Here is a 207,779-nt window from a genome sequence, read left to right as displayed (position 1 = left end):
TTAGGGTTCCGTAGCCATTAGGAAAAAAAAGCAATATTTTTTGTAAGGATTTCGTGTTTTATACGGAATCTTCCAAGTTTAGGTATATTTTATACCTTAGGCTGCTATTTACTCATAAACTACTAATAATTCTCAAGCAAACTTAGCCGTTAAAGTTTTTCTTAAAAGTTTGATATACTTACTATTATCCTGATTTTTTTTTTAAATTTCCACCCATCGGCTTAGATTTTAGAAGGGGGGGGGGCGCTCGATTTTAATGAAAATTTGCACTTTTAAGTTGAATATGTCACAAAAAAAACACTGAATCGAAAAATCGTTTTAGCAACCCCCTAATGGTTTTAAAAGATCTATCCAATGATACCCCACACTATAGGGTTGAATAAGAAAAAAATCACCCCCACTTTACGTCTGTGGGAGGTACCATAAAAAACATTTTTTTTGAATTTTTAATTGTACCATTTTGTCGGCATAGTTTACTTATATAACCGTGCAAAATTACAGCTTTCAAGCATTGATAGTCCCTGAGCAAAGCCGCGGACGGACAGACAGACAGACAGACATGGCGAAACTATAAGGGTTCCGTTTTTGCCATTTTGGCTTCGAAACCCTAAAAACGAACCTACCTACGAACCTTTTAACTGTTTTGAGTATGATTCGCCAACTGTATTTCTGTGGACATCTGTCATTGGCTTCTGTTTAGTACCTAAGTCCTATTATTGTACTGTATTGCTGTTGATGCCCCAAATAAATAAATAAAATATAAAATAAAATAAACGAAAGATAAAATTAAAAACGCAGCCTTAATAAGCTTGAAATTATTGCTTCTGGCCATCGAGACGCCTAATATAATATTATTTTTATGAATCCTACAAAATTTTCGTTCTTCTGTTATAAGAAAGTAAACTCGTCTCTGGCCCTATATTCTACGAAGTTCAAAATTCGAACTTCGTATCTTGCTGTCCCGCTGCGCTGACGTTTATACTATTTAATACGAGAGTGAGAGGGACGGTAGAATACGAACTTCGATTTTCAAATTTCGTAGTAGCCCCACTGGTTATTAAAGCAAATGCAAAAGTGACATGACAAAAAAAATGCATGAATGTCAAACATTCACCTCTTAGACAATTATGGTATAATATCGATTTGTATTATAAAAGTTTAAAAACTATCAAAGTAAATAATTAACTGCCGTGGGTTGGATGGCAAATGAGCAAGTGGGTCTCCTGATAGTATGAGATCACCACCGCCCATAAACATCTGCAACACCAGGTGTATTTCAGATGCGAATTAATCGAAGAAGGAAATTATCGTGTTTTTTTGGGTTGAGTCGCTTTAAGGGTCAAAGACTAGGTCCTTACTTTTATTTACTTCCATATGTCGTGAGTGTTAATCTGCATTCACTTGCAATTAACAATTATTGTCTGAATTAGTTAACATGTCATTGTGTGTGACGAATAATTTAATTTTATCAATAAAACTTATTTAAAAGGGTAGGAATAATTGCAAATCCTGTATCAACAATGTAGGCTTAGTCGAATTTCATAGTAGTAGGTACTTTATTTTTGTAAATTACGATATTCGCCTCTAAAAAGCTCTTGTATGTACCTACCTAACGCTAGCAATCTAAAAACTCTTATAACCTCACCATCGTAATATTTTTAAAACATTTTTCTCATCTAAAATCAGGAAGTCTATTCAGAAGTAAATAAATTGCTGCGTCCTTTCAGATTTAAATGTCATCGGGATTCAAAATTATTCTCAAAAGGGACCAACGTAAATATTTGCTCGTCGACTGATTAACATATCTCTTATCCTCCATCATTATTGATTATGCCATCGTCATTACGTTAATTGATTTATTGCCGATGTGAAATTTTTCATTACTGATTAATTTGAAAATTGTCTGAGCTTGTTCGTGAAGAAAAATATCGTGAGGAAACCAGTATGTCTGTGAGAAATTATATATAATATGTTTCGTACACTTCAGCCAGATTTATGTTTCAGTAATCAGATATCATAAAATAATCGTTGGACAAGTTTCTATACAAATACCTACTTTAAGATATCTATCTACCAGCTTTCGAAATATACTGTTTGGTATTTAAATATCATTCATTATTTTCCCCCAAAAGGGTGCTAAAGGGTACTATTAAACTTTCTTTTGTTTTCGCTCTGGTCGTTTTCCTTAACAAAGCCATAAAACCGTAATACTCAAAGCGAAAGCATTTTACTCGTTTTACGGGTAAGCAAGGCTTCATTTACTTTCGAAATTTAATCCTTCGTTTCCATTTTTATTAAAAGTTAAAGGTTAATTATTGAAAAAAATATATAATGAAAAATGTATTCAACTCATTGAACCATGGAAATATATTTTTTTTACCTGTTGATGAGTTTTCTTCTGCAGAGACAACCCTGGCCTGACCACCAGAATTGTATATACCAGATTTTTTTAGTGTGTATATTGAATACGAGTATTTCGTTCATCTTAATTGGATACCAAAAACTGGTCGTTTTTGAAACTAAAACTATTCAAACAAACATAAGTAGGAACATTTTAAGAGAAATAAAATCTTCCAATCCTACTAATATTACAAATGAATTGTGCGTGTGTGTGTGTGTGTGTGTGCGTGCGTGCGTGCGTGCGTGCGTGCGTGCGTGCGTGTGTGTGTGTGGGTGCGTGCGTGAGTGCGTGCGTGCGTGCGTGCGTGTGTGTGTGTGTATGTGTGTGTGTTATAGCTGGACAATATAATAATCTTAATCTCTGGATCTAATACTGATCCAATTTAGATGAAATTTTGTATTCAAATAGTTTGAGTCCCGGGGAAGGACATAGGATAGTTTTTATCCCGGAAAATAGCATAGTTCCGGCGGGATAGCGATAAACGAAGAACTGATGATGTTTATGATGATGATGATGATAAAGAACTTATTTTCATGCTCACTTGCAAGCTTGCTTAGATGGTTACTTGCATGTTTGCTTGCTTGCTTGCATTGCTTGCATGCTTGCATGCTTGCTTGCTTGCATGCTTGCTTACATGCTCACTAGCTTTTACTAGTTGGATATAATTTGGTTATACGCATAGGCTAATTTTTATTGTGATATTTCCACCGGTATTGGAACGTACAAATTTAAATCCCAAAATTACAAACGCTAAAAACTTAAAACATAAACTTTGAAAAATTCCTATTAATGAAGCGTATTCCAAATTGGATTACTGTGTTGCCATTTCAGTATCATGTCTATCTTAAACCGCAGCGACCACGAACATACGTGATAACTGGCTTTTGGACAATTGCCGGCGTATTTAATTTCCATAATTCTCAGTAACCACCGACTGCAAAGAGGGTACTTTATAATTACGTATAATAGTTTTACGTAACGCAAAAACATCTCGCTCGCTGCTGTAATTGAAATTCCGAGATTTAACTAAACGAGGGAAATTCCCAAAAATTACGTTTGAGATTTTATTCGGATCCCATGGGAACATTGAAATAAAATGTAACCTATGTAGAAGACTTTTATTTTTATTTTATTTATTTACTCGACCGATGCTTGGTCGCCTGTGTGTTAAACAGTTACCGCTAACTTTTTAAATTGGAACGAATTTTTCTCAAACATGACATGAAATATTGACGTTTTGTTACAAATAATAGGCTGAGAAGTATCACGCTGCAGGCGCTGTGACTCGGCAGCCTACGCGCGGTCACTAGCGGCCTGCAAAGAGATTTCATACAACTTTGCAGGCCGCTGGCCGGCAATGCGACCGTCTTTTGTTTCATTTAACGCGCGCTCTGCGACACGGCGCACGCCCACACCCAGCACCATCACCTGCAGCCTTCGCCAGCAGCCAGCTCGACACGCGCGCACACAAAAGAGCGACCAGACTAGCGTCCTGCCAGCTTGATATCTTGTTTTTTTTTTATTTCATGTCATGTTTGAGAAAAGCACTATACAAGCCTCGGCCGGAACGTGGGGTTGCCGGCCTCGCATCCCTATCTGTCTATATCTGCTTGGCCGGCAAACCCCTACTTCCCGGCCTCTACAGTAATGTACTATTGTTACCTGCGATCTTGGAGGAATGCAATATCGAGTTTCTATTCCGATTGGCCTTTAAATAATTTAGCTAAAGCAGTTCTTTGCGAGTGAATGTGAAAAGGTGAGCCTTTGAATAAATAAGTTCGTTTGATGCCCGTGAGTTGTTTGGAAAGCGGTTAATAGAAGAATTTTGAATGTATTTACTTTTTAACCCCCGTCGCAAAAAGAGGGGTTTTATAAGTTTGACCGCTATGTGTGTCTGTGTGTGCGTCTATCTGCCTATCACATAGCGGTCAAACTTATAAAACCCTTTTTTTTAATCCCTCTTAGACATGTTTTTTCAAAATCGGTTCAGCCGTTTTTGAGATATTGAACATTGAAGTGACAAAGTCGGGGGTTTTCCAACTTTTTGTTGGTTAGGTTAGGTTATTAATTGAACTTTAATTAAAAGAAGTATCAATTGGTTTTTTTTTAGATTTGTTGCCAACCCCAACAATATATATAAATAAAAGTAACATTTTTTTTTACTTAATGGTAGCAACACTGACTGTCGCTCTCTCGCTCAGTTTCGTAAGGTCTGTAAACATGACACGTATTTTCTTAATAAAATTATTTTTACCGTAACAATAGGGCTTTCCATAGGTAATTATTAGAGTCAGTGTCCTACAATTTAAAGTTCTATACGTGCTGGTCCTTGGATTTGCGTATATTTTTTTTCAGCCACATTCACATTTTTATCTGTCGTGTTGTGTCGTGACGCATCAGAACGGTATCGGTTTCATACATTTTATATGATTGCGTTCACATTTATCTGATGCAGTGTGTTGTGCACGACATATATGAATGTGAATGTGGCTGGTTTGACCTATGGCCTCTCAAGAATAGAGTCGTATATAATTGTTTTTATTTTAATATTTTTTATTTACTTAATAAAAAATTACGTCGCATCAAATCGTCGCATACGTCGAAGTCAAAAATATCATTACACTTTAGTATCTTGTCACTGTAAGCCCTCTGTCAATTTTATCACCACCATCCCAGCCTGTATACATCCCATTACTGGCTCCTATCAGAATGAGAGGGCTTGGGTCATAGTTCCCACACAGGCCCAATGCGGATTGGGAGCTTAACACACTACATTGAATTGCTTCGCAGTTTTGTGCAGGGTTCCTCATGATCTTTTACCGTTAAGCTCGTGGTAAATTTTAAGTAATTTCGCACATGAATTCTGAAAAACTCAGAGGTGTGTGGTCGATTTCATACAAAATATCAAATATGAAGTGACAGCGATAAGGTAGTAAAGTATAAAGATATCATTGACCTCAACTGTACTTTGTAGTATAAGTACATAATGAAAGCACCAATAAGTTAAAAATTCTTGAACAACAAATAAATATTTTACGAAAATACAAGCCAGTTAGGTACTTTCTAAAATAGAAGGGACTTAAGCTGACGCCAAGTAAATCAAACCGATGTCCGGGCGACAAATACTGTAAAGTATCTTTAAGTACGGCTCGCAAAGGTCTGGGCCAACGACCTATATTTGTAAATAAAAATCTCGATCAACTGTTTGATTTTGACGTTCTTCCTCAAACGAGAAAGATATTTGTGTTATCTAGCGCAAAGCAAAAACAAAAATTAAAACAAAAGCGAGCGTTGTATTTTTTTCTATTTGTATCCTTCTCACCATATTATGTTTATTTCAGCCTGTGTGTTACACTATTTCGGTCCATAATCTAAAATCTCTGTCCATATTATCGCGTGTGAAGATCCAACTTGAATATGCGTCTGCGTCAGAATAATCTAGTCTCGAATGAAACTGCTGCAAAGAGAACTAAAGAGGCTTAAATTGAATGTGCCTGCAATTTATTTATTAATTTAAATTTGGACTGCTCTGTGCCGCGACCGACCTAATTTGTGCTAGCGGATTTGGCCGCAAGCTTTCTGGCTTTACGTACCACGTTTGTTATCTGTTTTGTGCTTTTTACAAGCTTTTGTTTGATTTTTTTACTGTTTTGAGGCGAGTTCAACATTTAATTTATTACCTATACTCGATACGGTTATCTAAAAAATGCATTCTGTGGTTCAAATAGGTACAAAAGGTTTCAGGGAAAAAACAATAATTCCATTGCAGATTGAATTTATGATATATGAAAATAGAAGTAACTTGATTTATCACTTTTTGAAACGATTTTCTGTATGTATGAAACTACTGAAGTGTAACGCTACCTACATTTCCTTATCCATCTTATCTTAAATTCATTTCAAATCTTTCTAACTATACCATAAATTGAAGGTAGTTTAAAAAATGATTTTCCGTCCGCTTACACTCATTGTTAAACTTTAGATAAAGAAAATAAACAGTGAAATACCATACTGTATCAATATCAAGCGACATCAATATCATACGACAACGGAATTTTACACGGACAAAGTCGCGGGCAACAGCCTAAGGTTAAGGCCAGACGATCGTAATTTGTTCAGCTGTGAGTCGCGTATTTTCGTTTTGAGTCGCCGTGTGGCACAAACTGAAGTTTTGTTTAAAATAGAATGCAGCAGAAATTACGCAACCGAAAATACGCGACTCGCGACTTAAAAAAAATTATAACAAAAAATTTAACCGACTACTAAAAATTTTGAAAATAATTTTCTACCAGTCTGAAGTCGGTGCCTCAGCACCAGCCAGCAGGAGTGAACTATAGTCGTCTACCTCACCTACATACTATAACTATATAATATATTGGGCTTAAATCACTCCTGCTGGCTCGTGCTGAAGCACCAACTTCAGACTGGTAGAAAATTGACGGCTCGATGGTCAAGTGGTTAGAGAACCTGACTACGAAGCTTGAGGTCCTGGGTTCGATTCCCGGCCGGTGCAGATATTTATATGAATAATACGAATGTTTGTTCTCGGGTCTTGGATGTTTTTAGTGTAAATACCTAATCCAAGATACAATAGTTTTATGTCAACTGCTGTTGTCTAAAAACCATAAAATAATAATAGTAATGATGATAAAAAATACAACCGAATTAATTGATAACCTCCTTTTTTTGAAGCCGGTTAAAAACTATGCTCGTCTGGCTTCACCCTAAATCACCTCATAAATTACAACCTTTTAATGGAATGATTTATTCTCAGTATTAAGCCTTCACTATTGGGGTGATGTGCCCACATCGACTCATTACAAAGCCCGTGAACCCTTATAATTCGAGACCGTTAATTTACGGCCCACTCATTTTAAGGCTGGGGACTGGACGACAGCAGGTAGCGGGGCGGGCTGCGCCACTGCGAGCGTTTTTAGCCGACTGTCGAAAAGAGTGTTATGTTTTTCAGACGTATGTAAGTATATTTTTTGTACATATGAAGTAATAATCTTTATACTAGAATAGTTATTAGGTAATATAATAGGTAATAATAGATGGGTAGTCTTCATACAAAAAGTTAATGAATCAGAGATAGAAGATGCTAGCCGGATAAAAAAATCCTTGCAAAATTTCAACTTCGTGTCTCTATCATGTCTCTAGAAAAGCGGTTAAGATTTTGTGGTTTTACATGCGTAGATACAACCCATACGTGTACACATGTCAGCTATTATTGCAGCAAGTTTTTGATTCTGCGTAATTGAAGACAACACAATTATCACAAATTCCCATAAGAGATTTATTAAATTCAAGAATTTATTTCAAATGCCAGATTCACTTAGGTTCATGCAAGTAAAATTGCAGGCGGATTAAACTAAATGATTCAAAGATAATAGAAGATGATAAAACTACATTTATAAAGCGATCATGTAGGTATACATTACATATTACCCCTCCATTTTATGATTTAGTTCTCATTTACAAAAAAAATAGAACTTTTGATTCTGTATTTCAAAATTAATTATATTCTAAATTTTAAATTGCGAACATCTGCAGCTGCTTACGTTACTTAGCAAAATTTGGTATCTCCATTTTATGCTTTAGTTTTCATTTACAAAGAAAAATAGAACTTGATTCTGTATTTCAAAATTAATTCTATTTCAAATTTTAAATTGCGAATATCTGCAGCTGCTTACGTTACTTCGCAAGATTTGAAATACTTATAGACACGCGGCAGCGTATAAAGCCAAGTTTACAGAATCTACAAAGTGGAAATATTTTTTATATGCTATTAGATTAAATTAGTTTTAGTTTACTTTGTAGTGATAGAGCTATGCTTTAATTAGTCAAATTGATATCTATAGATCACATCGAGTTTTAGTATAACTGTAAAAGAAAAAATATTTACTTAAATTTGTCACCTTTTTGAAATAAAAACTGCCTAAATAAGTCTTAATCAACTTGCAGTGTAAGGCTGTGGATGTTGCAGGTACTAGGTGCGGAAAATGTTCATTAATGTTTTGATCGATTCTTAAAGCGGATTCGCGTTACATCCGATTCGAATCCGAACCAAATCCATGAAAATACGGTATAACTACTCATAACACCGGACCGCATTTTCACGGAATTAAAACTATGTGGTAGGTACGCACCAGATCCGATTTCCGTCATCCGATTCTACCATACAAATTTTATCGTTTATCGATTATTCCGGACCGTATTTTCACAGATTCGGATTGTTACAGTGCGAAACCGCCTTAATTTGTATAATCTATTAAAGCTGTGCTTGTTTTTCTTTTAAATCACATTATAACTTCTTTTAAATCACATTATAACTTAGGTAATAATTGATTTCAGATTTTGTAAGCCAACTATATTAAAATTCCGGGCGTTTACAAAATTCTCATGGGAATTTCCAAATTTTACATCGTGATCTTCATTGACGCTAACTGCACTACAAACAATTGTGCAAAATATCATCATGACTTTAAAACCATCGTTTAAAATTTCAATATTTTATCCCTATCTCGTAGGAATATCGGGATAAAAAGTAGCCTATATCCGTCCAGCCGTTTTAGCGTATATACACCACACACGCACACACACACACAGAGTGATACTTTCGCATTCATAATATTAGTAGGAAGTAGGATAACTTTACGGCCTTTACGGTTTTTCTCTTTTGATTTTATACATCAGCCTTAATTTTAAAAAACAGTCTAGCTCTTTCATAAAATGTCCTTACAAAACTAAATGAGCCACACTTCAACCTGTCAGTTCTAAACACAGGGTGTTCCATTATTCAGGCCCCTGAGCTCGCTGCTCGAGAATGCAAATTGTCGCTAGGGTTCATTTTTCTTCGGTGTTCAGCGTTTCGTGCCCACCTGTCTTGTAACAATAAATGTTTGATAGATAAAATATATTACAAGTCCAAGGATAATATATCTTGTGCAAAAGAGATTGTGTTCGTGTAGCTTTTGTAAATGTTTTGTTCTTGAATTTGTATGTAACTATTTTTATGCTAATTTTGAAAATACTATCGATTGCTGGAGTTGTGTACCCAAAGACATCTTTCGAGTTGTAATCGACGAAAATCAAATAAATTAAAAAAAAAAAATAAGAAGAAGAATAAAAAGTTCGACCGAGTAAATAGTAGTTAATCATACTAGATGACTGATTAATAGAGATAAGTTCTGTTGTTATACGAAAATTAGTCTGAATCACACTTAGCTTGCTTTTTCACGGTTCTTGAGATCGATTAAACATGAATTTATATCATAGTCTTCATTGAGGTTGTGTTAAGAACAACTGTCCAAAATATCAAGACTAAACCCAGCGGTTGAAATTTTAAAATTTTATCCCTATCCCGTGGGAATATCGGGATAAAAAGTAACCTACGAGTATGTGTTATTCCAGATGTCCAGCTATCTACATACCAGATTTCATCCAAATCCGTCCAGCCGTTTTAGCGTGAAGGAGTAATAAACACACACACACACACAAACTTACGCATTTATAATATTAGAAGGATAACATTCTATTGTCAAGTCTTGTAATGGATAGAAAAGTTTCGTTAGCCACTCTATATAATTTTTTACAAGAAAATAACAAAGAGTTTAGTAGACATCACAAGGGACTGTACAGTTGGCAGCTTCCTCGGATAAAAAATTAGCTTAGCTATTCAGAGAGGTAATTCTGCCAGCATCTTCGGAGTCTTGCCTAAATGGACCTCCTTTAAATCATTTGTTTTAGTTTTAGTGTTAGTAGTAGTAGTAAAACTCTTTATTGTACAAAAGGAAAATACAGATAGGTTACAAATAGAAAAGTACAAAGTAAAAACAACAACAGTACAAAGTATAAGAGATATAACTCGCCTTGCATGCGCCACTTTGCCCAGGAGCAGAAGATCCTGTTAGATTGGACATGTATCTTTTTTCAATGTTGAATGTACATTAACATAGTTTTCTTAAGTATTTTCGTGTTTACTAAGTCTTGGACCATTTGTTGTCTTTATTTTGAATTAATAAGTAAATAAATAAACGTGGACTTATCCCTGAAGGAGTCTCTACTAGACAAAATTTGGATGATAGGAGGAGCAATCAATAGTTTAGATTTTTTAATGTACTTTAAGTTTAAGATAGTTACATAGAATAGTCATAAATTAATTGTTACTTACAGTTTTCTGTATTCCACTTTTCTAATAAATATTTATTTTTTACTTGAATAATATCAATTTGTCAATCATAACCCTACCGCAAAGGTACCGCAAAACAATATTTCAATTTACCTACGTTCTTCGGAATGAAATACTCGTAGCGAGTGAAAGACATTGTGTTGTTCCAACTCGAGTTTCAATATATCTATATTTTTGCTGTTTATTGCTTCTTTGTGTTTCATTTGGGAATGTAAATTGGTTAGTCATTTTACCCGATTGTTCGAATGAGGGTTATGTTTTACAAGCGAATGTTTGTATACAGTGTGTTATCAGCAGCCAGATTTTTTTAAGGGAGGTTTAAGTAATGTATTTCTGTGAAAATTCAGAAAAATTCAGACCGTGTTAACTTTCTAGCAAAATTAAAATTTCCAGCAATGTTTCCAGCAATTCCCAGCAAATAATCAAAGTATCTGTCGGCTGGCATTTACACTTACTTGTCAATTTTACTTTGCTGTACATTGCTGGCAATTATAATTTTGTTAGAAAGTTAACAAAGTCTTAATTTTAGTTTATTAATTAAATTTATTCATGTCATGTTTAAGTTACAGAAATACGTTAATTTAAACTCCCTTAAAAAAGCCTGGCTGCCGGTAACACACTGTAAAATGTATATCTATTTCTTTGGTACACTCAGTAGCCTAAAAAGATGGATGGTTATCCACATAAAGTGTAACATGGCAAACCTCCGCGGTGCGCAACTGGCCGCTTACAGAAGAACAAAATTCTAAATTCTAAATTATTGATACTCTTTTGTTTTTTCCCCGTCATTGGCTCTACTATTTGGCAAGGCGTAAGCCGAAATATGATTTCTTAAATAGAAATAAAATAATAATTTTACTCAGTGATAGCTAAATATCTCACTGATCTAATTGTGAAATAAGGGCTGCCTCTAACGCAGGTATTGTGAATATTATTTTTTAACATTTTGTTTGTTTTATATTTTGTAAAATCTAATCCAAGTCTCGTTAGATTTCTTTCTCTGGCCCGACACTAAAACGAGACTTGGATGGGTGCTGCAAGCAAGCAGTAACGCAGGGTGTTTTATCCCAGCCCTTCCTTTTTCCTGCTGATCTTCTACATCTGCACTTCCCTCCGCTCCGCTGCCTTGGAGCAGATCGCCGGCGCGACTGGACGCCCCGAGGCTACCCTGCCCTGTTTCCCTACCTGTCCTACAAGTCTCAGGCCAGTGTTTTTTAAATTTATTTACAAGAGCAGTGCTGACTGAAATAATTGTATATATTTTTCTTTTGTATTATATTTTCATTTTGTAACCACACGTTTTTTATTTCTCCGACCGGCTAGCCGGTTACTAAAGATTGCCCATTATTTAAACCGTATCATAACATGCCAATAATAGCAACGTGTCAGATGAAAATATATTCTTTGTATTGAAAACTATGTGACTATGCCACTAGCACGTTTCCTGGCCAAACGTCGCCGTCTCGCGTATACATATTAACAAAAACATTGTGAACTTTAGTATGAATTAAATTAAATACACGTATAATAATTTAATATCTATTTCAGGCTCTAGCCCCATATACATCATGTTAGTTATAGTCTCTCACATTTTTAAAAATTAAATAAAAATAACAAACACCTTAAAGAATCATGTAAGTACTTCATTACTTTACTCTTGCTATTGGTAGATTTATCCATACAGAAAAAAAACATAGACACAGAATTTAAAACATCAAATTCTAAAAAAAATCTAGTTAAGATTGGATGGAGTAGGCATTCAGTTCACGTATAATATAACATCGAATGGAAGAATCCCCTAAAATAAAACAGAACGTCAGCTCGGTTACGCTAACCCCCTAATGTGTTCCGGGATCAGGAAAATTGTGCCCAAAACAATCCGGTGCGCGTTGCGGTTAAACTGACATGGAGTTTGCGAATGGAAATAGATATCCAGTAGGAATATCGGTTTTGCTTCGTTTTCATGGAAATATTTGACTTCTGACTCATATTAGTCTCACAGTAAGGCTCCGTTTGCACCAGAGGTGTGCGAGGATGTGTTGCAAGAACTGTAAACTGATTCAAATGAAATAAACACTAAATGTTAATCTAAGGAAACCTCAACACATCAGTGAAAACCGCATCCTTCTAGATATAGCCGTTTCTGAGATTAGCATAGTTTTGTGATCATAGTTTTGGCTTCTACTGCGTTAAATACCCCTATTAACAGTTTTTCTCAAATATTTTCGATGTACAGACACCACTTGTTGAAGGTTTATTATATACTAGCTTTTGCCCGCGGCTTCGCTCGCGTGGAATTCGGTTATCGCGCGCTGTTCCCTCGGGAACTGTGCATTTTCCCGGGATAAAAAGTAGCCTATGTCACTCTCTGGCCCAAAAACTATCTCTATGCCAAAAATCACGTCGATCCGCTGCTCCATTTCGACGTGAAAGACGGACAAACATACAAACACACACTATCGCATTTATAATGTTATATTATACGAGTAGTATGGATGTGTATAGATAGTTAAGAAAACGTTAAAAGCCAAAACACGAAGTTTGGTGATAATTTTGTTAAATAACCCTCCTTCTTCGCAGTCGGGTAAAAAGCGAGTGTTGATCGGCGTTACTGTCCTTGTCTTACATATCCGTAACTATTGGATTCGTTAGCATTTTAGAGCTTTCCATTAGAACAGTCACTCTGACACGTAACTTTGAGGAACATCGATCTAGTTTACAATGTTTAATGAGGGCTCAGCGGAATGTTTGCGACCTCTAATCCGGGAAATTAACTTTTACTGTGTTTTAGTTAGGGTCTTCGTTAGATATGTTACTCAGAACAAATAGGATAGAAGATAAACACTGTTTGGTATCCAGAAGAACTTTGGGCAATAAGATGAACAAAGGGATTAATCATCATCATCATCCCAGCCTATATACGTCCCACTGCTGGGCACGGCTTCCTCTCAGAACAAGAGGGCTTGGGCCATCCAGTTGAATAAAAAAATAAATAATAATAATAATGCTTCGGATTATCACGTCGTACATTATTGGGCATACATTCCGAGTTGTATATTATTGCTTCCCTTTGAATTTAACACGAACTTTGCGGTGAAGGAAAACATCGTGAGGAAACCTGGACAAAGTTGCGAAGTAGTTCAATGGCGGGTGTGAAGTTCCCAATCCGCACTGGGCCCGCGTGGGAACTAAGGCCCTGAAGTATAAGTATTCATGAGTGATGGTGTTGACTTATCATCAGGTGATCTTCCCCATCACCCTCCAAAACCCACCCAGAAACACTACGCAAAACAGTCCATTACCTACGTCTTTGCTTAGAGATTATGATACTAAAGACAACAACAATGATGATAATAGACATCAAATAGAAAAATAAACATAGTTAATGCTATGTTTTCCATCTCCAAGTTTGATAAAACACTCTATTTCCTAGAACAATCCAGTTTCTAGCAAAAATGTCGTTGAGACGGCCAAAGATCCACCGAGACGGTAATTTTTAATTTACCGCTCCAGCTCAAAGTAGCCGTTATTGGCTCCCCCACAATTTCCTGGGGGGGATGTTATTATGGTGAATAAAGCGGTTATTGCGAAAACAGGGTTTCGCGCTTCACTTGCCGCGAGTCGCTCCAGTATCGTAAAATTTAAATTTCAAGTTTGCAGGGTTCTTTAAAGGTCGATTAGATTTTGCAATCTAGAAAAGACCTTAGGGCCTTGCTCGGTTCATCATCATCATACCAACCTATATACGTCCCACTGCTGGGCACAGGCCTCCTCTCAGAACAAGAGGGCTTGGGCCATAGTTCCCACGCGGGTCCAGTGCGGATTGAGAACTTCGCACGCACCTTTGAATCGCTTCGCAGGTTCGTGGACGACCGGATGGTCAAGTGGTTAGAGAACCTGACTACGAAGCCTGAGGTCCCGGGTTCGATCATCGGCCGGGGGAAGTAATACGAATATTTGTTCTCGGGTCTTGGATGTTTAATATATATTTAAAGTATGTATTTATCAATGTAAAGTATGTTTATCCATTGCCTGGCATTCATAGTACAAGCTTTGCTTAGTTTGGGACAAGGTAAATTTGTGTCAAGTGTCCCATGATATTTATTTTTATAAAGGCCCTGTCATCCCGGTTAGTTGACGCTTCTGGGTACCCAAGAGCTGGCGCGTATTCATCCCAGCGGATCGCACTTGCGGTCCAAAGGGGTAATGCGGCCAGCATCATGGGAATCCTGCCACAGGCGGATCATTTAGACAGGGTAGTGCAGCATTACAACGCTGCATGAGTGTTTCGTGTTGCAAACTTTTCGGTCGTTTTCCTTGGCGTTTTACTGACCGATTTTGTGCTGGCTGTTAACTCTTTTTACGTATTTGATTTTTGGTTTGAAATTTTAAATTTTAATTCTGTGATTCGATAGTTCTGTTGGCATTCTTGTTTTGGGCCCATTCTTTGATCACACGTTGTTGAGCGTGGAACTTATGACTTGTTGCTGCATTTTTTTTATTATGAAAAGTTACCAGTGCCCAGTTTCTTCCGTGCTGTAATACTACTTTATTTTGGCCTCTTCATTTGGAAGTGGAGCTGACTTGCGCTGCAAGCTAATATTGCTATTTTTTCGTGTTGTTTTTCCTGCACGCCCGTGCTAAATGCCCATCTCCAACATTGCCGGTTTTTCAACGGGTAAGTTTTTTTATTCCGTTGTTGCCTAGGGCCGAGTAAGTTAGTTTTTTTTCTTTGTTGTGGGCTAATTGGAAATTTCTTTTCAGTCCGAGTTTTACCCCAACTTTTACTCCGGATTATGTCGCACCCGTTGTAAGCATCGACAATCCGGTGGTTGTTCCGGTGGCGGTTGTTGGTGGATACCGTCCACTGCCCAGTGGGTTCCGAGCTGGCATCCAGGTTCCAGGCAGGCAGAGGATATCGATGTGGTTCGATTTACTTTATGAAATGTTAAATTTAGCCGTTTAATCCTGATTTATACCGTTTTAATACTCGAAATTTATACTCAAAGTACTCAATATTTCCCATAGGTTACCATAATTTTCCTTAAGTTATAGGCTAGCTACTAAAAGTTTTCATGATCATGAAAATTTACGTACTAGTTTTAACATTTTAAAAATGACTTGTTAGGATTATCTTGTTTTTTTTTTGCAGTACTGTTCGAGTGCCTTTTATATTGATACATATGTGTTTATATTTCTTTCAAAATTCCAAACGAGGTTTACCACAAGCGCTCTTATGACGTTTTCGATTCCAATTTCGGCCCGAATAAATTACTTTCAACCTTCAAAATTTCTAATGTTTTATTATTTCTCTGTTGTAAAAATCCCTGTGTACTTCCTCGTAACGTGTGAATCTGTGTTTTACGATATTTTCTGTATATCTCATAAATGTACATGAGTTTTCTATTCAAATGTAATGTTTGCAAACAACTGTCGTATCTACGAGTACCTCTGCTATGTGATCTTTGCCACTTTTAGTAAATATGGCTAGCGTGTTATTCCGCTAACTCAGCAGTTAGAAAACTGCGTCGCTGTCATGGAACTTGTTTCCACATATCCGTTTCCTGTTTTGTAAAGTAGAATTATGTAAATGACATTTTATTTACTTTGCTACTTTTTACTGTAACTGAATTTTCTTGTAAAAGTCAAAGTCACTTATGAATGTCAAAATAAATCTACCACCGGTTCGGATAAACCTCTTTTGAGAAGAATCCGGCAAGAAGCTCAAACTCCTGTAAGAAGGATAGGTACCTAGTTAATGCCTGCACTTACAAATTTTACACTTTGGAGGGCATAAGTTACGTAATGTAATGGCAAAAGAAAATTTCCAAAAAAAGGATAAATAGTGAACAAAGCACTTGGTCAACTAAAGTAAAACTGTCAAAATTATCCCTTGAAGTTGCGGTGCGAACTTTTGCTGCTTTATGGACTTTGGCGAGTGTCATATCGAATTCGCTTCATTGAGGTATGTTATTCATACTGTCGTGCATTGGACCGATTTCAGAGTAGGCAGTTAGTAGTTTTTGCTGCAGCAGCGAGCCACCAGCACTAGCGCTGCCTACCCTGGGCTCTACTCAGTGCACGCCATAGTATTCATTAATTATTCTCTAGACATGCTGCACAGAAGAACAAATAAACCACGGCCTTGGTGACACTACATTCAAAGGTTTTGTTTCAATAGTTCCATTCAGAAATCCATCAAACTGTAACTCCACTGCGCTCCATTTACAACGTCAGCCACCATTCAATTCAGGTATCTCTTTGTTTAACTCAAAGGCCAGATACACGGTTTTGCAGCTAGCCATTGCAAAACTGCAGTTTACGCGAACCATCCTTTACACAAAGGCCGTACTGTGAACGTGAGTTTATCCACTGCTGCTCGTAATTTCCCATTAATTTGTACCCGCAATAGACCCCCGGCTAGTCGTATATGAAAACGTCATTCGTTGATTCGTGGGGTGCTATTTTGACACCATTCATACGATGAGTATTCGATAGTCTGTGGTGGGATGTTAATGAGTTTATCAAGTGGCTGATAATAAGGCCTAATCCCGATGTCGACTATGTACATGCTGCTTAACGCAGCAACGGTCTTTTTTACTTTAATTTAGTTTAGTTTATTGTATTCTTTTATATGCGCGTGATGTGTTATGTGTGATGCTGCTTAATTTCTAGGTACTCTACATTCGTAATTTGCACTGGTTGTTGGCCTTTGCCGTTTTTACAAGAAATTAAACTAACAAAATAACGGCCCGCATTAAATTATTCTAAACTGTGTGCAAGCTCGCTAAGACATTTAATTGACATAATAATAATTAAGTATATAGGTGTTTCGTAATTTCCGTACGTAAAAATCATGAAATAATTAAATCAAGTATTTAAGTAACCATAGATATACCTCGATGCATAAGAAAAAAACTTTGGAGCATTCGCATCAGCTTACTGTCATCCATCAGATATAATCTCTTTCAAGTAAAATCTTATACTTACACTATATCAGTAGTTACATATGAAAACAATACACAACGCAATTAAATATTAAGTGCATCGAACTCAGTCTTTTAATGCCCAAACGTATTTTGCGAAAATACGTCTGCGACATTGCGTTTTTATTTCAATTTTTATGTGGACATTAACAACGTCCCTAGTGGCGAGTAGCCGCAACTTTACGTTCTCGTGTGATAAATTGAAAAAAAAAACCGGTAAAGAGCGTGTCGGACACGCCCAAGATAGGGTTCCGTAGCCCTTACGAAAAAAAAACAAGTAATATTATGTGCGTTATAACACAATTAAAACACTTACTACAGTCTTAAAATCTATTACCAGAAAAAGAGCGTATCTTCACGGCACTTACGTCCTTTTGTTGAGAAGCGCAGTTTTTCGGCAATAACTCAAAAACGGTATATCCGATCATGTTGAAACCAATTACATATTTTTTGGACAAACGGTTTACAAGATAGAGGGGGGACACAATTTTTGCTACTTTGGGAGCGATTATTTCCGGAAATCTTAAGTTAATCAAAAAAGTTTTTGAGAAACCTTACTATCTTTTCAAAAGAGCTGTCGAACTATGTGCCACACGTTGATGCGAGTTAAATTTTTTTTTTTTTTCAATTTCTTCTGTTACGTACGTGTATGGAGTGCATGCACCCCCATTAAATATTTATTTTTGTAATTTAACTACAAAACCAAATAGTGACTTTGACAAGACACCTGTACTCCAAATTTCATTGATATACATCTTGTAGTTTTCGAGTAAAATGCCTGTGACATACGGACGGACGGACAGACAGACAGACAGACGGACTTGACGAAACTATAAGGGTTGCGTTTTTGCCATTTTGGCTCCGGAACCCTAAAAAACGAAATTTGTCTTGTAAGACAAAATTTAATGCTGTGGGTCGACATTTAAACATTGCAAATACACCTTGGGGTCTCGCTTTGCGCTCAAGCTAAATATTTGAGAGGGATTTCTAAGTTTGTATTTCCTTTACGTACAATAAAGATCATATAAACCAGTGGCATGCCACTGCAACAACCCTATTCTCACCGGGTTAATTGCTCCCATATAAATCGGGGGGGGGGCTGTATAAATAATCTCACCAAGTGCGGGTAGTTCGAGATACGAGTGCCGGTACTATTTTTGCTAGGCAGACTTGACACCCCACACTTCAGTCTATTCGTGACCACGGCCACTGTAATGTGGTCGAAACGTCGAGGTAAATATTACTCATGTGTTTAGCGTGATAAGTCCCGTTTGTGGTATTTTAATTATTGCTTTTCACTTCGATCGCGAGGAGAGATGAAGTAACAACAGTGGAAACATTGTTCACTTGCTAGATACATTTTTAGTTTTATTAATTTATTTGATTGATTTTTAGTTTTACACAAATTAAAAATGATTAAAAAAATATATAGAAAATTTTTGTTTGTGTCTGTTAACACCCTGATTACCTTGCTCTTAGACCAAGATTTTACTTTATGCACTAAAGCATAAAAAGTAATTTTATGTCGCCTAAATCCATCTTAAATACGAACTTTACGAGCATGAGAAATTAAAAAGACATTTCGTTCACGCACCAATCGTCTCTACCATAACCTCAACTTAACGAATAATCCAAATCCCCCCTTAACCTTTGTATTTTAACACGCTCGCCTTAATCTGTTCTTTCTTATTAATATTCAAAGCAACACGCAACGCTAAGAAAGCCGCACGTCACTGTTCAAATTTACTTAACGTGAACGGTAACGTAATTCACGTGCCCCATTGTTATGATCTGAAGTCGTTTGTGAGGTTACAGGGGATATATGTAAACAGAAGTTTAAGATTAAGGAAACTAGGCGTTTTAATAAATTAATAAAGTTGTTTATTTCAGGTAACCTATAACAATTTACACATAAGTAATTTAAATTACAAATAAATAAATAAACTAGATGTTGCCCGCGACTCTATCTGCGAAGAATTAGCTTATCGCTATCCCGCAGGCACTATTTCCAGGATAAAAAGTAGCCTATTTATGTCCTTCTTCGAGAATCCACCTATCTCTATACCGAATTTCGTCTAAATCTGTTCAGTGAGTGCAGCGTGAAAAGGTAACAGACAGACAGACAGAGTTACTTTCAAATTTATAACATTAACTATGGATATATAAACTACAAACATTCACTATTCCATTGCCACATATATGTAATACCCCCAATGCAGGCGTATAAGGGGCCACACATGATGGGTTTGCATGCATCATAAATCGCCCCTATTATGCTATTGTTCTCAAGCTTGGTTACTTCTTCTTATTAAGAGCTACCCTCGTATCGGTCGAGTAACCGCCGCTTCTTCTTAGTCGGACACTCTTCTCAGAGTGGTCGTGGTTGCGCAGACGAGGTACACGGAGAGATGTTCGGTGGGTCGCAGACCTTTTCGAGGACAGCCCTCTTAGCAATGTGCTTCCGTTTCTGCCGCCGCTTACTGTCTTATTAATCTATCACTGGTTGATCTACATAGCGATTTCTGCCAACCTAGTATATGACGAAGCATTACATAGGTACTCTGGCAGATAAAACATCTGATAATGCGAAACAAACATATTGGAGCAGTGAAAGTCGTTGAATTGATAGGTCAACCAAACGGCAATACAAGATTTTGATAAAGTGACAAATTAGGTACAAAAAATGGCGTCTACTTTAGTAGTTGACTATACTGTTGCATGAACCTTTTCTGTGTCAAAACACAAGCAAAGAACCACGTCTCTTATTTATTCTCAGTATTTGTGTTAGGATGTTTTTGAACGAGAATTTAATGTCCCTTTCATCTAACGGCTCTTGAAACAAATGGCGCGGTAAAGGCGTTATGAATAGTAGTAAACCCAAGAATTCTCTTCCATGAGCTTCCATGTCATTATCATAATACAAGGTGTCTGAAAATTGTTCTTGAATATTTCAGCAAATGGTTGAGTTTGGCTAAACACCTCTATGAAGGTTCCGTATATCGAACGTACCTATCAAAATGTTTTACTTTATACCTAATTTACTATAATTTTGTTATGCATTTGACGCAGTAGGTACAGTCACCAGCATTAATATCTGCCACAGCGGAGCGTGCAAAAATATCTGACACGTCCTTCCGGCCCTAGAAATAGAGTCGTATCAGATATTTATGCACGTTTATTGTGTCAGATATTGGTGCTGGTGACGTACACTTTGAATAGGTATCGAGTAATTTATAAAAATCTAACCTTTAGCTTGCGCACGCACAAACAATTAACTCTATCAGTTGAATTGAATTTCCTGAACTTTGCGAAAATTCCCGTGGGTCTTTCCAAAAACTTAGTCATAGATTTCACTAGCATTGCAAAAAACTACGTTGTAGGTATTTCGGTATTTAATCCGAGTGGTTGAAATTTTATACAAAAGTAGCCTATGAGTTATTCCAGACTCTAGCTATCTATGTACTTTTCATCCAAATCCATTCAGTAGTTTTTGCGTGAAGGAATAATTAACACACACACATACACATCTCACAAGCTTTTTCATTTCAATCTATCGAAATCAATCTCTTGATCAATTTAATTTTTAACAGACAGAGCTGGGAAAATTCTTATGTGGCTTTGAAGCCATATAGACGCCTCGCGGTTTGAACTCGCTCGACGTACTGCTATTCTTTTCATTATTTACTAATTATTTCACTATCTAGGTTTCGGTTTTTATACGAAAATAACATCGAGCTTAAGTCAGAATAAATTAATGATTAAATTGTAACTACCATTAGAGTTGCTACTATTTTAGGATTTCCGCATTCCCACATCAATGTCTCGTTCGACTGTCAAATAAACATTAGCCTAATTGTCGACGTTTCGCCTAATGCCGATCTAAATTTAACATTTTACTGATTACCGCTTCGTCTAAAGCTACGGGTGGAAACTCCTACTAGATTTCCACATAATTTTATTAAGTAAAAGTAGAAATTCAACGAGTTTGCAACTAGTGCTCTTTTAGACGTAAATAGTTGACCTATTTTTTAAATATGGCTACAATGTTATATAGAAAGTAGCTTTGTCTCGCGCCTTTGCTCCAATGAAAGAAGAAAAAAAGGGCTCTAAAAATTTCAATTAATCCCTTTTTAGTGCACCTCTGCCATGGTGACCTAATGGTTTAAAGTATGACCTGTCAAGCAGAGGATCGTGGCTTCAAATCCGCGTTCGCATCTGTGAGTTTTTCGAAATGTGTTATTATGTACATTTGTTTATCACAAGCTTTACGGTAAAAATAAAACAACATAAATAAACCTACACAATCCTGTGAAAAAATTTGACGGTTTATGTGAAGTTCCTAATCCATGCTTAGACCTGCAAGGAGACCTATGCTCTGGAGTAAGAAGTAATTATAGTAAATATATATTATATATTTTAAACGACCAGATGGCCTAGTGGTTAGAGAACCTGACTACGAAGCTTGAGGTCCCGGGTTCGATTCCCGTGTCGGGGCAGATATTTGTATGAAAAATACGAATGTTTGTTCTCGGGTCTTGGGTGTTTAATATGTATTTAAGTATGTATCTCATCATCATCATCATCATCATCTCAGCATGATGATGTATGTATCTATATAATTATATTTATCCATTGCTTAGTACCCATAACACAAGCTTTGCTAAGCTTACTTTGGGACTAGGTCAATTGGTGTGAATTGTCCCGTGATATTTATTTATTTATTTATATGTTGAGATTATTATACTCAACGGCACAAAATTTGGCCCTCTCTACATACAAAACTACCTATTACTGCTTACCTACGTTTGAGGGCCAGATATTTTGCCGCTCAGTATTTTATATTTTCATAAATCCGTGAGTTTGGAACAATTACACACAGTAACTCTATAAATTTCAAAACAATGTCTGATTCAGACGATATATACTTATATAGTAACATGAAACTTCATTTTACAATTATGAAAACAGAAACCACACAAATAAGTGACGCAGCTATGTTATTTTTTCTAGAAATACCTTCATGTTTGTTATTTTAAACGTCACGAACAGAGTTTGACGGTTGCGATCAAAGCGGCGTCCGGGGAAATATAGTGCGTGCCGGCAGTATACACTCCGTGCGGCACAGTCCTCTGTAATTATTAAAGAGCGATAATAAAATTCCGATTAATTAAAAGAACGAAATTAATTGAACCGATTTAAATTAAATTTGGTATGAAAATAGTTTAAACATGAAACTACCGTGAGACTCACTCATATTAAATATAATGACCCGGATAACTCACGTCTTAAATCGAGTTTAGCTCGACATGTTTCGGGCTAATCCGTAGCCCTTCGTCTTCGGAGCAACGCGACTCAGCGGCTGCTGCAACACGCGCACTGCAGGGTCCAGGATCCGGGTCATTATATTTAATATGAAAATAGTTTAAGTTAATATCTCACAGTTAGTGTAAATTCAAACTTATTGATTACTACTTTTAATTACTTATCAATTTCACTATGACAAAACTTGCTCTTGCTCGCTAATCCTGCCGTGAAACAGCTCAGTGCTTGCACTGTTGTGTTTCGGCGTGGAGAGTAAGACAGCCGGTGAAATTACTGGCACGTGAGGTATCAAAAAGTAGCTCAATTGCCAGTTCGTAAATAAGAGGTAAAGTTTTGTACGAATATAGGTAAACATTTCATACTGACTGTACCGAAGCCACTATCTAGCAAGGCAAGAAGATAATTGAAAAGGGAGAATAAATCAGTCTGCAGTTATTCTCGTTGAGAAATCTTAAGAAGTTCAAACAAATAAACAGTCTTATGCTGCGGCTACATTATCGGGCGAAGATTCGTGTCGCGTTGTCGCTATAGAAAGTTCGTCGTACAACGAACACGAACTACATGGCCACATACGTAACGTATACGTAATAAAAGCTTCGATGTGCTTCGACCCTTTTGATGTGCGGTAAAAAACCGACGGCAGCCCAAACACTATTCGAGTTCGCCCGAATGATTCGCGTTACAGCGACCTGCGTGGCTATACCATGTCGCGACAGGTCGAACGTTCGCCGAATCCCAATAATGTACCCGCAGCATTAAAGGAACTCATGATCTAATGTTAGAGTTGTGTTTCATTATACGTTTTCATAGTTCATTGACATAAAAATACCTACTTAATTTTTTTTCCAGGCAAAGCATTGGGAGGCCTTTTACTAAATGGCCCATAATATAGCCTCCTCCATGTCGCTAGTCCTAATTTCGCCAGTCTCACTTTTGGAAAATTGTATCCATAGAAAGAAAGAAGACAAATTCACTCTCACAAAAGACACACAAATACAGCAAAAATTACAAAAATGAAAATAGTACTTTCACATTTTTGTAGGTGTGTCCCCGCAAAAGCAAAACAGCCACTGACAGCATTATGCTGAAACGTTAAACATCTGCAGCGCCGATCTGCAACAACCGTCTAGTCTCAGGTTAAAGACATTGATTTTCTCAAAAGAACAATGTTCACTTATAGAGAAAACAATACATAAGCTGTGCAGCGCAGCGTACGTTAAACCTTAAAGTTAAACATATTTGTTAGTAAAACATAATACTAATTGTTAATAATTATATATTAACTAGAGCTTACCCGCGGCTTCTCACGCGTTAACTATTCGATCTGGGAGTTACAATTGTAATTCCGGGATTTTACAAAATTCCCGTCGGAAGTCGCAAAATGTATATCGTAATCTTCATTGAGGGGTTGCCGAAAACGCCGATGGGCGTCTAATTTAACTTTTCCTGGATGCCACTGACGCCGATGGGAGTCTGTTCTGCAGAAGCGTCGGCATCGCAGCAAAGTACGTAATCTGGCGCGCGGCAATGAATGGGTTAAAGAGCTTTACAGACTGCAATGCATGATAATGAATAGATTTATCTTTCCCTGAATGGCAACACTGGCATAGATCGCTCGTTTTTGGCTCGAAATTCGAACTTGTGATTTTATTTTGCTCAATATACAAAATGTACACACACAATATCATATTTTCTCAAGTTTTTCGCGATTCCCAAGGTCAAAGAATCGAATTGCTTTAAATTTCCAGAGAAATAATGCGTTTTTTGGGAGAAACACTGGCGGTTCACTTTTATATTATAGATTAAAGACAATTTCATTACCTATATTTGCACTTAATTTTGTTTCCAAAGCGGGTAGCTATAGCCCCCCACTCGAACACTCACGATAACAGCGCACAAAAGATACAAAATTTAAGCACTTATAGTATTAGTAGTTACTATTAGTGTTAAACAAAAACAAAACAAAAAAAGAGCGTTGTGAATCTGCACAAATATTTTCATCACTGTTGTAATATTTTTTTTTTCAATGTGGGTAGAAAAATGAAGCCTAGTCTAGAATCTTATCTAGAATTAGTTCATCAGATACGAGTTCTTACCTCTAACTAAAATAATAATTAAAATTGCATTTTAAAGGTTTTGCAACAATCACCTCAGAAGAATTTCTACGATGTTCCATTATTGTTCACACGTTGCGTAATATGTATAACATCCCACTCGTGATTTTCCGTGATCCTATTCTGCAGTCACGTCGATTGAGCTGTCTTCCTCATAGTTGACAGGATGATTCCTTATTATTTCTGTATATTTCCGTGATATACAACTTGACGTGGTTGAATGATTGGTATTCAATATTTCATGTGCATGACGCGTAAAGCCGAGTCTAAGTTGAGGTTAGACATACATTATTAGATTACGCTTGCGGTTTTATCTTTTGATTAAATTAGGTGTCACTTTGTGGAGGTCTATGTCAATGAACCACAATATTTTTTTCATACCTCTCCTTCAGAAAAGTAACTTTTTCTCCCTGACGAGATCCCTCTCGCTCGCTCTTTGCTCCCGCAAAGTGCAACTTCTCTCGCAGGGCTTTTCTAAGTGTTTTGCCATTTTTTGAAGTTGATAATTGTAAAGCCACGCCATTTTCTATGCTGGTTGTTCTTTAATAATATTTAGAATTTATTATTTCTAGTTTCTTAATGCTCGGTGTGAAAAGTTGTATGAGCGACTCGGGAGCAAAATGATTTTCATCTTGGGCGTTAACACTTGAATCCCTCATTACGCTCAGGATTCTACAAAGTAGAATCCTTCGCTACTTTCTGGATTCAATGTACGCCCTCGCCGTAAGTACACTATTTTGCTCCCTTGTGACACAAATTAACTATAGGGTTCTTGTCCTACAAGAAACCTTTGTAGTTTTACCATCTAGGTAAAGTGGGGATGATTTTTTTTAAGGAACTAATTAGGGTAAACAGGGTGCAATGACGATGAAATTCGGTTTAGTAAAAATTATTCAGTACTTGTACCGTATCTACTGACCCATGCGTTAGCTGTAATAACCTCTCGAGCAGAGGATAATAAGTTCAAATCCGAACTCACACCTTTGAGTTCTTCGAAATTCATGTGTGAAATTACATTTTGAATATTATAGTTGGACAAATTTGCGAAGCAATTCAATGGCGTGTGTTAAGTTCCCCATCTGCATTAGGGCCGCGTGGGAGCTACAGCCCAAGCCCTGATTTTAAAAGAGGCCTGTACCCAGCAGTGGGACTTGTAAGCTGGAATGATAGATGACGATTTAGTACCTGTCCACCATGCCGCTATGTAATCACGAAACAGTGCCTAAACAAAGATCACCCCGTAACACCAAAAGCCACCAATCACAATAAGTGTTCATTCACTTTCATGATTACAGTGAGTGCCAACAAAACATCTAAAGGCGCTAATGTATGGTGCCATTGTTTCTAAGAGCTTTGTTAACCGCCGCCCGCCCAAATGATAGGCGTGCCGGAAAGAGGCCATTTTTTCGCGCACTGACTTGTACAAAGAAGCTGGAGTTTTTGCGTGTTATTACAAAGGGTGTTAAGTTTTGGTTGGGAATATTTTTACTTTTCTTTTTTCTTTTACTTGAACGGGTGTACACACAGCTTTGTTATAATAATTTCCTTAATAAAGCATTATGACAACGGAAAGAAAGAAAGAGAGATCTACTTTTGTTCCATCAGTACCACCACCTTACCGTAATAAGACTAAAATACTAATATTTAATGAAACTAAGTTTCGTGGTAACACGACAGCACACCAAAAAGGGCCTCCACTGAGCATGTCATTGTATTGAAGAAGCAATTGATTTTTTTTAAATCAAACCACCATTAAAACGTACTAGTAATAAATATTAATATGTTGAGAACTTTAAACGATGGATGTCTATGTGTGTAAATAAATAAATAAATAAATTGCTACTTAAACATGGAACTCAAAACAATAGATCGGTTTTGTTTTTCTTTCTCATATGAATCTTTAAGAAAATGAAGAGAGCCGACGAGTTCCGAGTGACATTAATATTCTAGCTGTAGGTACTGTATCTCTATATATAAATAAATATTAACTTAAAACAACATAATTATGTTCGTGTGTATCACTTTACAACGGTTGCACTGCATCTCTTTGGTTTATTCATTTATTAATCCTATCTGTAATTCTAAAGAGGTTTGTGAGTACACCTCTATACCTAAACGAGCGTGTGACTGAGACAAAACATGCTTTCAGTGTAGATTGTCTCATTTTCGTCATTAGTAGGTATATTCGTGCAAAGCCTGGGCGGACGGCTAGTATACAATATTCTTCTTCTTCTTCAAGTGCCACTCCATTACTGAAGGTTGGCAGTCAGCTTCTTGTATCTTTTCTTGTCAAGCGCCAATCTGAACAGTTGCTCGACGTTCTTAATCCCTGTCCACTCCCTGATAATACGGAGCCAAGACATCTTACGTCTACCTGGTTTTCGCTTCCCGGGCACAATAGAAATGTTTGTTTGTTTGTTTGTTTATACTCTTTATTGTACAAAAAGGAAAAACAAAAAGGTTACATAAATAAAAGTAAAGTGTTAAGTACAAAGGCGGACTTATCCCTGCAGGGAGAAATTATCTTATTATAATGGCTTCATAGCTTTATTCCGCGACTTCGCTTACGCGGAAGAAGATTCACTATCCGAGGTTCAAAAACCGGCCAAGAGCGTGTCGGACACGCCCAAAATAGGGTTCCGTAGCCATTACGAAAAAAATAAGCAATATTTTTCTAAGGATTTCGTGTTTTATACAGAATCTTCCAAGTTTAGGTATATTTTATACCTTAGGCTGCTATTTACTCTTAAACTACTAATAATTCTCAAGCAAACTTAGCCGTTATAGTTTTCCTTGAAAGTTTGATATATTTACTACCAATGAAATTCTGAATTTTTTCAAAATTTTCCACCCACCGGTTTAAAAAGACCTATTCAACGATACCCCACACTACAAGGTTAGATGAGAAAAAAAATCACCCCCACTTTACGTCTATGGGAGGTATACTAAAAAAAAATTTTTTGAAATTTTTATTGTACCATTTTGTCAGCATAGTTTACATACATATTCGTGCAAAATTACAGCTTTCTAGCATTGATAGTCCCTGAGCAAAGTCGCGGACGGACGGACAGACAGACAAACAGACATGGCGAAACTATAAGGGTTCCGTTTTTGCCATTTTGGCTCCGGAACCCTAAAAATGCCTTCTTGTCTTCCCGAAATTTTAAGTTTCTAGCTCCAGTGGTTTAGGCTATACATTGTATGCCAATTAGTCGGTAAGTCATGTTACACCTTTATTTGGTCATACCTACATCGCGATTTGTATTTTTTTTATTATGAGAGACTGCCTTGACTGGTTTGTTGTTGACCTTTTAACAAATAATGCTAGTGCTAAAAGTAAAAGCCCTTTTCTTGAAAGCCCCGATGTTATAGTCGTCCGGAAACACTTTGTATCGCATGTGTTTTTCGATTTATGTTTAACTTTAGTTTAATTGACCCATGATTTTTAATTATACGTTATTGCTTCCTACTGTTTTTCCATTCTTTTTTGTCCTGAATCCCAAAAAGCAATTTAATGAACTGAAAACGGATCAAACAGTTGTTTTAATAATTTCTTCTCGTAATTGTTTTCTGAAAATTGATATTTACCTCCTTAATTGGATCTCAGAATTGTTCTTCACTTTTACCGATTTAATAAGAATGAGGCTAACAGATCAAATTAACTATTGTTTGGGGAACTTTGTTGAATAATTCGTGTCTTACAAATTTAATTTAATTGTGAATTATAAAGCTATAGATTTCAAACATTTCTCGGGCTTCTTTCTAAAATAATTCTTGTTGGTTCAGAATTTAATTTAGAATATTAGACACACCTACTCTCTTTTAACAGTGGGTTCGCACGTGTATAAGTCCGTTTATACCCACAGACAATGAGCGTGCTAGACACGTGCCGTGGCAGACAAAATAATATGAATTATATTAAGTGTCTGTCAGCGTCTGCACAGCCGTGTAACGAAATATAAAAATTTGTAAATAGACACTGTATAGAAGAATATTATTTTTTCTGCCACGGCACGTGTCTGGCACGCTCAATGTCTGTAGATATAAACGGACCTTAAACCTTTAAGTCTAGTAGTTGAATTGAAATTCGCAAAAAATACAGGAGAGTTCCCAAAAATTGTGCCGAAGTCTTTGTGGGCTTTTAATTAAAGTGACTATGCCAAATTTAATGACTAAACCTAGTGGCTGAGATTTCGAGATTTAATCCCGTGGAAATATCGAGATAAAAGGTAGCCTATATAATATGCTAGAGGTTTAGCTATTTAGCTACATAACAAATTTCAGGGTGCGCCAAAGTTCATATAAAATTGCAAATTATTGAAACAACGAAAATGTATCTCATACAATTTTACATCCTAATGATCATTATAAATTTTTATTTTAGTCACTAATCATTGAAACTCTTAATTTATTACTTATAATTTCTTTCAACATAAATACCTCTATTACCTACTGCAATTTATGTTTAAATCACTATTCAACATATCGATTTCAGGCAATAACATTTGGTATTATATATATTTTAAAATATACTTACCTTTGTTTATTCATAAGTTATCCATACATAAATGCAAGTAAATTCAAAATAAGAAGCTAAAACAAAACAAAAAAAAAAACAGAAAATCCAGCTAGGTTAGAACTGCGACCCTCACGGAACCGAAATCCTGCCAGAAAAGTGGGTTAGGCTAGGTGAGAACTGCGATGATTATATGAAATGTTTATAAATAAATAAAAAAACTCCCAAATAACATTATGGGTAAGTATAGATAAAATCTCAGCAATGACATTATGAGAAAAAAAATCGAAATATTTTATCATTATGAACAATGTAGGTAGTAGTAAAAATAATGATTTTAAAAATATATAACAAATAATTTTTCGGAGAAATAATGATTATAAATAATCGCATATAAAAAATTGTATATGAGCCAATATTTATTAATATTTAGCGCGAAGTAGTAACAAACATTTGACACACACACATAGTCACAAACTACCATATTTATAAAATGAGTATAATTTTTTGTGCAAGTTTACAACATTTATAGAGGGTCCCATGCAAAAAGATTGGGGATTGCGAATGGGAATAGGCCAGCCGGGTTAAGCTCTAGGCTATGTTCTTGGCGCTAGCTCTATAACCTAGGGTTAGTGAGGTAACGTGATATACTAGGTTTAGACCTAAGGACTTCGGCGTCTAAATATTTAAGTTTATTGTAAGGTAAAGTAATACTTGGTTGTTTGATTCTACTTGAAATAATTTAACATTTTTTCTAAATATTTATTAGAAAAAAAACGCAATTTAGAAAGAAATAATTGACCATGCTTTGTATTTGATCAAATTAGCGCAGAGTGCCACTAAGTCAATAGCAAAAGTACTAAGTACATGCGTGTGCTTGGTATACTTTTACGCTAAATGGATCACTACACTTGCAACTGTTTATTCTGGTATTCTATTCGCGCTTTTACGAATGTCAAATTCAGAAAATTCTCTACCACCAAGTCTAAAGTATATTCTACGGGTAGGTATTATTTTTTGTACCACATAAACTAAAATTACGATGTAGTAGCTTTCGAGAATCCCCACGAGAATTGAGTCGTATATCCCGGAATTTCAATTCAACTACCGAACAAAGCATGTAAAAGTTGTTAATAAATAAATATAAGTCAAAAAGAGACGCTTCAAAATTATTGTCATTAAAAATTCACAAAACAGTACGCAAGTCGTCGAAAAACACGAAAATCTCTTTCTGTCACGTTATAGCATTTCGCCCGTAAAATGAAAGTCCAGAGGAAACAACATTTTTTGCCGTGTCAAATAAAATTAAGTCACGCTTCATAATTTTCCCATTCCAGAGTGGACTCGCAAATCTGGAAACCTATAATCAGATTAAGTTGGTCGTGTTTACTGTGCGTTGCTCAGTGTAATGTTCCGCCATGCCGGTAAGAAATACCTACACCCTGTTAAGGCACTCAAAGCCCAACACATACAGACAGACGGTTTGTGCGCTAGCCCGCGATGGGCGTATTTACATGGCGGTATATAGACGCCATCACACCGACGCACTGATATTTAGAAAGAAAGAAAGAAAACATTTATTTATAACACCAGTGACACATTACACAGGAAAGAAAACAAATAATGTTTACAGATTATCTAAGATTTTTACAAGCTTTTGTCTTGTTTGTTGTTTTTGGTCAAATCTTGCAAGTTTATTTTCACCCATTTCCAGTGGTCGGATTGACTGTATATTTGGTATAAACATGTAAGTTGGACGACAGTGCAAGTACAGTCAACAAAAAGTATAGTTAGAGAAAGAAGCCTGTAAGCTGTAAGAAGCTGTTAATCCAGGTAAGGTAAATATCCTAGTATTTGACATGCTACGCCTACGCCCTATAATACGAAGTGCAAAATTCTAACTTCGTATTTTGCCGTCCCGCTGACGAAGAGGCGGCACAGGCGGCACGATACGAACTTCAATTTTCGAATTAGCGCCTGTACTGTCATCTTTGTTGGTAATGACCCCTGAGCGAACTTTAGGTGGGCGTTTTCACAAAAAAGTGTACCTTTTCTTTCAAACTGTATTTAATTTCTTAAACTATAATATCTTTGTTACTGATTCACTCTAAAACGGCTGAATGGATTTGGATGTATTTTCGTATAAATAAATATACATAGACGACCGAAATAACACATAGGCTACTTTATATCCCCAACTTTCAACCATTGGAATGAGAGACCAGAAATTTGGCGCGAGTGTTATTTATTATGTTTTTTTTTGGAAATTCTTATATGAATTTAAAATTCAACTGGGTGCTTAATCTAATGGTTTCGCGTGTGAAGCCGCGAGCAAAGTCTAGTGTTCCTATAAAGTTAAAAGAACATGCTGTGTAAAGACATTTTAAGACATAATAATACTTTTCTAACGATTCCATCTCCGCATTGCAGTGCTCAGTACTCGCTCGCTCATCTATATTTCAGTGCAATACAAACAGACAAACAAACAGTTTTATAGCTGTCTGGAGCCGACGCTGCTAAAATATGCAGAGCTGAAGCTCCAGAATACAATAAAAACTAATTAAATTTTAATAAAAGAAACGTTTGTTTCTAGATATAGCGGGTTATTCGTTTAAAGAGGAACTACACTGGTGCGGTTTTGACGAATCTTTTGCGTTTTAAATAGAAACAACAGTTATTGAAGGACGTATATTTTCATCACATCGTTATCATCATCATCTGCCCGAACAAGTCCACTCTAAACGACAACTCGCCATTTTGTTCCCCCGGTTTCCCGCAACTCTCACGATGCCGTCAGTCCATCTAGTCTTTTAGCCTGCCAACGCTTCGTCTTCTGGTTCGTGGTGGCCTCTCGAGGAGTTTTATCTCCCAGCGGTTATCTGTTCTTCGAGCAAAATATGTCTTGCGTATCCCATGGCCACTTTCACTTGCATATGTAGAATTTTAGACGTATATAATACTACTAGCTTTTATCGGTGGTGTGACTTGTATAAAGAGTATAAACCATTGAATTCGGCAGTTGAAAAAAAATACTGAAATTTTACAAAATTTCCATCTATACAAAAATTACACCGAGGTCTTCATTTAAACAGGATGAAGAAAAAAAAACTCAAGACTTAGCGGCTAAGATTTTGAGATTTTAAGTCTGGAAATGCCCATTTGGTATCGAAAATTCATGGAGAATATGGGAAAAAAGCAACCTCTTAAAATCCAGCTAGCGAAACATTCACTTGGATTTATCTTCACTTTGACTACCCATTGATTCTATAACTACGAGTAAGTATCTGCATTTTATATGCAGAACAAACACGCATCATTTTGATTTTTTATTAATTGCCCGTAGAACTCTAAATATGAATAGCGAAAACCTGACCTCAAAAATATTTTCCATTTGCGGCATGTTGGCACACCGCCAACGCCTCATCGGTGTTTCTGCCAATATTAATAAAAAAAAATTACAGTGAGTTTGCAGAACTGGAATTTGGTGGCGCCACCTGCTTTTTTTAAGCAAATAATGTACTCGTATAGAGAAGGACATAAAAAACATACAAAGATTGTAAATTAAACAAAAGATCGCAAAAAAACAACCACTTTGACGAAATAACTAAAGCCTTACACTGAACAATATTTTATTGTACATTAAATATAATTTACCTCCAAATCTATCCTTCCGTTTCAGCTGAAAATGTCAAATTTAAATCATATACACTGTAAATAGGCCGCAATGGGCTCTTTTACACGTCATTTTTTTAACTAACGGCGCTTTGAAAAATACCATAATTGCCAAGAAAAATGCGCCGCAAGAAACTTTGCAGAAAGTCATTTTTTTTTAATAATTGCAAATAAAATACTTTTAAAGTACAGTATAAAATTAGAGAAAAAAATATCAGGAGAAAAATAATAATATACAAATATAGGGTCACTTGGTTACAAAATCAAAACTAAACATCTTAACTATATCTACGTTCGTTGGAAAAATAGAATGCGTCCGCGTGCGTGACATAAATTAAAAAAAGGAAAATATAAAACATAAAAACACTACCTATAACTTGTAAAGCGCATTTCAAAATACTCCAGCATCGAGCAACCTTGCCCGCGCTCCAATTTGGCTAGACCAAGTAGGTGCAGGCTAGTGCTGTCGCTTAATATAATACTATCGATACTACTGACTGTCGATAAGCGGACAAATATTTAGTGAAAAATTAAAATGAAAATAGTTTATTGAATAAAAAGCTTATAAATAAGAGTCTACGGCTCTGGATAGTATTCGTTTAGTTTTCGTTTGTAAGTACTTGTTTTTGAAAGCGATAGGTAGATGTGTGGATTATGCATTGATTAACGTGTTTAAGACCTTGGCCTGGAGTCGAATGCATTTTATTTAATACGTATCAATCAGACAGCATGAAGCTAATAAGTAGGTATTATCTATATGTATACTCTATACGTTTATGACGTCTAGAGTATTCTCGTTCAAAGTGATAAATCAGGTTAATGGCTTCTTAGTTTATCTCAGTTTGCTAAAAAATATTACATTATACATTTCAGGCAATTTAATATCCTTAACACGTAAAAAATATCATCAATGTGATGATTTTATAAATATATAAACTCATCACATTGATGATATTTTTGCCATTGCGATAAATATATAAACACATCACGAATCTTTCAAAATCAAGACTGACGTTGCTATATGCGTATGCTTTCCAGCACGCATGCAAAATTATTGAAACTTGAACACTAACGCTTAACATTTTTTTTATTAACGCCCTTAATCACGAAATTATTGTGAATGATTGAGCTGACAAGTACTACTACTAACTACTAATCATCTAAAGATTCTATCGATACTCCGCCATCACTACTACAACCCCGAAATATCTTACTATCGATTTTAGGAGCGTGTCATCTGGAGTAGGAAAAATGGCGAAGACGACAACTGACAGCGACACGGTTTCTTAATTAAGTGGCCTTTAGATTTAAGACTATGCGTTCACTACCCCATGCCCGCGGCTTACTCGTTGCTGATCTCCGAATCCCGTAGAAATTTCACGCAATCTGTTTATTTATTAATTGATAATAATTTTTGACTATAAAGGGCCTCTATGCAATATTTTAGGCCCTACATGTCCAGGAGTTTCGGCTGGATGTTGATGACTCAGTCAGGATTTTTACCATATTATTCCGGTAAGTAAGGGAAATTAAATTTGCAATTGCAATTGATGTCACTGCTGAGGGAACATGTGTGGCTTTTGGTGGGTATCCCCCTCATGGGCCTCCGTGTACCTTCTGTTGTATGTCTAACAGTGCTGGAAGCAAAAGGCACCTTTACCAAACCATACCTAATAAAAGAATACCTATGCGTTACTTAGTCCACGACACGGTACACGAGTCTAGAAAATTACCGAGAAATGATATTTAGGCGAATATAGTAAAGTAAATTGATAAGCCTTTTTGTGAAAACGTATCTGCTTTTCGGGAAAAAACTTTTTAGCGCGGAACGAGTAGCACCGACATAATTTTAATAGTATCGGGCCTATCTCTAACAATAATCAGAACTTTTAACGAAAATTCTGCTTTTATAGCATCTTTACGTCACATGGTTTATAAAAATATAACAACGTTTTTAATTTACTTAATACCTATAAAGTTTAAATGACATTTAAAAACCGAGGGAGGTACCATTTCATTCATGAGTATTTTCATTTGTTCACCGATAACTTTGACAGTTAAAGTCTAATTTGATAAAACTTTTTCTTATTTTTCGAAAGAGTATCTTCTTAAAGTTATTTCGTATTTTTAATCAAAATCAGTTCTGTTGTTAATTTTATTTCCACTTGAATTCGGTTCATATCCTGTTTAAGTTGCCCGCGATTGTATCTGTGAAAAATTCATGCATCTTCTTCCTACGGGAACTATGCAATTTTCAGGAATAAAAATTGACCTACATCCTACAGCGTTTCAAACTATCTCTCTCCATACTAAATTTCGTTGAAGTCGGTTCAGCGGCTTATGCGTGAAGAAGTAACAGACTAACAGAGAGACAGACAGAGGTACGTTTATAATATCAGTCTGGATAGAATATTTCTTCAGGATGACTTTTCAAGACGCAAATCAGAGGCCACCAAATCAAGCACGGCCATACCATTTATTTCTCGAAGCGACTTACGACATTTTTATTTTTAGTATTCCCATTTTCCAGCAAAAATTCGCCACGCAAATTGTCTTTCCAACAGAACCGAGTTAAAAGGCGACTTTGTTACGCTGCCTTTTGACTTTCTGTGTGTGATGCTACTTTGTTTTTACGTCATACAGCTTATTCGAATGGCAGCATAAATCGAGGACATCGAATGCATACTAAAGTGAAGTTTGATACAAAACCAGTGGATCACAGAACACAGTTCACACCATTTGGCAAGCCGTATAAACTGGTACAAAGTAAAGCAATACGGGAACGTATTACACAGCTTCACACAGGGCGATTTTTGTGCGATTTTGTAGATAGTTAGATAGATAGTTGCGTAGTTGACATGCGTCAGCTGTCGAAGTGTCAAGGGTCGAAGAACGGTGATTACACCACCGGCCTCTTCATCGGATGACATCTGGCAGTCAGCTGGTAAACTGTGGATAGTGTGGATGAGACTGGCACAGGACCGGGCAAAGCTGATTTGATTGACTGATGTGACAACTGTCAATAAACGTGAACTTTATAATATAGTTAAAACAATTAGAATAAAAAAATAAAACGCTTGTTTAAAAGCTATACTCCTGAAAGTCATTATTTGAGTTATAGTGACTCATAGCGCCATCTAGCATACAGAACAACACATATTGTTAGAAGTAGTTTCCAATTATTGTTTTTATCGTTAAAAATAATAAGTCGACCGCGTTTATCCTCGTGGGCCCTCGCGTACTTTATAAAGGACCAATTAACACTAAAAATAACGGCCGAATGTACTTTGAAAAGAACAAATTATTACTTATAAAAAATCTTAACAATTTTGAAATACTTAATATCCAAAATAACAAAGCTGGTGAACCACGTCTAAGACTTAAGTAAAAAAGTCTGTTAAATAAAAACGTTAGGTCCCACCCAGGAGACCCTGGTTTTATTAACTTTTGATGAATAGACTGGGAGCGCCAAAGTTCGCATACCCTTCGCTAGTCCTACCGTTATTTATGCCCAAATCATCGTTAGTCATATTTCTTTTTCCACTGAATGAAACCATATTTTTTTTGTTGAATTTTTTAAATGGTCATCCTATAGAAAACTATAGGTTGGGTTAGGTTTGTTTTAAACAATTCTGAAAAATTATTGGATTCAGAGAAAAAAGTGTTATGACAAACGATCATTCTGACAAACATTATATTCGAACTTTCAGTAAGTATGCGAGCCGATATCTATGGACCCGAATAGACAAGAGAACTATTTAAGTATATTATTTATTATGCGGATGCTTAGCGACTGTTTGGAAATAAAGTTGCTCACCCGCGTTTGTGTTCTAAAGCATACAATCTGGCAGTAGACATACACGTTAGTATAAATTTCAGCTATCTAACTTGTATTACAGTTCTTCATATACAGCCCTGTGACAGACAAACAGATAACATACATTTTAGCGACATTAATAGGGTTCCATTTGGCACCCGCCGGATACGAAACCATTACAAGAAATTGGATCCAGCGTTACGTTTTTGACCATTAAGCCGCAGTCGCAGAGCAATGCGACTTTTACAAAAATCGCAGCACCTAAAGTCGCCACGTGTAGGACCAGGGAATCCATTACACACACGATCGACCTCCTTTTGTGCCCTTCTTTATGGTCCCTATCAATTGTCCCTTTCACCGGCTAGGGGCGTGAAGGTTTTTTATAGGACACTTTTATGGCACTTTTTGTGGTGTTGTAAAGACGATCGCGTTACAATTGTTCGGTGAAATGTTGAACTTACTGTTATGATGTTTGATTTGATTAGGTAATGACTACAAGTGCATCTTTGGATCAAGCTAAAGAGAAATTCAATGTAATGTCGTATCATGTTCTCAAAGCATTGTCAGGGAGGCCTACAGAACAGCGATCACTCCACCGACAAGAGTTTACACTTTTAAATATATTATGATGATGAATTGATTATGATAGGTAACAATGACAATATAGAGTAGAAAATTAATGAAAGAAGACCAGTTTTTTTTAATAGTCTAATGTGAAAATTTGGAATCTTATTTTAACACTATCAATCTCAAGTTTCCTAGTTTTTGCTAGCGTAGAAAAGACGTACGTCTACCAAAGTTGATTTTTAGCCATTTAATCTTGTAAAAACTTTAGCGCAGTATATATCGTTTCGCCTGAATACTTATTTCTTGCTGCTTCAGAAAATATCTTAATTTGACACTAATTTTATGTAACTACCTTAAATTCGTTCAAGTATTGAAATTGATTTAAACAAACGTCTGAAGTTAAGCTTTCGCTTTGAAATGCTCAAGTCTTATCTATATCGGATTGAGGATTAAAATATTGGTGGACTTATAAGTTTTGAATTTGATATTTTGAATTTCCTTGGACAATCCCGGCTTTGAAACAATGGATTAACGATTCAAAATTTAAATGGGATTTAAATTTAAACGCCTTTCGAAACAATATTCGTGAAGGAAATTACCACAGAAGTAAGATATGTATAGGTATTTAGAGGAATAGAAAATGTACGCGACAATTTTTCCAGCTTAGAATGTTAACAAGTTAAAAAGAAAAAAACTGAGATTTCTTCTTCAGACTAGTTGTTTAGGCTGCGTATGTCAGTCAGCCACATTTTAAGTGGTGTCGATATGAATTTGATTTAATAATACTTTTAAACGAGCAATACTTGTTCGAAACGAGCAATATCGTTAATTCGGGGATCTCGGAAGCGGCTCCAACAATTTCGATGAAATTTCAATCTAGCTTGGTCTTATCTCTGGGAAAACGCTTGGTACTGCGTTTCAGCCCGAGCTGAGCTCGGTCGCCCAGGTACTTTAAGTAACTTGATTATGCAGTTCCAAGAAGAAGAAGGTACTGCCAAGATTCACAAGGCGCAGTGTTTCTTGTGAATAATTTCTAACACAGTAACGGCTAGTTGACATTTCTCACAGCTAAATAGGTTACCTAAAGTAATAAATCAAGTTACTTAACCTCTCAACTTGCTTTCAAATAAGGTCAGTTGATTACATCGAACAGTACGCTGTAACTATTTACATATATTTCTAATTATTTTCGCAAGCTCATTTCTCCATGTGCGTAAATTTGTTAACTTTAACATTGTAAGGCGGCACGGAAGGTTGTTTTTTCAGCAATAGCTGAGGGTGAAATAGGAGTTTTGTGAGCTAAAATTACCAAATTTACCGACGATATAGCTGGTGATTAGGGCAAAGCAGATATAACAAGACAGGTAACCGTATAATAAATTTAAGGGCTCTAATCTGTTTTCGTATCGGTATATATATATTATTACAAAACTTCGGTCTAATTAATTTAACATTCTTGATGTTATTCCTCGTATCCTGAGGTTATACATTGCCCCAGGTGTTACACGAGCTAGTTCACTCTAATTAATGGGATAAATAAGGAAGTCATCAGTTCATTGTATTGGGCTTGAGGGATTAAGATTTGAACACAAGACATGCTGTTTAAGTTACGTAACATCTGCAAGAAAAAAATATGCAAGTTGCAATTCGTTACGGCGTTCGATTGACTCCAAATGACGCGCCAGTTATCTTAAAACTGTGAGCTCTTTGTTCTGCAATAAAATCGCCAAATGTATAATTGGGGAATATTCTTTAAATTATTGTTGCAAATTTCGAACTTCGTTTATTGCCCGCTTACGCTTATATTATTTAATACAAGAGTGAGAGGGACGGTGCGAAACGAACTTCGATTTTCTAATTTCATAGTAGCCCACCTGTTACTGAACCAGTCCGATGCACCTTTGGCCTCATCTGCACTTTTCATCAATTGAGATAGGGGTCAATCACGGCTTGGTTTTATTAAAAAAAAAATTTACAAAATAGATAATTAAAGTTTTTGTAAAAAAAAATGATAATGTTTTAGCATGTGGTGTAGGATAACGAAATTATAGAATATCAATAATTATTTAGAGTAAAAGGTGTAGATGTCCAAAAATATCCCATTTTAGTAGAATATACTTTTTTTTCTGCAAATCAGTGATTTTTTAATCTAATGCACTACTTGTACTCATTGGTGGAGAAAAAAAAACGTTCAGATAAAACTTAATAAATCGTCCTTATTAGGATTCCGTAGACAGTGATAAAGTAACCATTATCAATTCAGATGGCGAAGGGTGCCCATAAAATGGAATTTGGTACAATAACTATAAATAACCAACACGCCTTTATTAAGCCACTCTGAACACGCGTATTTATGAAAATTTCCTTATTTAAGGGCATTTAAGTGTTCGCACTTAAGTGCGGATATTAATCAGCGACTGTGTTTATTATGGCTTATTATTATTGAATTATGTCCTTTTAGTTTAGTGACCCAACACTTTTTTAAAGCGACAATATACATTATTATTGTTAGCATATATGTCCTACTGCTAAACAAAGGTCTCCCTTTGATACTTCCATTGCTTTCTGTCTACTGCATACAAGGGCCAGTCCTTCAAGAAGTAGTCCATTCATCCCGCCACCGCTGTCTACAATATACATGGTTTCTGTTCATTAATATTAGCACCTAAATGTGTAGGTAGTTTTTTTCCGGAAAATGGGGTACTTAAGTAGTTCCCGCGGGTTAGCAATAGATGAATTCTGCCCAATAGCTACTATAACATGAATACAAAACAAAAGCACGGTTAAAATTGTACAAGATTCAAGTCAAGATCAAACCCATCAATTATAAAAAAATACTCCACTGACTAAGATATTTAAAGATTCAAACCGATGTTTAATTTATCATGATCCTAACCACATGTTTGTATTGAGCTCATAACATTTGCTCCTAAAAATGAATGTAAACAAACAATTTTACTAAATAAATCACGCCTGAGGTGATTTTGTTCACCGCTTCGATAATTTTACGCTCGTTTTATGGGTTAAAAAATCTACTTGCGTTTTTAGAAAAACGCATATTTTACGTTTTAGTAGGGCATGGTCGTTTGCGTCCGACGATTGATGTTAGAAATTTACTGGTAAAATTGAAAAGTGGCCAGTATTTTCGTAAAATGCGTGGTTTTGGAATTGGTTTTCAAATTAGTGTTGAGGACCGAGATTTGGACCAATCACTAAAAGTAGGGTTGTATTCAATAGAAGTTTCTTTAGCAGAGATAGGACGAATGTGGAGATAAAAGGCTTCGCTTTCACGGAGTCGGAGGTAACAGAAGTGGAAGCAGAGGTAAGGATAAAAGTGGAAAAATGTAAATTCACGATTAATAGTAATTAAATATTTATTTGATTAAGAATAAAGTAAATAGCGCGCAAAAACTAGCTTAAACTCATTCACAAACATTTATGAAGAATTGGTCAAAATCGGCTTACGTTTATCAGGCGATAGAAACCTAATGGTTTCGCTTTCCTGAGAAACCGAGACTGTATGTACCTACGTTCGAGAAAACTGAATCAAGTGCCAACCTTTTCATATTCAATTTCGCTATGATTTCTTTGGCAAATATATGGGACGTCAACGTGACCTTAGTACCACAAAGGTTCCACCGTGCTACGTGATTAAGTTTCTTCTTCTGCATCAATTTCTCTCGAATTGCTCCTGAATTTAGTGGTCATTATTATCACGCTTACGAACAGCACGTGCAACACTAAATTATATTTTACTTTAATATTTAAAAGCCGCCATACCTATGAAGTTAGTTTTACTCCCAGTGGTCTTATTCTAGGATCGTACGCCGAAAATAAGCGAAAGTCATTTATTCCCTTACGGGTAGTGAAGAACCTTCCCGTCTACTTCTGATTAATCTACTTAGTTTTCTTGAAAGACAAGTGTATGGAGTGGTTTACCCTACTGTTTACCTTGTTTATTAGGCACGTGATGCTTAAATAAATAAATAAATATCACGGGACAATTCACACCAATTGACCTTGTCCCAAAGTAAGATATAGATAGATACATACTTAAATACATAGTAAACACCCAAGACCCGAGAACAAACATTCGTATTTTTCATACAAATATCTGCCCCGACACGGGAATCGAACCCGGGACCTCAAGCTTCGTAGTCAGGATCTCTAACCACTAGGCCATCTGGTCGTCAAAATAAATGCTGATGGGGACCATCGCGAGTGCTGCCTTCTGGCCAAAAGACTTCGTGTTCCGGCGGTTCCGGGGCACCATGCCGCAGATGAATGCGACGTCGGGGACGATGACTCAACGGGGTCACTCCGTTTTGTCACCAAATTAGTTTTAAATATTATTGATCATAAAAATGTATGTTAGTCTGTAATGTATTTATTGTATGGGCCAAGTTTCCCGAAATGAGTTTCATTAGGGGCAGCCTAGTGGTTGAAGGCTACAAAGGTTGAAGTCTTTTTATTATAACAAGAGAGAGGCAAACGAGCATACGGATCATACGATGGAAATGATTAACACCGACATGAGTACCAGCAGGAGAACAGAACTCGAGGAGAGTCATTGGTCTGTTGCCGGCTTTTAAAGAAAGTTAAGGCCTTTTTCTTGAAAGCACCGAAGTCCCGGACTTGATCGATTTGTGAATGAAAATTATTAATGTTTTTTTCTAATGTCTGGGTTGCTGGGTTGTTTAAAATATATTTATCGATTGAACTATATTTATCTATTTAGGGTCTAGGTCAGTTGGTGAACCTAAGTTGTCTCGTGATATTCAGTACCTATACCTATAATTAAGTATCGTAAAACTTAATTTGTGCGCGAGCCACAAATTGCGCGTGCGCGCGTGTATTTGTAAATCGTCCCACAAAGATTTAATTTTTGGATGATAATGTCAAAAATCATACAATTCATCATTAACTTTCGCCTAAGCCTCAGCTTATTCTAACTGAATCTACCTATTCATAACTGCGACACTAAATATTATAGCACTAATAACACATTAACTATTTTATATAGGCCAATATACGTCTCACAAATTCAATAAGCTACGCAAGCAATAAAGTTGTGGCCTCATATTTCAGTATTTAAGTGCATATACGTTGAGTTTACGATATAATACGGCATTTAGGAGTTATTAAACGTTCAGTCTGAATGCAAATACGTTTATGTATACCAAATGAGGCGTAAACGCTTTTGCTGCTTTTACGGGTGGAAAAATGGCTCTGTATTGACGGGTTTATGCGCCCATACGGGTGCTTGATTAGGTTAATGATTTCGAAGTACTTAAGTTGCGTAGATTCGATGGCACAAGTGCAAGAAAAAAAAATGAATGTCTAACACGCTATGAATTGGTGATTACTTTTATGATTTCGGCGAATCAATTAGGAATTAATCTACACTGCGTATTTACCTAGTTATTTTGTCAAAACTACCTCTACATTTCGACTGGAAGAGATCCCTTTAAGGGATACTTAAGTTCACTTTTGTACATCTGTTTGTCTTGTTAACTGTTATGTTCATATGTTTTAATGTCTAATAAGGAGTACAATACTATTGTATTGTATATTATATTATGAATATAGCTGCAGAGAAGTAATTCTTAATATACATGGAGAAAAACGTTACATTTTGATATCAGTGACAGATCGTCAGATCCCGTTTCAAAAAAGTCACAGTGAAAAGTCATCATGACGTTGTCACGCCTGTTACTCATGTCACTGTATGTTGTGACACGTCTTGGTCCTGTAATGAACGCTTTTTTGTCACACTGTTATTTCAACATGACTATGTCACGTCTGTTACTCATATCAACCATAATATGATATTGTCGCGTATTACCGTGTTTTTGTCACACCGTTATCACACAAGTAATTGATCCAAAATAACCTTCACACTTTTACAGGCTTAGGACTGTCACCGCACTCCACAGCGTCGTGATTTGAGTAACAGAGACTGCGCTAGGCGCTAGGAACAGTAGGAACGTAACGTTGTTCTTTTGTGAAAAGTCACAGTGACACCTTTTTAAGGCGAGTCACGGTGACTTTTTTACCGTGACGTTATTTATCCCCCATGCCTAATTCGTAATTCAGAATTTAAACTGAAAACAAGAAGTTTAAACGTAAAACGCTGATTAATTTCTATGAAATCACATAACAGAAGCTTAGGTAAAATATAAAAAAAAATACATAGCATTGAATTATAAGAAAAAAGTTATGAATAAAATTAAACCTGAAACTAGCTTTGATCGCAGTTCGTTAATCAAAATTTAATGAATAAATAAACCAATTTTGAACCGATTACAAGCCCTCTTGTACCAGTTTCATGCTTCATTAAGGTTCTGGGCCAATTTTACTTAATAACCCTAAATTTAAACAAGGTTTGTGAGACTGTTTCTCTGCGGCAATGTTAGCAAGTTGGCTCGTTTTTGTAAGGGTATCAGCGTTACTGGGCCTATTGCATGATACTGGGTTTGATAAATTATTATACTAAGGGGCTTTTTCACCATCCATTGATTAGTGTTAACTGGCAGTTAGGTGTGATGCCGTCTCTATTTGTTTTGTTCCAATAGACGGAGACGACATCACATTTAACCGTCGGTTAACGCTAATCAATGGATGGTGAAACAGCCCCTTAAACTTGTATTTAGTTCCTTAACCATTCCCTGCTTAGTCTTTAAAATAAGCTATCCGATCTAGTTCTTTCGATCAATTGAACTAGTTCACTCCTTTAGTTCTTTTTGTTCAGTGATCACTCGTGAGATTTGAGATCTGGGAATGTATAAGTAGGGATCGTTTCAGTATACGCAAGAAAGGGAATGAAATGAACTGTAGTAGAGGGGGAACTTCTCTTATTGCGATTACGTTCGTAGTTCTTAATTACAGATCTTAATGAACTAAAAGAACTATTACTATTGAAAACGCACAAAATGAACTAGTTCGATCCTTTCGGTCAGTGCAGGAAATACTTTCCTTATAATTCGTAGGCGCTGAATTTCTCAAACCTACTTACCTGTATTTTAGTCTCAGTTATCTCAAATAATATCATTTTCTTGGATGCCTGCCCAATATTTCGACAACAAATGATTGGCAGATTTTCGATTCAAAGAATTAATTTCGCCGAGTAACGATAAGCAGATTGATTGAGTCATAGATGAGTTTTATGCAGAGTAATGTTTCTTAGCTCAATTTTACTTAGGCGTCTGATTCAATTGGCATACGAATAGTTTAGGTAATAATTCGTCTAGAATACTGATCAAAACGAATTTGCAATGTTTACTAGAACAAATTTTCACTTTTAATGAAATCGGTTTGCTTATTAAGTAGATACCCCGTACCTTTACATTTTTTCTCTTCATAATGTTGAAACTCTCGCACTTTATGTAAGTGGACCTAAAACTGTATTAATTTGTTCGATATTTTTTATAACTAATAATATTACGACTATCAATATTAGGAAAATTTAGGAACATATTATGTGTATAACGAGGAGATCTAGAGGCATTGACATCTATGTATATACTGCATGTTTCTTACATCAAAACGGCGCACAAAATTTGTTCACAGCGCGGATTTGTGAACCTTTCACTATAGTTTGTTGACGTCCGTGACAGGAGTTGTGTCAAAGTAATATTGATGATTGATGCGCCGCGCGTTTTGTTCCAAACAACCAGTCTAGTGCCGTAAGGTACATAGATGTCAATGTCTAAAGGCAAATTTATACTAACATAACCTGTTGGGTGACTGGGAGCCAATTTGATAAAATATAGTTTTTTATTGGTAGTGTCTGTGAAAAATGTTTTTGATTTATAACACGTCAAAGTCTCAGCAAATTGTTTTCAAAAATAAAAGGTAAGTCCTAGGGTTTCCTTCATTAACATAACCATCCAAGTATTGTATAGGTACAAAGTTTGTAATTAGAAATTAGGTAATAAGAGTAATAATGTAATCGTGTTGGAGACATTCTCACTTTATTCTTGTAAGATATAAGTTGTGCTGTTGTTTACAATATGTAATTATATCTAACTAATAAATAAATAAATCCCATTTGCTCCAAAAGATGCTTTCTTTAATGTTTGATATTTTTCTTCTTAAACAACTAATTCATAATACACTCCGGCTACGGATTTAGGGTTCCGTGCCTCCAAAAAAGAACCTTGGTCTCGTGATAAGAAAAAACTGGTTGAACTAAACGCAAAATACATAATATTGCGGATTGCGGAACAACTACTGCGGATTGCTAAGAACTGGAAATTGTGTCGTATGTCAAATAAATAAATGTTCTACAAAATTCAAAAATCGAAGTTCGTATCGTGCCGTCTCGCTGACGCTTATATTATTTAATATGAGAGTGAGAGGGACGGTGCGATACGAACTTCGATTTTCGTAGTAGCCCCGCTGGGCTATTCGAGGCCAGAGTGAATAAACTTGTGTAGAAATGTATTCCTTACTTCTTTCTATTGTAAAGATTTCCTAGAAGAGAACTCTGATTAAATCTCTCTATGGATATCTGTTTTCCTACTGATTACTATATTATGTTATGATGTTTAATAAAGAATCATTGTATTGTATATATTCAATTAAGTGATAATTTATTTAAATTGTGGATAGTAAATAAAACAACTTTATATGAAAGAAACGATTTATTACCATAGTATTTCACTAACAGTGCATTCGCTTTGACGGCAAGGAACTTATCAAACTAGACGATAGCGTGATACAACAGCTCACAATCAGTGAATAGATAGGCTCAATACATCTCTATAATAAGATTTGTGACTATCACATACATTTAATAATTTAATTGAAGGCTGTGGTCTTAGGCAATATTCAAAAGACAACACTAAAGTATTGTCGATCAAGAAATGCTTTTACCGCTCGAAGGTTTAACTTCAACTTTTATCCGACTTGAAACTTTATTGACTGCTGTAGTTCCTATGTACTAGTGTCAAACCCAGCATTTGACGCACTTATAACAACAAATCTTGATAAAGGCAGCAGAGGCTCCCTGCGACAGAGTTCTACCGCACTCGGTAGAAGAACGACACTGACACCTTTACAAATGAACTTGTCAAGGTATAGTCAATTTGACAATCAGCATTATTGTTTTTTCTAAAGTAAGGATGCAACAAGTGGCAAAGCACATACTTGACCGACTATACGTGTAAACAAATGACCCTTAAGATTGCTAACTCAGCAACGTAATGCGTATTTAGTGAGAACAATAATCTTAATAGGCAACCGTTAGCACTTATTTTAAATACATAATTTCATTAGGCTGCTTTACTAAGAGAGACTTGCGAGGATGTGTTACGAGGATTGTGATTGTCATGAACCAATAAAAACGATTAATTTATCTAAACTCGCTCTGCTGAGCTGTTTCACTATACTCAAGTTCAAAATTAGGCGAACTAGATTGACAACTAAAAATGTTACCAGACATGGCAAGAAAAAATAGGCATAGGAATATTTCAATACAAATATGTCGATATAACCTTGTGTAGACGCGGAATGGAAATGGTTGTCACTTTAGGACTTTATTTTTATAGCTTTAGGCCAGAAAACGACAAAAAGGATAACAACAATAAATAATAACGTAACGAAAATTTCACAATAACGGAAATAGTTTCAAGCAAGCCGATGGCAGAAGTCGAAGGACATATTGAAATGTCAATAAAACAAAATGGCGGATGGCGTCCTTCCCGATGTTCAATTTTTTTTTTCGAAATCTTAAAAAAAGATTTCTTTTGTAATGATTATTTCGTATTGAGTTTTTTTCTAACATCGATATTGTTTTTTTTTTTAATATCGATACTACAGCACTGGTGTAACTGTGGCAACATTTATGTGAAGTGAACTGTCAAGTTGGTTCGCCTAATTCAGGACTCGAGTATAGAGCTGCCCTAAGCGAGAATAGGTAAATGAAGCGTTTCTATTGGTTCATGACAAACACACTCCTCTCATCGTTTTCTCGCATATCTTTGGTGGAAATGCAACCAAGTATCTTTTTTTAAGCTGTTGGAAACAGCAAATTTCTCGTCAATAGTGTTTCAAGTCAGTTCGATTTGAAGAGGCATTTAAGTATTTAAACATTTTCGTCTTGTTAAAATGCCTTAAGTGAGTTTAATCTCTCGATGAACCTGTTAAGTTATAATTAAGAGAAATACTACAGCCTAATTTTGTTCTCAATACGCTATTTAAGACAGTCAAAATTTGAGTGCTAAATTTACATATACACATTTATAGTAACTTCGAAGTAACATATAGATCGTTCATTATGTACAGTTTTATTATTAGTCTAATTAATTTATTATATTGGAATAAACTAATAGCTGTCGGTAAATAGAAAAATTAAGTTTATTTTTCCTACATAGTAACACATTAGTCGAATTACTTCAAAAACAATAATATTATTATACGTTTGTAAAATAATAAATAAATACATTTATATATTATGTTACGCTACGAAACAAGACTTGACGTCTTATTTTAATAGCTTTTATTAATTGTTTATTTACTTGGTATATTTTCTATAGATACATACTGTGACACCTTTATTGGTTATATTAGATTTGAAATTAGGTACACGTATTTAGTATAAAAAATATTACAAAATAAATAAGTTAGTTCAAAATTTTCGTATCATGTCCATTTACATGTTATACATAGTCTCACTGACGGGCATTGTATATAAACTTTCAAACTTTTTGTGTTTTTGTTTAACATCTTGATGCACTTTTGATTTTTGAAGTAGGATTTAATCCTAATGAAATTATTGTTTAAATAATCTTCTGCACTCTATCAGGAAATTACTCAAATTTTATGCAGTAAAAGTTTAATGATAATATTCTCATTTCAGTAATATTTTTCTCTGTTTTCATCATTTTTCTAACTGAATTTTTGTAACTTATCTAGCCAAGTACCTACTACACATTTTTATTGTCTATTAAAATAGTTAATATTAAGTTTTTACTGTTTAGTGACTATTGTTATGACTAGAAAAGCCTGTCCCAAATAAAGATTTTTCCAACAACGAAAATACAGCAAAAAGCTACAAACTATTTTTTTGCTGCCACTAATAATGCTTAAGCTAACACTACTATAAAAGAATGGAGAAATCTCATCTAGGACCCTATTTTATTTTATTTATTTTATGACTAGATGACGCCTAACCTAACCTAGGCGATATGCAATGTGCTGTAAACGCATTGAACCTTATCCTAATAACAACAGGCATGATAATGCTAAATCACAAGTTGTGTCAACACAGCATAACTTCAAAGGAGCATTATTGGAATGTTAAGTACATTTATTTTTTCAACATTTATTTAAAACGAAAGAAAACTTACAAATGAATAGTCATTAAAATTGTCTCCTTAAATTTTGGCCATGTTTCGAGGCCTATTACTATTTTATGCATTGAATATGTAAGAGTTTGCATTTGAGAACTGTTTACTTAAGTATAATTTCTATGACGTTTACTTTCAAAGCAAAGTTGTGTTTAACTACAAAACTAAGAATGTGTCTTAGCTTAGCTTACAATTTTATAAGCATTTCATTTTCCGTTAGGGCTAAGAATACAAAAAAAAAAACAAATTGTGAATGAACATTTATCTTAGGCAGCGCTGTTTACTACATCTCTGTTGGAAAATCAACCTAAGAGTGAATGTAAAATTACTCAAGAGTGAATGAGAAAGCTCGATTACTCTTCTAACTTTACGTTTGTTAACTTTGATTGAGTTTCCAAAGACTTTCTTCATTTGGATATCTTCATTTCACGCTAAGGCATTTAATATTGCTGATTTTCAACTGTCATTTGTTACTTATTTTAAATTTTTTCAAGCATTAATTATTATAAAAAAGACGTGACTTTGAACAAGATGATTTTAAACAGTAGTTTGACAACAAACTCTTTATTTGAATTCTCAATTGCTTCTTCCCCATCATTATTATAATCATCACTTTTCTTCTCACCTACTTCTAAAACTTGCACGGTAACAAATTAGGTGTTACTTTGCGGAGGTCTATCAATTAACTGAAACAATTACTTTGCTCAACACACAAACAAACAATTACACAACACAAGTAAACAATTTTCGTGTGGGGAAAGTAATTGTTTCACTTGAATTTTAAATCAATCAAACAAGTTCCAATTTAACAAAGTCGTCCCATTTTCTATCATAATCGTCTACTTGTGAGTATCCAAAGTTTGCCGAAAGCGTAAAACTACTTTAGAACATACGCTTTTTCATAAATACCTACAGAATACTTAGAAATAACTATCATATAGCGCTTAAATATATTTTTATGGATATGCAATGGGTGCCAAAAAACATATTAATTAATATTTAAGTTAAGTAACGAAGGAATGACTATTAACTGCCACGCTCTGATATACTTATTCCAATTGTTCATTATAATTATATTACTGTTGATTTTTTAAACATGCTTTATTATTTCACTATATTATAAATTATATTAAGATTGCGTGATAAGTCAAAATGTTAAATAATGACAATTACATTTTTAACAGACTAAAAAAAATAAAGGTAATTTAAATTAAATTTCACTTAAAGTGTAGTAGTCAACCTTAAGTATAACTGAAGTTCGCTTTAATGTACTTTTTCTGCCATTTTTTGAAGGGGCAAGGTACGTCACGCATATTAAGTATTACGCACATTAATGTTAAAGCAGATTACGTTCCCATAGGCCTATTGAAACAAATCTGTCACACAAATTTAAAACATGATGATGATGGTCCAATATTTTGGAAGAAGAATCTACGGCACCTACTTCAGTCATAAAGTACAAAGTTGTAAACGAATATTTGAATAACTTTGTCGATAATCTTAATTATGAATCCGATCGAAATTATCAAAGCATTATAATGTAGTTACAAAAGATATGCAACAAATTCTATAATTTTAAATGTCAATTACCCCTAATTAATTATAGCCGCAAATAAATGCGTAGAATTGACCCCAGTATTTAAGGGAACTGGCTAAGACCATATAAAAATTTGGACAGGCCATTACAGAAATGTTTAAAAATAAAAGGGTCAAAGGGTTTTTGTGATAAAAGGGACGATTAGCCAAGTGCCAGTGTTTATTTACTGAGAAGGCATACTAAGTGAACGATGTCCAGAAAGGAAATGATGGAGTTGGGTCTATTTTTGTCTTTAGGTCTTTTTACTTACATTTCTTTTTAAAAACAGTATAAAAAGGAAGGTTTATTTTAGAACGTGTCAAAATATATAAAGTTTAAAAAGAAGAACTGTCGAAATACCAAACGGCCATTTGTTTTAGTATAATTTTTGGTAAAACTAGTAGGTCATCATGTAATTTGACGAACTTTGATTTAGGTCAGGTTAGATTAATTTTATTTGAATCATGTAAAGTAGTCACTTTCTCATAAAATTGCATTAAATATATCAAAGGACTATTTATTTAAATACTTAGCCATATATGCCAACCATATATTTTTCCCCTTTCCTTTTGTGCAATTGGATTTGATGGAAGCATAGGTATAATACTTATATTTTTTTTAACATGTATATGTACAAACTGTTGTTAAAATAATTAACCTGTTATCATATTTACAAGAAACAAATTTTTAAGATTAACTTCATGGATTTATTAATGGGAGTAAATTCTAAGCACGTTTAGCCTACTTTTGACTAAACTATGATGAATTGCATTAAAACTATGTAAGTCGTATTATCCCAGGTTCAATTGTATGTACATTTATATACTAACGAGAATGTAAAGCTTCACATAGATCACTATATTGAAATACATTATTATTTTTATACATTTTGGTACGTTTATAAGAAGATTTTATAATCGAATACATGAAGCCTAAAAGCTAGGAATTATAATAAAGATTCTAGGGGGCATTCGTTTAGGTTATCTCAAGTCTTGAAAATATTCTTTATTTAAATTTAATTTTGTAGAATTTCACTATGGGTTAGCGATTTCATCAGTTTTAAAAGATACCTTAAATTGAATAAAATTTTTGAATCGAAGGCAGCTAGTTACGAGTAGTTATACTTTCTTCTGTAAACCTCAATTATAAGGGTTTAAATGGTCCATAGATGGCAATGTAGAAATGAAACGAATTGTAATAAAACTATATAGATTTGAAAAGAAATCAAGTAACATAATTTATATGGATATAGACGGTTATAAAATGTATTATCATGTCAGCCGAAAGGAGTCTTCTGCTGGATACCAACCTTACTTGTCTTATAGATTTCCACTTCCATTGATTTTGTGCTCCGTCGCTTAGGCTATCCGCAATCTTAATTGTCCACTACGCGGTCACCATTCTAGAACTTTATCGCTTTGGAGCTCATCAGTTTTACAAGCAATGTTGTGTACTCACAAATCTTAGGTAAGCAAAGGTAAACCAGAACTAAAACCGCTTTCGTCAAATAAAAAAAAATGTCCCGTTACGTCATTCTGAAAGCAGCATTTTAAAAACAGCAACATCGTCGGCGTCTCTAACATTATTCATCATTACGACAATTGTTACCAAAACTCCACGAAAACATCAATCCACGATATAACGAAATCTCCAACAATTCGGACAAAAGGGAAGTACTAATATCGTACTTTGAAGATTTATAAGTTGAAACGCTTGAGAGAATTCCAACATTTACACTGTTAGCATTAAATGTTTACAGAGTCGAAGATATTCGAATAATTCTGATACTTTGTTTGAAGTATCGTGCATTTTAATGTACATTTCTTTTGATGTAAATCTTCCGAATGCTTGACTTTATCCATGGCTAAAGAACTCATTTTCTTAGAATTAGCAACGGCAAAACATTAGTCGGTAATTAATTAGGTACTTTTTATAGAATATTTGTGATTGTGATATATTTTTAACAATTCCAAATAGTAATTTTGCATTTAAAATTATAGGAACGTACATAGAGCTAAATAAATTAATCATAAATCTTATATTAATCTTTCTAACAAAAGGTTGTAAGAAGTATTTGATGAATGAGTTACAAAGGCATTTTAGGTGGGTATAGTATATGGTTATAAAGACGGTGGCTTACGAATGAATAGCGACTTTATATAGAATCTTTTCTCATATCATCTATATCACATTAAATTTAAGAAGCCACCTATTTAGAAATAGGTCATTAAAACCTACTCACATCCGCTTAGACTAAACAGTGTCAAAATAACTTAGAGCAAAATTATTCTTAGCAAAATGTCACCCTTCATTACTCTAGAAACTTTAAATTACCTCAACTAAGTGGGCTCTTCTGTGTCGCCAGATTTCGTTTGTCCTATACCGAAATCTCTCAAAGCATCTTCTATATGTTTGACCTGTCAAAGAAAATAAATGAGTTCACTTGCAAATTCACAAAGAATAATTTAAACTTCGATGCTCAAGGGAACGGCCCGAGGTTTTAAGGAATATGAATTTTGGGATGATTTAGTTTAGGACATTATATTGGGCGAACAATGGTCAAAAACTTAGACGAATTGAATGGTACCAATTTTCCTCTTGCGAGTTCAGCAGTGTTGAATATATTTACTGTGCGGTCCCTCTCATCGTTTTCAAAGAATAAGGCAGTAACATTGAGGCCCAGGCGTTCTGCCGAAATGTACATGCTATTTGGGTAGAGAACTTTTAATTTTGAAGTTTGTTATCTACATATCTATGATTTTTTAAACTACAAAGTTTTCGTGTGTGCCGGTTTGAACCTGCATCTCTTTGCCACTACACGTGCCAAATATGTTACTAATTTACCACATTGACCCCAAACTCACCTGTCCGACCCGAATCAACCAAAAACATTAATCGCTGACAATAGTGAAGAGTTATTGTATTGTATTGTATAGTGGTGAAATAGCAACAATATTCTTTTTCCAAATGGATTTAAATAAAATTTGTTATGCAGGATACGCTTCACTCGCCAAGTCGCCACGCAACGCTTATGCATGCTGTAAGTTCTGGTCTACGAGATTTCGATTTTTTTTGTTAATTCATAGGACAAAATAGCTTTCGAAAAACAAATGGTATTTGAAAAGAGTAGAAGTGTTGCATCATTTCTTACGCCTTCCCGATATATTTTCCAATGTACATATTAGAAGTCGTAACTTATAATAGTTGCTATAGACAGCACCACATACCACTGTTTGTTGGTGTCTGAAAGCGATTAATGTTTTCGGATATGTTCGTTGGGGTTGGAGGCAACGTGGTGCAGTTGTTAGCATCACCATCATCATCGTCATCATCAGCCGGAAGACGTCACTGTTGAACAAAGCCCTCCCCCTTAGAACGCCACGATAAACGACAACTCGCCACTTACATACACCGGTTGCTCGCAACTCTCGTGATGTCGTCAGTCCACCTAGTGCAGGCGTTTTCAACCTTTTGGTTTTAACGGCACACTTTTTGTTCATCAAAGTTTCACGGCATACCAGTAAAGAAATAAATAGCCAAGTGCAAGTCAGACTGTCGCGTAGAGCGTTCCACCCGCCCCGCCATTCCTTCCGCCCTGTTACCATAACAACATGACAACGCGAATCGCACACGCCACACGTCAGTTGTTTTCGTACAATTTTCTTATTAAAATAGCTATTCACGATGTCAATGCAGCATACACTTCGCGCAATCGCGGCATACCTGAAGGCATACGCGGTACACCGGTTGAAAAGTATGACCTAGAGGGAGGCCTACCAACGCTTCGTCTTCCGGTTCGTGGTCGCCACTAAGACTTTTCTCCCCCCACGATTATCATACTTGGCATAACGGCTAGCATACTCGGCGCATAAAAACAAGAGATTACGATTTCAAATCCCATCCAGTATGAAAGCTTTTTCGTTTTTGAAAAATCTAAGACATCACATAGCTATATTTAAACAAGGCATAAATCGTACCTGGGGTGCGTCCACGTCGGTGCCAGGATGCGAATACTTGTGTAGAAAATAACACGTGCCCGGGATATCCTTGGGGAACGAGTTCGGGAGGCAGGAGCGGTCCCGGGGCTCCATCTCGAATCCCGGGAATTTTATTAGCCACCTGCGAAAAACTTTCGTTACGTCTCACGAAATTGATTCGTTCACATGGTATTATTGTGGAACGCTTTGAAGTGAAACTAATAAAGGAGATAACGAGTCTAAGTATGTTGGAGTTAAATCGAACTTTTTCCGAGGACTCGGAGTCTATCGACAGTGAGCAATTTACTCGAGTTTCTTACGGGGATATTATGTATGTATGTATGTAAACTCCTTATTTCTTTATATTTTTTTTGAGTATTTATTTTTGTATCTTTTGCTGGGGCTCAAAGACTTGTGTTAAAAACATACATACATTGAATGTTCCAAACAATAGTTCTAAAGCAAAGCCAACGAGATGAAATATACTTCATCTTTGTCTGATACGTCATACATAATTTCTATTTCGCTCCTTTTTTAACCCCCGATGCAAAAAAGGGGTGTTATAAGTTTGACCGCTATGTGTGTCTGCGTATCTGTGTGTCTGTCTGTGGCACCGTAGCTCTTAAACGGGTAGACCGATTTGAATGCGGTTTTTTTTATTTGAAAGCAGGTTTTCCAGCGATGGATCTTAGACATGTTTTATCAAAATCGGTTCAGCCGTTTCAAGATCATCAGCTCTTTTGTTCGCTGCGGTAGGAATCTTAGACGGATAATGGGTATTTACTTTACTTTCAAATATATGTGGGACCTAAAATTTTAAACACAAATGTATGCTATATAACTATGCAAGATTATGGAATTCTTGGCCGATGCTGCAGCCAGGATAGTCTGCACACCAGTATACTCTTGAAAAAATAACAGCAGATATGTCGTGTTTGATTACTATTGATCAGTATTTGATTCTACATACAATGCAATGGTGGCAACACGATGAGCTGATGCTGCAGCCAGGATATCCAACACACTAGCATACTCCTTAAATTTAAAATTTATAAAACCCCCGACACAAAAAAACGCCTGAAAAAAACGCCGCCAAAAGAGAACTAAAAATTAAAAAATAGTTATGCACTACTTAGGTGTTGCCCGCGACTTCATTTGCGAAGAATTCGTTTATCCCTATCCCGCGGGGACTATGCTGATTTCCCGCAAAATTAGCCTAAGTTAATTTACCTAGTAATATTTTTTTTATCTAAGCGTCGTCGGTGTCGGGGGACCGCTAAGGTTAATATTTTAAAAAATACAACATATGTACTTTAGTTTCCTGTTAACCTTAGATAAAAAAAATATTACTAGGTACTTATACTAAATTAACTTAGGCTAGTTTTGCGGGAAATCAGCATAGTCCCCGCGGAATAGGGATAAACGAATTCTTCGCAAATGAAGTCGCGGGCAACAGCTAGGTAGTGCATAATTATTTTTTACTTTTTAGTTCTCTTTTGGCGGCGTTTTTTTCGGGCGTTTTTTATATTTTTGCTGGCTTTTTTTGTCTCATGACATAATTTATGTACTCTCGTTGGCTTTGCTTTAAATAATTAATTATTACACTAGGCCTTTCTTCAAAATTACAATTTGATCTACACAGGAATTCATACAAAAATGGCCAGTAACCATATCCGAATTTTATTTTACTTGATGACAAAGTAAATACAACACTACCATCTTCAAACAAAGGTTCAAGGTTGAGCTCAAAGATATATTTACACGTTAGTACCTTGTCGCTATATTAAACCTTCTGACAATTTCATACAAATCAAACAAGAAGTGACAGCAACAAGATAGAAAAAGGTAGTGATATCTTTGCATGAAATTGAAACATACTTCAAAGCTTAGTACTGAATTTCGCTCTAATTAAACCAAAGAGCCAAGAGACACCTCTGCCGTAATACTCAGGTCTAAAGTGCTTTCAAAATTTGCAGTTGGATTTACCATTCTGCACCCGCAAAGCACTTACATCGAGAGCATGCAAGTCGCAGTCGGCTCTTGACAAATTGTCGTCTACCTAAAAATCATTTACAATTATAGAGTTCAATGTAAGTTATACAGCTGCTTTAGCCTCCTGAAGCCCACCATATAAATATTTTGAAAAAAATTGACTAAGTTATTAGAATCTAATTGTTTCGAGAATAAAGTCAAACTTCCGTCAAACTGCCATGGCGTAAAACAATAGAAAAACAAAAGAATTTTTACTTTGTTACATTGTCATAGATTCTTAATTCCCTTGAACTTATTGTGTACATTCTATTGCACATTGGGCCGCACGAGGTTGGGATGAAGCTTTAGGTTAGCTTATGATCGAACATCCGTGAAATGGCGCTGTTAACAATATTTTCTTTTGTTTAATTTTATTAGGTAATTATTTCTCCAAATACTTGTCGACTCGAACGTATCTAGTGAAATGATACGAGTTGACTTGGCGTATTTTAGGGATTATATCAAGTCACTAAAGCAATCTGGTGAAATTAAAAAAACAAGTTGCCCTTTTTGGCTGATCTAAACAAGTTCAGTTCAGGGATTTGATCAAATGAATGATTTTTTCTAGGCAAATGATAAAACGGATTTGCCATTTTAAACATCCCACGTGATTTGGTCATATCCCTTCAAGATTTGTTAAAAGCTCTGTTTTGACCATTAGCCTGTGACATAGAGATAGGTACATTCGAACCATTTGATTTTTGACCCACCGTAAAACCTTCTCACAGTAAGAGTCACAATTAATTCCCTTGTCAAACAATGCGATTTCACTATATATATATATATTTTATTCGACTGGATGACAAACCAGCAAGTGGGTCTCCTGATAGTAAGAGATCACTACCGCCCATAAACATCTGCAACACCAGGGGTATTGCAGATGCGTTGCCAACCTAGAGGCCTAAGATGGAATACCTCAGGTGCCAGTAATTTCACCGGCTGTCTCCTCTCCACGCCGAAACACAACAGTGCAAGCACTGCTGCTTCACGGCAGGATTAGCGAGCAAGATGGTGGTAGCAATCCGGGCGGACCTTGGACAAGGTCCTACCACCTGCGAACTACTATGACTTTTGGTACGAAAAGGTTCCACAGTCGGTCACAATTCAGTTGGTTTGCACACAACACACAAACATCGCGCCTGTATTCCCAAATGGGGTAGGCAGAGCACACGAAACGTTACCGCTTCGGAGCCACTTTTAGCAATTTTAGGTTTTAAGTTTGACAAGAACGGTAGGTACAATAGTGACAGGTTGCTAGCCTGTCGCCTACCGTATACCTTGACTTATATCCTCAGTCGCCTCTTACGGCATCCACAGAAGAAATGGAGAGGTGTAATTTTAACCTGACAACACACGGTCACACACACGGTGGACACGGTTCAGTTGGTTCGATAGTACCTATGCGTTTTTTAATTCGCAATGGTGACACTACACAGTGTGATACAATGTGACACTACACTTTGTGGTGTCACAGCACAAACAAAACACATGTGTCCACGAACGAGTCAACATAAATCGTTTTACTTCTTGAACTAGAATCGTTTTGAACATTTTTCAACAGGTGTTCAAGTGTTATTGAAGTAACACAGCGTAATGAAGTAACAAAATATATTTGAATCGAAATAATTAAATCTCAGCATTTCAAACGGCATGAGACCTGCCGATATTAATTAATTTTACGCAATTATCCCGTTTAAATTAGTTTTGTTCCAAAGTAAATTATAATATAATTGCGAAAATTTTACAAGATAATTTATTCAGGTGTTTTCGAGTTTGTTATATTATACTCGGAAATAAAATTAATTTCGACGAATAATATGAATCATAGTCCGGGGTAGTCAAATTGCTTGACCCGTTTGTTTTTGAACCTATTATATTTTTCTTTTAATCAGTGTGCGAAACTTAATTTGAAAATTAACTCAGTAGATTATCGTATTTTAATTCAAATAAACAACAAATGTTATTTTTGAAAATAGCCCATAAAAGAGCTCGTTTACGTGACTTTTGGCACTTTTGAAAAGACTATCTTCGCCAAAAAGAATATGCTGCAACAAACTTGGCAGGAAATCACCTTTTCTAAATAATCTCAAATACACTTAAGAAGCATCTACATGGTATTAGTGGACATGCGCTGAATATGCTCCTCCCTGCCGTTCCGACTTAGGAGAGTTCCACATAACCGGTCGGGCTTTCCCAAGTCGGCTGATACTTAGTAATAAATTATTAGGTACTGCTAATTTATATTTATTCAAGTAAAATATTTTTTCGGTTAACTTACTCGTAAGTAGTGGGACTGACGTTGATCTTGAGAGGTTCTGAGCCGGACTCGAACTTGTTAGCCAGAGTGACGTTGTGGCCGAACAGGCAGTACTTGAGCATCGTGCGACCGACCACCCCAGCCAGGACTGTGCCCGTATGCAGGCCTATACGCATCTAGTGAAGAAAAAAAGTCATTTATTACATAGTGTAGTAGAACTCTGTCCTAACATTTTGCGCCCACGCAATTTAAAATAATAAACCATTTAATCTAAAATTTAGTATTTGTGATAGTTTTAAGGCACTTCCTTCATGGTTTATCTCCTAAGCACGCTAATAGTATAGGCATTTTTTTAAACAAAGTTACCTACGGGACAGAATAACTTACACTAAATAGTTGACTGACCTAATTATTTTGGTCAAATTCGCATTATATTTAGAACAAAAATATCGCCAAAACCAATAAGTACAGTAGACTACAAAGAGATCGATACAGCTAAAGTTACATAAATATGTATACACGACTTTATTATTAACTAAAGGTTAAGGTTGTGCATACATATTTTTGTAACTTTAGGGGGTATAGGTACATCTATTTGTAGTCCACACACACCTACTTTGTAATTTAAAGTAAAATCATCATCATCATCATCATGTCAGCCGTAGGACGTCCACTGTTGGTCATAGGCCTCCCCCACCCGCGGCTTTAACCAGATCATCCGTCCATCTTGGTGGACGTCCTACGCTGCGCTTGCCGATCCGCGGCTCTTTTCCACTTTTCCACCATCACCACTCATCACCACTTTTGATCCAGTCCACATACCTTTATAGGATGCCCTTCGTGCGTAAAGTGCTGCGCGCAAGTTTCGACCATACGCATCGCCATCCAAGCGATCTGCGGTGCATGCGTGTCGATCTTCCTGTGCAAACCGCTCGCGACGCAATACGCGTCGCCTATTGTTTCCACCTGCGCACAAAATGCCATTTTTCAACCGACTTCAAAAAGGAGGAGAGGAACTACAGTCGTCGACCTGACCTACATATTATTATATTGAGCTTCAAACACTCCTGCTGGCTCGTGCTCATTGGCACCGACTTCAAAATAGTAGAAAATTATTTTCAAGATTTTTGGAGTCGGTTTTACTTTTTTGTTAAAAAAAACTTTACTCTTAATTTGATCTTATATTTTTTTTCTAATACGGTCGTGGGGGGCAAATTCAAACCAATACATGTCTTATAGGTTTTTCTGTAAGCTTCAAGTCAATTTTGTATTGTCCCATCGTGACATTGTTATTTCAAAATTAAATATCTCAAAAACTACTGAATCGATCTTTATCAAACGTAGCTAAAAACCATTGCAAGGAAACTCACTTTCACGACGGTAAAAAAAAATCACATCGGATTCGGTCCATCGATTTGACAGCTACGATGCCGCAGACATAGACATTGGTGTCAAATTTATAACAATCTGCATCGGGGTTAAAAATTTGCTGTGACAGACTGACAAACACACGAGTGATTCTATAAAGGTGCGTTTCAACCAGAGATGTGCGAGGATGTGTTTTGAGGAATGTGTTTTTCATGAACCAATATTAACTCTTCATTAACCTCGCCTCGCTCCGCTCAGCTGTTTCAATTAGAGCTGTGCTATCTCATCTTTCGTGGAAACGCAATCTAAGCCTTCAGTTTGGCCACTCAGGCGCACGGAACCCTCAAAAAAGCAATCATTGATTAATCAGCTTAGGAACCTTACCTTATAAACGTCAAGCTCTTCACAGAAGACGTCAAAGACGGTGTACAAGTCCTCAAGCATGTCGATAACCATCATTGGAGTTGCCGTCGCGCATATAGACGTGAAGCCGACAATGTCGCTAAACAGCATAGTGACATCATCGTGGCTCTTTGCTTCAATCTTCTCTCCTGTGAAGAAAATCCATAGATTTTTTACTGTTGCCCGCGACTGAAAAAAATTCGTGGCGCGCGTGGGAACCATACAATTCAACATCATCATCATCATCTTGGTCTATATACCTAATTGGGCCAATCAACTGTTTCACCCCCACTAATCTGTCCGCGATACTTTTCAAACAATTGCAGATTTTTGTAAGTAAACATGTTTTTTCTGTAATTTAATAGATGGTGTACATGAATACATGCCATCCTACGTAAGTTCAACCTATTAACCCGTGAAATACTTGTTGGAAGTACGATTTTTTGGTAACGCCAGAGACAATTTTGGTAACGCAGGAGACGCCCAAGGTGTGGGTAAAATAGTTGATTGGCCCAATCAAATACAGGCGCCTTCTCAACACGAGTGGGCTTGGGCCGTAGTTACGCGGACCCAATGCGGGTTGGAAACTTCACCCTGCTCAACGAGTTTCCTCACGAGGTTTTCCTTCAACGTAAAGCTCGTAGTAAATTTCAAATGTACTTTTGCAAATGAATTTAGAAAATTCATTTGCCCGGATTCGAACCCACGATCCTCGGCTTGAGAGGCCACAGGTCAAACCACTAGGCCACCATGGCAGCCCAGTCAACCGATTTATTAATCAACAGTAATCTAATATAATCTAGTACATGTAGTAAATTATAAGAAATTAAATTAACAACTATGACATAACCACGACGCTGTCCTTAATTTAGTTGATGTGCTTCTAAAATAACTTAAACTTAAATTACCGGGTCAAATATATTTAACTCTATACCGTAGGGGCCTAAGTTAAACTCCGGGCTAAACTTACGTAACCAATTTATATTAGTTAAGTTATTAAATTCACTGGCGGGAAGCAAACTTAATCGGTGTCTGGGGAAGTAAGTACATGTTCTTGTTAAATATTATGACAGTTTCAACCATTAATCTAATAAGAAGTTTGAATGAGTAAACGTAGATTTAAATTATGTAGGTAAAACTAACTTTTCATATTTTTTGGAGTTCGTACGGTCAAGGACTTTAATTCATGAGCCACCATTCGCAGTCCCTGGCCGTACCTCAAAAATTAAATAACTTAGAAAAAATTAAAAATAAACTAACCAACGTAGAAAAAATAAAAAATCCCGGCATTATCATTTCCAAGTTCAATATCTCAAAAACGACTGAACCGATTTAAATTATAGCTGAGGACGCAAGTAAACTCGCTTTCACTTAAAAAACCGCTTCAAAAGCGAAAGCTAAACTATGTAAAAGCTACGATGCCACAGACAGCCAGACAGACATTAGCGTGAAACTAATATCACCCCTTTTTTGCGTCTGGGCTAAAAAGGAACTCTTTCAATTATTATTAAGTTGGTCGGCAAATAATTCGTTTAGCGCTATTCCGCGGTAACTATGCAATATTCTGGGATAAAAGTTAACCTATTTCTTTTCCAAGATTTCAAACTACATATTTCAATACTAAATTTCATCTTAATCGATTCTGCAGTTTAAGTGTGAAAAAGTGACAAACAGACAGAAGAGAGAGAAAGTGAAAATTATTACGAAGGATCAGTGCCTCGCTACAGCTAAGTATAAGTTTATTTAGAATTAAATATGTGACAGTCTGAGTAACTATCATTAACTCTAAAAAAAAAACTTGTAAACGAACAGACAAAATCTAAATTCACTCGGTCGATTATGATGAAATAAAGCGGGCAAAAGTTACAAAGCAATTAAATAACAACCAAACTTTCTTCTTAACCGTACAAACTTTTCTCGTAATGCAAAGAACAACTCCAAATCTTTATTATCTCGTACATACTTCTAATTAATTAAAGGGTTGTAATAAACCAGCATTAGGTAAATTATAATTTCGCTTCAGCCGCGTCGGGGGTTGTAAAGTTTATGACACAATCTGAAAGTATGCCACACCTGTGCTACCGGCAAGCCAAGTAAGGCACCGCTTTTATTGAGGTAGAGTGTAAAAGAGAGTCTAGTTTCTCAAAAAAATCTCATTATACCTTGATATACTCGAATGTGTCTCTCGGTAGAACTATGTTGGAGTCAGCACATGCTGCAGTTATCAAAAAAATCTTGACAAGATTCTACTGACCCATATGAACTTGTTAAGGTACAGTCCATTAGTTAGATTATAAGAAAATACGACGTGTCTAACATTCTCGTATTTTTTCTATTGTCAATTAAACAAAAAATATGAAGATACAGACAGTTAAAGTTCCGCTAGACGTCGTCGTGCTAAAAAGTGTCGAAAGAATTCTGGTATATTTATTGAATTATAGTATATTGTACAAGAGCACAAAACGAGCTATTTTTACCCGAGATGTTCATATAGCCACCTGAGCCGGTACCGAGGGGAAAATGAGCTTAAGGCTCGAGTTTTACACTCTGCTTTTCACTTCGATTGCGAGGAAATGAAATAGCAACAGTGGAAACAACTGTTCACTTAGTAGGTAAATACCTTTGATTTTTCTTGCATTGCTTTATAATTATAAATTTTTAGTTTTATTGATTTATTTAGATTGATTTTTAGTTTTGCTTAAATAAAAAACTATTAAGAAAATATATAGAAACTTTTTGTTTGTGTCTGTTGGCACCTGATTATACCTTGGTCTTAGGCGAAGATTTTACTTTATGCACTAGATCATACAAAGGAATTTTATGTCGCCTAGATCCAGCATAAATAGCATAAATAAACTTTACGAGCATTAGAAGTGAAAAGTGTATTTTTTGCATTATTGTCGCCTGTTATGATAATCGTATATGTTGGTGAAATAAATAACTGCGTATAATTATATACAAAAGACTATTCGTAAAGAAGATATTAAACAACTGACTTACCTAACCACAGCCTTTTGGCGATGTGAGGGGGGAATATCAGATGCAACAGACTGACGTTCTTTTCTCTTTCCTTGTCAACAGCTTTGCTTGCTTCTTCTATTCTGTTCTTTAACTTATCCATTCTTCTTCGAAGGCCATCCTGGAACAATTATTTGATTAATAAACGAAATGCTTTAAAGAAAGTGGATCTTGGCCTCCAACAACAGACTACGCGATGCTTCACGATCTTGGGCCAGCTATTGTCAGCCTTTGACTCCATGATCCAAAAGGTCTTTCAGGTCTTAAATATGAAAGTTTAGTAAAATAAATAAATCATTCGCGAATAAATTAAAAAAATGAATGAATAAATTCAAATGAGTGATTCATTCATTTTATTATATCTGATTATATTTTGTCCCACGGTATTTCTATACTTACTCAAAACTAATAGGTCACTGAGAGGTCCGTATAGTTTCCATAATCCTCTATGGATTCTGTCCGAAATAAGTGGGTAATTATTATTATTATTATAATAAAGAGAAGCGTTTTTGAATAACATTATTATAAATACGTTACTTATTTTTGTGTTTAATAAATTAATGAAGTCTTTGATAGACGATTACATCTAATGAATGGGCATACCAAACGTTCACAAACTTCCAAGAATTAAGTTTCGCGTAACATGGACATTGAGAGCTCTCGAATATCAACAAGCTTTCAACAAGTGATACTCAAGAAAAGGCGCTTCGATTCCATTGTTATAGAAAATAGATTTAAAACTAAATTCTCGTTGCTGAAACGTGTCAACTCTAAAATCACTTGAAATTCCGTATACAACGGAAAATAATTTTCTGGATGTGAAGTAGGTACTTTGAAAGTCCCTAGTAAACGCTCGATCTAATGATACGCCAAGCATAACATTTTTTAATGGATTGGGTAATTTATTAGTAGACCACTCCTAGAAATCTGAGTCACTCCATTTTAATAAAATAAGGAATTATTAGGGTTCGAACAGTAACAGTAACCAATAGCTTTTTTTTCCGACTGGCGGAGTCCAAAAGAAGAGATATGTTTTTTTACTGTCATGCGTGTGCGATAAGAAGCTTCGCAGATTTTGACAATTGTAGTATCTTGGCTTTGTTTTTTTTTCACTCACTTTTTTAAGGGTTTGTGTTATTAGGTATTTTCTTTATCGTTTAGCCTTATTTCGTCTGCCCTGTTTATAAATAATCTAAGCGACGCTAAATTAACCGTTATTCAATATTAAGTTATCTTCAATGTTTATATTAGACATTGTTTTTCTAAAAGCTTTACCTATTGCACTTAAAAGAGATCAGATTTAGGTCATCGGTTAAATTAAATAAAGAAGTAACTAGTCATTTGATTTTGAGCCGGACTGGCGACATTTTGCCGAAGCCAGAGACTGGAAGAAGAAAGGTGAGGCCTTTGCTTAGCAGTAGGATACGCTATAGGCTACATATAAAAAAAAATATACCTCAATTGTTAAGAGCCAACCAGATTTTTAGTGTAGTTTGTTCCTATGGTAAGGTCTCCTGAGGCACTTATTAAAAGTATGATTTTATGGGGTACAAATACTAAAAGTTAGAAATTGTGACAGTTTTCAGGCAATTCTTTCATGGCTCATCTCCCAAGCATGCTAATAGTATTACATACAAACATTTTTCTAACAAAGTCGATGATCCAGAGTTACGGGCCAGAATAATAACACAAAAAAGTTGATTGATCTAATTAGTTATCACCAACGACTCATTGTAAAATAGAAGTAAAACTACAGATAAAACACTTAAGAAGATGACATTTTGCAGGTGGTAGGTCCTTATGCAAGGTCCGCCCGGATTGCTACCACCATCTTGCTCGCTAATCTGCCGTGAAATAGCAGTGCTTGCACTGTTGTGTTTCGGCGTGGAGAGTAAGACAGCCGGTGAAATTACTGGCATTTGAGGTATCCCATCTTAGGCCTCTAGGTTGGCAACGCATATGCAATCCCCCTGGTATTGCAGGTGTCTATGGGCAGTGGTGATCTCTTACCATCAGGAGACCCACTTGCTCGTTTGCCATCCAGTCGAATAAAAAAAAACCTGTTGTATGTAGTAGTGCAAAAATTTGATATGGGACTTAAGTCATTTTTCGAATATAGAACGTCGACTTATCCTGATACGGACAGGCTACTACTATAACTCAACGCCATATACTCGTATACTCGTAGATTCCCAAAAAACTACTCATGTGTTGCCAATAAAATGAAAAAGTTTTGCATCGGTAAGTTTTAACTTTTCTAATTAACATACATAGGTAAGTAATTTATTTATATATAATTGTAAAGTTAAAATTAAATGCAACCGCATAAATAAATAATTTCATCTCAATATTAATTTCACCTACAGATATTTGGTTGAAACTGTTTTGTAGTAGAAAAGTTCATATTACAGTGTTAATACTTCAGGTTTTAACAACATTTGGATACAATAATTTGCGTACCTATATACTATTTATAAATATTGACAACAAATCACTGTAGAAGGTGACACCGGAGCGTTGGAGATCGTGTGTTATTGATCATGTGATTGAAATAGAAGACAGAATGATGCCGTTAGATGTTTTAATTGATGATGTGGTCGAACCTTTTATAATTAATACGGATGAGGATGAACTAAATTGTTCGGAAATTGAAGATTGAATAAATATTCATATCACCATTATTGCTGTTTTTATTACTAATAAATAGTTCGTAACTCTTTAGTCGCAGTGTAAAAAAATAGTTTGTATGTTTGTCAGTCAAACTGGCAAAAATGGCTCAATTGATTGTAATACATTTTGGTACATGGATAGTTCAAAACCAAGGTATTCTCATGTGCAACACACATTGTACATAATACGGTATGCGTAGGTATATAGAAAACATCAAATACTTGGGATGATCTTTACACTTTCACACTGCCACAAAATTTGGGGCCCACTCTCCATACAAAATTACCTATTACTGCATACATTCCAGGGCCAGATTTTTTGCCGCTCAGTATATTATTATGACTATTTTTTATTGATGTGCATGGGTTGGTTACATCTGGAACGTTACGAGTACAATGACAATGACACTTGCGACAGTGACGTTCGGCCATCTTTGGTAACTTTTTTGGAATCTATATACGGCGTTGAGCGTACAACCGGTCATCTTCTTTATGTTTTTTATCTATATTAGACTTTTTTTTAATCTGTATTGATCAATAATGAACATTGTATTACACTTAAAAATGTGTTTTTGATAAGTCTTGTGTTAACAAAGCGATGAAAATCTTGGCCTAAATCTTCACAATTTTTCTTTAACTCATTAAAACTGATAATATTTCTATGTTGCCCGTCGACGTCATTAAAATTTTCTGAGCGAGTAGACGCTAGGTTATTACGTGTGCAGCCAAGCGTCTAATAGAATGAACTAAATCAAGTTTCTTTGGATGGGCTTCTTCTAGTTTATTTCTTAATGAACCAAAGGCAGTAATGTGCACTCTGCAAAACATAATGTGATTAGGTTCTTCAAGAACATTAAAGTTACGCTTGTTTCACGTCGAACTTAAAAAAAATGGGTTTTATGTAGTTCTCTGATTTGTTAAATTTATCGTTTTTATTAGTTATTTGACGACAGGATAGACCAGTGTTTGGAGAATCTGACTATGAAGGTAGAGTTCCCAGATTCGGTCACCAGTCGGAGCAGATGTAGGTATGAATAATACAAATGTTTGCTCTCGAGTGTTGGATGTTTAATATTATGTAAATATCAAATCAAATATCATGGGACAACTTACACCAATTGACCTAGTCCCAAACAAAACAAAGCTTGCAACATGGGTACCAGGTAACGGATAAACATTCTTGTATATGTCGGCGGCCGATCGTCAAATCCGCCTGATCACGAAATTCCTAGGCATATCGTGAAATGGCGCCATTTCATGATAAAGTTGGCCAGGCATATCACGATGTGCCTGAGAAACAATACGGCAGATCGATTAGAGCAAGCTAGCTCTGTGTACCGGGCATATCATGATATGCCGAAAACCGAGAATCCAACCCGGGACCTCAAGCTTCATAGTTTTCTAACCACTTGGCTATCCGGTCATCATTATGCCTTTTACGCTATTGAATGGGTAGAACTTACCTGAGCTCTGGCTTGTTCTCCAACTAATATGACGTCTCTCGTGGCATCGTGCAGCGGTATGTCAGAGATGAAGAGACCACGTCCCGTCAAACCTTCAAGACCGTCCAGGAACGGAGAGCCGACGAACAGCAGAGAGTCTGACTCCGGACAGAATACCATCTGGCCTTTTATCTCTAAGCCCTGTTGGAGAAACAAAATAATTTGAATTACAATGTAGATATAATAGCAGTTTCTTTGTGGGAAAATTGAAGGCATCAGGGAAAGCGTGGTGTGGCCTAAGTTGTGGCGCTCGTTTTACTCCCAGCTCGCGCTTAACTCTTTCTTTTTTAACAACCTTTTACAATTTTCTTCGTTTGTGTGTTTGTCAGTCAGATGTTACAAGTCGAATTTAATCCATTTATCGTGATTGAATTTACTTGAAATTTGGCTCTGATTTATAGTTTAGATGACCATGAAAGTATAGTCAACAAAAGTAGGTACATACTACAAAAAAGTTAGAGTTAAAGATGATATAATAATTCATTTATCACCATTTCTCATTGTTTGCTTTTTTTCTATTAATTTATTTGGTTAAAGACTAATAAAAAATATGATAAGACTGTTCGCTAAAAAAGTATTACCTAATAGAAAATCCCAATTTACCTAAAATAATGCACATAATTTAATTTAATATTGTCTAAACATTTCCAAATAACTTCGTCGTCACCGTTCCTTTAACTTTTGGCCATACTTAGAATCTCCTTTGCAATTCCAAACACCGACCAAATCACGGAATACGTATCAACTTTCTAAAAGCATTCTGTTGGAACGGAACAAATAATCCTGGAAAGAAGCAGGAATCGGTAAAAATACACCATCTTTTATAGGCGTTAGAATACGAAGCCTTTTCTCACATCACTTCTGCAAGTCGGAGAACAATATGGAGAGTAAACTAAAGATTTACGTTGAGAGCATCTGCAAACTCGGGGCAAACATCGCACTGTAGGCGTGTGCGAATTTAGAGTTATATTCAAAGTTAGTTTTATAACAAACCTGTCTTTACCCGTCCGTGGCTTTTCTCGCGAATCGTTAGGCAAGGGGAATCACCACCAGTCAAAAAAAAAATCAAAAATATTTATTCAGTATCAACTAATGTTACACAGTATTTATGTTCGGTCCCTCCTGGTAAGTATGACAATACTTGTGTTAGGAGGTTTCGCTCCTCCCTTCCGGAGTTTTTTTGCAATTTAGTAGATACAGTATTATAATAGTATAAACACCAGTGTCTCCAACCACGCTGTAATTACGGTAGATCTACCGTATTTTTTCTAGATCTACCATAGGTGGTAGATACGTCTACGGTACGGTCTACGGTAGGCCGTAGACATATTATTACGGCGCCACATTCTACCGTAATCTTGTCCGTGTCCTTATTTCTATAATAGCCACACTCGATTTAATCAAATATTACAATTTTAATAGGGCAACACTAGGGCGTGCGGTTAAAGTGGCATGCACGACAAAAAATTCTCGATCTGACAATTCAAACCTTCATGTCATTGTCATAAGGGTTTCAATTATCAGGTCGCGCATTGGTGTCGTTCATTCCAGGTTGACAAACACGGGGTCGTACACCAATCACACGCGGGAATACTTAAGCGATTTCCTATACCATATACCGTAATTTTGATAGAGAGAGCTGGAGACACTGATCACCACACTATTTTCCCAAATAAGTCATCATGGTGGTTCACTACTGATTCTCAACCAACGACTACGTTCACTCTGTCAAGAGTGTAGTGACAGAATGAATGAATTACTTTGAATGTTTTCACAAGGGAAGTGTGTTATGGACTGGACAGCCCTTTGCGACGGATAAGTTCGCCTCTGTAGTTATTTCTTTGTAACTTTTTTGTGCAATAAAGAGTTTACATCCTAATAAGAATAGTTTAATATTTTTAAGAGTATTTTTATGTCATTTTAAAGATTATATTTTATGGTTTCGTCATATAATCTACAATTAATGTAATATAATAATATATAGCGTAAGCGTAAGTGTTTACGCTGTATCAGTTACCTATACTTAATGACACATAATATATTATGAATAAGATCTTGATGAATTTGCATATTACACCTGATTACAATAAGTGATTTAAGCCCCAGCTACGACTATGCGCGAGCGGCGGTGTAGCGAGCGATTTCTCAGTAAATTGCGCGATCGACTCTCTTACCATAAAACAGTAACTTGACATTACACGCAATTTATAAATAATAGGAAGAACATTAGCTGCGCATATATTTATATGCGTTGTTGCTATAATATTACTTTAAACACTTGTGAGACATTGATAAATTTACTAAACTAATTACCTACTCAACTTACTATTGTAAGCCAAAGATCTATCGGAAAGATCGAAACTAGTCGGACAGTTCTTGGCTTATAATCGTGTGTTTGCGTTGCTGCTATTTAATTGCTTCGCAATCGAAGTGAAAAGCAGAATCTACTACTATCTATATATAGTATTACTACTATCTACCCTCGCCTGCGGCTCGGGTGGATATAAACGACTCGGGTAAAATGGCACGTTTCATGCACTTGTACAGTCTTGAAATTTTAAGTAAGCACACGCTACCCCAGTTATATCGATTCTTATAATACTCTATGAATATTCCACCGCCCGCCCTTCCGTCTTCTAGTACCGAACTACGCTATTATTTCAGACAATATTCCCTCTACCAACAAGGAGTCCTCAAGTGTTCAGCACACAGCTCAATACGGCTATACATAATACATGTGCTAAGTACATGTACCGATAATTAGATCACTGTTAATGCTCGGTTTACACACCTGCGTTAAGTAGAAGAGTATACAACTTAAGTAAACATTGTAGTTAGTTATATCTACCGGAAAAATATCGAAATCCTGTTCTACTAAAACGAGTAACGTGACTGAATAATTGATAAAACAGACATCGTAGTCGAAACTTTAAAAAATCCGCGGGTTCCTCGGGTCTTTATAGAATTAGCCAATTTGTTATACTTTCACGGGATCAAAGCCGGGGATTATACTTAGCTCGTAATAAACTGTGTAGGTTTTTATACGATCTATAAACTAAAAAAAAAAGTAAAGTAAAAAGTGGCTCCGAAGCCGTAACGTTTCGTGTGCTCTGCCTACCCCATTTGGGAATACAGGCGTGATGTTTGTGTGTGTGTGTGTATAGTTGCAATCCGCAACTTTCCTAACTTGGTGGCTACTTTTAAAAGGCGAGCTAGTATACCGTTTCATGGAATACCAACGACGCTTCAGCAGTCTCAATGGTCCTGTAGGTGTGTACGACGGTGATAAGTTACCATCACGAGCACTTTATGCCCGTTTGTCGGCTTTTGGTGTAAAAAAAGTCTAAAGTCACCTATCATCATCATCATCATCATGTCAGCCGAAAGACGTCCACTGCTGGACATAGGCCCGGACTCAGACCGGTCTTGTGCTTTTCGCATCCACCGCGATCCCGCGATCTTAACCAGCAGATCTTAAGTCACCTATATAGCTGGGAAAATATGCAAGTTGAAGTGGCAATGGGCGTGCCACAACGCTCGAAGAACAGATAGGGGAGAAAAGTCCTCGAGTGGCGACCACGAACCGGAAGAAGAAGCGTTGGTAGGCCCCCACCCAGCATTGCCACCAGGTGGACTGATGACATCGTGAGAGTTTCGGGAAACCAGTGGATGCAATGGTTGTGGCGTTCTAAGGTGCCTTTGTTCACCAGTGGACGTCTTGGGTTATGAAAATATGGACAAATTACTCTTGCACACAAACAAAAATAAAGCTTACATTTATATATTACTAGCCTTTACCATGCAATTTACCGGGATGAAAACTATCCTATGTCCTTCTCCGGGACTCAAACTATCTGTATACCGAATTTCTCCTAAATCGGTTAACCGGTTTAGACGTGATTGAGTAATAGACATCCAAACATCTTCACAAACTTTCACATTTATAATATTAGTAGGATCACAATACGAGACGTCATTCTTTATCTTCTCTATGTAAATAGGTTCGAGTACATTACAATTCTCGTACAATAGTTAGTATGTTTAGTTTATGATTTTGTGCAAATGATCATTGTCATTGCAGTTATCCGTTCATTATTTTTCCCAGGTCATTTTCCCACTTAACTTCTTTAAGAGCATTTCTCGCTTAAATAAACTAGCGTATGCCGTCGTAGGCAGAGGGACCTATTAAATCCATATCTACGGCCAGGGACTCGCTAAACTACTTACTTTACGAATACAAAGCTTCAGAAAGCTGGGATTATTACGCACCACTTGGTCAAAATCCGTCTTTTGCTGGGCGCTTTTTGGCTTAAGAATTTGAAAAGGGTTAATCTAGACTAGCCATTAAAAAGGGTTAGTTTGTTTACGTTATTTTGAAGATGCAACTTAAATTATCTCGACATTTGTACTTGTATGGGCACGACCAGGGGGGTTACTACGAAATTCGAAAATCGAAGTTCGTATCGTACCGTCCCTCTCACTCTCGTATTAAATAATATAAGCGTCAGCAGGGCGGCAAGATACGAAGTTCAAATTTTTACACTTCGTAGTATAGGGCCAGTACAGATGTAGTGAACAATGTTTTGTCATCAAAAAGTACGTATTTATCTTGTTTTCTCAACTAGCTTACTGAAGTTTACTGAGGTTTATTGAGAAAGCAAGATAAATTGGTTAAATTGGTTAAGATCGCGGGGGATGCGGAAAGCACAAGACCGGTCTGAGTGGAGAGCCTTGGGGGAGGCCTATGTCCAGCAGTGGACGTCTTTCGGCTGACATGATGATGATGATGAAGATAAATTGGACGCAGTTATGCAAACAGGAACCAACACACAACCTCCCTCCAAAATTTAGATAAGTATGCAACAAGTTACTAAGTTAAAATGCAGCTTCTACTAACTTGACAGAGTGCATTTTAGTAATTTGTTGCATAATCTCAATTTTGGGGGGAGGTGTGGGTTGGTTCCTGTTTGCATAACTATGTCCAATTATTATTATTCAAATAATACATTAACAGCAACTTTTTAGGGTTGTTATTCTGTCCCGTAGGAGACATCAGTGAGACACTTAAGAGTAGTTTCTCTGCCGGCCGCGCGGCCGCGTTAGGTATTCGTTTGGGATATTGCTGTCTTTATCGCTCGTGACATAAGCGCTCGCATCCGTCCCCCCGTGCCTTCCGCAACGACGTCCGTAATTTATATCGAGATAGCTGTAGGCTTTTCAAGATTTGGGCGGTTGAATTTTGGGTTTCGTTGTCCTCATATTATACGAAAAGTACCTATAGCACAGAAATCAATGATATTTTGTCTGTTATTCTCGTGCAAAGTTGACATCTTTTTTTTGTCGACTTTTGAGCTCCTGTAATTCGGATATTACACATTTATTTGAAAATCTGAAAAACCACAGGCATAGATAATCACGTCTAGTCCATACTTACTAAATTTCATCTATTTCTGTTGCCTAGTTTTCAAATGAGACCGGGACTACGTTTGTATGGAGAATGGAACCAAGAGACCTCTTAAAAATTCCTTCCTTATTATCCATATTATCATATTATTGATGTTGTAGTTAGGTTCAATTATAAGCTACTAGCTTTTGCCCGCGGCTTCGCCTCTTCCCTCGGAAACTGAGCATTTTTCCGGCATAAAAAGTAGCCTATGTCACTCTCTGGCCCATAAACATATTGGAGGCCATGGATGATGGATTTTATGTAGACGCCGTGTATACTGACTTTGCCAAAGCATTTGACAAAATTTGTCACTATACCTTATTATGTAAGCTTTGGGAACTCGGTATACATGGTGATTTGTTTCGTTGGATTAAGTCTTACGTCGAAAATCGCACGCAGTCCGTGGTGGTCTCTGGGTTTGCCTCTCGCAGTAAAATAATAAGTTCTGGTGTCCCCCAGGGGTCCCATTTGGGACCTTTATTATTTATAATTTATATAAATGACGTTGTAAAATCTATCTCCCACTCTAATATCCTTCTTTATGCAGACGATGCAAAAATTTTTAGAGTCATTCGTAGTGATGCTGATTGTGAACTATTGCAGCGTGATTTATGTAACTTTGAGACCTTCTGTACAAGTAATAATCTATTTCTTAACTCGGATAAGTGCAGCACAATAAGTTTTTCAAGAAAAAATAAATTATCAAAATTTAGTTACAAATTGTGCGGCAAAGATCTAGTAAGAGTTACAGAGATTCGTGACCTTGGCGTCGTTATGGACGACAAATTGTCATTTGTACCCCATATTGACTCCATCTTAGGTAAATCCTTTAAACAGTTAGGTATGATACTGCGAATTGGCAAGCCTTTTAAAAGTGCATTGACCCTAAAAATACTTTATAATAGTTATGTACGTAGTCGGCTTGAGTTTGCATGTGCAGTGTGGAAACCCCATTATGATATTCATGTTAACAGAATTGAGAGACTACAAAAAAAGTTTATAAAACATCTTGACTTTAAATGTGGCTATGAATATAAAGGTTATATTGAATCTTTAAATCGTCATAAAATGCAATCCCTTGAGTGTCGAAGAGACTGCGTTGACGCAATTTTGTTATATAATATAGTTAATAATCATATTGATGCCCCTGGCCTGCTGAAAGACGTTCAATTTAGAGTCCCAGGTAAAAGGGAACGCCAATGTCGTGACAAATTTAAACACCTTTTCTCCATCCCACGTAGTAGAACTAACTACTCTAAGAACATGTTTATCAAGCGTGCATGTACACTTTATAATAAAAATAAAAAACTTATAGATATAGACATATTCAACAATACAATAGGCGCATTAAAAATGTTTTCAAGACAAAAAATAGTTAATGTACAGTACTTTACTTTGTTTTGGATGTTAACTTTAAATTTATTGAAATGGACTTCATTACAACAAGTTTAACAAAATTGTATAAAGAAGAACAAAATAGGTAGGAATGCAAGTTTTTAGGTAAGAAATAAAATAGTTATAGTACACATTTTTGTTAGTGTGATATTTAGTTGTAATTTTAAAGAAATACTTGAAAACTGCGGTTATATGTTGCATTTCTTGTATTTCTTAGATAGTACTTTTTGGAAACTATAGGTCTGTAATAGTTGCATATAAATATTTGTAACCTTGCCTTTGTGTGACTGTTTGTTTCACAATAAATAAATAAAAAAAAAAAAAAAAAAAAAAAATTATGCCAAAAATCACGTCGATCCGTCGCTTCTTTTCGACGTGAAAGACACACACACACACACACACACACTTTCGCATTTATAATATTAGTATGGATTGGATGTAAACTACAAACTACCTATCTTTGAAAATTGCAATAGTTCATAACAACATTATAATATTGTATGTGTATTAAAGTATCCTAAGCTGTATGGCTTAGTCATGATGATTTATTTTTATCTAGATCGGAATATATCTGTAATAGCCTAAGATCCAGAGCTACAAATCTCTGTTATAAAGTTTTTTTGATCACTTAAGCTCTGAAAGTAGGTTGCATTTAACTTGACATCCGTGTTGTAAATTCGATTTACATCTTTAGGGATGTAAGAAAATTTTAAAATCGAATTGTGCTCCTTTGTTTTCACGAACTGGTAAACAAGGAGATTGTAATGCGTAATACTTACCTCCAAACCTCCATACTGGCATAATGCTGCTGGCCAGTGCTGGCTGAATGTGCCAAAGCCACAGAGCGCGAGGCCATTAAAAAAAAACACGGTTTGGCGCGATAAATTTTCTTTCGCGTTGCGTATACATTTATAACGGTTGTTCTTTATTTCCTCGCATTTGTGATGAAAAGTAGAGTGTTCAACTCGAGTGTAAATGATCAATAACACTCGCGAACTATAAGCGCAGCACCCTCGCTCACTTTTCTCGTTCGTGCGCCTAAATATCTTGGGTGTAATTGATCAGTTACAACCCTCGTTTTTCAATCTACTATTTATCAACAAAAAAAATCTAAACAAAGAAACATTACCTACCCTATTTCCATACGTATCTCATTTACTTGTACTTTGCTCTAGAACCTTTTATACAGAAATAGGGCTTGGACACTTCCTTTACCCACTCTACCCTTTGTGCGAGCGCCCTAGAACCCACTCGGGGCAGGCTTTGTACAGGCTGATGTTTTCATAACAATATCTCGTCAATGAACATTGAAGGGTTTGCGTGATCTCGAATACCTACTTAAGAACTGTTGCGTCACCATACACGTGCACTAATGCATGTATGTTGCCAAGACATTAACCCTAGTGGTTAGAACCAGACTAAAAGCCTGAGGTCCCGGGTTTGATCCTCGGTCGGAGCAGATATTTGAATGAAAATTATGTTTAATGTTGATTTGGACAAAAAACGGTACAATATAAAAAAAAACTTTAAGACTTAAATTAAACATAGACCAGTAAATATGCCACTATTCAATTATACATTACATTATTTTTTATTTAATGTTGGTTCTCGAGTCATGTCATTACTCAAGGCTCAGGGTGTGATTAATACGTATTTAAATATGTACCTATCTATCTATTTAAATATATTAACTTCTCATTATACAAGCTTTGCTTACTTTGAGACTACGTAAATTTGGTGAAAATTTACCAGTTTTTTTTTAATTACGCCTCTAAAATTAAGGTGTAAAAATTTACGCAATCACTGCATAGATGTTTATGACCTCAACTGTAATGAATGGAATAGGATTTGCTTATCCATTGTTCTAAAATAACATGGGTCTGTGGTAGACAAAATAGCTAGTTGCATTTTACTAGCATTGAAGAAGTTATCTTGTTATTAGTTTATGATCCTGTAGTTAAAATGAAAAAAAAAAGAAAACCCAAATGTTTGGTTTTTAGTAGATGTAATAAATCAAAGTTACTTACATCATCCATCAGAGTTTAAAAAAAAGGTTCAGTATCTAAAGATAAAATAAAATAGACTTTTAATTTTTATTCTTTCTAATCTGAATTTTCAGGTAAACGAAGAAAACCGGAGAGCCCCGAGCGACATTAACAAGCCAAAAAGCAAAAAAAATGTAAAGAACTAACTGGCCACAACCATTGTTAACATGACTTGCCTTAAAATTAACGAGCCAAAAGGAAAAAAATATTCTAAATTCGAAATTCGCCGCTAAACTGCCAGTCATTTCTTCGAAACAGAATTCATCTCATGTTTTTTTCAGTAAAACAGATAATGCTAAGGGTACGCCTCGAATCGGGAAGAGCTCGTTACATGGGATTTGTTAGGGAATGTAAATAAATAGTCAGTACCGTAATATTTGCCAGTCTCTTAACTATGTTTGGTGAAGGCATTGAGCTTCGGGCAAAAAGGTTGCCCATTGGATTAGGTTAAGCAGAACGTAGTTACGGGTGAGTAGGTAAATAGTTTTAGGTAACGTATTTTAACTATACGGGAAAGTGAGTAAACATTTTGGCTGTTTGGCTGGGAAGGTACTCGCCGCTAGAATAATAAAATTGTACGACGTAGGTGTTTCCAGTATTTATTTTCGTTCATGTCAAAGCCATCGCTTAAGGCCATATGCGGTCACTCCGCACTACACATACTTTATGTACATTCAAACAATGATATTTCATAGTATAGATATGTTACGTTCCTATAGTTTGCCTAATGAAAGCTGAACCCAGCTATTATTTGAGTGGCAACATTATTCAAATGTCATGGGCAATCAGAGACCAAAGAGTATAAGAAAACAGACACTTGAGCTTGTACTATTATCTATTCTGTGACTTGTTTAGACCTTCGTGTATTAAAATAGAGTTTTTTGGAAATTTACTGCTGAAAAATGGGCGAAACAATCAAAAGTGGTGTGCCACAGATTATTTTAACCATCATAAGCAATTTCAAACAAAAACAAGCAGAGAGGGAAGCCTTCAAACAAAAAAAAAGAGTGTTTAGATGCGGTGACCGAATTTGTAGGTTAGTTGGCATGGCAAAATATTTTGATACTATATCCCTTTTGTATATACATTTGAATTAAGTGATTTACACAAGTCCCAATTTCAATCAGAAATATTTATGTACATTTTTCACAAAAGTATATTAAACAACTTTGTAAGTTACCTAATACTATCTATAGCTTCCGAATTAATTTCGACTTAATAAAATAACTGCTTAAAAATAATAAACACGGTATAAGGCACCGCACTAGAAGGACATGACCTCATTAGAAGGAAATCCATAAAAAGTTGTGAATAGTTAATTTTAACACTGACGGGGTACGAACGTTCCACATTAGCTACTCCAGAGCTTCAACATCACGGTTCAAACCATCTCTGTATCAAAGGAGAATGCTCAAAGTTAGGCCCAACAGTAATAATTTATTATTATTAATAATATTTTTAGACGACTTTAGGAACTTTAGGCCTTTATTTTGTTCAATAGTAATAATATTATTATTCAAATTAATACCACTATATGTGCCATAGCACAATATCTGTATCATATCATAAAATGATTCACCCGGCCATATTGATACCTACGTTGTCGCATCTCATTTTTTAATCTATGTTGCCGTCTTAGCATTTGTATTTTTACGAAAAACTTAGAAATTCATAGTCAAAATACCACAAACGGGACTTATCACGCTATTATTACACAAGTAATATTTACCTCGACGTTTCGGCAACGTTATAGTTGCCGTGGTCACGAGTAGACTGAAGTGTGGGGTGTCAAGTCTGCCTAGCAGCGCAAGTTCTTCGAACTACCCGCACTTGATCACTAATAGTGCCGGCACTCGTATCACGAGTTCGTGTAGTTACCCGCACTTGGTCACTTTTATTAGTCACCCTATCACACCGACACACAAAACTAACAACGTCCGACCGTCCCTCCGAACATTCATCCCGACGCCGACACTTATTAATAACAGGATTCCACGAAGATGAAAGCTTATACCCCTCGTCCCGGTTGAAATTCTTATGCTTTTTTATTTCAACTGCTTCACGTACCATTACGTTACCAATCCGTTTGTGGTATTTTGACTATGAGTGAGAATCACGAAAGTTTAAAACGTTAACTTAGAAATTAACTAAAAATACTTAGTAAAAAACAAATATTAAGTACATGTGATATGTGATCCCTTGAGTTTTGTTCACTTTAGCACCATAGTTTGTGCACTTTCGATACACACACGACGGCATTTTACATTGATTTGTTCAACTGTCACATTGACACTGTCACGCACCGTGGCTTGTTTGAGGTAAACTGATTGCAACACGAGACAATTGGGTCGTTTATGAATCTTCACCTCGGGGCCGGTAGTAACATATCTACTCCCTGTTTATATGTAATATCATTGCATTCAAAATAATATTGTACAGTATAGTGTTACCGTACCTATGTACTGACAGTACTTGCCATATCCTAAATATTATTACTAATATTACTTAAGCCAACCATAGTCGGGCACGTAATAAACAAGCCTAAAAGTTCGCCTTTATTAGACACGACATGGAGGAGATAAATAATAAATAAATATCATGGGACACTTGACACCAAATTGACCTAGTCCCAAAGTAAGCAAAAGCTTGTACTATGGATACTAGGCAACGGATAAACATACGTATATAGATAAATACATATTAAACATCCAAGACCCGAGAACAAACAATCGCATTGTTCATACAAATATCTGCCCCGGCCGAGAATCGAACACCTCAAGCCTCGTAGACAGGTTCTCTAACCACTAGGCCATCCGATCGTCATTATTACTTCTAATGAAAATACACATTTTGTCTAAATTATGATTTTATACGTTCAACCATTTTCGAGTTTAGAGCTCGTAGAACCTTCTAGTCTTCTTTTTTCATCCCGCCGGAAATCTAGAAAATCCTTTGGTCTTTAGCTTTATTTGCCGGAAATAGACTTTAACACTAAACAACCCTTTTATTTCATATCCTTCGGGGATTTTGAAGAAAAAATGAGAGTATTGTATTGTTAGTATTAACTGAGTTTTAAACACTACTTTTGTATCACGTACTAAATTTTATCCTGTTTGTAACCCTGTTCGCATGTTGCATAAATTTTAGCGAAAAGTGATATGTCGATAATAATATTATGCCTCTATCAATTTTTGATAATTAGGTACTTGTACCACTTACGAAATTTGTGCATCAATTTTCGTGCGTGAAAGCTGAAATTGTCGCTATAATTCAGTCGTGTTGTAAACACGGTATTTTAACAAATTCCTTTAAAACGTGCTTAAAATTAACTACAGGTATAATTTTGTTGTTGTCAAGGAATATTTTTCTAAGCGTTTGTAATTGTACTTTTTGTATCGAAATTGTGTTCTGACAAGTTTTGAAACGAAATTGTGTAGTGAAATATTCCACTGCAATAAAAAGAAAATTTATCTCCACAAATCTCCATTAATTAATCATGAAGGCAAGACGAGAACATGTTTTTGCTTTGCAATGTTTTGAGTTATCAACTTGAATGTTTCAAACAACATAATTCCTGTCAAACAACAATATGAAATCGCGAGTACTCCGTCATAATAGAGGGCGAATTATCTTCATCTCCGTTAATTAATGGATCTTGAAGGCATCAGTATTTAATCTCGCCACAATAACTCAGCTAAATCGAGACTCCCAAGTTGCAAGCACTCGTCTTTATTGCTTCGTTGGGATTTCCTTTGTGGCTTAACAGGGATTATTCTACTTTTATACGATGTTTTGATTTCTCTCGAAGCCCGGGTTGACTTTGACGGGTGAAAAGTTCATGATTCAGAATTAAACAGCTGTGTGACGTTGTTATAATTAAGTTCATCATCATCATCATCAGCCGGAAGACGTCCACTGCTGAATAAAGGCCTTCCCCATTCGAACTTCTTTTTTTTTATGATAGTGGAAGTATTCTACACTTCCACTGAACATAGATATAGTTAGTGTTTAGTTTTGTTACTAATTGACTCCATACATCCCTGTATTGTTAATACTATTTTTTGTATTTTTTTTCTATAATTGTATACTGTAGTTTTAAAGTATTTAATTTTAAACAATTTTATTTTGAAAAAATGACTTTTTGTCAAGTTTATTGCGGTGCATTCTTCTTGGCAATAATGGTCTTTCCAAAAGCACTGGTACTTTAAAAAATGACGTGTAAAAGTGCACTTTAACTTGCATATTTTTCGAATTAGAATTATGTCGATGACTTTAGTTCTTCTTTGAATAATCAAGATATTAGTTATAAAAAAAAGTTTTGAAATGGGTGCATTTTCAGTGGATGGAATAACTTAAATGAATATTAAAATAACCTGGATCTAAATCAAGACGTTTTGTTAGATAATATTGACAAACGCATTAAATTTGCGAACGTGGAAAACCGCGATGTGGAAATTTGCTACTTAGAAAGAGTTTGTGAAAATGATCTAAAAATCTTTTTAAGGTAATTTTAGAAATATGATTAATAAAAAAGCAGAATCGAACTTTTCTTTATAAAAACAGAAATCAAGCCACCGCAGAATTAGTTAAAATATTAATTTTAGTGCTACTTTTCCCAAGCCTAACTTTTTTTTTTAAATTTTTAAACCCAAATCTAGTTCAGTATGACCCAAAAATAATCTCAAAGACATTGCAAAAGCGGGCAGGACTCTTTTAATTCGTGTGTTAAAATCTTGTTGATTTTTTGTCTCCGAAATTCCATACGAAATTAGGGTGCGAACCGTGCGTTTTAACCTTTAAACGCGCTTAAACTTGAGGGTATGTAGATCAAACTGTGGGGTGATCACGGTTCGTTTGGGCCGGTTGACACAGAAATATTAATAAAAGATCGTTTGAGCTCAGATTTCCTCGGATAGCAGTGCCGTCACATAATAGCGCCCCTTATACAATGGTAAATGGCGTCACTAAAAAGTTGTCCGTGTATAAACAATATGGCGCGATTTCCTAGAAAGCGGTAATTGATACCGTTGTTAACGTAGACGACAACATAAATGTGTCTTTCCAGACAGGTAAGAACTTCGTGAATACCAGCTTTGACCTGCCTGAAGAATGGAGTCAGAAATGGAAGGAAAGCCTACCGGAGAAGAGGAGTATCAGCGTCAAACCAACGCTGAAGCCGCGGCTTTGGATTTTGGCAGAACTGAGTTGTGATCACTCCCGAGCCTTTATGCACAAATATGGTAAGTAGAAGGGAGTTACCGAAATTTATTTTTCTTTGATGGATGGGAGGAAAACTTTTTCTTTATATAGACCTTTTTCAGACTCAGCTCAAGTTTATCTTGCGGTTTGTGAATACACTTATATCTACTCGTTACTGGAAATCATTTTTTCCGCGCCATCGACGCTGACGTTACGAAATACTTCGAAAGCCTTTATCCAAATATGATCAAAGATATATTTATAAGCCGGGCAAAATCCAGCAATGTCTATGTTAACATTCTGGATTTAGTTCAGTTATTATATTAGAACTGTCTGATAGATAATAGGATTGTCGTCCATAATCTTGTTCACAGTTTTTGAAAAGACGTAGGTATACTTTTATACATAGACAGAGAAATGTGTGCTGTTTGACGGACTTTTGTCAAATTTGAGTAGAAGTCTTAGCATGGGTAACACTAGCACAAGTTCTCGGTTATTTTTACCGTAACCAATGCATGGTTATACGTTCACTTATCGTGAACGGATTTTCAAAGGGCTGGGCTATGTTCCCACCTAACCTTTAGTCATAAGAACGTTTTGTTGCTTTAAGTTTGTTTTATCGTTGGTTATATGATATCAAAATTATTGAAAAATTTACAGCGATAGCCGTATCAAACCCTGGCCTAATTTGTCAAGGTTTAACTATTTAAATTAATGAAACTGATCAAGCGTATTGCTAAACATGCTCTCGGTTTGTTAGTATTTATGTAAACTAGTGATATGGCTGAGACGCTTGGGATATGGATATATCTTTATATATTAAATTATATTAAGTATTTTGAATTGCGGCTGCATCTATTCGCTGATATACTGATTGTCAAAACAAGACATTTTATCATTTTCTTTGAGTGATATAATATGAGTTTCATTAAAAAGATGTTAATGTGTTATAGTTGTTTTATAGTTCCTACAGCAATTCCTGTCATAAAATTACTTTAGGGTGAGCCAATCTCATAGTTAAAGAAGTGAAATCGACAAGAAGATGGAACTGAACCATTAACCTACATCTTCGGCCTCATCTACACTTACCATCCGGTAAGAAAAAGGTCAATTGCTGGTCAGCTACAAAAAAGAGGACACTGAGTAAGAGCTCAATTCTAATTTTTTGTCTTTGTTTGGACCTTACCTCAGCAGCGATCACGTCTCCGGGGATCTTGACAGCAAACATGAACGGTGTGTTCACACGTTTAAGTATCTCCCGGAACTCGATGGGCACGCCTCGCGGCCGGATCAGTCTGAAGTACGTGTTCAAACTTGAACCACGAGTCGCCAGGTGCGTGCCAAATAGACGCATGAATCCTGAACCTGTGGACAAAGTTTAATTAACTTTTTCATTTCGGCAAAATCCTACAGCCGAGGTCCTTCAGTCCTTTAGTACCTACCTTGTCACTGAATGCCAAACTTCAAACATGAAGTGACAGCGACAAGGTAGTAAAGTGAAAATATATCTTAGACTTCGATTGTACACAAAATCTACCCAGCAGGTTCAATGAAATGATATCTGCTCTTCAGTTTAGGCGAGTTAACTTGTTAACAGAAATGATAATCTTACGTCCGAAAGACGACAAGAAGGGTAGGTAAAATGCTATTCAAAGCAGGTAGATGAGATAATTCGTTAGCTATTAAAATTGTACTTATAGAAATACGTAATGAACATTTCGTTGGGTAATTCACTTTTCACTCTCAAACTTTAAATGATAAATTATGTTTGGTGTTTAAATATCTTGCACGATAATTTAACGCACACATTATAGCAACTAACAATAAGCGGAAAAAGTTTAAAAATCGAAAATTAAAAAAGAGTATATGTCTAGTGTTGCGGATGTGCTTATGGCAATCTCTTGGGTGGTTCGGCAGGGGCAACTTCAATGAAGGATTCTTGTTTTCTTCAGCAAAATTATTTATTTGCTTTAGCTTTACAGGATTTGTAAAAAAATTAAAAGAAAAAAGGTTTTGCGGTCTTGTCTCGCTATCAAAGTTTTTGCGCAAGTCACCGTAGTAAAAGTGAAAGGCAAAGTGACATTGACACCGTCGCGATTGCAGCGCCCTCGTGCGGTTGTCTTGAATTTGTGCGCAGGAGCGTTGTTGTCGCTTGACACCACCAGAGGGCGTCAACATGCCCCGGGCCTTGGGAACACCAGGGTCCCAAGATCTTCTGGATCAGGAAGAGTCCGTGGTTGTCTGCATTGGCAGTGGGCACAGCTTCGAGAATGCTCTACGAAGGAGCCCAGCTGAAGTCTTAACGTCGGCCACGCGGGAAACGCCGTCGTTGCCGGTGAAGACTTGTGTCACCCTCCCTAGACGCCATTTCAGGGGAGGCAGGTTGTCTTCTTTGACGAGGACAAGGGAGCCAAGGATGATGTCTTGACCGGTTGTGTGCCATTTTGTCCTCGTCTGCAGCTCCGAAACGTACTCCTTCGACCATCGCTTCCAAAAATGCTGTCTCAGTTGCTCCAGCCTCTCGTAGCGTGGAAGACGGCCTGACGCAGTGGGAATTAGGTCTTCGCATGGGGGGGACGTCATAGGACGGCCAATGAGGAAGTGTGCTGGAGTGAGGGCGAGGTAGTCGTTGGGGTCTGTGGATAGAGGATGCATGGGACGAGAGTTCAGGACGGCCTCGATTTGTGCCAATACCGTACTGAACTCTTCGTACGTCAAATTTGCGTTGCCAACGACGCGTCTAAGGTGAAATTTGCAAGATTTGACGCCTGCCTCCCACAAACCACCAAAATGAGGCGCATAAGGTGGTATAAACGTTAATTTAATTTTATCCACAGAGGCAGAGTCGATCAAGAAAGCAGAATTATTTTGTAAGAACAATGAAAGTTCTTTCATTGCGCCTACAAAGGTTCTGCCGTTGTCGGAAAATATTTCAGCAGGCTTTCCACGACGGGAAATAAAGCGCTTTAAGACAAGCAGGTATGCTTGTGTGGTCAAGCTGGTTACCAGGTCGAGATAAACAGCACGAGTAGAGAAACAAACAATTACACAAATATAAGCCTTCTCCAACTTCGCGCCCCTACCTTTGCGATTTAATACGAACACTGGCCCTGCATAGTCTACACCGCAGCGTATGAATGGGAAACCAGGGTCTAAGCGTGGTGATGGTAAATTACCCATGATCGGTGTGAAAATTGTTCCTCTCATACGTGCACACGTAACGCAGTCGCGCACCACTTGCTTAGCTAGGTTTCTACCACCAAGCGGCCACCAGCTATCTCTGACTGCAGATAACAGGTGCTGCGGTCCCGCGTGTAACAGCTGTTTGTGTTCACTATCGAACAAAAGTTGTGTGAATTTATGTTTAGAACATAACAATAGAGGGAATTTTTTGTCGTATATGAAGTTACTTGCGTTAGATAGGCGTCCACCTACTCTAATCAATTTGTCTGTGTCTATGAATATGTTTAATTTAGAGATATTCCGTGTGTGTTTAAATTTTATATTATTTATTAAATTTGTGTGTTCAGTCGGAAATGATTGCATTTGAGCGAGACGTGTCAGCCATTTTGTTGCTTCGTTAATTTCGGGAAGGGATAGTGGGCCGTTTCGACGGTTCATTTTTAATTTAATGCGTGCGTTGTACACGAACCGAAGAACGTACGCAGCCGTGCGCTTCATTCGATTGAATGATGAAAATTTACCGAACGGAAATGGATCAACATCGGTTTGACACGTCAAGCTAATCGTATTTAATTTAAGTTCAGGTAAATCATTTTGTGTTAAATTTTGTGTGTATGTCGTATGATGATATAGCCAGTTCGATTCCGGCTGATGCAAAAACAACGGCCCGCGCCACCACAAGTCCGAGTTACTAAGCGCGTCGAGCTCGAGCCCGCGTGATACTAGATCGGCCGGGTTGTTCTTGGTGCTTACATGTAACCATTGCGCGCTCCCGGTTAAGTTATTTATTTCCGCGACTCGATTCTGTACGAATGTTTTTAACAGGTGAGGCGACATTCGTAACCATCCCAATACTATAGTGGAGTCTGTCCAGAAAATCACCTTATCAAAAGTTACATGTAACGAGTTTATTATTTTACTGTGTAATCTCGCACCCAGCAATGCACCTAACAGCTCGAGTTTCGGAATGCTCAATGGGGAGGACACCGGCGATACCTTACTTTTTGCGCACAACAGTTTTACGTCTATAAATTCCTCGTTATGACTGTGTGTACGTATATAAGCACAAGTTCCGTATGCATGCAGACTTGCGTCAGTAAATAGATGCAATTGAAGTGAGTTTGTGTGTGTGATGACGTGACGAGGAATACGCAAAGTGTGAATGTGTTGTGTGTGTGTTTTTATGTATTTTCTCCAGCAGAGATATACGTCGTCAGGCACTCGGTCATCCCATCCCAGCTTAAGCAACCATAATTTTTGCAATAATATTTTTGCAATAATTACTGTCGGAGATAGAAGGCCGAGTGGGTCGTATATTTGTGAAATTACTGATAGCATTTTACGCTTAGTTGTTTGTGAATCGTCGTGTTGTATGTTAGTAGTGTAGTGTAACTCGTCTGTGTGATTTAACCAACCTAATCCTAGGGTTTTACTTTGACATGTATCGCCCAAAGAAAGTTCTCGTGATGTAATTTTAGCCGATGATTGTGACACATCAAAATTAAACACCCATTTCCGGAGAGGAAAACAACCAGAGTTTAATGTTTCGGTGACCTGTTCACATGTGTTTAGTAACTGTCGCTTGTTGTTATGGCCAGTAATTAAATCGTCAACGTAAAAATCTTCATTAATGACACGCTTGACCGTTTCATTAGTGCATTCCGAAGCTAACTGTTTTAAGCAACGAATACTTAAGTACGGCGAACATGACATACCATAGGTCACCGTATTTAATTGAAAAATACTTAGCGGATCAGACTGACTCTCTCGCCACAAAATCAATTGCAAGTTTCGTTGATCAGGCTGTATTAACACTTGCCGATACATTTTCTCCACATCCGCACACGCGACGTATGTATTTTGTCGAAAGCGAAGTAATATTGAAAAAATGTGCGCTTGTAAAGGCGGGCCTACTAATTGGAAGTCGTTTAGTGACTTGCCCGTAGTCGAGCTAGTACTCGCATCGAATACAACGCGCAATTTTGTTGTGACGCTGTGTTCTCTAAAGACACCGTGATGTGGAAGAAAATAGTATGGTTTCGTGTATGTGTAAATATGTGACATGTGACCTAAAGTTATATATTCACGCATAAAATTAGTGTACATCGTTTTGTATTCTGGGTGACGATCGAGTTTACGTTCCAATGATAGGAAGCGGGTTTTTGCTATAGCGTAGGTATCGCCGAGCTCATCAGCTGTTTCGCGCATAGGTATACGTACGGAAAACCGGCCATTATCTAGGCGCTGTGTGGTACTTGTAAACAGCTGTTCGCAAGCGCGCTCCTCCGCCGTCAATCCGTCGCCTACCTTTGAAACCTCCTCGATTTCCCAAAATTTACGAAGTTGTGTGTCTATTGATTGTGTGTCTGTGTGTGTAAAATGACATTGTGTTTGTTTAGATAAATTTTGTTTAGTGTTATTTGTTTGTGTGTATAATGGGCCTGAGATTATCCATCCCAGCTTTGTATTTAATAAATGTGGCCCGTTCGTCAATTTAACGTGGCCATCACTTATTAATTCCCAGAAAATATCTGCGCCGATCAACATATCAATCTGTGATGGTTTGTAATATGTAGGATCGGCGAGCTGGATATTTTGTGGTAATTTTAACGTGTTGACGTCTATGTGAGCCGACGGTAGCTTTTGTGTGATGCAAGGAAGTATCATACAATTGATGCGTGTATGATACTCACTCGTTATAGATCGTAGGTAAACCTGACAAGACTGTGTGCACTGTGTGACAGACTGACCCACGCCCGTAACTTTGTGAGTGGACTGTATGATAGGTGCGTTTATTTGTGTGATGAATGTTTGAGTAACAAAACAATGTTGACTACCGCTATCTAAAAGTACTCGCGCCCGGTGATTAATATTATTACAATCGGTAATGTCCACTAGTGCTGTGGATAACAGGACCGGTTGCAATGATTGAGAGTGTGTGTGGGGGTCGCTTGCATTCCTAGCGTCGTGCGTATTATAATTGCATTGTGTGTGTGAATGATTAGCTGCTGTCGTCGCAGGTGCATCAGTTATCGCAGATGTGGACGCGCCGCCGGTGTCATTGCTTGGACTATGTATAAGACTGTTGTGTTTCTTATGGCATATTTTGCATGGGCCGAATAGGCATGTAGCAACAGTGTGACCCGACCTCATGCAGTTTAGGCATAGCTTCTTGTCGTTAAGTAAGCGCGTTTCTCGTCAACAGACAGATCCAAGAAGCTAGTGCAGGAATACAATGGATGATTGCCATTACACATAGGACAAGTTTTAACAAAAGTACGTTTGGAATTGATTTTAGTCGCGTGAGTGCCTGCGGAACTAGAAACATAACTTTGTGATACGGATCGTGGGTGTTGTGATTGTGATTGAGGCGGCTGATTTGTAAATAACTTTTTAACTTCTTGTGTATGGGTAAGGCCGCGAATTTTGACCAATTTGGACGTTTCAAATTTGGAACGCTGATAAAAAAAAACTGATAACACCTAGATGTTTAATTTTTTTTTTATTATATGACACGATATAAACTCTCAAGGTCGCAAATGAGATAATTGATTTAAACCCTTTTAAAAAAATAATAAAAATATATTACCGTCCAAAACGTAACGAAAATTGACTATTTTTTTTGACCACGAGTACTAAATACCTTATTATTTTCATGCTATTTAACTTCTCATGATCATGATTTTGTTTAAACAAAATTTTATGATATAACGATAGTCCTACCGATTGCGGAATCATGATAATCAAATAATTTTCATGTTTTATATTTATTTCTTTTCACGTGCCAAAAAACCACGTTTTCGTTACGAATACTTAGGTGACGCTTAATTAAGCTACCTTTAACGCCAATTTCGGTAGAAATTTGTTTTTGTACACTGGCAACTAATACTCTAATAGGGCAACATCGATGAGATAAATAAATCTCATCAGTTTGTTGACAAACAGCCATCAAAAGTGACGCGGCGGTTTTTTTTCGAAAAAACGTCGAAAGTGCTTGTTCGATTTTAAGGGTAAGTAGTGATTATTTTTAACTGGTTGTTTTTTCATACGATAGGGTAATCTTTTCCATGTAAGTGGCATGTGTTATTATGTTCAAAATGTCGTTATTCGCCATGATAAACGATTTTTTGTATAAAATACGTTACACTTTCGTTACGATTACGTTACATTTTTACAAAATGCTACGTATTTTGTACATAACGTAACGAAAAAATGTGGTAAAGGGAAGTTCACACAGAAAAATTCTAACTTACACCAGTTTATTATTAGGTTTCCAATGACTGCACGCACAGTAAGTTAGTTAGATGGATATTTTGAAGTTAAATAAATTTTAATCTGTAGGTGCAGGGATCGGCACAAGAGAATTGTGGCGAGTTCTGTGTTCACGTCTTGCTACATGCATAGCGTATTTAAAGTGAGAGACAAACGGAGAGATTCACTTACCTACTTAGTTCATTTGTTACCTAAACTTAATAATCATAATAATTTATTTCCAAAAACATCTTTTTACATTGTCCACTTAACTAAGATACTACTTCCTAAATTGGTAAAACCTGTGATTTAGGGTTTTGGCCATTTCTTTGAGGTATTTAATAGCTTGTACAGTCGAAGTCACAAGCATGCTCACAACTAGGTGGTAGGACCTTGTGCAAGGTCCGCCCGGATTGCTACCACCATCTTCCTCGCTAATCCTGCCGTGAAGCAGCAGTGCTTGCACTGTTGTGTTTCGGCGTGGTGAGTAAGACAGCCGGTGAAATTACTGGCACGTGAGGTATCCCATCATAGGCCTCTAGGTTGGCAACGCGTCTGCAATACCCCTGGCGTTGCAGATTTTTAGGGGCGGTGGTGATCTCTTACTCATTTGATCGTTTGCCATCCAGTCGAATAAAAAAAAACCACATCCAAATTCGTTATGCTTATAAATGTGCACCTTATTGTCAGTGTTAGAGAGGCATGTAAAGATACACTTTTGGAAAGATGTTCGTCAACTAGAGGGTACTGCTACTTCCACATTCTCATGTTTAGCTCTATAGATCTCATATAGGACAGATTTAAGATCAGTATCGTCAGAAAGTTCTAGTAAAAAAAAAAAAATTCACTTTATTATATGACATGTATTTTTTTTTCATACATACGTTATCTAATGGGAATTTTTACCAGTTTGATCTAGGCTTTATAAAAATTTGCGTTACGTTTTATGATAACGTGACGTATTTTTTATATGTTATTTCTATGTCACATTGGTTAAAATTCGCGGCCTTACCCGTATATGTGTGCGTGTTTTTTGTGTGATTAGATTTTATAGCTTCCAACATATCAGCTCTGTTTCTTAAAAAGTCTAGTAAATCAGTAAGTGTTATTTTAGAGGACGTATCGTTTTTTTGTGATAATTTAATCGAGCCCTTATACTGCTCCCATTCGCGCTCTGTGACTGAATCTAGTTTTGTGACGACTAAATAAATAATAAGTGTATCCCAGGAGTCCGTGGGCTCGCCTAGTGTGTCAAGAGCGCGAAGGTTACGTAGGACGGAATCGACTAATCTCCTAATTTGTGAAGGACACTCTTTTGTCAAAGATTGTGTTGTGAACAATGATTTTACGTAAGTGTGTGTGAGTACTCTGTGGTTGTTAAATCTGTTCTCCAGCAATTCCCAAGCAATAGCGTAGTTCGCCGATGAGAACTCTAAAGATTTAATTACTTGCAAGGCGTTACCTGTGAGGGCTGAACGTAAGTAATGAAATTTTTGAATCGCACCAATATCTTTTGAGTTATGTATTAGCGACGTGTAAGTGTCCCTAAACTCGAGCCAGTGTTCGTACGAACCGTCAAATGATGGCAAAGAAATAGTAGGCAATTTAACCGGACACGAATTTAGAGAAGAGCAATTGGAATTGTTCGCTTCGTTCGCAGTCATAGCCACCGTACTGTCTTCAATTAATTTTGTGGCTTGAGCCATAATCCGGTAATATTGCGCCTCGAAAGCCTCACGCGACTCTAAATTTTGATTTAATTCCTCATCATTTGTTGATAACTCTTCGATTTTAGTTTGAATTAAATCAAAATCAGCGTAATACTGTGTGCAATTATTGATGCGCAATTTTAATTCCGTGGCTAACAATGAATTGAACGTCTTGCCTAGACTGCTGACATATTTTTCGAACAACGTTAGCTTGCCTTTAACTGTGCCTCGCTTTTTAATTAAATTACGTACATCGCTATTCTCAATATAGACTGACAGAGGCGATCTGGGCGATTTTTGAGAATTTAAATCGTCCTTAAGCATTTTTGTGGTGTGTGGGAGACAAGAGTACCTACAGTTTTACACCGAAGACACGTAGCTGGCACGCAATGACGGTGCGTGTGTTTAGCCGTACACGTACCTTGAAACGTAGTCAACGGACACGGTATTAGCACAAATCCGAGTGGGAAGGAAGGAAGGACGGAGTGCGAATATGACCTTATATTCCTGGTCCCGGTGATTCCCGTGTGCTGGTTGAAGCTGCTTCTGCGATGATTCGGCTAGAAGGTCCAATGTTGCGGATGTACTTATGGCAATCTCTTGGGTGGTTCGGCAGGGGCAACTTCAATGAAGGATTCTTGTTTTCTTCAGCAAATTATTTATTTGCTTTAGCTTTACAGGATTTGTAAAAAAATTAAAAGAAAAAAGGTTTTGCGGTCTTGTCTCGCTATCAAAGTTTTTGCGCAAGTCACCGTAGTAAAAGTGAAAGGCAAAGTGACATTGACACCGTCGCGATTGCAGCGCCCTCGTGCGGTTGTCTTGAATTTGTGCGCAGGAGCGTTGTTGTCGCTTGACACCACCAGAGGGCGTCAACATCTAGAAACATAATGTTAAAAATAAGGAGTGTAGTATTCGCCAACAAACTGTTTTGCAGTTTGGCGAAATATTTGTCATTAATTTAATGTATTTTTTTTGTTGAGATAAATAAATAAAAATTAAAAATACTTTTTGTATCATAAACACGAATCTTCCATGCGAACGGATGATTACGATAAATCTGTATCAGAAATCTGTTTCGGCCGACAAAAATAACTCAGCATTTAGTTACAATAAAAATTGGTGGAGCATTTCTCTTTTCTCAGAGTTTCTATAAGCTCGCGTTAAGCTGCAATGTAAGAAAATGAATAACATGGTCTTTATTTGCAATAGCAAAAATGTTTGCTCTATATATGATTAAAGGGCTGTTTCACCACCCATTGAATAATTTTATTTGACGGTAAATGTGATGCCATCTCCGTTTATTCGAACAAAACAAACAGAGACGGCATCACATTTATTCGTCAAACAAATTAATCAATGGATGGTGAAACAAGGGGTAAGTTAAGTGTATTCAAATAATGAAAAGAACTAGCCGCAATCCTTTTTAGGGTTCCGGAGCCAAAATGGCAAAAACGGAACCCTTATAGTTTCGCCATGTCTGACTGTCTGTCCGTCCGCGGCTTTGCTCAGGGACTATCAATGCTAGAATCTATAATTTTGCACGGATATATAGGTAAACTATGCCAACAAAATAGTACTTTTTTTTTTTTAGAGTACCTCCCATAGATGTAAAGTGGGGGTGTTTTTTTTTCTCATCCAACCCTATAATGTGGGGTATCGTTGGATAGGTCTTTTAAAACTATTAGGGGTTTGGTAAGACAATTTTTCGATTCAGTGATTTCTTTGCGAAATATTCAACTTTAAAGTGCAAATTTTCATTAAAATCGAGCGTCCCCCCCCCTCTAAAATGTAAACCGGTGGGTGGAAAAATTCGACAAAAATTCAGGATGGTAAGTAAGTAAGTATATCAAACTCTCAAGGAAAACTATAACGGCGAAGTTTGCTTGAGAATTATTAGTAGTTTATGAGTAAATAGCAGCCTAAGGTATAAAATATACCTAAACTTGGAAGATTCCGTATAAAATACGAAATCCTTAGAAAAATATTATTTAATTTTTTCGTAATGGCTACGGAACCCTATTTTGGGCGTGTCCGACACGCTCTTTGCCGGTTTTTTCGATGTAGAGAAAGAAGAGGACCTTTAGTCTTAGTTTGGAAAGTGATGGCAATGACAAAGCGGGACAGAATCATCACATCAGAGTCTGAATAAGACGCCTGTACTGTATCCAAAACACGACATTATACGACCGGTAGCGTTTTTAGGGTTCCGTATTCGAAGGGTGACAAAAGGAATCTTATTAATGTCGGTATGCTTGCCTTCCGTCTATCACAGGGCTAATATAAGAACCATAATAAATAGAGAGCTGAAATGTATATACTGTTTTTATTTCTATTGCCTCTACACTACAAACAACAAAATAATAAAAATACAATAAGATAAAAAAATAACTGAAGTCCCAAACAACCAATATAAAATTACCTCACAAACACTGCGTACATTTAGAAGCATGGCTTTGCTACTACTGAATTTTGTAGATACCTACGGCTGTTTATTTGTGGTGTAAAATATATTTTGGCGTACCTACAAATTTGTACGGAGCCCTCGGAGCTAGAGCTGACTCGCATTTGGTCAGTTTTTGTGATACATTCCGTGTCGTGTGCACTTGCAAAATTTTTGCTCTCATATTATAGAACTTGGCCACCTAATGTTATTTATACCTACATAGATACAGAACCTTCAGCGAGCGAAATAAACTTGACACGACACAAAGAAAAAGTTAACCTTTCGTTTGAAAAGTTACTTAACCCCTCGTTTTATAATTCATATAATTATCTCTACTTAATTTGAACCCTTTTAACCTGCGCCTTTTCTAATTAAAGGAAAGCAACGAATCCCCCATGGGTCCATGGGTGTTAGTAAAATATCTTAATAATACGATAGCTACCGTAAATTCTCATTTCCTAGTAACACGTTTCGATCCTTCGGCCGTCGAATTAAAAATGTATGCCATTTTTTATTGCTCCCGCATAGTATTGGGCGTATTGGATAATAAATTTCTACGTACATTCACGTGTTCAGGTTATTGTTGTATCAGCCTAGAATAAATGTATTATATTAAATCGGATACAGCTCCTAATGACCTGCATACCTACAAGTTATTCGATAAAGTCTAATGCGATCATCTATTTTAAACACTAAAGTATAATCTAAAAATGAAAATATTCTTTTGCATTTTGTCCCTGTATAATAATAATAATTTTACTGATTAGAATAATTATTTGTATTGTATTGCATTTTTTCCTATTTTCTAATAATTATAATATGTGGCGCTTCCCGATGCTCGTGCCTGATTCTAGAATAGGATTGGCACATATGGTTATGTGCCAATTTGCATCCAAACCCTTGTAGTTATTTTATCCTGAATGAGTAATAAAATAATAATTTGAACGAGTACATAACAGATACACAAAGTCAGTTATAATGCTAGAAGAAAATCAACTGCTAATCAAAAAAACGTTGAGCATGAAACAAATTCATAATTAAACCCCATAACGGTAAAGTTGAGCAATCCCTTAGAGGCCATAAATAATTATTGCATCCCGTAAAACGGGCCGTAAAGACGACGAGCCTCGAGATGAGGTAACGCGTAAACTGGATGGCATTAATAATCTAAAATGTATGGGGAATAGATAAAATTGATTGGCCTAAGCCTGTGGTGTCCGGATCGGAAACGTTTAACCCGCAACTTACGACTAAAACCTTAATTGAAACGAGCGAGAAATATGCGATTCGCGGTACATTGCTGCTTGTAAATTGATAGAGGTACGACCGCGCAATGGAACAAACTCGCTCGATATATCTCAAATCATCTCAATTTCGCCTTCGCCTTTAGTGAAGATATTTCCGGTTTGAATATGTTTAATAAAGAACTAATTGATGCCGTAGCTTTGATCATTCGAATTAAGTGGGGCATTAACGCCACAATCTAACCGCCTACTCAATTTTAAAATTACAGTACCGGTCTTTACTAAAGAGTAAGACAAGTAGGTATTTAGAAAACGAACATTTTAGTACTTATTTATAAATATAGAGTTAGTGATTTAAATATACATATAGTTTCATGCAAACTTGCATGAATTATATAAGTATTTTAGTACAAGCTTAAAGTAATATGTGGCTCGTCTTTGACGAAACCTTTCTAACTTCTTTTTAATCTACTTAACTAAGTATCAAACTTAATATGCCCCAGTTTTAGCCGCAAGGATATGACAAAAAAAATATGTAAAGGGTGAACGTAGCGTAATTCAAAAAAGCATTTTATAGCTCAGAGACAATGAAGTAGTTGCGCAATTTGGTTACTAAACTTCAGTTTTAGTGTGAAGCTTTAAGTTTCTTCTAGTGCGGATAAAATGATGTATACGAGTAGTGTGTGAGTTGAGTTGCAAGACATTACGTCTCCGCAGGATGGATTCTTTTAATAACATTAAGCCACAGCAATTTATCGTGACTCGCAGGTTTTTCGCTCCTTGTAAATAAGACCTAAAACCTGTTTTTCATGAATCAATAGAAACGCTACATTTACCTCGCCTCGCTCTGCTCAGCTGTTTCCACCAGAGAGATGTGCTGTGCGGGGATAGGTAAATAAAGCGTTTCTATTGGTTCATGAAAAACATATTCCTCGCAACACAACCTCGCACATCTTTGGTGAAAATGCAGCTTAAGGTCGCGGGTGAGTAAAGTAATCATTTAACAGGGATTTTAAGTAAACATTTAAAAGGGATTTTTAAGTATTTAAAAATCCCTTTTAGTTTTCTTATCTCTTCATAACAAGGCAGTAAGAGTAAACGCACAAGAAACCACACCGTTTGTTTGTCATTATTCTAAAGTTAAATCACCCAAGTTCCAGATGCTCAAGATAGAACAATTTCAAGTTCGGTGCCTTAATCTTCAAGCCAATACACACAGACAGTGCAGTTGAAGGCGTTACATGGCCTTGATAGTGTTTATTTAATTCTAATATTAATTTTTAAAACGTTAAAAATAATACCAAAAAAATCTAATTGCTATAAAACATTTAGATATAATGGACTGCAAAAATAAAAAATCGCGTATCACGTTTCTAAACGAAACTTTTGAAATGACAATGGCATTTACTTGCAAAATGGCTACAGCCGAAGTCCAGTCAATCAAAAAAAAAAGACAATGATACTTGTCAATTTACCCGGCAAAACTTTTTTTAAAGTGTTTGCTGTTCGGCTTTTAGGGCCATATACACGAACTGCAGCCCATTTAATCAGCTACATTAATACCTTATTAAGTAAACTAAATTGTAATTTGACGTAAAACGCGTTACATATAGAATATTCATAGTCCTGTGAATTTATTCATTAACTGATAAATTGAACCATAGAAATTCAGATTATTAATTTAAAAAAAAAAAAACAAGTCGTGTATAAACTTTATCGTGGATATTTGACGTTTTGCATTGAAAAAAAGACTGTTGTCTGGTAGGCCTAGGCCTGCAACATTATATTTTGAACACAACATAAACATTACATTGCATGTTTGAGAAAAGAATATTTTTATTGTATTGTAGCTACAAGTCAAAGACGGTATTTTGATGCAGTTGTATTGTCGCAAACAGACTCTTAAAGAACACATCGATGCCACTTCGTAGTTTCGGTGTGAACGAGACTTTACTAGTTAGTCTATAATGGTCTGTATATACCAATCCAGGGCTATATAAAGGCTTGATCTAGGTCAGACTGACTGCAGTGCCGAGATAGCGGGGCTGAAATTTAGACTATCTTGATGAGGATTCGAAAGTTAAGATAAAAATATGGCTTTTGGCAAATTTAAAATTAAACTATACTTAACATAAGAAGTTAAATACAAAAAACTATTATGTAACCACACATTAATGTTAATATTTCATTTTTTTTGTTTTTTTTTTTGATGGTATGTTGATGGCCGATGGGGTCAGAAGGTTCTCGAATGGCGTCCGCGGACCGGGAGACGAGCTGTTGGTACGAGTAGGCCTCCAACAAGATGGAGCGACTACCTGGTTCAGATCGCGGGATCGCGGTGGATGCGGGAAGCACGAGACCGGTCTGAGTGGAGAGCCTTGGGGGTGGCCTATGTCCAGCAGTGGACGTCTTTCGGCTGACATGATGATGATGATGAATGTAAATATTTAGCCTGGTGGTTTGATCTACAGCCTCTTAAGAAGAGGAGGGAGAGGAGGGTCGTTAATTAGATCATCTCCGTTCTGGTTCTGAGTTTTTCTGACTTTATGCACAAAATATTATATTTAAAAGTAGCGGACCCGGCAGACGTCATCCTGCCCAAAAAACACTACATTAAAATTATGATAACACACCAACAACAGCGCCATCTAGCGGGTCCAATTGCGTTTCCAAACCAAAAACCAACGTTGTTTTGCCATGTACAGTCAACGTCATAAATAAGTGATCACTTTTGTACCTTGTCGCTTTCAGTCGGTACACAAAATGACAAGGTACAAAAAGTGATGACTTATTTGTGACGTTGACACTTACTATTGCCACGATATTTTGGATACTTTTGTTACTTTTTTTAAGCAATTGATAATTGCAATATTATGATCTGTTTTTTAGAACGTGTTTTTTGAAGGACTACTTTGACGCAAATGAAAGTGGCTGGCAAGAGCATGCTCGTGACAGAGACGAGTGGCAGAGGGAAGGAGAAGCAAATGCCTAAATAGGACACTCAATAGATAGGCTATAAAAAAATTACATACCCAACTGCACAAGCTCTAGCCTTCTGTCAGTCACAAAATGCCAAGGGAAGGCTTTGCAGAAACTGGCAACGCCGATCCTCAAGTCAGTTACTTTGCTTGACGTGGCAACGACCCCCGCCTCGTTCACCGCCTCGCAATTATCTTCTTTTGATTTCTGACGCAACGGCACTGCGTTTATTTCATACCTGAAAATGTAAGACTAATTAACAATAAGTTTATTCTAAATCGACCACACAGGACCTGATAAAACGCTGCGTGATTTGAGTTGTGTCATAATCGCAAAAATCTACGCGAGAGCCAATGCCAATGTCATTATTGACGTCAAGCAAAATGTATTTCTTACCGTAAAAGAAGTTGTACACATGGAATTCTACTCGTATTCATTCAGCATTTGAGGAAGTTCGAATGAACTTCTTCACATAGATTTTACACGGTCATTCAGTATGACGTCATATCATTGACGTTATAAACTTTGAACATCGACGTAACGCACCTACTGAAGAATTTATTGTCAAAAACGCATGCCCAAAACTGCGTAGCCGCTGCGTCAGAGTTATTTGAGCTTCAGTATGGTTGATCCTTTATGAAACATTCTCGGTTTAAAATGTTAAATAGTGCTCGCTGTTAATGTAGAGACGTTGGTTGAACATGAATAAGATTTTAAGACTGTATTTTCAAAGTAATTAGAGCTCGAAATAATTGTTCCCAGTGTTTTGTGTTTTTAATGATTCAACGTTAGTGTAGAATTAACTGCTTCGCTATGACGACGATTACGTGGCGCGATGTAGGCGACGCGGAAACCGTTTTTTTCGTTCATTGCGCGGTGGAGTAGCTCACCGCAAAGGGGTTATCTAGTAGCAGTGGCAATGAATAGAACGAATTATCACCGCACCGCTGGTTGCAGGAAGCAGAGGCCAGGCTGTAATTTGTTTGAAACAAACCTCTGATATGTAAAATTTTGTCTGGGAGCACGTTTTACGGTGGAAAATTCAGAAATGGTCCCCTAAATAGTAAATACTTTTACCACCGCTATAAAACATAATTACGATTACGTTGATGAACAATTTTATATTATAGTAGTAGTAGTGGTGGTGGTGGTAGTGATAGTGTTGGTAGTAGTAGTTGTGTATTGTAGTAGTATAGTAGTGTTGTAGTGCTCGCTCGTTTGCCATCCAGTCGAATAAAAAAAATAGTGCTAATTAAAAAAGTTACAAATTTACTAAAAAAAAAACATGTTTTGCCTGAGTCTGACAATACAAGAATGTCAAGTTAATACAAGATTAACAAGTGTTTCTTCTCCAAATTGATGTCCCACTCAGACAGCGACATTTTGTTAAGTAAACACCAAACAGTTTCTGAGTCTTGTGATAGTTTTAAATTTAGGTACTTACCTAAATCTTCTAGGATCATTAGTATAACTCATCAGTCTTATATCCGTCTGTGTCTCATACAGCCTCCTCGCTATTGTTCTTAAACTTCCGACCAACAGGTAAGCCACTGGTTCGCTCTCTGTTGTGAGGTGAAGTTCAATCTTGTCTTCTTTAGATGTCGTGCAGACGAATGCCGCTTCATATTCTATTGATTCGTCTTTTTGCGCATCATCCTGTTCAAAAAAAAAGTCAATGACAATTTAATTACAAATGTATTCAATAGTATACGAGTATGTGTAATATCTATCTATGTATCAATACCTGTAAACGAGCAATTCTTGTATATATATTTCGGGGATCTCGGAAACGGCTCCAACGACTTCGATAAAATTTGGTATGTTCGGTATGTTTGGGATGTGGAGTTTGGTTTGGTTAAGGGATGAAAAATCGATCTAGCTTGGTCTTATCCCTGGGAAAACGCTTATAATACGGCAGATAATGATGATGATGATGGTGGTGATAAGTACTTGCCAAGTGTTTTGAATGATAGATACCTACCCATGAACACGTCATCCACCCTTGACGCAAATTTTGATCAAGGACTGGTTATGTAATTATTTAATCTATTGATTCAGGCGTATTGAACTGCAAACATTTATTTTGCTCCCCCGCGACCTTAAGCCTAGTTTATAGTTAATTGCAATTTTTATCATTTTTTCGGGATAGCACAAATCAGAAAGGTCTGTAGGTAGTGCAGTATTACTTAAATGTACTTACATCTATCACATTTTATTATAACTCATAATAGTTTAGCCCTTAAGATGTAGCAAAAAGTAATCATACAAACTTATACAGCGTGTATTGTTGATAGAGCGTCAAACTGTAATCAGTACATTTAGGTGCTGTGAATGGATATTAAAACAAATTTAATTTAGAATTAACTACCAGAGATTGCACAAAAGCTACACAAGTTACAATTTACAACTTTTCAATGCATACTGTTAAACAAAGACTACCGCTTGTAAATTGTAACTTGTAGCTTCGTGAAATAGGGCACAGAGTGTAATTCATTTTTGTTTTTTTTTTTCGAGCAGCAATGTAATGCGCACAATAATATGATCCGAGAGGGAAGCGTCCTGTGACAGCTGTCACGTCAACAAACTAAATAAAAACAAAGTAGTATCAAGTGATACATCGCGTGCTTATTTATTTTATAAGGAAAATAGTAAGTCAATTTTTTTACTAAAACATTATAAAGTGTGATTATTAAGGCCTTCGCTAACCGCCCATAAAGTTTGAGATTGGATCAAAATACACGCTGTAAAGTAGGTACCCGTATTGGCCTAGTAGTTTGACCTATCGTCTCTCAAGCAGAGGTTCGTGGGCTCAAACCCCGGCCCGCACCTCTGAGTTTTTCGAAATTCATGTGCGAAATTACGTTTGAAATTTACCACGAGCTTTACGGTGAAGGAAAACATCGTGAGGAAACCTGGACACACCTGTGAAGTAATTCAATGGTATGTGTGAAGTTCCCAATCAGCATTGGGCTCGCGTGGGAACTACGGCCCAAGCCCTCTCACTCTGAGAGGAGGCCTGTTCCCAGCAGTGGGACGTAAATAGGCTGGAATGATGAAAGTAGGTACGGGACTATCAAAAATTTGATGCTCATTTTGCGCTTATCCGCCTGCGTCAAAAAACTGTCTCTAAAAGCCCTGAACTGCGTTCAGTTTAAGCCACTTTGCTAACTTATAAAAAAGTCTGAAAGCAAACAACTCCAGCTCAGAGCTAGTTTTTCTTTTCCATGAGGAAAATCCAAACGCTCCATTCCATTTAACTTTATGAAAAACAATATAGAAAGAGGACTTAAAGCTTTCGCGTTTTTTATAAGCTCTCAAAGTTTATGACTACTTACTCAATTATATTATATTCATCTATTGTCAAAGTTTTACTTCCGATACGTTATTTTAATTGCTTATAGACTTTCCTTTTGTCGGACAAAAGATTCTTTCCTTCTTCTTAACTTCGTTATCTGGGGGCTGGATCTATCATGCAGCACCCAGTGTGCACTAACGAAGGTTTATTGTGTTGGTAACGCTAAACGCAATCACATTCATTTTTCTCTGTCAAACGGTAAATGTTATCGCATACGACAGCAGCTTAAGAGCTACTGCAAAACTACTAGCATTTGAATTAATTGACCCTTTTATCATCCACATCGTCAACTGAAAGATACCACTGCTTGACATAGATTCCTCCAAAGAACTCCAACATGATTAGTCCTGGACGCTCGCATCCATGGACTCCTGTGACCTTTACCAGGTCATCATTTCGTTTATCATTTCTCCTAATCAAGGTGGGGTAAACGTTAAGCTGCATTTAATCTGCAAACATTTATCTGTCGTGTGGTGTCGTGGCACATCTGAATATCGGTTTCATACAGTTTATATGGTTGCGTTCATATTTATCTGATGCAGTGTGTTGTGACGGCTTGTGGTGTGTCGCATCAAAGCTATAGGGAGAGAGAGAGACAGAGAGCATCACAACACAACGGTTAAATATGAATGCGGCTTAAGCAGTGGGTAAGTCAATCCACTTACCCACTGTACTGCGTACGTTTACCCCACATGACTCTACGTGGTCGCCCCCCATAGGGCCACGGGGCGCCCCAGATTCCCAAATGAATTAACCCCTTACAATACGAGTATTAAAATTGCAGGTGCGTATCTAACCGCATAATTTATAAAAGTCATAATGTAATGTTTGTCATAATTTTTGCTAGTCATAATATTTTTCTCGCCGAAACAAGAAAATTTCAGATTTTTTAAAATGGTCAGTTGTAGAACTCTATAGATTAGGTTAGGTTTGTATAAAAAAAATCTGAAAAATTTATGGATTTTGTGAAAAAAAAAGAAGTATAATAAACAAACACAATTATGATAAACATTATGACTTTCAAGAATTAGGTATGCGAGCCGATATGGACCCTAAAATTTTGCATGTACTATATAAAAATAACTAACCTGGTCATGTAAAACATCGTGAACACTATCAAGTGTGTGGAGAAATTCGATCAAATTGGTGCCTAAACATTTGTATGCGCGCTCTATCCGACAGTTGTGTGAGAATGCCGTGAGTATTAAATATTCGCCTAATTTTGCCATAAAGTCTTCCGTGCATACACCTGTAACAAAAATAATATCGTAATAAATAATCACAAGGCAGACGTCGAATCACTTCACTTACTATAATTTCATTTTTCATAATTTCACTTGCCATACCAACGTTTTACATAAAATATATAGAACCAAGCTCTTTCAGGATTTTTTAAATGTCATCTTAAATAACGCAATAGGATGTTAGGTTAGTTTAATATCAATTCTGAAGATCCTACTGTTTGAGAAATAAATTAGTTTATGACAAATGAAAATTATGGAAAATGATACATTACTCGTATGTCATTAGAAATTCGAGCAGACGATAAAGAACCGGATGATAGTCGCACCCAACGGTAGGTTTTTAAGGCCCAACCAGCGGCGCGGCGAGCGTGGTATCTGTTCATTGCGTGTTTTGCCACGTTTTCACTTTCCTGTGAACGTTTTGTATACGCAATGCAACATGAAAAACAGCGCCGGTCGCGCGTAGGCATGGCTAGACAGTTAAATACATTGGCGGCAGTGGGTAAAACAAAAACGGTTGTAGATTGGTTGTATGGATTGTTTTGTGTATCGCTTACTATTTCTGGTGTAAAATAAAAAGTTATTGTATTAACATTCTGATGAAAATTTGAGTTTAGTCCTAAGTTCAGACTGTTTCGAACTGTTTACTAATTATATTTTACCTAAAACAGTACGACTAGTAATTAGTTTCAGTATCAGTGCAAGTTTCTTGAGATAATAAGTGAGATCAAGTAGACTCCCGAAACTACAGCAACTTTGCTAGAATGTACTAGACTATAATAATGTAAGTATATTTATGATATATCCATTCGGTTTCTAAAAATATCATACATAATCAAAGTTACGTACAACAGCAAGAATATCAACAACTATGACATAGAAATAATTATTTAAATGGGAGTTAAAATGTGAAAGCAATCTCCAAATCCTACTGGATTAATTAAGTATATTTATTAGTGTCTAGGTAGGTACCTACCTAAATACTAAACAAAATTTTAATAAAATATCGACTCATTATTTAGAAAATTCTTCATGCTTTTCTTATAATTAAAATAGTTCTTAAAATAATGCTATAATGTGACAAAAATAACCAAAAGGGCGAGAAGGGTACAAATGAAGTTTTTCCTTTCTTCGTAAGAATAAAGTAGACGGTAATGAAACAAGGAAGATTAATTTTGAAGTTTATTTTTAGCCATATTTTAAGTTTAATTTAAAAGCAATACTGCTTCTACAGCGACGGTGCAGCTAAGTGGCTGTTAATGTAAGAAACTGACACCTCAAAATTCATTACATAGTTAGGTATATTTTATTTATTTAGTTCATACTCGATGCCTGCTGGATGTACACGTGCGATTTGAACTACGGCCGGATATTGTGGCGTTCCATCGCTTGAGGCTAACAAACATAAAAAATCCTAAACAGCTGTGTATCTCTTGTGTAATAAATTTTTACAGCATATTGTCTTTGATGCTATATTGTAAATAATTTAACTCAATATCACTCTATCGCGGCGTCAATCTCGCAACGTTAAATGTCATTACATTCCATAAGTTTCCATAGGTATACGTGTTATTAACATCGTACGATTTGGTAGCCTACAAAAAATATTAGAAAAGAACGTTCACTATATAATAAAGTGACAAGTGGCATGACACTGTATAGATAATAAGTTTATCAGAAGGTACAGTCAAGGAAACTGAATTACGTACCAGGGTGGAACCTTTGTACTACTAATGTCATGTTGACATCTCAAACATCTGCCAAAGAAATCATAGCGAAATTAATTATGAAAAAATTCCACCCTGGTGCGTGATTCAGTTTCCTTGACCGTGCAACGGTTAAATGTTCCAATTGAAAGTTTATTCACAGGATTCATAGTAACCACAAGTAATAAAATTATTTAATCTGTTGATACAATGTTAAAACATTAAGATGAGCGCTACAAAGCATGACCTGAAATAACTTGGATCCCAGACCTCGATATCGCTTAAATAAATCTCAATTTAGAACATTCTGTACACGTGAAATAGGACAACCAGTAATCTAGATAAAATAACATAAGTGCTTGCGAATGGGAAAAGTTTAATCTATACTAACTGATCTAGATAAAATCTAACGCGTGTGACCCGTTCTATATAGCGTTCAATTTTATTGAATGTACGTGTTCTTAGTAGTTGTATTTATGGTTAAAATTCGTTTAACTTGCGAATTACGTAGGTAGCGTTTATACTTTATACCTCTAGGCAACATTTTATTGTAGTAAGAGAAATGTACTTATGTTTTGTATACTACTTACTCGAAAAACAGTTTCGTAAGTAAAAGGTAAACGCAATAATAATTAATGGTTCTATATATTTAACGCCTTTTTAAAATATAGAACGCCTTTTGAAAATGAAGAAATTTACTTAAAAAATTAAAAAGGAGGTATTTACAGGTCAACTCGGTACTTTTCTGCCATGCTTTGAGAGATTGATAAAAAATATAATATTATATTTTTTCAAACAAATATGTTTTGGTAGAGATACAAACTGCTAATGAAAACAAATCATAACACACAATATTCTAGAAAACACGAAAAAAGATGGAGTGAGAACGAATCAAGAACATAATTTAGTTTGATCTATTTTATTTACTTACTATCAGTCGCCCGTACTGCGTCGTATATTTCTTGAAGATACGCGTAATTTTTGCAACTTCTGACATCATCTGGTAATCTTCTTCTGTAATCAAAGAAACATACATTAGTTTAATGATGAACAATTTACTGAATTTAGGTAAATAAACATTAATTACAATTATGCCCACGTTCCTCTGCGAGCGGAGCAGACTCAGTACGGAATCCTCTTAAAGGTCTCTACACATTACACCGTACCATACCATGATCGTAACAGCAACGTGTCAGGCAAAAATATATTCTTTGTATCAAAAATAATGAGACTATGCCCACAAGCACGTTTCGTAACCAATCGTCGCCGTCGCGTGTCATGTATAGGGTTGCCAACTTTTTTTACAAGAAATAAAGTACATTTACGTCTGAGAAGGGAAATAAACAGTATTTTAGGAAAAGGAACAGTATTTTCTTCTCTTCATATTTTAAAGACAAATTTTTGGGTGCTTCTCGCAAAACTAATCAATTTAGTTTCATTTTTATAAACCTCATAGTCCTCGTCAGAACCAAAACTAAAATAAATTTACATTGGCAGATTCGTTCTGAACCACCACTATTGTGACTTTGCTGTACTGACTTAGTGTGTACTTAGTGTTAGGCAATGTTTGATGCTGAAAACAGTATTTTACATACTTTATTTTAGTTCAACAGTAATAAGTATAATGTAGTGAAAAACAGTATAATAATGTTTTTCACAGTATAGTTGGCAACCCTAGTCATGTATGCATTTGACATTTCGTTTGACACTCCGTCTGACACGTTCCTATTACGGTCATGGCATGATACGGTGTACCTAATGTGTTAAGAGACCGTAACTCGCAAGGGCGAACTACATAGTTCTCCTTTCACCAAATACGAAGTCATAAGCTGATTGTTACTCCACTCCTTTCATTTCGTGACCTCGGTTTCCCCAACATCCCTTCTTTGAGGAAGACGGGCTATTAAGTCCCACCCTAGCCTATACACGTCCCACTGCTGGGCACAGGCCTTCTCTCCAAATAAGAGGGCTTGGGCCGTAGTTCCCACGCGGGCCCAGTGCGGATTGGGCACTTAAATCAGGCTTTTAAGTCAGATAAAACTATTTACAAAAATAAACATTCTAAATTCAAAATTAGCTGTGTTCCGGGCTGGAGAGTATGGCAGCCGGTGAAATTGTGGCAAATGAGATATTATAATAATATTAGCCTTCTATGACGCATAGGCAGTCTTTGAAATTGCATGAGTGGTGGTACCTGCTTTTCGTTTGGTATAATATAATATAAAATACAGACTTTAGTTATAGATAAAGTAAGTGTTAACCACTAGTTATGTTTGTAACCATTTATTTCGGAGCAGGTTTAGGATGGCACAAACTTTTACTTTATCAACACACGTTATAGCATATAAAGTGAAGATAAATGTAAGGAAAAGTCAAAGTAGATAAGTTTGTAAGTGCTAAGAACGCCAAAACTATGCCAGGCCATTAGAAGTTAGTTGGCAACACAGGGTTGTCCATGGACATCGAGTATCTTTTTGAAAATGTTCAAACTTTAGAACAAATTTTCTGATTTCAAGTTGTACAGATGCAAGTTCTTCACAACTGAATTATGATAGTTTTTAGTGATCTTGTTTATATTTCATTTTGACTACCTACCAACCAATATTTAATTCACTTTAAAGATTTAATATAATTGTTAGTTTTCGTGTACTGGCACTGTTTTGGGACGATGTTTTTTTTTTCATAAAACATTAACTTCAAATTAGGTATAATTGCTCAGACCCTATTTTGTCAAATTTTATACGGGATTTTTGCGTCTATTAAACAAAAAAAACACCAAATCAGTTCACGGGCCGTGGATATGTCAATAAACAAAAAAATATAGAAAAAAATAAGTATAGTATAACTTAAAACTTTTTTACCTTAATATTATCTTTTCGAGTCGATTATAAAATAAAATCGTATTTTGCCAACAATGAAGTGAACATTAAACGTCATTTAACTTTTACATTTAAAACTTAATGGACTTTTAGATTCTATTATGCCTTTGCCACGTTTTCGCTGACGTTTCGTTTGTGTCTTAATTAGTAAAATTAATGACTTAAAATACTTCTAGTTAACTTGACATTAATTTAGCATCACTTTGATTTTAGCAGGAGGTTTAAATTTTAATTTATACTGAATAGATCTTCAAATTCCGTAATAAGTATATAATACATATAATAAAACAAATGGAGTATTCACTTTATTTGAGACGACTATTATTTTCTTAATTGTCTTAGGAACGTTTTTTTAGAAACTAACTAATGACAAAATTTAGATTTATTACTTATGACACTTTATTAATTACCCACTCTGTTGTAGCGTCAATGACGTGGCGTCACTGACGCCGAAGCTGCTGTGCTCTGAATGCCAATCAGATAATCTGCGCTGTAGAACTGACGTTAGGACGCTGGCGGAATAACATCGTGCATTCTAGTAACGTAATCTTATATCACAAACCATTATCCTCACTGTAACAAGGTATTATAAATTGCTTACTAATTAAAAAATAGTATACTTACAAGCAGTTGTATTTGTCATAGTGTTCCGCTTGATTCTTAGTTAACGCTGTCACAGCTGCGTGAAGGGAGTCGTTCTGTGGACAAAAGAAAAGCTATTTTAGTGACATGAATACAGGATCTGTTTTAGCTTGCAAATGTTGACCTAGTTTTATGAATGGTGTGCACAAATTAAGCAAGACCTTCGGGAACGAGTCATTCATTATGACACTTTGGTTTGGATGCTTGTTTGAGTTAGATGTTCCTGTTTTTTTGTATTAAAAAATCTTCAAGGCAAATAAAATACTGAGTAAACATCATATTGCTTCAATAGAGAACGAAAATGAACTTATGCTTGAATAAGGCACTCGTTAAACTTGTCTGTGATATTCTTTTAAAAGTGCAACTTCTGTTCGTAGTACCTACTATTAATTCTGTGATTCAACTTCAACAAAAACTTTTCCCAAAAGCCACTTGCGCTTAAAACTACACTTTTCAAGCGCACATTTGTCTCAATTGATTTATGATTTATGAAAATTGTGTGATTGATTGTCTGCGCGTGAACAATGGGCCCTGATTGATGGCCCGATCATTTATCACGAGGCTATTGATTTAGGAATCGTAGACCGTTTTGGAACTTTGGGTATCGCTGGCTTACATTATGTGTTCTATTTTGAGCGGAGTTTAAAATGGTGGTGTACCAGAATAGTGTGCCGATGTTTTGCTGAATAATGACGGGTTCAGTATGATGCGAGTATGTGTGTTTTTAGTAGTTAAATGATGCGACAAAAAGTACTTTACTTAAAGTAATTTAATAGCCCAGTTGGAGTTATCGAATTGCGTCATATATACCTACCAGTGGCGTGCCGTCATAACAACTCGATTCCCATCGGCTTGCCTAATTTTTACGTGACATGAAGGTTGTGTACCTGTAATTACTGCAAAGTGTTGCATCCAATGACATTATCTAAGTCACGCTTCTCTGTCGCTCCGGATTGTCTAACGAAAATTTTCACTCCACGCAACCTGATACCTACACTGACTATATTGTTAATAGTCCGGCCGGGTACAATCTCCTGTCAGATAGACCGATCAAATAAAATACTAGCTCCATCACCAGGGCCACAATGGACGGAAGCCAAAAAAGATATCCTATCTATTCAGTCTAGGCGTACCTATGCAAGGGTTTACGAGTTTCGGCTAGTTTCATTGTTAATAAATACCTTGACAGTACCATTATGACTTATTATGACTCTTTATTGTTGTACACCACAAATAGTTAGCGATACAGAAAACAGGTACACAGAGTGGAAATTATAAGGTAAGCAATATGAATTACTAATGTATGGGCAAAAAACATTTCCCAAAGAATCACATCTCAAAATATTTACTCAAATTATCATTTGGCAAAACATCATTTGCCAAAAAAGCTTATCGCAATTTAATAGTTATTTTTTTTTAATAGTAGTTTTAGTCATATGGATATTCTGTATTTGCTCAATATTTCTTAATAAATCGCAATTTTACAGTTCATAATTTTTTTTTACCAAATTATTTTTTCACACTAATTACTTAGTCATGTTTCATATTACCAAGTATTATTTAGTAAAATGTATCGTTTGGCATAACGTACTCTTCCCAAAATATCGCATGACATAATAATCTACTTTTCTGGGAGCAGTTCGTTTCTGTGGGGGGCGCAGTTCTAACCTAACCTACTTTTTAACCCCCGACGCAAAAAGAGGGGTGTTATAAGTTTGACCGCTATGTGTGTCTGTGTGTCTGTATATCTGTCTGTGGCACCGTAGCTCTCAAACAGGTGGACCGATTTGAATACGGTTTTTTTTTAATTGAAAGCAGCTTTTCTAGCGATGGTTCTTAGATATATTTTTTCAAAATCGGTTCAGCCGTTTTTGAGATATTGAACTTTGAAGTGAGAAAGTCTTTTTGTTGGTTAGGTTAGGTTATCTGATATCAGTTCGTTTTTGCGGGAGATACAGTTTCAACCTAACCTTACTAACTTTTCTGGTAGCAGTTCGTTTCTGTGGGACACGCAGTTTAACCTCATCTACTTTTCTGATAGCAGTTCGCTTCTGTGGTAGACGCAGTTCTAACCTAACCTAACCTACTTTTCTGGTAGCAGTTCGTTTCTGTGGGAGACGCAGTCTAACCTCATCTACTTTTCTGATAGTAGTTCGTTTCTGTGGTAGACGCAGTTCTAACCTAACCTAACCTACTTTTCTGGTAGCAGTTGCTTTCTGTGGTTGGTTTGTGCGAAATGTCATACAATATTAGCCAAAATAAAACGTTTGCTTAATAAAATTTGACGTAGTAAAATTATGCCAAATGATAATTTGACCACATGAATAAAATGCGAAATGTAAATATGCTAAAGATTTGTTTGGGAAATGAAACTACTGCGATAAGTTTTTTGGGAAGTGAAATTTGGCCACAGAGTACAATTATGAATTTGGCAAAAAATATTTTGCCGAAACGGCAGTACGAGTACACCAAGCAATATAGACAATTACAATGGTAGAAGTGTAAAAAGCCGTGATGGCCTTGTGGTTAGATTTGTGGTCTCAAGCAGAGGATCGCATCTCTGGTTTCTCGAAATTCATGTGTGTATGAGCAATTGAAATCGGAGAACTTATATAGTGCCCCGATTGTAATTGCTCTAGTTTCGCGTATGCCGTTTTATTCATCTATCAAGAAAATCTCCAGCCACCACTAAGTAGGTTGTGTAAAATCTCTGTACGATTGCATAGGAAAGCTATGTGTGGTCAAAGTTTTTACGGGATACAGAAGTAAATAAATACAGAGGTCCGTAAAACCGTAAATGAAGAACCTGCGCGGGTATAACAAGTTAAATATTTAACTTTTTCTTCTCAGAGCTAAAAAGTAATTTCTGAAACTCAGTGTCTATTCTAGCTTAGTATGTAAGTAATCAAATCTTGCAAATTAAATTCGACGAACTTCCTGTAATAGGATTGACTTGAAATTTGATATACTTATGTAAATTGCGTGACAATACAATAATCTGGTAGTGACAATCCTTTGGTCTTCAAAGGTTAATGGCATCGATTTGAAATTTGGTATGCAAATGTAGTTTGGGTGACAATACAAGTACAGTCAACAAAAAGTACAGCCAACAAAAAAGCTTGTATTCAAAAACTTATTTATGCTATAGTCAGCAAATTCTACTACAGCAGATACTAACCGCTGACACCATAGCTGCAGCCTTATATTACGTAAGCAGACTAGGTGTACGAAGGTTAGGGAAGCCTTATTGCGTTACAAGGCTGCACTGCCATCTTCAATATTGATCACACGTACTTTACATGGAAATTTCAGCGTAATAACTCGGATAACACAGCGTGTGTCTATCCTCAGACAAAGATGAGTAAAACGTGTTGATTAAGATTTTTGTACATGTAGGTACAAAACATTTACAAACGCCACGGCTATTAACGAAGAAATAACTGATTTATGATTTTATTTTATTAATAGTTCCAAGTATTCTTGGAACTTACAATATACCTAGTACCATCCACGAAGACACGTGATTTTGTCAAAATTAGCCATTAATGACATTGTAATAAGAACCACGGCACCTATATACCTATAATTATTTACATTAAAATTCGGAACACACGAATATGTTTTAAAATAGTTAAGGTATTCGAAATTAAAAATCAATAAATAAACCTAAAACGAAAAAATAATTTTGGGGTGTCTGAGGTCAGTTATTTAATTAAACCTTGTACCTACCTAACTCTACTAACTGATTAAATCGGCTTCTTTTGTTTTTCCGTTTCTAAACATTTTCTGAAAGAGATATCTTTGTAGCTATAAGCCTGATCTTTGCTTAACTTTCTCAATGTACTTCCCTCTGCCGTCCAAAATGCAGGATTTTAGCTGTCCCGTTGTATCTTTAATATATTTTTCGTACTGTCTCGGGTTCGGAACACTCGGCTTAAAATGGAGAGCTCTTGACCTTACATCAAGGACTTTATTGTACTCCCCTATAATTCAGAGGCACAATTTAGTATTAATTCACTACGAAGTTTGAGAAATCATGAGATAAAAATTGAATAGAAATGGTTTTTTTTACCCGAATGTCCGAAGGAGGGTTATGTTTTTGAGGGTGTGTACATAATGTATGTATGTTTGTCTATTCCTTTGGCCGGACTACCTTAAAAAAAACTGTAATAACTAAAAAGGAACATATGTATGTTAAGTAACTAAAACTTTATCAGTCGGGACCGATTCCAAGCGTGCTTAGCTCTAAAATTCCCAGTAATAAATGCCTTTTTAGTTCTTATTTAAAGTTTTTTACAGCGGTAGTTTTTTTATCTATTAACATTTTGCCATTAACCAGGACCCGTTTTTGTAATTAATATCAAATAATATCTGAACAAACGAACTGAAATTAGTGAACGACCTCGTGGTTGTTGACCCGGAAAGAACGACTTTAATGCACGATCTGATAATTAAAACCCTTGTGGCAATTAGGTACAGTAGAAGCCAAAGATATATTATTAATTTACCTGCACTTTACTACCTACCTTGTCGCTGTCACATCCTGTTTGAATTTTTGTATAAAATCACAAGGCATGGTAGGCAAGGTACTAAAATGTAAGGACCAAGTGCTAGTCGGACTTGCGCAAGGGTTCCGTACCATTATCTTTACAACATTAAACATTAGCAAAAAGAAAACAACAAAAAAATCAAGTTTGTTGTATGGAAGCCCCCCTTGAATATTTATTTTAATTATTTATTTTTAAAGTGATTATACAAATGTGAATATTTCAAGCGTCTACCTGTTACCGTTAATATCAAGAAAAAAAACCGGCAAAATAATCACGTTTGTTGTATGGGAGCCACCTTAAAATATTTATTTTAGTCTGTTTTTAGTATTTGTTGTTTTAGCGGCCACAGTAATACATAACCTGTGAAAATTTTAAGTCTCTAACTGTTACGACTCAAGATATAGAGCCCTGTGACAGACAGACAGACAGCGGAGTCTCAGTGATAGGCTTCCGTTGGTACCTTGGGTACGAAACCCTAAAAACAAAAGATAAAAAATTTATACGACAACTAAAGGATTTTTTAACTCAGCTACAGTATAAATGAATATTTAGAAGAATAAAGAAAATAGTTATACTGTTATTGTTATTGTCATTAAAGATGATCTCATTGCACTAGGTATTACTTGTCCTATTATCTATTCATTCTGTGATACCACATAAGTTCTAAGTGGATAAATGTATAAGTAGTTTATTTAGATACTTGTTAATTTATAAGTGTTCCTTAAACTCTTCCTCAAAATAAATGAGGCTAAAATAGCATAATATGTTATGTATAAGTTAATTAATGTAATTAATTTTAAAATTGCCGCGCCCCAACAGGGCATCATTTTTTATATTTTTTTGTAAAAGGTGTTGCAATAAATAAATACTGAATACTGAAACTAGAGAGATGTTCTTCAAATACTTAAAATCGTCGTAACAGACACCTTAAGTGAAAACGTCAGAGTAAACGGCCAAATCGCGGTGTCGGGTATCTAATGGACGAGCTGCTATTGTTTGTTCGGAGCCGAAATATTTATTAACAAGATAGCCTAACTAAAACATAGCTGTAAAACAGATGACAGTATTTACAGTATAGTTTTAAGGATGGCAAAGGTTTTTGAGTTTCAGCAGCCATCTTGTTGTCAGCTTTTGTTTTACTTGCAGCGCTAGTATGTAAACAGTATTAACGAAAATGCATACAGTTAAACATAGAACCACCTCGTTTTTGAGGTAGGTTAGAAAGAGTGAAAGGGCCGGTATAATACGTATTTCTAATTATGTTGTATAATTTCTTCATCATCATCATCATCATCATCAGCCCGAAGACGTCCACTGCTGGACAAAGGCCTCCCCCTTAGAACGCCACAATGAACGACAACTCGCCACTTGCATCCACCGGTTTCCCGCTACTCTCACGATATCGTCAGTCCACCTGGTGGGAGGCCTGCCAACGCTTCGTCTTCCGGTTCGTGGTCGCCACGCGAGGACTTTTCTCCCCTAACGGTTATCTGTTCTTCGAGCGATGTGGCCTGCCCATTGCCACTTCAATTTGCATATTTTTCCAGCTATGTCAGTGACTTTAGTTCTTTGACGAATTTCCGTATTCCGGATTCTATCGCGCAAAGAAACTCCAAGCACAGATCTCTCCATAGCTCGTTGCGTGACTTAATAATAATGCGTGCGTATAATTTCTTAAGTAAATTGAAATACGTCAAATGAAGCATTATATAGCAAATGTACATGTTAGGATGAAGAGACAAGGGAGGAGTTAAAATAAAGTATTTTATTTTTCTTTCTTTCTTTTCTTCCTACGTTTAGCAGGCACAGTCAAGGAAATTGAATCACGTACCAGGGTGGAACCTTTTCACAACCAATATCGCTATGATTTCTTTGGCAGATGTATGAGATGTCAACATGACATTAGTAGTACAAAGGTTCCACCCTGGTACGTGGTTCAGTTTCCTTGACTGTTCTACCTATCAAAAACAATATTCTCAGCCAGCTCCCTAACTAGGTCTAGACTACTTTAGTCTAGTTAGGTGCTCGTAAACTCCCCTGCAAAGCACCCCAGGTGATCGGGCCCTGATAGCAGCGAAATTTGTAAGCTGAATTCAGTGCAAGTTTCGTGTCTGTCGGCTATATTCGCATACGGAAATATATTTCTGTTTTTTAAGGAAGGAAATGCTGGAGGTTTTTTTAGTGTACGAGTGTACTTAAAGCTTCTTAGTTTTTAAATATTCTAAGCATTTTTGGGGTACCTGAAAAAGAAAAAACAAAATCTATATAGAATCACTTTGTAGTCTTGTACGTCTGTCAAAAACACGTTTTCTCTGAAACAATTGGAAGTATCAAGCTGTCAATCAAACCCAAAGTGTCAATTAATTATTGTATTAAATGCAATAAATCTTCATAACCATTTTTTATTTTTATTTTTAGCCATTTTCTATGACCTCTCCCTCGGCAAAGGCCTCTCCATCGGATTTCCAACTTCAGGTTTCTGAATGCGTCCAAGTTGTCCCACCACCTCCATCTTGATCTGCCGCGCCTCCGTTGACCATCTTGGGGCGTCCACTGGGTAGTAAGGGGTCTCATATCATCTCACGAGACCCAAGCCAACCCCACCTGCCCGCGGTGCACCCTGCTAACTAACAAACCAGGCAAAACTGGCGACCCACCAACCCGCATTGGGCCAGCGTGGTGGGCTTATGGTCTATACCTCCCTATGGATGTACAACCCCCCATAACCATTTATGGAGCTTTATTATTAAGTGTTATATGTCAAAACGGCTGTACGATGAGTACTAAAGATGAGAGAGCATGATAAATACGAACTTTGCCAATAAAATACGATAGAAAATCATTATGTACTAGCATCTGTACTATAACGTCGTGGTGGCCTAGTGGTTTCACATATCGCCTCTCCAGCAGAGGTTCGTGGGTTCAAACCCAGGCCCGCACCTCTGAGTTTTTCGAAATTCATCGCACTGGGCCCGCGTGGGAGCTACGGCCTAAGCCCTCTCATTCTGAGAGGAGGCCTGTGACCAGCAGTGGGATGTAAATATGCTGGGATGATGATAATGATGATCTGTACTATTGAATGTATGTATGTAAACACTTAATTGTACAAAAGAAAAGAAACAAAATACAATTGACAAACTTTGAGATACTTACTTACGATACCTACTTATTGTAGTCAATCTTGTTGACAAACAGGTGTATATGTCTAGATATGATACGTATGGGTATATCTGCACAAACCAATTTTATCCCACCAAATTCAGACCAATGTCTGATCAAATCCAAACACGAGCACATCTGGCCAATCCCGGACAACAATTACCGGTATGGCATAAGGGATAACCCTAAACCGGCGTGTTTGCGTTACCTTAGACGAGATCTGTTAATATTGTGATTGTTAATGAGATTACAACGGCCTTGGTCCATTGTGATTCGCTATTGACCCTTTATATTGTTGGAGTTTCGTTCCGCAAAAGCAAAGATAGAAATAAGACCATTTCCTTATCTAGGACTTGTTTTGTCGTAAGAATGCAAAACTTCCCGTTGACAAAGAATTAGATTGACAAGAAATAAGGTCATACAAGTAAAATAATAAGTTTGAAAATCTACTCAAGTTCTTGTACAGTCAACGTCATAAATAAGTGATCATTTCTGTACCTTGTCGCTTTCAGTCGTTACACAATTTCGTATGGATTTTCAAACAACACGTTAAAGTGACAAGGTACCAAAGTGATCACTTATTTATGACGTTGACTGTACCATCAGCCAAATATGTGGTCTACCACCCTAAAGTTGATAATCGTTTGCATGTCATAAAACCGGTTAGTTAAATTTCTGCAAACCTAAATTTAGTACGCACCTAGGTACTTTAGGTACTGAGTTATATTATTTTAAGTAAACAGCTTGCACGACGATCATTTAGAAAAAATACGATAACAATTATGATGAAATTTTCTGGATTTAAGAGCCCTAAGTGAACATTGCATCTTAATAAATTTAATAACCAACTTAATATATACACACAACGCATCAATTCGCATCTAATAAGACGAATGAATCATCAACCCCACCTAAGGAACCCAATTCAAAACACAATTATTTTGATATATGCTTTAAACTCTCATAATAAGATTACTCGCGAATGGAACAATACAAGGGGAATTGGCGAGGCTTACACAAAATCATCTTCATCATCATCAGCTGGATGGAAGACGTCCACTGTTAAACAAAGACTTCTACCTCAGAATGGACAATTTATTTCTAAAAAATGTACTAAACTGGCTAATGAACGAAGCCTACGCTTCAGTCTACTCGTGACCACGGCCAATGTGGTTTAAACGTCTAGATAATCGTTTGCAATAGAATATCACTGTTAAGGTTTCTACCCACTACGTCGTATCATGCCATGAACGTAATAGGAATGTGCCAAGCACGGAATGTATCGCGCATACATGACACGCGACGGAGACGGTTGGTTAGGAAACGTGCTAATGGGCATGGTCTCATAGTTAAATACTCTTCAGTACAAAGAATGTATTTTTACCCGACTGCGTATGAATGTCTGTTCCTATGTCCTCTCGTACCTACTCAACGGCTGAACCGATTTTGATAAATGATACGTCATTGGATTTGTCTTGATGACGCGAGTGACACTGGGTACATAAAATTATTGAAAAATCAAAATGGCGGATTTTTGGCGCCAAATTGTGTTTTCAAAAAAATTAAATTTATTCCTATCAAGTTGGGTATAAAATTAAAGTTAAGAATTAGCCCATTCTAAATATATATATGGGTTATAATTGTTATAATCTACCATTTTCACAGAAATATCAAAAAAGTATGAAATGAAACAAATTAAAAAAAAATCAATAAACCCGACTGTCTTTAAAAATACTAAAATAAGAAGAAAACAAGTCTAGTGTGCTAGAACTCTGTTAAGTAGCTAACTTAAAGATCAACAGTCGGGACCCATTAAAATCGCAAACATTCTTAGGGTACCTAATGAGTCCCGATTGTTGAACTTTAAGTTAGCTACTTAACAGAGTTCTATCCCACTAGTCTTGTTTTCTTCTTTTTAGTATTTTTTAAAGCAGCCGGGTTTTTTGATTTTTTTAATTTATGATACGGTGTAATGGGTGGATACTTTAAGTCCCCGGTATAATAATAACTGTGAAAAATGTGAAAGTTTAAAACATTTTTTAAGTGAGATAGCATTTCAACCTCGCCAATGGCTTTTAAATGTTTTGATCAACTGAAGTGACTTTATAAATTTGGGTGAGTTCCGATTCTCAAAAATCTTGACCTCATCATAACTGAAGTTGTCTGTACTTCAAGCCGAGGCCGAGGGTAAGAAAAATTGTGACCTTGACCTGATCCTGCTTTGTATAATAAAGTACACGACAAAGTATAAGAGCTTCCAGAACAAAAATAAATGTTTCATGGGCAATGAGTGTCCCAATGGCCTAGTGGTTAGAGAACCTGACTACGAAGCTTGAGGTGCCGGGTTCGATTACCGTGTCGGGGCAGATATTTGTATGAAAAATACGAAAGGTTGTTCTCGGGTTTTGGGTGTTTAATATGTATTTAAGTATGTATGTATCTATATAATTATATTTTTCCGTTGCTTAGTACCAATAACACAAGCTTTGCTAAGCTTACTTTGGGACTAGGTCAATTGGTGTGAATTGTCCCGTGATATTTATTTATTTATTTTATTTTATTTATACTTACAGGGACAATAAGTTAGTTTCCTGGGTAATAAAATATATTCTATTTAATCTGTGATAATGTATATCACAAAATATGAGACATGTATTTTTTATGTTGTCAATCAAACAAAATGACAAAGATTAAGTGCAACGTTTCAAACTTTCGTGATTTTCAGTCATAGTCAAAATACCACCAACGGGACTTATCACGCGACACACGAGTAATATTTACCTCGACGTTTTGGCAACATTACAGTGGCCGTGGTCACGAGTAGAATGAAGTGTGGGGCCTGTGGGGTGTCAAGTCTGCCTAGCAGCGCGAGTCCTTTGAACTACCCGCACTTGATTACCGATAGTACTGGCACTCGTATCACGAACTACCCGTACTTGGTCATTTTTATTTATCACCCCATCACACCGACACACAACACTAACAACGTCCGATCGTCTCTCAGAACATTCATCCTGACGCCGACACTTACTTATTGATAACAAGATTCCACGAAGATGAAACGTCGAGGTAAATATTACTCGTGTGTGTTAGCGTGATAAGTCCCGTTGGTGGTATTATGACTAAAAGATTAAGTGCGTCGAAGATTTGTTTTCAATAACACATGGTGTCATGGTGTAACATGTCGAGCTAAACTCGGTTTAAGACGTGAGTTATCCGTTACAATAACATTTAATATGAGTGAGTTTCACGGTAGCTTCATGTTCAAAACACATGGTGTATTTTGTTGTACAGAAACAAAAGTTGACTGTAACATCATGATCAGATTACCCTGCAGTCATTCATTCTATACAATGTTATAAGTATAGATTTACCTACCACCTACGAAATTTATTTTCAATTTAGATTCCAAACGCTTTCCAAACCAGCGCATCTGTTTTCACCCCGAAAAACTGCTCGGAAAAACAAGTTACTTTTCATTTTATCCCCCGGAGGGAAAAGGGCATGGAAAGTTTTTTTTAAATATTCAAATGAGATCTCATTACGGCTTGTTAGGGGCGAGCTGCAAAATCCCTAATATTCGTGATTCCCTTGTAAAGCTGTGGTGGATGTCTTGAATCACAATTTCGGCACAGGACTCGACTGATTGCCAGTGACTGGGAATCTTGAATGGAATAATAACCTTATAAATATGGAATTGCTTGGAGCCGAATTATAGGTCTATTTTTTTAGTTCTGCTGCATCATCTTCGCTTTGGCTAGCCTATATATTAGTTTGGAAATTGGAATACCTTGATGTTAGAATAAACACCAGTATGGGTTCTCTCGTTTGTCCGAATTTAATGTGTGATAATTATCATTTCCCTTAATTTTTATTTGTCATAATGTAAAGCATTGCTGAAACTTTTTTTTATTAAATTAAACTTTTTTTTGAATATTTGAAAATGCCTCACTTTAGGGAGCAACCCTCTAAAAACTGACATTGTATTTTAGAGCACGATATTTATTTGAACAACTAAACTAGCCAATCGCAAGCAAGACCGTGACGTCTGCCAGACATCACGATACTTACGACATCTACATTGAAATTTATTGAAAACTAGCTTATGCCCGCGGCTTCGCCCGCGTGGAATTCGGTTATCACGCGCTGTTCCCTCGGGAACTGTGCACTATTCCGGGATTAAAAGTAGCTTATGTCACTCTCTAGCGCATAAACTATCTCTATGTCAAAAATCACGTCGAATCGTCGCTCCGTTTCGTCGTAAAAGACAAACAAACATGGATTGCGTGCGCCGAATTATCGGGAGCTCATTAAAGGCAATCACGGTCTATATCTCGTAAAAAATGTATCTAAATAACAAACATTATGCCAACCGAAGCGACTGGAGGTCTATGGGGGAGGTCTATGTCCAACAGTGGACGTCCTACGGCTAAGATGATGATGATTTTGATGAAAACATTATTTTTGTTTCAATTAAATGTATAAATACTACTAACATTTGCTTAGAACTACAGAGATTGGATAAACCGTCATTTAACAATGTCATAGTCTCCAAACTGCTTTATGCCAGTTAAATAATACCCAACATAAAGGTGATTTATGATAATAATTAATTGCGATAGGGAGCTCAACACAATTATAGAGTTCGTCCGGAATATTACGGTCGGATTCCAACCACAATCGGTTTGGGGGAATGAGTTAGGTCGATCTGAATGGGAGGCATGTTCTAAAGAGTTTTCAGAAACTGGAAGTTTTTTTTTCAACCGTTATTTATGACTTGGACATTTTTATTATACTCCATCCAATCGGATGTTATTTCATAGACAACGATTCGTAGAATATTTACTTCTTGTATTTTTGCTAGGCGTAAGCTTGTTTCGTTCATTATTCATTTCTTTTAGTGGATTAGAAATCATTTCAACGATAAGTCAATAAGTAAATTTTTTATTTTCATTTTAAATCTGACGTGTCAGAAAATTATCGGGACTTCAAATTGAGAAGTAACTCCTTAAATTGAATTTGTTTTGTTTTGTAAAGTCGGCTTCTTGAAATATCGGAACCGCAGTATTTTTTGATGAAATTTGGCATAGAGATAGTTTAATCCCCAAGGATCAACATAGGATACTTTTTATTCCGTTAGAGGTCGCCACCGCGCGATAACCTAGGTCCGCGCAGACGAAGTCGCGGGCATAAGCTAGTAAACTATAAAAAATTGCTAAGATGTCAAAATAAATACTTAATTTTCATAACATCCATTTTTTCCAGGCCCTCAAATGCTTTATTGTAAGAATTTTTCAATTCTATTATGGAAATTGCAAACCGAAAAATCATCGGACAAATTAATCTTGTTAACACCGGTGGAGTTATAACGTAACGTTGTACGGACGTTATTTCGACTGTCGCCGTCGCAATATCTGATAATGGCCGCAGAATTATTTATTAGATCTTGAATTAATATTCTTTTATTAATTTCGAAACAGATTTTTCCTTTTTCTTGTTGCGAAATATGAGTTTTGTATCCAATTTTGAAATTGGTTACCAGAATAGCGATAAAAGTAATTTTATATTTTTTAAGTGACACTTCGTATAGAAGTTAGTAGGTACACTCGAACCAACTAAATCGGGACTCACTGTGGAACACTAATTCGTAGAAAAAGTCATAATGATATCGCACAACGCACACGCAATCAAAAGGGAATTTATTATGACACTTACTGTGAGAATGTTGTACGGTAAGTCAGGAACCAAATGGTTCGACTGCACATAAGCTTATCCGTTTCAAATCTTGCAAATCTAATTTCATCCACTTTCAGTAATTGGATTGATTTGAAATTGATAATTATGTTTGTTATGAAGACTTGTATACCAAGATGACCTTTGATGAGCTCCTGATAATTTGTACACTTAAACTAGTTTGCTAATTAAATGTCGTTCAGAATTCGAAACAAAATATCGGTTTTCTTTTTCTTTCTAATTTGAATATTCAGGAAAATGAAGAAACCGACGAGTCCCGCGCGACAGAAAATTCTGGTTGTACTGTAACTACCTATACAATACAATACAATACAATACAAAGACTCTTTATTGTACACCAGACATAGTAAGCGATACAGAAAACAGATACACAGAAAAAAATAATATTACAATTATTATTAATATTACTATATATAACTTATTTGTTGGTGCTTATTTAGTTTTGTAGTCTTCTTTTAACCAAAACCATCTCTATTGTTACGTCATTATGTCGCATCATAACAGAGGAAACCAAATAAATGGTTCCGTCAGAATGATGGCAAATGATCCCTCCGATATGATTGATTTGGTCTCTCTAGTTATAAATCTGTTTTACCACGAATAATATTTGATTTCATTTAATTTGTTCAGTCAAACTTGAGTTTGGATTGGGGCTTCATTAATTTAGTAGCCTAAAATTGTTTAGTTTTAATTAAATTAATTTTTAATTGACAAAATGATTTTATGTTGATTTGATAGATTGAGATGAGGATGTTGTTTATTGGTTTATATTTAATCATGAGTAAACCTTTTAATATTATTATTATAGTCCTTAAATGTTTTCCATTTTTAAATCGTGTACTTTGACATTTATATATATGTTTGGATGTTGTATACAATACTTACTAATAAAATGGTAAACCTTATTGATTCTATTGAAAATAAAAAGCGAAACGATAGCAAACCCAGTTTTTATCAAAAACCAACTATTAAAAAAAGTCAAAGTTACCGATTAGAAAGTAGACATGTATAGTCGTTTGTATGAAAAGCTATATAAGACTTTAATACGTATTCGTAACGTGCAGAACTCGCTTGATTCATCACATACTTATACATAAACATTACCAGTGGCAATAAAATTCAATACGTACACACCTGGAGTACCGCCGCGGAATTCCAGAAATCCCGCATCCCAACTATTTCAATAGAAAGTTCCAGAACTTTACCAACTCCCGAGCCCCTTGAACTGCTAAATGTTTTAGTGAAAGGAGTTTATAATTTACGACGTTTGATGCTTCACGGTTTTACATATTTTACTTAGTTTTATTACAGCTTTTGTGGGAGTAAACGGCAAGTTTAAATAATAGACTTTGCCATTAAAATCATAGAGCATACCAAGCAGCTATAATTGTTAACTGGTTTTTATATTTAAAATTCTCATCTAGACATTTGCCATGGTTTTATTAATTTAGACGAGAGTACAATTATATAACGCTTAAATTGGAGTATACGATAAAAGCACTCGTCGAAAATCGGCAAAATATCACGTTCGATTCCTGGCTTAGCCTTTCTTTTTGTTTTTTTTTTTCTTTTCATTACAATGTGTTCTAGTTGCAATTATTAAATAAAATAACTTCTCGTAGGAAAACCGTAAGAGCAAAAATCTGAGAGAATCTAATTCGATTATTTTCAAGTAATAAAACTAGGATAAGCTATTAAGTTTTTGTCTAACAGTGTTCTATTTAATTCGAATTAAAAAAATATATAGACAAAGTACCCAGCAACTGTAAAAGAAACGTCTAATGTAATCTAATCCATTAACCAGCGGGTCCATTAATATTCAATTAACAAACAAAAGCCCGGTTTAACGTTCCTATAGCAAAGGTAAACTGATGGTAATTGAGCAAGTTCCTTTGAATTTCTCCAGTAAAATCTTAATTACTGCGAAATTTCCTTTGAAATCAGAAAGAAGAGCAATTCTGGGAAGAAATGGACGGGGGAAAAAGAATGTGTTACGTACCTTTTACATAGGTATTTAAACGAGGTTGTATTACATATTATTTAGACGGTGCATAATACAATTTAATACATAATTATTGTTTATTGAACACAAAAAATCAGTATATTATCACTGTGCACATTTTGACATTAAAAATCAAAACTATAGGTACTTAGGCCGCGTATTTCATTAAGATAAGGAAGGCTGCGTTTCTCCCAATAATGTACTAGGATGTGTTGCGAGGAATTGTATTGTATTGTATAACTCTTTATTGTACATTATGTACATAAAACATTTGATAATAACAGTTAACATAAGAAAGAGATGTACATAGGCGAACTTATCCCTGAACGTATCTTTGTTTATGTGATTTTCATGAATCAATAGAAATGCTTCATTTACCTGTCCTCGCTCCACTCAGCTGTTTCCATTACAGCAGGGGTCGCCAAACTACGGCCAGCGGGCCAAGTGCGGCCCGCGAGCCCCTCTAATCCGGCCCGCGGAAAGAAAGCGAGAGAGCCCACGGTCCGGCCCGCGATAGGGTCCGATTTTATAAAGCTACAAGTAACTAATAATTAGTTTTATAAGACCCGCCACTGACGGTAATTGGTCACAATCATAGATATCCTCTTCTGAGAGGAGGCCTGTGCCCAGCAGTGGGACGTATATAGGCTGGGATGATGATGATGATAGATAGATATCCACTCATGAACATAATCAACACCAAGTGCGTTCCTTATGCGTTACTCGTATCTAGGTACCCCCTGAAGACTAAGTCTATATACTTAACTAATGTATTACCCCATGACCAGCCAAAGTCTTGGCCCGCACAAATTTACATTAAGTGCAGTGTGGCCTTTGAGTCAAAAAGTTTGAAGACCCCTGCATTAGAGTATACTCGTAGGTAAACGCAGCCTGATACGTCAACAACTTACGAGTGAGGTATTATCTCAACCTTACATAATGTTGTGACACAGCATGGTCGTAGAATGCAGAAAAGTGTGCAATATTTTGCTGTTTTGCAGCCCACGGTACGTAACTGTAGATGTGAGCATTCGTTTCTGCACATGTGACAAACGCGCCCGCCAATCAGCGCTTACGCTTGTAAAATTGCTCCCGCGCATCTCTCAGCCCCCTGCGATACCTTATTCTGAATTTCCGAACTGTTGTTTATGGCCATAATATTACCTACCTACTTAGGTTAAGATAAATTATAGTAGCTTTAAAAAAAATGACGAGTTGATCTCAATGTCAGTTTATTGTTGATGCCTAATTGCCCATCGTTGTTTATTATACAAATCGTACCCTAACTAAAACGATTTTACTCGACATAAACATGCTGTTTTCAATAATGAAACAAATCACTTTGTGAAGTCACTGTTCAGTCATCTCATCACTTGACAAAAGGGCAAAGGAGACTGTCCTATTCAAATTTAGATAATCACTCTAATTTTTATTATAATCTTTGTTTGTTTTTAATTTAATCTAAAAATTGTGTATATTTCACTTTGTTTTTTATTGTGTTTACAATGTCTGAAAACGTGATGGTTCCAAAAGAAGACGAGTGCCGTTAGCAAGATCGACAGTGTGTTATTTTGAGACCATTTCGTGACACGCGAATTTTTATTTTAAGTACTTTTGTTTTTAGTTTTTTTTTAATTCCCACGTTGTCACGAATAAATGTTCACAAATAAATATATCGCCCATTCCTAATACGAGTAGAGTACATTACACATTTGTTTGACCCCGCTTACTAGCAATCAAGTAGGTATGTGAGATAATTTCCTCAAAAGATAAAATAACTTATTATCAAAATAAAACGCAAACATTAACTGTGTAAAAGCTTTCTTTCTGTTTACGGACAAACTGTTCCGTATTTTCTAACTTCAAATAGGTACTCGGCAAAAATTTCAACATGAATGTCTTGATCTAGAATATTTCAAATATTTTACGAATCACACCATTTGCAAATAATTTTAAGACTTTATTTTAACTCTTAAAACCGGATTCATTAATATCAAGTAGCTGTTTTTTTAATTTATGAAATAAATAAAAGGCCACTATCGCACGCGTATACTTTTAAGTAATTTTTAATTTCGTTTTTCATTTCATTACATACAAATTAACATACGTATACTGTATGTATACTTTAAATTTACTTTGAACTTTTTGGCGAAGAAAAACATTGAGAGCCCCCGTGTAAACCGCAATCGAAGCCCTCTCATTCTGAGAGGAGGCCTGTGCCCAACCGTAACATAATTTCGACTGCTAGCTAGTTTTTCAGTCTACCCGTGACAGGACGTGGTGGTTGAATACTGATTGACACGTAATAGACTAAAAGTGATAAGTGAAAAAAAATACTAGCAAAAAGAAAATCATCTAGTACTAGGATCTCAACGCGGCCTGAATAGAGCTTGGCACAAAGAGCGGAAAATTCATATGACACACGGCCATATGTCGACTGCAGTCTGTAGGGCAGCAAGTAGCTCATCGATAAATCAATAGTGTTATCGATAAAATTGCGTTGCTGACACTAAAATGAAATCAGAAACATCGGATGACTGTTCATAATTTTTCCTTTTACAAACGACTTTAAAAGTTTTTCTGAGAAAGATTAAAAAATGCTTCCTTTGTGTTCATTTGGTCAATTATATGACACTTTAAAATGGAACTCCGTACTTCATGACTTTTCGTATTTTATTCGTTTAGTTACTAATTAAGGTAACTAGTTAAAGGGTTTTATGCTTGACATTGCACTTGTGCAGTGTATTAATCCGGTAACAAAAATACTTTTTACATCGCTTACTCGTACTAATATTAAATATCTTTACTCGTAAATATTTTTTGTCCAAGACTTAGAAGAAGAATTTTATTGTACCTACGAGTATGCACGTTTGTGTATGTAAAAACTTTCATGTTTGGTGCCAATATTTCATGTTCAGGTTATTTTAAATACAAAATACCTACCCTTTTTTGTAATAAATATGACTAAATAAACCTCAAAGCTAAACATAATATTTAACCACATTACCATAAAATCTAAAAACATTACTGATTTTCATTAATACTTGTTTACAATCAATTTAAATTATCTTTTTCTTTACGTAGGTACTTAGCTGAAATAATTACGCCGAAAATAATTCCTATCGATACTCGCTAAATTTTTAGCGCATCACTAGTGGGGACAAAATTCATAGTGAGTTTCACTCAGCGCTGCCATATGACGTCTGAATTGTAAGCTTACTCGATAGAGAAGCGGTACGTCCCTATTCAATGAAATATCATGGACCTTTTATTGGAAATATGGAATAAGAATTTGCCACAGTTATTTAATTTGTTTTGCAATAGAAAAACGGTACTTGTTCAATAGGAACGGTAACATAAGCTATGATTTTCCATGAATGTATTATCATACGAGTATCAGCCAATGACATCCACTGCTGGTCAAAGGCCTCTCCCCAAGAACATAAGCAATCATGAAGGCAATCACATTAGTATAATCTAAAAGGATCTCTAACAAGAGCTAGTTTATATCTTAAAAAAGTATGAATCGCGCCCGGCGCATCAAAAAATAACATGTGGATCATCTGATGGGAAATTATCACCACTGCCCATGAGTACCGACAACTCCAGGAGTCACTGATCCATTGCCGGCTTTTAATAGTAGATTATTGTCGTGGCCTGGAAGTAGGCAATTGCTGGCTGAGTATGAGCCGTTTAACTAATACGAAGCCAGTAATTGCTATTCCAGCCGAGACTAATATAAAGCTTTTCTCAAAAATGGTGAAGGAAAAACTAAGTTAGAACAAAACTTTTCTCAACAAAATATATTATGACATTTAATTTTATTCCAATCAAATTTTTCATGCTTTCCCGCCTTTTTTCATTAAAAAAACAGCAGGTGTATTTTTACACCGAAAACACCACAAGCTGTTTCAGATCCAATAAAAAAGTCTGGAGTTCCAACAAAATAACTGATTTAGCAGCCATTTGAGTTGGCTGTATACGAATTGTGCCAACATTTTCATGGCCGTTATCACTTTTTAAAAAGTTTGAGACTCGACAATAATAAATTATTGTCGAGCTAGGACGCCTGCAATCTTTTTAACTTTTTAATTTCTCGCTGACCTTAACTATGCACTTAGCCTTCTGATATATTATGTAAGGAATAATGTAGACTTTTACGGACATTTTTGGGAAAAGAAATTATACTTAAGTAACCCCTTTTCTTTTCTTGGCGAACAAACGTTCCCTTAATAAAAACAAATAGTACATAGTTTATCTTATCATTACTAACTAACCAAAGACAAACTAGTATGTCACAATTTACATTATAATAATAAATAATTTAGCATAACTACATTCTGAAACCGTTGCCAACACAGACATATAATGTACAACCGCGGTAATCATAGCTCAAAACTTTCTCTTTGATGTTACTGTAATCATTTTGATGTACTTTAAGCTCGTTAATTACAGATGGTGTAACATGGAATTTAGTTACGACGGGCTTGTCAGTTATAGTTAAATATTCAGGAGTAAGTTTACTGGTTAATTTCGTAGGATGTAATGTTAAGACTGTCATGTGCAGAAGTATATAAAGGTTTTGTAAAGTTTTAACGTTTGTGTGTACATGTCTAGTCCTTGGTGAGTAATAGTATTTATTTATGGAGAACCAACAGCTTATACAACTATAATATGATTATAAAAATACCTAGCGAGTGCGCACTACACAAAAAACATTTTTTATATGACATTCTGACTAATAAATTTTGGAATCAGGCAAGCACTGCAACTACTTAGAAACTAAATAAAAAGTTCATGAAAGGTAAAAATATGTCTAATGCAATCTTTCCCGTAATTTTTAACAGCTTCGCAAGGAAATATTTTAACAAGGGCGAACGATCGTGCTGCTCTGGTGATGAACTTTAGTTTAGTTCGAAACGGGTCGGCGTGATCTGGTGATACTTAGGTTTGTGTGATATATATAGGTGTTTTCTTACAGCATGGAGGCCAAGGAGCTGCATGAACACTATTTGTTGCATAGACTATCGCAAGGTCGCGGGTGAGCAAAACTATTTATAGTTCGTCGTCATCATCACCATCATCATCCCAGCCTATTAACGTCCCACTGCTGGGCACAGGCCTCCTCTCGGAATGAGAGGGCTTGGGCCATAGTTCCCACGCTGGCCCACCGCGGATTGGGAACTTCACACCATTGAATTGCTTCGCAGGTTTGTGCTGGTTTCCTCACGATGTTTTCCTTGACCATAAAGCTCATTTATGAATTTCGAAAAACTCACGAGGTGCGGGCGGGGTTTGAACCCACGAACCTCTGCTTGAGAGGCGAAGGTCGAGGGTCGAAGGTTTGTAAACTCAACAAAAGGCAGAGATTTTCAATTCGACTAGTATTTGCCTTTTTATTACTCTTTAACTCAATAGGCCAAGTTTTATGGCTCCATGTCAGACCACTAAAGATTATCGACACGCAAAGAGGAAATAACAATGAATGAAACTGCCTTTTTGTTTGGTTTAATTCGCTTATTCGATATAATGGTCGGCAATAAAGAAGATTTGGCTATTCGGGGAATAAATGGCTCATTTAGTTTGTTTGCCTTTTACAGCTATTAAGAAGTAACTATTCGTATATACGCTGTTATTGGAAATCAACTTAATAGATCAGATTTTCTGTTATAATAATTACCTACTTTTAATTAAATACAGTACAGCCCTCTATCTTGCTATTCTGCTACCATAAACCGATGGTAGATTTTATTTATGTAATTTTTGTGCATTTTGTAGCCTAAATTGAATAAAGACATTTTAAATTTGTCAAAAGCGAATGGGAGTGGAAACGGAGAAAAATAAATGGTTATAGCTACAACCGCAATGTATATGCATCCGCAAAGTAAAGCCGAAAAGTTTTTTTTTTAATAAATTTTATACTCTCTTCAAATGTTCCAAGATATTCAATATTTTCTACCATTTTGGTGAAGGCCTCCTTCAGCTTTCTCCACTTTTCTCTGTTCTGTGCTACCTGCATCCAGTATGACCCGGCTATTCTCTTGATGTCATCCTTCCATCACATCTGCAGACATGCTCTCGGGCGTGTCGCGCCCCAGGGTCCCACTCCAAGGTCTTTCTGCATCACGAGTCGTGCTTTCCAGCGACGTGGCCCGCCTATTGCCACTTTAGGGAAGCTATCCGATGAACAGCGTTTGCGACAACACTTTACTCCCCAAGCCACTTGTTTGTTTTTCGGTCCCTCAGCATTATTCCCACTAGTTTCCTTTCCACTGCTCTTTGGGCCACCTGTACTTTGTGTATACACACTTTAGTAAAGACCCAAGTTTCTGCTCCATGTAAGAACTGGTAGAATACATTGGTTAAATATCCTAGCTTTATGTTCTGCTGTGATTTCCATTTTAAAGTCGAAGTCTAGTTTCGCATACTCGGCCCACATGAGACGTATATGTCGGTCGATTTCGGTGAGCTGATTTTCTTTCCCCACCCTTAACTCTTGACCCAGGTAGACATAACTCTCCACTCGTTCTATCGGGATCTGGTCCACAGTGATCGTCGTTGTGTTTTCGTGCTCATTGGTCATGATCTTAGTCTTGCTCAGGTTCATTTCCAACCCCACCTGTAGAGATGCTTCATTTAATTCCTGGATAATTATCGGGAGATCTTCAGGATTTTCACTAAAAAGGACGATGTCATTAGCAACCCTCCCTAGCTAGCTCCTCCCAAGCAAGCAAATTTCATATTATAATTTCAATACTTAAACTATCACTAAATGATCTATTGTCAGTAAAGGATTCATGAAGCTGAAGTTTCAAAGTGAAGTTAACCATTATTAGTGTTCACAAACTTGAAATGGGATGTAACGCACTGAAAACTTGGCGATACGTGACAGCCCATATGATTAAGTATGATGGCGGCGACAAAGACGGTGATACTAAACATAAACCCCTTAATTAACTTACTGAGCCTGAGGTATAGACAGAATAACACAGAATTTTTAATGAACAGAGCATTACAGTACCAAAATAAAATTCCGTACTTCGTTTATAAAGAGATTTTTCAGTTTTATAGGTCCTTAATATAGGTATAATAAAATTAATGAGTTAAAAATTGTGCATCGACTACATACGATTAAATGTAAACTTGCAGTAAAAAGTTGCTAAAAAAAATGACCTATGAAGAAACTTTTTATTGTTCTTCGTTAATGTCGTCTCCACATACTACACCACACGGACACACTGAAGCACACACACACACACACACACACACACACACACACATACGCACGCACGCACGCACGCACGCACGCACACACATACACACACACACACACACACGTACGCATGCACGCATACACACACACACACACACACACACACACACACACATAATGATAATGGTTGTTATTTCTTGTTTTAGTTATGTAGATATATTATATAATGTTCTCTGTATTCTAGTTCTATTAACAAGTGTTGTGGGATTATATTGTTGCTAGATTTCAGCACATTTATTGACCTCATGGAAGAGCTGCTACTGCTGAAATACAGGTTTATACCTAGTTTGGCAGCTGTGGCCCACTTTATTTACGATTTTGTCTAGTTACTTCATATATTAGTCTAAAATACTTTTTACGGAAATAAAGAATTATTTCTCAAACATGACATGAAAATATTGACGTTGTGTTACTTAATAGGCTGAGAAGTATCGCGCTGCAGGCGCTGCGGCTCAGCTGCGTGCGCGCGGTCACTCTAGCGGCCTGCAAAGAGATTTCATACAACCTTGCAGGCCGCTGGCCGGCAATGCGACCGTCTTTTGTTTCAACGCGCGCTCTGTGACACGCACGCGGCTACGCCCAGCACCACCGCCCGCAGCCGCCCGCCGCCAGCAGCCAGCGCGACACGCGCGTACACAACACCGCGACCAGACTAGCGTCCCACCAGCTTCATTTCTTGTTTTTTTTTTATTTTATTTCATGTAATGTTTGAGAAAAGCACTATACAAGCCTCGGCCGGAACCTGGGGTTGCCGGCCTCGCATCCCTATCCGGCCTCGCTGTCTTGGCCGGCAACCCCCTACTTCCCGGCCTCTTCAGTAATGTAATTATATAACCAAGGAGTAACAAAGAGCATGGACGAGCATACTGCCCAGTATTTTAAGTGGATTTCCAAGTGAACTGCAAATAAAACTGGAAAATGTACCTGGTAATCAGATAAGACGAGTCATCAAGCGATATTTGCTATCTAAATAAATAAACTACTAATTTTCTACCCTATTATATAACCTTTAATACCTAAGTTAAGATTAGAAGTTCAGCAATGTAATCTGAAATTATTAATTTGTAGAGAAAAAAATAGTTCTATAGTTATTTTTTATTTACCATCAGTGTACAATTTTGAAAGAATAAGTACGACAAGTTCTCGGTACCTACTATACAGTGGGCGCCCCAAGATGGCCAACGGAGGCAGGTGCCGAGAACCGAGACGGAGGTGGCCGATAACTTGGACGCATTCAGAAACGACTGGCAAGACTTAGCTGCCGACAGGGGACGTTGGAAATCTGAGGGAGACCCCTTTGCCCTAGATGGATATTGGCTAAAAAATAAAAAAAAGGTAAGTACGAGAAGAGTTGCAAATGTGCCCAGCTTCAAGCGGTAAGTAATGACTAAATGATTTAATCTGCGCCCGAAAAATCCAACTGAAAACACTGCAAATTGAAACACTACTAGAGACCTTCAAGACAGTAGAAAAAAACAGCATGTAAGTCAAAGTCAAAATATCTTTATTCAATTTAGGCTCTAACAAGCCCTTATGAATGTCAAAAAAATCTACCACCGGTTCGGAAAACCTCTTTTGAGAAGAATCCGACAAGAAACTCAACGAGGTATTTTTTTTAAACAGATTTACAGTAGGCTGTATCTTACGTTCCATGAGTTCATTAGAAACCTGCGAATATTTTCCTTTGTTATTCAACAACACTATCTTCCACTTAACAAAATCAACTCGCAATTTGCTAGAACAAAATGGCATGCGCCGCCCGCACTGTGAACGGACAGACATTTATCACTTGCTATTCTCGCGAGCTCTCCGGTATAAATAATAAATTCTGGCGCATCCTCAACACACATCCTTCCTTCTACTTCCATCCTTCCAGATCGCGTGTAAATGTATGGCTGGTTGATTTACGAAAGGCGATTAGTACACTCGGTAGTAAGTGCTTTGCCATTTTCTATGACAGTTCCTAAGTATTTATATCAGAATAATTTAGCGTTGCACAAATGGAAAATAGTCTATTTTGAATACGGGCCAAAATGAATATCGTCCAATGGGTCATTATTTCTTACGTCCTATATCTGTCAATTTTACGATGGGAAAAATTCAATTTTTTACGATATTCAGGATGGATAGTTTACGAAGTACGTTTGTACTTATCGCCTTTCGAATAACTCATTGATTGACCTTCTTAACAGAAGACTCATGATGACTGGGAATCGTCACTTTCGATGTCCTTACAAAGGTCTTATTGTCTAACGCACTCGAAATCACAATCGTTTTCGCTTCTTTTTGTCACACGGTGTAAGATGAGGGTAGAAAGAGATGATGATATGGCCACTTAGCAATGAAAAGTTCCTATCAGAATGAGAAGGATTAGATTGGACGGTTGGAGAGCAATGCTAGGTGTTGGGGCAGTAGCCAATGTTATTGGTTCTCAGGGTCTTCTTCAATAAGATATTTATTTAACATTTTATGAAAAATAACATATTAAAAAATAAAATATTTAAATTGATCACGTGAGTACAAGGTTTGGTAGATTTCGAAAAAATAAGAGCAATGTGTCGGGTCTGGCCTGGCGGTGGAAGTTACTTTTTATATGCTTTTATCTTCTCCTTCTTCTTTCTTCTTTTTCAACCTTTCACCACCCAATGCTGAGTGTAGGTCTCTTCCAATGCACGCCATTCTTCCCGGTTTTGCGCCTTTCGCATCCAGTCCTTTCCGGCCACTCTAACAAGGTCGTCGGTCCAACGCATCGGTTGCCTGCCTACATTTCTATGCCCTACTCTAGGCCTCCACTCAAGCACCCGACTACCCCACCTGTTGTCCTGTCTACGGCATATATGGCCCGCCCACTTCCATTTTCTGCTGGCGATCACACGAGCTATGTCGACCAATTTCGTTCTCTTCCGGATCTCTGTGTTCCTGATTCGATCACGTAGAGAGATACCTAACATAGCCCGTTCCATGGCTCTTTGGGTGACTTGGAGCTTGTGTAGCACCTGCTTTGTCAGCGTCCATGACTCGGCTCCGTAGACCATGACTGGTAGGACGCATTGTTCAAAGGTCCGACGCTTGGGGTTAATGGGTTATGCTTTTATACAATTATACAAAAAAACAGCGCCGCTCGCGGCGAAAGCAAAAACTAAAATAGTTCCGCGGAACGCCGCGTGAGGTCGCTAGCTTACGCGTCGACACTAGGAGTTTCTTTGGTAGATAAAATCCGAAACCACATTATCCGACAAAGGACGAAAGTCACTGACGTTGCTCAAAGAATTCTTATGGCAGAAGTGGAGTGCTGTAGGCTGATGATGATGATGATGGATTGTAGTGTAGGTCTCACGCGTGCCCAATGACCCAATGAGTCTCGGAACCTTTACACTTCGCACACGTGATTGAACTGATTCGCAGATATACACAGGTGTACTCGTATGAAAAGTATTACATTCCGATATAAATTATCATTGTTTTTCATACGTAACACAATCAGCTTAATTTACACTCTCGTTTAAGCTAAAATTGCTCGTTTCAGTAATTTATGAACGCTTTTAAAATAATAGCCGTGGACTTAATATCCGCCATTATTTTTATTTGGTTGCATTTGGGTATCGTTATGTTTTAAGCTCTGCTTTCATTTTCAGAGCCCTTGTGATTTCACAAATCAAAGGATGAAAAAAAATACGGAGTTATTTAGCGGTCTTTTTATTTCAGGCATTAGGTGAAACACAAGTCAACGGATTAGTAGTCTATCCTCCTGAGTCCTAACATTTTTTAACAAACTTAGTGCTTAAAGCCTAGACGTGGTTGAGTTGCTTTGTTATTTTGGATATTATTTCAAAAGTCTTAGAATACTTTATTCAATGAACAAATTGTATTTTATAAATTACATTCGGTCGTTGTTCTTAGTGTTGATTGGTCCTTTATAAAGTACGCGAGGATTAGGTTTCGTTGAAAACTTGTATATAAATATGAATACTAGCTAGTATTCAAACTCACGGCTTTGCCCCAACGGGAGAATAAAAAATATAGTAGGTACACTTGAGAATTTTAGAAAATTCCTTGGCAAACACATGATACATGTCTGTCAAACTTGGAAGTTTCTAGCACCAGTGGTAACTGTGAGTTCATAATGTGAACAGGACCTAACTGGCTCAAAAGCGTGCAATGGGACGGAGCATGCGTCGCTCATGTTAAAGAAGACATTCAAACGTAGAACCAGCCGTAGCGTGTACTCGGCTCCCGTTTGCATATGCGCATGAGCGCCGCAGCAGGGCTACTACGAAATTCGGAAATCGAAGTTCGTATCGTACCGTCCCTCTCACTCTCGTATTAAATAATATAAGCGTCGGCGGGACGGTACGATACGAACTTCAATGAACTTCGATTTTCGAATTTCGTAGTACCAAGGCCCTGCAGGTCCCGCTCCACTGCACGATACGATAAACTTGAGTGGGCACTCAGATCGTACACTTGGACACCAGATATAGATAAATATTTAGTCGTCATTTGTGGAACTCCATGTCAATGAACTACAAATTTATTTTATTTTTTTAAAGGTTGTAGTTTAACACATTTGCGACCGCATTCGCTACGCACTACGCTCATAGCGCATAGCAGCGTTTTTCCGCTTTGTAGTGAAAACTGCCTACGAGCAGAGAACTCCCCTAGCGGGTTCTTGGCACTGAATGTGTGCGCGTTGTTCCCTTTACTCTTTCAGCATAAGTTTTCATTTATTTTTTAACGTTTCTTTCAGTGACCTTACAGTGAGGCTAAATATATAACAACAACCTTGAAGTTGAACAATGAACGAAGACAATGACACACCTCCGTTCCTTGTGAGTCATAAAAGATAGTTTACAAAGGATGACCTCATCGCTATTGGTCTAAGTAAAAGTTTTCGTCATCAAATTGTCTTGTCACGTCCGCAAAGGTAAGTAGCGTGTTATGGCTTTGCTTGAAAGGGGTGTCAGCGTTGAATGACTTCCTCACCAGAAGGTTGGAGAAGAGTAGCGATTGGGAGATGTACTCTGGGCAACAACGGTTAAGTTAGCTGTTACCTAATTACAACTTCTCTCTTCTTAAAAATTTAAGAACTATGCTCTTGTCGGTGGAGTAATCGCCACACCGCACGGTCTTTGGCCAGCTGTTTGACTTAATCATACGACAAGACACCCACCCTTTCCTTCACCTGGTTAAAATAGGTCAATCATGGTCTTTCTCTACCTCCTTTCCCTTCCATTTTGCCTTCCAGTAGGTTAAGAAAGAAATTATCGTGTCGTATCAAGTGTCCTATCATATTTCCCCTTCGGCAATTTATGGTCTCCAGTAACATCTTTTTTCTTTGACTATGGTAAGAACTTCTAGTTGGTAGGTACTGCGTAGGATAATTAATCAATTCTACCAAATCATCATCATCTCTGCCAATATACGTTCTACTACTGAGCAAACTCCACTTAAAACAAGAGGGTTCGTACCGTAGTTGCCACTTCACACACCCCATTCAATTTCTCCCTAAGTGTGTAAGTTTGCTCACGATGTTTTCGTTCACCGTAAAGCTCATCGTTAATTTCAACCTAATAGCGACTTTGATTTTGGCGAAATCATCTGTTGTTACGGTAGAGCTGTATTAAATTTAATTGAACTGGTTTGAAATAATGAATTTTATAAGGATCCATAAAAAATACAATTTTATATTTATGACTAGGTACGAGTACGAGTACTTCACAACGACATTAGGTATTAGGTAAGTAGCTGAATCAGACATTACTTAGCGGAGGTGCATACATTAAATAAAACCTTGCTTGATACTCCTCGACTATCAGCAAGTCTGGAAGTAGCAAGGATTGAACCAAGATTTCTTTCTGCGTAGTATTTTTTTCCAACCGCTAGGTAACCAATCGTTGTTTATTACTAAATCAAACTACTATATATTTAAGTAAATCTACTTTATACATCAACGATATCAACTCAAAAAATAAGACGTGGTTGCGTAACAAGACTGAATAGAAGGAAAAGAGAAACAAATACAATTTACATCCGTACCCCGGTCACGTTTACGTTGACGACCTTATTATATTTTGAGCATTCATTCAAACTTCTTAGACCACCCAAATTGATACTTAACAATGGGTCGTTAATCACGTCCTCGTATGCTTTACGCATAGTTCACAGCCTGTTTATCAATGATAATGATGTCCTTCTACAAACTAGATAGGCATGTTATCGCTCATGCGAGTATGTGAATATGAATCGCAAATTTCAGAAGTGTGAGCTTGGTTTCGTACCCTCGAGCCTCTGCTTGAGAGACCATAGGTCAAACCACCAGGTTATCACGATTTTTATTTAGAGAATTTATACAGAGTTGGAAACGTATTTAACGTTTTGCTTGGTGAATGAAGGAGGATAAGTTTCTGCGTCAAAAAATGCATGTGACATGTTGCTCATCATACACGCATTGTTGGGGAGTAGCAATATGAAAGGTTTATATGGAGCACTGTAAAATAATGCCAGAATCAATTTTGATTAAGAGTAGTAAGTACACCTACAAGAGCAAGGGACTTTTTATTCTTGTCTTTTTCTTTCGGCACTTTTTTAATCATTGTTTTACCAGATAAAATCGTATGTTAAAATTGAATAATTTAATTTTGAACCGTTTTACTCATTTCAAAGATGCAAAGTATATTTTGTTCACAAAATGTTATAATTCACACAGATGCCGTCGTGTATCAACACGACAAGTTATTGTTTAATTAATATAATAGCTGTACTTTTTTTTAAGATCATGATGTCATCTTATCTACATTATTCGTAGCAAATTTCAAGTCAATCTAATCAATAAAGTGTGTGAAATTCGACTTCCAAAATTTGAAGATCTTACTTACTTACAAACAGTGCAAGATACCTACCTACATATTTTTTTGTAAAAATACTATACCATCACAGAAACAAATGAAACTTTAGTGATAACGAAAAAAGTGAAAAAACACTGTTCCGGTGAAAATTTTGCACCGCTTAAAATAATATCCTGCATGATAAAGATACGTCAAATTTCACTGCCGTAGGTAAATCATAATAGCACGCATTTTCAACGATGAGAAATGTTTCAATTTAGAATTCCCAAGAAAATTGCCTTCGTAAAATGGCTGCTGGTTTGTTTAACGGTTTTTCTACGCCTACGGTAAGCTACGCAAAACACGTGTAAGTTGAAGAAGCGATATATGAAGATATTATTTAATACCCCAGGGCTGGCACTTACCTCTCGCAAAGATTAGGAATAACAGTTCAGAGAGGTAATGCTGCCAGTGTCTTGGGGTCAATGCCTGGGGCAGAAGATTTGGATGACGTTTTTATTTTGTAACATAGTTTAGTTTATAAATAGTTTTAGGCTCGGATGTCAGATAGTATTTATTGCTTTTCCTTGTTATTTCTTTATATGTTAAAATAAATAAGAGAACAACTTTAATACTGAAATAATATTTTGTGCAGTGAGTAATAACATTTACTTTAGCTAGGGGAAGAGTTTCAGAAAATAGAACATCTGACAGAGTTAAGTGTTCTTAGGGTTCCGTACCTGAACACACAAGGTCTGGATTACTACCATCATCTTACTTGCTAATTCTGCCGCCAGGCAGCAATATTTGAGTGAAAACACAGATCATTTATAGAATGTGTGACGCAGAAACAGATTAAGCGTCTAGGGAGTTGGAAACGTGCAGCCGAATTTTTTAGGCGGCGAGAGTCCGACACTGTATCTTTAAGTTTTCCTTTCCTGTTTAGGTTAGCTTGAAAAGATCCCTTTTAAGGATAAGTTCGCCTTTGTACTATTTTGTTTTTTGTTTTCTTTTTGTATTATTTGGTTTTGTGTTTTATGAACAATAAAGTATTTATACTACATACTGTATGAACGCTCACTTTCCAGTCATTCATAATGATTTTTTCTCGGCTGCACGCCATCTTCTACAAAGTACCTAATATAAAATTTAAAACTAAAAACAAGTTAGCATAAAAAGTGTAAGTAGAAGGGAGGATCCAGATAGTGCTGGACTCTCACCGGCTAAAAAACCTGACTGCACATCCGCAACTTCCTAGAGATGACTATGGAGAAGATTGGAGGAGATTCTTATCTACCGACACAGAGTCTTCCTTCAGCCATTTGATGGAAAGCTGGAAGATGAGCATACATACATACATAAGTTTGTCAGTTGTATTTTGTTAATTTTCTTTTGTACAATAAAGAGTTTACATACCCGTTAGGATCTGTGGGGTGCTTGGGTCCGTAATTTTTTGTTGGTCCCCATTGGTTTCTTCCTTGATCGACCCTCATAATGATTATCATTGTTTATTATTGAGGATTGAATGATATATTTATTTGTGATTTTAAGCTTTCGCCATCTCGTCATAGGTAAAAAGTAAATAAGAATAACTCACCGACGGCGCAGTCAGTAGTTGCAGCGCCTCACTCAAGTGTTTCAGAGTCAAGGTATTCCTTTCCTCCTCATCATCATTCGTTGGATGATGTATGGATGACTGTCTTGACCTGAATTCTGGCTTCTTGCCGCCAGAGCCGCCTCCATTCGCGAATTGGTGCTGCGACGAAGCTCGCCGAAACGAGCACGCCATTTTGGATTTTCAAATTTGTAACGGTTGGAATGTCAACTCATAGTATTGGTCACTGGTGTGTTATCTGAAAAAAAAGAGCGATTGGTTAGTGAAAACCTTCAGGATTTTGTAGCAATTGGATAGAACCTGGGTAAAATAGAAGAAAAATAATCTATTCAGTCCGTCTCAGTTAGATCAAAATCGACAAAGATGAAACGAGATTTTAACCCCCGACGTAAACAGAGGGGTTTTATAAGTTTGATCGAAATATGTATCTGTGTGTCTGTCTGTGGTACCGTTGCTCTTACACGGGTGAACCGATTTGAATGCGGTTTTTTTTATTTGAAAGCAAAGTTTCAAAATCGGTTGAGCTGTTTTTGAGATATTGAACTTTGAAGTAACAATGTCGGGGGTTTTCCAACTTTATGTTGGTTAGGTTAGTTTATGGATTATCGCCTTCACTGAAGCCGCCAAGCGGAAGACCAGCGTTGGCCCACACAGCCAACTCTGCGCTGAGCTGGGACCATTCACGACTTCGAAAAACTTTTTTTTATTTTCTTTTGTCATAACTTTTACCTAGTATAAAGCTGTTTTTGCGAACAGCGAATTAATGATTCTTATTCTTAAACGTTGCAAAGTTCGAGTGTCACTCACTTTTTTTTTAAAAGGTTAAATCACGAGAGCTGGCACGAATGGATCGAGTGAGTGAAAGAGAAAGTATCTGTGCGTTACCTACTTGAATACACTTCACACAAACATGAAAATGTCATGTATCTGTCATTTTCCTACAAAAATGTCTAAGTGACATTACTTTCGTTCAATCCATTCGTGGCAGCTCTCGTGAATCAACCTGTACAACTACTCCGTCCAATATTATGAATATATTATTAAATTGTTATTGTAATCAAATAAACGTAACTTTTATCTCTTAAGTAATTGGATGTGTTATAATATCAAAGTACATTATCTCGCGTTTGTTTTCGAATCAAATGAGAGGAAAAACCGTACCCCCTAAGGGAAAAATACAATTCGTTTTATACGCTTTGTACACTTTGTTGGTTGAATTCAAACAGAGCCGACAGAAAAATTAAACAAGGCTTTTTATTTCTCTTTTTGAAGTCATACATAGATTTTTTTTCTTTGAGTTATATGCATACTTCCGCACTTTTACCTAGCAATGAATTAATGGAATTAATGGTCCTTTCTTATACTTCGAGAGGACAAGTGACGGATCGCAATCCCATTGTTAGGTACGCTGCTGCAGTATCGGAGCGGAGCAAAGTAAAGCGGAGCGGAGATAAAACCGACCAATCACATTAATTGAAATTCACGGTTGTGTAATGATTCGCATAACCAACTGGATAAATACTTAATTCGTGTTCCTCAAGTAGATACAAGAATTAAATTCATGGCAACAAACTATAAGAGGTAATTTGACATCATTTGTAATTGTGTAATAAAGTAAGTTGAGTCAAATTTAAAACAGTATACCTAATAGTAAATAAATGTACCTAAAATAACGACCTAACCACATAAATTTCAAAAATTATAAACTCATATATATTTAATTAGTAACTACTAGGTAATTACTGTCTAATAAGTAATTAAAAAATTAAATGACAGCGAGATTAAAGAGAACCCAGAAGAAAGACTTTAGCCTCAGCATTGAACTTACAATAAAAAGGCTAGAAAAAAACAACGATGAGAAATTGATATAATTTTTGAATTCTTAAAGCGTTACAAAATTACACAGACACAAGAATTCAATTTAGAAACGCTTGTTGCTTTGTATTCAATGTTTTTGTTAAACGAGTACAATATAATCTTCATAAAATAACTCATTCCTGTAACTAACTGCATCAATGAACATGAATATAGAATACCTTTTTTACCAAAATACGGGGCGCCATCAAAAGAAGTCACATCGCTTCATTGCATATGACACTAGACATATTTTACATGAGCATACAAATAAGCGAAAACCTTTTGACTCCTCTGCTACCACAAATAACAAATGTTTCCATTCAGGACCTTTTATTAACCTTCTAATATTTAACTAAGTTTGGTAAAGTTTTATCTAATAAGTATTAACCTAGGCTGCATGCGAGTTATATATGTATATGTGCGGGTATTTTTACATTAAGGGGCCGCACAGTTTCAAGCGATCGGCAATCGACAGCAATCTATCGCAGCCAATGGCGGATTTACCAGTAGGCTGCAGCCTCGACCGGCAGATTTTAGGATTCGGCTAATTGGGCCCAATTCTTTTTTGTTGTCTTACGTAAATAAGAAAAACTCTACCTATACTTACACATAGGTAAATGAGTGTTGAAAACGTACCAAAAATTTACACAGTATCCCTACTGAATACTCCAACTTCTATAAATTCAAAACTAGTGTTAGTAACCCGCTAGCGTAAAGAAGTAACAAATTAACAATTCCCACAGGAAGTCCCAAAAATTATATCATGCGTATCATTGACGACAGATTTAAAAAAACCGGCCAAGAGCGTGTCGGACACGCCCGAAATATGGTTCCGTAGCCATTACGAAATAATTAAGTAGTATTTTTCTAAGGATTTCGTATTTTTAATACGGAATCATCCAAGTTCAGGTACATTTTATACTTTAGGCTGCTATTTACTCTTAAACTACTAATAATTCTCAAGAAAACTTAGTCATTACAGTTTTCCTTGAAAGCTTGATATACTTACTACCATCGTGAATTTTTTCAAATTTTTCCACCCACCGGTTTAGATTTTAGAGGGGGGGGGGGACGCTCGATTTTAATGAAAATTTGCACTTTAAAGTTGAATATTTCGAAAACATATCACTGAATCGAAAAATCGTCTGAGCAAACCCCCAATGATTTTAAAATACCTATCTAACGATACCCCACATTATAGGGTTGAATGAGAAAAAAATAATCACCCCCACTTTACGTCTATGGGAGGTACCTACCCTAAAAAAAAATCTTTTAGAATTTTTAATTGTACCATTTTGCCGGCATAGTTTACATATATATCCGTGCAAAATTACAGCTTTCTAGCATTGATAGTCCCAGAGAAAAGCCGCGGACGGGCAGACAGACAGACATGGCGAAACTATATTATGTATGGGTTCCGTTTTTGCCATTTTGGCTCCGGAACCCTAAAAAGAGCGTGTCTTTCATGAACCCAGTGTTTTAAATTTCAAGATTTTATCTCAATCCCGTAGGAATATCGGGATAAAAAGAAGCCTTTGTTCCAGACGTAATTTGTGTTATGTCCATAAAAATCCATTCTCTAGCTAGAGGTCATGTTGATAGACTAAACGTATTATACGTCTAGTCTTCTTAACTAGAGTAGGTCACCTAGGGGCACCGCATTGGCTGTAAAAGAAATTAAAAATTATTCACACAGTGAAATATTTATTGGAAAACAATAGTTATTGTTACATTTTTCAACTCTTACTGTCAGATCGTCAGATGATTTGATGGGACATGACCTTGAAAAGAGCTAATCATCTTCAAAATACTAAAATAGGGCTTTAAGGTTCCGTTTCTACCAGTAATGTGCGAGGATGAATTACGAGGGATGTGTTTTTCATGAACCAATAGAAACGCTTTATTTACCTCGCCTCGCTACGCTCATCTGTTTACACTAGAGGTGTGCTGTGCGAGGATAGGTAAATGAAGAGTTTCTATTGTTAAATGAAAAACACATCCCTCGCAACACATCCTCGCACATCTTTGGTGGAAACGCTGTCTAAAGCTGAAGTGTTTGTAAAACGTGACATTGATAAAATATTTGTCGTTCAAATGAGCCAATCCCCATATTTGGGGTACGTATTATATTGTATAAATTTAAAATACATATCGGTTGAAAAACATACAGTTGAAATACCGAAAATTATAAAATATAATGCATCAAAATATATAAAGCTATTTGACATAAGTTCTAAACGCATAAGCTTGAAATGCATAGTGGTCAAAATATATAATGGTTACAATGCATAATGGTTCTTAGTCATATGGCACAAAAAGCATATTTTCATAATGTATATGTTCAAAATCTATACAGTATGTTTTCTATGAATCTAACACGCTCCTCCTCGCTACGCTCGTCGTCGCACCTAAAGTTTCTATTCAATTAATGATCAGACTTTAGTTTAAAATGCAAGGTCTTGTTAAACAATACGGCTTCCGATCAGTCGGTATCTTATAGGTTAGGTTAGGTTAGAGTTTTGTCCAGGCGCGAAGCGCCTTAACTACGCTGAATAGGAGCTCCGCTAAGCGGAGCTCCGTCGACATTGTCTTACAGTCCTTAATTTTTCAGAATTTAACATGTAAATACAACGTAAATAGACTGGAAATGATGATGCATTATAGTATGTATTTCGACCATTATGAAAAACGTACTATAGGAATTTTAATTGTTATTTATTTTAACTATTATATGTTCTGATTGTATATATTCTGAACATATCCATTGTGAAGTTAGTCATTTTAATTGTATGTATTTCGACCAATATGAAAAACGTGCTTTATGAATTTTGATTAATATTTATTTTAACCATTATATTTTACAATTTTCGATATTTCAACTGTATGTATTTCAACCGATATGTATTTTGAATTTATACATTATAATACGTACCCCCATATTTGCATGCAAGTGAATTTCACCTAATGTTAATTCAATACTGTAGCTATAAAGGATCTAAACAAAGCAATCTGCCTCCAATTCCGTGGATGAAGAACAAACGGCTCACACTTAAACAAATGTTTGGCAACACAAACACACAAACACGCTAAACGTTCATTAAGTTGTTGAATTAAGCAGAATAATTCAAGCGACTACAGTTCGGCTTAATCAGAGAATGCTGGAGTTTAGAACAGGCATAACAGTAATGAGGATATAAATTGTGTTTTGGTAAGTTTTGTTAAAGTTCTGATTTTGCTTTTGTTAATTTAACTATACACAGTTAACTATACAGGATGGCTCAATTAGATCGGTCAGTATGTGAAAGTCTGAAACTATTTATAAGATAAACAAAGATCTGTTCTAAAACTGCATGTATGAAACATTAAAAAAAACTGTACTTAGCTCGGGAATCGAACCCGGACGTTATGAAAAATAAAACTTACATTATGAAAGAATATGAAATACAATGCATTTTATTCATTCTAGATACCGTCTTTCATAGTAACATTGATTGCTTATGACCTAGACTACCGATGTCCAAATAGATACGTTTTATTTTTCAAAACGACCGGGTTCGATTTCCAAACTGAGTACAAGTGTTTTTTTTTATAATAATAAATTCATTTATTTCGGCCAACTTGGCCCATACAATAAATACGTTACAGACCGTACATATTTATAATCAATTAATTTAAAACTAATTAATTATTAAAATAAATTAATAAAAAATAATAAATTAAAATTAATAATTAAAATTAATTATTTTTTTGTTTTTTATTTAAAACTAATTTGGTGACAAAACGGCGTGACCCCGTTGAGTCACCGTTGAGGAACCGCCGAAACACGACGTCTTTCGGCCAGAAGGCAGCACTCGCGATGGTCCCCCCCCCACAGCAGCCGCGGCACGCGCACCACAAACGAGCTGAAGTGCACGTAGTGGCGCGACTGCAGCTGGAACACCCTCAGCGTGTATCCGCTCTTCCGGCGGACGTATTCCACCACATCTGCGACTGCGACGGTGTGATGCGGACGCAACACATACAAATTTAAATGTATGAATGCAGTTTTTCTTGTTACTAAAATCGATGACATGGTTCCTAAGAACAGGTCTTCGTATCTCTTATTCTTTCAGACTTTCCCATACAAAATACTTAATAATGAGCCACCCTACCCTGTAGACAATTACTTTGCTCACCCGCGACCTTACAATAGCTACGTCTATGCAACAACTTTATTCATGCAGCTCTTCCACCTCCACACTGTGTGTGTGTGTTTAGACGACCAGATGGCCTAGTGGTTAGAGAACCTGACTACGAAGCTTGAGGTCCCGGGTTCGATTCCCGTGTCGGGGCAGATATTTGTATGAGAAATACGAATGTTTGTTCTCGGGTCTTGGGTGTTTATTATGTATTTAAGTATGTATCTATCTATATAATTATATTTATAAGCCCTCTTGTTCTGAGAGGAGGCCTGTGCCCAGCAGTGGGACGTATATAGGCTGGGATGATGAATTATATTTATCCGTTGCTTAGTACCCATAACACAAGCTTTGCTAAGCTTACTTTGGGACTAGGTCAATTGGTGTGAATTGGCGATTGTCCCGTGATATTTATTTATTTACTGTAAGAACACACACAAATCACACAAACCAAACTACCACCAACACCACACTACGCTGACTCAATTACAGTTCATCTTTAGAACCCGGCTCTCTCTCTGATAAACTCTGGTGGAATTCGAAGCGGCGTACTGTGGTGGTCTTGATAGTTGGATCCGATCTATTTTAAAATCGAGTATGGCACGGACTACAACGGTTAAACATACTTTATGTTTGTATATAGATAAATATTACACAGAATATTTGAGCAGCATTATTGTTAATTTAATATCAGTGGTATTCGTTTAGTGAGGTACTGCACGGTTGGGGGTATAGAAAAGCCATTAAGGCGAGGCACGGGTTCCCTCGGAATTTATATTGTATTACTGCTAGTAGTATACCTAGGTATGCACGGTATAGTGGCTAAATTCTATAACGTCTTGAGAATTAATTATGGTAGAAAATTGTCAATAATATTATGTGGTTTAAATATGTAAGATAAAGGTTTGAACTTGACGAGTTTTAAAGCAGTTACATAGCAAAACCAGAGGCCGTATTGCCTAAAGTTTCTGACGCTCGCGATCGCAATCAAATGACAGATTTAGCATACCAAAACTGTCATTTGATTGCGATTGCGTGCGTCTGAAATGTTAGACAATACGGTCTCTGTTTATGTCGATTAAAAATTGCTACTTAATTCGTCAGGATTGTTAGTGTAAAGGCATCTACATAAGATCGTTTTGAGATGCATCCTGCAACTAAAAGTATGGTAAAACTTTTATTTGTAAGTAAAATAAAAACATTGAATTGAATAAAATATTTGAAGCTAGTACAGCTACCTGATTAACTACAAAGGTGTATCGAAAATACAAACTGAAATACAGATGCACAGAAAAACCAGAAAAATAAGACCAGCGCTGGAAATCGAACCCAGGTTCTAGGCATTCCGTGCCGCGTGCTATACCGCTACATCACCAATGAACAACGGTACAGACAAGAATTTCTCCTATGCACCATATATCTCAGCCTGTTTGTTTCTTATTTAGTCACTTAAGCAGCGACACTAACGACATCTATGCTGTAGCCCTCATCGAGAAACTTTCAGCACTCCATTGGAACTAACCGATCACCCGGGTTTTTGGAATCTTTTTGTATTTTTTTTATTTCAATTCCAATATTTTGCTACTTTTACGGTCTCATCCCGTAAAACCCATAACGATGGCAGCAAAGTAAAAGAAGACATCTACAAAATAGCTATTTTACAGGAGAGCGTATTTAGTAAAAAATAATGACTACTTTGAGATTAATGGACTGATTACCATGAAATTTTCTATGATGCATTAAAAATGTTCTTTGGTGATTGTTCAACAGATTTTATTTCTGTAACATTATTTTAATGAAAAATTGTAGATGTCTTTTTTTACTTTGAAAAGCTTAAACGTAGAGGAAGACATCTGCCTGATATCCGTTTATGCGTTGTAATGAAACAAACGCCTTTTCCGTTATAAAAAACGAATAAGCTAAGGTAAGAATCTCCGGTAAAACTTAGAGGAGTGTTTAGAGATAATCTAAACAACATGCAACGAGTATTCACCCTTTTTTTGATAAAATTTTGTAGATGTCTTTATTTACTTTGCATTAATCATTTTATTCATATTATTAAATGAGTTATCTACCACTCAACCTCATCGCTGTCTATCATATAAATTCATTTATTTCGTTAAAAACCCCCAAAATTATGTGTTAAATTAAAAAATATTTTTTTGTTTTATTTTTGTTTACTCATAATTGTTTTTACGTACTCAAAAACTAAGTTATTTTTTATAGTTTTACACTAATAAATTAAATAAATCAACAGTAGGTACAAGTAATAAAATTACGTACAAAATATATCCCAAAACAAAACAATATAAACTGTAAAAATAAAACAGTATGTACTATAATAGTATAAATAATATAATGCTATAATGAATGTGGATAATACCAAAATTGTCATCAATGGCCACATGGATCAGAGGCCCGTCATCGTTAGTGGAAATCTTCTTGATGTTGTTTCGGAGTACACATACCTCGGCCTGATTTTGCAGTTAAGGTACCAACACATGCTAGTTACTAGCACGAAAGCATGCCAGCAAATGCTACTTACTAGCATGTGTGCATAGGGACGTGCTACTATTATAATAATAATAATCCCAGCCTATATACGTCCCACTGCTGCGCACAGGCCTACTCTCAGAATGAGAGGGCTTGGGCTGTAGTTCCCACGCGGGCCCAGTGCGGATTGGGAACTTCACACACACCATTGAATCGCTTCGCAGGTTTGTGCAGGTTTCCTCACGATGTTTTCCTTCACCGTAAAGCTCTTGGTAAATTTCAAATGTAATTTCGCACATGAATTCCGAAAAACTCAGAGGTGCGGACTGGGGTTTGAACCCACGATCCTCTGCTTGAGAGGCCATAGGTCAAACCACTCGGCCACCACGGCTTGCTACTATTAAGCATGCTTTTTCTGTGTCATACAGGTACAGCAGGTACTAGCATGCTTATTAGCATGCTAATAACGAGCATAATGTAACAGTAGCCTTAGGTAGAACACAACTTTGAGAAGGAGGCCAAGAGAAGGATTCAGCTGGGCTGGGCAGCATTCGGAAAATTATGTCGAGTTTTTTCGTCAATTATACCGTAATGTCTGAAAACGAAAGTTTTTAACCAGTGCGTCCTACCCGTCATGACATACGGAGCTGAAATGCGGCCCTGCCAGCTATGGAACGAGCTATGCTCGGAGTTTTTCTGAAGAATAAAATCCGCAACGAGACTATCCGACACAGAACTAAGGTCATCGACATAGTTCATAGAATTAACAACTTGAAGTGGCAGTGGGCTGGGTCATATCTGTTGAAGCACCGACAACCGCTGAAGATATTGAGTGGAGACCGCGTCTCGGCAAACGTAGTCCAAGACGCCCTCCGTTCAGGTAGAGGGACGATCTGCGAAAGGCTGGTGGTAAAAGCTGGATGTGTCTAGCCGAAGACAGGGCGCAATGGCGGTCTATGGGGGAGGCCTATGTCCGGACTGCTATTGCTTGATGATGAATAGTATAATCGATATTCTACCTACTACTTATATACCTATTAGGAAAAAAACAGATTGCTTGTCATCATCAGTCAAAATCTGTTCAGGCGTGTCGTTTCCAAAAAGCGGTAAGCTGCAAGCAATAGAAACTTAAGTACTTACTTAGGTTAAGAATTTTAATTAATCTGCTGTCTAAATAAAAAAACAAACAAGTCTATGAAACCAATGTTAAGTAATATATATATTTGTTTAAATATTTTAAGAAAAAACAAATAATTTCCTCATAGAAATTAGAAATAATAAATTTGTAGATTGAGACATATGCAAAAAGTATGACGTATAAACGGACAAGTGGCATGTGACTTTATTGACGTCACAAGCATCCTGTCAAAGCTCCGAAGTAAAAGCGGATAAATTCAAATGTCCGTTTCTACTGCGATGTTTTTTCAAAAGCTAGTGTAGATGTTTTCTTTTACGTGCCAAATTTTCTTCATTATTTTGAAATTTGAAATATTTTTTTAACAGACTTATAGATATGGTTGAAATAAGTTATTTTTTGTAAAAAAAGCATTTTTGAAAAAATGTAGATGTCCGTATTTACTTTGCTGCCATCGATAACCTCATATGGGTTTTACGGGATGACCGTAAAAGTAACAAAAATTTGGAAATGAAATAAAAAAAATACAAAATAACACAAAGGTGTATTTTTAAGTAAGAGTTAAAATTAAAATGTTCACATCTTCATTACATAATGATTATACTCATAATCGCTTTCAATATTTCTTTCTGTCAATAGACAGATAAAATGCCGATAAAAAGAGATTTTGGTCGCAATTCTGAGAGAGCGCATTAGACAATTTGCCTACCGTTCTTCCTGAAATCATAATAATTTAATATCTGCTTCAGTATTTTTTATTGACAGCACTCTCTTTTGTTTTTCTCCGTTATCTATCGCCAATGCAAATGGCCGGCTTATCAAACCTGGCACGGCACAAGCGCTGCCATTACTATAAACTGTGGTCCAAACAGCGTCGTTTTGGAGTATTCCGGATAACACTGTCCGGAAACTCAAAGTCTTAGGGCTAGAACACATTCATAGTAAAAAGTATTTATTCACTTTACCGCAACGTACAATACAGAGATAGTAACTAAAATACAGTCTTAAAGTATAGATGGTGGACTTGTACGGTGGAGACTGGTGCTCGAACCTGGGGAAACCTGTTATGTCAGGTCACCAGGGCCCTTATTGTATAACGCACTCGGAATCACACTTGTTTTCACCACTTTTTCTGTCACACGGTACAGGAAGAGGATAAAAAGAGACGGTGAATGTGATCGCAAGCGCCAGAGCGTTATACAAAACGGCCACACCACTAACAGAGATGCTGATGAGAAATAATAAAGGCAAATTCAAAATAGTCACTGTGGTATGTTTTATTCATGGTTAGAACTGCACTTTATTGCTGCGGCGCGTGCGCAGCAGCGCCAACAGCCTCCTGGCCACTGTTGCGGGATCCATGGCCCGTTCTTGCAGGCTTGGGATGCTTTACATCTGTCAGCGAGAGCTGCTAGCTAGATTAGGAGGTTATTTTATTTTATTTGAATTGTTAATATTGTGACTACTAACTTAGGAGTAAGATTATTTTTACTAACACTAGGTATATTATGGATTTTTCTGTCCGAAATAAATGATTATTATTATCTTTATTTATTTTTTATTCTTAGGGTTAGGTTTTTATAATAGTTATAAGAAGTAAAATACAGAAAAGTACATACAAAATAAAAATATTATAAAAACCTAACCTAGTTTGCCGCCGGTAACGGGGTAGGGCCCAAGCTACCGGTGGTCAGGGCCGCAGAGTGAGGAACCTCCGGACGATGCGTGCCGTGTCCAGAAGTACCGCCTTCTGTATCTGGCCCTTGATCCAGCCATCTAGCGAGAGTCTCTTGAGATGTTGGTCGAGACTCTTCGCTATTAGACCGTTTGCCGAAACGACTATCGGGACAATGATCGTCGAGTCAACATCCCACATAGCAGTCACCTCGTGAGCCAAGTCAAGGTACTTGCTGAGTTTGTCCTTCTCGGCCTTCACGAGGTTCTCGTCATGTGGGATGGTGATATCAACGAGCACTGCCTGGCGGTTTGATCGATCTGTCAGCACGATATCAGGCTTATTGGCTACAATAGTCCTGTCCGTGATGACAGATCGATCCCAATAGAGCGTGGCACGACCATTTTCAAGAACTGGCGCAGGGACATACCTATAATACGGCACCTCAGAGTCTACAAGGCCGTATCGAAGAGCAAGTTGCTGGTGGATAATCCTGGCTACTAAGTTATGTCTGTGCAAATACTCACCGTTAGCAAGATGAGAACAACCGGAGATAATATGCCTGAGTGATTCCCCAGGACGGCGGCATGCCCGACAAATGTCGACCGTACCGTCCTTCAGGATATACCTCCGGTAGTTGTTCGTCATGATAACTTCGTCAGCAATTGCACACACAAAACCCTCGGTTTCCCCAAAGAGGTCCCCGAAACGTAGCCAGGTCACCGACGCGAGAAGGTCTACATCAGGCCCTGTTAGGGCCTTGTAGAACCGCCCGTGTAGCTCCTTGCTCTTCCATACGTTCTTGCGATCTTCCGTGCTCATTACCATAGGACTGCGCCAATTTTCGTTTGCCAAGGATAGCGGGGTGAGGTGTCTGTCTACTGCCACAACATCGCGATGCATCCCACACTCGTTGCTAAGGAAATAATTCCTAAGGCTGCATACCTCGCGGTTGTGGAGATTTTTGGCATTAAGAAAGCCGCGACCTCCACATTTCCGTGGGATGTACAGCCTCATAACCGACGAACGTGGGTGTAGCATGCGATGGGTAGTAAGCAGTAGGCGGACCCTCCGGTCCAGGGCGTCCAGTTCAGTCTGAGTCCACCTTAGTATGCCAAAGGAGTATGTGAGCAGGGGCATCACCCAGGCGTTAAAGGCGCGTACCTTATTACCACCCGACAAAAGACTGTTAAGTACCTTTGTAAGGCGGCAAAAGAAACGCTCCTTCACCGTCTGCTTTATGTCCCCGTTAACGATACCCAAAGCCTGTGACATACCAAGGTATTTGTAGGTTTCAGCTTCGGAGAGAGATCTGAGGGTCATTGTACCAGAAAGTTGCAAATCCGGTGAATTTACAACTTTTCCCCGCTGTACATTCATGACCGCACACTTATCTACACCAAATTCCATTCTGATGGCGTTACTGAAAGCCTCTGTCTTCTTTAGTAACACCATCAGATCTTGGTGTTTTGGTGCAAACAGTTTCAGGTCATCCATGTACAGTAGGTGAGAAATGACCTCACCCCCTCTCCGAAGTCGGCAGCCTAACCCTGAATCCCTCAGCAGAGTGCTGAGTGGATTCAGAGCAAGGCAAAACCACAATGGGCTCAAACTGTCACCCTGGAAAATACCTCGCTCGATCCTTATAGAGTCCTGCGGATCAAGGTTGCCATCTCTCCTTCCCGGTAGACGAAGGACAGTGATCCACTGTCTCATACATGAGCCTAAAAAGGCTCTTAAAGCTGTATCAACTTTATACAGTTCTAAGACCCTCTCAAGCCATGAATGAGGCACCGAATCATAGGCCTTCTTGTAGTCAATCCAGGCAGCTGACATGGCCCCCTTGTTTCGCCGGACTTGTTGGCAAATGGTCATGTCAATGAGGAGAAGCTCTTTAGTACCACGGGACCCAACCCTACATCCATTCTGAGAGGGGGCCAAAACGTTGTTCGCAAGAATGTGCGAGTTGATTTTTGTTGTCAGAATGGATGTAAGGAGCTTGTACAAGGTAGGCAAGCATGTTATGGGTCGATAGTTCTTTGCTTCCGTGGTATTACCGGACTTATAGAGCAGGGAGGTAACACCAGTTGTGAGGAAAGCTGGTAGAGAACCGAGCTCAAGGGCTTGTTGGAATTGTGTTGCTAAACGTTCGTGGGAGCATCGGAACCATTTTATCCAGAAGTTGTGCAGTCCATCCGGCCCAGGGCTTTTCCAGTTCTGGGTCGTGCGGATCGCACAACTAATGTCATTAGGGTTGAGAGTAACAACCCCCATAGGCACGATGGGTTCGCACGAACGTTCCACAACACTCATCCACTCACCCTCGGTGTGTCTGACAGGCACCGACCAGATACCGCGCCAGAAATTAATCATGGCGTCAGTATCCGGGAGCTGTCCATCGGACACACGTTGGTCAGTTCCCTCCCATTTCCGGTATACCTTCCTTTGGTCACTCTGGAAAAGGCGATTCTGCTGAAATCTATCCACACGCTCTCTGTAGCGGCGGATACGGTTCGCCCACGCATAGACTTTCTGCTTCAGGAAGTCAATACGCTCCGTGACACAAGCCATGTAGTCACGGGGAGCGATACCGGTCCCCGCAAAGGCCTGGTTCACAAAGCGCATGACTCGGGGGCGATTGTTTCCTCCCCTGAAGCAGATTAGCTTTGCTATGAGAGTCCGGGATGTGTCGATACGACGCTCGATCCGCACCTGCCACGCGGGGCATCCCCGGCTGGTCGTGGTACTCGGTCAGTGTCCGGGAATTTGACGCGGGCCACGCGGCACGCCGCGATGGCTCCACAGTACAAAATCGAGTGCGTATCGACTAAATCTTCACTAGCCCGTATATACGGATCTAGCAAAGCATCCAGGGCCCCCATTAGTGCTAGATTGCGTCTATTCATGGGCAAGCGCGGTAATCGCGGCCTAGAGTTGGGTGTGGATCGATACTGCATAATCGCCTCCTCCAGAGCCCTCCTCAGTTGCTCATTGGTCTGGGTACTTACGCTAATATTCGCACCATCTACCTCGTCGACACCGGGATCATCCCGTGGTGCCTGCAGTGCTAGGTCGGGAGCAAGCATCGGAGCAGGCGTTGAAACAGGGGGATCCCGGGTAGAGGTGGAAGGGGCACGAGCTGGCAAGTACTCCAAGCGAAGCCGATCAAGAGTCAAGTCATCCAGTCGCTTGAGGCGTAGGATAGCTCGCACTTGATCCGATAGTCGTTGTGCAGTTACAGTGATGGCTGGTTCAAGGGTCTGGAACAGTGGCAAAATCCGGTCACGGTACGCCGTAATATTGGTTCCCCCCTCTGTAGCCCCATAGTAGGCGCGCATGCAATTAACATTCATGGAATGAGTCCATCGCATGCGGCGCACTACACCGCCGATTATTATTATTATTTGTGTGTTTGTACAGAATAACTAATAGTACTGTATATGACTGAATCATAGTCATTTTTACTAAAGATTCCGCTTTTGTAGCCTTACACTATGCTTTTGCGTTTTTTGTTTTAATTTAAGGATCCTTTACGCGAATTTGTCTTACGATAAAATATTTTTTATTTTGTAGTTTAATCGTAGGATTTTATTTTTGATGATTGAAAAACAAATTTTTCTTAGGCAACTCTTTAAACCACATTATTCGATGTATACGTAGGTAACAACCTGTTTTTGCTACAGGTTAAATGATTGTTAACGACAGCTATGAAGCAAAGGTTTAGTAGAGGGTTCTATCCTCTGTGTATAAAACTCTCTTTTTTTTTGCTGACCTCATATTTCCATTTTGTTTACTGTTTTATTGGCCATCTCCTTTTATCCATGCAACGTAAAAAGTGCAGATAATCCGACTACTGCAAATAAGCGAATATTGTTATGGAAAGAGACAATAAACATTGCAAGTAAAATGAAAGCTTGTAATAACACATAACTAAATATTTAGTTTCCCATCAGATCCACTGACAATTTGGCATTTTGAACAAACAACACGACATGACATGACATGACATGACAATTTTACGCCATGGATGACACTATTTATGACAATGTCAGCATCAAAGTGTCGTTGTTCGATGACGTCACTTTGGTGCACAAAGATATATTTTTATTAGTTTGAACATTAGTTTTTATCAAGCCGTCCCAAACAGAACTCATACGTTAATATAAAACAATTACTTTCAAAACAAAGTGTAGTGTAAAATACAACTATCAGAGTAATAAAACTAAAGAAAAACACTTTCATTCTTATCCATCTCTGTCTGCTGAACAATTCGATGTAATCAACCTCCATTTTCTTGGAACCTCGACCATTCCACCAGGACATAACGTAAAGGGAATTCCACTAAGCGATCCCAAATACTCGAATAATCAAGCCTTCGGGTTCCGTTATAATTAAAATAATTCCCACCAGTCACGTCTCACCAGTGAGCACTCGCCCTTACGCAGCGTGAAATTATTCCTATCTCTCTTACGCATTGCGGATTAACTTAAATCCTGTTGAATAATAATGTACTCCACTCAACTTTGTATAACGCTGGCTTTCAATAGACTGTTCGTCTCGTACGATTTTGTTTCGAAACAGAGCCATGTTTTTCTTCGTTTATTCATTTTGATTTTATTGACGTGATATTTTATTATATTTTATTTTATTTATTTGGGGCATCAACAGCAATACATTATATATTAAAGAAATATCGAAAATACAAACTGAGACATGGATGCACAGAAAAACCAGAAAAAGAGAACAGCGCTGGGAATCGAACCCAGGTCCTCAGCAATCCAGTTCTATAACCCCTACACCATCGCTGGACAGGAATCTAGACACGAATTTTTCCTATCCATACATATCTCAGGTTGCTTATTTCTACTACGCTACTTATACAGCAGCACTTAGCGACATCTATGTTCCGCTCTCATCGAGAGACGTCACACTCTTTCGGAACCAACCGCTCACCCAGACAAGAGATGTCGCTACTAAGCAATCAAATCATGATTGGTTTTTTGGAGTCTTTTTGTATTTTTTATTTCAACTCCAAATTTTTTACTTTTACGGGTATCCCGTGAAACCATATCGAAAATACAAACTGAGACATGGATGCACAGAAAAACCAGAAAAACAGACCAAAACCGACCGTGATATTAAAGCATTAATTACTTTGTTTAACACGTTGACGTGCGGTGAACGTACTCGTATAGGCATATACGATTAACGTAATAAAACTATACGTGCCGTTAATATACAACCCGTATTTGTCTACCCGGAATGGACGACCTGATAATTTAAAGTCTTATCGCAATTACATGAAGATTTGAATTATCAGGTACATTATCAATTATCAGATATTACAAATTAAATTGGGACTGGGCGGGAAACGTCTGCCGCATGTATCCCGATCGCGGGGCCAAAGTTATCAGCACCGATTGGGTGGGACAGGGACCGGAACAGAGGCAGACCTAGAAGAAGATGGCGAGATGTTTTGAATCGTTTCCAGTCAGACTGGCAATAGTTGGCCAAAGAAGGAACGAATGGAAAAAAGGGGGAGGCTTTTGTTGCCCAGCAGTGGGACACAACACAAACTAAATAAAAAATAAACATTATTGACATTAATTCCTGGTCGACAATTACAGGTCGTACTTTATCCGCCCCCAAAATTACTATGTATTTTGATCTGTGGTTGGACCGAATATATACCCTGTAAACCTCCCCTGTAGACCTCCGGTCGCGACGGTGGAAGAGGCCTGCATCCATCATGAACCTGCGGCTTTAACCAGGTCACCCATCCATCGCGTTGGTGGTAGCAAGTCTAATTTTTAGAACCAGTAATAGAACTAATAGTATCTAATGAAAAACCGGCCAAGAGCGTGTCGGACACGCCCAAGATAGGGTTCCGTAGCCATTACTAATAATTTTCAAAGTCAGTATTGTGTAGGTACGGAATCTTCTAAGTTTAGGTATATACTATACCTTAGACTGCTATTTACTCTTAAACTACTAATAAATTTCAAGCAATCTTAGCCGTTATAATTTTCCTTGTAAATTTGACATATTTACTACCATCCTGTTTTTTTTTTAAATTTTCCACCAAGCAGTTTAGATTTTAGAGGGGGGGACGCTCGATTTTTATGAAAATTTGCAATTTAAAGTTAAATATTTCGCAAATAGATCACTGAATCGAAAAATAGTCTTAGCAACCCCCCCCCCCCCAATGATTTTAAAATACCTAACTAACGGTTCCCCACATTATAGGGTAAGTCTAGAAAAAAAATCACCCCCACTACGCCTACCTTAAAAAAAAAATGTTACCACTTTGTCGGCGTGACTGATATGTACCTACCTAAATTCATGCCAAATTACAGCTTTCTAGTACTAACGGTGTCTGAGCTTAGCCGCAGACAGACAGACGGACAGACATGGCGAAACTATAAGAGTTCCTAGTTGACTACGGAACCCTAAAAAAGGACCATAAAAACTTTTATCTTTCTCAAATTTAAACTGACTTACTGACATATAATATAGATGATGCACCCCCTTTTTAATTCTAGACACCAAAGTTCCACAAACAAGGAATAAAATACAGCAGAAAAACTCCGTTTCGAGCTCATTGAAATGATTTAAAGCAATCGTTTTAATGTCGGATTTATATTTACTGGCAACTCCATTGCGCCACTTATCGAAAATGTTTACTTTTTTTCTCTGGCAATGCCGTTTCGACTGCCGTTTAAGCGAAGTAAAAATTTACATCGAAGCTTTAGCTAATTTGAGTAGTTAATTTCATTTAATAAGTAAACAGTTACAAGAAAGGCAAAAATAATGTATGTCCGTGAAGACAATGTATTGTATTTGATGTCTCTGTTGTACGGCTGCACCATTTCAAAACCTAGTAAGTCTCAAAAACTCAATTTTGCGATTTTTGCTTAAAACGTGGTTTCTAGCAAGTGCCTACAAGATACAAAAACATTTAGAGGCCTATCTCGCTCAACTTCAGAGATACGAGTACTCCAAAACCTAGTAAGTGCAGAAAAAAACCGGCTTGACCATTTCAAAACCTAGTATGGCACAAAACCATTTCAAAAACCTAGTATGTGACATGCACTTACTAGGTTTTGAAAAAGTCAGAGAGACTTACTAGGTTTTGATATGGTCAAACGAGTTTAATTGTAACTTTTTGGAAAGTAGTATGTGTTTGTTAGTTGAAGTTACTAGTTTTTGTAAGTCAAATGTTATAGGTACGTTGTTCTTTATTCATTTTGACGCGTTGTTGGCAGCACTGTGCTCCCGCGCTAACTTCATGCTATTGCGCTGGAGCTGTTCGAACTCATTTAAACGCGCAGTTGCCAGCCAAGATTGAGTTTGTATGCACGTGTAACGTTAAAATTTTGCTAAAACGTAGCGTAATTTGGCTAATAAATGAATGAAATAAGGCAATCGCACCAATCGTATAGTGAACAACGCTTTGAATTTAGACAACAACCATTTTGTGTAAGTAAATGTATATAATACTAGCTTTTGCCCGCGGCTTCGCCCGCGTGGAATCAGGTTACCGCGCGCTGTTCCCTCGGGAACTGTGCATTTTTCCGGGATAAAAAGAAGCCTATGTCACTCTCTGGCCCATAAACTATCTCTATGCCTGAAATCACGTCGATCCGTCGCTCCGTTTCCACGTGAAAGACGGACAAACATACACACAAACACACAAACATACAAACACACATGTTTTGCAAAATGTTTGTGTAATTAATTATTACGCTTCATACAGTAAGATTATTTCTACTTTAATACTCGGGACGTCTCAGTTTTAACCGTAAATGTTCGTGTTTTTTCATAGGATACTTATTTAAAAACCCAGAATTTAATCACATAAAATACCCAAACCTATTTCATGTAATTAATAACAAAACCTCTGCCTAAGTACCTATTGCACTTCAGATCTCTCTCGATGTAGGTATGTCGAGAATTGCCGAGTGCCAAATCGGTAGTAATCATACAGTACTATTATTGAGTGTGGGAGTGTGTGTCTCATGGTTTTATTGAGCTTGAGCATTTGTGTTATGTTTTATGTCTGTGCCATTTAACATTTCATGTTATTTCGGTGTTAGTTTTTGCTATTTTATGTTATTTTTTCATCCCATTAATAACGACTAACATTCAAAATACTACATCGTCGCTTATTTGCTCATCTTTGCTTCTACTAATAGAACTATCTTGCTATTATGATATATATACTTCCGCAAGAAACTTAAAGTGAGCCCCCTATTCCTTCTCCAGAAATATTTCCAGAAGAAAATGAAAGTCAACCTGTTGTTTCCGCTCCTGAATACGCTCCTAAACTAGTACCACTGATACCCCAGTCCCGAAAAAATATTTGGATTAATCTCCCATTCAGTAATCAATAATAGTAATGATAATTATGGTAATTAATAGGTAGTTGGATAATATAAAGTAAAAAAATTAAGACTTGGTGCCGTATTTTTTATTTTTTATAATAAATTATTGTAATGAACAACTACTTAGCTGACTGTTTGTTTTATTTAAATTGAAAAAAGGTCCACGTATTAAAACTTATGATTTTTAGTCCTTTTTAGTAGTACTAAAAATACTTTTTTAGTCTCTAGACAAAGTGACAACACATACTGGGTTTTGAAATTGATCGGTTCACTATAAGTTTTTATTTGAGTTTAATTTCAAAACCTAGTATGGCACATAAAACATGCAATATAGGAAATTAAGTGCATATATATATACCTGGATATTCGGCTTAATCTAATAAACCGAGAAAGTATCACTTTTGGAACGAATATTGCAAAATTTCGTACGGCTGAGACAAAACATGTTTTTTCTCTCTCCTGTAAAATTAGCTTAATGTCCCTTACTATGTTTTGAAATGGTGCAGCCGTGTAGACAGGGCCGAGTATGATATTGCAAAACTTTCCGTAGACAAAAGCCATATAGTAAGTTGCCAATATTAAGCAAAAGTTTCCAACTTACGACTGAATCCTTTCAAAATTCACAAACTACATCGTTCGCTTCTTGTCTTCAAACTATGATGCTTTAATGTCATGGAAGAACCCAACTGATAAAGAGCCTAAATATACAAAGCCTGTGCAAATGTTTAATTTCAGAAACCCTTAATAGTTTCCGAATTATGCCTTAAAGTTCGCGAGCTTACGATGGATAAATTCTCCCTATAGCGCGTATTGTGAGCCAATCTGCTTACAATTTGCGTTAAATTACAGTTTTAAACCTTCATTTGAAATGGTAAAGTAAATATTTATTCGCCAATTAGTTAAATAAAACTGATCTCTGAAATAATAAGTAAAGGATAAGCAGTTACTGCTAGGTTATCTAACACAAAAACTAAAAAACTTATATTTAAAAACAAAGTATTGATATAATTGACATATCAACCCTAGGTATAGGTTCTTTGTCGTGCATTGCCGACTAAAGAACTTTTATATCAAGTAACCAAAAGCATTATTATAATTGAAAGAAACGCGGCTTGTAATGAGACTTGAAACATGAGAAACGACCAACAAAGCATTTTAAATGCCTCTCATGCTAATACAGTGGAGCGATGCAATAAGAACCTTGCGATGCGCGATGTTGAATCCTTTGCACAAGGCAAAAAGAATGAGACCTTTGGAAGATTACTTTGGTGTTTTCCCTTGTTCTTATTATCGTAAATAGCAGCGACGACAGTGGGTACCCTTGGGATCAAATTTAAGGATCGTAGGGACGGAACCAGGTCGTGGGGTCGCAATTCAATAAATCTCTAAAAAGGGCAAGTTACGACTCATAGTGCTCTAGTTTGATGTGATAATTATCTTGTTTCCTAGTTACTTTATTAAGGATTTAGAAGGAATTAAGTAGGTTTCGCTAGTTTAAACTAGTTTGTTGCTTGCATTTAGAAGGGTAGGATTTTTTTAAGAAAAATATTTTTTAGTTCCTTGTCCCCACTTAAAAACAGATTTTTGATGAGACGATAAAACTTAATGCAATTAATCTTTATTAAACACTATATAACACACACACAAACATCACGTCTGTATTCTCGAAATGGGGTAGGCAGAGCACACGAAACGTTACCGCTTCGGAGCCACTTTGAGCCATTTTAAGTTTTAAGTTTGACAAAAACGGTACAATAGTGGGAGTGAGCAGTGCTTGCGCTGTTGTGTTTCGGCGTGGAGAGTAAGACAGCCGGTGAAATGACTAGCACTTGCGCTATCCCATCTTAGGCCTCTAGGTTGGCAACGCATCTGCAATACTCCTGGTGTTGCGGATGTTTATGGGCGGTGCTGATCTCTTACCATCAGGAGACCCACTTGCTCGTGTGCCATCCAGAATAAATAAAAAGATTGCTAGCCTGTAGCCTACATAATACGCAGTTCAAAAAACATTACATAGAGAAAAACCAACCAGTACTAGGACAAGTATGTATAAATAATCTAATTTCATAGAGGCTAAATCATTTCATTACACTGATTAGATACATTTGCTGCACTGCATTCCCTGTGTAATTTTTTTTTATATTGGCATGGTTATTTTTACTAAAAAAAAAACTTGAGCAAATTTAATGTTAAACCAAAGATATTCTAACCATACTTCGTTACGCTATCTATCATTTTACTATCTTTGTACTTGGTAATAATTACAAGAATTCCATCCTAAGATGTTAAATTTTAGACGACCGGATGGCCAAGTGGTTACAGAACCTGACTGACCACAAAGCTTGAGGTCCCGGGTTCGATTCCCGGCCGGGGCAGATGTTTGTATGAACAATACGAATGTTTGTTCTCACTTCTCGGGTCTTGGATGTTCAATATGTATTTAAGTATGTATTATTGTATATATTATTTGTTTGTTTATAAATAAATTTCTTAATGGTCTTTAAGTATGTATTTATGTATATAAGTATGTTTTTCCGTGGCCTAGTATCCATAGTACAAGCTTTGCTTAGTTTGGGACTAGATCAATTGGTTTCAAGTGTTCCATGATATTTATTTATTTACTTAAGGCTCTATGAGATAGGAATAAATTAGACTACTGAATAATAGCACGTGTTCAACGGAGACAGACAGGTATTATGCCTAATTAGTCTTTGTCATGATGGTCAGTAAGGCCTTATTATTTACATTATACTTTCTCAAAAGTACGTTCAACTCCTTTCCTATAATTACTATCTAATCGTGTAAGATCTTACATAGATTTCAATAAGTAATTAATTATTTGAACAATTTTTAATTAAGTGTCGTGTTTGGCGACTGATTGGATGGAAGCCTTGTCATTGTCAATTACATTGTATGGTTTGAGCTCAAAGTTCAAATGTGATCAAGTCCTACTAATACAGCATTTGTTAGATGAATAAGTTGGAAAATTTAAATAAATTCACTTTCTTATGAGAACATAAAACCTTTCAGACCGCGAAGGTTTTACGAAACAATATTCAAATGGACCATGAAATTTGCTGTCTAAGATACTTGAGATTTTGCACCAAATTTTCATGCAAAATACTCCAGAGTTCGTAACAAGAGCACGGTGTTCGGATGTCTTTATTGGATTAAACTTCGCGGTTGAAATATAAATGGACTTATTATTTGACTGAAATAACACTGTCCGACATAAAGCGGTTTTTAATGGGGGAGAATTGTAAAGATTGCATAAACTAAATAGCATTGGCTTAATGAGTGCTGATTCTGAGATCAAGACGTGTAATAGTAAGACGGAGACTCTAGTTAAGCAGCAGTGTTGCTAGTAAAATGAGTTTTTGGAAAAAAATCATTTTTAAAACTTACAAGCTTTATTTGCTGACTGCTATTTTTGTTGGCTTTACTTGTATTGTCACCCAAACTACATTTGCCAAATGTCAAGTCGATGCCATTAACTGTTGAAGAGTTCCGTCCTATGGAGATGGCCAGACTACCAGCAATTTACATAAGTATACCAAATTTCAAGACAATCCAACTACTGGAAGTTGGTCGGATTTAACTTGCAAGATTTGATTACAGACATACAGACTGACAACGGGACAGGTGAAACTAAATAAAAGCTTGTAATTTGGGAGTGTTACACTATTTTTCATAATTTTGTAACATTTAAAAAGTCTTGCGGACACTTTTTTGTATTTTTCATCTCGTTTTTTTGTTAAGGGGGTAATTTGTGGATGAAATGTATGAAACTATCGAGTCTAAACCAGGTAGATTTTTTTCAGTAGATAGCCATTAATGGAGTAATTTATTAAGTGAATTCATTTGCTTAGTTTAAATCTAGTAGAAGAATCTCAATACCTTGAAAGCTCTTTTTTGACCTCTAAGAGTACTAAGACTATTACTTTAATAATTTTCCATGACAAACAAAATATGGATTTGTAACAGTGCTTTTTATGTGCAAAAACGGGCATGATACTAAAAACTACGTCCAAAACATGCGATAGGCACATAACATTTTATTACACAGGTAAACAACATTTTTATGGCTGCGTCAGTAAATAAAATTCGCAGATATAATACACGTTAAAAGTGTATTAAAGAAACTATATTCTTTTATGCTCACACTAGCAGATAAACTTTGGCATTACGCTGGCCATGCCAAGAAATTCACGTTAAATTATATGTCTTTATCATTATCACCACTTGAAATCTACGTCGGAGCATTGCTAAAATTAAACTTAAGTTTTTAGGATAAAATTAAGCATTCACACATGGTATACTCGTACATAAACACACGCGTGAAGACACGAGTAGTGTTGAGTGCCCCGAGTCGTACGAACGTACTAACTAACTGATTGAAGGAGTGTTCAGCGTTCCAACGACCAAATGTTCATGAAGACATTAAATACAACTTGCATTAATTTTTAAGGTTTAACAAATGCAGAAAATACTAGCAGACAAATAAATATACAGCATCATCCTCATCTAAATTTCTAAATAAACGAAATATGATCTGAACCCCAACAAATTTTGCGAATGGTGAACGAATATACGCATTCCCGCAAAATAAATATTTTCGAGGCGTAAATATCGTAAATTTGGTAGCCTTGGCTTTACGGTGTGCAATATTTCATGTGAATTCTATGAACGATGGATACTTCAGTATATTCAAGGTTTCATAAATATATCTAAATCCGTTCAGCGGGGTTATACGAGCGTTATTAGCTATGTTTAACTTTATTAATCCAGGGATGAGTGGAATAGTTCAAAGTTATAATGAACAGGGTTGAGAGAATAAGTAATATTAATTCGATATTATTGGTAAATACTGCATAATTTAATGTATAGAACTCAATCACGATTAAATCTGCCGTAATATAATAAACAATGGTGAAAAATAATGAGAGAGAGAGAGCATTTTTAAACCAATTCTTAAAGCAATTCTATCGCTTAACAAGCTAAACCACAACCGTAAAGGACTCATCAAAGCTAAACGGTTCGGATTGTAACGGTTTTAATAAAGTGCCGCATAAAATATATAAATAAAACTTAGGGCTGAAAACCGTCCATTTATATACGCATGGACAGTATTTATATAGTTTTATTTGTTGTTTTGACCCGGATTTTAGTGTTTCATTTGATTGGTAAAATATTTAATGGGTTTAATGACCGTGTAAATTTAGAATATGTGTTAAAGGGGGTTTAAAAATAATGATTGGAAGTTAAATTTACGAATTTTTTAATAAGCTACGGAGTTTATTGTAGATCAATGTGAAGCACAAGAGGTAACGAGCATGTTTGACACTTTATAAGTGATCACCGTTATTTCAAAAGACTTCTATTGTAATTTAATAGCCATGCCATAGAAATACTATAGAAACGTAGGTTATTTAAAGTTAGTTATTTTAATTTTAGTCCTTGCAATATGTACCCTTAAATAGACATATCGAAAATACATACTGAAACATAAATGCACAGAAAAAGAGACCAGCGCTAGTGTCGCTAATGTCGCTGCTTAAGTGACTAAATAAGAAACAACAAGCTGAGATATGTGGTGCATAGGAAAAAATCGTGTCTGTACTCCTGTCCAGTGGTAGTGTAGGGGTATGGCACGCAGCACGGAATGCTGAGGACCTGAGTTCGATTCCCAGCGCTGGTCTCCTTTTCTGGTTTTTCTGTGCATCTATGTTTCAGTTTGTATTTTCGATATGGATTTTACGGGATGACCGTAAAAGTAACAAAATTTGGAGTTGAGATAAAAAACACAAAAAGACTCCAAAAACCAATCTTGGTTAAATAGACGTTGCTACTTTTTTCGTAGACGATAGTGATGATGATAAAATTAAATGAGCACTGGCACTGTCGTGTTTCGGCGTGGAGAGTAAGACAGCCGGTGTAATTGCTGGCACTTGAGGTATCCCATCTTAGGCCTTTAGGGTGGCAACGCATCTGCAATACCCTTGGTGTTGCAGATGTTTATGGGCGGTGGTGATCTCTTAACATTATTAGATAGGTACTTGAGTGACCCGTGTATCTTATTTAATAATGTTAAAATCTGACAGTGTAACTCTTATATTTCTTAAATCAAAAATAAAGCTTTTCTCTAAAAGCAGATTCTATTTCAATTAACTAACCCGCTTGTAAAAACGATTGATAGGTACGTACTCAGATAGGCGCTCGATGAAATAAACTCCTCGATAGAGTTGTGCCAGTTGAGTTGTTTTATTTATCGATGGGGAAGAACGTCGGCTACAATATTAAAGATAACTAGAAGGTTGTTTTTGTATCGATAAATTATGACACAGACAAAAGGAGAATCCTAAACCCTAAAATGAAATTGAGAGTTAGAACCGGAAACAGATATTTTTGTTTTAAATAAAATTTATTTATAAACTTTTTTATTAGCATAGGAAGCATTTGGAATGTTTTCCAATCAAAATAATTAATTTCAAAAATTCAAAGATCAAATAAGTATTTTTTATGACAACATGTAGCTCACGTTTATTTCTATAATAACAGAAAATATTACAGAAGATTTTTTTATCAAATAGCTGGCAAACGAGCATGCCCATGGACACCTACAGCATTATTAGGACTGCGGGTGCGTTGCCGGCCTAAAAAAGGGGGGGGGGCTAAATACTCGAATTATTAGAAATTTAGTCATTACCATTTAGTAATTTAGTATTTAGTTATAAAAACTGTCCTCTTTACTTTTCCTATCTATCTGTATACCGAATTTCATCTAAATCGGTGCAGCGGTTTAGACGTGATTCAGTAACAAACAAACAAATATTGTAATATTTACTTACATTAGCACGTTTCATTTTATATGAAATAAATTGACTCATATAAATTATTAAAAAAAAACAGACTTACGAACTTTCGCATTTATAATGTTAAGTAGGATGGGATAACATAAATGATTAATTAGTCCGATTTTGATGAAATGAAAATCGACCTTAGTTTTATGAGTCTGTCAAAATTACTATCAAGCCTGCGACAAATTTCTATCTATCTATATAAATAAAATGAATCGTAAAATGTGTTGCTAAGCGCAAAACTCGGGAACGGCTTGACCGATTTTACTAATTCTTTTTTTGTTATGGTCGTTATTGTATAGTGTATATAACAACGGGGGCGAAGCCGCGGGCAACAGCTAGTTGAAAATATTTTTTGACTTGCTTATTTATTTACTTATCGAAAATAACTATCATTTCCGTTTTCCTTCGTAAAAACTCGTAAAAGCACTATCGATGGACATACGGGCAACCCTACTAACAACTGGGACAGATTACTTACCCAATGTAGGGTGACGTCGTAAAAGCTGTTACTACGAATACAGTTAATTGAGTTTAGGAGTTGTCCGTCCTTTTCTATCACGGTCACGTATATCAGCTAGAGAGGGTGGGGTTGATTGTTTCCGAAAGAATGTTCACGTAATTGTCGCGCTTGGTTTTGTGGGACGCAATTAGGGCTGCCACTTAAAGAGGAGGTGAGGGAGACATTAAATGTTTATGTTCGATGTAAAATCAGTACGGCGTGAGAAAGTGAGTTAAGGGTGGTGTTGTAATTAAAGGAATAATTGCATTGCATCCGTGACCAGGCGTGGATCGGAACCCTTGCCGAACAAGCCATTTAAAAGGTTTCAACTCGCTGGTTTACTTCAGATCTATTTTTACTATACACCTGTCAAGCTTGTGGTCACGTATGACATTAAAATATTGCCAGTTTTCGTACAGGGGGTTCCTGATACCTTCAAGCCATGGAATCAGCCCCTAGCCTATGATAAAATTAATAATGATTGAAGGTCTTCATCCTACTGGGCACCGACAATCTTCGATGCACCTTTCCGAGAGTCGCAACTACGGCTACCGGTAGCGAGCATCGTTTGTGTTCTTTTGGCCCGTCCTTCCACCTCTTTCGAAGCGTACTCTAAAAATCTTTACAGTGCAATGCTGCAAGGCTATGTAATCGGTTACTAACCTCCATCTTACAATCGCCTTCCATCATGTCCAGAGAAGACTTGAAGAAGATCAGGTTCAAACCATCTTTCTAAATTATGGGAACACAGTTTGTTTTATGGTATGGTAGCCCAAAGTTGCAACAAGGCCGAAATATTGAGAATCGTATACCTTTACTTGCTCGAATTTCATTTGCCCGAATGTCACTTGCCATACCAAGGTTTGCCATAAAATATATAGAACCGTGCTGTTTTTATAATGTCATCTTATAGAATGCAGTACTTTAGGTTAGGTTAGTTTAATATCAACTTTGAAGAAAATACTATTTCAGAAATAAATTACTTTATGGCAAATAAAAATTATGGAAAACGTTACATTATGGCATATGAAATTCGGGCAAACGATAGAGAACCGTTGAGAATAATGAACATATTTATTACAACGTGTTTGGAATTTATGATGCGTTTTATCCACTATACCTAGATTGGATTGTCATCAGCATTTATTTTATCAACATGCTAATAAATTCTCTTTGAGAGAATACCTCTAATGTTGGCTTCGATGATATACGCATACTACATAAGCACACGGGTTCGAACAGCAACACCGTTTTAAAATTCAAATATTTGTATTGTTTTAGTCAAGTCTTAGTTTACACACGTCCACCTTTGCTTACAGTAAACAACCATTAAATATTTAGCACAGTCAAACACCTGCTGACATTTTAAGTTATTGTTGCTCCGCATTGATTTCCATACGAAAATAAGAGCAGTTAGCGTTAACTTGGATATAATATTGGAGAATTTACTGACATCGAAATATAAGTGTTTGTGCTGGCATGTAGCCACCCTCTACCGTTCCCGTATAATGCGGGTACATCGTTTCCATATCAAGAAAATACCAAATAAAAATACTCACATGGCAATAAGACGATTCCATTGAATAGGAATATCTTTGTATCAGAATAATTCAGTTGAATCAATACAGGAAAATCACCAAAAATATGAGATGAATGAAGACAGCAACGGAGATGTACGAGCATATAAAAGTTAGTATTCGTTGTTTGATATGTTTCTTTCACCAAATGATGTGAAGGTAATGTTTGGGTAAAGGTTTTGGTCTACTGCGCAGTACCATACCATTATGACCGTAGCCGTCCTGCCATAAACGATTTACTTGCTATCCGTTCACTCATGGGGACTACTACGAAACTCTAAAATCGAAGTTTGTATCGTACCGTCCCTCTCACTCTCGTATTAAATAATATTAGCGTCAGCGAGATGGCAAGATACGAAGTTCGAAGTTTGCACTTCGTAGTATAGGGTCTGACGCATACTCTGCATTTGTAGCCCATCGGCCGTGGCCTCTAAAAGCAGTGGATTATATTGAAAAGAAATTTTACCATAACCTCTTCGGTGTGAAGGAAAACACCTTCATTCACCTGTCAGGCATAAAATTTTGTGTTCAAATTTTACGCAACAGTCTTTTGTCTGCAAAGCCTTTTTACGATATCCTTTCCTTAAAATCGAAACTCAATAATTCAGGGAAGAAAAAGGTAACAATAAACTGGGCTATTTTTACAATAAACACTGTGATCAAAGGAAAATTATCCATGAATCTTTACTTGAATACTGTCGCGTATTTTGAAAATACTCAAGCGTGACCTCTTCTGTCGTAAGTCAATTCAATCAGCTCGACAAAATTTTGCGTCCTTTACTTCAAGCGACGAAACGACAAAATCGAATAGCGACCGATCTTGTATTTGAAACGGATGCGTAACTCCGAATTACGTTTCGTCGTAACCAATAGCTTTGATGTTTTTGTCTTGTAACATAACTCGTTTATCAATCGTTTGTTTCGCACAATTACATTATAATCGTGATCGATTCGAACCATTTTTCTCTCTAAGTATACAGTTTTCTTTCGAAAATAAACAAACTTTTAGGCTTTGATACGTAGAATGTCAATCACCTGTCAAATTACAAGCGAAGAAATTTTTATTTGATATTTGAAAAGGATCGGAATGGCGTCATTTTCGGATAGACAAAGGTTAAGAGGTTGAAGTAAACAATATTATTTGAGAGCCTAAACTTTGGCACTCCCGTCGCATCAATAATGTAAATCCGGAATGTCACTCATTGATTACGCTAACGTAATTTCAATGAAAAATAAAGATAAAGGTTTAGACGCGGGTCGTTTTTTCTTAAAACTTTTGTTCAGTATTTAACTTGACTTTTGGAATAACATAGATTTACGACAAGTGTTAAAATTCAGAGATTAGGCACACAAAAAAATCTGTAGGAATTCTAAAAAAAGCAGGTACATCGTGGATTTGGAAAAAACACGTATTTCAGCCTCTAATTCTGGCGATTGAAAATTTGCGATTTTATTGTAGAAGTCCAGCTAGCTACGTCAAAAACTCATCCAAAGCTGTTCTGCCGTTTCAGCGTGAAATAAATAATAAAAAACACGCGCACGCACGCACAAAATAAAATAATGAATATGAAATCTTACTATTTACCTAAGGCTGGTTTTAGTGTCACGCGTACCGTCAGTACGGATCGCTCCGCACAGGCTGAGTTTCCTATCCGCGCGGACGGTCGTCCGTACGGACTCCTCCGTATTACTCTAAAACGCTCCCAGGAAGCTCATATGCGGCCTGTGCGGAGCGATCCGTACTGACGGTAAGCGTGACACTAAAACAAGCCTATATAAGACAGTTTCTATGAGCTTCCGCTGTCTGTCTATGCTCAGTCATGATTTGAATGGGTCCCGACAAGGTCCCGACTGTTGAAATTTAAATTAGCTACTTGACAGAGACTAGACCATTACACTTATTTTCTTCCTTTGTTTTTAAGGCAGTCGGGTTTTTTGATTTTTTCAATTTAATGTTTTGTTTTATACTTTTTTGATATTTCTGTGAAAATGGTAGATTATAAGTATTTTAACCCTTATATACTTATTTAGAATGGGCTAATTATTAGCTTTAATTGGATACCCATGTTGTTACAATACTAAAATATTGTTTTTATTCCTTCGCCATTTTTTTTCGCATGCGCCATATTGAAATATTATATACTCTATGTCACTCCAACAAATATGACGAATCCAATGATACCTCATATGTTAAAATCCGTTCAGCCGTATAGGCTGCAGCGAGGACCAAAGAAATACATACAGGACATACATACTCACATGCATAGGTACATACATAGGTACACTCGAAAAACATAACACTCCTTTGGGCAGTCGGGTAAAAAATTACAATTGTGTACCCATCACGGCTCAAAAGATACACTCTCTCGTCTTGTGATAGACGGATAAACAGACAGCGGAGGCTTAGTAACAGCGTCTGTCAGTCCTTTGCTACAGAACCCTAAAAATAACGTAAAGCGTGTGGCATTGAGAAACGACGGGCTCCGCTAACATTATTACAAAAAAAAAAATTTCATGCTGATGCAATCAAGAGTAAGGGCTACATCAATAATATTATTTCTTTCAAACTAATGTCTCAAGGAAAAGTTTTATCAAATTATTTATAACGGTGTATCACTTCCTTAGATCCTAAGAGGGTTTGTATTTATGCGAGCCCGGATATGGAGGCTTAACCTGATAGAGAGAGATCTTAGCCGCAGAGCCGGTCGGAAAAATGGCCTATATCCGGCCCGGTTTCTTTCAAGCTCAGTCACAGTAAATAGATAAGACAGTACTTTGATCGTGCAAAGAAAATAAAGTTTTGAAAATGAAAGAAAAAAAAATTAAATACAGAATACGTTGATCAAGAGAACAGAAAACAGATCTAGCATCTAGGCTCACCCGATCTCCTTGTCCCCTTTACTCCATCGAAGTCTTCGGTCATTCGATCCGGTCGTTTCCATCAAATCATTCGTCCACAAATACACCCACATGTATAAGTATCATCATCATCATCATCATCATCATCATCATCAGCCAGAAGACGTTCACTAAGTACTGAACAAAGACCTCCGCCGTAGAACGCCACAATGAACCACCACCACCGTCGATAAACCAAAGGCTACTAGAAACACAGGGAAGCTTAAAGTTCCATCTTACAGACTGGCTAAAACCAAAAAGTCGTTTCTGGGAAATTGCATACGTTTTTATAATAAAATTCCAAAAAATATTACAAACGAAACGGATACAATTATATAATTCAGATCTATTGTCAAGAAGAATACATTAATATCTAAAGGGATATTTGGAAATAATACCGATCCGCATTAGCGATCCCTTCAAATAGCGAACCTACTGTGTTAAAAATAAAGTTGTGTTACTTAAATACTTGTGATGTATCGTTGAGTTTCTTGCCGGATTCTTCTCAACAGAGGTTTTTCCGAACCGGTGGTAGATTTTTTTGACATTCATAAGTGCTTGTTATAGCCTAAATTGAATAAAGATATTTTGACTTTGACTTTGACTTCAACTCTCACGTTGTCATCAGTCCACCTGGCGAGAGGCCTGCCAACGCTTCTTCTTCCGGTTTGTGGGCGCCATTCGAGGATCTTTCTCCCCGAAAAACGGTTATCAGTTCTTCGAGCGATGTGGTCCGGCATAGCCATTTTAACTTGGATATTATTCGTGCTACGCCAGTGACTTTTGTCGGTATAGCTGAATTTTAACATCCCCTGTAATCTTAACGTACTCGTAGAGCAGCTTCGTGGTGTTTTCGTATGGTAGATAAGCTAATTTACACTTCCCGACGATATCAAAATCACCTTGAATCATCAAAATCAGGTTTACAGTGCTGTTTATACTTTCACTATGACCATTGTTCGTCCTCGACCGTATTGTTTTTTTCTTAGTTTTTGCGGCGTGGGTAATGAACCGGCATCTGCGACCCGATTGGGTTTCTCCAAGTTTATTGCCATTATTCATTGATCTGATTATTTAGGTATGGATTCTGATACATTTTGGCAAGCTTTAACTGAGATCCTTCTAATTTGATTTATTTGGGCTCTTTTTCACTAACACTCGCCAGACTTTAAAAAAGGTATCAATCTTTTCACTTTACTACATACATACATTCAGATTGGAAAGCGCAGTGTAGAACATCCACTAACGAGATAGACAGATAACTTGATTAAAGTAAAAGCAAAGCAACTGGAGGTCTATGGGGGAGGCCTACATCTACATACAATAGTGGATGTCCTATGCCTGATATAATGATGATGATGATGATGATGACGTGTAAATCAATGGCTATGTGTAAAGTGACAATGGGTGGGCCACATCTTCCGATGAACAGATACCTAATCGCAAGTGAAGAAGGGTCTTGAGTGGCGACCAAGAACCGGAAGGTGAAGCGTTGGTAGGCCTGCAAGTCCAGAGGGCATATTGTCCGACCAGGGCATATTGACTCTTGCCATCTCTTTCTGTTCTGTCACCATTTTACACCGTTAGATAGAAAGAAATAATGAATGCCATAGCAAGCGTCCGCGCGTTTAAAAATAAGGCCTGAAGACCTCACGTCCACATTGCAAAACTATGAAGTTTCTGAATATAAACAACAAATGAATCATAGACAAACACTCAATACTTACTTGTTGCGTGCGACAGAGTAGTAAGTATAGTATTTTTTTTAATGGTAGACATTAACAATAATCAGGAACTTCATAGTTGTGCAATGTGTGAGGATTGACTTGTTAGCGGCCTGGCACTACAGATGGACTGACAGCATCGCGAGAGCGGGCAATCAGTGGATGCGGTTGTTGGTCTAAGGAGGAGGTGGTCTTTGTTCACAGTGGACATTCGGCTGATGAAAGCCCGATATGACTAATTCGGGCTTTTCGGCTTATATGGTATACCATAAGGATGTAAATTAGCCGACAGACTTTCAGTGAGACACTACAATGCTGTTTCAATTCCTAGCAACACATTTGCCAAAGTAACGCCTCGTTTTGACGTGATCATGATCAGCAGCACAAAATATTGGTTTACGCCCGACCGAAGTTAGATTACACCAAGACATAGCTTTATTTCGGCAACGTGTTTCTAGACCCGATACAATAAATTGTTTTTTACCTCAGTTCATCTCCAAGCGTAATAATCTCCGTTCGCGTCTACTTATTACAATTCTAAGTAAAACTTCCCCCGCATTCTCTGTACCTACTCGTACACAACCAATTACATTAGACTTCAAGTAGTAGTTTCTCATGAAAAGCACGCACAATGGCTTGACAAGTTGCTTGTCGGGCTCTTAACGTTTTTAATTTCACTATTCCGCGAACTATTTTATTTCTTACTGACGTGAAAACCCCACTTTTACAGTGGTGTATCTCCAGAGCAACGAGAAATGTTCATTATGTTGGATCAGGTTTTTATTAGTTTTCGGTTTCTTTTTTGTGTTTACAGACTTAGTAACATTGTGCCAGAATAACTCTTTTTAACCCTTGAAAAATCCTTAAGAAAATTTAATGGATGGAAAACGAGCAAGTGGGTCTCCTGATGGTAAGAGATCACCACCGCCCATAAACATCCGCAACCGCCAGGGGTATTGCAGATGCGTTTCCAAACTAGAGGCCTATGATGGGATACCTCAAGGTCCAGTAATATCACCGGCTGTGTTACTCTCCACGCCGAAATACAACGGTGCAAGCACTGCTGCTTCACGGCAGGATTAGCGAGCAAGATGGTGGTAGCAATCCGGGCGGACCTTGCACAAGGTCCTACCACCTGCAAATTTATTACCAGACTATTACTGGAGACTGGAGATATGATATATTAAACTGTTTGTCTAATTTTGATCGGTTGTCATTTATTTTTTTAAGCATTCATATTTATATTATTTGGTTAAGACATGAGTTATCTGGATGTATTTCATTAAACATGAGTGAGTTTCACGTTAGTTTCATTTTCATAGGCTTCTTGCTTGTTTGTCTCCTTCTATCGTTCAAAAAATACACATGTACACAATGTCTTACTTTCATTAATCACACCTAGCGAAATATATATAAAAAAAAAACTATTTAATACAACGTGTTAAAGTGTTAGGAAAAGTAAACTTTGTAGGAACAGGAGTCAAAAAACCGTTTTGTCTTTTTGTCAAAGTTTATTTAATAATTTTCTTAAATCGACTAAGTTTTTTTTCTAGTAACTTTTCTTGTTACTTTTATGACTTGGCCTATCTCCCAATTTTTATTGTTACCATCCCGTTTAGCAATTGCTAATTTATCCAGAACGCAATTAGTGAAATTCTGTGCCGTTACAGCAAACAACTCGAACTATTAACTAAAATTAATATCTGTGGGTATAGGCTTAATACAAAAGGTATTTGTTGAAACCGAACGATTATTACATTATGTAATAATTATATAATGAAATTCTTTATTGCTGTTGTTCTAAGGCGAGTTTTGAAATTGATTTGTGAAAAGTAAAAAAATGTATGTATAGTTTAAAGTAGGTACTGAATTATCATGAACAATACATGGAGCAATTAACGGGAACAATACAAATTAAAGTTGTTGAGTTTTGAACGCAACCTTATTAGATTTTTATGTTGGCTACTCTGTTTTCCTTATGTCATGTCTTGCTTTTCTGTTGTTCTGTTCGAAACAATACACGTTTTTTTTCCTTTCTAAGTTTAGATACTTTTATTTACAATATTTCAACCTAAATATCAACATGGTAGCAGAGCGTGGTTCCCTGGCTACGTTTTAATGTGTTTCCGTGGTTGAAAACGTAAAAAGAAAACTAAGAAGAAAACCGGCGATCGTGTTTTGTCTGTCGACAATTCAAAAATTGTAAAACTAAATTGCATCGATAAATTCGTCGTATTTATGCAAGAATGTCGAACACGGGTCACAATCCGTTCCACATTGATCGACTTATCGGAAGAGATAACTACGCAAGTTGGAAATTTGCGGTACAAGCGTATTTCGAATTGGAAGATTTATGGACATGTGTCACTGGTACGAACAGCGATTCGAAGAAGGAAACCAAGGCGAAGTCTAAGCTTATTCTTTTACTGGACCCAATCAACTACGTACATGTTCAGAATGCAACTACATGTAAAGAAGTTTGGGAGAACTTAGAACAAGCTTTTGATGACAGCGGGTTATACAGAAGAGTTGCATTGTTGCGAGACCTTATCACTACTACGTTGGAATCTTCTCGAAATGTGGATGACTATGTGAATAAATTGATGTTGACTGCTCACAAGCTCAGGAATATCAAGTTCGACATAAACGATGAATGGCTTGGCACACTAATGTTGGCCGGCTTACCGGAGAATTATAAGCCAATGATAATGGGCTTAGAGAGCTCAGGCATCAAGATTAGTGCAGATTGTATTAAAACAAAGCTCCTGCAGGAAGTTCAATGCTCAGAAAGCTCAGCATTCTTCACAAGGAATAAGGCTGGTTCAGGAAATCTCAGAAATAAGAAGATCAGCAGAGGACCTAGATGTTTTAATTGCAACAAACATGGACATTTTGCTAGGGACTGCCCTACTCCGAAGAGCAAAAGTGTTAAGAATGTGGAAGAAAATAAAAGTTTTACTGCGGCTTTTTCAGCTTCTTCTTCATTGAAAATGAATCCCGATCAGTGGTATGTAGACTCAGGTGCATCAATGCATATGACCAACCGAAGGGATTGGATGTATGATGTGACAAGTCCTCCAATACCAAGTGTAACTGTTGCCAGTAAGACACCGCTACCTGTGGAAAGTATGGGAAAGGTCAATTTATTGATTAATGGAGATGAAGAAAGTAAAATACAGGTAAAACAAGTTCTGTTCATACCTAAACTTGCCGCTAACCTCTTGTCAGTTAGTGCCATGGTGAAAAATGGCTGTAAAGTAAATTTTAGAGATAAAGGCTGTGATATTTATAACCATGATGGGAAACTTGTGTGTTCAGCCAAACTAGTTAACAATTTATATTTGTTAAATACTCACAGAGAAGTACTTTCAAACCTGTCTTGTTCAAATAATTTAAATGATGCTGTCCTGTGGCATCGACGCATGGGACATCTTAATTTTTCAGATGTGAACAAGCTGCCAGAGTGTACTGATGGAGTAAGTTTGTCTTCTAGTAACATTAAAGGGCCCATCACATGCACCACCTGCCTCCGAGGAAAGCAAACAAGACTGCCTTTCAATAGTAGTGGTTCGAGAGCATCACAGCCATTGCAACTTATTCACACCGATTTATGTGGACCTATGGAACAAGAATCTCTTGGAGGTATGAAATACTTTATCACTTTTATAGATGATTTTACGAGAACTGTTAAAATTTATTTTTTGAAAAATAAATTGAATGTTTTGGAAACTTTCAAAGACTTTAAAAGTAAAGTAGAAAACGAACTGGACAAAAAGATTAAAGTCATTCGTTCTGACAATGGAAAAGAATTCTGTAACAAAGATTTTGAAAGTTTTTTGAGTCAACATGGGATTGAACATCAGACAAGCACTCCATATTCACCACAACAGAATGGGCTCGCCGAGAGAATGAACAGGACCCTGGTGGAAAGAGCTAAATGTATGTTGTTTGATGCTCAACTGCCTAAGCAGCTATGGGCAGAGGCTATTGCGACCTCTGGTTATGTCATTAACAGGTCACCTACAAAGTCACTTGATGGTAAAACACCCATAGAGATGTGGTCTGGAAAGAAACCTAACTTGTCAAATATAAAGATATTTGGTTCCGAGGTCATGACACAAGTACCGAAAGAAAAACGTCGAAAATGGGATTCTAAATCCAGAAAACTAATATTTGTTGGTTATTGTGAATCCACCAAAGGATATAGAATACTGGACCCGGACACCAATAAGATTATAAAAAGTAGAGATGTGGTATTTTTAGAAAATGTGCAAGAATGTGATCATAATATTTACATACCTTATGATCTCAACAGCGATACTGCCATCCAGCTACCAGAAGAAGCCTGCAAAGAAGAATCGGAGAACACCATCGATCATTCTTCGAGTGATGAATATCAGTCCGGTGACAATGATTCAACTGACCTACCAGGAACATCAGCTGATATGAAGCAGACTCCAGCTAATGCAGAGGCATCAACGGATGCAGATACACCTACACGTAAGATAAGTTTACGTCCGCGAAAGGCTATCAACTATGCAGAGCTGGATGAGCATGATGTAAGTTTCTTTTGTCCATTACTTAATTTAACTGATCCTCGAACTCTTGATGAGGCTCTGTCATCTCCTGATGCAGACCAATGGAAAAAGGCAATGCAAGAGGAATATGATTCCTTAATTGAAAACAAAACTTGGTCATTAGTAGATTTGCCACCAGGTAAAAGAGTTCTGCCTTGTAAATGGGTCTTTAAAACGAAAACGAACGAAAAAGGGGAAATTACTCGTTTTAAAGCGAGATTGGTAATTAAAGGTTATGCGCAAAGAAAAGGTACTGATTATGATGAGGTATATGCACCGGTCGTGAGGTATACGTCAGTCCGTTATTTAATTGCACTGGCTGCTAAATATGACTTAGATATGGTTCAGATGGATGCTGTATGTGCATTTCTTCAGGGTGATATAGACACTGAAATTTATATGTCACAGCCAGAGCGGTATGAACAAAATGCACAAGTATGTTGTCTCCATAAATCAATCTACGGGCTCAAGCAAGCTAGCCGGCAATGGAACCTGAAACTGAATAATACTTTACTTAAGATTGGATTGGAAAGATCAAAGGTTGATCCCTGTATTTATTATCAAATAAGTAAATCAACAATGATATTCATTGCTGTATGGGTAGATGATTTCTTGATATTTACAAATAATAAAAATACCACAGAAAGAATTAAAGAAAGATTAAAAGAAGAATTCAGGATGAAAGACTTGGGTGAATTGAGGCATTGTATTGGAATGAATATTCATAGAAATCGTGAAACAGGGGTAATTATGATGGACCAAGAGAAATATATTAACTCAGTTCTGGAGCGTTTTGGAATGACTGAATGCAAACCTGTACGCACTCCCATAGAAGTTAATGCAAAATTTGATAAAAGTACTGAAGGAGCAGATAGTAAAATCCCTTACAGAGAAGCGGTGGGTTGTCTTATTTATCTGGCACATGTTACACGACCTGATATTGCCTTTGCAGTGAGCAAACTGAGTCAATTCTGCAATATTTCAGGAAATGAACACTGGCTTGGAGTCAAAAGGGTCATGAGATACCTTCAGGGGACTAAGAACTTAAAACTATGCTATGTCAAAGATGACTCACAAGAAATAATTGGTTACTGTGATGCAGACTGGGCCAGTGACCCATTAGACAGAAGGTCATGCACAGGGTACACATTTTTGTTTCAGAATGGTAGCATATCCTGGAATACATGTAAACAACAAACCGTGGCGCTCAGTACGGCAGAAGCCGAGTACATGGCGATGGCGTCAGCGACACAGGAGGCTTTGTGGATTCAGCAACTACAGGATGAACTCAGTCAAGGCGTTGACAGCGCATTACCTATCTATTCTGATAACCAGAGTGCGATAAAACTGGCATCAACAGATTGTTATAAACCAAAAACAAAACATATAGATATACGTTTGCATTTTCTTAGAGAAAATATTGCGAAGGGTAAAGTTAAGTTTTTATTTGTTAATGGTTCTGATATGGTAGCCGATAACTTAACTAAAGGTACTACACTTGTGAAGCATTTGTACTGTATTAGTAAAATGGGTTTGCGTTCTGTAGGGAGTGTTGAGTTTTGAACGCAACCTTATTAGATTTTTATGTTGGCTACTCTGTATTCCTTATGTCATGTCTTGCTTTTCTGTTGTTCTGTTCGAAACAATACACGTTTTTTTCTTTCTAAGTTTAGATACTTTTATTTACAATATTTCAACCTAAATATCAACAAAAGTTTATAAGTCTGCAGTACGGCTAACATTATCTTGTCATTACTCATAATTAATGTGCATAAAAATGTATAATAAGTTGCCAGAGTCGTTTAGGGACCGGAATTTAAAAAGTATTTAAGCAATCAGTCAAACAATGGCTTAATGATATATCCATACTAATATTATAAATGCAAAAGTGTGTGTGTGTTTGTATGTTTGTCCGTCTTTCACGTCGAAACGGAGCAACGGATTGACGTGATTTTTGGCAAAGAGATAGTTTATGGGCCAGAGAGTAACATAGGCTACTTTTTATCTCGGAAAAACGCACAGTTCCCGAAGGGACAGCGCGTGATAACCGAATTCCACTCGGGCAAAGCCGGGGGCAAAAGCTAGTGCTATTATAATAAGAATGTGAAATATAATTTTATTTAAACTAACGCATTATGGTAATGGCACAATTGAAGTATATTAAACTATCCTAAATATAACTTGACTTTACTCGTATACAAGGTGTTAATTAAATAACTGAAAACCTCAGACACCCCAAAAATATTTTTCTTTTAAGGAATTTGATTGAATTTATTTTTGAACATCTTCAATATTTTAAAAGATATTGATGTGTTTAGCTAAGTAAGTAATTCTACTTAATTTCTAACTCTACACATTATTTGTTTTTGTCAGTTGTGCTTCTTGACGTTTTCAGTAGAAAATCACACAGTAACAGCAAACCGGCCAGTATTAAATTATCGAAATAGTATGCAACCTCGCTAAAATCACGGGCTAAAATATTTAATTGGCGCCTGTTGCAGTCGTAACTTTTAGGCTGGGCACAATAAAAAAGGGATTTAAAAACACAAACACAACCTGATTTAAAACATAGTGTAATCGATTCTACTCTCGATTCGGAGCAAACTACTTTCTGGTTTTCAGTTATTTAATTAACACCTTGTATAAAATTGCCCCAAGTCTTGTCTCTGCGGAAGAGTGCCCATAAGCATAGTAAAAGAGGACGAGGAAGAGGAGTACATCGCGCGGCTTAAATGTGTGCGCGCCGGTTGGCGCCGGTACGCACGCACCCGCCGCACGCACACACTGATAATTTAAGGAGGATTAAGTTTTCTTAGTCAATGCTGCGCTGCCTTCGGTGCCGTACATTTGGATTTTAGCTCGCTCGTCTAGCGCGCGCTTCGTGAGATGATCACCTTTTACGTACTCGCACTCGTACTTAGTATATAAGTGTAGTGTAATAGTTTCGTGCAAGGACACATAAAAAAATAATAGATACCTACCTACCTATAAACAATATAGTTATATTATTGTGTGTAGGTAAACATGAGTAGTATGTATACAGCCACCATCACCATTCCGGCGAATTTATAAATAATATTTTTAAATTTAGTATAATTTTAATAATATAACGGCATAGAATCTGTCTAGTTTATCAAGACACAGACATTAGACAATTTTAGGTTAACTTTCGTACTACAATTATTTGCCGGTAGGTTATTAATCTAAAATAGACGTCGACAACCCTAAGCGTCCGCGCCGGAGCAGGCAGTTAAGTCTCCTAAAGGGTCGGAGTAGACTTACTTGTCCTCTTGATCTTAATCCCAATGCGTTGGGCGAGAAATATCTGAACGACCATTTTTAAGTCCAATTTTATGTTGCGCTTTAATTTATTACTAAATATTTTCAAATAAGTAGTTTTTTACCTACTTTATGTAAATGTATCTTTGTGGGGTGTAGTGAGACATCTAAAGTTGCAAGTTTAACTGCAATTGTAACCCAACCCATTAATTTCATTTAATAATTTCCATTACAAACAGTGCAATTTAAATACAAGCTTGTAAAAAACAACCCTGCGCCTAAAAAATGAAATTAAATGCATCCGATTTCAGTTCACCAGAATTCTGGTTCGAAATTTAAATTTTTTATAACATTTTTTAAGTGGAATGATAAAGTAACGGAAATTCGGTTATCGCCCGGAAGCGGTACGACACACGAATACATCCGAACGTTACCGAGTTTTTACGACTAATTTAAAGTTGAGCACTTTGGCTCTATCCATGATTCATAATTATAAACTTTTTAAATTAAACAGTCGTTAACGGGACAGGCGTTTTGATTGCTGGCAACTATTTAATAGCTGTTTTAACCGCTAAAAGTAATACTTTTCCCATTTGTTACTACAAATTATGATTCTAATAATAATTTATAGTCAGTAGTATGGCGGAGAGTTGAGGCCTAGTGGTTTGACCTATATCTCAAGCAGAGGATCGAGGGTTTAAACCTAGCTCGCACCTCCGAGTTTTTCATTCATGTGCGAAATTACATTCCAAATAATTTAAATTTACGACGAGCTTTACGATGAAGGAAAACAACGTAAGGAAACCTGCACAAACCTGTGAAATAATTCAATGGTGTGTGTGAAGTGCCCAATCCGCACTGGGCCCGCGTGGGAACTATATCCCAAGCCCTCACATTCTGAGAGGAGGCCTGTGCTCAGCAGTGGGACGTATATAGGCGGGGATGACTTCGATTTTGAATTTCGTAGTAGCCCTTCTGACATGAGAGTGGGCAGGGCAGCAGCTCTCTTGACATTACATGACGATATTCGATACTCTGTACTTCGATATTTTGGACTTCGATATTTATATCTTTCGATGTCACTTTTGTAGATAAATATATTTTCGATATATTGGACGTAGATTACCTAACCATTCGACAATATAAACTTTCGTTATTTTAATATTCGATATTTCGATACAGTCGATATTTTAAATTTCGATATTTTGAGCATCGTCATTTTACCCGTAGGTATTTTAACTTTCGATATTCAAATATGTAACCATAACCACCATTCTGTTTTCCCAATGAAGTCGTCAAGATAGTTTACTAATGAACCTTAACCGACAACCACGATCACTCTGTCGAGATTGTAGCGACTAAAGAGACACGAGTAGTTGAAAATAATTTGGTGCGATTTCCTATTTCCCGGGGTCGAACCTGCGATCCACTACGTGAGAAGCCAAGCTAGGTTAATGAGGGTTTTTACAACTTAAGTTTTTTTTTATGGTATAGGGGGCAAACGAGGAGGCGGATCGCCTGATGGTAAGCGATTACCGTCGCCCATGGACACCTGCAACACCAGAAGAGTCACAAGTGCGTTGCCGGCCTTTAAGGTAAGTATACTTTAATACTTATTACCTTTGTTTATTGGAGTTCCCATAATTCCGTTTTTGGAGGAGGCCTATATTCAAGAGTGACATGATGATTCAGTTTTTAAATAGGTACGATGTCATCATCATCATCACCTCAGCCGTAAGTCGTCCACTGTTGGACATAGGCCTCCCCCATAGACCTCCAGTCGCATCGGTAGGCAGCAGCTTGCATCCACCGTGAACTCGCGGCTTTAACCAGGTCATCCATCCATCTCGTTGGTGGATGTCCTACGCTGCGCTTGCCGACCCGCGGTCTCCACTCGAGAACTTTTCGGCCCCAACGGCCATCTGTTCTCCGTGCTATATGGCTTGCCCATTGCCACATTAACGAGCTAATTCGTTTGGCTATGTTGGTAGCGAAGCGGTAAGTACGAAGTACAATTCGCTAACTAAATGCATAACCTATGTCGAATTAGTATACCAAAAAAGCTACCCGGAATTGCTTTTTTAATAAAAATCCATAAAATATTCATTTCAATAACATTTGAATTCTAAACAAAGAGAAAGTGTAGGCCGCTGAATATAATTAACGACTCGTTAGTATTAATTGAGATAATGGACCGGCCAAAAGAACTTTCGAGAGAAAATAAGTAAATAACAGTGAATTATTAATAATTTTCTTTTAATGTCCTGAATAATGATGGCGTTCGTCGCATTTTTTCTAACTATGATGAATGGTGTACGCGGTAAATGGTTTTCGCTTATGTCATGGCAAGTAATATTTTTTTTTTTTATACGACTGGATGGCAAACGAGCAAGTGGGTCTCCTGATGGTAAGAGATCACCACCGCCCATAAACATCTACAAACCAGGGGAATTGCAGATGCGTTGCCAACCTAGAGGCCTAAGATGGGATACCTCAAGTGCCAGTAATTTCACCGGCTGTCTTACTCTCCACGCCGAAACACAACAGTGCAAGCACTGCTGCTTCACGGCAGGATTAGCGAGCAAGATGGTGGTAGCAATCCGGGCGGACCTTGCACAAGGTCAATATTTGCTTCGGATGAATAATAATTAATATTCCTGTTGTCTAAATTTAAATCATGATTAATTACCAACTTATGGTTATGTGAGTGAATTCAACGGCAGTTAAACCTTAGTATGGTTTTGCTCGTTGCATTATTGTAAAATGTTAAATTGTTTTTCTATTTATTACTAAATAAATATAATAATAAATGAAAAAAAAAAATCTTTAATTCCTTTTATATTTGACCGTAGCTGGATATAGGTTGATATGATAATCATGGCTAAAAAACTTATCACTACTTTATCCACAAAAAGTCGAATCCCATCATCGTCATCATCATTATCATCATATCAGCCGTAGGACGTCTATTGTTGGACGTCCTAAGCTGCGCTTGCCGATCCACGGTTTCCATTCAAGAACTTTTAGGCCCCAACTAACGGCCATCTGTTCTCCGTGATGTATTGGCGTTTCTTTCTTTGTGTTTATAAATATACCCCGTGGCGATACGACCCTATGTAAATATAAACTTTTATTTAAGTCACGTTTCGATCAAATAACAGGTGCAGAATTTTACGGTGTAATTTTAAACTAGAATAAGAAAAGGTTGTAAAGAGGCTATAAAATCAGGACCTTTTGACCACATTGCAACGGCTACTGGCTTATAAAACACGCTATACTAGCTTTTGCCCGTGGCTTCGACCACCTTTCCTTGCCTCATCATCATCATCATCGACGTGACGACCGGATGGGCAAGTGGTTAGAGAACCTGACTACGAATCTTGAGGTTCCGGGTTCGATTCCCGGCCGGGGCAGATATTTGTATGAATAATACGAATGTTTGGTTTAAGTATGTATGTATTTATCTATCTAAGTATGTTTATCCGTTGCCTAGTATCCATAGTACAAGCTTTGCTTAGTTTGGGACTAGGTCAATTGTTGTCAAAGTGTCCCATGATATTTATTTATTGATCATCACCATATTAGCCGTAGGACGTCCACTATTGCACATAGGCTTCCTCCATAGACCTACAGTTGGCCCGCATTGACCGTGAGCCAGCCGCTTTAACAATGCAGGTCATCCGTCCATCTCGTTGGTGGACGTCCTACGCTGCTATAAGGCCTGCCCATTGCCACTTCAACGAGCTAAAGAAGCCCTTTGTTTTACTTTAAAAAACTTTTAGTTCGTTATTGTTCTTCAGTAGGTAAGTTAAAGTTAAAACGTGTTATACTTTTAATTTATTAAAATGAACATAGCCTACAATTATTAGTCATAAAACATACTAACATATAAGTAAACTTTAATTACAAAAAACAATATTTCGTGCAAATAATGCGCAAAATGTCTTAAAAGCTAACACGCGATGCAGTCACGCCACTATGTGTGTATTTTTAAATTATAACTGTTAAGTATTAGTGGAAGCCGTGGTGGCCTAGTGGTTTGACCTATCGCCTCTCAAGCAGAGGGTCGTGGGTTCAAACCCCGGCTTGCACTTCTGAGTTTTTCAAAACCATGTGCAGAATTTAATTACATTTGAAATTTATCACGAGCTTTGCGGTGAAGAAAAACAATGCACAAACCTGTGAGACAATTCAATGGTGCGTGTGAAGTTCCCAATCCGGTATGGGCCCGCGTGGGAATTATAACCCAAGCCCTCTTGTTCTGAGAGGAGGCCTGTGCCCAGCAGTGGGACGTATATAGGCTGGGATGATCAAATACGAATATTAGTAACTGATATCATTTTATTATTGGACTTCATAGGACAGACGAAAAACTTGACAGTTTGTGGTTAGGGCCCAGCGGATGGATTTGCGTAAAGTAAGCTTATTATTAAATTTTACGGCACTATAAATAAAATTAACCTCCGACGAAAAAAAACGGAGAAGGTTCTTAAGTCGACGCGAATAATTCTCTCAGAATGAGAGGGCTTTGGCCGTAGTTCCCACGCGGACCCAATGCGGATTGGGAACTTCACTCATACCATTGAATTACTTCACAGGTGTGTGCAGGTTACCTCACGATGTTTTCCTTCACCGTAAAGCTCGTGGTAAATTTCAAATGTATACTCTTAACATGTACATACAACAAAAGCAAGTGTATTTGTATTTTTATTTTGTATTATATATAGGTAATTTATATTTTGTATCAGTATGAAATTAATCGCGTTTCAAACAATTTCATTTCTTAATAAAAGTGGTAATTAAGTGGCTCTGTAATAAAAAGAACACAAAAGGAAGAAATAGATATTTTTTGATCACTGAGAAGTATTTTTATACTTAGTTCAGTGAATCATATGCGTGAACAAGAGAGAGGGATGTGAAATACGTATTTAGAAGCCCGGGTTCGAACCTATAATTCTCTGCTTGAGAGGCTTTAGCTTAGACCACTAGACAACAACGCTTTTGTTATATAATTCTAACATACCGGAACTTTTTTATATCGCATAACCTTTTAAAAATGAAATACCTCAGTTTTTCCCAGAGAACCACTACAGCGAAATTAATCTGAGAGTGTCAAATTCTGTCAGGCTCTGTGGTTCAGCGTGACAGAATTGACAGTCACCTGTCAAATATTCCACCGACGAAAGTAGGTCAGCGATTGTGTAAAAATAAAGTGAACAATTTTTGACGCCCACGCCCTAGAGACCGAGATAGGAATGAAAGTTAATTTGTCGCGATACTACCGCTTTTACCTTTTTTTAGGGTTCCGTACCACAAATGAAAACTTTGTTATTTTATCCTGTTTGATTACCTGTCTGTTTGATAGATAGATAGAATCTTTATTCAAAACAGCATACTGTTTGTCCGTATGTCACAGAGCTCTTACTTGAAAACCAAAAAAAATACACAGAAATGAAAAAATAAAGACAAACTTTTTCATACCTAACCATATTCATAGAGAAAAAAACATCAAGTAAGTATTCAAACATATTAATGTTTTAGGAACTTTTTGGATTAAATAAATATTAGATGGCTAGCTCTGAAAGTCGAAAAAAAATGTATCCTAAGCTGGGTCTTTGAAAAATAATATTTGTAATATCGAAAAAATGATGTGAAACAATAAGTCCTGTCATAATGAGAAAACTGTTCCCAATAGTGGAAGTCTTTGGGCTGATTGTGATGAAGATGAACGTGGTCAGATGCTTACAAAATACACAAGAATATACACACACAAACATCAAGCCTGCATTCCCAAATGGGGTAGGCAGAGCACACGAAACATTACCGCTTCGGAGCCACGTTTGGCGATTTTAGGTTTAAAGTTTTACAAAAAAAAGGACAATAGTGACAGGTTGTTAGCCTGTCGCCTACGGTATATCTTAACCTATATCCTTTGTCGCCTCTTACGACATCCACGGAAGAAATGAAGAGGTGTAATTCTAATTCGACACCACACGGGTACGACACCACACGGGTATATATTAAGATTATAGACGCGGTAATTTTGTCTTGGTAAAAAATGTTTGGTTAATATTAACCTACACCTTACGCAAAGAGGTGTTTCTGAAAACAGATAAATTAGAGCAACATGGATTACTACTATCGCAGCCTATGTTGATATTTTTTGATAATGTTCTTAAGAGCTAAAAAACGCCTGGGAAGAGCATGACACAAGATGATGAAAGCACAGAACTTAACTTCTGTGACAAACCAGGACAGAAAAAGAAACAAGAAGACCTGAACCCAAATAGAACTCAATTTATGGGAAACAAGAACATGCTTTAGACCTTCAGATTTTCCAATAAAGCTTACGACCGAATAACATACGACGTAATTCCCAAAAAAACATTTGTCACTTTCTTTACTTTCTTTTTAGAACGAAAACCATTTGAATGTCTAGAGATATTAAGTCGAAAGTGTGAAAAAAATGGTTTTATAAGGAGCTCGTTAGTATATTTCGGGTACGAAAATTCTGTAGCGGCCCGAAACTGCTTGGAATTCCGATGAGCCCATTTGACATTGACCGAAAAGAATTTACCCGTCAAGAAAAAGGAAAAATGCAGATATAGCCTGCAAAGTAAAATAATAGGTCAGAGGCTAAAGAATTCACGGTGACGTTACTTTATGTAAAGGACGTAGTGGAATATTTATTGTACTCTTTTAAGTCGTGTTTTTGCGTAAATAAGCTTTATTTATTTGTATTTGAAGAATGTAATAAATAACATTAAGTGCGGTTCTCGTATCTAAGTATACAGACCCTTATTGAACGAGGTTTAAGAAATAAACACAATAAATTGATGAACATAAACGATAGGTACATGTTTTACAAAGTAGAACTAAGAGTAGCTACAGTTAAGAGATTTCTATTAATCATCTTTTCAGAGCATTTAATTATAAACCGGCAAGACTGTGTTTAAAACTGGAAGTAGGGAAAGCTATTAATATCTACAAAACTTAGAACCTTTGAAAATTTTTACATTATTTTTCTTGATGAATTCTATTGTCAAGCAAGGCGTTGTTACTACGATTTTTTCTGTGAAAAGGTTCCACAGTGGTCAGTAGGTACCTACTTGTAATGCGCCATTCAAACATCTCCAATTTTAATAATGCTCCTACTTTGATTACATAAATCATTTCTAAAAATATTCACCGTCATATTTTTCTCCGGCCAACTTTAATAAAAGCTTTAAAAAAAACTTTTTCAATATACGCTTAGAGGAAACTTCTGCTTTCAATATGAGTTCGTGATAGAGTAGCTTGCCAACAGGGACTCGAGTAATGAAATTTGTGCCTTTTGACAAAAAAAAAACTAGACCTCTATAATTTTCATAATTTTTATTAAACAGGTCAGAGCTGACGCCAGAATAAGACGTCAATCATGTAGTTAAGATTACTACTTTATTGAGATATGCTTAATGCTATACGCCTTTTCTATAATGCTTTGTCGTTTTAGTTTTCATTTCACCGTGTATTTGAGTAAGGTATACATTGTTTATATTATTAATAATAAAAGTGTATTTAAAGAATTGAAAATATTGATTTGCTTCATAGTAAAATAATAAAAAAAAGATAAAAAATATTTCATAGTTAAAAAACAATAGATTTACCCTTTATTTAAACAAATAGTTTGAATATGTTTAGGTAAGTATGCATAATAAACAGGAAACACTCAATTTCAATAACTTCCAAAATGTGCCATAAACAAAAAGCGATCCATAAATAGAATTAAAGTAGAAACTTAATTAAAACAACAACCTATCGCCTTTTCGTGTCCTAAAAATACCCAGTAATACGTATGCAACGATCAAACTAATTTAATTAAAAATCTAAAACCTCACCTCACAAGGAAGCCACACAGTATTCACAGTCTTCAAACACAGTCACAGGGAATTTAGAGTCACACAGAATATTCACACTGGCGTTACACAGGTTACACAGTACGATAGGTATCCGTAGCAGAGCGACGTAGCGCCCGTTCAAGAGTCTACGCGGTACTGAGTGCTACGGCTACGACGCGCGCACGCTTGCAAAGACTAGAATAGACTTTTTTAAATGTTTTTGTTTTTTAGAAGCGTTTGCGGTTCACCTGCCAGTAATTTTGTAAAACTAACATTTGTTTTTGTTTTGTCTGCCACAGTTTTAAAAATACAACACTTCGCAAATATGATGCCTTCTCATCTGCGAAGAATTTGTCTATCGCTATTTTGTGAATACTATAAAAAAATGAGGTTGAAAATCGCATATTTATTATCGTGTATAGATATATTCAGGTTTAAAACCAAATGTGCCAAATTGAACTCGAGGCTGGACCCTCCTGGAGTGGAAAATAACAAACATAAACACAGACAGAGTGAATACTTTATAATGATTGACTTACTGTTATTTGGTGCAAATGGAAAATGGACAACTCGAAATTATACGTGAAAGCAGAAAAATGACAATTTGAAATACATGAACAGGGAAAATTTTCCATCCTGAATATCGTCAAAAATGGAACCTTGTCCTATGGTGAAATTGACAAATTTGATGTACTTATGTCGAAAAAAAAGCGATCACCTGTAGGTATTTAAGTACACTCAGAAATATGACGAATTGTAAATAAGTTCCACCCAAAATCATTTGTTTTGGGTCTACATATTATTAAGTTATGACTTGATTTTGAAAATATTCACTTATTGCTTATTTAATTTTGCTCCTAACTTATAATGGACAATAGACCATTTCGGTTTAATTAGTTTACAACAAGAATAAATTTGGTTGAAAATATTTTTCAGCACAATTACATTTAGACAAAACTCACTCTGGATGGTATTCATTTTGGTCCAAATTCAAAATGTAAATTTAAGTGGACGATTTACCATTTGCACTGAATGACAGTAAATCTTTATAATAAGTATTTGACATTAAATTCAATAGCATTTGCGGTTAAAAATAAATACCTGGTCACAAGTCAATTCAATCATCATCATCATCTCAGCCATAGGACGTCCACTGTTGGACATAGGCCTCCCCCATAGACCTCCAGTTGCTTCGGTTTGCAGCGGCTTGCATCCGCCGTGAACCCGTGGCTTTAACCAGGTCATCGGTCCATCTCGTTGGTGGACGTCCTACGCTGCGCTTGCCGATCCGCGGCCTTCACTCGAGATCTTTTCGGCCCCAACGGCCATCCTGTTCTTCGTGCTATATGGCCTGCCTATTGCCACTTCAACGAACTTATTCGCTTGGCTATGTCGGTGACCCTTGTTCTTCTTCGTCAATTCAATGTACGAGTAGGTATTAAATTACTAAACCTACTAATTACTACTACTAAATACTAAACAGACCTCACGATACTAGCCAGTCACTTCAGTGAGGGTTTATACCCTCATTGCTTCTTTCTGAGCCTTGGTGCACTTTTGTACAAAATAATATGACACATTCAACAAAGAACAGAAAATAAACCTAAGCATTAACCTTAATGAGTCTCCAAATTTCAGTAGCTTCTTTTCACTTGCCAAAAAACATGGCAAATATCTTTTCAAAAGACACGCTGAAAAAAGCTTTGGAACTTGTCCAGCCACCATTTTCACTGGAACCAACATAAATCAACCAGCGATTCCTTTATGCTTATCGCCGAATCATGTAACTTATTTCTTCTTAGATAATATTTATCATTAGTTTGTTAGGAAATATTTCTGGTGAATGTCGGCTAGGTTGTTATTAACAGAGAAATTGCTGAAGGAAAAAACACGTGACAAAACTAATTTAAGCAGGCTTTGTGAAATCATTTAGTATCAAAAATTATTTAGTATTAAATTTATTCAAGAATATTCAAATGACACTGATAATTTTAGAATAAATACTAGAATAAATACCTAAATGGTGACCTGGCGTTTCGCAGAGTTTAATTACGCAGATTTTCGTTTCGCAGACAACTATTGGCAGATTTTTCTTTTGGCCGAGCAACGTTTGGTATAATTTCGTTACTATTATATACTACCTGTTATCAAAATGTAGTTAGGTGCGACGACGAGCGGTAGCGGCCGGTGAAGTGCCAGAATCGAACTGCTAGCATCGCGACTTGGTTTGTTTAGACTCCAATATAAAATAAATACAAATGATGGTCAAAAACAAGTATTGAATGTCATTCCCCATGCGAAACGAAAAGATGCGAAAAGTTGATATGCACACTGAATACTAGTTCATCCGTTACAAAAGCGAAAGGTTCTTCGACCAACGTGCAAAATGTCTAGTGATTAATAGGCTAAACGAATTTCTATGAATAGTTGTTCGGCTTACTGACTCATATACCAAATAAATAGTCTGCTAAAGGCTGAGTTACGAAACGTTAGTCTGCGAAACAATACATCTGGGTACAAATTCATCGGCGTACCGTTACTCGGCGAAACTTTGTCTGCCAATCAATAATCTGCCTATAAATAGTCGGCGAATCATTAGGTACCTAACCCTAAATAGTTATTGTTATTTATGTGATACACACAACTTTAAAAATATACTGAGCGGCAAAAAACTGGCTCTCAAATATAATTATGGCAGTAACAAGTGTATCAGGGTGGGCCAAATTTTGTGCCGCTGAGTATAATTGCATGTCTTTGTGACAAAACATGTCAAACTATAGATTGTCTGTAAACCATCTAACTTGTACTTTATTGAGCAAATAAATGACTGATTACTGTCACCCAAGCTACATATCCATGCAAAGTTTCAGACCATTCGATCAACAGGAAAGGAGTCAAATTTCAATTATTCGATTTTACCCACACAAACAAGGCAAGCTACATAAAAGTTTGTACAAAAACATGCAATGCTTTAACGAATAATTTTAAAGGACGGAGGCCTCCAAACGACTCCATTTCATAAATAAACACATTTTCTCATATTTTCAAGTTTGAACTCTTTCTAAAGTGACGCTATTTGCTGAAGTTTTAGAAAAAACAAAATACTTTGAAAATTAAGCCGTTGAACTTACAACTTTATGTTCTTACACCCAAGATGCACTTTTGAATTACTCCGCCCAGCAGTTAAACTTTTTGAAAATAGCGCTCTCGGTCTGTTAGTTACAATTTTCTATTGTCACGTCAGACTGAAATCTTTTAAGTTTGTTGAAACATTAAACACCGTCTACTACTTGTATTACAGTTGCTTTTTCACTATCAAGAACTATCTTACAATAATGCTTTCCTAGGTTAGCTGCGGAAATTGCATCCTTTGTCATACAAGTTTATTGAAGAGAGTGGAATTGTTTTTGACGGTAGTTTTATTTGTATTTCATGGTCCTTAAATAATGCGTTTCTGTATCTGTTGATTACTTTCCCTTTGTTTTATATCTTCGAAATGAGCTAAAATGTTTTCCTTTTTGTTTGAATTTTCTATGGTCGTTAAGTCGTGTTCATTATTTTTGGTTAATGAGTCAATATATATTTTTTTTATTAATTAGAAGAGCCGTGAAGGCCTCATGGTTTGACCTATGGGGTCTCAAGCAGAGGATCGAGTTTGCGGCTTTGAGTTTCTCGAAAATCTGGGGCGAAATAACATTTGAAATTACCACGAAAATATCGTGAGGAAACCAGCACAAACCTGCAAAGCAATCAATGTGCTTGTGAAGTTCCCAATCCGCACTGGGCCCGCATGGGAAGTATGGCCCAAGCCCTCTCATTTTCAGGCCTATGTCCAGCGCAGTAGGACAATGTGGGAAATTTTTGATTTGAACATTTTCTACGGCATTTCTTTTTCTTTCCACTAATGAAAGTAATTGTTTAAAAAATATGGAGGAGGCCTTATGTCAGTAATTATTATGATGATGATGATGATGACGTAATAAAATAAAAGTATGAAAAAAGTATTTATAGCAAAAAAAATCTGTGATGTTTTGTGACCCTATGTGTATCTTATTTTATTATTTAATTAAGCCTATTATAATAACAATAAGTCATATTTAAATCAAGGAACAGATAAATACAACAACAAACAATACAAAAATAATAAAATTTGAACCTGGCTGACACACTGGACACCTCTGGATTCCTAGAAGTACCTACCACCCAAGCAAAGGAAGAGCGGTACGTCCTAAAACAGGGCCTGTTAGCCTAAAGGGAGGCCCGGAAACGATCATCTCCGAGTTTAAACCTACTTGTAAAAAGGAAATAAAAAAAAATACAATGGAAATTTACGCATAATGATCGGGACTACACATCGCAGCCTGAAAGAATATTTTTACGAAATAAGATTTTGTTTAAGCGCAGCTACGTACACAGTTTTTTTTTAAATATATTCTAATGCTAAACCCTGACGCTAAGTTCAATAGTGACTAAAATTGACTAGAATGAGCCCGAGCTAACTTGACACAAGATAATAAAGCACCATTTACGTTTCTGAATAAACACATTAATACAATATTTATCAATCGACGGGCCATAAATTGCTTTTCTATTTTTAGTTAAGACCAGATAGATAAAAAGATTAAGATTAAAGCTAACATTATTAGTATTACAAGGGATAGTACCTATCATGTTGGACAATGCCTCCTTCAGCCACGGTTTTTTGCGGATAACCCTAAATTATCATGTTTTCATTCTGGTATATAAAATTATCGGGTCAAAAATGTTTGTGACCAAACTCCTTTGAAACAGCTTGACCGATTTTTATGTTTTTTTTTTGTGTATTGTAAACTATTTTTCATACTTCTACGTGGGCACCAGCTAGTTTACTATAAAATGTTTTTTATCTATTAAACAGATGAGTGAAAGTTGGTGTTAAATGGATCCTGTACTATATACTACAATCGTCAGAAGAATCTAAAAAAATGTTAAGTGTTTTTATTTAAAACGGGTAACGAATAAGTATTTAAGTAAGGTCTCGGTTAGCCTATTTATCCTGGACAGCTTAAATAACATGTGCTATATAAAAGTGATCCACATAAAAATCTAATCCGAAGGAATTTATTCAATAATCAAACCTCAAGGCGAATTTACGATTCCGGGATAAAATTTCAATGCTACCAACGTTTCGGAAATGACATCGCATATTTGACAACGGTTCGGTTGGCTACGTGCAGAATATAAATTTTATTTTATCATATGGTATTAAGCATAGATTGTAGATGAGCTGTGGGTCACAGATAGGATTTATCTGTAGACAGCACGTCTATTCTGCCATTGGGAATTTTGATTTAATTATTTTGCTACTTTTGGCCAAAGCGTACCCATTGTGCCAAAAAAGACGTTTTTGTAATTTGGTAGATTCCTGGGTTAAAAAAATAATATTCTATTAATTAGTAAGCAGGGGCTCTGTTGGCAATCTACCGGCAGAACAACCACGGACCACGTGGAGGCGATCAGATGAGAAGGAGGCTGGCTCAATTGATCTCTGCTGGGAAGAGCAGGAAGAAGCAGCGCAAGATCGAGCCAAGTGGAAAACTCTTCTACGAGCCCTAATGTCCCAAGTGATTAATAGGAACACATCATCATCATCATGAATTAGTTAACACGCATTTTTTCTTTTGTCAATCAAAAAATAAATACAAGGCGTATCAAAGTTCGTAAAAGGGGCTGTGAATTAAAAAGTGTCGCACAGCGCTATGCACGCGGAACTTCACCGGGCAATTTTATTATTTTATAGACAAAAGAAAAAATACACATCCAATATTTTCTGATAATTTAACTGTCGAACTAATTAGGATTTTCTAGTACACTAACCTATTCCGCGAAGGCAAAAACAGTGACACATGCCGCAAAAACACTATCCCCGTAATATCCAAGCATCAATTCTACATAAAATATGTCTGACCAACCGGGCCTATACCAGTGTCCCAGTTATAAGGCTTCTGTGATTTATGTCGTCCGATAACCTCCGAGATCGAACGCTTTATTCTGTTATTAGATTTTTTTACTAGCAGTAGACACAAATCGGCAACATGCGAGGGTTACTTTGATATAGTGGAGTAAACATTAACGAGGGACTATAAGTGTGATTTAATGTGAAGGAACAGTTTATTTGAGATTTTGATAGTAATTTTATACCATTGGTATTTTAAGTAAGTAGTGGGTAGTGTTGGTGGCTCAGTACTCAAACTCCTATGAAAACCTATCTTTATAGGAGTATTAAGCTGGGTACTGACCAATGTTACGAGGTGACATGTACATTCGCATCGAGCATGTTACGCATTGAGCATGTTCGCTGTGTTCTCAAAATCTGCGTAATGTTGCTTGTTAAAACTTGTGCTCCATATTCGCCAGCCACTCTCAGTAAAGATGGCTGACTTGTTACAGCGTAGCTTGTTGCTTCTGCAGGTAGCGACATCTCTTGTCCGGGTGAGCGGTTGGTTCCGAAAGAGTGTGACGTCTCTCGATGAGAGCGGAACATAGATGTCGCTAGTGCTGCTGCATAAGTAGCGTAGTAGAAATAAGCAACCTGAGATATGTATGCATAAGAAAAATTCATGTCTAGATTCCTGTCCAGCGGTGGTGTAGGGGTTATAGCACGCAGCACAGATTGCTGAGGACCTGGGTTCGATTCCCAGCGCTGGTCTCTTTTTCTGGTTTTTCTGTGCATCCATGTTTCAGTTTGTATTTTCGATATGGTTTCACCCGTAAAAGTAACAAATTTGGATTTGAAATAAAAAATACAAAAAGACTCCAAAAAAACAATAATAATTTAATAATCTTATTGTGTCTTGTGTTACGAATAAATGTAACTAGAGGTATTTTTTTCCTTCTTTTTTTTCTCCCATTTTGTATAAATAAAGAAAACAGGTTTACAGAAAGAAAAATTACAAAGTAAGCAATAGGCGGTCACATAGCTTCAGATTGATCTCTTCCAGGCAACCTTTTTAACAGATAAAATTAAGGACTATTCAAATACTAACTGCTCTAAAAACTCACAGTTTTGTAGCGACGTATAATTACGACCAAGCGGCTTGCAGTGGCTGCTAAGTGCAACTTGCATTTACGTTACTAAGTTAATCGCGTCCCAACTGAACTTAATTTGGTTGCCTCTGCTAAAATTTAGCACAATTGTACTAATTGAAAGCAACTTGTCTTTTCCTTTAGTTTTTACTTTTAGTTACGTGTTGGGATTGTTAGATTAAGCTTCGATTTCAACTGTATACGTCAGATTTTTCGAAGCAGAGGTAGTCAAAAATATCGGAACATGCACTCTATTTTTAAGATATTAAAGTTCATGTTTCGATATTTTTGATCATTTTGCCGCTCCAAAATATCTGATGGCTACTAATACATACATATATGGCTACATATTGACTGTGATGATTTTACCAACCTGTTGCCTGCGACTCGGTCGACGCCCCGGGAATTATGCAATTTTCCAAGATAAAAACTATCCTATGTTTTTCCCTGAGACTCAAACTATCTGTACACCGAATTTCATCTAATCGGTTCAGCGGTTAAGATGTGATGAAGTAACAAACAAACAAAAGACTTACAAACTTGGGCATTTATATTATATAGTGAAATGGAATATTATAGCATAGTAAAGGAGGACAGTAGGCTCACTACGATCAAAAGTACAAGTGTGTATGTGTGTGCATGCGTGTGTGTTTGTTTGTTTGTGAGTGTGTATGGGTAGGCAGGAGGGGTAGGATTTTAACTTGTAATTAGGTAGTTTTAATAGGTTTTTAAACAAGGTTTTATGCGTATATAAATGGGCAATATCGTCGTTTGCTAAAATGGATTAATTACTAATTTAGGTCCATACCCTCATTAACTGTAACGAGATAATTGTGTACGCTCAACGGAAAACAGCAAAATTTACGAGTATTAGGATAATACCTAACTCTAATTAAATGCTCATTTAATCCAAATAGTACAGTCGAATTCACAAACTCCTATACCTTTTTTAATTAATAATATCATGGGACTCTTGACACCAATTAACCTAGTTCCAAACTAAGCAAAGCTTGTACTATGGATATTAGGCAACGGATAAACATGCTTACTTAAATACATATTAAACATCCAAGACCCGGGACAAACATTCGTATTATTCATACAAATATCTGCCCCGGCCGGAAATCGAACCCAGGACTTTAAGCTTCGTAGTCAGGTTCTCTAACCACTTGGTCATGCGGTCGTCAAAAATACATTATATTTTTAAACTAGAACTTTAAAAATGGTAATTTAAATAAGCGATATTTTAAACTTATTTATTGGCATTTAAACCGTAATTTAAAACCTTGGGAAGAACATAGAATAGTTCCTATCCCGAAAAATTTGTAGTAGCCGCAGTATAGCAATAAACAAAGTTTTCATAAACAAAATCACGGAAAAAGCTATTTATAAATAAACCCCTAAAATCCATTTACATCATACATATTGCAAAACGAGATTAATCCAGATTACAGCAAATATCACGCTGTAACACATGTTTAATGCAACCTAGCCTTGCTAATTACCATTTATTAATTAATAATACGCGCCATTAATCCTCATAATAGCACTTTAACCTAACATCTAGCTTGACTCAGAACTAAACCTGGATTCAATTTGGGATTTAAACAATAATTATAATCTTCAAGAGATTGAAGTTAGTAAGCATTGTTATTTAATTTGAGGTTACTTCCTAACTCTACGTTACTAAAAGTAGATATTACTAATAAAGTCTATTTTATTATTTAGGTCAAAACATGTTTATCTCTCTCATAAAACGAGGATAAAACAGAATCAAGGAGTCAAATTCGGCTGAAAATTAAACACTTGTATAAAAAGTCTTAGTGCAAAGTTTAAAACACCTTTTTAGTTGGTGGCCTTAAATTAAATTAAATACTGCCATATTAAGTCATGATATTCTAGTAAAAAATACTAAATAGATACCTACTTTTTTCCCCAGCTATAATTTCATAAAGTGAATTATGATAGAAATACAGATCGATCGAGGAAACCTGTCTTTGATTTGATGAGCCATTCCCATCCCAATGCCCATGGGAGTTCATGGGTTCTCGCAATAATCAAAGAACCGCAGGTGTTTTGTTAACCTGACACGCTTTGACTGGCGTTAGGAATTAAAAGCCTTATGCGAAAGTAATCTATTACTACTTACTATGCTTGCTATGTGTTGGTGTTCAATAAAGAGTTATTGTATTGTATTGTATTGTAATCCTTCCTTCTGTCTATTGTAAAGTTTGCCTGGAAAGGATCGCTCTAAATCGATAATGCTTATTGCTTACCTAGGAAAATCTATATACATGTTTTTTTGTGCTGCTTACGACATATTTGTTCAATAAAAAGTCATTGTCTTGTATTGTAATTTAGGAATAGAACATTCACAATTTTATGCCTAACCTTGGCTACCAATCTAATCTTAATTAATTTGATTTAAGTACCATTTGAAGAGCCTATTAATTGAATAAACAATCGGGACGACGTCACAGTCGAGTTGGGATCACCCCAGCTTGCCTCAATAAAGCTTGATTGACCGAACCCTAATTATTGAATCTTGTGTTCGAACCCTATGGAGAATAGGGTTTGAAACATTGATTATAATATTATTATGATATCGATGTTTTGGTCGATAACTAAAGAATGATTATTCTTGTTTATATTTTTAATAAACAGCATATTTTATTTATTTGGATAATCTTACCTTTTCTTTTTGTCTGTCGTCTGCACTTTATTCTTATGTTTTTGTATATGTATTGTGTACCAGTTAACAAAGGTTTTTGTGAAACAAAATTAAAAAAAGAATCGGGGCGAAGCCTTAGCAACAGTTAGGTGTATTTAATAAATATCTTGATCTTAATTAATTTTCATCCATAGTGCATCCAAAGAATAAAAATGTGTCATCAGCGTTTGATTTCAAAACTTGCATTTCTGTGTCATTTGTGTTAAAAATGGTCGGCGTAATAATAATCTTATACCTAAATATTTTTTTGTATTTTAAGTAGATAGATAGATAGATAGATATAATCTTTATTCTTCAAAACAAAGACATGGCTTAGTAGCTAAAGAGTAATAAAACTATCAATTAAATAAAAACATAAATTAAATAACAATTAAACAGATCAGACACATAAATGAGAAGCCATGTGATGCACTGAAGAACAGGCTCTCAAGAAGTCTGTGTAAAAACTGGCTGCTCGCCGATTTAGCAGCGAATCCAATTGTGAAATTTGATATTCATCCGAGTTCTCCCATTTTTAACTGATCCCGTAAAACTATTTCACAATTGTTGTAAAAAAAAATAAGCTAGTTATAGCAGCACCCAATTTTACCCTTACCTATAAATTGAGAAAAACAAATTGAAACAGGATAGATAACAAATTACAGTAGATGAAAAAAGCCATGGTAGTTTAATTGCCTCTCAAACAGTGGGCCGTGGGTTCGAGCCCGGGCATGCACCTCTGAGTTTTTCCAAATTTACATGCGAACTTACATGGGCCTCTTAGATGGTGTTTTCTTTTTATAGTTAGGTATATTTATGTAGTTTTTATTATTTTTGTTTCCTATCATATTATTTTATCTTGTGTTGTGAATAAATAAAACTTACATTTGAAATTTATCATTCACATTCTCTTTTAAAAATACGTTGCGTCAATGTTATTCTATCGATACCTACCCAACCCAATAAAACAGATTGGACAAAGCGTCGTGGCCTTGCTTAGGCAATTCTCAAGAGCTTTAAGACAATATCAATCTATCCTGTTCCTAAATAACCCTCCTTCTTCGCAGTCGGGTAATAAACTATTAACTCCCTAGTTTACTTACGTTGAATCGTGTCAAAAGAAATAAAACAATTTAATGGGTCCACCATCTCATATGAACTGCCAGCTCTTGCCCGCGACTCCGTCTGTAAAGTTTTTATTTACCGTAATCCCTTCGAGATGCTATGTCATTCCCCAGGATCTCAAACTATCCACAGCTAATTTTATCTAAATAATTCAGCTGTTTATTTATGCGCAAAGAGAGGACAGCGAGACTGACCGACAGACAGGGTTACTTTTGCATTTATAATATTAGTAAGGATGGAGAAAAAAAACTACACAGATCGATCGAATAGCCTAAGGCCCAGCCTAAGGGCTGTGGAGGTCAGTGACCCTTGACTATAGTTACTAACAAAACTAGAGGTCCCGTGTTGGAACCCTGGTTATTGGCATAGGCAGATCGACTACTTATAACCTTATATATCCATCATATATCCTTCGTCTTCTTGAGGCTAAGATAAATGGCCTACTGCCTTTTTCCCGTGACTTCGTCTGCGCATGATTCGTTTGTCAATAAAATAAAAGTATCCTATGAAGTAATCCGGGTAACAAATTGTCTGAATGCCAAATTTCATCCAAATCAGTCGAATCGTTATTGTGTGATTGAATAATAAGCACAGAAACAACTTAACTTTATTCGAGAAACAACAAAGTAAAGATGAAAGAAAAAGTAAGAAGTACTATATTATCACACTGAAAGTAAATAAATGACACAAACTTTTGTATGGGCATACCTAAATCAGTTTTTTGCATTATTGACAAGACAACATTTCCCGTAACCTTGTAACATTCGCCATATTTTCACTATTTCCGTGAAACACAATCATAAACTACCAGTAAACTTTCCACATCTTTCTGTATAACGACGAAAAACTTATGCCTTATCTTTATTTGCGTAATATTCGTATAACTTTTACTAACTCATCAACATCGCGGTTTACCTTCAAACTTATTTTATTAGATAAACTTTATACAGCGAGAACGTTTACAAAGAACAAATTTTTGGCTATCTCCTTAAATACTGTTACTACCTGGGTTGGATTATTTTTTCGTGTCTGCTTGCGGCTGTTTTAGGTAAGTAGAAAACTTTAAGATGTACCAGCTTGGCGTCTTACTTTTATAATTATTATCGTTCTTGATGGCCCTGAAGCGTTATGTTCTTATTTTATTTTATATGCTTATTTCATATTCGAAACGGTAAAACATTTATCATTTCTCCTGTTCGGAAAGTTTACTTTTCATAGGTAGATAGCCGGGTGGTTGCGTTTTCATCTCTAGGGTGGAAAGTATTTTGTTTTTATTTTTAACCATTAGCCAGTCAAAGATAATTGAGTTATGTCAACGACACGTTTCGGCATGGCCATCTAGAATCTAGATGAACGTCGCGACCAAAGCGCTTATATTACAACACTGGAGGTTGATTATAGTCGGCCGTGGCAAGTGGCCAGTGCGAAAAGGTCGGTGGTTGGATATCAGTAAAAAAAATTTTTCTAGTATTTTTCTTTCCTCACAGTCGAAATGAAAAGTAAAGTGTAAGTAAATTACCCATTTCCCCTCGAACTATCGAGCGCCAGAAATATCTCAGGTGAAATGGGTTACTTTCAACCCTTGATTGTCAACAGGGAGCGAAACTTTGATGCCGGCGACGTCACTTTAAGATTTTGGAAAACGATAATGAGCGAGGCGAAAGAGTGTTAGGTACAATTGCGAGCCGGGCGATGTAATTAATTTAGGAAATAATTCGGCCCGGCTAGCTATCCTGAGGCCGTATTGTCTAACGTGCAGACGCTTGCTATCATTCATTAATTCTTTCTGTCTAACGATGTAAGGTTGTGACAGAAAGAGATGGTGAAAGCGATGGCGAGAGCCCGCGCGTTAAACAATAAGGCCTCTGGTCAGTACTCATCATCATCATCATCAGCCTACAGCAGTCCACTGCTGGACATAGGCCTCTTCCATGGCGCGCCACAACACTCTGTCTTCAGCCCCTCGCATCCATCCATCTACCGTGCTTCTGGACGCCCTTCCCTCGTCCTTTTCCTGTCCGTCGTCTCCATTCGAGGTAGACAGCACTGATAGGGGACAAATTATTTCCTGTGAGATAGTCATGTACGGGGAACAAGGGGGATTATCACCAGTAATCTCCATTATCTAGGCATAGACAACAATATGTAAGCGCCAGACTAGCAGGGCTTGCTATCAAGGTGGCTTGGCTAGTTCGCTTGAAAGGCTATTGTAGTACATTCACTATACGGGAATTGAAGCGAGGTCAAAGATAGGTCAAGGAAGATTACATTCGCCAGAGGCACGAAACTTTATTAGGCGCCGCAAACGCACATGTGCGTTCTAGTACCGGAAAAGTTGAGACATCGTTGTTACAATCTCGCTCACACTATCTTCAACAGCTTAACTAGTGCCAGTAAACTGTTTTCCTCATACATATTAAAAAGAAAAGGAAAGAAAGCATTTTATTTGCTAAAATTCGGCACAAAAAACATTGGACTGCACAACATATCTCTGTTTTATTTTTAAATATTTCAAATAAAATACGCTTGCATATAATTTTCCATTATTAAAACTACCGCAATCGAATTAATTTTTTTCTTAAAAGTTAAGAATGATAATGAATTCCGTAAAGCTGCGAAACAGGACAAGCAACGAGATATTTTGCTTTTAAAAGTACAGTATCAAAATTTGATGCCTTTAAAAGCTTCTCGGTTTTATGAAACTTTAACGAAGCAATGTACGTTTTTTTCATGAAAAATGCATAAAATAGAACAATGCCATCTAGATTTAAAGATATTACTCATTCTCGGACCTAATGTTTACTTGCTGCAAGAACTTTTAGCTTTTCCGGAACAAAAAGTGCATAGCTTTCTATGAACTAGTGAAAGGGCGGAAACAACTTGCATCTTATTCTGTCAGTATTGTGTGGTGGTGGTGATAGTTAGGTTTGTGTGATTTGTGTATGTTCTTAAGATCTGGACCTGAAGGAGCTGCATAAATGCACATTTGTTGCATATACATAACTATCATCAAGGTCACGGGTGGCCAAAGTTGTTTGTAGTTCAACCTCCGCCAAGTAACGCCTGATTTAATAAATAACTATAAACACACACATAGATAAAAATATCACGCCTGTATTCCCAAATGGGGTAGGCAGAGCACACGAAACGTTACCGCTTCGGAGCCACTTTTAGCAATTTTAGGTTTTAAGTTTGACAAAAATGGTAAAATAGTGACAGGTTGCTCGCCTGTCGCCTACGGAATACCTTAACCTAAGTATATCCTCAGTCGCCTCTTACGACATCCACGGAAGAAATGGAGAGGTGTAATTCTAACCCGACATCACACGGTTATTATTTTAAAAATGCTCTTTAACTCCCAGAAAAGTGTTTTTTTTTCCATTCCCATACCTTTTGGTATAATAAGCACACTTGTTTCCCATAAACCGGAGGCACATCTTTTCTTCAACAATCTTTATTCCTGCGCAAATCGACAAGACACGACGTGACTGATTGTTGTTTTGACAGCCACCCCCTTCTTTTGGAGGGGGTAACGGGTGTTAAATTCAGTCGTTACTTTGACAGATTGGTCCCGTTGGATGAGGCTTGTCGATTTGAACGGTGATTTTTCAAATGGTTTCTGTGAGTGTGAAAATCTTGTGGGACTTTTCAGTTGACATATACTCCGATACTTCTTTACATGCGGATACATAGAATATGTGTCAATGGGATACATAGACGATACGTTGATGGATTCACGGAAACTTAAAGCAGCATTTCCACCAGAATTGTGCGAGGATGTGGTTGCGAGGAATATGTTTTTCATTAACCAATAGAAACGCTTCTTTTCGACGACGAGGAAAATATTACTCGGGTGTTTAGCGTGATAAGTCCCGTTTGCGGTATTTTAATTACCTCTGTGTTGGACGAAAAATGTCAAGCGTGCTTAAAATAACGCATTTTGTTACTGGTTCAAAATAAATGGAAACAAAACCGAAGTAGTTCAGACCCTATAAGAGACGCAAGTATCACGATAATTAGGGTTGCCATAAAAGCGGTGTCGTTAAGAGCTGGCGTTAATAAAACTAGGGTAATTGGCTCAACCCTATTTCTTTCGACGCGACCCCTTCCTTTATCTTGCTTTGCACTCGTAGATAAAGCGTGAATACAGAGGCTTTAGAAATGCAATCATTCTGGATTAAATTAGCTGGAAAATCCGACTCAGAACACGAGGTTGGTTTGCATTCCGCAGATAAGATTAGAGCAATAACAAAAATATATAAAACATTTACAACGAGCATAAATACACAATAAGTAGATAATAGTTTGTGTTGAGTTCAAAACGCGCAGTGTAGTGTGGTGATAGTTCGGCTTGCGTGTTTTCTTACAGTTTGGAGGTGGAGGAACTGCATGAACACACATTTTTAAGTATGCGTGTTACTCCTTCATGCTAAAACGGCTGGACGGATTGGGAGGAACTTTGGTTTGTAGATAACTGGACACTTGGAATAACAAACAAGCTACTTTTTATCCTGATATTTCCATATGATTAGGATAAAATCTTGAAAACTTGACTCCTGGGTTAGTCATGGAATTTGGCATGGTTGTGTTTGGTGCAACGTCAATCGAGACCATGACGTAATTTCTGGAAATTCCCATTTAGGAATTTCTGTTTGATACACCTTTAAGCTGAAACGCGTGGTGGCCTAGTGGTTTGGCCTATGGCCTCTCAAGCAGAGAATCCTGAATCCAAACCCGGGCTCACACCTGTTTTTCGAAATTCATGAGCAAAATTAAATTCGAAATTTACACGAGCTTTATGTTAAAGGAAAACATCGAGAGGAAACCTGCGAAAGCAGCTTGGGCCCGCGTGGAAACGACGGTCCAGCCTCTCATTCTGTGAGGAGGCCTGTGGCCAGCAGTGGGACGTATATAGGCTGGGATGATGATGATAATGACTCCTTCACGCTAAAACGGATGTAGGAACTTGGATGAAACTAGAGGTGTAAAAATAAAGGGAATACCCAAATGTTCCGAAATATTTTATTCCGAATTTGCTAATTCCGATTTTCAAAAGTTCGATTTTCACAATTCCTAAGACATATAATTCCGATTACTTATTTTTAAAACTCCGAAGAATTCAAAGCACGAAATGTTATTGGCCCGAAGTACCTACAGTATTCCGATTATCAATTTTCCGAAATGACATCGCTTATTCGGCAAAATAAACTTCGTGGTTTTAATAATTGGAATCTTGACTTCGAATCTCGAATTGGGTCAATCAACTTTTTTACCGACAATAATCTGTCCGCGACATTTTTCAAACAATTGCAGATTTTTGTAAGTAAACATGTTTTTTCTGTAATTTAATAGATGGTGTACATGAATACATGCCATCCTACGTAAGTTCAACCTATTAACCGTGAAATATCTTGTTGGAAGTACGATTTTTTTGTAACGCCAGAGACAATTTTGGTAACGCAGGAGACGCCCAAAGTGTCGGTAAAATAGTTGATTGGCCCATTTAAGTATCGCGGGGGGGGGGGCTTTGATCAGCAGTGGGAGTGAAGTTGTGATGAAGTTATAGCTAATTAGCGTCGTGACGTCCACACACCACACGTCCACATCGATTTTGTATCAGATAATGCATGTGCTTGCCGCTGCGTGTACCGCGTAAGACAATGTTTCGTAATTAACCCTTTTCCAGGCATAGTGCATATACTGACCACATAAATGTACACAAATATTCGACCTTGCTACATTTACAATATGGTACAAAATCAAAAAAAAAAGAAAAAATTTAAGTCATTAAAAATTATAATTGTTTTTAAATTAATCCCTCATAGGTAAACAACATAAAACTTTGAATTATTTTGTAGTTGCGTACAATTTGATGTGCGTCAAGGGCACTGCGTTTACGCAGCGTTTATCGCATAAAATAACCGAGCGCTTCAGCACGATGTTACAAGCCCTCATTCCCGAAATTTGACGCACTTTACTGACATTTTTTGCTTTTATGTGATTGTTTTTTGTTATTTGATTGAAGTCCGTTACTTGATTTTTTTTAGGTACCCAGTAAGTGTCCTATACAACATAAATATATATATTGGACAAGAACCAACATAAATAGGGTGAGGGCACCAGTCATGGACAGGAACCAATAATGGAATATTTTTTCCGCTAACCCAATATTAGGAAACGGGCGCTACTTTTTGAATGGTGAGCTAAGTACATTGAATCCTTGCTGTCCGTTACTGGATACTACTGTGCTTAACATGTCCATGATTGGTGCCATCACTACATATATAAATGGTCCTTGATATTGGATTACAATTGGGTAGTGACCCAATTCGAGTGCTAACTTATTAATTCTCTCGACGATTCTTTCTCCAAGAAAGTTTTTATTTATCAACCTTTCCTACCGACTTAGGTTATGATACCATGAACACATTTACCAGCACAGACTGCAGCACATAAAAGTGCAGTTTTGAGCGACTTTCACAAGTAAGTTTAGGATTTATTTTTATGTGTTTTGCCAATAAAAGTGGAATTGCATCGTCATTTTTACACCCCTGCGCTTTGGTGATTGTAACTTGAAAATTATGAGCTACTGGATCTGTACTGCAGTTGCTGCAGGGTTGGCGACATAAGTTAGAACGACATAATATAGAAGTTTTATAACTAACCAGCTGTTGCGAGCAACTTTGTTTGCATCCAGCAAAGATGTAGTGCTTGTTCGAGACAAAAGTAGCCTTAAGTTATATCGATAAAATTTCTCAAGAAAAATGTAAAAATAAACTGGTTAAGTTCCGCATTCGCGGGAAATATGCAATTTTCCGGGATTAAAGCTGTCCTTTGTCCTTCTCCAGGAATCAAACTATCTGTATACCGAATTATATTTAAATCGGTTCAGTGGTTCAGCCGTGATGAAGTAACAAACAAACAAACAGACTTACAAACTTACGCATTTATAATATTAGTGGAATACGTACAATTTCTCTAATTCGTTGTCTTTACCGAATTACGAAACCGAAACATTAATTTACAAAAAATTGTTTTTTTTATATTTCCAAACTTTAAATGCCCATTTTCGAAATCAATAGAAAATCATTTTAAAATCCCACCAACAATCCGATGTATCTCCATGACATTGCGTTTATATATTCCTCACAGGAATGTTATTTCCTGCTGGTAAAATACTTTCCGCTTTGGAAATTCCGACATCATTAATCAAACGTTCTTGTCTGAAACAAAAACCGGAGGTCGAGTTTAAAAAGTTTTTTTAAGGTTCCTTCCTCAAAAAAGTTTGGGAAGCTTGTTTAGTACTAGAACAAATATTTCTGAATCAATGAACTTCAAACTTTTTATGGCACATAAAGTCACGATCATAAATATAATAATAAACAGAGTATGGTAATGGTAATTATTACGATCTTAACGGATGTACATGTAATGTGCAAAACGCCAAAAATATATCTATGTTGGCGGCCCATCGTAAAATCCGCCAGATCACGAAATTCCTAGACATATCATGAAATAGCGACATTTCACGATCCGAACCAATATGGCGGCGTTTCATAAATCATGATACGCCCAGGAATTTCATGTTCTGCCTAACCGTCACTAGGCAATCGTTAAACGGTGATTTTTGAACGATATGGCGGATGACACTGAGCCAATTTATGAGAAGACAAAATCAGGTTAACAATCATACAGAGAACACAAAACAGATTATAGAGAAACCACTTACAATTATTGTTATTATTGTTTACGTGAGATGGACCTACGGAATTCTCTTTAATCTCAGCCTTGAAGTAACTTCGCCGCCAGGTTTCCCCATGAACCTGCCAACCCTATTTTCCGGGCGCAGAGCCAAAGTCAGCCAGTTATTTCGTGACATATTCCTACGAACTCGGTGAAAATGGTGAACGTGGTTAGAATTAAGTTTTGCTGTAGCAAACCACCGTAAGCTGGACCCGCAATACAATTTTATCACAATAAACGTCCCTGTGAATACCTTGGCGAGTAAGATAGGACTTACTATGATAATGTTGTATTTGCGGGTCGGGCTTATTGCGGTTTTATAAATAACTCAGTTGTTTGTCAATACTGGTGCATTCAAACAATTTAGTACCTATTTGCGACTAGACTACTGTCAGTTGGACTTACTATGACAATGTCGTATGTATGTGCTGGTCGAGCTTATTGCGGTTCAGTTATAACTCAGTTGTTTGTATCCAAACTGGTGCATCCAAACAATTTAGTATTTTCGTAGACTACTGTCAATTGTTAAAAATTCAAATTCAAAATTCAAAAATATTTATTTGTTAAACATAGGTCAATAGATGTTACATTAGGTGATTAATTGTATCACTATGTCTCGCCATATGGCTTACAAATATAACTATAACGACAGCTTTACATGCATCATAATCATAACAAAACAAAAAGTATTTAAATAATTCTAAATGCAGTCTAACAAATATTCTTGAACGGAATAATATGCTTTCCCAGCCAGAAAATTATAGAGCGCTACTTTAAATTGTGTAATGTCGCCCAGTTGCAGTATTTTATTCGGTAACTTGTTGTAGACTTTTGGTGCCATTCCATATATGCTTTTGCTGAAATGGACTACAAATCATTGCTTTGCTCAACCGCGACCTTATGATAGCTATGCAACACATGTCGTTAATGCAGATCCTTTACCTCCCTCCACACTGTAAGAACGCACACAAATCCAAAACCGAACTATACACACACAAATCACACACAACTATCACTACCATTACTCAATTATTGCTTAATATTGACATATCCTTGACATTTATTCTTTATAAATATACATTTCAATGTGTTTCCAGTCTGACGATCCCTTGAGGAGAACCAGTCTAATTTTAATTGTTTACATTCACATGACATGCTTAGAATTTTATTTTTTATAATTATTAGGTACTAATCATATTACCTTTGACGATTTCAATACAAATTCTTATAACTGACATTTATGTAAATTATAATGTAATGATGTATTGAATGAATAAATAAACTAAACTAAACTTTACTGACACGTTTCGAACTCAACCAGAGTTCATCCTCAGAGCAAGTCAACCGTTCACCATGCTACCAGATGTACTCGCACTTAATCATATTTGATATTAAGCTGATGGAGACGACTTTAGACTTTGAGTCTTTCTCCAGTTTTCATTAAGAAAACATATCTTAAAGGCCTTATCCCGGGGCCGCATAGCCCCGG

General features: G+C 36.7%; 1 protein-coding gene across 1 annotated transcript; it reads right to left on the bottom strand.

The window, feature by feature from the left end:
• Window positions 1–46,218: 46,218 nt before the first annotated feature.
• Window positions 46,219–187,785, bottom strand: Gycalpha99B (guanylate cyclase 1 soluble subunit alpha 2). The gene is made up of 15 exons (XM_074098126.1): window positions 187,648–187,785; window positions 138,617–138,872; window positions 107,440–107,513; window positions 104,868–104,950; window positions 102,075–102,235; window positions 99,076–99,287; window positions 97,685–97,869; window positions 83,009–83,187; window positions 67,699–67,878; window positions 63,549–63,687; window positions 60,531–60,697; window positions 59,601–59,744; window positions 58,800–58,954; window positions 54,491–54,632; window positions 46,219–52,930 (listed from the first exon to the last, which is right to left on the bottom strand). Exons 2-15 carry the CDS (start codon window positions 138,806–138,808, stop codon window positions 52,853–52,855), a joined length of 2,091 nt encoding a protein of 696 aa, XP_073954227.1. The 5' UTR covers window positions 138,809–138,872; window positions 187,648–187,785; the 3' UTR covers window positions 46,219–52,852.
• Window positions 187,786–207,779: the final 19,994 nt, after the last annotated feature.

This window comes from Choristoneura fumiferana, chromosome 15, assembly GCF_025370935.1.
Source record: "Choristoneura fumiferana chromosome 15, NRCan_CFum_1, whole genome shotgun sequence".
Classification (NCBI taxonomy): Eukaryota; Metazoa; Arthropoda; class Insecta; order Lepidoptera; family Tortricidae; genus Choristoneura; species Choristoneura fumiferana.
The sequence above is the reverse complement of the archived record's forward strand: the minus strand, read 5'-3'. Positions and strand labels throughout refer to the sequence as shown.

Coding starts and splice junctions, on each gene's coding strand:
- Gycalpha99B (XM_074098126.1), bottom strand. CDS start 138,808: ATGGCGTGCTCGTTTCGGCGAGCTTCGTCGCAGCACCAATTCGCGAAT. Junction 97,870..99,075: donor AATGATCCTAGAAGATTTAG/GTAAGTACCTAA, acceptor TTACATTTTCAG/GTATGAAATAAACGCAGTGC. Junction 52,931..54,490: donor CCGACGTGGACGCACCCCAG/GTACGATTTATG, acceptor TTTCTTTGACAG/GTCAAACATATAGAAGATGC.